At 39.6% G+C, this 288,358-nt stretch overlaps 5 protein-coding genes and 2 pseudogenes across 40 annotated transcripts; 4 read left to right on the top strand and 3 right to left on the bottom strand.

Annotated features, from left to right (window-relative positions):
- The first annotated feature begins 44,616 nt into the window (after positions 1–44,616).
- Positions 44,617–49,403, top strand: LOC148804080 (beta-galactosidase 8-like). 6 transcript variants are annotated; one of them, XM_088895037.1, is made up of 6 exons: positions 44,617–44,891; positions 46,446–46,550; positions 46,689–46,776; positions 46,944–47,062; positions 48,503–48,664; positions 49,001–49,403. In XM_088895037.1, exons 2-5 carry the CDS (start codon positions 46,509–46,511, stop codon positions 48,611–48,613), a joined length of 360 nt encoding a protein of 119 aa, XP_088751163.1. In that variant the 5' UTR covers positions 44,617–44,891; positions 46,446–46,508; the 3' UTR covers positions 48,614–48,664; positions 49,001–49,403. The 6 variants fall into 6 exon arrangements, 5 of the variants coding, with proteins under 5 accessions (XP_088751163.1, XP_088751165.1, XP_088751164.1 ...); XM_088895039.1 differs by lacking the exon at positions 44,617–44,891 and adding an exon at positions 45,348–45,530; XM_088895038.1 differs by lacking the exon at positions 44,617–44,891 and adding an exon at positions 45,348–45,540.
- Positions 49,404–74,509: 25,106 nt separating this feature from the next.
- LOC104610078 (granule-bound starch synthase 2, chloroplastic/amyloplastic pseudogene) lies at positions 74,510–91,757 on the bottom strand (annotated as a pseudogene). 2 transcript variants are annotated; one of them, XR_016080527.1, is made up of 4 exons: positions 91,623–91,757; positions 75,439–75,582; positions 75,130–75,363; positions 74,510–75,039 (listed from the first exon to the last, which is right to left on the bottom strand). The product of XR_016080527.1 is annotated as a granule-bound starch synthase 2, chloroplastic/amyloplastic pseudogene, transcript variant X2 (transcript). The 2 variants fall into 2 exon arrangements; XR_016080526.1 differs by lacking the exon at positions 91,623–91,757 and having other exon boundaries at positions 75,439–81,172.
- A 1,392-nt stretch (positions 91,758–93,149) lies between these two features.
- LOC104610077 (myosin-9-like) lies at positions 93,150–142,922 on the top strand. The gene is made up of 38 exons (XM_010276556.3): positions 93,150–93,847; positions 95,624–95,752; positions 98,088–98,231; positions 98,331–98,476; positions 98,565–98,721; positions 98,817–98,875; positions 99,311–99,470; positions 99,574–99,723; positions 99,828–99,964; positions 100,058–100,204; positions 100,304–100,405; positions 100,494–100,551; positions 100,627–100,728; positions 101,563–101,600; positions 101,772–101,898; positions 101,984–102,154; positions 102,328–102,459; positions 102,560–102,669; positions 102,831–102,891; positions 103,230–103,407; positions 103,629–103,834; positions 103,924–104,043; positions 105,762–105,860; positions 106,118–106,339; positions 121,349–121,488; positions 138,998–139,112; positions 139,192–139,239; positions 139,337–139,588; positions 139,690–139,845; positions 139,933–140,139; positions 140,263–140,406; positions 140,698–140,768; positions 140,866–140,965; positions 141,047–141,103; positions 141,894–141,950; positions 142,040–142,120; positions 142,269–142,351; positions 142,444–142,922. Exons 1-38 carry the CDS (start codon positions 93,845–93,847, stop codon positions 142,565–142,567), a joined length of 4,593 nt encoding a protein of 1,530 aa, XP_010274858.1. The 5' UTR covers positions 93,150–93,844; the 3' UTR covers positions 142,568–142,922.
- Positions 142,923–145,015: 2,093 nt separating this feature from the next.
- LOC148804079 (nicotinate N-methyltransferase 1 pseudogene) lies at positions 145,016–145,417 on the top strand (annotated as a pseudogene).
- An 840-nt stretch (positions 145,418–146,257) lies between these two features.
- LOC104610076 (TNF receptor-associated factor homolog 1a-like) lies at positions 146,258–177,843 on the bottom strand. Of its 2 annotated transcripts, none has more exons than XM_010276554.2 (13): positions 177,587–177,843; positions 176,675–176,889; positions 169,460–169,571; positions 168,670–168,758; positions 168,502–168,570; positions 168,294–168,423; positions 166,201–166,359; positions 165,544–165,892; positions 162,035–162,147; positions 152,280–152,430; positions 149,086–149,561; positions 148,785–148,995; positions 146,258–147,826 (listed from the first exon to the last, which is right to left on the bottom strand). In XM_010276554.2, the coding sequence occupies exons 2-13, from the start codon at positions 176,850–176,852 to the stop codon at positions 146,420–146,422; spliced, it is 3,444 nt and encodes a 1,147-aa protein (XP_010274856.1). In that variant the 5' UTR covers positions 176,853–176,889; positions 177,587–177,843; the 3' UTR covers positions 146,258–146,419. The 2 variants fall into 2 exon arrangements, with proteins under 2 accessions (XP_010274856.1, XP_010274857.1); XM_010276555.2 differs by having other exon boundaries at positions 148,791–148,995.
- LOC148804078 (uncharacterized) lies at positions 170,187–171,766 on the bottom strand. Its single transcript, XM_088895036.1, has 2 exons — positions 171,526–171,766; positions 170,187–170,971 (listed from the first exon to the last, which is right to left on the bottom strand). The coding sequence occupies exons 1-2, from the start codon at positions 171,613–171,615 to the stop codon at positions 170,330–170,332; spliced, it is 732 nt and encodes a 243-aa protein (XP_088751162.1). The 5' UTR covers positions 171,616–171,766; the 3' UTR covers positions 170,187–170,329.
- Positions 177,844–194,407: 16,564 nt separating the features above from the next.
- Positions 194,408–270,571, top strand: LOC104610075 (uncharacterized). Of its 28 annotated transcripts, none has more exons than XM_088895019.1 (10): positions 194,408–194,548; positions 194,701–194,820; positions 200,107–200,175; positions 204,297–204,398; positions 205,425–205,494; positions 227,844–228,100; positions 232,218–232,334; positions 232,860–232,908; positions 265,756–265,884; positions 269,646–270,571. In XM_088895019.1, exons 2-10 carry the CDS (start codon positions 194,803–194,805, stop codon positions 270,332–270,334), a joined length of 1,500 nt encoding a protein of 499 aa, XP_088751145.1. In that variant the 5' UTR covers positions 194,408–194,548; positions 194,701–194,802; the 3' UTR covers positions 270,335–270,571. The 28 variants fall into 28 exon arrangements, with proteins under 28 accessions (XP_088751145.1, XP_088751143.1, XP_088751149.1 ...); XM_088895017.1 differs by having other exon boundaries at positions 200,095–200,175; XM_088895018.1 differs by having other exon boundaries at positions 194,411–194,548; positions 194,713–194,820.
- Positions 270,572–288,358: the final 17,787 nt, after the last annotated feature.

Here is a 288,358-nt window from a genome sequence, read left to right as displayed (position 1 = left end):
ACACCAAGGACGTCCGTATCCAAGGGCGACGCACCTGACTGATTTGGGATCTGACGCCTGACAGCCGCACTTCAAACGGCCTCCTGCTACCGCCACCTGCCACCGTCGTTAGTAGCCGCAGAGATGGCTCCGATAAAAGGAGCAGTGGCGGTTCTGTCTGGCCAGAGGAAATGACACCCGAACTGGCAGGAGTTCAGAAGTAATCATGCCCGATCTGACGGAAGCCTGGAAATGAGTGCGTGAGGTGGTTATAAATGGCTCCTACCCCCCAGGAACGAGGTAGGCTAACTTTTGCGCTATCTGGTCTATCTTGCCTTTGAAAGACTCTAACTTGAGCTTCGGAGCCCTTACGCCGGGTTCTCCCCGGAGCTTCTCTTCTCCTTCCGTTTCAGGTCCCTGCCACTCAGTTCAGAGGCAAGATCGTTGACAGCTAAGATCGGCCGGATTGTGCACCATCAATTGGCGCCGTCTGTGGGAATCGCTTCAAAAGGCCTCCCTCCAAAACTTTCATACCCCTTTCTTCTTCCTTGAAAAACTCAATACTCATGGCCTCCTCCAGCAATGCCGGACGCGGCACAGAGACAAACACCACCGGGGAACAGCCTCAAGTTCCCGTGGTGTGTGTTGGGCAGTTCACCATCCCCCTCTCGGTGGACGGAATTCCCAATCTGAATACGCCACAAGCAGTGGCGCCTGTAAACCTACCTGCCACAAACATCCCCTTTCCTCTCCCCATCGAGACTACCTTCACTGAACCAACCGCCGTCCCCCTGGCAGCTAGCCAAAATCGGTTGGACAACCTAATGCAGTGCATGCGGACAATGCAAGCCCAAATGCAACAATTCCAGCAACACCAGCTTCACCAGCACCAAGTGTTGCACAACCTCTCCCAGTATCACTATCAACAGTAGTTCCCCCAACTGCCACCGAACCAACCACTACTTCCAACTCGCCACCCTGCTCCGAAGCCGGTCAAGGCCTCTCCACAGGATGGGCGCCTCCACCAAGGAAAGGCCTCCAGGCCCCAGATCCCCCCAAACAGCCAGGCCTCGTCCCCAGGCCGGAGAGAGAGAAAAGTCATCCCCGCCTCGCAGCTCGCAGGCGGGTCGGGAACCTCGCCCGCGAGTTCGGCACCTCAGGGCTCCAAACCGGAGTTCCCACTCACGGAAAACCGATTCGACGTACTGGCAGCAGCGGACTACCAGCACTCCGGGCCCATCGAGCTTTCTCATTTAAAAATTGATGTACTTTTACATTCTTTCTCATTTAAAAATTCCCAACGGTCCAACAGTTTTAAGTTAATGAATTTTTACACAATAGATTTTTCCATCGACTGACTTTTACATGGTTGATTTTTCGATTGCATTCAAATGCGGCCTTAGTTTAAAGTTGGGTTTTAACAAAACATTAATGTCATATCTCATATGGTTACATGCTAAGAGCAACTAATTGCATTAGTGGACAGGGGAATTAAGGATGGGGAAGAGCAGGGGTGCACATGAGGCCTATTGGCCATTATCATGATGAGCTTCTAGTTTTGCAGGTTTGGTCTTGCACCTCCTATTTGGAGGGGTGGCAAGTGGCCATCTAGACAACTTGCTCATCGGAAATAAGTTAACGATGGTTTTTGTCTTGCCATGTCAAAAAGGAAGACTAGAAAGTCTGGATCTCCTGCCCACAAGAACTCTGTTCATGTCTACCTGTATAACACCACAGCCACACATGAAGAATATCTCATCCTCCATTATGCACGGGGAGATGTGCCCAATGCACTGGGTAGTGTGTTGTGGGTAGAGTTCTTGTGAGCAGGAGATCTGGAGTCTTTCTTAGAAACTCTAGGCAGGTTTGTCAATGTCAGCAAGGAAGACTAGTGTCATTGATGAAAGGAAAGAGGAGGCTTTAGTATTTCTTAGAAAGTCTGGATCGGAGATGTGCCCAATGCACTGGGATAGTGTGTTGTGGGTAGACGTGGGCAGAGTTCTTGTAAGCAAGAGATCTGGAGTCTTTCTTAAAAACCTTACGCAGGTTTGTCAATCCTCCCCCCCCTCCACAAATAAATAAATAAAAAGAAAAAAGATGTTGAAGGCCATTAAATAAAAGTTTTAGTTTCTTGGAGGTTAGGTAGTCATTCAGCTAAACTTAAACATACACACTTCTAAATTGTTAAAAAAAAACACTAAATTTCAAAGGCGTTCTCTTTTCTAAACATGGTCAGTATTAAACAAAGAGGTCATTTTGATTAGACAATTTCTCTCATTGATTATAGACGTCACTTATAATCTTTTCATATAAAATATTATAAAAATGTATTCATGTATGTATTGAAATAGTTTCGTTAGATTCAATACTACTCTCAGAAGGTAAGAAGGTTCACTTTTGTTTCGGAGATTCAAGGTCTAGAGCCAAATATATCAGTATACCACCTTAGCCTGAAGAATTGTAATTTCTTTCTCTCTTTCTTCTAGAGAGCCTGCAGTTGCACCGGTTTGTTCCCACGCCCATGGTTTTAAAAGGTTATTGAGGCGAGGCCAAAGGCCTAAGCCTAAAGGCGAGGCTGACTGAAAAGGCCTGGCCTCAACAGCTTTTGTCTCCATTTGTCAAGGCTTGGCCTGAATTGTTAGAGGCCTACACCTTACACCTTTAAGCTTTAGCCTTGTGATGTGCCAGGCCCAAGGCTTAAATAAGGGCATTTTTTTTGGAAATATTGTTAATGGGAGCTAATATTAAATTATATATATAGGTTTCATTTGGCATTCTTTATTTTAAGGACTTATCTCCTTTTTGCACTTAAAATGCCTCTATAAACAATGAGTTACCTTATCTAAATAATTTCTTTATGGACTATGTAGCTAAAATTAAAAGTCTAAAACAAAACAATGGAACTACTAATCAATAGGGGTGCTCACAGTTTGATTAACCGATCCATGGGGCATTTTTTTGGAACCAAACCGGTACTACCATTTTTTGGAAAACCGGTAACCGGATCTGAATTGAAGCCAGTCGATTAACCGGTTGACCGATTCGATTAACCGTCGGTTTTTCGGTTTTTTAGTTTTTACAATATATATTATAAAAATATAATAAAAATTTATAAATATATAAAATATTATATTCTAAATAATATATATTTATAAATAATGCATATTTATTAATTTATAATATATAAAAATATATAATATATAATATAGAAAAATATGTATACTGGCCGATTCGGTTAACCGCTAGCTTTCTATAATGGTTAATCAAAATTGAACCGGTAACTTCGGTGTTTTTAAACCAAACACCAATTTTTCGGTTCGGTTTCGGTTGGTTTTTTTGATCGCTTCAGTTTTCTGGTTTTTTTGCTCACCCCTACTAATCATTTTTTTTATTAATAATGGAGCTATAAAGAATAAACAAATCCCAATGCTTTTAGACCACAATGAGAAAAATAAAACTAAGAATAAAGTATTAGAGAAAATATAAAATGAAATAAATAATAAGTTTGGCACTTTGTATATATGATTTTTTTAATAAAAAATATGTTAGCTTGGTCCCTAGATGAGGTCAAATTCAGGTTATGTTGGGTAATGTAAATCTAGAAAAAAATAACTTATTCATTTGTTTTTTTCTAATAAATATAAATACATAATTTTTATTTTTTTGGTTTGAGGCTTACGCCTCAAAACGCCTAGGCTTAGGCTCACCCCTTTTATACCCAATCACCTCACCTTCGCCTTTAGCCTTTTAAAACCTTTCCCATGACTCATAGGAGGGATGACAACTGACCATTCAACTATTGGGTCAACTGCAAACAAATATTTGATGATGAGCACTGGGCTGCAACTTGGGCAGGCCCAACCCAAAGCATTACCCAATTAAACTGGCATTAATTGGGCTTGGATTTTCAGGCTTTTGGATTGAACCAGAGGTTTGAAAAGCCGGGTTTGACTTTAATACAGGTCAGGTCAGGCTTGGATTAAAGTCTGGAGTGACTCAAAGCCGGCCCAATCCAGCTTTAGCCTGACCTATGATGTACTTAAGTGTGTACATACGCACACAGACACACTTGAATTGAATGTATTATAATATTCGTATTTTTGGCTCAAATGCATACTCATGTAGAAAATTATATAAAAACCTATATATTTTGTATGCTGTTATAATACACAATTAAATCTAGATGAAATATTTAACGGTCTATTTGGTTTGAGGGAATAGGACCCTGGAATCGGAATCGGAATGGGTCATTCCAATTCTGGATGTTTGGTCGACTAGAATGGGAATGAGGAATTGGAATGGCCATTCCCGACCCCCTCCCCTAGAATGTGATTCCCATTTTGCTATTAGTTTTCATTTTTTTCTTTCTGGACAAAAAACCCTTCCAATCTAACCTGTGATTGAATTGCGGTGAAAAAGAAGAATCCCATGCCGTTGCCGTTGCCGTTACCGTCGTCAACCCCATCTCTGCTGAGGAGGTCGATCTCTTCTCTCTTTCCTCTCTTCTTCTTCTTCTCACATTCCCTCCCTTTGTTCTGTCCTTGCTGATGCAATGGTCATTGTAGCGGCAGGTTGAACCGAAACCCCTATCTTCTAATCTCTCTTCTCCCATTTTCCTTTCTCATTCTCCCATTTTCCCTATTTTTTCTCGATTTCCTTTATCATTCTTATCACTCTTTTGGCAAGCAAAGCACAACATTTACGGATACTTGTTCATCGTCTTGCCCGACGATATGACAATCCAGTAGTGGTGCGAATCCAGTTTTCCTGCATATATTCAGCAATTTTTTGCCATTTTTGGGTTTACTCTCGTCTACCATTGGTTTCGTCAGTTTTACAAGGACTCCCCTGTTATTGTTCTTTGTCACATGTTAAGAAAAACCATCTATAATGAAAATCACTCGAGAGAATCCATCTTTCTTCCAAATTTCAAGCAGAGTCCACGCCAGTGAGGTTGTCTTCTCCTATGAATCGCCCCCGTCCACATTCTTGATCGTCATTGTGGCTCACAGCAAACAACCTAAGGTGAAAAATCAACTGAAACTCATCCTTGCTGCATCGATCAAGTCCAGGCCAAATCCCAACTCAGGTAAATACGACTTTCACTGTGTTTTACTTTGATTTTTTTCTGAATTTGCTGTTTTTTTCCTGAATTTTGAGTATTTTCATGTTTTTTTCTGAATTTGTTGCAAAATTATTGTAATTTCTGCATTTTTTGGTATTATTTTCTGCTTTTTTTTATTTTTATTAGGGGCAAAATTGGAAATCATGGCTGATTCCGATTCCAGCCTCTTGATGAACCAAACAACATCAATCAGAATCCGATTCCGATTCCTGTTTGAACCAAACAGGTAGGGGAAATAGGGCATTCCGATTCTGATTCTAAGGGATTCCCATTCCGTTTCCAATTCCAATTCCGATCACAAACCAAACAAGTAGAATGGCTGTCAAACCCAACCAACTCCACTAGTCTGACCAAACTCACCTGAATGTACCCAAGCCCAAACCCAGCCTGAGTTTTGTTGAGTTTAGTTCAATTCGGGTTTGGGTTGACCAACTTGGGCTTTCATCTTGAGTTGGGCTACGGGCTGAGCCTGAGGTTCCGATCTTAGGGTTGGGTATGTATTGGCCTTCAACCCAATCATACCTCTCCAAGTTGTACCCTAGCAATAAACTATTAAAGATTATCGTTTAGAGTGGTTGTTACTACTTTCATAGCTTAGAGAGGCCTCATAAATTGGGATGTTAGTAATTTGGGTCTGGACACATGATAAAGTTGAGCATCACTGTTTGTATGTCTGGTGTAGAGATGGTTTTTTACTTAATTCTAAAATTAGGCCACCTCCTTAGCTGAATGAAAAGAATGTTCGTTTCCCTAATACACTTTTAATATAAAAAACTATGGAAAAATCAAATTATTTCTTTTTTTTAACATTAAAATCATAAAAACAATGGACAAATAAAGGGAGTGTATTGTGTTTGGGGACAAGATCCATAACGGAGTCTAGGGGTTTCATAATTTGCCACCTGGTCCAAATTTTAAGAATCAGGGACCTACTATTGATGACTCGCACTTTTTAACTTAGAAGTTTGAACTATATGGCTTTATAATTAATTCTATGCACACTGATTTTTTACTGTCGAAACTTATCTACTTGAATGATATGGGGGCCCTTGATGCCATTATGGTTTTGTATCCTCAGGTCCCAACTTTAGCACAAAAGCAAAGTGATAAAAACAGATAAAGAAAAAAAAATAGAAATAGAAATAATGATTACATAAAATGATCTAAATTATGGGCCCTACGATTTTCATATATTTTAATTTTTGTATTATATTATTTAATATTATAGGATGTTGAGTTCATACGTTGTTAGATAGAATTGTCAATGGGTCTGGTCTACCTAATAAAACCATATCAATAGTGGATTTGATTATATCGGTTCTGATTGTGTGATTTGTGTCTTGATTAATAATTGCTATTCCTAATCGATTAAGACTTGAAGAAATTCCTGAACAGTATTCTGAACTTTAGGGGTTGTGTCAAGTTAGTTCCCAAATTTTAAAACATATCTATGTACTACCCTGAACATTTAAAATGTGTTTAATAGGTCCCTGTTGTTAACAGTCTATCAATTAATTTTGAAAATATCAAAACTATCCATCAGATGTCATCTAATTTTCTTTATCTGTCACTTCCACATAAATCAATTTAAACAAAACCACTTTAGTTTAAATCTTGATTCCAGTAAACTATGTTGTCATTCCACCTTGTATCCAAGCAATTTTGTTTTTCGGATTGTGGAATGATAGGTTACCGGTTACCGACGATGAATTTGTGGTCAATGAAGTTAAATCCAAATACAAGTAAATTCTGAAATAAGCAAAGAAGAAACTAAGTTATACCATTGTGGTGCAACATTAACAATCAACAGAACATTTCCCTTGTAAATGCTAAGATCAACATCATTTCCCTTTGCATCCTAGCTGAGACAAGAAAGTTACGACCAAGGTTCAAAATATCGATACACCAGTAGATGCGTATCAGACAGTATCGATAGCTTTTTTTTATAGTCTTTTTCAAATCTGGTTCAGAGGGGCATATCGGGAAGCTCCTGACATGATACATATCGGCTGATACGGCCCTTGGTTACAGCGACTATCCAAGATGGATTTTAGTATAGATAGGAAAATTTCATCAGTTACATAAAATTAAAAAAAAAATAAAGAATATACAAGAAACCATAGCAATGGCAGTTTCAGTCGTCACCGGAACTTGGTCAATTCCCAGTACCATCGTTGGGTTGTTCAAATCTGTTCCTGGCATCATCGTAGCAATGGCACAGCTCTTTAGTCTCAAGGTACGTAGAAGACAATGAACAATGCCTTCTTTCAAGGGTAATTTTGATATTTTAAAAGTTTTAAGTGGTACATGTCATCACATGATACAGAAAACTGACGTACTTTAACAGCAGAGACCTATTAGATATATTCTAAAAGTTCAAAGTACTGTATAAACATGTTTTGAAGTTAAGGAACTGACTTGACACAACTCTTGAAGTTTAAGGTACTGATCTGAAAATTTCCCTAATCAATAATACATAAAAGCCTCCTACTTTTCTTGTAAACTTTGTTATATTTTGTATTTGAAAAGTAAATTTCATAGAGAGTATATGATAACTTTACTGTCATTTTTGTTAAAGTTATATCATTAAAAATTAGGTTCCAAGTTGTTATTATCATATGTAATTATAGATGTTAATTAAGTAATTGGTGAGACCTAATTATGCCAATTAATAATTAGTTTGGTTCTGGGTCTATATTATATATAAAACCAATTAATGGTTCAAGATTAGTCCGCCCTTAGTGATTTCCTAGCTTTCAGTATTATAATATAGATTTTTTGCCCTTAAAAAATAAGTAAGGCCTAGCTGCACCCAATTCCAATCACTGAAAGCTAGGAAATCAAGTTCTAACTTCTAAGTGAAGCTCTAAATATGCAGTTCAACGTCCAATTACTGAAACCAGATTTGTGGAAAAAACAGCAACCATCACAAACATCAAATTAATTCTTAATAACAATTAATTGATGCTATAGAACGTATCCCATATGATTAATTATCACAAAAGTCACTGGAAAATTCAAATCCAGATAAAATCTCACACAGTTCAGCCGAGATGAAATTGATGATGCGCAATCCGGCCGGTCTTACCTGTCAATGACCTTACCTCTGAATCGAGTAGCGGGGACCTGAAACGTAGGAGATGAAGAAGTTCTGGGGAGAACTCGGGGTAAAGGCTCCGAAGCTTAAGTTAGAATCTTTCAAAGGCAAGATAAACCAGATAGCGCAAGGTTTGCATCCCTCCTCTTTGGGGGTGGAGCGCCTTTTATAACCACCTCGCGCACTTACTCCTAGACTCCTGTCAGGTCGGGAATGAGTATTTCCGTGCTTCTGCCAGTCCGGGCACCATCGCCTCTGCTGGGGCAGAACCGTCGCTGCTCCTTTTGTCGGAGCCATCTCTGTAACTGGAGGCAGTGGTGACAGGTGACGGTGGCAGGTGGCCGTTGGAAATGCGGCCGTCAAGCGTCAGATCCCAAGTCAGTCAGGTGCGCCGCCCCTGGATACGGACTCCTTCGGTGTCAGGTACGGCGTGGTTCGTCCAGTTCAATGCTCCGGAAGCGAAGTGCTGGGAGTGGTGCGTAAGGCAAAGTCTTGAGTTTGGAGAAGGGGAGGACCCGAATTGTCATAAGACGGGCCCGTTCGGGTCTCTGCTTTGGGTGACGGGGTCAAAAGGGAAAGTTCGGGCTCCTCGCAGGGAGTCCGATCACTAAGTAGGGAGTTCGGGCCTCTTGCTAGGGAGCTCGGGCCTCTTGCTAGGGAGTTCGAGCTCTAAGTAGGGAGTCCGAGCTCTAAGTAGGGAGCTCAGACACTAAGTAGGGAGCTCGGGCCTCTTGCTAGGGGGTTCGAGCTCTAAGTAGGGAGCTCGGGCACTAAGTAGGGAGCTCGGGCCTCTTGCTAGGGAGTTCGAGCTCTATGTAGGGAGCTCGGGCCTGCTGGTCCCTTCCCTTTGGCGTTTGTACCCTCGGTATGCTGTCTTGAGTTCCGAGCTGCTTGCCTTTTTTGCCACGTGCCGTGATTTGCGAGGTCGGGCCAAATCTTCCTTCATCAATTGCCCCCCACTCCTCATGCTAAGGTCTTGCCCTGGCACGGGGAATTCGCAAGGTGCCAGGTAGATTTGTCCTACACTCTGAACCTTGGTTCTGCTGGCGCGAGGTGCGTTTGTCAGGGTTTCTTCGAGCGTCCATTTATGCGGGAAGCGTGTTGGCCTGTCTGAATGTAGCTAGATGTGGCGGTGCGCGCGCTTTGCTTCGAAATTTCAAAAAAAAGGGGAGCGCGCCACTTGGGGGCGCGAAAGCGGGCGCTTTTTCAAATTTGAAAAAGACGTGCCGCTGCCGTCTTTTTTGAGACGTGCGCTGATGTTCCATCAGTTTCAAAAAGATGCGCGCCGTCGTTGTCAGTTTCAGAAAGACGTGTGCCAATCACGTCTCAGTTTCGGGCGACGTGCGGTCAGGGCGGTCGTAGGCCGTCGGATTGGCTTTGATCTGAGCCGTTGCCTTTTGGTCGCTGTGTGCATAAATAGCGGGGGGGGGGGGGACCCCGTTTCGTTGTCACTTTTGTATCTCTCGAGCTCGCGTCAGAGTTTCAGCTCGCATCCAGTTCGCGTCCAAGTTTTTTCAGTTCGCGCTCAAGGTCTTCCGTTCATCCGAGCTCCTGTGGTCTACAGCTTTCATCCGGGTGAGTACTTTCCTGGTCTACTCCCAATGTCTAGCTCGGATGGCTTAGATAGTCATTTCAACGGGTCTGATGCAGGTTCTACGAACCAAGTTGCATCCCCCGATAGCCTTAGCGAGCCAGAGGTAGAGCTCGAGGAAGAGTTCGAGCCTGTAGGCCGTGGCACTTCGGGTAGTTTGGCGTCCACCTCTCGCCAGGGTCGGATGTTAGACAAGTTCGGTCCTTCGACCATGACGCCCGAGGGGCTCCAATCCCTCATTACTTACTATAACTTGCCCGAGGAATATGCTTATTTCATACCATCGGGTAGCTTTCCTTGGGAACATGGTCCTGATGAGATCATAATATTCCGGGAGCAGCTCGCCGCGGGGCTGCGATTGCCTTTCCACCCCCTCTTCGTCGAAGTCTTGAATCACTTCGGCGTGACAGTCGGCCAGCTTCACCCGAACTATATTCGGAACTTGGTGGGGACAATCTCCCTTTTCTGTGATGAGAGCTTTCCGTTGGACTTGGAGATTTTTTCTTCAATCTTGATGCTCAAGAAGCAAGCGGGTCCTCTCCCCGGGTGCAGGTGGGCTTACTACCTGTCTCCTCGCCCGGGTTTTAAGCTTTTACACGAGCTCCCCAACAAGGTCCCAGCATGGAAGCGGGACTATTTCGGGGTGCGAAGTGTGCTGGGGTGGCCTTTTCAGACCGGGTGGGCAATGGCCGCTCCCAACTCCGGGGTTACGCTTGACAAGGAGACGGCGAAGGGCCTTCGGCAATGGGCGCGGCTTGGGCTGAAGTGTGAACAGTATCTGACGGAGGCCAAGCTTATTGCGGCCGGCCTGAGCTCGGGTAGGTCCTTCACTTAGACTCTTATCTTGCTGTCTTTCTTGCTTTTTACTGATGAAGAACCTCTTTTCGCAGGTGTGATGGATTCGCGAGGGACCTGAGGTGGACACTTGTTTCAAGGTATGAAGAGGAGAAAGCGGGTTGCCAAGCGAACTTGCGCCGAGGTGCCTCAGGATGCGGAACCCGAGGTGCCGGGCTACCAGCCGGAAGATCCGCACAGGGGGCCCGAGATGGTCCCTCTGATGCAGGAGCTAGCGGGGGGCCCTTATGCTGAAACTACATACACAGGGGCTCCTACATACTCCGGTGCCCCTGCTTACTCCAGGTCTGCTCATACGCGAGCTGGTCCCTCGGGCTCGGGGGCCCTAGGGGATTTTAGGAGCGTGTTGACGCCGACCTACGCTCTTCAAAAGAGTAAAGAGGCCATCTTCCCTGAGGAGGTCGCGGCATGGACTGATCTCCCTCTGCATCAAGTGGCCTGCCGTACCGTTACCCACGCTATGGTGGTAAGTGTTCTCCTTTTTTAGCTCTTTGACTTTTGTTTTGTTGGTTCTTTTGATCATTCGGTCTCTCTTTTGGCAGGTAAATTCTTCCATTCATGCCTTGGCAGCTCAGGTGGAGAGGAGCTCGAGGCAGGCGTGAGCTGCCGAAGAGGCTCGTCGTGCGGCCGAGGAAGCCACTCGTGCTGCTGAAGAGACTGCTCATGCTGCTGAAGAGGCTGCTCGTGCTGCTGAAGAGACTGCACATGCTGCCGAAGAGACTGCTCGTTTTTCCCGGATTAGGCAGGCGAGGTCTTAGAGAGACGCCGATGCCATGGGAGTGGTGGTGAAGCACATGGCGGACTTGAGGCTGGATCTGCAGCATCAAGTCGAGTATCTTCAGGAGGACATCAAGGAGAGGACGCAGATCTTCTCCCAAGGTATCGAAGATGCCAAGAAGAAGGTCGTCAAAGAGTACATCGCTTCGTTGGGTTTTGACGATCTGATGGTGGATTCATATAGGAGGGGTTTTAAGCTAAGCCGGTGGATGATCCAGAATACGTACCCCGAGCTCGATGTTAGCGCCATATCCACTTCTCTTATAACTCAGGAGATGGCTAATGCTGCTGACGCCGAGCCAGACTCCGAGGGTGAGGCGGGGCCTTCGGGTTTTGTCGAAGTGCCTTCAGACGATGATGAAATAGCTCCTGGCTTGTAAATTTTTTTTTTTTTTGTATTACCCTACTTTTGGAATAGAATGATTTGTTTAAGTGCTTGTTGTTCTCTCCCGAACTGAGCATATTTGCCGAACTGAATGTATTTGCCGAATTGACTATACGTCCGGTCTGTTTTCTTTTGCTTGTGCCGAGATTCCTTCGTTAGCTCGGCATCCTAGCCCGTAGGCTTTGGTGGTGATTTTACCCATTTCGCTTGGCGTTCTATAGGTAGTATCGCCTTAGGTTGACAATGTTCCATGCTCGGGGTACTTGTTTTCCCTCTAGGGTTTCGAGCTCGTATGCCCCCCCAAGTGCTTTCTTTACTCTGTAGGGTCCTTCCCAATTTGGTCCAAGTTTCCCTATGGCGGGTTCGGGCACCATGACCTTACGGAGAACCAGGTCATCGACGCGGAAGTTCCTCTTCCTTACTCGCGCGTTATAATACCGAGCTACCTTTTGCTGGTAGGCCGCAGCTCGGATGTGTGCGAGGTCTCTCACCTCGTCCAGTAGGTCGAGGTTGGTGCGTAACTCGCCTTTGTTTGTCTGTTCGTCGTATGCTTCTAGTCGCAGCGTAGGTACTTCGATTTCTTCCGGGATTACCGCCTCGGTGCCGTAGGTGAGGTTAAAGGGGGTCTCTCCTGTGGCGGTTTTTTCTGTGGTTCGGTGATCCCATAGAACACTTGGTAGCTCGTCTGCCCACAACCCTTTAGCTCGTTCTAGTCGTGCTTTCAGTCCGCGGAGGATGGCTCTGTTCATTACTTCCGTCTGACCGTTTGCTTGCGAGTGTGCGACCGACGTGAAGTTCTGACGAATTCCCATATTTTGGCACCATTCTTGGAACTTGATATCCTCGAACTGTTTGTCGTTGTCGGAGATCAGTACTCGAGGTAGCATGAAGCGACATACTATGTTCTTCCAAAAGAAGTTCTGTATGTTTCGGGCTGTAACCATTGCCAGAGGTTCAGCTTCTATCCACTTTGTGAAGTAATCTACTGCCACCACTAGGAATTTTCTCCCGCCTGTTGCTGGCGGGAATGGTCCCAGAAGGTCGATGCCCCATTGGGCGAAGGGCCATGGACTGGTGAGGTATTTGAGGTCGGTAGCGGTTTGGTGGTGGATATTGGCATGCTTCTGACACTTGTCGCATTTTCTGACGAGCTCATTGGCCTTTGTCTTCATCGTTGGCCAGTAATATCCTTGTCGAACTGCTTTTTGGGCGAGGGCTCTGCCCCCCAGGTGTCCGCCGCACAAGCCTTCATGAGTGTCGCGGAGTACCAGCTCGGCTTCAGCCGGGCGCAAGCATCGCAGGTTGGGAAGCGTATAGGATCGTCGGTACAACTGTTCGTCTATCATGACGTATTTGGCTGCCTGGTGCTGCACCCTCTTGGCTGCGTTGCGGTCCGCGGGGAGGGTTCCGTCTAACAGGAAGCTCGCGAGTGGGTCGATCCAGCTCGGCTCTGCTTCAGTGACGGGAGCGACCTCTTCTACCCCACCGAGAATGCTAGGCCGAGGTAAGTCCTCTACGTACATGGTCATCGTGGCGTTGTGGCTCGTGCTGGCTAGTCGGGACAGGGCATCAGCCTCAGTGTTCTCCGACCTCAGGATTTGCTTGATGAAGTGTGACTGGAAGTTGAGCAGAGCCTCCTTTACCTTTGCCAAGTATGCAATCATTGTGAGCTCGTGTGCTTCGTATTCGCCTGTAACTTGGTTGACCACGAGTTGGGAATCACTACAGATAACTACGTGCTTTGCTCCAACATTGTGCGCTAGGTTCAACCCGGCTATCAGTGCCTCGTACTCCGCCTCGTTGTTGGATGTCGCGAACTCAAAGCGTAGTGCATATTCCAACTTTGTTCCGCTCGGGCCGCGTAGCATTATTCCAGCCCCGCTGCCTTGCTGGTTCGAGGAGCCATCTACGTGAAGGATCCAGGGCTCCTCATCCCAGTTCGCGCTTGGTCTAATCAGGAGGGATACTACACTGGCTGCTACTTCACGGGGTTCGGACTCGATTGGCTTGGGAGCTCCGAGCTCGCCCGAACTGGGGATCTCGGGCTCGACCGGCTCGGGGGCTTCGAGGCTAAACGTGCATTCTGCGATAAAATCTGCCAAGGCTTGGGCCTTAATGGCAGTTCTTGGCTTGTACTGGAGATCGTACTCGTTGAGTTCGATGGCCCATTTTGTTAGTTGACCAGAAACCTCGGGTTTGAGTAAAACTTGTCTCAGAGGTTTGTCGGTTAGGACAATGACGGTGTGAGCCTGGAAGTACGGGCGGAGTTTCCAAGCTGCTATCACCAGTGCATAGGCTAGCTTTTCTATCTGTGGGTATCTTGTCTCTGCTCCCTGCAAAATTTTACTAACATAATATATGGGTCGCTGGACCCTGTCCGTTTCCTTTATTAGTACCGAACTGACCACCTCGTCGTTTGCCAAGAGGTACAGTTCTAAGACCTCGCCCTCTTGGGGCCGAGCTAAGGTTGGCACACTAGCGAGGTAACCTTTTATCTCGTCAAACGCGAGCTGGCAGTCTTGGGTCCACTCGAACCCTTTTCCTTTGATTGCTTTGAAGAAAGGTAGGCAGCGATCTGTCGACTTGGACATGAAGCGGCTTAGGGCGGCTATGTGGCCGTTTAGCCTCTGAACTTCTTTTACTTTCCGAGGTGGTCTCATATCTAGGATGGCTTTTATCTTGTTCGGGTTGGCCTCAATACTGCGCCGATTGAGAATGTAGCCTAGGAATTTGCCCGAGGTGACGCCAAAGACACATTTGTTGGGGTTCAATTTCATGCTAAACTGACGCAGGATTTGGAAGACAGAATCTAAGTCTTGTATTAATTCTTGTGAAAACTGTGTCTTGACGACCATGTCGTCTACATAACATTCTATCTTCGTGCCAATCAGGGGCCGAAACAGCCTATTTACAAGTCTTTGGAAGGTCGCCCCGGCATTCTTTAATCCGAAGGGCATGACCTTGTAACAGTACAGACCGAACTCGGTTATGAAGCTGGTTTTTTCCTCATCGGACTGGTCCATCCGGACTTGGTTGTAGCCTGAGTAGGTGTCTAGGAAGCTTAGCAACTCATGTCCCGAGGTCGCGTCCACTAGGCGGTCAATTCTGGGGAGGGGGAAGCAATCTTTCAGGCAAGCTTGGTTCAAGTCGGTGTAGTCGACGCACATGCGCCACTTGCTGTTCGCCTTTTTTACCAGCACAGGGTTGGCCACCCAGCTCGGGTAATGGACTTCCCTTATGAATTCTGTTGCGAGGAGCTTCTCGACCTCCTTGTCGACTGCCCTCCAGCGTTCTGGGACTAAGTTGCATTTCTTCTGTCTAACGGGTCTGACTACAGGGTCAATGTTAAGCTTGTGAGTTATAAGGTCAGGGTCAATACCGGGCATATCGGCCGCGGACCATGCAAAAATATCTAAATTTTGAAGTAAAAAACTCACCAGTTCGGTCCGTAGGGGTTCTTCGACGGAAGCACCGATCTGGAGTGTGCGAGCCGGGTCCGCAGGCGAAGTCGGGATTGCGACTGTTTCTTCTGTGGGTGAAGCTCGTTCCTCGCCTTGCTCCGCAGGCCGCTCCAGATCGAGGTCGCCGGCTACCTTGGTTTTTCCCTTCAGGGCGGCAACATAACACTTGAGGGACTCGAGCTGGTCGCCCCGCGCTACCCCCACACCGAAGTCCATAGGGAACTTCATGGCCAAATAGTAGGTGGAGACCACCGCCCGTAGGATATGCGTGATCGGCCGCCCTATTATGGCATTGTATGGGGAGGGGGTCGCGACCACTAGGAAGTCATGGTTGAGTCTGACCGCAAAAGGCCATGTGCCGACTTCCACAGGTACTGTTATTTTTCCGAGGGGCCTGACTTCCTCTCCATTGAAACCCACCAGGGGAGTGTTCGCGGGCTTTAGTTCGCTCCTTCGTAGCTATAGCTGGTCAAACGCTGATTTGAAGAGGATGTCCGCCGAGTTGCCCGAATCTACGACTACGCGTCTGACCTCGAAGTCACTGATCCTTAGTTTAATGACAAGCGCGTCATCGTGGGGGTAGCGGACTCCTCGCGCGTTGTCCTCTGTGAAGAAGATTGGTTCTTCGGTCTTTGGTCTTTTTGGAGGGTTCCGCTCCTCGAGGGCCGCTTCGCGAACTGAAGTTCGGGCTGCTGCCGAGGTACACCCTGCTACCACCGAACCTCCCACAATTACATGGATGGTTCCCCGAACTGGCCTCTCCACCGGAGGCTGTCGCTGTAACGGTTCGGCAGGCCTGCTGCTAGATTCGGGGGCATCCTTTTCGTGCTCCCCTGGCCGATCCGCCTTATTGCTATTATTGTTGTGCTGTACAAAGTTTCTCAAGTATCCGCGATGGATGAGCCCCTCTATCTCGTCTCGAAGATTATTACACTACTCGGTACTGTGACCATGGTCTCTATGGAAACTACATTACAAATTCTTATTTCTTTCGTTCGGATTTCCCTTTAGGCGAGGTGGCCACTTCACATATGGGGCGTCCTTGATCGTCATTAAGATCTCGGTCCGCCTTGTGTTCAGTGGCGTGTAATCCGTCCAAACTGCTAGGGGAGCTCGGAACGACTGGTTCAACTTCGGCTCTCGGGTCGAGTTTTTCTGGTCGACTGGGTTAGAGGGCTCGCCTTCCCTCTTTTTTTTCTCGTTTCCGCCCTCGGTTCGTTGGTTGATTTCTTCCTCTGTCCTCATGAACTTGTCCGCGAGCTTGAGGAATTCGGCCACGGTTGCGGGCTGGTTAGCTACCATGTGCAATTTGAATTCTTTATGCATTACCCCTCTTTTTGCCGCCGCGAGCTGCACCGCGGGGTCTAACCGTGGTATCTGCAAGCATGCTTCGTTGAATCGCTTGATGTAGCCCCGTATGGATTCTCCTTCCCTTTGGACTACTCCGAAGATGCTTTCCTCTGCTTTGGGGCACCGTTTGCTGGTGACAAAGTGTGCGGTGAAGACCTGCATGAACTGAGCCCAGCACTTTATCGACCCGGGGGCCAGGTTCCTGTACCAAGTGCGGGCCACCCCCCGGAGGGTGGTGGTGAAGGCCACGCACATCCACGATTCGCTGGCTCTGGCGAGGTGCATTTGTTCTGAAAGGCATCAACGTGGTCGTTGGGGTCGAAGGACCCGTCATACTTGTCCAGATGTGGGAGCTTGAAATCTCTGGGCAAGGGGACCGCCAAGAGTTCTGATGCGAGGGGGGAAGGAACTGAGAGAATCGGGGCAACTCCCATCTCGTCCAAGCTCGTCTCTTCTTTGCCTCTAAGCTCTAACAGGACACGGGTGGCGGTTCGACGACTTTGCCGGCGCCTCCGCTGTTGAGTGGGCCTTGTACTGGCGCTGCTGGCCTCCGTGTTGCCGAGCTTGATGGGCCCGGAATGCTGGTAGTCTGCTGCTGCCAATGCGCCGAATCGGTTTTCCGTAAGGGGGAACTTGGGTTTGGAGCGCCGAGGTGCCGACCTCGTAGGCGAGGTTCCCGACCCGCCTGCGAGCTGCGAGGCGGGGATGACTTTTTTCTCTCTTCGGCCTGGGGACGAGGCCTGGCTGTTAGGAGGGTTCTGGGGCCCGGAGGCCTTTCCTTGGTGGGGGCGCCCATCCTGCGGGGAGGCCTTGACCAGTCTCGGAGCAGGGTGGCGAGGTGGAAGTAGTGATTGGTTCAGTGGCAGTTGGGGGAACTGCTGTTGATAATGATACTGGGAGATGTTGTGCAGTACTTGGTGCTGGTGAAGCTGGTGTTGTTGGAACTGTTGCATTTGGGCTTGCATTGCCCGCATGCACTGCATCAGGTCGTCCAACCGGTTTTGGCTGGTTGCCAGGGGGACGGCAGTCGGTTCAGTGAAGGTTGTCTCAATAGGAGGAGGGAAGGGGATGCTTGTGGCAGGGAGGTTTACGGGCGCCACCGCTTGTGGCGCATTCAAACTGGGGATTCCATCCACCGAAAGGGAGATGGTGAACTGTCCAACGCACACCACGGGAACTTGAAGCTGTTCCCCGGTGGTGTTTGTCTCTGTGCCGCATCCGGCGTTGCTGGAAGAGGCCATGAGTGTTGGGTTTTTTTAAGAAAAAAAGGGGGTATGAGAATTTGGAGGGAGGCTTTTTGAAGCTTTCCCACAGACGGCGCCAATTGATGATGTGCAATCCGGCCGGTCTTAGCTGTCAATGACCTTGCCTCTGAATCGAGTAGCTCCGGGGAGAACCCGGGGTAAAGGCTCCGAAGCTTAAGTTAGAATCTTTCAAAGGCAAGATAAACCAGATAGCGCAAGATTTGCATCTTTCCTCTTTGGGGGTGGAGCGCCTTTTATAACCACCTCGTGCACTTACTCCTAGACTCCTGTCAGGTCGGGAATGAGTATTTCCGTGCTTCTGCCAATCCGGGCGCCATCGCCTCTACTGGGGCAGAACCGTCGCTGCTCCTTTTGTCGGAGCCGTCTCTGTAACTGGAGGCAGTGGTGACAGGTGACGGTGGCAGGTGGCCGTTGGAAATGCGGCCGTCAAGCGTCAGATCCCAAGTCAGTCAGGTGCGCCGCCCCTGGATACGGACTCCTTCGGTGTCAGGTACGGTGTGGTTCGTCCAGTTCAATGCTCCGGAAGCGAAGTGCCGGGAGTGATGCGTAAGGCAAAGTCTCGAGTTTGGAGAAGGGGAGGCCCCGAATTGTCATAAGACGGGCCCGTTCGGGTCTCTGCTTTGGGTGACGGGGTCAAAAGGGAAAGTTCAGGCTCCTCGCAGGGAGTCTGATCACTAAGTAGGGAGTTCGGGCCTCTTGCTAGGGAGCTCGGGCACTAAGTAGGGAGCTCGGGCCTCTTGCTAGGGAGTTCGAGCTCTAAGTTGGGAGCTCGGGCCTCTTGCTAGGGAGTCCGAGCTCTAAGTAGGGAGCTCGGGCACTAAGTAGGGAGCTCGGGCCTCTTGCTAGGGGGTTCGAGCTCTAAGTAGAGAGCTCGGGCACTAAGTAGGGAGCTCGGGCCTCTTGCTAGGGAGTTCGAGCTCTAAGTAGGGAGCTCGGACCTGCTGGTCCCTTCCTTTTGGCGTTTGTACCCTCGGTATGCTGTCTTGAGTTTTGAGCTGCTTGACTTTTTTGCCACGTACCGTGATTTGCGAGGTCGGGCCAAATCTTCCTTCATCAGAAATCATCTGTGAATTCGATCAAAGTCATTCCATCCATGGACGACTCGTCATAAACAGTCTCGTTTCTCTTCCAACTTTTCTCGTCACTTACTCCTGAGGCGATCTCGCTGCTTGTGGTGGGGTTGCTAATGAAACTCCTGTTGTCGGAATTTTGGCCCGTTAGTTCTTGGACGAGCGCTCTGAACTCGGCCTGGTTTCTAGCATTAACCATCAAGGGGCTGGATATGTATTAGACAACTTTGATGGGTTTTCTCTCAGTCTCAGCTTTGGCTATTCTTCTGTTCTTGGAATGATAACAGGCTCTAAGCTTGTCCATCGATTCTTTCTCGAGGCTAAAGAGTGATGGCATGGCATCTGACAGAAAATTAACTTGATGAACGCTGGTTTTAAATGGTTGGATTTGGTACGGAGGTAGCTTCCATGAAGGTAGTACGAAACAAAGAAGAAGATATAAAACGGATACGAATGCAGCAAGCAACGCCATGCAAGATATGAAATCGGAGATTGTTAACAGAATATGAGAAAATTCAAGATTGTCCGCTCATGTTGATGTCATAATCGTAACTCTTGAAGGAGAAGTTATGATCAAGTGATCCTACAGTAAATTGTCGTCCGTAGACACTACTCTCTTTGTCCAATGAATTTAGCTATCGTCCATCTTATGAGTAGTTGTGAAAACTAATGATTTGTAAGCAGATATAAATCTTCCAGCATTTGCTGATGCCAAACATCAAAGTAAAAAACCAGGTTACTTTTCATCACCAGAAATGTATATTTCTGTTAATACTAATGCTCTATGAGGAAAATTCCTTTATATTCACAAAAATGCAATCTTTCAACAAACATATTGTGCAACTTGGAATGTAGTACATGTATAAAAAAATACTCTGATGTCCATCTAAAAGGAGCACAGTGGTTCAATCATTAATTCTCGCCTTTAATTAACTCAATAGAATAACAGATAAACAGATGAAACCACCAAGAATTTTCTGTACCCATAGCCAACCTCAGCACCTTCTCCAAGAAACCTTTTTTCCTTAGTAAACTGGAATCCCAAACTAAAGTTAATCAAAACTACCATGCTCCTCTGGCCAACAAAAGGAATGAGTTTTCCCCCCTCCTTTTCCCTTGCCTGGGAAGATGGAGATCAAATCAGAAATTCAGGATCTGACATGGAGCAAGCATAATTGTATGTCCAACAGCTGACATACACATCTTACGAGCATCAATTTCCAATAGTTTATATGAATCTGTATTAAACATCATAGAACAATGGGTGAATGGGGCTAGGAGCTAATACCACTCTCTTTAATAGTCCATCTCAAGCTATACAAAAAGAGGGTTTCACACGTCATCATCATCCAAGCCTTATCCCAACTATATGGGGTTGGCAACACGAATCCTCTTTTGCCATTCCGTTCTGTTAAATGCCATATCTATTGTTAAATTATTGGCACTCAAATCATTTCTTACTATTTCTACCCATGTCCTTTTGGGTCTACCCCTACCCTTCTAACCCCTTCACCTTGCAACAAATCACTTCTTATGGGTGTTGTTGATGGTCTTATGTGCACTTGACCAACCATCTTAATCTACTTTCCCTCATTTTATCACCTATTGAAGAAACTCATAGGTTCCTTCGAACGACTTCATTTCTAGTTTTTCCACTCATCCATCTTGGCATATAGATTTCTGCCACACTCATTTTCTGGACATGTTTCTTGTTTCTTGACTACCTAACACTCTGCTCCTACAGGATACAACATAGCTGGTCTTACAACTGTTTTAGATAATTTTCCTTTTTGATCAGCAAATGATTTCATTAGAGATGAAAATTAAAATTAATACAACTGTTTGGAGATTCAAACACCCTTTGGTAACGGTTTTACAAATTTGCCCAGAAAAGATTTAGCCTTTCAACTCCTTGTTTAGCTAATACATTTGCTACCCCATTTGCAGACCACACCCAACTGAAATGTGAGTTTATTTGCTTTGCATATCACATAGAACTTTGGATGCACCCCTCCGTTTTGCCCATCCTGCCCTAATTCTATGAAGGACATCCTCCTCAATCTCTCCCTTGTTATGAACTGTTGAACCAAGGTACCCTAATTTGTACTACTTATTATAAAACCTCCTGTTTCTAAGGCATTTGCCCATAAGCTTAATTAACCCTTCATTAGTTTCATCAATTAAAACAATGTCATCTGCAAACAACATGCACCATTAGGCCTCCTGCTGAATATGTTTATTCAGTTCATCCATGACCAGTGCAAAAGCCATACATGTGATCTATGCAAAAGCCATACATTTGCAAAACCACTTTCCACTAGTAGAGAAGATCTATATAATGCAGCACCTCTTTGGATAACAAGGAGGACCATCACTGATCACCCTTACCTCAATAGCATCAGCTTCCCTAATGCTCAGCTCTTGAAGCTTACAACTGTGTAGGACATCAATCACAACTTTCATGTGATATGATGAAATCTTGGGCTGATAAGCATGTAAAAATCTAAGAGTTGCCATTTTGTGTGAATAAAAGCCAAATATTAGCTGGGACAAACATTAGGTAATGGCCTTGTCACAGCTTTTGGAGGGTCCCACTGAAGACCCACCAAGTTCAAGCGGAAATCCAAAGATCATTGGCAAGATGCAAACATGGGGGCAGATATCAATAGTTACAGCTCGATCCTTATTGTTACATTCTGCAAGTGTTAATCTTGCCACAAGCAATTTCCCAAAACAAACTTCTTCTTGGAGAAGCATTTTTTATCAGTAACAAGATCAAAAGAATTTTATTAAGAAAATATAAAAAGAAAGTACAAGGTGAAGGAAAGAAAGAATAGAAAGAAAACCCAAGATTTTCATACTACAGCCTCCCTACACACCCACAACGAGGAAAAAAATACCTACCATAGTAATATAGGACTCTAATGTAACTCCTCTAGTCCTTATATGAACCCTGTTTCTGGACAGAGAGTAAGCTAAATCATTAGCAGATATTCTGATTCAGGAAGAATCAGAATAAAAATTCCATTAAAATAGAAAAGAGTCATACAACCTGGGGGTGTTAAGATAGCACCCAACCTAGAAAACAAGCTACCACACACATAATTAATGCTCTGTGGGTATCCCTTATAGTTCTTTTTTTTATTCAGGTACAATTATTGTAACTAACAGACATTATAGTTGATGTATACTGTGGAAAGCAACTTGCTTTGTTGGGAGAAGTTCTGTTCTATTTTTGTTTTTTTAATTCATTATCTTTTAAAAAAAGTCCAATCCACAGCCCAGTCCAGTTTCTGACAAAAAAAAAAACTGGGTTAGGGATGTAAAGAACTGCTTCTGAACACATTAATAGGACATTTGTTAAACCTACCAAGTACCAATAAAATCATCCAAGTAAAACCTCCAAGATACATAACCAGAATCAAAAGATCTACCGGTAAATTTCTATTAAGCAGAGAATCAATAGCATTTATGCTGTTCTCATGCCATAAGCTTCCTAGCAGAGGAGAACTCAAATACAAAACATAGTAGCATCATCATAATCACAGGATTTATCAGTACATTTCTGCTAAGCAGAAAAAAAAATAGCATATATGATGTTCTCATGCAATAAACATCCTTAACAAATAAGAATTTTAATGCAAAACATGGAAGCATAATTTGTTAAAACATGGATGGCTTACAATTATGGAAAGTAATTCACCAATCTAGTCCTCCAAGTTCTCGTAATCTTTCCTTGAAATTTCCTCCAACCCTTCTTATAATGCCAGATGTATCTGAAAGAACAAACAGTAGCATGAAAACCCAGGAGAAATCAATAAAGGGATAAATTTTCCTTTAACGGGAATACAGGACTATGTTTGAAACACTATGAGCTCCTAAAAATTGAAAACTCAGGAATAATAGATAGGAAAGTTTTCCTAGTACCTTCAAGTGAAATGGTAGATAAGCATGCCTTCTCCATTGTCAACAAAGCTATCCATTTTGGGCTTAACTCTGGTCTCCCCATTCCTTCATTGTCCCCATTGCACAAATTTATCTCCTTACTGCTCAAGAGAATTTCCTCAACTTTTGAAATGACAGCACTAGAGCTAGACTTACAACCAATGGTCAGTGCTTTGTTCTCCATGGTATTAGCAAGGGGTGGTTTCAATAATTTAAGTAGAAAGCTAATGGAAGTAGGTCAATCCAGAAGCTGATCATCTTGGCCCTGAAAAAGTAAAATCCACAAATGCATGAAGAAGTTTATTTGAAAAAAGGATATGTTAGAGCTAGCCGAATAAGGGTAGATTAGTCAATTGACTTCTGTTAAGTATCAGAGCAGGACGTTGCCCTCTAATCTCCTCACAGATTCGTGACCTGCTCCTTTCTGTTCGTGGCCTCTTCTTTTTCTTCTTTCTGGGCTGACAATGGAGAACACAGGTTCGGCCTAGGTCTAAGAACACCTCAGTTCCTCTTTCTCTGCGCAGAATCTGTTTTTTTTTTTCAAGAGAACAACTTCATCAGTGAATGGTCGACTGAAGCTCTCAAAAGAAGATTGGTTACCTCTTTTTTTTGTGCTGTTGATATTTCTGGGCTGAAAGTCTTCAAAAATCTGCGAGGACTGATCAGAACCTAGAGAACTAGGTTGTTTGTTGCCTTGGTTCTTGGAAAAAGGTCCAAGAACGGGCTGTGTTTACAGTGGCCGAATGGTGTAAGGGTTACTGTAGGTGGCCGAATGGTGTAAGGGTTACTGCAGGTGGCCGAATGGTGTAAGGGGTACTGCAGTGGCACTAGTTGAGTTTTCTTTGGACTTGTAGTGCCCTCTGAAAAAGGTCAGACAGGTCTGTACCATGTGTGACAGCTATGGCTGTGTGGTGGTGCTTGTGATGCACAATCTCTGTTGAGTAGCTGTAAGAGGGCTTGTATGTGGTCAGTAAATGCTGAATTAATGTCAGTGTGATTCATAGTTTTGTGAAATCAGTAGTGGTGTGAACAAGAACAAAAGCTTGTGTACCTATCGTTGTGTTTGGGGATTGCTGTAGTTTCTGGAACATCAAACTTTTGACAGTAGTACTTAGTTGGTGACTGGGAATTCAGATTAGAAGCAGCATTGGAAGAGCATCATGGCAGCAACTAGAGATGGCTGTAGTGATCAGAAACCTAGTGTGGTGTTTCCCTCTAACTATCTGGGTGTACAGATGACTTCAATTAAACTTAATGGTGAGAACTATGTTCCATGGGCCAAGTCAGTAGAAGTTTTTCTCAAGGAAAAGAGGAAAGTGAAGCATGTAAAGGAAGATAAACCACCAGCTGACTCTTCAGGGTTTGATGATTGGGAACAGGAAGATGCCCAAATCATGATATGGTTATGGAATAGTATGGAACCCAAAATAAGTGCCAACTTTATGTTCTTAGATACAACTAAGGACATATGAGAACATGCCAAGAAGCTGTATTCTGGGTAGGATAATACTACAAGGGTATATCAGCTCTATCAGGAGTATTTTGATTTGCAGCAAGGGAATAAAACCCTAGAAGAGTACTATGCCAGTATGAAGAACCTCAGAAATGAACTCAATGTCTATCATCCCCTCACTCCAGATGTTAAGGTTCAGCAACAACAGAGGGAACAAGTAGATGTCACTAGGTTCTTAGTGGGGTTGAAATCAGAATATGAACCAGTTAGGGCCCAAATATTAGGGAGCTCTACTCTTCCTACACTTGAGGAAGTGTTTGCACGACTTCGTAGGATTTCTTTGGGACCTACAGAGAATCCCACACAGTCTACAAGGAAGTGTACCCATTGTGGTGGGGACGGACATTTGGTAAATTTCTGTTATGATCTCCATGGCCCTCCTTCTACATGGGCCAATCATGCTGTAGCTGATGGGGTTGATGTCAGTGATAACCAACAGGCAAATCTAACTCCTTCCACATCTACATCTGTTTCCGGGAAGGAGATGGTGAGTGTACCGCGTGATGAGTATAAGCGGTTCCTCCAGACTACTTCACAGCATACTACTGCCACCCTTGCCCACTCAGGTATAGCTTGTCTGTCATCCAAACTCTCTCCCTGGATTATTGACTCTGGAGCCTCTGATCACATGACCGGGACTCCAGGTGTGTTCTCTTCCCTCTGAAACTTCCACATCTCAAACTGTTACCCTTGCCAACGGTTCCTCTTCTTTCATTTGTGGTGTTGGTAATGTTGACACGACTTCTCTTTCTTTATCATCTGTTCTATATGTCCCCAAATTTTCATTCAATCTTATGTTTGTTAGTAAATTAACCAAGACTCTTAATTGTTCTATTACATTTTTCCCTTCCTTTTGTGTTTTTCAGGATCTTAAGACGGGGAAGAAGATTGGTGGGGGGCATAAGGCTAGTGGATTGTATTACCTTGACAGTGGTGGATCGTCAGTTGCACTTCAGACTTCTCTCACTCCTCTACAGTGGCATTGTCGACTGGGACATCCATCTCTCAAGGCACTCAAGATACTGGTTCCGTCTTTGAGTCATTTGTCATCGTTACAGTGTGAGTCGTGTCAGTATGGGAAACATCGTCGTGTTCCCTTCAATCCTAGAGTTGAAAGTCGTATGTTGAGTCATTTTGCTTTGGTTCATTCAGATGTTTGGGGCCCGATCAAAATAGAGTCTTATAATGGGTACAAGTATTTTGTCACTTTTATTGATGATTGTTCAAGGATGACGTGGATTTACTTAATGAAATAAAGGAGTGAAATATTTTCCATTTTTCAAAAATTTCATGCTGAAATACGTACACAATTTGGTGTTTCAATCAAAGTTCTTCATTCAGATAATGGTCGTGAATACTTTCTTATTTCCTTTCAACAGTATTTAGAACAACATGGCATCATTCATCAAACTTCATGTGCATCCACTCCTCAACAAAATGGGGTGGCTGAACGAAAGAACCGTCATCTCCTTGAAACTGCTCGGTCTATTCTTCATCATATGAGTGTTCCTAAACGATTTTGAAGTGATGCTGTACTTACTGCATGTTTCCTCATTAATCGGATGCCTTCCTTCATTCTTCATGGTCGGTCTCCCTTCTCTATCTTGTTCCCCACCTTGTCTCCCTTTCCATTAACACCTTGTATCTTTTGCTGTGTGTGCTTTGCTTACAATCTGAGTCCTAGAATAGACAAGCTGGATGCACGCTCCATTAAGTGTGTCTTTCTTGGCTACTCTCGGACTCAAAAAGGGTATAAGTGTTAAAATCCCATTACTCGGAAGTGCTATGTCTGTCCTGATGTCACCTTTTTTGAGTCTATCACCTTCTTGGGACCTGAAGTATCTGTGTCTCCACCTTTGCTTCCTCTTCCTCTTCTAGTCCGTGATCCCATTCCAGGTGTTTCTGTTGGGGTTGACCCTTCACCTCCTCCCGTGCAGATCCCTACTGAACGACCATCGATCCAGCACGTGTATACTCATCGATAGACACTGGCTCCTCCTCCAGCTTCTACCTTGTCTGCGGATCTTGTTGTTGCTCCTGTCCCTGAACCCTTAGGACTTGATCTACCCATTGCTTTACGAAAATGTAAACGTAGTTGTACCCTCCATCCCATTTCCAATTTTGTTTCAGTATCTCGCCTTTCCGCCTCACATCGCCAGTTTGTTTCACTATTGTCATCTATTTCTATACCTAAGAATGTCCAAGAGGCTCTTAGCTCACCTGGGTGGCGGCAGGCAATGGAGGAGGAACTCTCTGCCCTTCAGCATACTCACACGTGGGAGCTCACTACTCTTCCACCTGGTAAGCATGTTGTGGGTTGTAAATGGGTGTATACTGTTAAATACTTGCCAGATGGTAGTGTGGAGCATCTGAAGGCCAGACTTGTTGCTAAAGGTTATTCACAATTGTATGGAGTAGACTATATGGAGACCTTCTCTCCAGTGGCTAAGATTGGCTCTGTCCGTGTGTTAATTTCCCTAGCAGTTATGCATGATTGGCCCTTGTTTCAACTTGACATTAAAAATGCCTTCCTTCATGGTGACCTTATGGAGGAGGTATATATGGAGCAACCACCTGGGTTTGTTGCTCAGGGGGAGGATGGTAAGGTGTGCATACTGAAAAAGGCAATTTATGGGTTGAAGCAATTGCCTCGTGCTTGGTTTGGGAAGTTTAGTGAAATGGTGAAGAATTTTGGAATGAAACAATGCCAGGTTGACCACTCAGTGTTCAGCTATAATTCAGAAGCCGGAAAGATTTTATTAGTGGTCTATGTGGATGATATTGTCATAACTGGTAGTGACAAATTGGGGATCGATAAACTAAAGGTCTTTCTGCAAAATCAGTTTCAAACAAAAGACCTTGAGACATTGAAGTATTTCTTGAGTATAGAACTTGCTAGATCAAGACAAGGTGTAAACCTGTGCCAAAGAAAATATGCTCTTGATCTACTAGATGAAACAAGACTTGTTGACATGTGTATTATATGTACTGTACACAGGTTTAGTACCTGCATGGGTATTTTTGTAATTTTACAGTCCTATTGTGTTGTACGACCAATATAGTATAAATATAATGCTTCACTCGACTGAAGCTGAACTTTTGAGGCCTCAACACAGTTGCCTCTTCTTCTTCTTCTTCTTCCTTCCTCTTTTCTTCTTCTCCTGCTCAACATGGTATCAGAGCAGGACCGTCCAGGCCTGGAAAACAACCAGCCGAGGTCTCTCTCCACTGTTGCGTAAAAGCTTAGTCCTGATGCTCGAAGACAAGGAAGAGGAAGTATTCTCTAGTGCTGCTGCTAGTCTCCACTGCCGAGTAGGGTTCTGCTACAAGAAAGCTGACTGTTCAACTTCCTAGTGCAGAAAAGGGTTCTGCTACAAGTTTTTTCTTCTTCTTCCTTCATCCTTCAGCCTTAGGTGCTGGTAACTGGAGTTGCTCGGCTAAGAAGTTCGAGTCCTTGACTGTACTGCCTATTCACAGTTCGGGTGACCTAGGTACTGAACTGATTTTTTCTGTTTATGGTTCTCTTCTTGTACGACTGTTGATGTCTCAAAATCTGAGTAGGGACTGTACCCCTTCCTCCGATTGTGTGTTGCTCTATTCTACTCTCTAAGGGACTGTTGATGAACCCTAGACCCTAAGTGATTGTTCGGCTGCCCTGGAAAGTGGATATCAACCGATTAGGTGTGGTGAACCACCACTCATATTGTTGTTCCTACTGAGTATTTTTTTTTTATTTTTCAGTTGAGAAGCTGTATTAAAGTGTAAAACTGTAAGTCATTCAGACCTGGTTACACTGCAAGTGCAGTTCGTATATTGTTCTGTGGACTCCTACACAGTGTAGGTCATACAACCTAGTACTACTGCTGCAGTGTTTGTGCTTGGTTCCCTGTGAAGCCGAAAATCTGCAAGTGCCTAGTTGTGGACTGTAGCAGCTCTGTAAGGCAGTGTGCCTTTGGTTTTTTGTACTTCTAAACTTAGAATCATGAATAGTGAAGATTCAACTACATCTGGAATCTCCACAATGCTAAATGGAATGAGTGGGAACAATGACCTATCCTTCCCTATGGCTGTTGTTCCTCTTGATGGGTTAAACTACCTAGAGTGGTCAAGGGGGATCAAGCTATACATAACTGCAAGGGGAAAAATAGGCTACATAAATGGAAGAATCAAAGAACCAACTTCTGGAAATGCAGAACATGATAAATGGGATCAGGAGAACAACATGGTTATGTCTTGGCTTTTGATCTCCATGCAACCGCAAGTAAGGAAGAACTTCATGTGAGCTGAAACTGCAAATGAGATTTAGGAACAGGCAAAATTCACATATTCTGAACTTCGACACTATGCCAAGATTTATCAACTGCAAGCAGCTTCATCTACTTGTAAACAGGGGGAGAGGAGTTTATCAGTTTATTACTCTGACTTGACAACTGTTTGGAAGGAGTTGGACCGTTACCAAAATATTGATTGGAAGTGTGATGAAGATGCAAAATTGTACAAGAAACTTGTCTCACAGCAAAGGGTGTTTTCCTTTTTACATGGTCTCAATCCTATCTATGAATCCATCACAGTACAAATTCTAAGTTCTAATGATCTTCCTTCAATTCAGGAGGTCTATGCTCTTGTCCAGTCTAAAGAGAGCAGAAGAAACTTGATGAACAGCACTGGAGGGGATGCAATTGTATTGGCGGAAAAGGGGGGTTCCTCTACTAGTGGTGGCCCTTCTTCTAAGAGAGGGGATCTCCAGAAGAAAGCAGAAGATAAGGAAAAATTGTGGTGCACTAATTGTCAGAAGCCCCGGCACACCAAAGATACTTGTTGGGATCTCCATGGGAAACCAAAGTGGGCTCAAGATCTACCTAAGAAGTAAGGCTCAGATGTAATTAGAAGACCCAGGCAACAAGGTACCAAGAAACACCACATGGCCAATATGGTTACTCGGGAGAATCAGCCCTCCACTTCTACTGTGACTCAAACACCACATGGCCAACATAGCTACTCTGGATCTGACCCAAGGGAGGATATTGTAAACTCCTTCCGCCACCATTTGGACCTTTATGGTAGAGTTATTCGCCAGATGGATGCTCCTTCCACCACCTCTTTTGCATCCACATCAGGTAATCCTGCCTTAGCTTTCCATGTTGCTTCTCACGACCTTGACTCTCCATGGATCATTGATTCTGGAGCGTCAAAACACATGATTAGTATGTCTTCTTACTTTCAAACTTATCACCCTCTTTCCGGAAGAGATAAAGCGAGACTAACTAATGGATCATACACTTCCATAGCTGGTCAAGGAACTCTCTCTTTTCCCCTCGGCCTTACTGTTTCTAATGTTCTTCATGTTCCAAAATTCCCTATGAATTTGTTTTCAGTCAGTAGTGTTACAAATTCCTTCATGTTACAGAGTCTCTGAGTCAGTTTAGAAAGAGTAAAATGTATTTGTGGCATTGTCGTATGGGTCATTTGTCTTTTGAGTCTTTGAAAGTTGTTTTCCCAGAACTGTGTAAGTCTGTCTCTATTTCTAATTTTTCTTGTCAAACGTGTCAATTAAGCAAGCATTGTAGAACTCAATTTCCTCAAAGAAATAGTAAATCTGAGTTTCCTTTTCACATTGTGCATTCTGATGTGTGGGGCCCTATTACTTTACCTTCTGAGAGTGGCTACAAGTACTTCATTACCTTCATTGACAATTATTCCAGATACACTTGGGTATATCCAATGTGAACCCGTAAGGAAGTACCAAAAATTATCCAAGATTTTCAGTAGATGGTCTTCACCCAATTTCAGACCAAAATCCAAATATTTCAATCAGACAATGCAAAAGAATTTTTTCATAGTGACCTCACGGAGTTCTTTGCTTCACATGGCTCACTTCATCGGACCTCTTGTGCCCGCACGCCACAACAAAATGGTGTGGCTGAACGGAAGAACCAACACCTTCTTGAAGTGGCACGAGGTTTACTACTCCACATGAATGTTCCCAAACGATTTTGGCTTGAGGCTGTCCTTTGTTCTACATACCTCATTAACCGAATGCCCTCTCGTTGGTTAGAGTACAAAGCCCCACATCAGCTTCTCTTTCCTAAGGCCCCTCTTCTTTCTATTCCTCCTCGTGTTTTTGGTTGTTGGTGCTTTATCCAAAACCTATCTCCCACCCGGGGGAAATTGGACTCTCGTGCTATTCCGTGCATATTTCTTGGCTACTCATTCTCTCAGAAAGGGTATCGTTGCTTTGATCCTGTTTCTTGGAAATTCTGTCTCCATGGATGTTACCTTTTTTGAGGATGAGCCCTTCTTTCCTATTTCTCCTCAGGGGGAGTGTAGGCATGAGGAGAAACTGGTTCAACTGTCTCCTTTTCCTACTCCTTCTCCTTCTTCCCCTTCTCCTTCTGATCCTCCACCTTTCTGTGTTTTTTCTCGTCGTCGTAAAGGCCAACTAGGTTCAAGTGCTATGGAGAATTCAGAAGCCGTACCTCAAATGCTATCAAATTCCTTGGGGGAAGATCATACTCACTCAGGTAACTTGACTCCCAACCTCCCTATTGCTAATGATCTTGACCTTCCCATTGCCCACAGGAAAGGTGTTAGGTCGTGCACCACTAAACACCCCATTTCCAACTTTGTTTCCTATGAGAAAATCTCACCTTCATTTCATGCTTTTCTTACCTCCATTGACAGTATCCCTATTCCCAAGAATGTGGCAAAAGCTCTCTCAGTACCAGAATGGACGAAGGCCATGAAGGAAGAAATTGATGCTCTTCATAAGAATGGCACGTGGGAACTTGTTGATCTCCCTAAGGGAAATGATCCAGTTGGATGTAAATGGGTGTTCACTGTTAAGCATGGGGCTGATGGAACCGTGGAGAGGTATAAAGCTCGTTTAGTGGCAAAAGGTTTTACTCAAGTGTATGGGGTTGATTATGCTGAAACCTTTGCCCCTGTTGCCAAAATGAATTCTATTAGAGTCCTTTTTTCTCTTGCTGCCAATCTGAATTGGGATCTACATCAGCTTGACATCAAGAATGCCTTCTTGAATGGTGACCTTGAAGAGGAATTTTATATGGTTCAACCCCCCGGTTTTTGGCTCAAGGAAGTGAACAAAAGGTGTGCAAGTTGAAGAAGTCTTTATATGGGCTGAAGCAATCTCCAAGAGCTTGGTTCAGCAGATTTCATACTGCAGTTCAGCAGAGGGGATACAAGCAATGTCAGTCAGATCACACATTGTTTGTAAAAAGAGTAGAAGGTAAAATGGCTGCCCTAATAGTATATGTGGATGACATAATTGTTACTGGTGACTGGAAGGGTGAAATTCAAAGTTTGAAAGACTTCCTTGCTACTCAGTTCGAAGTGAAAGATCTAGGACCCGCAAAATACTTCCTTGGAATTGAGGTTGCCCGATCAAAAAAGGGTATCTTCATCTCCCAAAGGAAATATGTCCTAGATTTGCTTAAGGACACTGGAAAGATTGGGGCTAAACCAGCTGACTCTCCCATTGACCCCAACCACAAGTTAAGTGACAGCCAAGGTGAACCTCTTAAGGATGTGAAGCAATTTCAGAGGCTTGTAGGGAGACTGTTGTACCTCTCTATGACTCGTCCAGACATAGCATATGCTGTTGGTGTCCTCAGCCAGTTCATGCATGCACCTAGGTCCACTCATCTTGAAGCAGCGGAGAGAATACTGCGGTATCTTAAGAAGTTCTCGGGTGTTGGCTTATTATTCCAGAAACATGGACATTTGAGAGTTGAAATTTACAGAGATGCAGATTGGGCTGGATCTCAAAGTGACAGAAGGTCTACTAGTGTTACTGCACCTTTGTAGGAGGGAACCTTGTTACTTGGAGGAGTAAGAAGCAAACCGTGGTAGCTAGATCCAGTGTTGAAGCTGAGTACCATGCAATGGCACACGGAGTAGCCGAAGATATGTGGATAAGGAATTTATTGGGAGAGTTGGGTTTTCCAGTTGGTAAACCCATGACTCTGCTCTGTGACAACAAGGCAGCTATAAGTACCGCTGCCAACCCGGTACTACATGATAGAACAAAGCACATTGAAGTTGACAAGCACTTTATCAGAGAGAAAATCATCACAGGCGAAGTATGCACTCCATACATTAGCTCTAAAGACCAACTAGCAGACATCTTTACAAAAGGGCTAAACCATTCCAGACACCAAGGTCTCTGTGACAAGTTGGGCATGATTGATATCTATGCCCCAACTTGAGGGGGAGTGTTGACATGTGTATTATATGTACTGTACACAGGTTTAGTACCCGTAGGGGTATTTTTGTAATTTTACAATCCTATTGTGTTGTACGACCAGTATAGTATAAATACAATGCTTCACTCGACTGAAGCAGAACTTTTGAGGCCTCAACTCAGTTGCCTCTTCTTCTTCCTTCCTCCTTTCTTCTTCTCCTACTCAACAAGACTGTTAGGTGCAAAACCGGTTGAAACTCCTATGGAACCAAATGTTAAGTTGAGCAGTGATACAGGGGAAATATTTGATGATCTTGGAAGGTATAGACGGCTAGTGGGGAAGCTGAACTATTTGACTATCACGAGACCAGACATCTCCTTTGCAGTCAGTGTGGTGAGCCAATTTATGCAAAACCCACGTATACCTCATTGGGATGCAATTCTTAGAATTGTAAGGTACCTGAAGGGAGTTCCGGGCGGTTATTGTACAAACCAGGAGGAAAACTTGAAGTAATTGGGTATACAGATGCAGATTGGGCAGGCTCTCTATCTAATAGAAGATCTACTACAGGTTATTGCACATTTCTTGGAGGAAATCTTGTGACATGGAAGAGTAAGAAGCAGATGGTTGTGGCTAGAAGCAGTGCTAAAGCCGAGTACAGAGCCATGGCACACACTACATGTGAATTAGTATAGCTGAGGAATCTCCTACAAGAAATCGGGTTCTCCATGGATAAACCTATGAAATTGTACTGTGATAATCAAGATGCACTCCACATCTTACCCAACCCTATTTTTCATGAGAGAACAAAGCACATAGAGATTGATTGCCACTTTGTGAGGGAGAAGGTCCTTACTGGAGAGATAAGCACAGAGCATGTGGGCTCAGGTGATCAGTGGGCAGATTTGTTTACAAAAGGGTTAAGCTTAGGGAGAGTGAACTATATATGTAACAAGCTGGGATTATATGACATATATTCTCCAGCTTGAGGGGGAGTGTTAGAGCTAGCCGAATGAGGGTAGATTAGTCAATTGACTTCTGTTAAGTTATGTGCTTATGTGGTAGTCTTTATAGAGACTTCCTGTCCCATACTTAAGTGGGGGCAGTTTAGTCTTTATACTACTAATTAGAGCCTAATCAATATTAAGGGTTGGCTAATAGGGTTTAACCTATTATGTTCGACTGTTCTTTCATCTTCTTCTTCTACTTCTTCTTCTTCTCCTCTTCTACTGGTTCGGACTACTGTAGCAACAGAGAAAATAGGATACATCCAAAAAATTCCAGTTAATCTCGTGAACAGGCATACACAATGAACCCATATCATTTATAACAAATTTAGGAGTTATAAATGTAGTGAAGCCAACAAAAAGATTAACACAAGAAATGGTAACCATCTTGATCCACATAATGATTAGCATAGCAGGAGAAGCATAATCCGAAGCAGCAAGTCATCTAGTTGGAATAAGACAAGATTGCAAGCAAAGAGTTGCAATTTTCCAGTATTGAACTCTAGAACTACCTATAAGTAATCCATTAATTACCCAATGTTGGCCCTGGTTATTGAACTGCTATGAGGTAAATACAGAGTTAAGAAGGGGAAGAATTAGCAACTGTAATCAAATCCATAGATCATCTCTTTTGGGGACAGCTACGGCCTGCCTTGGAATTCTTTCTGTCTGAGATCGGTTAATATAGAAAGAAGTAGAAAGGTGGAAGAAAGAGAGAAAGAGAGAAGGGAGAAAATCTGGTTCGAACTGGAAGTCTCAACATAACCTTCTCCCAGTCGGCCAGACAGTACTTATATTATTAAAAATAATTGAAAAGACATATGTGCCCTTATTTAAGTGAGGAGCACTGGTTCCAACACAACATTACAGATCAGCAACATTAATCTAGGTATAAAGACAGAAATACCCCTACGCTAACATTCCCCCTCAAGCTGGTGAGTATATATCATATACTCCCAGCTTGTTACATATGTAGTCCACTCTTCCCCGACTCAAGCCTTTTGCAAATAAGTCAGCCCACATGTTTCATGTATTAACATGTGTAGTGTCTAGCTCTCCATTCAACACCTTCTCCCTCACAAAGTGGTAGTCAACTTCAATGTGCTTGGTTCTTTCATGAAACACCGGATTGGAGGAAATATGAATTGCAACCTGATTATCACAATAGAGCTTCATTGGAGTGTTGATGTCGTACCCTACTTCCTGTAGAAGGTTCCTTAGCCACACTAATTCACAAGCGGTGTGCGCCATAGCTCTATATTCTGCTTCTGCACTACTTCTTGCCATAACCGCCTGCTTCTTACTTTGCCATGTCACCAGGTTACCTCCCAGGAAAGTGCAATAGCCTGTAGTAGACCGCCGATCAGACATAGAACCGGCCCAGTCAGCATCAGAATACCCTTCTATTTCAAGTTTTCTGCCACTCTTGTATATCAAACCGCGACCCGGAGCCCCTTTTAAATATCTCACAATTCTCAAAACTGCATTCCAATGAGGAATCAGAGGTTTTTGCATGAACTGGCTTACCACACTAACCGCAAATGAGATGTCTGGTCTAGTAATGGTTAGGTAGTTCAGTTTACCCACAAGTCGTCGGTATCTACCAGGGTCTTTAAACACTTCACCCATATCACTGCTCAGCCTGGTATTTGTGTCCATGGGTGTTTCAGTTGGTTTAGCACCCAACAAGCCTGTTTCTTCCAGCAAATCAAGCACATATTTCCTCTGGCACAAATTAATACCATACTTGGATCTTGCTACCTCTATCCCCAAGAAATATTTCAGCTTACCAAGATCCTTTGTCTGAAAATGATCCTGTAGATAAGTCTTCAGCCTGTCAATACCAATGTTATCATTCCCAGTAATAACAATATCATCTACATACACCACCAACAGTATTTTTCCTCCCGAAGAGTCATGACTAAATACAGAATGATCAACTTTGCACTGTTTCATACTAAACTTCTTTACCACCTCACTGAACCTACCAAACCATGCTCGAGGAGATTGTTTAAGCCCATATATAGCCTTCCTTAGTCTACACACCTTACCATCCTCCCCCTGAGCAACAAACCCTGAAGGTTGCTCCATGTAGACCTCCTCGAGTAAGTCACCATGCAAAAAGGCATTCTTGATATCAAGCTGATATAGCGGCCACTCATACATGGCTGCAAGAGAGATCACAACACGAACTGACCCTATCTTAGCAACCGGTGAGAAGGTCTCTGTGTAGTCAATACCATAGGTTTGGGAGTACCCTTTTGCAACCTATCGTGCTTTTAGGCGTTCAACACTACCATCAGGCAAATACTTAACCATATAAACCCATTTACAACCAACAGCTTGCTTCCCAGGAGGAAGAGCAGTGAGGTCCCAAGTATGATTATGATGAAGAGCAGAGAGTTCTTCTTCCATGGTTCGGCACCACCCTGGAGAGGCAAGGGCTTCCTGGACATCCTTAGGGACAACAACTGATGATAACAAGGTGAAAAATTGGCGATAGGAAGCGGAAAGGTGAGTAAGTGAAACATAATTAGAAATAGGATGAAGGGTGCAAGTGCGTTTACCTTTCCGCAAAGCAATGGGGAGATCAAGCTCAGATGCTGAGTGCGGGTCTGGTGCTGGATCTGTCGACGGAGATGTAGCCGAAGGAATAGTAGCTGGTACGTGTAGGCGATGTGTATACACATGACAGATAGGTGGGCGTTCAACAGGTGGTGACATCGGAGGCAAGGGTTTGGTCACGACTAGAACAAGGGGAAGAGGGTCAGCAACGGGAAGTGGAAGAGTAGGAGGTGATGAGGAGTAGACTCAAAGAAGGTAACATCAGCACACACAAAGGACCGTCGAGAACCAGGATGGTAACACCTATACCCTTTCTGGGTCCGAGAATAGCCAAGGAAGATGCACTTGAGAGAACAGGCATCAAACTTGTCATTCCCGGGACCCAGATTATGGACGAAGCAGACACACCCAAATACCCTCGGCATAAGAGGAAATGGAGACAAAGAGGGAAACAAGACCTGAAACGGAGAATGACCATCAAGGATGAACGTGGCATCCGATTAATCAAAAAGCAAGAGGTAAGCACTACATCACTCCAAAAGGGTTTGGGAACATGCATGTGATGCATGAGGGATCTTGCTGTTTCCAGGAGGTGGCGATTCTTTCTCTCAGACACCCCGTTTTGCTGTGGGGTGTAGGTACATGAGGTCTAATGTATAATGTCGTGTTGGTCCAGGTATTCCTGAAATGATGAGGATAAATATTCGTGGCCATTATCAGAATGGAAAACTTTGATGTGGGTACCAAATTGGTTACGAATCTCAGCATAAAATTTCTGAAAAATGGTAAACAATTCACTTCTTTCTTTCATTAGATAGAGCCACGTCATCCTTGAAAAATCATCTACAAAAATGACAAAATATCTGTATCCATTATATGACATCACCTTATAAGGACCCCAAACATCTGAATGAGTTAAAGAAAAAGGACTTGACACACGGTTATCAACCCTAGAACTAAAGGGAACACGATGGTGTTTCCCAAACCGACACGACTCATAATCCAAAACAGAAAGCTGACTCAAAGACGGGACCAAAGACTTCAAGACTTTTAGCGACGGATAACCAAATCGGCAGTGCCACTGGAGAGGAGAAAGGGATGACTGGAGAGCTGTTGAAGTTCTACCACCACCACCGTCAAGATAATACAGTCCACCAGCTTCATGCCCTCCACCAATCTTCATCCCCGTCTTGAAATTCTGAAAAACACACATAGAAGGAAAAAAGGTAATGGAGCAGTTAAGTGATTTGGTCAGCTTATTAACAGACATAAGATTAAAAGGCAATTTAGGAACATACAAAACTGAGGAGAGGGATACAGGATCTAGGTCAACATTACCAACACCACAAATTGAGGATGTGGAACCATTAGCAAAGGTGACAGATTGTGATGTTGAGCAATGAGATAAGGAAGAAAACACACCTGGAGTTCCAGTCATGTGATCGGAGGCTCCAGAGTCAATGATCCAGGGGTTGGGTTTGGATGCCAGACAAGCCATACCTGAGTGAGCGAAAGTCGCCGTGTTCTGTTGTGATTGGATAAACCTCTCATATTCATCACGGGGAACACTCACCATCTCCTTCATGGGACCATCTGTGGATGTAGAAGGTATCTGATCAGATGAATGATTCTCCTGTTTAAAGCTGGAATTTGAGTCACTGGTCACGGTATGATTGGCCCAGGTTGAGGGTGGACCATGTAGATCATAACAATAGTTAATGGTATGTCCATCCATGCCACAATGAGTGCACTTCCTCGTGCTTGAGCCACGTCCTCTACCATGGGCTCCCCTTGAATCTCTGCCCCCAGTACGACCACCACCACAATTATAAGTAGACCCACCATTGCCACTTCAGCCATACACAGAACCACTACCACCACCACCACCACGGCCAGACTGAGCTCCCCTAGCTCCACCTCTAGCACCACGACCTCTCGATACAGCAAAGGCAAATCTATCTGAGATATTAGAGTTCTCAGTAGATCCAATAGAAATCCTTCGGAGTCGAGCAAATACCTCTTCTAAGGAGGGGAGAGTTGATCCTCCTAATATCTGAGCCTGTACTGGTTCATATTCAGACTTCAGTCCCACCAAAAATCTAGTCACATCAAGTTCTCTCTGTTGTTGCTGTATCTTGACATCAGAAGTGAGAGGGTGATAGACATTCAACTCATTACGTACGTTTCTCATGTTGGCATAGTACTCCTCAAGACTCTAATTGCCCTGTTGCAGATTAAAGTACTCTTGATACAGCTGATACACTCTGGTTGTATTGTCCTGACCCGAATACAATTTCTTTGCATGGTCCCACACATCTTTGGTAGTGTCAAGAAACATGAAGTTTACACTAATCCTGGGTTCCATACTATTCCACAACCATGTGATGATCTGAGCATCCTTTTGCTCCCAGTCTTCATACTCGTGAGAGTCAGTGGGGGGTTTCTCCTCTCTTATGTGTTTTACCTTCTTCTTTGCCTTCAGAAAGACTTCGACGGATTTAGCCCAAGGCACATAATTCTCTCCATTTAGTTTAATGGAGGTCATCTGAACATTCAGGTAGTCTGTAGGCACCATCACATTAGGTTTACAATCACTGTTATCTCCCATTCTGTTATCATCCTTTCTGCACACTTGCTGAATTCTATTACCACTGAATTCTGCACACTTGCTGAATTCTATTACCACTGAATTCTGCACACTGCACACAACTAGATCACACCTGTCACACTGATTTCAGCACTTGTTGTTGCTGAAAAGTGTGCTCTTTACACCACAAACCCTACTCCCAAACTACCTGAAATCTCACCACTATATGATCATAACTCTTCCTTCCAAATACACAAAAACCAGCATAAACCTTAGCACACTACTGTCTGAAACCCTAGCATATGGTCTGAAACACACTTTCTGTTTGATCCATAACAGATATCATGCACTGAAATCTCTTACCTTATCACTGAAGTAACAACCACATGAGCAGGAAATCAGTCCACACAAGATAGCCACTGCACCACACAGATCGGCCCTCTATTCTTCATCGATTAGGGGAGGGCGATCTTAGAAACCACAGCAACCGACCACACATGACCTGACTGGAGGCATAGAAACCTCCAAGGGAAGAGGGCGATCACTCCTTTTCAGCCCTTTCCCTTGTTTCCATTCGAATGCAGTAAAAAACAAGAGAAACCCTAGATAGGGTGTGCAGAGAATAGATATCTAGGCAGACAGAAATCTAGGCAGATTCAAGTAGCTCTGATACCATGTTATGATTCGGCCTGCCTTGGAATTCTATCTGTCTGAGATCGGTTATGTAGAAAGAAGTAGAAAGGTGGAAGAAAGAGAGAAAGAGAGAAGGGAGAAAATCTGGTTCGAACTGGAAGTCTCAACATAACCTTCTCCCAGTCGGCAAAATTAAGTGAGGAGCACTAGTTCCAACACAACATTACAGATCAGCAAAATTAATCTAGGTATAAAGACAGAAATACCCCTACGCTAACACGAAACAATAAGTAAAAGAGGATAGACTAAGGCAGCATCAGGAACTAGCCTAATGTTGAAGGGCTAAAACTTTGTATATACTACACTACATCCAGCCAGATGTTGATCCCAAGTGAATCAACTAATTCCAAATTTATCAAGTGAGTTTTATAACCTATAAATTATATACTTTGTAGATTTTAGACATCCAAATGGCTAATGTTTCAAGGATCCCTAGATGATTTAATGCAAATATCCTTACTGAGCCAATCAAGACAGAGGAGTCTTGTATCATCTTGGATCATGATAAGATCAACCCACAGTGCGACCCCCGCCGGCAAGCCACTTGATGGTTGTTAGGATCCTTTGAGCCGTGGTGGAGTCCAATCCTAAAGTGGGTTCATCCAGTAACAGAAGACTTGGGTTGATAAGCAATTCTTGGCCTATGTTGACCCTCTTATTCTCACCTCCTGATATCCTCTAAAGAGTGGACCTTCTATCATGCTATTCTTGCACCAATCGAGCCCCAGCTCGGCACTCACATGCTCGGCATGCTGGACCTTCTCAGCCTGAGTCTGGGTGTCAGGCAGCCTTAGTAGCGGTAAATAAGGTCTCTATCACAGTCAGATGTGGGTGCGAAATCAAGTGCTGAAACAGAATATCAAGCTTGCAGATCTGTTCATTAAAGCTTTCAATTACCTTAGAGTAGATTCTATCATAACCATATTATTGGGGTAGGTGCAACCTTGTCATCGTAGTGGAGTACATCAGATAGCTAGGGTGGTGAGAAATTTTTTAATAATTCTTTTCATGTTTGGATTTTATAATAGCCATTATCAGTTAAATTGGGAAGTTTTCATTGCACTAGTCGTCTTTGGAGCAATCAGTCATATCAGATGGATAGGAGCTGGATTAATCTTCCAAGGTACCCTTCGTAGTACATAGCCTTTCTTCTATGAATAGGTTTCATTATATAGTATTTGGTTTGGTAATATGTTGTATGGGGTTTAATGCATCCTGTAGGGATGATCCAGCATATATTGAGGGAATGCAAAAATTTATTGAACTTATTGTTGTTAATGAATATCGTGGTGGTAGGACATTGTGTCCATGTCAAAAATGTGTCAACTCTACAATAGAAGATAAAGATGAAGTCTTGGGCCATTTATTGTGGAATGGGATGATGCCAAGTTATACTAATTAGACTAAACATGGGGAGAAGAAGAATCCTAATGGAAATAATGCACCAAATGTGGATGTTAATATGCATGGAATGTTGCGGGATGCTCTTGGAATATCAAACCAAGTGTATAAAGAAGCTAAGGGATCAGATGCATATGTAGGGGTGGGGTCTAATACAGTAGCTGAAGAATAATACAATTTGTTAGGTGATGCTGAACAAGATTTGTACCCGGGCTGTAAAAAATTCACAAAATTATCATTTATAGTGAGGCTATTTCAGATTAAGTGCCTTTGTGGGTGGTCTGAAAAATCATTTACCATGTTACTTGAGCTACTGAAAGAGGTTCTACCAAAAGGTGAGGGGTTTCCAAGTTTGTACCATGATACAAGGAAGATCATAAGGCAACTGGATTTTGACTATACTAAGATTCATGCATGCCCTAATGGTTGCATGTTATATTGGAAGAAAGATGAGCATAGAGACACTTGTAAGGTTTGTGGTACTTTCTCAATGGGATCCTTCTTACAACACAAATAATGGCAATGAGGCATCTTCATCTAAATGTAAGGGCAAGATTCCAACCAAGGTTTTACGCTATTTTCCTTTGCGACCAAGGCTACAGAGGTTATTTATGTCATCCAAAACTGCTTCATCCATGAGATGGCATGAAGAAGGACGTACGAAAGATGGGGTATTAAGGCATCCTGTTGATTCTCTAGCTTGGAAAACTTTTGATAGAATTTACATTAGATCCACGTAATGTAAGACTTGGGTTAGCAAGTGGTGGTTTTTGTCCATTTGGAATAATGTTTAGTTCTTATAGTATTTGGCCTGTTGTGCTTGTCATTTATAACCTACCCCCTTGGATGTGCATAAAGCAACTATATATGATGTTGTGTTTATTGATTCTTGGACCGCGTGCACTAGGTAATGATATTGATATATACTTGCAACCATTGGTGAAAGATCTCATTGATTTATGGGGAAATGGTGTACTGACATATAAAGAAAGAGTTATTTCCATTGTGTGCAACTCATTTGGACAATCAATGACTTCCCTGCTTATGCTAATTTGTCAGGGTGGTCTACCAAAGGTAAATTGGCATGCCTTGTGTGTCAGAGGAGTACTTGTTCACTAAAGCTGAAGAATTGGCACAATTTTTGTTATATGGGTCATCATAGATTCTTAGATGGAAATCATAGGTTTCGACATGATAAGTCATCATTTGATGGTAATGAGGAGTGGAAATTAGCACCTATAAGATTAACAGGGAAGCAAGTGATAAATGATGTGCAAGGATTAGAATACACACTTGGGAAGGGAAATAAATCCAATGGTGGAAGAAAGAGAAAATGCAGGGACAACTCTAATAATGATAATCATAATGGTGATAAGCACAATTGGAAGAAGATAAGCATATTTTTTAATTTGCCTTATTAGGAAAATCTCCTGTTGCGGCACAAGTTGGACGTGATGCACATAGAGAAGAAAATATGTGATAGTTTATTGGGGACACTATTAAACATTGAAGGGAAGACAAAAGACTACTTAAAAACTTGTCAGGACTTACAACATATGGGCATAAGAAAAGAACTTCACCCTAAGCCTAGTTCTTGGCCTGATAGAACCTATCTACCTGCAGCATTCTACACAATGAATAAGAAAGAGAAGACTATTTTTTGTTAAGTGCTTGGTAATGTGAAGGTTCCAGATGGGTATGCATCCAACATTTTGGGCTTAGTTCAAGTGAATAATAATTACAAGCTTAAGGGGCTAAAGAGTCATGATTATCATATATTGATGCAACAATTGCTTTCCATGGTCATACAGAGGGTGTTACCGAAGAATGTGAGTTCTATTTTGGTTGAACTATACAAGTTCTTTAGGAACTTATGTTCAACGGTTGCAAAGGGTTATGACTTTGCTAGTCTAGAATCCAATATTGCAATAGTAATTTGTCAATTAAAGATGATTTTCCCACATTCATTTTTTGACATTATGATACATTTGCTCATCCACTTAGCAGAAAAGGCTAGGCTAGCTGGACCAGTTCGATATCGTTAGATGTACCCAATAGAGGTATGCCAATTATGTTCAATTTTGAACATTTTCTATTTTATTGATTTATTGATTAAACTATTTTTATTCATTCTTTTTTCATGGATAGGTATCTTTTTACACTTAAAGTCATATGTACGAAATAAAAATAGGCCAAAATGATGTATAGCCAAGGCCAGAGGGGTACATAGTGCATGAGTGCATGACCTTCTGTTCTAAATACCTCCAAGGTGTTGAAACTAGGCTAAATAGGCCAATAAGAAATAAAGAGGAGGGGTTTCGTGAACTTGACGAAGGATTTGAAATCTTCTCGGGCATATGCCATGGCATTGAAAGTGCCTCTCATGTTCAACTGGACAAGGAAACACTAACGAAAGCACACCTGTATGTGTCATGCAATTGCGATGTTGTTGGCCCATATATTAAGTTGACTAGGTTATATGTTTGAGATTTCTAATGAATAATGCTCCCTTATAACAACATCTCATGTTTTCAATTCTATGCAATTGTAGGGAACACTTTGAAAAGATTTGTGGAGAGAACCCTAGAACACGGCCACATATTGTGTAGAGAATCCATAATAAGAAATTTCCTAATTGGTTTATGAACCATGTTAGTAATGCATACTTTAAGTTTCCTTATTGAAAATATTTGATGTTAATCAAGTATCATGTTTCTCATAAGATATCCTTTAAATCTTATACAGATAATGAAATTGCGTATTGAAGGAAAGGAGAAAATTTTGAATAGTTTGAAATGGTTGGCCAGTGGCATATGCATAGCTGCAAAGAGATATAAAGGAGTTAGCATAAATGGGTTCAGGATTCATACAAAGGAACATGAAGCAAACAGAAAACCCAAAATAGTGGCATTATTGTGATTGCAAAAACAAATAGTTTTTCCAGTACGCAAGATATAAACCCAGTTATAGGTGACATTGCATATTATGGTGTATTCACCGATATCATAGAATTGAATTATTATGAGCATTTAAATGTAATGCTATTCAAGTGTGACTGGATTGATGTTGCTCAAGGTAAAGGGATGAAGGTTAACAAATTTGGATTTACTCTTGTTAACTTCAATCATCTGTTGCGTGCAGATGAACCATTTGTTTTAGCCTTTCAGTTAGAACAAGTATTCTATGTCCAAGATCCCATTAACTGAAATTGGCATGTTGTTGTCAAGACAAAGCCTAGAAACTTATATGATACGCGTGGGGATGTTAATGTGAATGAAGATGATGGTGATATACGAGATGAGCCTCATAGTGTGCAAAAATTAGCAGACAATGTCTCATTAAGTGGTGATGATGTTAGTTGGGATAGAACAGATGCACCTGGCATAGAAATTGAGCAAGCATATGATTCCATACAATCAATTGGAGTGGGTGAAGAAGATGAAGATTATATTGAGTCCGATGATGCTAACAATAATGATGGGGACATTGACATTGACAGTGATGTCATTAATTTTGAAGATAATGGTGAAGACGATTTTGACTAAAGTTAGAGTCAATGAATTTTATTGTATCACTGGAAAATAATTAAATAATATTTTTGGTTGTATAATGCCTTACGAATTCCAAGTATGTCGTTTTTTGATCTTTGTGCATGGTTGATCAATGGTTGTTTTGATATTTAGTTGTTAGAGTTATCTTTTTGGAGGTGTAGTTCTATTTCTTTTTCTCTTGAGTGACTGGTGGTCAACTTCCTTTGAATTAAAAAATCCCTACTTGAATGATGATGGCCACTTCTCCTAGTTGATTGTTCTTATTTTTATTTTTTTATATGCTACAGGTATTATACAAGCATAAAATTGTTATTTTTGGGAGCTTCTATGACATGCTTACCACTCTTAGGTTCTTCCTCATGGTTTTCTATATTTGATGGTAGTGCAGTAAAACAAAACAATTGGAAGTGCTATTGGAGGGAACTGGATACATAGATCACTTTACATAGCTACAATGTAAAGTGGAAGATGAGGTAGAGTTCCTTTGTGCTTTTTAAAATGTGTTTTCCCACTCTTGCATTATTCTGAAGTTCCTCCCCTGTCTTCTTATGATTTGCAGCTCTACCTCTATGGTGAAACAGTATCCATACCATTCATTATTAAAACTTGGACTCTAAATAGTTTCAGTAAGGCATATATCTATGTCTTTTCATAATATTTGTAAATACTTGTATGTACACCATACTTCTGAAACTTGGACTCCAAATAGTTTCAGTAAGGCAGATATCCATACAAGTACATACAAGAATTTACAAGTATTCCAAATAAACTTGGACTCCCTTAGGATTTAGGAAGGCAGATATCTCTGTCTTTTCATGTGCAAGTATTTACATGATGTATATACAAGTATTTTGATGCTGCTTATGGTTGTCTATGTGTCTGTGATTGGTACTGAATTTCAATCCTCTGTCTGATTATTGTTAATCAAGAGGGATTCCGGGTGCCTTGTATGCATTTCATAATCATGGCATTCCACGAGGACTTCTTGCAACAACTTTCCTCTTAGTTGTGTTCAATTGCCTGAGTAGCTTCCAGATATACTCCATGCCTGTTTGAAAGTTTTGAAGCAGGGTACACAGGCCGTACCAATTAACCACCCTTTCTCAATTTGGGTGCGATCAGGTTTCCAAGTTTTCTATGGATTAATTCATCTCTTTTTTCATTGGAGTGGCACTCCCTTTCCTTTCCAGCCTTGCTGGTCTGTTGGGAGGACTTACTCTTCCTGTCACCTTTGCTTACCCTTGCTTCATGTGGGTTCTCATAAAGAAACCCCAAAAGTTCAACTTTAATTGGTACTTCAATTGGACACTTGGGTGGCTAGGAATTGCTTTCTGCTTAGCTTTCAGTATTGGGGGTGTTTGGAGTATCGTGAACAATGGGCTTAAGTTCAAGTTCTTTAAATCGAATTGAGGCATTGTAAACTTGTGATAGTGGTACCTAAGGAGTGGGCCTCAGTGTATGTAATTACAATCTTTTGTTTTTTCTATTACTGGTTTGATGAATGTGATATTCAAATGAATCCAGTTCAGGGCTCATTAAATGCTTTTGTAATGTACTCTGCTAATGGTCTTTCTGGTATGGATATCTGCCTTCCTAAATCCTAAGGGAGTCCAAGTTTCAGTAAGGCAAATATCATGTAAATACTTGTATGTACATCATACTTCTGAAGTTCCTCCCCCTGAGCTTGGTTTGCATACTCTCTGCTTGTTAGGTCAGTTTATTATGACACTATAAGTCTACTGGTTGCCCTATGGCTTTTGGGATGTTCTTTGAGGCATGAAAAACTACTGGCTGTTTTGTTTCTTAAAACAATTACTCTTTTAAAAAAAAGGTTCAGCTTATTTCTTATTTGAGCCAGTTGGTTCTAATTACTCTTTGAGCCAGTTGTTTCAGTAAGGTGTTTGCTTCTAGATTCTAACAATATTTTTCTTAGTTGAACCAGTTATTTAATTTAAATAACAGTTGGTTCTGCAATGATCATTTTCCTTTTCTTCACATGAAATTATTTGAATTATTTGCAATGTTAGGTTTCTTTCCTTTGGTGATTCTGTGCCATACAAACCAGTAGAGGACCTTGCATTTGCTGTTGCATGATTTTCCAACGAGGTGGAACATTTCATAATTACTATATGGTACACTTTGAAAATTTATACCTTCACAAAAATTTCCTTGAGAACTACTTGACTTATTATGAACTTAGAATTTTGAACTGAGAAGAATTTATGGACTGATACTTTTTGTACCAATATTTGTTTCTTTTTCTTGCATAGTACCATGGTGGGACCAATTTTGGTCAAACTACTGGTGGACCCTTCATTGCAACTAGTTATGATTATGACTCTCTAATTGATGAATATGGTAAGCTTGCTATATGTTCATAAATTGGACTCTGAGATGGTACACTTTAGGTTGTTCTCTGTGAAAACAGTGATATAACAATATGTAAGTGTCTGTTGATATAATATCTATAAGATGACATATTTTCTAAAAGACTTTCTCTCTCTTTTTTCTTGTCTTTACTGCAGGATTGGTTAGACAGCCAAAATGGGGCCACCTAAAAGACTTGCACAAGGCCATTAAACTTTGTGAAGAAGTGCTAATAGCCACTAATCCAACATTCACTTCTCTTGGTCCAAATTTGGAGGTATAGCCCTTGTTAACTTTTAATTATTACTAAAAAGTATAGCTATCTTAAGTAATTTCAATGTATAGATAGCCAAACTGCTTATGCATAGATTTCTATTATTTGGTTGGCAAGTAAAATTAATCTCGAGTCCTCTTAGAAGATGTCTCTTTTTTCTTGTATGTAAGAAATTAGAAACAAAAAATAAATAAGATAGCCTCTGGATGAGATGTTTTGTGTTTTAAATACTTGGCATACAAGCATGCAGTTTTCTCCATAATTCCATCAATAGGCCATCCAGTCGATCCAGGTAGAATTTCTCTTTATCTATATTTTGAGTAAGACAATAACAGGTAAACATTAATCACAAGATCTATTATTCTGCTCACCTAAATTGATTAGATTTAAGTTGCATTTCTGTATAATTTTCACCTGGAAAATACAACTAGGTTTATTAAGGTCAAACCTTGAATATTTGGTGCCTAGGGGCCATTGCTTGGTGTAATGGTAAAATATTGGGATGGAAAATGGCAAGCATAAGAAAGCAGGTTTGGCTATGATAGCAGCCACTTTATGCAAAAAAGTGCCAGAGGGTAGGTTCATACCAGCCTACCCCTCCCAAGACCCTAGATAGTCATCACTAACATTGGGTAATGACCCTTTATAAACCTTGAATACTTGGTGCCTGGTGAATTTTCTGTCTTTTTTTTCAGTTTATTGGATTACTTTGTTGGTATTCTGAGGTATGAATCATATGGTGGATAGTTTTTTATGTTCTATCTCTCTCCTTATATATTGTCATGGGAGCTATTACATTGACTAGGATATACATCTTGCATAGCCATCAAATCAAGTCAAGATAACTAGTACACTGAAACATTAAATGAGCCTTGGGTCCGGTGCTCCTCCAAACAAAGTCAACTTTCCCTAATTCTTTTCCCCTTAAGCTCAAAGATGTCATTATTACTATTGATTACATCTGTGACAGATTATAATGTGATATTCTGGCCTGGATCTGCTTTAAGCCTGATTATCTCCCCCACCCTCCACCCCTTCCCAGCACACACAAGAAAAGGAATCTTTTTTTTGTGGGAATTTAGGTCCAAAGACATCTGGACCTTAGGAATGTATTAAAGAGCTAATTATGAAAAGGAAAGACTTTCGTTTTATGATCATTGTAGTTCATGACATTTCTGCACAGCATATGTTATCCAATGTTTGCACCATATATCTAGCAGAGGATGCAGAGTCATTACAAATCTACTTATGTCCCTCAATTCTCACATGCTGGTGTTGATAAAGTACTAGAATTTTAAGCATAAGATAAGATACCAATACCGACAAAGAATAATTTAAAATATGAAAGTTAAACCACATGCTCTTACTTATTTTCATCATAGAGGAGTATCTTCTAATTCTCCTTTTATTTGATTGCTTGAAATGGATTTATTCTCATTTCAGGCTCATGTTTATAAAACATCAGGGGTATGTGCTGCTTTTCTTGCCAACGTGGGTACCCAATCTGCTGTAACTGTGAATTTCAATGGCAATTCATATACTTTACCTGCATGATCTGTGAGCATCCTTCCAGACTGCAAGAATGTGGTGTTCAATACTGCAAAGGTTTGTTAATATGTGCACACACTCACACTTCACTGCCATATCTGGTATTTCATTTCTATGCTTCTCTCCTTCATATCAACACATGGGAAGGGCACCAAATGGTATTTTGCCCTTCCTCACCAAATGACATCGATGGCATTCTCATGCATTAAGAAGTGTGTGGTTGGAAAAGCATTATCATGTAGAATAAATTGGAAATATGTGATAGTAAATATCTTTTTTATCATTTTAAACATGATAGTGAAATATCCCTTGATAGTAAATATCTTTGGTCTGCCCCTAGCCTTTCTAATCCCTTAACTTGTAACTAATCTCTTTCACTTATTGGTGCTGTAGGTGGTCTCATGGGGAGTTGATCATGAAAATGCAGAATTTAGAAGCAGACATTTAGAACCTGTCCTATTAGCATTCGTGGAGGAGAGAAGACTGGTGTAGTTGGCCGAACTGGGAGTGGAAAATCAACTCTGGTCCAAGCACAATTCAGGCTGGTGGAGCCTTCTGGAAGGAAAATTATTATTGATATGATCGACATTTGCAAGCTAGGTCTTCATCATCTCAGGTCGCACTATTGAATTATTCCTCAAGAACCTGTCCTTTTCGAAGGGACTGTCCGGAGCAATATTGACCCTATTGGGCCAAGTATGGGAGCTATCAAAACTGATACCTGGATACTTATTTGAATAGATGTTTCTTTTTTCCTGGATGCTTATTTGAATAAATGTTTCTTTTTTCCTTTTTATTTTTTACTGCAATGATACTTGTAAAACTTTAGGTTTCAGTAGGTGTCAACTGAAATTCTTATTTAAAAAAAAAATTAAAAACCTAAGCCGACGGTCAAACAAACCGCCACCTTTGGCAAAGCATTACACTTAGACAGGCGGTTTATATAACGTCGACGCCAGTGGTCCAAACTGCCACCTTCGACGAAATAAAACATTAATGGCGGTGGTTTAATTAGATAGTCTGAGCCAGCAGTTAAAACTGCCAGATTTGATTACAAAATTTATCTAAGGTGGCAGTTTATGGAAGTGACAAATTAATCTAAGCCGGCGGTCAAGGGCGTCGCTCAATAACTAAACTGGCGGTCAAGGCCACCTGTCCTAGCGGTTTGAGCTACCACCGTGCATTATATAAGCTGGTGGTTCTCTAAAAACCGCTAGCAAATGTATGGTTGGACCAGGTCCATAGGACGGAGGTTTTTGTATTCTAGACTCCATGACCTAGGGCGACGCAACTATAGAGGCGGCCACTGAACCGCCAGCCCATATCTATGTCGGCAGTTTAAAAGGCAAAGCCAGCGGTTCAGTGAGCGCCGGCTTAGCTGGTTTTTCTTGTAGTGCATGAATTATTTTTCTTGTTGTTGATTTCAAAAACAAATCAAAACCAACTTGTTTGAAAATAAATTGTTTCTCAAAATAATAACACAAAAAACATGTTCTCCTTATATATGTGTTTTTGTTTTCATGACAAGCTGAAAACATGTTATTGTTGAATTTCTGGTTTTAAAAACATGGTTATATATCATGTTCCATAAATCATATATTCCTTATATATACTAGAAAATTTGTTTTAATTTTAAAAACCATTATTTTGATGGTTCTAGAAACCCTTATTGTTTTTTTAACAAACCAACCTGTTTTTCTCTTTGAAAACAAAAATAGAGATCAAGAACTTTTTTTTTTTTTGGCTGATGTGGCGATTTCAAAAATAAATGAAAAAGGTCTAGATTGGGATTATTGATGGTAACAAAATCATAGACCCAGAGCTATCCCAATTAATAATTGGGATAATCGGGTCCAACCCAACAGACCCAATTATACTGATACATATTTTTATTTATATAAATGACAAAATTAAGACTTATTTTTCATAATATAACCTTAATAAAAATGACAATAAAATAGTAAATTATTTATATGTTAATAAGTAAAGTGTTTTTAACTAAATTATCTTATATATTATCTATTAAATTTGCCCTTTTGACATAAAATATGATAAAAATTATAGGAAAACTAAAAAACCTTTATATATTATTAACAAAATAATTGGTTTGGAATAAGCAATAACCAGTTAATTATTAATTGGGACAAAATCCTAGAATTAGAACTAGCATACTCAGATCAGTTGGTTTGATTCTATCGGGTTGACCTGACCCATTGATAGTCCTATTTGAAAGCTCCCTGTCTCGTACAACGGTACATGAACTAGCAATGTTTTAAAAACCAACCCAGAATCAGAATCGCTTTGGCCATTGATTTTCAGGTCAGCGGTCTGACCGTCCGATTCAAATGGGCGGCCCATTTCAATTTAAAAAAAAAATAATTAAAATAAAAATGGCCAAAAACCATTATCCAAGTCAAACAAGTCGACAGTTTAACCACCCGGGTCAAATGAATCACTGACGAAGTCAACAGTTTTTTGCCATGAAACAGATTAAGAGTGAAATGGACCAATTGCCTGAATGGTTCCTAAGCCAAATGGTCTGAACATCAAGTCAATGACAGTTCAAAAACACCGGGAATTAGTCATGTTCATCAAAATCATATGATGATGAGCTACCAAGAAGGCCCAAAACTCAAGCATATGCATTTATGTTTATTAATATGGGAACCGATCTAGGTTGCTTTCTTTAAGATTCTCTCTCCAAAAATCTTTGACGATGGCTTTTTCTCGAACCAGTAGAAGATCGATCACCTAAGCTTCAAGTTTGTGACCATTGGTAACGGCGTCAAAGATTCAGGTAGTGGTGTAAAACAGGTTGTGCAGCCCTCCCTTGGGATAACTTGGGGGGTCAGCCCGATACGGCCCACAGCCCTGACCCGGGGTTGAGCCTTGGGTCAGGTCAGGCTATGCATTAGACCAAAGCTATTTATTTAAAAAAATGACAAAAAAATTAAAATCTTAATTTTATATGAATTTTGATGTATAAATTGCTTATATATAATAATTAAATAAAATTAAAAAATATTTATTTTATTAATATATTATATACTATATATTATTATATAATATTATATAAATATATATATATAAATAATATATGGGTCATGTCGGACCGTGCCATAGGTTGGGTCGTGTTGGGCCGCGGGCGGCATGACCCGATTGGTCGTACCATGCCGACCCAACCTGTGGACCTAAAACCCCAAGCCTAGCACGACCCACGGACCATCGTGTCGGGCCATGCCGGGCCGCTCCAAATTCGTGTCGGGTCATGCCAGGCCGCAGGTGGCACAACCCTATTTACACCTCTACACTCAGGAAACTTGATTGATATTATTAATAAACTTCAAGGTATCCTTCAGAAACTTCGAAACTTCATGGGAGGTTTTAATAATTCACCCCTTCTTATAAGATTTAATGGGATTCAAGGTCCATTAAATGTTTCTTTTTAGTGGACTTCAAATTAAGCACCACAATCAATATTGGTTCAATAAAAAAAAAACAATTGACACAAGGCCAACATTTACAATATATTTTTCTCTTTTATATTTATATCATAAAACACCCTACCTAGTTTTAAAATCATTATTTGTTTGAAAAGGCTGTCGACACAAATTTTACACTAAATTTGGAGCACACGAAAATAAAGACAAATTTAAAGAAATTTAACTTTTTTTTGAGAAATGTAAATGGGATACAAACTCTTTTTTTTCTTTTTTTGTTGAAGAACACCCTCTGATTCTCTTGTCTTGGACAAAATCCGAAGTTGCTACAATAACTCGTGATTATGAGACTTGAGAAAATAAACTAAGAGGAAAATGAGATTAGAATAATAATCTTGGATGGTGTGATAGACCACCAGCCGTGAACTATTTATAGTGAGTGATTACAAGTGAGAAGAGTTCTACAAGCTTTGGTAATGTACAGATAAGATAGTGTACAGATAGGATAAGTAAGATCAGTTTGATTACAACAAGATAAAGATAGAAGATAATCCTAAGAGGATAGGAGTTAATCCTGATCCTACGAGCCAGATGCGTGATGCACTGGGTTGTGCATCATTATCCTCAATATGCCCCCGCAAGCAAAACAGCTTCGAGAAGACGTGTAGCTTGGATCAAAGATGAAGGAACCGTGGTGTTGGTAAGGCCTTCGTCATGATATCAGCTATTTGATCCTTCGATGAGATGAACTTGACTATCAACTTCTGTTTGAGGATTAAATCACGTAGGAAGTGAAAATCAACTTCTGCGTGTTTGGTGCGTGCTTGAAACACCGGGTGATCAGCTAAATGTGTGGTTCCATCATTGTCACACCATGCAACCGGAAGAGCTTTAGAGGGGAAACCCAAATCAGTCAAGAGTGACTGAACCCACAATAGTTCTGTCGTGGAATTGGCAAGTGCTCGGAATTCTTTTTCAGTGCTTGAACGAGCTACAGTGGCTTGTTTCTTTGCACTCCACACCATAAGGTTGGATTCCAAATACACATAGTACCCTCTAGTGGATACCTGGCCCAATCAGCATCACTATATGCATGTAACTGAAGAGAAGAGGATGGGGTAAAGTGAAGCCCAACATCCAATGTGCCTTTGAGGTAACGAAGAATCCGTTTAATAGTAGACCAATGAGCATCAGTGGGAGCATGAAGGAATCAACAAACCTTGTTGACTGAGTAGGCAATATCAGGTCGAGTGATTGTGATGTATTGGAGAGCACCAATGATAATCCTATATTCTAATGGATCCGAGAGAGCTACTCCTTGGAGAGATGATAATTTGCAGGAAGATGACATGGGGGAAGATATGGGTTTGGTATTAGCTAGTTTACTCTGCCATAGTAGGTCAAGAATGTAGCGACGTTGTGATAGTACTAGTCCCATAGAGGTGGAATAAGCCTCTATTCCCAAAATAGACGAAGGTAGCCTAAATCTTTTAATGCAAAGGTGTGAGAGAGTGATGAGATGATACGAGATATCATGAGGAGAGGATCTAGTGACTAGGATGTCATCAACACAAACTAGAATGAAAATGGTGACCCCATCATGTTGATAGATGAATAATAAAGGGTCAGCTTGAGAACACCGAAAACCGAGGTTGATAAGGGCTATACTTAGCTGAGAAAACTAGGCCCTCGGAGCTTTCCGTAGTCCATACAATGCCTTACGTAATTTACAAACATGCATGGGCTTTGATGGATCTTCAGACCCTTTGGGTTGTTTGACATAAATATCCTCAGTAATAAATCCATTCAAGAAGACATTGTTGATATCAAGTTGTCGAATATTTCAGCTGAAAGAGAGTGTTATTGCAATGATAGTACACACTGCAACTGGTTTTACCACAAGACTAAATGTATCAGAGAAGTCAAGTCTCGGTACTTGACTGAAACCTTGTGCCACTAAGCGAGCCTTGTGACGCTCAATTGTCCCATCAGATTTACATTTAATTCTGTAAATCCATTTGGTACCTATTACATTCATGCCCGGATGGTAGGAACAAGCTGCCAAGTATTATTGTTGACAAGTGCAAGATATTCCTGTTGCATAGCATGTTGCCATTGTTGACTCTTGGCTGCAACGGAATACATAGTTGGTTCGCATTGCTCTGGGGTGATGTCGGCAATGAGGGCTGATGGTATAGGATACCGAGAAGTAGTCTTTGCAAGAAATGTCGAAGAGCTCATCGATCTAGTGATCACAGTATGAGTTCGCTGTTGATTAGGAACCAACACGACTGGAGTAGAGTCAAGAAGCTCTTAAACCAATCTAATTCGTTGAGGTGGCCTAGAAGTGGAGGTTGCAGAACTTGAATCAGTGGAATCAACTGAGGAGTCCGAAGAAGAAGTCGGAGAATCAGATGAGTTCTCATTAGTCACTAAAACGTCCAAAGAGGGATTTCAGATGTCGGTCGCCAGTGGTGATTCTATCAGTGGAGGAACTACTGGACAGATCCAAGGTGGTCTTGTAATGGGGCCGGTTGTAGTACCTATGGAGGACGGGATACTATCAGTACTCGTATTGGAAACTGAAGGTAGCTGTGTACCGAGAATGTGGGATTCGTTGAAGACGACATGCCGGCTAATGTATTCCTTTCCACTAGTAGAGTGAAGACATCTGTAGCCCTTGTGAGCAGCACTATATCCAAGAAAAATGCACTGTTGAGATTGGAATTCAAATTTGTGGCGATTGTATGGTCACAATAATGAGTAACATGCACATCCAAAAATTTTGATGAAATTATAATCCGGGGTCTAGTGGAATAATACCTCATATGGTGATCGACCTTGAAGAGTAGAGGAGGGCAATCAATTAATCAGATATACAGCCGTCTAAGCCACATCAGTCCAGAAAGAAAATGGGAGAGAGGAGGAAGAAAGTAGAGATAATGTAGATTCAATAATGTGTTGGTGTTTTTGTTAAACTATGCCATTTTGTTCATGAGTGTGTGGACATGTCAAACGATGAAAAATTCCTTCAAAGTTGAGGTACCGAGAGAGAGTACGAGACTCCCCTCCCCGGTCAAATTAAAAATATTTTATCTTTTTAGCAAACAACCGTTCTACATGACGCTTGAAACTCAAGAAAGCATCCATAACTTTGGATTTCTTAGTGAGGGGATACAGCCAAGTGAATTTCGAATTGTCATCCACAAAATAACATAATTTCAAAAACCTTTATTAGATATTGGGGCTGGTCCCCATACATCTAAATAAATAAGATCTAAGGGTTGTGTTGAAGTAAATGAAGAAACCATAAGGTGTTGCCTATTACTGTTACCCATTTGACACAACTGACATATAGAGTTACCACTATGATTCTCACATGGTAAACCATATTTAGAAATAACTTGACTCACTACTTTGAATGCAGCATGACCTAATTGTTGATGCCAGCCTGAGAAGGTTGTGCATTCTCCAACAAAGGCAGCCACTTTATTGTCGACTTGAGTCCTCCCAAGAACTAGTAAAGGCCATTTCTACCGGTTCCTCTGATTAGAACCCTCCCCGTATAATCCTTTACAAGAAAGAAATCACGATGAAATTCAAAGTAAATATCATTGTCCTTGGTGAATTTGCTTATTAATATCATATTCTTTGTGATTTGAGGAACATGATAAATCGTATTCAAAGCAAAAGTATGATTGTTATGTTTTAATGATGATGACCCTGAATGTAAAATCCTCAAACATGATCCATTACCAACAGTAACTTAATCATGACTTGTGTAATCTAATCGAGTCTGTAAGTTGTCTATATCCAAAGTCAGATGATGAGTGGCGCTTGAGTCCGGATACCATACGGGGTCAAGTTCATTTCCAAGACTTGTATGATATGTTGTTGGATCTTATGGGTTCTGTTGTCCTCCTTGATAGGCCAGATCATAACGTCTCCTATAGGTAAGAGCACCATGTCCAGGTTTGTTGCAAACTTGACATATAGTTTCAAAGGAATTTCCTCTGCCACGTCCACCATTGTTGCCTCTGCCGCTGGTGTATTGATTAGAGTAACCTCCCCGATTGTTGCCACCATGACCCCTGCCATTAAAGAGAGCAGAATTACCATGATTTGTTGTGGTTTTGGAGTTCCAATTATTTTTGTTTTTTCCTTGTGTCATCAGATTTGCTGAGGGAGGGTTATCACTAGCGGGTTGGTTATGTTGTTCTAACCAAGCCTCTTGATTCAATAATAATCCCATTACATCATTGATAGTAAGATGATCATAATCAGGCCTATTAGTAATCACAATAACTATAGATTCATATTCAGTCCCCAATCCAGAAAGAATATAAAGTATAAGATCGTCCTTGTGTATGGTAGAGTAGGTTTAGGATGAATAACTTCTTGATGCTTTACAACTACCGTTTCAGATGAAGTACCCTCGATCTCGATATGGTAGAGTAGGTTGCTGATAGAACTTGCCATACCTCAGCTGAAGTAGTTAGGCCGATCACCTCGATTATCACACTTTCAATGAGTGACAAGATGATCCATCCGAGCACCAGTTGATTCAGATGCACCCAGTTGTCATAGTTTGGATTCACCATTCTTTATCTGTCTGGTCCATCAACATGAGTTGGTGGTGCATGCATTTTACCTTCCACAAGGCCTAGTAGCTTGTGGAATGATATGAGAATATTAATCTTGGATGGTGTGATAGACCACCAGCCATAACTATTTATAGCGAGAGTGATTACAAGTGAGAAGAGTTCTACAAGCTTTGGTAGCATACAGATAGGATAGTAAGATTAGTTCGGTTACAACAAGATAAAGGATAGAAGATAATCCTAAGAGGATAGGAGTTAATCCTAATCCTATGAGCTAGATGCGTGATGAATTGGATTGTGCATCATTATCCTCAATAATGAGAAGCAAGCAACAACCAACAAAATTTTTCTCATGATCAATTAGCTATTAGAACGAGAACAGAATACCTTTACTTGTAACAGATTTTTTTTCTTTTGGATGTGGCAACTTGATTGAAGTTTCCTTGGCTGCAAGAATTTGACAAAGGATTTTGATTTTTGTAGTAAATTGATAGACAACTTTTGTCTGTGAGAATTTGAAGATCGAAATCCCCCAATTGGTGTTGCACGGAGTTGTAGTAGCTTTGAATCTTCAGTTGTTGAGGAGATGAAGTTCTGGTTCTTCCTTCCTTGATTTGGATGCAACTGTCCCTTCCTTTTTCTTGTCAAAAGAAACAGAGCCAATGGAGCATAAATGAGGAGCCGAAGGGAGAATCAAAGGAGAGAATGATTTCAGTTGAGCATGCCTCTTGACATGTACGTGGCTAACAACATTTAACTTGAAACTTTAACAGCAACGCGAGAGATAGACTTCTTTCAAATTCTTCTGTCTTCTCCTTTCCTTCTCTTATTTTTTATCTTCTCTTTTTTATGAGAGAACCTTCTCTCCTCTTCCAAGGGGTTCATTCCTCTCATCCCATCCTCCCTTTTATAGTGAGGGGTTCATTTGAAGAGTTTAACCAACTCCATTCAAATGCATTTAAAATTGTATATAAAAGAAAAGCCAATCCTTGACAACGGTGACTTCCTTTCATTTGCATTTAATTTAGAGGGGGACCCACAAGATTAACTTAAGATGCCCTGTACAATTCTATTGACATGATCCTCTCCACCAAATTTGGGTTAATCCGATCAACATTGATTGGTGGGATTTGCTAAAGAGGCCACTTGGCAAGGGGTTGATCCCACATATATAAGGACTTTCACTAATCCAATTAGGCTAGTCCTTCCAACATCCATTATCCAACCATGTTTCCTTTTCTATAGACCATCACTTAATGTGTGATTGCCATTCAATTGGGACCCATTTGAGCAAATCCCTCTAATTGATTTGAGTGAACCCCTCAAATTTGGCATTATGTGAGAGAAAATCTATTTCATTGCCAACTTTACAATATTTTGGTATTTTCTTCCTATTATTCCAAGGTGAGATAATTGGGTTCTTCTTTTTGCCTTTTTTTTTCAATTCATATTGGGTTCCAATTTCTTAGGCATATACGTTAAAGACCCCCTATATTGTATATCACCAAAAAAATTAATGTTAATGGACCCCTTTTTTATTATTATTCTTTTTCTTAGTGGGCCCAACAACTTTGTTAGTAGGCCAATAGGTCCTTTCTGTTCAATTTCATACTAGGCCTTACTGATTGCATTTCTTGGGCCAACATCTTTAGTAAGTTGAAATATACATACTAACAAAGGAATTCCCTTGTCTCATTGAAATCAACTATTATTATCTAATTTTATATAAAATTATTGATATTTTAATCAAATATTTATGTTTTACATATTCATATTCATTGGGTATTGTCAACACTCGATTTTTGTTCGATCCGCAGCCTAAACCTCCAATTTACCTCAAACACTTCTGATCTCTCTGAAACACCCAAAAACCCAAAAATCCCAAATTTCACCCCAAGAGCCCTTAGATCCACAGTTAAACCTCCTTGATACCTATCTGATGGCCCCGATCAACGCCCACTTACACCTCAATCATTAGATCAGACACAACCATCAGACCCAAGACCTCCCAAAACACCCACCCATGAAATTTCAGCTTAAGATTCCTCCATTTACTCCCTCATCAAACCAAGATTCCATTCCGACACCTCTTATTTGCCTAAACACTTGGAACCCAAATTCCCTTGATCTTGACTCATCCGAATAGATCAAACCACACCATTGAACTCCAAATGCATCAAAACATCTGCCTATAAAGTTTCAACCCTAGATTCCCCCAATTAGTCCATTCATCAAACAAAGATTATGTTCTGAAATATCCCGTTAACCTAAATTTCTATGATCTTGACCCCCCTCAACCAATCAAACATTACCACCAAATCCCGGATACCCTAAAATATCCACCTATAAAATTACAACCTAAAACACCTCCATTTACCCTCAATCATACCTAGATTCCATTTTAAGGCTCACAAATATCAAATCAAATTTGAATCCCTTGAATTCTTAGCCAGAATTATCAAAACAGATTTAACTATACCTCTATCTTAAATCCATCTCTTTGTGCAACTCTAAGTTTTACATCTCATAGGATAATGTCTCATCATCTTTAAGTTTATTTTTAAGCCTCAAATTATTTATATCTATGTCATAATAGGTTATCATCAAAATGATTATTTGTGACATGTTAGATCTCAAGATTAATTAATCATGTTCAAGGTTCAAAATATTGATACACCCATGTATCGGTAGGGGCGTATCAATACTTAAAATGGAATATTTTTATATGTTTTTAGTTTTTTTTTTCAAATTTTCATTTTTACGCTTATTTTTAACTATATTTTGCATTAAACAGAAAACGGTTCTTGAAACACCTATAAATATGTGTATCGTGAAGTTCCCAATACGATACAGTACACCCAATACGGGGCATATCGTATTGAAATTTTGAACCTTGATCATATTAAAGATGTTACATGTCTATCTTTTCATTAATTTACCAAAATGTATTTAATAATTATGCCAAAGCGTTAAATAATGTTGAATATGTCAATGATAATGTCTCACTTTAATAATCGGTTCACATCTTTTTTTCTCTCTATGCAATATCTATATTATAGATTTTGCCTTATTATAAACTTCAATCTTTAATTATATCTCTATTGTATACTACATTAGGAAGTCAAACCTTTGGATTACTTTAATGTGTTATAGCTCTGAACTAGCATAAGGGTGAACAGACTCAATATTATGGCAGTGTTTGAAACTGTGGGCATTTATTGAATAAGCGTTGCCACATAGGCACGACTTCAGCATTTCTCGATTATGTGGATCCTTACGCATAGAGACTTGCAAAAGCATGCCTTGATTTATGTGTGTGCCTACTGTTGGAGGATGCTTCACTTTAGTGCTTCCCCCAACAGGTAGGTGTTTATTCACTATTTTGCTTATGTGGTGCCTAGTGGAGCCTAAGTGTCAATAAACGGACTCATTATTACTTTTCTCAGTTTTGCAAACAAATCAAGTACAAACGTTTAATGAATAAATGCCTACAGTTCCAAACACATACTATATTGATGGTTTTTTATTCCCATAGTGGTTGCACGCAAGTTGAGATTTTCTGTCCACAAAACATGTTCCAATCCTTTACCAACTTGATCTAACACCACACATCTCACTATGAGACTAGGACCTGCCATGTATGAGATGTACGGTGTGAGATTATGTTGATAGAGGATTGAAATATGTTTTGTTGGCAGGGTAGGGTTGTTTTGTGTAGTTGTTAATCACATCACAAAGTTCAACACTTCACATGATATTATGGCGATCCAATTGGTTTCTTGTGACTCCATCAATAATGAAGTTATGTCTTCTCATTTTTCTCTTTATTCTTCTACTAAATCAAATGAGATTTGTGGATTATTAGCTCATATCATATCTCCATTGCAATCCTCCCCGCTGAGATTTACCCAACTCGTATCCAGAGTGGCAGCATGGTGCACCACATTGGTTAATCCCTCTACCCACTACCCCCTCTTGTTGTATTATCTTCAATCTGTGGATTTGTCATTCACCAATACCTATAATTTAATAGGACAGAAAGTTTTTCCTTTTTCTTTTTTCTCCCCAATATATAAAGTGCAAAACCCTATAGTTTGTATTATTTTTTATGTATACTTGTAGACTTGTAGTGTGCCTCAGAGAACCGACCTGGCACGGCCCATGGCACAAGCTCAATGTGAGCCCAGACCAGGCCATGCTGTCAAGCAGTGCCAAGCCATGAGAGGCATATTTTTAAAAATAAAAATAAAAAATAATGAAATCTAAAAATATATATTAACAAAATAGATAAAAATTAAAACAAAAAACTTAAAACTTTATTTTATATGAATTTTGATGTATATAATTGTTTATATATGAAATAATAAAATGAGATTAAAAAATTTACAATACAATTGGAATAAAATAGTATAATAAAATTGAAAATAAAAAAGTGTACATATTAATATATTATATTATATATCATTATATAATTATTATTATATATAATATACATAATATATATGGGTCGTGTCGGGCCATGGGGCCGCATTATCGTGCCATGTCGTGTCGATCCATAAGCGACATGACCCGATTTACAGCCGTGTTAGTTTAGAATGTCCACAGCCGTTGGATAAGTTTGGGGAGATTTATCCTACTAAGGCTGACACTGGTGTGCTGCCAAGTGTTGGGGTAGTCGGACTCAGCTGCTAGGGTGAGACCCAAAGCACATGCAGTGTAGGATTACTTGAAACCTTGAACCGGACCAGATTTCCAGTATTGGCCCTGGACCTTGGGAGATTAGTAGGAAAAACTGGAAAGTTACACCTGACCCCAAGACTCGATTATGATACTGCACTAGGTGTCGGATTGGGTTGTCTTTGATATGCCAATCGGTGAGATCCTTAGAGGGGGTCAAAACTTGGGTATGTTGGGACAATCCGAGAATTCATCTGAGTGGGTGATCAAAGTGATAGGATCAGCCCCTTTGTCGGACAAAGGTAATGATCGGGGATGCACTCTCTCTTATGGAAACCAATACTGCCGGCAGCCGATTTCAATCGTTGAGATTTGTTTTGCAAAATATATTTTATATGAGATATAAAAGTGTATATATGTTACGGTTTCAAATTGTTTGCAAAAGCTTTTAATTCCCGGGATCCATGTGAGCAAAGAGTGCAACACTGTTCCTTACAGCCGAGGGAGAGGTCCTCTCTTGTCAGGCAGTGTATGATCATTATGGGCTGAAAGGTTAAATGTAAGACCATTGAGGGTAATACCTGATGGGCTAATCTTGCATCTACCCACAATCCCTGGGTGTTACAAAGTGGCTTTGCCCAGGGACCACTTAATGTAAGTGTTGGGCTCATAGAGTCCATGTGATGGGCTCAAGGGGTTCACTACACTTTCCAGTGAATTCAGCTAGGCCTTGTAACAAAGGCTGGGTTGAACCCTTGTGACTGATGTGTAGATCAATGCTTGGGTCCCACGCCATACAAGGAAGCCCAATTGGGCAGCAATTTGGAAGGCTAAGTGAGCACATACTATTAATGGGCCTAAAGCCCATTTCGAACTGGGATGATTTGATCAGTTAAAGAAGGGGTGAATCTGAGATTAGATTAGCAAATAGGATAGGGTCTTACCCTATCTACTCAGAGAGTCCAAATCTGAATACAGATTCAGATATGGAAACCTCATAATCAAATTAGGATAGGGTTGAGCTAATTTGTAGATAAGATAACGATTTATCCTTATCTCTTAAAGGGAATTCAGATCCAAATATGATTTGGATCAGCAACTCCTAATGGGATTAGGAGCTGATCCCTTTAAGGTTATAAAAGGAGAAAGGGGGTGGCGGCTATAGAAGATCAATCACATTCGAAATTTAGAGAGAGAACACAACACCCATTAAGACTGAGTTGTTTTCTCCTTGCCGCCTCCTTCCTGCTGCCGCCATTATTGCCAACTCGATTTCCTGTTTCTAGCAGGAGTGATCAAGATTGGATCTTGATATCAGTCTTTGGAGAAAGGCTGATCTTAAGGTGTACTCAGTGCCTCTAGAGAATTCTTCTGAAGGGTTCGGTTCTTTTGGAAGAACATTGCTAATTCTGCTCCATCCTACACTGCGCCATCTTCAGTGAGAATAGTCTTTGGTTCCTACCTTGGGCGTGAACACCTCCATTGGGAGATATTGCTTCTCTGTATCAGGTATATCCCTCTCCTGCTTCTGGTTTCAGATCTGGTTTGGTTTATGGTTCAAGATTGATCCTTGAAAATGCAGATTTTCTAAAACTGTGATTCCCAGATGAGGGGAGAAGAAGTTTTTGAAATTTTGCCCAACCTACCTGTAGGGTTTGGCCATCCATATGATGGATTTCTAATCCCTTCAGTGGTATCATAGCCATGGTTCATATCTTGAACCGAATTGATGCAGATCTGAACCTACGCAAATGGGCCGAAGGCGTTCTACTCGATTTGCGCAGATTAGGGTTTTATCTGGAATATAATTTCTCAAATAGAGGGCGAATGGTCTGAAATTAAATTTTATTTAGATTTGTTCTTTATAATTTTCTTGATTTATGGGTTGTTCGTACAACTGGAGATCGAGATCTTGATTGGCACAGAAAACTGCGATTTTGCAGTTCCTATTTATTTTGGTCTATAAAATATTTTTTTTTTAGACTGAATGTATAGGATTTGATTTGATGTAATATTAATAGAAATTTTAGGGTTTTTGTTTTTATTAATTTTGGATCGAAGATGGCGGCGTAGGAAGGAGATTTCGCAGATGGGGATATCGCAATCTGCGATTTGTAGTTTATGAAACTACATTCTGTGATCTAACCTCTGTTTCATAGGATGTGATGTGCGAACAGCCCTTCTTGACTGATTCTTGCTTTTCTTTGATCAGTATTTAATTTCAGATCATTTTCTTGAATTAAATCTTTAATTAAAGATCAAACCCTAGACCCGTACGAACCAGATTGGTCCAAACTGATTGGACCAAATATAGGGTTCGATGGAGGCTGATTGTCAGCCCTAATTTCCCACTGATGGGCCTAAGGATTGATAATTAATTAAGAGTTTAATTCGGCCCAACCTGTAAGGCCTTGCTTTTCTTTGATCAGTATTTAATTTCAAATCATTTTCTTGAATTAAATCTTTAATTAAAGATCAAACCCTAGACCCGTACGAACCAGATTGGTCCAAACTGATTGGACCAAATATAGGGTTCGATGGAGGCTGATTGTCAGCCCTAATTTCCCACTAATGGGCCTAAGGATTGATAATTAATTAAGAGTTTAATTCGGCCCAACCTGTAAGGCCCAGTTTTAAATTGTTAAAACTGCTAAAAGCCCACTTTTGCAGGAAAAGCTATATGGGCCGAACTACTTAACCCTAACTCGGCCCATATACCGAGATAATGTTAACTGTTAATGTTATGGATTGAAATGGGATTTAAATGTGGGCCTTACAGATATTTAATTGATTGGATCAACTTATCCCTACATGTGATGTATGGATGTGTGATGTGCAACGTTCATGGACCATAAGTACTTGGCCCATGCTGATACAACAGTGGCTCTTGCGCACACCATGGCTGAATGCACATCATTGCCATGGTGTCCCTAAAGAACATTGGATGATCTCCCTCAGTGGTGGGCCCCACACCTCCTGAAGAGGACACATGCGGAACCCTAGCCGTTTAGGGCCCACCGAAATCTAACTTTATGAAAGTCAGTGGGAGCCACTTTGGTTTGACCTAAATTAAGCTAGGGCATAATTCTTGTTCCCTCTAGCAATATGAGTGCATGTGATAGGAAGATTCATATGATGAACTCTCTAAAGGCCTTCCATCATTAGCATGAAGATGGGTCCTTCAGTAATGAGGAAACGCACCAGAAAATGGGCTATCCATTTGCTGTTGGATTTGTCTGAGTGTCTCATAAGATGATAGGGGCGTCATAGACCGATGTGGGAGGGGCTTCACCAGAAAATGGGAACTCTCTCACGGTACCTTGGCGTTCATGAATATGATGGGTGAGCATTGACTAGACAGAAAGGTTTAACCTAAAATGGCTATGAACCTTGTCTGACAGAGGCCAAAGGGAAAGCTCATATGATGAGTGGATATGATCCTTCATAGAAAGGTAGTGGGGTTTTGCAGCTGAAATAGTTGGCTCCATACACCCTATGTGATTCCCACATTTCTAGAGACAAGTCGCTGTCTCCGTCACAGAGATAGGAAGGAAATCTCAAAGATGAACAAATTGGAATGGAACATAGATTAAAAGCCATATCTATATAATGAACATGAATCAAATTAGTTTGTGGACTGATGTTTGCTCTTTTATAAGAAAATGGCAAACGGACAATTTGCAAAACTTCTTGACGACAACAAGCTTAAGGGTCCAAACTATGCCGACTGGTATCGTAACCTCATGCTAGTCTTGACCTCTGAAAAATTGGATAAGGTGGCCAAGAATCCTGCCCCGGATCATCCGGGAGATAGGGCTTCTGAGGCCCGAAGAAGAGAATACCAAGAATGGGAGGAGAAAAACTCCCTTGCCCACTGCTATATCATTGCCTCATTGGATAATCCAATACAGAGGCAGTTTGATCAGATCGAACTTGCCAAGGAGATATTGGACAGTCTCAAGACAATGTACGAAGAGCAGAATCGTTCTACTCGACAGAAGGTCTTGAAACAGTTCATGACCACGCAGATGTCCAAGGGTCAACAAATTCACGATCATTGTCTTCGGATCATGGGTTACATTAAGGAACTAGAGGCTCTTGGATCTGGGCTGGATCTGGTAACCCAGATTGATGCTATTCTCAACTCTTTGCCTTTGTCCTTCAATCCATTCATCATGAACTACAACATGAACAAGCTGAATGTCAGCTTGCAGGAACTCAGCGATATGTTGCAGAGGACCGAAGAATTGATTAAGAATGATGAGCCCATTGCCATGCTTGTTGAAACAGACAAATCTAGTAAGAAGAGGAGGGCAAAGAGAAAGCCCCAAAAGAAGGCCACCAAACCCAAGAAACAGAGGAAAGACAAGGCATCGGATGCCTGTCACTATTGCAAGCAGACCGGCCACTGGAAGAGGAACTGTTCTCAATACCTGGAATCCAAGAAAAGTAATCTCGAATCTTGTGTCATAGAAACCAATTTGTTGGTTGCTTCTGCGTCCTGGTGTATTGACTCCGGGGCTTCAACTCATGCGTGTAACTCACTGCAGGGGTTCATGGTAAGCAGAAGGCTGAGTGAAGGAGAAGTAACGCTTTACTTGGGGACTTCTGCAAGTGTTGCAGCTGCGGCTATAGGAACCATAGAGTTAATTTTTAGAGAAGAAATAATTGTACTCAAAGATTGTCTTTTTGTACAGAATTTAAGAAAAATTTTGATTTTTGTCTCAAAACTGTGTGTTGATGATTATTTTGTCTTCTTTACTAATACGATTACTATTAAAAGAAACAACAGATTCATCGCATACAGGGAACTGGAGAACGGTCTCTATGTTCTACATCCTTCTCTAGAAACTAACATTGCCGAAACTATGTCGGCTGATATCCCCAAGAAAAGAATCCGTGATACAGTTAATCCCACGTGCCTGTGGCATTACCGACTTGGCCATATCGGTGTTGATCATATCACAAGGTTGGTAAAGGATGGTCCTTTGGATTTTCTAACTGTAGAAAATCTTCCCACTTGTGAGCCTTGCCTTCAGGGTAAGATGACAAAACGGCTATTTAACGGTAAGCCTGAAAGATGTACAAGTATGCTTGACCTTATACATAGTGATATATGTGGTCCCCTGAGTGTTAGGACTCGTAACCAGCACGTGTATTTCATTACATTTACCGATGACTATTCTCAATATGGTTACGTGTACCTAATGAGACACAAGTCCGAATCCTTTGAAAAGTTCAAGGATTTCAGACAAGAGGTCGAGAAACAGTTAGGAAGACAAATCAAGGCCCTTCGATTAGATCGAGGAGGCGAATATCTCTCTAACGAATTCAGGGACTACTTGAAGGTCAACGGGATAGTATCACAGTTGGCTCCTCTTGCTACACCACAACTTAACGGTGTTTCAGAGAGGAGGAATAGGACCTTGTTGGATATGGTCCGGTCACTTCTCGTACACTCAGAGTTACCCATATCCTTTTGGGGTTACGCATTAGAGACTGCGATATACGTGCTGAATCGGGTTCCAACCAAATCGGTTCCGAACACTCCATACAAACTTTGGATCAGAAAGAAACCAAGTGTCAGACACTTGAAGATTTGGGGTTGTCCTGCGCACATTAAAAGAACGAATACGGACAAGTTGGAATCTAAGACTAGTCGTTGCCTATTCATAGGCTACCCAAAAGGCTCTGTGGGTTACCTATTCTATGACCCAAGTGAGCAGAAGGTGTTCTGCAGCCAAAATGCACAATTCTTGGAGACTGATTATATCCTAGACTCACACCGTCAGGAATTAGTTCTTGATGAGGAGAGCTCAGGGTCAGTGGGAGGTGTTCCACAGGTTCCAGGTATTGACCAACCTAGAAGATCTACCCGGGTGTCCAGGCCACCAGTCTGTTTTGGCTATGACCAGGATAGTTACCTGGTGGAAGCCTTGACTAGTGAGGAGGATCCCATGACTTATGCAGAAGCTATGTTGGACATAGATTCCTTGAAGTGGGTAGATGCCATGAGAGCTGAGATGGACTCAATGGAGACCAATGGAGTCTGGACTCTAGTAGATCCGCCCCCGGGGTAAAAGCAATTGGTTGCAAATGGATCTATAAGAGGAAGAAAGGCCCCGATGGTAAGGTTGAGACCTACAAAGCTTGTCTTGTGGCGAAAGGGTACATTCAGAAAGAGGGCATCGATTATGAGGAAACCTTTTTGCCCGTGGCCATGCTTAAATTCATTCGGATCCTGCTAGCAGTAGCAGCATACCATGACTACGAGATTTGACAAATGGATGTCAAAACTGCGTTCCTGAATAGAGATCTTACTAAAGATATCTTCATGCAGCAACCGCAAGGTTTCATAGCTGCGGATCAGGAACACATGGTATGTAAGTTAAATAGATCCATATATGGGATTAAGCAAGCTTCTAGGAGTTGGAACATCCAGTTTAACTCTACTGTCAAAAAGTTTGACTTTGAGTAGAACCCGGATGAGCCCTGTGTTTACAGGAAGTCCAGTGGGGATAAGGTTACGTTTCTGGTTCTGTATGTAGACGACATTCTACTCATTGGGAATGACGTAGGAATGTTGACTATGGTGAAAGTATGGCTTTCACAGCAATTCTCCATGAAAAATCTTGGAAAAACCTCCTATATACTGGGCCTTCGACTCTATAGAGATAGATCGAAGCGAATAATAGGATTATCCCAATCTGCCTATATTGACAAAATTGTCAAGAGATACAGCATGGAAAACTCCAAGAAAGGAAATGTTCCTTTCAGGCACGGAGTCACTCTCTCCAAGAAGATGTCTCCCAAGACTTCTGAGGAGATTGAGGGCATGAAGGATGTTCCCTATGCCTCAGCCGTAGGGAGCATCATGTATGCCATGTTGTGCACTCGTCCTGACATTGCTCAAGCAGTGAGTGTGGTAAACAAATTTCAGGCCAACCCAGGGTAGGAGCACTAGACCGCTGTGAAAAATATATTGAAGTACCTTCGAAGGACAAAAGAGTTTTGTCTGGTATTTGATGGTAGCTCACTACAGATCCAGGGGTATACTGATGCCGATTTCCAGTCGGATCTAGATGATAGAAAGTCTACATTTGGGTATGTTTTCACGATAGGATCGTGTGTTGTTTGCTGGAAAAGCAACAAACAGGAGTCCACGGTAGACTCCACAACCGAAGCCGAATACATTGCCGCAAGTGAAGCTGCCAAGGAAGTCGTGTGGATGAAAAAGTTTGTTCACAAATTGGGAGTAGTTCCGTCCAGCACATCACCCATCCCGTTGTTGTGTGACAACAAAGGAGCGATTGCTCAAGCTAAGGAGCCACGAGCCCACTCGAAGTCCAAACACATCGAGAGGAAGTACCATGTACTACGGGAGATTGTTGGTAGAGGGGACGTCCTGATTCAGAGGGTAGTGTCAGTGGAGAATGTAGCAGACCCACTGACTAAGCCACTGACACAGAAAGTGTTTGAGAAACACATGGAAAGTATGGGACTCCGGCTTATACCAGATTGGACCTAAGTGCAAGTGGGAGTTGTTAGACAGTTGTATGCCCTTAGCTCCAATCAGTTTGATGTACTTATGATATTTATTGTAAATGAATAGTGTACATATTTGATTCATGTTCTTGTGGTGTGTTTCTGTGTAATACCCTTAAACTGGACACTTAATGAGACTCGTGTTAGTTTAGAATGTTCACAGCCGTTGGATAAGTCTGGGGAGATTTATCCTGCTAAGGCTGACACTGGTGTGCTGCCGCCAAGTGTTGGGGTAGCCTGTCACAGCTGCCAGAGTGAGATCCAAAGCACATGCAGTGTAGGATTACTTGAAACCTTGAACCGGACCAGATTTCCAATATTGCCCTGGACCTTAGAGATTAGTAGGAAAAACCGGAAAGTTACACCTGACCCCAAGACTCGATTATGATACTGCACTAGGTGTCAGATTGAGCTGTCTTTGATATGCCAATCGGTGAGATCCTTAGAGGGGGTCAAAACTTGGGTATGTTGGGACAGTCCGAGAATTCATCTGAGTGGGTGATCAAAGTGATAGGATCAGCCCCTTTGTCGGACAAAGGTAATGATCGGGGATGCACTCTCTCTTATGGAAACCAAGACTGCCGGCAGCCGATTTCAATCGTTGAGATTTGTTTTGCAAAATATATTTTATATGAGATATAAAAGTGTATATATGTTACGGTTTCAAATTGTTTGTAAAAGGTTTTAATTCCCGGGATCCATGTGAGCAGAGAGTGCAACACTGTTCCTTACAGCCGAGGGAGAGGTCCTCTCTTGTCGGGCAGTGTATGATCATTATGGTCTGAAAGGTTAAGTGTAAGACCATTGAGGGTAATACCTGATGGGCTAATCTTGCATCTGCCCACAGTCCCTGGGTGTTACAAAGTGGCTTGGCCCAGGGACCACTTAATGTAAGTGTTGGGCCCATAGAGTCCATGTGATGGGCTCAAGGGGTTCACTACACTTTCTAGTGAATTCGGCTAGGCCTTGTAACAAAGGCTGGGCCGAACCCTTGTGACTGATGTGTAGATCAATGCTTGGGTCTCAAGCCATACAAGGAAGCCAATTGGGTAGCAATTTGGAAGGCTAAGTGAGCACATACTATTAATGGGCCTAAAGCCCATTTCGAACTGGGATGATTTGATCAGTTAAAGAAGGGGTGAATCTGAGATTAGATTAGCAGATAGGATAGGGTCTTACCCTATCCACTCAGAGAGTCCAAATCTGAATACAAATTCAGATCTAGAAACCTCATAATCAAATTAGGATAGGGCTGAGCTAATCTGCATATAAGATAAGGATTTATCCTTATCTCTTAAGGGGAATTCAGATCCAAATATGATTTGGATCAGCAACTCCTAATGGGATTAGGAGATGATCCCTTTAAGGTTATAAAAGGAGAAAGGGGGCGACAGTTATAGAAGATCAATCACATTCAAAATTCAGAGAGAGAACACAACACCCATTAAGACTGAGTTGTTTTCTCCTTGCCGCCTCCTTCCTGCTGCTGCCATTACTGCCAGCTCGATTTCCTGTTTCTAGCAGGAGTGATCAAGATTGGATCTTGATATCAGTCTTTGGAGAAAGGCTGATCTGAAGGTGTACTCAGTGCCTCTAGCGAATTCTTCTGAAGGGTTCGGTTCTTTTGGAAGAACATTGTTGATTCTGCTCCATCCTACACTGCGCCATCTTCAGTGGGAACAGTCTTTGGTTCCTACCTTGGGCGTGAACACCTCCATTGGGAGATACTGCTTTTCTGTATCAGGTATATCCCACTCATGCTTCTGGTTTCAGATCTGGTTTGGTTTATGGTTCAAGATTGATCCTTGAAAATGCTGATTTTCTAAAACAGGGAATGTGATTCCCAAATGAGGGGAGAGGAAATTTTTGAAATTTCGCCCAACCTACCTGTAGGGTTTGGCCATCCATATGATGGATCTCTAATCCCTTCAGTTTTAACACTCTTTAAAACACCATTATCTCTCTCTCTCTCTCTCTATCCCTTTTATTTCTCATTAACTATTTTAATACCCTCTCCTCATTAATTATGCCACTAAATATCTCCTTCAATAACTCATGTCACTAATTCTCTCTCATCTCCATTACTCCATTAAATTGCATAAAATTCATTAACTTTATATATATATCTATATATACAACAGATATATTTGCATTAAATCGTAATTATTAGTAAAGATTAATTATATTGAAATTGAGATATTCAAGGATATATGTTATGGTAAATAATCTACTTCCTTTTAGTAAGTTACTTAAATAAAATAAAATAATTATTGTTATTGATAAAAAATATTTTTATTAATATAATAAAAATAATTTAATTAATAAAAGGAATAAGATAAATTAAAAATGAATATCAATTTAAAATTAATATAAAACTAAAACAAAATTATCTAACAATTATTAGTTTTATAATTAAATTTTATTAATTTAAAACCAACTTAAGTTCCACTAAAAATAAAAACTTAATATAGTTAATTAAATTTCATAAGGAATTTAAATTTAATAAAAACTTAATATACTTAAATAAATTCAATTTTTACTAATTTAAAAATTTAATAAAAAATATTAGTTTTAAACAAAGTTTAATGATTTAAAGATCAATTTAAGTTTTATTTAAAAATAAGGAAAATTATAAAAACCTCACTAGGTTTTCTAACAACCCTATGAAATTTCCCAATGTTTTGACCTTGACAAAAACCTCCCCTATTGTTTTGAGAAAAAAATGTGAAAACATCTTCCTTTAGTTAGCATTCCAAATAAAAAATGTTGATGCAATACATTAATTTTCCTTCACTTCAGTCTTTTTACATTTATTAAAGAAGAGTAAGGAGAATTATTCTTTAAAAATTGTCTAGCAAAATAGATTAATTGAGGGTAAAGTTGAAACTTTAAATTATGTATAATAATGCATTTACAATGATAAGGGTATTTTAGTAACTTTAATGTCTTTGTTACCAAAGAAGCAAGGGAAATGAGGTATTTGCACTTTTTTCTCAAACCATAGAGGAGGCCTTTGTTAGGGTCAAAACACAAAGGTGATTTATAGAATTGTTATAAGAGGATTTTTTTTATAATTTTACCTAAAAATAATACAAAACAATAATAATAAACCAATAAAAATTAATAAAAAATCTTTTCCAAAAGAATAACAAAAATTTGCATTAAGATAAAAATAATAATAATATAAATTTATCTAAAGAATAAGAAGTTAAACACTCTCATTAAAGTGCAACTTAGGGCCTATTCATTTGCTCTGAAATCTAACATCTGAAAGTGCAATAATTACATTAAGAGGTATATTGGTATTGGTGAACTTTTCTTTCCTTTGAACTCTGAATACAGAGAATGTTGTTCTGAACTCTAAAAATTGTCAAATGTCCATTTTAACCCTATATCTGAAAACTTTTCATTTTTTATGTAATTCAATGAAAAATAATATTAAAAATTAGTATAATGATTAATAACTATTCATAAATAATTATTGCTAATTAATACAATTAATTAATAATTAATATATAAGTTAATAATTAATTAACAAATAATAATTATTAATTATTAATTATTAATAAATCATTAATATTTTTTATATTTCATTTAATAATTAATTATTATTATTAAATAATTATCATTACTAATAATTAATAATTAATAATGATTATTATTATTAATCAGTAATATTTATTATTAATAATTCATTATCACTAATTAATAATTAATTATTATTATTTCATTATTATTACTAATTAATTAATTATTAATTAGAAATAATTACTGATAATAGTAATTAATATTAATTAATAGTAATTAAATACACTAATAATTATTAATATTAATAATTACTATTATTTAATAATTAATATTATTAATAATTACAGTTATTACTAACTATTAGTATTTTTAATTACTATTAATTAATAATAAGAATTAATATTAATTAAAATTAATTATTATTATCACTAATTATTACTACTCCATTAATAATTAATCTAATTAATTCATTATTATTACTACTACTCGTAATTAACAATTATTATTATTGCTAACTACTACTAATTAGTAATTAATAATTATTTTTAATTCATATTCGATTTGTTATGAATTATTAAATCATTGTTAAGTAAATATTTGTATCATTGTTATTACTAAATTACTTAATTATTATAATTATTATGAATAAATTATTATTATTATTTATTAATTTCAATTATTTTTAATTTATGCATTACTGATTATTAATATTATTAAAAACTATATAATACTATATAATATTATTGATTATTAATTGTTAATAATATTAAGTACTAATTAGTCATTACTGAATTAATATTAATATCGTTATTATGTGTTATTAGTAATATTATTCTTAAGTAGTTATTATTAATTACATATTATGATTATGATTATTATTATTATTGTTATTATTATTTATTATTATTATTATTATTGTTACTATTATTATTATTATTATTATTGTTATTATTATCATCATCATCATCATTGATTACTAATATTATTAATTCTTAAAATTATGATTAATTATTAATTACTTAATAATTAATATTATTAATAGTATCCCTAACTAAGATCAATGATTAGTATTATTCATATTACTTTCAACGAATGTTAATATTATGATTAATTAACTATTAGGCATTACTTAATAATTCATTATTCATTAATGATTAATACTAATTAATCAATGTTAAGTATTAATTATTAATTCATTGTTAAATAATTAATAATATTATTGTTATTAATTAATTCATTACTTAATTATTTTTATTAATAAATTATTTTAATTATAATTAAATACTTACAATTAATGAATAATTGATTATTATTAATTTATATTTAAAATAACTAATATTATTAGTATTTTTTTTCACTACTAATAATTATGATTTACTAATTATTAATATTATTAATAACTATATAATAGTATTATTAATTTATTAATAATATTAATAACATTGATTAAATGAAAAATCATTATTGAATTAATCCTAATATTACTTTTGGGAATTATTTTGAATTAATTATTTATTAATTACTTAATATTATTATTCTTAATTATTTATTATTTGATATAGATTACTAATATTTGTATTAATTAATTTTAATATTATTATGAATTAGTTATTAGTATTATTGTTTCTATTTAAGTAATGAATTATTATTTTTTATTACTTGATTCTAATATGGTTAATTTTAAATATAACCTTATTATTAATGATTATTAATTAATATTGTAATATTATTAATTAATCTTAATGTTACGAATGATGAATTATTAATTATTACTGAATAGTTAAATGTTAAATAATTATTACAAAATATTAATTAATTATTGATTTAATGATTAATGATTAAATTTAATTAATTAGTAACTAATTATGGTTATTTATTAATTGGTTATACCAATTTAAGTAATATTATTATTAATTATGATTATTAATTAATTAATTATAAACTTTTACATTATTAATAATTGTATAATATTATATAATATTATTAGTAATTGTACAATGCTTTATAATTATGTTATAATTGTATAATATTATTATAGTTGCTAATTAATTCTTAATTCTATCAAGAATATAACAATGTATATACTATGGCAAATAGTATGGCCTAAATATTAAACAATTCAAGATAATCAATACAAGTATTCAAAGTTTTATCAATGTGAGACAATGTTATTTAATATTAGTGCACCATACCATCTATTGCATCATCTGATGAACAATATGCTCACGTAATTGAAACATGAATTCACGATCCTTAGGTGAACCAATATCAACATCGGGATTGTAATCATCTTCTTCACCTCCGTCTCCTCCAGTACTAGTGCCTTCATATTTTGTGAACAGTCCATCCCCGATACTCTCCCTCCTTAAATAGTTATGGAGGGCAAAACATGCAATAACCACATCTCATTGAACTAGAAAGGGGAACGGTGCCATTAACTTTAGAATTTGAAATCGTGCTTTTGAGACCCCAAAAGCATATTCGATTATATTCCGTAATTTTGCATGGGCTTGGTTAAACCTCTCCTCCCTAGTTCTTGGTCGTTTACGGCGGAAATCTAATATCCAATATCTTTGTCCGCAGTATGGAGCCATGAAATAACGTGTGTGTGGAAATGCCTGGTCACACAAGTAGTACTTATCTGCAAAAAGTGTAACACTATTGTTAAGTTTGGCATGTGGGAATGATTTAAAAGTGTTATAACCTCAAAAGACTTGAATTTAATGCTTACCCGGAGGCAGGAACAGAAAGTGGTGATTGGGCTCAATGACAACGGTCCTTAAAATCCTTGCATCAGCGCAACCCCCTCCCTACCAGCTACAACATATGTAAATATCATATTAAAGTCACAAATGGCTAGAACATTTTAGTAACATTGCTTCCCGCCTCTAGCTCTATAAGGCATTGACTCATCTGGTGCGATGATTGCGGGTATGAGTGTACCATCCAATGCACCGACAGCACCCTACAAAATTACAGTATTGTTAATAAATGAATTGAATCATGCTTAAAATACATAATCATTGTTAAAAATTTGTACTTGAAATATCTATCGAATCCTTCGATGGTGACCGGTATTACTTGGGCTTGGATGATCCCAAGTTGGTACAATCATTTCACTTGCAAAAGCCATAATGGCATCCAATACCTCAGGGAATACGCGATGCACAGTATTCTTGAAATGCTGAAAATGACATTTTATTATGGAAAACCGTTGACTTTGACAAATGCATGAAAGAAATATAGCCATATTCTCTTCAACAGTAATGTTATTTGTATCATTTACCCAACCCTTTACTCGAAAATGACAACATAACCGCCTAAATGCACCTACTTTCATTCGAAAAATCTCATGCATTTGTTCATCTCGACCCTTAAGTAGTTCCATAGTATACCTATGTCCACTAAATGAAGATTCATTGTTTGAGCGATGGCGTTTAATATGTAAAAGTTTGACTTCCAATAGCCATAGCTAGAGTAGAATTTTAACCAATGCATTCCTAGCCTCTACTGTCAACATTTGTAAATCAAATTTATGAGAAAATTGACAATGTATTGCATGATATTAAACCACAAATCAATTTAAATTTTAAAATGCCATTAACTATTAATGAAACATAATTTGTTCACACCATTGTTTCAAATCCCGAAATAACACAAGGGCACACAATGACATTATTACAATTATATAAGTTCATTATCAAATTAGTTGTGTATAGCAACTTCCAACCATGCAATTCTAGCAGAATAAGTTGATCTATCACAGAAGCTCATCCACACATGTCGATAATGCAAAGTGTCAGTGAATATAATGTGTGCCTTAACGTACAATGGGTGTCTTTTTGTGAATCCCATATCCCTTACTATTTGCATACAATCTTTTATGCTTGGTTCCTCAGTGACTTGAAATAATTTTTCAGCACAACCGATAAGTGGTTTGTCATCATGATTAAGTAGCATAGCTTTTACAGTCCAACATACGAGAAGCAGTGCTACCAAGCGGATGTATTTTTCTAAGTCCATTGTTAGGTGAAATGTGTAGCGATGTAAAAAGTATTCCACCAAGTGAAGAAGTTCTTTTTGATAAAGTCATGATGCATTAAAAAAATGATGATATGTGTCAAACTGATTAAGTAGCAATATTCATAAGATAAATTAATTCAAAATAGTTTAAATGTTACAGGTAAAAAACACACCACATGTTCAACCAATGAAAGTGATAACAGATAGAATCAGTGAAGAAAAAAACCCACAGAAGCAACCATTAACCATCGATATCTCCTCATACCTCGAAGAGTCTTCTCACCATCTGTTGCAACCATGAGAATTACACATTTATAGGCACAGCCCCATATAGCCTCTTCCACTCTCTTCTATATTTTACATTCTCAACAAATAATATGGATGCTTGAATATATAATGGATGTATTTCGGTGATACATAATTCTAACAATGCCTCTATACACTCTACGATTGTGGGTCGCGCTACAATCTCATCTAGATGTTGGGCTACTTGGGTTGATGTAGGAAGTGGGTTCTATTGCACAAGTGTCCTCAAAACATCAATTAGTTCCTTAATAGATTCATTCATGTTTTGAAGCTCAACAGCCATATCCACTCCCTTAGATCTTTTCTGTCTACTCGAAGACAGATCGGGCATAAATTTGATCTTCTCAGCTACATGCGGCCGTACACTAGTTACAGGGGCTATGCTCCTAGCTGGCGCTGGACGAGGTATTTGCAAAGAAGAAGGCGAAGGATTCCCGGGGAGCTCACCCGGTGGGAACACTCCGATGCTTAAGTTAGAACTCGGCGGAGAACTAAGAGAGTTGTGAAGAAATAAAGGCTAAGAGTGAAGATGCGCAATTTTCGATTACCTTTTTCCTTGGGGGTTGGAGCCCTTATATAATAATGCCCCGTCAAATCGGGTGTAACCAGATAAGGGTGGGCCCACCCCTATGAGCTATCGTGTGGCCCCGCTCTGCTGCTGCTGCCGGGTGCGTGCGCGTGGCTCATGGTGCCGCTGTCGCGCGGTGCATACGCGCAGTGCTGCTGCCGCACAGTGCGTGCGCGCGGCTCATGGTGCCGCTGCCGTGCGGTGCTGGGCGTGTGCGCAGTGCATGCTGCCGTGCAGTGCGTGCGGTGCGCGCTGCTGCCTGGCAGTGCGTGCTGCTGCCTAGCGGTGCATACTGCGCGCCATGGTGCCGCTGTCGTGCGGTGCGTGCTGCTGTGCGGCGCTGCCAGGCGGTGCCTGCTACTATGTGGCCTGCTGTGCGTGCTGCTGCCTATGACTGCGCCGCAGTGCGCTACCGGATGGTGTGACCATAACATTACACCCCTCCTGGACTACGAGCTTGTCCTCAAGCTCGTATTCTGGATACATGGCTTGGGACTCTGCGAATTGATCAAATGGCTGCACACTATTTCTCAGTCCACCAACAGTATGAACAACAGGGACTGCCTCGTATCTCAGTGCATAAAGCTGTATTATTTGATGCAGACCCCAGCCACCTTCTTTAGTTTCCAGCTCCCAGGCGTAACCATGGCTTACAGTGACTACACAATCTGCTACACTCAGTCCAACCGCAAGGACATTGAAGTGTTCCCCACCTCCTGGGTCATATAGTTTGAAGTAGTTTTGTGGAAGATCCACATAACAAAAATCGCGTACTGGACCACGGCCCCGGTGTGCTTTGATGTGGATCACAGGAACGCACCGGGTATACTTACAGAAGAGAACCTCAAGAGCAGTCCTACCGACGAGAACCATTCGTTTTAAAATATCCCTTCGGCCTCCCCCATGTATATTTTCCTCCATATTGCGAACATAGGGCTGTCCATGAACACAAAATCCATGCCATCAATGTAAGCTTGAAAGAAAGTTACCTCCATATCCTGCCCATCCACCTTATACCTCTTGCGCAATCCTGTTTCTTGGGCTTCTGCATAGTTACCATACCGTGGTGCCACAACCATAACTCTATGTCCACGGTGAGCCAAAGCCTTCGGTAAAGCCCCAGCAACATCGTCAAGCCCACCTGTCTTCGACAAAGCAGTGCATTCTGTTGGTACCAATATAATGTTCGTGACATTGTCCCCGACCAAGGGAGGAGACTTTACAGTTTCATCCTTCGTGCGCTGATCCTTGGGAATAACTACGGCTGTAGGGGCAGCGATCTGTTGTTCGTTGGATGCCTCTGCCCAGTTCGGACGGCGCCTGTTTGTGTTGGCGATTTCCTCATAACTCCCTTCTTTGTTAGAGAGGAATTCTTCCAGCAGGCGTCGCATCTCCCGGACATCTTCCCTGACTTCACGAACCTCCATGCTGGTTTCTACTAGCCTATGTTCCAGTTCGTTGACCTTGGATGATAGCTGCTCCATATCGCCCGTGACGTTTGGCTCTGATACCAAATTGTTATGGGCCCGAGCGTAGAATCGCGTCACAGGTCGTTCCACGGCAGGAACCCCTGATCTTCCCTTGCCTTTGGCCTTGTGCACAAACCTTATTTTGACTATCTAGTGGGTGATTTGTCCAAGAGACCACCCGAACTCTCCTCACTCTTTTTTTGACTGAAAAACTGAATGCTTTACTTCAATTCGTAGCTCCTTAAATAGGAGATTACAGAGGGAAATTCCTTGTTGGATTCGACCAAGCTAGGGTAATCCAACTTAAACTAAAACTCCTAATGGGAACACAACTCTTACTTAAGAAGATAAAATAAGAGAAGGATAAGGGATAAGGATAAGATAAGCTAGTGGCGAGTTGGCTTGACGTGTCCAGATAAGGGTGGGCCCACCCCTATGAGCTGTCGTGTGGGCCCCGCTCTGCTGCTGCTGCCGGGTGCGTGCGCGCAGCTCATGGTGCCGCTGCCGTGCGGTGCCGGGCGTGTGCACGGTGCATGCTGTCGTGCAGTGCGTGCGGTGCACGTTGCTGCCTGGCAATGCGTGGTGCGCGGTGCTGCCTGGTGATGTGTGTTGCGCGCCATGGTGTCGCTGTCGTGCGGTGCGCACTGCTGCCTGGCGGTGTGTGCTGCGTGCTATCGGCGGTGCGTGCTGTTGTGCAGCGTTGCCAGGCGGTGCCTGCTGTTGTGCGGCCTGCTGTGCGTGCTGCTGCCTATGACTGCGCCGCAGTGCGTTGCCGGATGGTGTGACCATAACAGCGCAGGTAACCGTCACAGGTACGACCCTGTCAGTCGAGAGACATTTTTTTGGAGCTGGCAGGCACGACGCCGTCTGATGAGAGACGTGGGTGCAGTCCTCTGGAATGGCAGGTGCTGCGCCGTCAAACAAGGGACGTGGGAGCAGTCTGACGGGCACGGTCTTGTCAGATAAGAAGCTTCCTGAAACCCTCGGATTGCTCAATAGCGAGCTGCCTCGTAGCGAGCTGCATGGTAGCGAGCTGCCTCATAGTGAGCTGCCTCGTAGCAAGCTGCCTTGTAGCGAGCTGTTAGGTTGGGTTTTACCAAGCTTGTTACGCCGAGCTGTAGCCAGGCTATCATGCTGAACTGCCACTTACGTTGAGTCATGTCCACGTGTCGCCTAGTCAGGAGGTCGGGTCAAATCACCCTCCATCAATTGCCTCCCACTCCTCGGGCTAAGGGTTTTGCTCTAGCACGGGGAGTTTACGAAGCGGCGGGTGGATTTGACCCGTAATTCAAACTACCTTGACTGACCACGTGAGGTATACGCGCGGATGTCACGCGACTTCTAGATTTTGTGGGCATCAAAAAATGCGCTAAACTGCCTTCGATCTCAGAGGACGTGCAACTAGTTTTATTATGAGCCGTTATATTCGCCTTAATCGAGACCGTTGGTTTCCAGGCACACAGGCTATAAATAGGAGGGCCCCAGGCCTCATTTGTTTTTACGCCAACTTGCCTTGCTTTTGATTTTAAGGTCGCGCCTTCGCCTTGATTGCTCGAGCTCTCTCGTCGCTTCTTTTAGTTTACTCTTTTTGGTGAGTCCTCTACCTTGTCAAACAATGTCTGGGTATTCGTACAACGGTGTCTTTTCTTGGGATGGTAATCAGGATGAGGCCCCCGAGGGGCAGGCTCCGGAGGTTCCGGAAGCCTCTAATAACTTGGCTTCCTCTTCCCGGAGTCGGGAGCCAGATAGCTTCAGCCCTCCCTCCATGTCAATGGAGAGACTTCGAGCCCTGGTCTTCTAGTACGATCTCCCTATGGAGCTCAACTATAGCCTCCCAACCGGCAACTATCCCTGGGAGCACAATCATGACGAGATCGTGATCTTTGAGGAGCAGCTCATGGCTGGTCTTCGACTCCCTCTGCATCCTTTAATAGTGGAGGTCCTCACCCACTTCAACGTCATCATAGACCAATTGCACCCGAACTCTGTTCGGAACTTGGTGGGGACTATCTCTTTGTTTTTTGAGTATTGTCTTCCTCTATCCCTCGACACTTTTGCTTCCATTTTTTCGATCAAGAATGCGTCCCCCGGAGCCCCTCTAGATAGGCGCTCTTACTACTTCTCCCCCCATCCTGGCTTCAAGCTTCTCCATGAGTTGCCTAACAAGATTCTGACATGGAAGCGGGGTTATTTTATAGTTCGCAACCCCGAGGGTGGCCCTTTCCGACCCACTAGAGGGCCGCCATTCAGGATCTGGGCGTTAGCTTGGACCCGAAGATTCGGGAAATGCTGCAGTCCTAGGCAGAGGTCGGCTTCCTCTGTTCGAATTACTTAGCTGAGGACAAGCTCGTGCAGGCCGGCTTGAGCCCCGGTAGGTCACTTTTAGGTCTTTCTCCTCTCTCTCTCTCTCTCTCTCTCTCTCTTTTTTGCTGGGCTAACGCCTTTTATTTCTTGCAGCCAAAATGTCAGGTGTGAATGCACGTTGTCTCTTGTCGAGCTCCCAGAAGCGCAGGGCAAAGAGGTCCCGTCTGGACCGGACGTCCTCTTCTAGGGCCATCGAGTTCGAGGCCGCGGACCCGTCTTTTGTTCCGCCGTCGGAGGTCCCACCCACGTCATACGAGGGGGTAGCCGCGGAAGGTGGTGAAGAAGAAGAGGTCCCACCTCCGGGGCAGTACCCTCTGGTCGCGCCGTCCGACCCCTCTGTCTTCCATGAGGAGATCGCGGCAAGGTCCAAGATTCACCCTAGGTGGCTCTTGGGGCTGGCCTCATCCCACTGTATGGTGGTAAGTGCCTACTTTTCCCCTTCTCTTTTTGTTATCGTTGTTTTTTTGTTTACTTACCCCGATTTTCTATTGGCAGGTGAACTCCACCCTCCACGCCATGGCCTGTCAGACGGCCGTTCACTCCTAGGATGCCCACCACCAGAGGAAGTAGGTGCGGAGGCTCCAACGTGAGATCGACCGGACCCGGGGTGAGGTCCTCTAGGCTTAGAAGGGAAGCGAGGCCCAGGGGTTGCTTGTCCAGGACCAGGAAGCTCGAATCTCCCGGTTAATCGAGGATAGCGCCCGTTATAGGGAGGAGTCCTCGAGGGTGGCCAAGGAAAGGGATCAGCTTCGTCAGCAGGTTCAAAGTTTGGAGGTCACGCTCCATGAACAGACTCGAACCTTCGATGTTGCTGTGGAGGAAGAGTGGGTCAAGGCGGTGGACCTCTTCAAAGAGTCCCCGGAGTTCTAGGACTGCCAAGTCGACTATGGCACGAAATCCTACCGCTCAAGATTCAAGCTTTGCCGATACCTGGTCCGGAAAAGTTCTCCGATCTAAGTCTTGACAGCATTACAATAAAGGACCTTGCCCCGGAGACGGCGGACGCAGCAGAAGAGGAGGAGCCTGACTCCCTAGAGGAGACTGACGAGGATGTGGAGGCGGTGGACCCCTGAGGCTGGGGTTATTCTTTTTCTTTCTTCTGGACTTTGGGATGCATGTTCCCGGGTGGTTGAGCCCAGTTTTCTCTTCTTCTTTTCTTTCTTGAAGTACTCTCTCGGGTCGTTAGGCCTTTTTTATATATATTAAAACCTTTGTTATTAAATGTTTGTTTTTGCTTAGAATGGTTCCTTTTTTATCAAAGTCATGTAGATAGGTTACCTGAGCTGCCGAGTTGCCGAGCTGGTAACAAGCAAGGGTAATTGAAGAATCGTTTCGAATTACACAAGCTACTTAGAGCGGCGAGGTCTTTCGTTAGCTCGGCGTCTTAGCCCTTAGGCTGGGGGGAGTGACTTATAGTCCATTCTCCCGAAGTTCGCCCATACTGAAGAGGCGACTGGGTGCTAAGGTCCTTAGCTCGGCTTTTTGGCCCTTAGGCTGGGGGAGCGACTTATAGTCCATTCTCCCGGAGTTCGCCCATACTGAAGAGGCAACTGGGTTCCGAGGTCATTATCTCGGCTTTTTGGCCCTTAGGCTGGGGGAGCGACTTAATAGTTTACTCCTCTAGAGTTTGGTAATTACAGGTAATATTGCCTTAGGTTGACACTGTTTCATGCCCGAAGTACCCGCTTCCCTTCTAGGGTTTCGAGCTCGTACGTTCCGTCTCCGAGTACCCGCTTTACTCGGTAGGGTCCTTCCCAATTTGGCCCGAGCTTACCAACACTGGGCTCAGGTATCATAACTTTACGAAGAACCATGTCTCCAACGCAGAGGTTCCGCTTCTTGACCCTGGCGTTATAATATCGAGCTACCCTCTGCTAGTAGGTTGCGGTCCTAATGTATGCGAGGTCTCGTACCTCGTCAAGTAGGTCGAGGTTGGTGCGTAGCTCATCCCCGTTTGTCTCATCATCCTATGCTTCCAAACGTAGCGTGGGGACCTCAATCTTGGCTGGGATGACTGCCTCTGTGCCGTATGTGAGTTTGAAGTAGGTCTCACCTATTGTGGTCTTCACCGTGGTTCGATAAGGCCATAGTACACTGGGCAGCTCGTCTACTCAGAGTCCCTTAGCTCGGTTTAGGCACGCTTTCAGTCCGCAGAGAATGGCTCTGTTTGTGACCTCTACTTGACCATTCACTTGAGGGTGCGCCGCCGAGGTAAAATTTTGTTGTATTCCCATGTCTTTCCACTAGTTCTGGAATTTAATGTCCTCCAACTACTTGCCGTTGTCAAAGATGAGTACTCGAGGTAGTCCGAAACAGCAAACTATATTCTTCCAGAAGAAGTTCTGCACATTCCGCGCTATGATCGTTGTGAGGGGTTCGGCCTCCACCCACTTAGTGAAATAATCAACTGCTACCACTAAGAACCTCCTATGTCCTGTTGCTGGTGGAAATGGTTCGAGTATATCAATCCCCCATTGTGTGAAAGGCCATGGGCTGGTGAGGTATTTTAGGTCGGCAGCGGGCTAGTGGTGGATGTTGGTGTGCTTCTGACATTTGTCGCACTTTTTGACGAACTCGATCGCATCTGCCTTCATTGTCGACTAGTAGTATCCTTGTCGTAGCGCTTTCTGGGCGAGAACCCTGCCCCCCAAGTGTCCACCGCACAGGCCCTCATGAGTGTCGCGGAGCACGAGCTCGACCTCGGAAGGTCGCAAGCAGCGCAGATAGGAGAGCATGTAAGATCTTTGGTATAGCCATTCGTCTATCATGACGTATTTGGTTGCCTGACGCTCTACCCTTCTAGCAGCATTACAGTCTGCAGTGAGGGTCCCGTATAGCAGGAAGCTCGTGAGCGGATCGATCCAGCTCGACTCTGCTTGTACGAAAGGACCGACCTCCTATGCCCCCCCCCCCCGAGAAGGCTAGGCCGAGGCAAGTTCTCTGTGTACACGGTTCTCATGGTATTATCACTTGTGCTGGCTAGTCAAGATAGGGCGTCGGCCTCAGCGTTCTCAGATCTCGGGATTTGCTTGATGAAGTGGGACTGGAAGTTGAGCAGAGCCTCTCTTACTTTGGCTAAGTAGGCGACCATGGTTGGCTTGCGAGCTTCATATTCACCTATTACTTGGTTGACCACGAGTTGGGAGTCACTGCAAATGACGATGTTCTTGGCTTTCACTTCATTTGCTAGAGCCAGCCCGACTATTAGCGCCTCGTACTCTGCTTCATTGTTGGACGCAGCGAACTCAAAGCGTAGCGCGTACTCTAGTTTCGTACCGCTTGGCCCGTACAGAACGATTCCAGCTCCACTGCCCTGCTGATTTGATGAGCCATCCACATGAAGGATCCAAGGCTCCTCATCTCAGTTCGGGTTTAATCTAACTAGGAGAGAAGCCGCGATGGTTGCTCCCTCGCGATGCTTGGGCTCGTCCGGCCTAAGAACTTCGGTGCTAAAACTATATTCTACGACAAAGTCAGCTAAGGCTTGGGCCTTGATAGCAGTTCACGGCTTGTACTGGATGTCGTACTCACTGAGTTCGATGGCCCACTTCGTCAACCTACCAGACACCTCGGGCTTGAGCAAGACTTGCCTTAAAGGCTTATTGGTGAGAACAACGATAGTATGAGCTTGGAAGTACGGACGAAGCTTCGGGTACCTCGTTCCTACCCCCTGCAACACTTTGCTAACATAGTAGATAGGCCGTTGGACCCGATCTACCTCTTTTATTAGTACCGAGCTGACTACCTCGTCACTCGCGGAGAGGTATAGCTCCAAAGTATCTCCGACCTCGGGTCGGGTCAAGGTTGGGATGTGTGCGAGGTACATTTTGAGCTTGTCGAAAGCAAGCTGACAATCTTCAGTCCATTCGAAGCCTTTGCTTTTAATTGCCTTGAAGAAAGGCAGGCAGCGATCTGTCGATCTGGACATGAAGCGGCTCAGAGCGGCTATGCGGCCGTTCAACCTCTAAACCTCCTTCAATTTCCGGGGTGGTCTCATATCTAAGATTGCCCTAATTTTTTCAGGGTTAGCCTCAATGCCACATTGGTTGACGATGTAAACTAGGAATTTACCCGAGGTGACACCGAAAACGCACTTGTTTGGGTTTAATTTCATGTTAAATTTATGCAAGATTTCAAAGATAGAATGTAAGTCCTTTATCAAATCACTTGAAAACTGAGTTTTGACGACCATGTCGTCACATAGCATTCTACTTTCTTGCCGATCAACGGCTCAAACAATTTGTTTACAAGTCTTTGGAATATTGCCCCGTCGTTTTTCAGTCCGAAGGGCATGACCTTGTAGCAGTATAGGCCGAGCTCAATTATGAAGGTTGTTTTTTCTTCATCAGCAGGGTCCATTCTGATCTGGTTGTAGCCCGAATAGGCGTCTAAGAAGCTCAGCAACTCATGCCCTGAGGTCGCGTCCACCAAATGGTCGATCCTGGGGAGTGGGAAGCAGTCCTTCAAGCAGGTCCGGTTCAAGTCGGTATAATCGATGCACATGCGCCATTTACCGTTAGCCTTTTTTACTAGAACAGGTTGGCCACCCAGCTCGGGTAATGGACTTCCCTGATAAAATCGGCTGCGAGGAGCTTCCCGACCTCCTCGTCAACTGCTCTCCAATGCTCTGGGGCTAGGTTGTGTTTCTTCTGTCTAATGGGCCTAACTACAGGATCAATGTTCAATTTGTGAGTGATGATGCTAGGGTCTATGCCTGGCATCTCTACCGCGAACCATGCAAAAAATCTAAATTTCTAAGTAAGAAACTTACTAGTTGAGATCACAAAGGCTCCTCGACTGAAGCGCCGATCTGAAGTGTCCGAGCTGGGTCCTCTGTCGAAGTTGGTATGGAAATAGTCTCTTCCGTAGATGCAACTCGCTCTTCGCAATGCCCCGCAGGTCGCTCCAGCTCGAGGTCATCTGCCGCCTTGGATTTTCCTTTGAGAGCGGCGACGTAGCACTTGCGAGACTCGAGCTGGTCACCTCGCGCTACCCCAACTCCGAAGTTCGTGGGGAACTTCATCGCCAAATAATAGGTGGAGACCACCGCACGTAGAGCATGGGTGATGGGCCGACCTATTATGGCGTTGTATGGGGAGGGAGTCGTGACTACCAAAAAGTCGTGGTTGAGTCTCACTATGCTAGGCCAAGTGTCGACCTCCACAGGTACAGTGATTCTCCCCAAGGGCCTGACTTCCTCTCCGCTGAAGCCCACTAGGGGAGTACTTACGGGCTTGAGGTCGCTCTCTTGGAGTTGAAGCTTGTCGAACGCGGCTTTGAAGAGGATGTATGCCGAGCTGCCGGAATCAACGAGGACGCGCCTCACTTCGAAATCATTGATCCTTATCTTCACGACAAGCGTGTCATCATGAGGGTAGTGGACTCCGCGTGCGTCGTCCTCGGTGAAGAAGATCGGTTCCTCTGTCCTTGGACGCTTCGGGGGGTTCTGCTCTTCCCTTCCGATCTCACGAGCTGAGGTCCGAGCTGCGGACGAAGTGCAGCCCGCAACAATTGATCCTCCGGTGATCATATGTATGGTTCCCCGAACTGGCCTCTCTTCGGGAGGTGGCCTCTACGGCTGCTCGCCTTTCCTGCTGCTAGATTCGGGGGCGTCCCTGCCTTGCTCGCCCTGCCGACCTGCTTTATTATCATTCTGTACAAAATTTCTTAAATATCCGCGACAAATGAACTCTTCTATCTTGTCGCAGAGGTTCTTACAACTTTCGGTACTATGACTGTGATTTTTATGAAAATTACAATACAATTTTTTATTTCTAACACTCAGATCTCCTCTCAACCGAGGTGGCCACTTCATGTACGGGGCGTCCTTGATCGCCATGAGAATCTTGGCTCGCTTTGCATTTAGAGGTGTGTAGTCAATCCTTTCTGCTGGAGGAACTCGGAAAGGCTAACCTGGCCTTCCTCCCCGAGCTGAGTCTTTCTTCTTTTTGTTGTTCCCATGGGTCGAGGACTCAGTTTCTCTTTTCCTCATTCAGGCAAACTTTCGTTCTTCTGGTTAATCTCCTCCTCCGTCCCTATGAACTGGTCCACGAGTTTGAGGAACTCGGTTACAGTCTTAGGCCAGTTGACAACTACATGCCACTTAAACTCCTTGTGTGTTATGCCTCTCTTGGCTGCTGTGAGGCGCACTGCGGAGTCTAAGTCAGGTATCTATAGACAAGCATCATTAAACCGCTTGATGTAGTTGCGGATAGACTCCCTTTCCCTCTGGACTATGCCGAGGAGACTTTCTTGGGTTCTAGGGCATCTTTTGCTGGTGACGTAGTGGGAGGTAAAGACCTGCACGAACTGCGCCCAACTTTTTATTGTCCCGGGCGAGAGATTCCTGTACCACGTGCGGGCTACTCCTTTGAAAGTGGTAAAGAAGGCCACGCACATGCAGGACTTGCTTGCCCTTGCCAGGTGTATCTGCGACTGGAAGGCATCCACGTGATCATTCGGGTCAAACAATCCGTCATACTTGTCAAGGGGAGGTAATTTGAAGTCCTTGGGCATTGGGACGGCCAAGAGTTCAGGAGACAGAGGGGATGGTATAGAGAGGAGCAGAGTGGTTTTCACTTCGTCCAAGCTTACCTCTTCTTTCTTTTTGAGTTCAGGCAAGTGGTGTGTCGCAGTTTGGTGGGCTCGGCGATGTCTCATCTGCTTCTTCGCAGGCTTTGCATTGGTGCTGCTCGCTTCTGTGTTGTCAAGAACGGTTCTTGCAGGGAGTAGCTCGGACTGTTGATGACGAATGTGGATCGGTCCTTGCCTGGAGTCTGCGGCCAGGACTTCGAATCGTTTATCAAGGAGCAGGGCCACGAACTCGGAGACATGAGGTGGCGTGGGTCTGGGAGGCAAAGAGTTCCCCGACCTGACCGCGCGCGGAGAGCTGAGTGTGACTGGATTCTCCCTCCTACCGCGAGATGAGACTTGGCTCCTGGGAGGTCTCTCCCCGGCGAGAGTGGCGTTCATTCCGGCGACGAGGCTTAGTCTGCTGCGGGGCGGGGTGCCATGGTGGATTCGGCGACTGGTTCAGAGGCAACAGGGAGAACTGTTGCTGGTATACATGGTGTAGAGCTTGCTACTGGTACAGCTGAAGTTGTTGGACTTGCTGCACTTGAGCTTGTATGGCTCGCATGCAATGCATTAGATCTTCGAGCTGGTTTGGTCTAGTTAGTGGGGGAAGAGAAGGCTCAGTGAAAGTGGTGCCTACTGCAGAGGGGAGCGGAGCGCTCACCGGTGCCGCGATCTGAGGCACATTCAACGTCGGGACCCCATCTGTAGAGAGAGGAAGGGTGAATTGTCCAACGCACACTGTAGGGAGTTGAGGTTCAGGGGAAGTGTTCGCGCCTGAGTTGCATCCGGCGTTGCTGGAGGAAGCCATGGATACTGAGGTTGCAAAACTTAGTGGAAGAAGGCTTTTCGAAGCAATTCCCACAGACGGCGCCAAATGATGGTGCGCGATCTGGTCACTCCTAGCTAGCAGGGGCTATGCTCCTAGCTGGCGCTGGACGAGGTATCTGCAAAGAAGAAGGTGAAGGATTCCTGGGGAGCTCACCCGGCGAGAACACTCCGATGCTTAAGTTAGAACTCGGCGGAGAACTGAGAGAGTTGCGAAGAAATAAAGGCTAAGTGTGAAGATGCGCAATTTTCGATTACCTTTTTCCTTGGGGGTTGGAGCCCTTATATATTAATGCCCTATCAAATCGGGTGTAACCGCCTCTGAATCTCTGCCGTAGCCGTTATTTGCCAGGCTGAGCAGGTGGGCGCAGGTAACCATCACAGGGTACGACCCTATTAGTCGAGAGACGTATTTTCGGAGCAGGCAAGCACGCTGCCGCCTGATGAGAGATGTGGGCGCAATTCTCTGGATTGGCAGGTGCTGCACCGTCAGACAAGGGACGTGGGAGCATTATGATGGGCACGGTCTTGTCAGATAAGAAGCTTCTCGAAACCCTCGGATTGCTCAATAGCGAGCTGCCTCGTAGCAAGCTGCCTGGTAGCGAGCCACCTTGTAGCAAGTCGCCTTATAGCGAGCCACCTTGTAGCGAGCTGCCTTGCAGCGAGTTGTTAGGTTGGGTTTTAGCGAGCTCGTTACACCGAGTTGTAGCTAGGCTATCATGCTGAGTTGTCACTTACGTTGAGTCATGTCCACGTGTTGCCTAGTCAAGAGGTCAGGTCAAATCACCCTCCATCACCATATACACATATAATTTTTTGCTAATATATATATAGTAATAGAGTTTGCACAAACAACAATTATTTAAACCAATCAAAGTTTAACAACTATAAACAACAATAAATTTAATCCAATCATAATATATTAAAAACAATGAAACTAATATAATTTGATTGCACAAATAAGCAAAATATATTTTTTCAGCTCTAATGTCAACACAACCTTTAATTTAATTATCGATTTGCTTATTTTTTTCTATTATCTATCATATTACTATTGGTTAATTTTTTTGTTATTATATTTATTTTTTATTATAATCTTTTTACATGAATATATATTTATATTATATTTTATACTAATAATTTTCCATTATTTTTTATTGTTTACAATAATATATATGCATATTATATGTATGAATGCATACATAATTTTTTTGCTATCATATATCAATATATATATATATATATACTTTTTATTATTATTTTCTATTTTTAAATATATTTTTTTATTTGTTTTATTATTTTCTGTTATTTTTAGAATGTATATATATAGTATATTATATTGCTATAATATATCATATTAATTACTATTTTTTAATGATTTTTATTATTTTATTTGTTTTTCTTGTATATATTTTTCATTTATATATTTATATTATAGTATATTTCATAATAATAATTTTGTACGATTTTTTTATTTTTTGATATGTATACATGTATAACATATCATATATATACTACAAATCTAACATATGTATACATAATAATATCTAATTTTTTATTTTTAATAGTATTTTTCATAATAATAATTTTCTTTTATATGTTTTTCTATCATATGTATACATATATATATATATACTATTTAATATATATATATATACCACTTTTTTAATAATTTCTAATTATTTCTTGTTATTTTTTAACATGCAATCTATTTTTATTATTTTAATTTTTAATATTATTTATTGTTTTTTACAATAAATACACACACTATTTTACTTTTTACTTTTTATGTACATTTTCTTATATTTTTATACTATTTATTCTTTGATATCATATATCATATTACCATTTTTAATATTTCTTATTATTAGTTCCATTACCATTTACACATATAATTTTTTTGCTAATATATATAGTAATAGAATTTGCACAAATAACAATTATTTAAACCAATCAAAATTTATCAAATATAAACCACAATAAATTTAATCCAATCATAGTATAATTAAAAATAATGAAACTAATATAATTTGATTGCACAAATAACTCAAAATATATTTTTCAGCTCTAATGTCAATACAAGCTTTAATTTAATTAGTCATTTGCTTACTTTTTCTGTTATCTATCATATTACTACTTTTTAATATTTTTTGTTATTTTATTTATTTTTTCTTATTATCTTTTTACTTGAATATATATAATATTATACTTTATACTAATAATTTTCTATTATTTTATATATATACACACTTTATTATTATTTTCTATTTTTAAATACTTTTATTGTTTTATTATTTTCTGTTATTTTTACAATATACATATTTATATAAATATATTTTTATATTTATATTTATAATATATTATATATAATTTAATATTGCTATCATATATCAAATTACCAATTTTTTAATGATTTTTTAGTTTTTATTTGTTTTTATATTATATGTTTTTTATTTATATATTTTATATTATAGTATTTTTTATGACAATTGAAATATATATATATATATATATGTATATGTATATAAGTACCACTTTTTAATAATTCTTTTATTATTTGTTGTTATTTTTTACAATACGATGTACATATACCAAATTTTTATTATTTTAATTGTTTATTATTTTTATTATTTTTTTATTTTCTATATATTTATCTATATTATAGTATTTTTAATAATAATTTTCTATTAATTTTTTCATTTTTTAATAATATTTTTATTTGCTGTTTTTTTTTATAATTTATTATTCTACATATATCTACAATATTTTTCTATAATCTACATATATATACTATTTCAATTGTTTTTTATTATTTTCGTTTTTTACTTTTTTTCTCTCTTTTTATTATAGTATAATAAATCCCGGTCCAACCTGAGTGGACCAAACAAACCATATTGAGAGGTCATCTTCAACCTCTTGACTGTGAAAAAACATAGATGAACCTCTGCAGTGAAAAAACAAAGATCCAAGCGGTACATGACGCCGGTACATAGATCCGGCAACGTTTATTGTCCTAACCGGAAGTTACGACTCCGGCATTGATCCGGCCGGCCATTTGAGACAAATTGTGTAAAAAGAGAAAAACTTACGTACCTTTTCAAAATCACTCCGAGTAACCGGACGGCGATTAATGGCCAAGATTCCTCTGGTAGCGACCTCCAACCTCTCCTTCGATGTAGCAGCAGCGTTTTCTTCTCTGGTCAATCAGCACGAATAGCACCAAAAGAGCTTCTCTAATGGCGAAAGATGGGTCCAACGTTCATCCACTTTTAAAGTTAAAAGGGCAAAATCGTCAAAGGGTCAGCGAATAACCGTACAAACTGTACACAGTATTTAATGCCCTGTAACTTTCAACGATAAGTGTTATCGAAGGGGCCTTTAATCGCTGAACGCGTACGATGAGTGATAAGAGGTAAGCGTTCAGCGTTATCGAATTATGATATAATAAACTAAACATAACCCCAAAAAAATACTTGAATTAAAATTAGATGGACAACATTTAATTGAAAATATCATAGAGCTATATCTTCAATTTTGTTAATAATTAAATTCCCTGAACATGTCTTGACTGGTAGGGCGGTTCATGGGTCAGGTTGGGTTGGTTTACTGATGTTTTTTTAATCATTCTTGTTTTTTTAATCAATCTGACTTGGTTGAGTTACTTGAAATTGAAACTGAAACCGATTCTGTGTTAAGCAAAACCGACCTGATCGATTTGGGTCGGTTTGGATCGCTTTCGGCTCTACGTAGTGGTGACTCAGTTGCTGTTCATTTATGGCTCTACATTCCCAAAGGAAACCGGCATTTTCTTAATGTTTTGTGGCCCATCTATGGATCCAGATTTTGTTGAGGGAGCAGAGTTTGAAAGTACTATTTGTTAGAGTAAGATTTCAATCTGCAGGAAACTATATAATGGATGGATCAAACTATCAAAGCCGGTCAGATCCAACAAAAGCTAAGAAGATGCTCTCTGCTACTTAGATAAGTAGTGGGTGAAATACTGAAATTTAAGGCAAACATTTATTCATGTACTATTTTTTTTTTATTCACTGATGGAGTGATGGGTCTTGGGTCATCTTTATTGTTTACAACATACCTCCTGATGAACTCGGTAGTGAAGAACTAAGTAGGTTGTAACTACTAACTAGGAACTAACTAATAAGTTGGTTCAACTTTGGTTTTCACACATGAAAACCGAAATCAAATCGAATCATCGGTTTATTATTTTTTATAACCCGAAACCGACCGATGCTGAAGAAAACCCAGCCGACTTGGGCTGGGTCGGACCGAATTAGTCGGTTTGGTCAGGTTGGGTGTTCTTATGAACAGCCCTATCGATCGGTTTTGACAAAAAACCCAACCCGAGCCTACCCAAGTTGCACACTTGCACCCTTCCACTTATACGGATGCGAAAGGCGAAGACAGTTTGATTCAATAGAAATTTGCCACGTGGAATTTGTAAATGCAAAAAATAATAACCAGAATTTATATATATATATATATTTTTAAAAAAGGGTAAAAGCAAAATAATAAAATTTTGTCTTGAATTAATTAAAATATATATATATATATATATATATATGTAAATAAAACGAGCGACTAGAAGTAGAAGAGTCAGTTGCTTCCAATTTGATTAGCAAAAATTGCGCCAAAAGCAGTGCCAAAGTTAGCAGAGAAGCTCTCCGTGGCGTAGGCTGGAGCTATAGAGTTCGAAGACTTGGTTAGTAGCCACGAATCTCCGACAAATTGGCGGGGTTTTGCAGAGAAGAACCAAAACAAAAGACCGACCGAAATCGAAGGAACCGAATTTCCAGGCCATTTCAAGAATGTTGTCATCTCCACAGACCCAACGACACGAAGACAGGAGAGGAAACGGAAGAAGAAATACGAACCTGCATCAATTCCACGCGAACTTTTGGTTCATCAGTACCCTTGTCTCAATTTCCTTTCCACTCGTTTCTTCTCGTTACCTTACCGGGTTTCTGAAATCTCGTCGGAAATGGCGTTGTCCGGACTGTTTTCTAGTGGAAATTGATGCATTATCTAGTTTGGGTTTTCTAGTGGATTTGATTATGTGCTGATGGAGGATGGGATTTCAAATTGTCATCTGATCGAAAAAATGGCGGTTAGGCAGATCATTCATGGAAGAATTTTGAAGAGTATCCAATTGTGTCGGAAGAGTTGAATGTGGAGTATCTAGCTTCAAATTGCTTGATTTTGGAAGAACTTTGAGTGCTTAGATATCTGAACCCTTCCATTTAACTCTGCAACAAAGAAATTTTAAGTAGCCGAGGCCTTCACTGAAGCAGCTTAGAATGGTACGTGGAACAAACTTTGGACATGAATTTAGTTCCAATCCTGTTAGTGTCTCAGACACTTTATCTTAATCACATTCCTTTTACATCATGAGTCGAAATTATTTGCCAATGTGACGAATTTATTTGTATAAGTTCGTTAATTTTTCATTTTTTATTGCTCAATGGACAAAGTAGGAGCACTGCTAGATGACTAATAGAAGAAAAGAAAGGAAGCAGTTCTCTATTAGTTGAAAGACTGCAGCTGCCTGCAAATTGTCTTCATGAAACAATTATGTTGGTGTGTCAGTATATGTTTTATTTTTTAGAGCTACAAATAAAATTTACTAATTACATGTAAAACTTTTGGATGTTGGGATTTAACATGTAACATAAACTTAGATATTTATAGGATGAATTGGGCGTTAATTAAATACTGGAATGAGTGTTTTTTGATGAAAAGCTAGACTACCACCTTGAATAGAGAATTCATAAACATCAGACTGAATTATTGTTCAATTTTCTTTCTTATATTTATTTTTTATTTTATTTTCAGAAAGTAAGATTGAAAAGTAAAAGTAAAATAATAAATGTTTATGTAGTAAGCACTTTAACATTGTATTTTCCAGTCACAGTTCTATTTAAGTTTAGGATACTGTTGAATGTTAGAAGAAGTTTAAGAAAGAACCAACTTTACATGAATCAGGTTCAATTTCACCCATAAGAGAGACTTGATATCGGTATTGCACCATGAATTCTTAAATATCAGTTTAAGAATACTTGTTTTGTTTGTCTAGTGCTGCTGGCAGATAGTAGTAAGTAGTAACAATATCTTGAAAGAAATTAAAATGCTACAGCTGGCTAATATTCGTTTCTTTTCACGAGAAATAGTTAAACCCTTTGTGCATACAGTCTTGATCTGTGACTACATGTAAATTGCTGAATTTGCTTTGGTATTAAGGTTCAAAGTATTGACACGTATCGGCTGATACATATTGTTCCAGAACCCCTCCGATATGCCCCTACAGTGGGTGTATCGGGGGTCTGACTGGTTCAGGGGGTGGAGGAGCCCTAAACCGCCCCCCCTGAACCAGTTGCGAAAAAAAGAAATAAAAAAAACCAATAAAATGCAGTATCGATTCGCCCGATATGCCCCTACCAACGTATCAGGCGTATCGATATTTTGAACCTTGTTTGGTATACATGCAAAATTCAAGCACAAAGTTGAAAAACAAATCGAAATGGAAACAGTGTTGCTAGATATTAGAGTAGTGGAAATACTTAAAGACAAGAATTTCACAGGTGAATAAACCAGTAACAGAAGAAAGACAAATAGTGGTTGACTATCCAGAGTCCTGACAGTTCAACAAAGCAGAGAGAAACTTGGGTGGAGAGAAAGTGAATTTGTGAATATTGGTAGTATTATTTTAGAATCCAGTTATAGGAAACACTGAAGGATGAGAATTGGGCGATTATTGTATCCAATTTTATAAATCACATGCTAGTAAATTATACATGATGAGTTAGATAATTCTTAGCCACTTAGTTTTATTGCTCAGATGGGAATCAAAATTGTGATGTTCGTTTTGAACTTTCATGAACAATTAAACTTTCTATATTTGCACATATGCTTGTATGTGTAGTGAAAATTTCTGTGCATATTAATTTTGTATTCAGTTTGTGCAAGCTCAAGCATTGAAATACATACAAACATATTAACTTTATTTATTTTTTTTTAATTCTATGCCAATATGCCTGCTTGTGTTCTAAAATCTATCCATAAAATCATACTTGCTGCAGGGAACATCCGTTAATATCATTGTAGGCTCTCATGTATGGGTTGAAGACCCAGCAGTAGCTTGGATCGATGGAGAAGTCTTAAAAATTAGTGGTGTGGATGCTGAGGTCAGGACAAGTAATGGGAAGATGGTAAGTATGCTGTTAATGACATCAAATTAACATCCCCTTGTATACTTTGCATGGAAAATAAAGATCCCGTCGTCTTGCAACATCTCAGTGTACCATGCTCACATACACTGATGCTAAGACTAGATACTGCATGGATAATTCAAATGTCAAAGTGTATTACTTTCAGAATTATTCTCCTTGCTCTTGGTGGTTCGCATATTCTTTTGTAAAACAAACATATATGGTATGTGGACTTTGCTGTGAAAACGTTTTGTAAATTTTAAGAATGTCATTGAATTTGATGGGATATGGATAAGTACAGAATGTAGTTAAAACAGAAATTGAAAGTAAAAGCATCATATTAGCATGCCAAATAAAATATTTGTATTCGCATCTATGTCCTGGATATTGCAAAATGAAGATTTTTACATATATGCTTTCCTGTATTAGTGTCAATTTTGGTATAAATATTTGGGCATTCTAGATATCAAATAGCACCATTGGTATTTAACCTCATGTTCAGAAGCAATTAGTAGCACTTACTAGGACCAATGGAATTGAATTTAAAGATTGTATGGATGAGTTTTATGATACCTAAATGCCTGTACATGGGTGCCATGTTGTCTTGGACACTTATTTTAATGTAAAATCTGCATCTGACTGTTAACCTACAATGCTGAGATCCATAAACCAGAAAAATAACAAAATAAAGAATAAGAAGAGGAACAAGATTTAAATGGTTAGCTCAGTATGCACACAATGGGAGGAAAGTAAAAAACATCCACTTTGAGAGAAAGAAATAGACACAGCAACCTCCACATTCTCTCAATCAAACACCCACTATTTGACACCTTCTCATTGTCTTAAACAAGGGTTTTATAAGCCAAAACCTAAACTTTACCCATAATTACATGAAAATTCCATTCCCTCCCATAATTACACAAAGACCCCCATAAAACTAATAATATTACAATAGAGTCCCTTTCCACCAACATGAACTCCTTGTCCACTTGTGGTCTAACTGGGTATGATCAGATGAGTTACATCAAGTTTAGAATGGGCATGCAAATGCTTGTAATCAGTATTACATGGACATAGACATAACAATTGGAATCTGATGTATGTCTGGAGTTTGACTTGACAAGATGAAGAAACAATGACTCTTGGGCACGTCTATAGAAAAGTATAAACTATTGAAATAGTCCATCTTTTATGGAACCTTATCTTTATAAACCTATAGGAAAAGGTTTAAAAGATTATGTTTGTTTAGTTAATAACATTTTATAGAAAAAAAGACAATCATCATGTACATTAGCTGTTCATTTATGTTGGATAAACAACAAGAATAAGAAAAAAATGTCACAGAGAAATTTCCTTCAAGAATCCATGGAGTGTTGGAGTCTGATGCATATTGACTTGAGCACTTCATCCATATAGAAGAGTCCATGCAACACTGCTTGTAATCTATACTGAGTTTTATTTTGTGGCTAAAGAGGTATTTTCATACTTAGAAAGCCTTAACTTTAGGTAGTCCTACTTTGTAAGTCATATGCTAGCCCTTCTTAATTGTTCCTCAAGTATATCTGGCAATGCCTGCTATGTTACATGGACACTTCAAAATGGGGCACCGTACTTGTACTGTACACTTGTGAACAACATTGTTTATATCATATCTATCATACCATAGCATATCATATTGTATTATATCATACCATATCATATTATATCCTGGGAGAAAGTCCACTGTTCAGGTCATTTAGCAAGCTTCCCTAAACAGCCTATAAATATTTTATGTGGAAAATTAGTTTGGAGCTAAAAAGGAGTGACCAAATCCTTTTCCTACCCTTTATTTATGGCAATATTTCAGCCCAAAAGGCCTTACCAAGTGAGCAAAATTAGCTCTCTTTTAGGGGTAAGTATAGCTTGAACAAATTAAAACTTGGAAAAGCTAATGTTAGTTGTGAAAACCAACAATACAAGGTCAGATACATAGCTTATATGGACTTTGTTGAACAAGTGGCCAATCCAGTAGGTCCCCTATCAGGTGGATGGTTTGGATTGGCCACATGATCCTTCCTTGTGGCAGAAATGGGTGGGTTCGTGTAAGGAAGTTCCCAACTGGACCCAATAAAACCTTTTTCTTTATATTATTTTTTGTCAAATCATATCATAATTTAACATTCAAACTCATATACATTGAGAAGAAAGTAATAAATGTCAAATGACATGAAATTTACAAATTACAGTTCTGAAATATTAAATCATGGTTATTTACTATTATCATAGTTGGGATAAGGCATGGAGGATGATGATAGTTGCAGCATCATGGCACTAATTTAACTTTGATATTGTTCAGGTTGTTGCAAACTTATCAAAAATATATCCAAAGGATATGGAAGCTCCTGCTGGTGGAGTTGATGACATGACAAAACTATCGTATTTGCATGAGCCTGGAGTTCTGCAGAACTTGTCAACTAGATATGAACTCAATGAAATCTATGTGCTCTCTCTCTCCCTCACACACACACACACACATACATATTATCATTCTAAGCTAGTGTCCACTCAGATATAATCCTAATATTTTATATCATGGCAGACTTATACTGGAAATATTCTTATTGCCATTAATCCATTCCAACGATTGCCTCATATTTATGATGCTCACATGATGGAGCAATATAAAGGAGCACCATTTGGGGAACTAAGCCCTCATGTCTTCGCCGTTGCGGATGTCGCGTATAGGTGAATTATATTCTTACATTATAGGGTTAATGTTAAATTCATAAAAGGTTATGTAGATAACTTTCAGAACTGTTCTAATTGGAAACAGGGCAATGATCAATGAGGGGAAAAGTAACTCCATTCTGGTTAGCGGTGAAAGTGGAGCTGGCAAAACTGAGACCACAAAAATGCTTATGCGCTACCTTGCCTATTTAGGTGGCCGTGCTGGAACAGAAGGAAGAACTGTTGAACAACAAGTTTTAGAAGTAAGATGATTAATTCTAACCAGACTACAATGAACTATGTTTGATTGATATAATTTTGTATCAAAATGTAATTATACCATCTGATGTGATTGCAGTCAAACCCAGTTCTTGAAGCGTTTGGTAATGCCAAAACTGTTAGGAACAACAACTCCAGGTGAGATAGTAACTGTGTTAGGAGATAACCTATTATAGTTATTGTTGGCCATATTTGGTTCTTTGAAATTTGAATTTTGAAGTTTAAGTAATAGGTGTCAGTCACTGCCTTTTGTATGAGTCTGTGCAAGAAAGATAAAAACAATCAGGGATCCTTCCAGACACAGCCTTTTGAGCAGTTTAATAGTGATCACATTATATTTTTCTCATAGTCATAGATGCTAAGTTACTAACAGGACTGCAATATCATTGTCTAAAAAAGGTTTAATAGAAAACATTGTAGTGGCACTTCTTTCCTAGTTCTTCTTTTTAATTTATGAAATCGTGATTTTAATGCTACATACTACCTCTAATTCACTGTACACATTAAAACAACACAATCCCTGGAATTTGTTCATTTTCCACCTATGCTTATATATTGAATGTACTGGTCCAGCCGATTTGGTAAATTTGTTGAGTTACAATTTGATAAGCATGGAAGGATATCAGGAGCAGCTGTCAGAACATACCTTCTTGAGAGATCCCGTGTTTGCCAGATTTCTGACCCTGAGCGTAACTACCACTGTTTTTATCTTCTTTGTGCAGCACCACAGGAGGTATATTCCTGTTGGCATTTCACCTGTTAAATTCATATTCCATTTTCTCGGTGTCCTTGGTTTGGACTGCAATTTTGGTTAACTACCTTTCAAATATCATCAGGTTACTGAGAAATATAAATTAGGAAATCCTAAATCTTTCCACTACCTCAACCAATCAAATTGCTATGAACTTGTTGGTGTAAGTGATGCTCATGATTATCTAGCTACTCGGAGAGCTATGGATGTTGTTGGAATAAGTGAGAAAGATCAGGTATTAACTTTTCCTATGGAAATGTCTACATATTTCAACTGCTTATTTATAACTAAGAAGAGAAAAAATTATTTCTTTGCTCGTTCTCACTCTCTCTCTTTCAGGATGCAATTTTTAAAGTTATTGCTGCAATTCTTCACCTTGGTAATATCGATTTTTCCAAGGGGAAGGAAGTTGATTCATCAGTTCTAAAAGATGATAAATCCAAGTTCCATCTCCAAATGACGGCAGAGCTTCTCATGTACAACTGGTGTCTCAAGATTCATCTTGTAGTTTTATGTGTTCCATCTAATGTTCTGGTCAACACTAAAATTTGATGTTCTCATTGTTCTAGGTGTGATAGTCATGCCTTGGAAGATGCACTATGTAAGCGTGTAATGGTAACGCCAGAAGAAGTAATTAAGAGAAGTCTTGATCCTCAAGCTGCAACTATCAGCAGGGATGGTTTGGCAAAGACAATATATTCCCGCTTGTTTGACTGGTATGCTTGCGTTCATCACTCATTTTATTTCTATTCCCATGAATAAATCAAAACTATATAGTGGCAGAAAGGATATTAACTCTGCATAATTATATACAGGTTAGTGGACAAAATTAATTTCGCAATTGGGCAAGATCCTAACTCCAAATCTCTGATTGGGGTGCTTGACATCTATGGTTTTGAAAGTTTTAAGACTAACAGGTAATGCAATAATATAGATATTTCATATATCAAAATTTTTCACCTTGTTTAGTTTCTATGAACTACCTCAATCCTTCATGCATTGCAGTTTTGAGCAGTTTTGTATTAATTTCACAAATGAGAAGCTGCAACAACATTTTAACCAGGTAATTAACAGATCATACCTGGTGATTTCATGTTTAGTTCAGTATTTCTTTTAACCTACCTGTGATGTCTTGCAGCATGTATTCAAGATGGAGCAGGAAGAATACACAAAAGAGCAAATTGAGTGGAGTTACATAGAATTCGTTGATAACCAAGATGTCTTGGATCTTATTGAAAAGGTTCATTTCTGTTCTTTCCTTTTCACATTGTGGCTTCTGTTTTGGCAGAAGAGAACCTTATGTACTAATGCTCCTAGTGTTGGTTAATATTATTATTGTAACATGGCTTATAGGTTTATTAGTATGAATCTCTCTCACACACAGTGTACATTTATGTGTGCATATGGCCATATTCCTCCACTTGTATGTATGCATATTAATTTTATTATTACTAATGTAGTTGACAGTAAGAAGGAACTAACTTTCCAGAAGAAATTTGTATGATCGTTTGGTTTAGGTTGACACCTTGGACTTCCAGAGCCATATTACTTTTGTATATATCTTCTTCTGTAGATGGTGTTTACCCAAAAAAGAACACATCATTTAAGGTTTCAGTAAATTTTAATGTAAAAATCAAGCTCAGTGTACAAAAAAAAATGTTAAACTATATTTTTATTGTATGCATTTAAACTAATAACCCTGAATGCTTGGGTTCAATAGACTATTACAAGTCTTCTCTGAGTTGATTTCCTGGAATTTTAAGTTGGCAAGCCATGGTCTAAATGTTATGTTACTGATTTTAGCTGAATACTTTCTTTTCCAGGTGGGATTAAATGTTTTAGTGTCCTGGATACTCTTTAAATTTTCATGTTCTCAATAAAAGGAAAATTGTTTCCTGGATTTGTTTGAATGTATATGATGGCTTCATTGTAATTGATCTGTGAATACTTCGTATCTCTAAAAATGCTTCTTTAAAATTTCTTTATTTTTCTAGTTTTACCATTCTAGGTGCAAGCATCTAAAGTTGAATGTTGCTTCCTGCACAACTCTTTTTATCATTTACTTATTTTGCAGAAACCAGGGGGAATCATTGCTCTCCTTGATGAAGCTTGGTATCTCTCTCTCTCTCTCTCTCTCTCTTCATGCTAGTAGATCTTGGTTGTCAATGGTTATTTTAGGAAACAGGCCTCATTAAAGTAGCAGGAAAATGCTAGGACTAAGCTTCTTTTTTCCAAATTGATTTTTTTTTATTCTCTTATTTATTGAACTTGTTCTATTTCCAGTATGTTTCCAAAGTCGACACATGAAACCTTTGCGCAGAAGCTCTATCAGACGTTCAAATCTCACAAACGTTTTATTAAACCAAAACTATCACGAACCGATTTTACAATTGCTCATTATGCGGGAGAGGTAAGTTTGATTTCTGGAGTTTCAAGTGTTTAATGTGAACTTCTGTTGCATTTAGATATAATCTCTCTGCATATTTCTTTTTCAGGTCTTATATCAATCTGATCAATTTCTAGACAAAAACAAGGATTATGTAGTTCCTGAGCATCAGGACTTGTTGAGTGCTTCCAAATGTTCATTTGTAGCAGGCCTATTCCCTCATCTTCCTGAGGAGACAAGCAAAACTTCTAAATTCTCCTCCATTGGATCTCGTTTTAAGGTATCTCTTCTTCTGTTGATTTGTTGACAATAAAATGGAATTTATTTATAGTAAATGCTGTTCCATGAGAATCATTAAAACATATAACCTGTTTGGCAGGTTCTACTTGACACATTAATTCCCTTTTTAGGGTAATAACCAATGTCTGATCTTTTATAATCTGATTGGTGCAGCTGCAACTACAGCAATTGATGGATACACTAAATTCAACAGAACCTCACTACATTAGATGTGTAAAGCCAAACAACCTTCTGAAACCTGCCATATTTGAGAATGTTAACATCTTACAACAATTACGCTGTGGTGTGAGTACAATTAAAATCAAGAATTTTCTGCAGCTGGTTTAAGTAAGCAAATGGTCAATTTTCATAAGTGATCTCAGTACATGTTTAATTGTCCTTATAGGGTGTTCTAGAGGCAATAAGAATCAGTTGTGCAGGGTACCCTACTCGTCGTACATTTTATGAATTTTTACACCGTTTTGGTATTCTTGCACCGGAGGCTTTGGAAGGGAAGTAAGCACATGCCTCTAACTTTCTTTTTCTTTGTTAGATGTTGCCACTTCCAATTTCAGCATGAACATTGTTAGGTTTTGACTCTTGGTCAATATGAAGATGATTCTTATGTAAGTCATGCATAGATATCTTCTGGTTAAATACTTTTTGTTTCTGAACAGCTATGATGAAAAGGTTGCATGCAAAAGGATTCTGGAAAAGAAAGGACTCAAAGGATATCAGGTAGGACTTTTGTACTACTTGAGGAAATTTCAATGACCAAGTCTTAGGAGCAATCACAACATTTTGAAAATTACTCAAACCTACCTTCCCAAAAAATGAATGATTCATGTGCTACAAAATTAGATGTTACTAGAATTCAACCATATATTTCTAGCATTGTGTGTGGTGCACTCAATGCTCTAATACAAAATCCGACCTAGTTGTCTATTGTACCCATCACTACTGAAAACTAGTATCACAATTCACATACTTTATCCTTCTTTATTTACTTTCTTCAATGAATGTTAAGTTGTATCTTCTGAACATAACAAACTTAAAGGGTAACCAAACGTCTGCAGATAGGCAAAACCAAGGTCTTCCTCAGAGCTGGCCAGATGGCCGAGTTAGATACACGTAGAGCTGAGGTACTTAGCAATGCAGCCAAAACTATTCAGCGACAAATACGAACACATATTTCTCGGAAACGGTTTATTGCATTGAGGAAGGCTTCTATTCATTTGCAGTCTTTTTGCAGAGGTGAGTTCCTCCAAAAGAAAACTTCTGAAAGATATATTGGCACTCTTGTTGGATTTTCTGACTGCTCTACTTTTTAGAAGGATGATTAGTTTTTTTCTTCTTAGCTCAATCTTGTCAATTTTTTGGTGGCGTAGACCTTTAAGTCTTCTGTTGACTGTTCAGTTGGAAATGACTTCTTGTTTCTCTTTTAAATTTTCACATGCTTTCAATATGACATGTAGGAAGACTGTCTTGCAAACTCTACGAGAGAATGAGAAGGGAGGCAGCTGCAGTGAAAATTCAAAAGCATTTGCGTAGACATCTAGCAAGGAAGGCTTACACCAAACTTCGTTTATCAGTGCTTGTCTTACAGACTGGTTTAAGGGCAATGGCTGCTCGTAATGAATTTAGATTCAGGAAGCAAACCAAAGCAGCAATTATTATTCAGGTTGTACTCTGATACTACATAATTTGGAAACTCCATATTGTTGTTTACTATGATGCAACTGACATGCATTTTTCTTGAAATAAAAATAGGCCCAGTGGCGCTGTCATAGATCTTATTCATACTATAAGAAGCTCAAGAGGGCATCAGTTGTTTCTCAGTGCAGATGGAGAGGAAGAATTGCCAGGAGAGAGCTTAGAAAGCTCAAAATGGTAAGTGTATAAACCATATTCTTTATTCCTCGATATAATCAATATTCTATATACTGTGACATAAACCATATTCTATTCTATGTTAGGGTAGTTGTAATATGCAACCCTACCAATCACATGAAATTGGTGTGATCTTGTAGTTATGTGTCCATTTGTGACATGTTTTTTACTGTTAAGAACCCATTAGTTTGTAAGTCTTTTTATGTACATGTATGAACTATAAAGATGGGGTCACTTGTTTCCTATGTGGTTTCTATCTGCGAAACATGGAACATGTGCACCTGGACATGCTAAATGTATTCATTATTAACAGGATACAGTACCAATACTGACACTGGACAACAAAGGAGTACTTATAGGGTACACTGCTTCTCTTTTCAATTGTACTCTGTTATTCTCTTGAAAAAATAAAAAAAAAAGTTTTATCCAAACTCCTTACTATTTTGTCAACAAATAAATCTATTCAAATGTTATATTTTAACAATACCATGAGAAACCTTGCAAAGTTGCACTGAATTTGGTATGATATAAGTAAAGATTAATATGATATCAGTAACTAAAAGTAGAAGTATGGATTGTAAACTCATATTATATAGGAGTTTTGGATCTTGAGAAATGATGAGTAATATCCCTGTGCATCTGTATCTGTGCCCGAGCATCTTATCATGCAAATGTTTCTTAGCAAAGTATCATTTTTTTTTGGAGGGAAAAACACCTTTGCAAGGTAGCATATCAATCATTTGAACTTTAGGATTGAGCCCATCAGAATCATCTGATGTTAATAGAATAAGAGTGAGTTTCAAGTCCAGGTGTCATTGATAAAAATCAGAACAGACATTTAATTTTCATTTGAAAATAATGTGGAATTGAATTTCTGCTAGTTGTGTTTTGCATGCACTCATGTGCACAACCAACATGTAAATCGTCAAAACTTGCACTATGGTCTAGAATTATTTCTTCACAATTATATGATTGTATATTTGTATTATTGCTAGTGGACAGAATTTAACCCAAAAATCTCATCTGTTTGTAACAATGAGGTAAACAATACTTTAGGAAGTTCTCTTGCTAATGGAGTGAGGAACCTATGTCTTCTCTTGGTCAAATCAAGTGACAGGCAAAATATTGAGCTAAGCCTCAATAAATAGATGCCTAGATATGGATAACAACACAGAAAGGGATCAGGGAAACGTGGATACCACTATTTATTTCCTAAAACCCCAGACATGGATACGGGTATAAGTATCCTATATAATATGCTTACACCATGCTTTTGTATCTGTTTTTGAAGCTAAGTTTCATTTCTCAAGACTTTTTTTTTTGGCTCCATGGAGCTCCGCAACAGGGGGTAGCCCATAACCCCCCAACCCTGGTGAAGGTGGGGTTTGATCCCAAGTCTTTGCTACAACCAGCCAGAGACCTTATTACCAACTGAGCTAGTTGGCACCTTCCATTTCTAAGACTGTGTCTTGCCAAATTTAATTTAATTTCTAGCATATAAAGGTTTTTAATGGTATGTTTGTTAAAACATGCCATTTTACATATTTTAAGTGTCAATGCTAGAGTATTGCTAGAAGTGACCATGCAGTTTCCGGTGTCATATATCCAGTGATGGACCATTCTTCATGGATATACATATTTAGATTGACACTTGGAAGTTCATTTCATTTCCTGTTCCAGTTCAATCTCTGAAGTTTGCCAACATTTTTTTTCTGCAGGCTGCCAGAGAAACAGGTGCACTTAAAGAAGCAAAGGACAAGCTAGAAAAGCGAGTCGAAGAACTCACATGGCGTTTGCAGTTGGAAAAACGTCTAAGGGTAATATAGTTGTTGCATCTGGGCATTTGATTTGTGAGATACTGCTAAGATATGAAACATAACTTATTCCCTCAAAAGAGCAGTAAAATCTCCATACATGTGCTATAAGTGGTAGATTTGCAATCTATTTATCTTACTATAAAAATTATATGATTTCTTTGCCCTGTAACTATACTTCGATTAGAAGTCGCCACTACATTCAAATATCTTGATGCTTGATGTGTACCTCTTAAGAAGATTTTAAATTACATATGCAGACTGACTTGGAGGAAGCAAAAGCACAGGAGATAACAAAACTCCAGAATTCTGTGCAAGCTTTGCAGAACAAACTTGATGAAACAAATGAATTGCTTGTCAAGGAACGAGAATCTGCACGTAAAACAATTGAAGAAGCACCTCCTGTTATTAAAGAGACCCAAGTTCTTGTCCAAGATACCGAAAAGATAGAATCTTTAACTGCGGAAGTGGAAAACTTGAAGGTAATTCTTTTTAGTTTTATTAGTGATATTTCACCTATACTCTTATCAATCAAAATTGAAAAGAAAAGGGTCCTGCACTCTTATTTCTGGGAGACCCATTGCTTGGAATATATTAGATATATTTCCAAATGTAGCAATGTCCTTTTCCACATGCATTTAAATATCAAGAATAATGACTATTGCTAACTAGAAGAACAAAAGTACTAAGAGAGAAAACTTTTGATAACATAAAAAATAACATTTAGTTTAGTTTAGTAAATTTGAAAATATTTTGTCCTAAACATAAAGGGCTGTTAGAGTATTCAATTTGTAATCAATGTGTTAAAATGCGGAGGCGTTCCACTACCTAGAGGCGTGAGGCGTAGTTCAGAACGCAGGAGGTGTAAGCCTCCTTAAGAGGAGGGGGGTTAGGAGGAGGATGAAGAGGAAGGGGGGATTTTATTTTTTCTTTATTTTTAATAAAAATCTTTTATATTAAGAAGAATAAAGATGCATAACATTAGTTGAAAGGGGGCGGGGGGGTCTGGGGGGCGAAGCCCCCTAGCCAAAGGGGTAGGGGGCAAACCACTTTCTCTCCCCTTATCTTTTCTTCCCTCCCATTCCTTTCCTTTTCTCTTTTTTTCTTCTCTTTCTTTTTCTTTCCCTTCCCTTTCTTTTCCTTTCCTTTCCTTTCCTTTTTTTTTCTTTTTCTTTTCTGTCTTTTTATATCAAATGTGCATGAGGCACATGAGGCGTATGCCTTTAGCACTGGCATACACCTCAGGGTGTTTTGAGAGAGAGAGAGAGAGAGAGAGAGAGAGAGAGGTTGGTGTGTAGGATTATTAGACTCATGACGTCCAGATGGTGTTAGAGCTACAACAAGATGGTGTTAGAGCTACAAGAAGATTCTAATGATGATGAAAGTGTTGATAATGATCAGATCTGTTGATCAACTCCAGACCTATATTCTTTTTTTGTTTATTCTTTCTTTTGCTGAAATACAATTATTAACAAAGAAGAAATAGAAGAACCGAGAGGGAAGAGGAGCGACAAGAGAGAAGAGAAGAGAAAGAGTTCGGGAGAAGAATATGTTCTGACAGCACTAGAATATGTTATTATATATAAGGCGTCACTTAAAAGTAAGGGCAAAGACCCTTATGCCCTTGTAACACTTACAACTTATAAACATAATAAAAAAAGACTAAGGGGCTGTTTGGTAAGTCTTTTTGGGAAGATCTTCTAATAGCTCCGCAGTCAAAAGACCCGCATTGAGCTTTTGCATGAAGATCTGAGCAGCTCAAAGCTAGTTTGGATACCATGTGTCTTTCTGTGTCTTTCCGTGCGAGAATAAAGTGAGAAAGACGTGAAAATCTCCATTTGGAGCTTCTCGAAATCAGCCCAAAATGGTCTTCTCGCGTCTTTTCGGCACACCAACTTTTGGCGGCTAGATCTGTTACGAACCAAATGAAAAAGACTACGGTGAGGTCTGCCCGGCTTGTAAATAGCTGAAAGACTGCGTGGAAAGACACGCCAAACGGGGCCTAAGTTTTCTAACAAAACAAAGAAGAAGTAAACTAGATAGAATAAAGAGACTAAATTGACTAAATTATTCCAACACTCCCCCTCAAGTTGGGACATAGATGTCTATCATGCCCAACTTGTCACAAAATCATTGTGCCACACGTGATGGAGACCCTTGGTGAAGTGAAAATGTCTGCAAGTTTTTCCCCTGAACTGACATAAGGAGTGCATACTTCTCCACTCACAAGTTTTTCCCTAATAAAATGCTTGTCCACTTCAATATCTTTTGTCCTATCATGGAGGACTGGATTGGCAGCAATGTTGATAGCACTTTATTGTCACAATAGAGTGGCATAGGGCTGTTAACTACAAAGCCCAATTCACCTAACAAGTACTTTATCCACATGATTTCAGCAACTTCATGGGACATAGCTTTGTATTCTGCTTCAGCATTGGACCTACCCACCACACTTTGTTTTTTACTTCTCCAGGTGACTAAGTTTCCTCCCACAAAGGTACAATACCCACTGGTAGATTTTTTGTCATTGACTGCCCTTGCCCAATCAGCATCTGTATACACTTCAACTTTCAAATGCCCATGTTTTTGAAATAACAAACCAGCCCCTTGGAACTTCTTGAGGTATTTGAGAATCATTTCTGCAGCTTCAAAGTGGGAAGTCTTGGGATTATGCATGAACTGACTAAGGACACCCACAACATAAGCAATGTCAGGTTTGGTCATAGACAAATATAAGAGTTTTCCTACAAGTCTCTGAAATTTCTTCACATCTTTCATAGCCTCAACTTGACTGTTACCCAGTTGATGATTTGGTTCAATGGGTGAATTAATTGGCTTCACTCCTAACTTTCATGTGTCTTCTAATAGATCTAGTACATATTTCCTTTGGGAAATAAAGATGCCGTTCAGAGAGCAGGTCACTTCAATCCCAAGAAAATAACGTAAGGGGCCTAGATCTTTCACTTTAAACTGAGTGGCTAAGAATTTCTTTGGGTTCTGTATTTCAGCCTTCCAATCTCCTATGACCACTATGCCATCAACATACACAATTAGAGCTGCAATTTTGCCTTCACCTTTCTTCACAAACAGAGTATGATTTGATTGGTATTGTTTAAACCCCATTTGTTGTACAACCAAGTGAAACTTACTAAACCAGGCCCGAGGTGATTGTTTCAATCCATATAATGATTTTTTAACCTGCACACCTTCTGCTCATTACCTTTAGCACAAAACCCCAAAGGCTGAGTCATGTACACCTCCTCCTCTAAGTCACCATTCAAGAATGCATTTTTAATGTCCAATTGATGCAGTTCCTAGTCAAAATTAGCTACTAGTGAAAGAAGGGTTCTAATAGAGTTCATCTTGGCTACTGGATCAAAAGTCTCTGCATAATCTACTCCATATACCTGTGTAAACCCTTTTTCCACCAATTTGACTTTGTACCTTTCTACCGTACCATCAACCTTATGCTTCACTACAAATACCCACTTGCATCCCACAGGTTCTTTTCCTTCAAGAAGATCCACCAACTCCTAAGTGTCATTTTTGTGCAAGGCATTAATTTCTTCCTTCATTGCATCTGTCCATTCAAGTATGGATAAAGCTTCTACCACACTCTTAGGAATAAAAATGCTATCAATGGAGGAAAGAAAAGCACGATATGAAGGTGAGATATGATCGTAAGACACAAAGTGAGAGATAGGATGGTTAGTAGTACAAGATCTAACACCCTTTCTCTTAGCAATAGGAACATCAAGACCATCAATAACAGGAGGATCGATATCAAGGGGTTCAGGATATAAGTGGGAACAAGTGTACCTAGTTGATGAGGATCTACCTTTAAAGAGTTTGACACGTCTGACATTGCAAATCATTCAATGACAAAGATTTAAATAACTCTAGAAACATAAACTTTAATGACTCAAAAGAAAGATGACCAAGACGACTATGCCATAAGTAGACATGACTTTCACTAGACGAACGCAAAGACTCTGTAGCCACAAGACCGGCTTTATTCTCCAACACATAGAGACCATCCACCATGCTTCCTCCAATCATCCTCCCCGAGGTCAAATCCTGAAACACACAAGAGGAAGGAAAAAAGGTTACAGAACAATTCAAGGAGTGAGTAATACTGCTAATGGAAAGCAAATTAATAGGAAATTTAGGAACATGCAACACATTAGAAAGAGTATGACCAAATAGAAGAGAGATGGTTCCTTGACTGGCTACAGTGGAGAATGACCCATCAACCAGTCTCACCTTATCTCTTCCCAAGAGAAGGTTATATGCCTGAAACAAATTTAACTTACTAGTTATATGTTTGGAAGCTCCAGAGTCAATTATCCAAGGAGATTCAAAGTTATGAGATGACACATGGAAGGCAGTAGTAGGGTTACCTGATGTGGATGCAAAGGAGGTAGGTGGAGTATGACTAGAATCCATTTGACGAAGTGTCCTACCATATAACTCCAAATGGTCACAAAAAGAGTTAATAATCTCTTCCTTGGGATCAGGACCAGAGTGATGTTCCTAAGGTACCATGGGACTAGTCTCCTGAGATGCCACATTTGCTGAGTTATGTTTTTTCTGATTCTGCTGAGTTGGCTTCTTACTCTGATCGGATGTTGTTTCTTACTTAATTCCTGAGCCCACTTAGGCTTCCCATGGAGGCCCCAACATGTGTCTCTAGTGTGTTTGGACTTCTGACAATGAGTGCACCAAAGCTTGTGTTTGTTATCCACCTTCTGCCAATCACCCTTCTTAGAAGAAAATCCCCCATTTCCACTTGTACTTCCTCGGGATGCTAATGCAACTAACTCCTCCTCTGCACCATTCATCACACTTCTCCTACTCTCTTCAGACTGAACTATGGCATAAACCTCTTGGACTGAAGGTAAGTCCTTACTTCCCAAGATTTGTACCTTGATAGACTCATATATAGGATTTAGCCCCAAAAGGAAAGCAAATACGCACTGTTGGGAGACAAGGGACTTGTAGGGCTTTTGCATCTTTGAAAGCTAAATTACTGTAGCCGAAGTAACAGAAAAGAGAAGAAGAAGAAGAAGAGATGCAGGAATGTCGAACTCACCTGCTCAGTCGACAGTACTATTATTTATATTATGATGTAGTACAATGATACAGGAAGTTATTAGAATGCCCCTGATTAGTGATGGGACACCCAGACAACTTAAAACATTAAACATTAGGCCCATTAACAAAGGCCCAGTATAGGACAACTTAAACTTAAGTATAGGCTAATAAGAACTCTTATCAGCCAAATACTCATACATACAAAGACTTCAATCCAACACTCCCCCTCAAGCTAAGCATGGATATCAATCATGTTTAGCTTGCCAAGCATGTCCCTAAACTTTGCTGCTGCCAGCCCTTTAGTCAGTACATCCGCAATTTGCATCTCAGATGGAGTATAAGGCACACAGAGTTCACCCGAGACAATTCTTTCTCTAACAAAGTGCCGATCAATCTCAATATGTTTTGTCCTGTCATGCTGCACGGGATTGTTGGCAATGTTGATGGCAGCTTTAATGCCAAGTTCATTAAGAAGAGTTCTGAGCCATAAGAGTTCAGCAACCCCATGGGCCATAGCTCGATACTCTGCTTCTGCACTTGATCTAGCCACTACATTCTGCTTCTTACTGCGCCATGTGACCAGGTTTCCTCCCACAAATGTACAGTAACCCGAGGTTGACTTCCTGTCTCCAACAGACCCAGCCCAATCTGCATCAGTGTAGGCTTCAATTTCAATTCTATTGTTTTTCCTGAAGAGAATTCCCTTCCCTGGGCAAGTCTTCAAGTACCTGAGAATCCTTTCAACTGCTTTCATATGAGGAATCTTTGGAGAGTGCATGAATTGACTGACAACATGCACAGCATAAGCAATATCTGGCCGAGTGAGGGATAAGTATATCAGCTTCCCTACCAATTTTTGGTATCTCTCTTTATCATAGTAGTCCTCCCCTACTGATTCCTGCAGGCCATGGTTCTGTTCCATTGGAGTATCTGCTGGCCTGCACCCCATCATGCCTGTTTCCTCTAGGAGGTCAAGAACATACTTCCGTTGACATATGTAGATTCCCTCTCTTGACCTGGCAACTTCAATCCCAAGAAAATATCTCAAATGACCCAAGTCTTTGATCTCAAATTCAGAAGCTAGAAACTCCTTCAGTCTTTTTATCTCTTCCAAGTCATTCCCGGTAATTACCATATCATCCACATAAACAATGAGTGCAGTAAGTTTGCTATCCTGTCTCCTTATGAACAAGGTATGGTTTGCACCACTCTGAGTGTACCCCACTTTCTTCATGGCCCCACAGAGCTTCTCAAACCATGCACGGGGAGATTGCTTCAACCCATATAATGCTTTCCTCAGTTTGCACACCTTTCTACTGAAGTCATAGCCTGGTGGAGGTTCCATAAATACCTCTTCATGAAGGTCACCATTTAAGAATGCATTCTTCACATCCAGCTGATGAAGTTCCCATGAAAAATTTGCTGCTAGTGACAATAGAACCCGAATTGTGTTGAGCTTTGCTACCGGGGCAAAGGTTTCTTTGTAGTCAATCCCTTCTTTCTGAGTAAACCCCTTTGCCACAAGTCTGGCCTTGTACCTTTCAATGGACCCGTCCTCCCTGTGCTTTACAGTAAACACCCACTTGCACCCAACAGTGGTCTTCCCCTCTGGCAGATCCACTAATTCCCAAGTTCTTGCTTTCACTAGGGCTTTCATCTCTTCATTCATAGCTTCTTTCCACCTTGGATCAGACACGGCCTCTGAGTACCTAGAAGGAACACGCACAGAGGAAAGAGCAGACACAAATGAGTGATAGGCAGGAGATAAATGTGAGTAAGAAACAAAATCAGCAATGGGGTGTCGGGTGGTGCAAGAGCGGATAGGCTTACGGAGAGCAATAGGAAGATCCAAATCAGAAGTATGAGAGTTGAAATTACCTTGGATTGTAGAGACAGATTGATCCGAGTCCAACTGGTTGCTGTCATGAGGTTGAGGACCCCTTTTTCTTCTGTTGTATGTAAGTATCTCTTTTTGTTGCCTACTAGAGCCTTCAAGAACATCTGCAACATCAGGAGAGGTAATCGGCACAGTGGGAGCCTCACTGGGTTGACCCAGAATGTCACAACAAGGAGTAGGAGGAGAGGATGGAAGACCTGAGGTAGATAGGGGAACAAAAAAGGAGGGAGAATGAGAATCCTCTTCCATCCCACTAGTCTCCCCCTGAAGAGGATTCTGAGAAGACTGAAAATAGGGTTGAGACTCAAAGAACACCACATCTCTGGTGACATACTTTCTCTTGGAGAAAGGGTCATAACACTTGTAACCCTTTTGTGTAGGAGAGTACCCCAAGAATATTCCCTTTGTAGCCTTAGGATCTAGCTTAGTCTTCTTTGGATCCTTCACATGTATGAAACATATACAGCCAAAGACCCGAGGAGGAAGGGGAAAGTCTGGAAGAGTGGGGCACAAAACAGAGAAAGGGGTTTTCATACCCAACACCTTAGATGGCATCCGGTTTATCAGATATGATGCAGAAAGTACAACTTGAGACCAGTATTGCTTGGGGACTTTGTGTTGGAATAGTAAGGCTCGAGTTGTCTCCAATAGATGTCTATTCTTGCGCTCAGCAACTCCATTCTGCTGAAGAGTATAAGCACAGGATGACTGATGTAGTATGCCAGCATCTTCCAGGAATAAGTTCAAGGATTTTTCAAAGTATTCAGCAGCATTGTCTGACCTGAATTGCTTAATCTTCTTATTAAACTGTGTTTCAATCATCTTGCAAAATGCCATGGTTATCCGTGGTACTTCATCCCGTCCTTTTAACAGGTAGATCCATGTACAACGAGAGTAGTGGTCAATAAAACTGATAAAGTACCGGAAGCCATCAAAGGAAACAATGGGTGAAGGGCCCCAGACATCAGAATGAACCAAATCAAAAGGAGAACAAATTTCATTGCTGGAAATTGGATACACAGCTCTACATTGTTTTGACATTTGACATACTTCACAGGTTAGACTCTGACTTGGAATGCCCTTAAACAATTCGGGAAACAACATTTCTAATGAGAAGAAAGACACATGACCTAGCCTAGCATGCCAAACATGCAGCTTAGCTATTGACTCCACACTTTCCGGATTACTAGCAGCAGATGCTTGTAAGGCTGAGCCGATGTCTGCATCAAGGTAGTAGAGGCCTCCACACTCATGACCGCACCCAATCGTTCTCCTTGTCAATCTGTCCTGGAAGACACAATGAGTAGGAAAAAAGGTTATACTATAGTTCAAATTTTTGGTATGTTTTGAAACAGACAAGAGATTTGAGGTAAGACTGGGAACATGTAAAACTGATTTAAGAGAGAGGTCCTTGCTTAGGTCAACAATTCCCTTTCCAGAGATAGTGGAGAAAGACCCGTCAGCAACTCTCATCTTATCCTGACCAGACAACAAATGATATGAAGAGAATAGGGAAGACATATGTGTCATATGGTCAGTAGCACCGGAATCAATAACCCAAGAAGTAGAGTCAATAGAGCCAGTGGCACTGAAGGCAGAGGCTGTACCTGATCTAGCAAGAGATGTAGAAGCAAAAGAATTATTTCTTAGACGGGCTAATGCCCTACTAAGGATCTCAACCTCACTAGCAGTGAAGCCCAATGTACCAGTTCCTGAGGAATCAATAACCTGTCCCATAGGAGAAGAAGACACTGTTGGTGTATTTTGTGAGTTGTCATCATTGTTGCTGGCGACAAAATTCCCACTTGCCGCAGGCCTGTTATCTCTAGAAGAAACATCTCTGGGTATTGAAGACATCTTGACTGCAGCCACTGTGTAGGTGACACTGATTAAGACTAGCCGAAGCAGTTCTGAAGGTTCTGAACCAGTTCTGGAGCAGATCTGATTAGCTGAAATGATCACAGCAGGTTCTGACAGCACTCGACACAGTTTCAGACTTGCCGAGACTGTCACAGTTCTGAAACAGTTCAGTTACAACAGCAAGCAAGGAGTTCTGGGCTGGTAACCGACCTGAAGCTAAGGGTTCTCAACTATTGTGCTATGCAGACTCCACTTGAACTTTGAGTACTGCAACTGTAAAGAGAGTGCCCTTCCTTGCGGCCAATACTAGGACTGCTGACATCAGTCCTCAACTAGGGTTTACAGTGCTGAACAATCTGGAGCTGGCAGCTCCCTAGGTAATCTCATAGCAGTGGTGAGGGGTTTCGGACACCCTGAACTTGGAGCTGTTTGCCACATTGCTATGATGGTAGAAGTGTTCACAGTGCTGGTAGAACACTAGATAGACTTCACTTGGGCTGAACCAAAAAACTGCAACAGTTCGGGTACAGTAGTGAGTGAACAGTTCGAGGCTGCAACAGTAGCAAGTGAACAGTGGCTCTGTAGAAGAAGCTAAGTCTGTGCGAGTCTTGCTGGAGCACCGAAGCTGTAACTGTAGAAGTAGCTAAGCCCCTTTCGGCTAGTGTTAGGACTGCTGAAATCAGTCCTCAACTAGGTCTGCCCTACACAGATCTCTCTTAGTAGCCAAATAGCTACTATTTGCTGGAAATAACCTAGTAGGACATCTACTTCTGGGTCTTACTTCCCTTGAGTCCTACAACCAAGAGAAACCCTAGGTTCGAACTTGCTTTACTCTCTTACACCCCTAGGTCTTCACTACAGCAACCCAGAAAAGGAAGAGAGAAGATGAAAAGACAGCAAGAGAAGAGAGTGTGTGCCGGCTGAAACCAGGAAGAAGCTAATGCTCTGATACCATGAAAGCTAAATTACTGTAGCCGAAGTAATAGAAAAGAGAAGAAGAAGAAGAAGAGATGCAGGAATGTCGAACTCACCTGCTCAGTCGACAGTACTATTATTTATATTATGATGTAGTACAATGATACAGGAAGTTACTAGAATGCCCCTGATTAGTGATGGGACACCCAGACAACTTAAAACATTAAACATTAGGCCCATTAACAAAGGCCCAGTACAGGACAACTTAAACTTAAGTATAGGCTAATAAGAACTCTTATCAGCCGAATACTCATACATACAAAGACTTCAATCCAACAATCTTCATCACATTTCCGATCCACATTTTGATAATGGTCTAGTTCTTTCCAAATTGTTGTCAAATCTGAGTAATACACTAAGAGACTTCTCTCCCCGTGCTTGCAAGTGGATGATTCAGCTTGCAGTTGGTATATCTTTGCATAGTGCCTCTGTTCCGAATAAGTAGATTTAGCCTGTTCCCATATTTCACAAGCTGTTTCAGCCCACGTGAAAGTCTTTCTTACTTGTGGCAGCATAGAAACCAACTTATCAAGAGCCACATCACCATACTATTCTCTTGGTCCCATCTGTCATGTTCGGCACTTCCAGTATTGGGTTCCTTCACTTTACCATTAATATACTCTATTTTTCCCCTAGCAGTAATGTAGAGTTTAATTCCCCTAAATCATTCAAGGTAATTTAGTCTATCAAAGGGAATTACAGCCATAGGCTCATGTCCAGCTCCCCGCTCACTCTGTTTTTTGACATCCAGAAATCCCAGAAGTTGCAGAATTTTCAGAGGACATGATTCTGATCACTAATCAACTTTAACACACACCCTAAGATCTCTCCTGACACACACACACACAAAAAAAGTCCTAGAAACACCCAGAAGTGCAGCCCACATGCACACACTCCAGTCTGGACACAATCTGAACACAGACCAGCACCAAATTAGATTGCTTTCAGTGCAGTACAGACTTAATAGTCATAGTCCACTGATCTTCCAGATCATCTAGACACACCAGCTGTGAGGAGAGATCATAAACAGTGTCATCACTTCAAAAAAAAGGCAAAAAAACAGGTCACCCATGACCTACATATGTTCCATCCTAAGTACAGGATCACACGATCCACAGAAAAGGAGGTCTGAACTTCACAGCCCCTCTTACAGCATTCGGATGTCTCAGTTCATAGGTCTTTTCTTGGTACACGACCAAGAGGAAAAGGAAAACAGATAAAAAAGTCTTCTGTATCAGTCGAAGGTTGCTTTCTTGATCTCAGTCTGGAGAAGACAGCAGAGGAAGAGAAAGAAAAAATCTTGTTCGATCTGCTCTCAAGCCCAATAGGATCGCTCTGATACCATATTAACAGAGAAGAAATAGAAGAACCGAGAGGAAAGAGGAGAGATGAGAGAGAAGAGAGGGGAGAGGAGAAGAGAAAGAGTTCGGGAGAAGAATACATTCTGGCGGCACCAGAGTATGTTATTATATATAGGGCATCACTTAAAAGTAAGGGAAAAGACCCTTGTACACTTGTAACACTTACATCTTATAAACATAATAAAAAAGACAAAGTTTTCTAACAGAACAAAGCAGAAATAAACTAGACAGAATAAGGGACTAAATTGACTAAATTATTCCAACAACAATATTAATTGTTTTTGGCCAACCTTTTTTTATCAGTAACAGAAAAAATCTTTTATTAATTCAGGAAAAAATTTACAATAATATGAATAGCCTCAGCTACCTCAAACTCTTAGGATAATAGCAATACCATATTCTTACAGTTACAGATGAGCCCAAAAACAATTCCCTCTACTGACCCCTTGCTTAGCAAAATAATCAGCTAAGCTGTTTACTGATCTAGGTACCCATTGCATATTCGCCTGCATATCTTTTGAAAATCTTTTAAATTTCTTAGCCTCATTTCTGAAATACCATGGAACTTTATTGTTATCTTTCAGCCAGCTAATGATCACCTTTTGAATCTCCTTCAACCACTAACTTCCCGATCCCTATCTCCATGCCTTTTGGACCCCAAATACAGCTGCCTTTAGTTCTGCACCCATTGAGTCCCCTCGCCCTATAGGCCCAGAATACAAGAACACCGATTTTCCTTCACTATTTCTTCTCACCCCTCCCATTCCAGCAGCACCCGGATTGCCAAGATAGCTCCCACAAAATTCAACTTGAAAAAATCACCCATTGGTGGTTCCCAGATTACCATTTGTTTCTTCTTATCTGAAGATGAAGGTTTTTGGCCAACCTTCATTTAGTTCTTCTTTGGCTTTTGGAGTCTTGGGATTTCAATCAACATTTGGAGTTATTGGATATGATTGTGCTACAAACAGAAATTCTAAAATTTACTATTGATAGTAATTTATTTTACTAAAAATAATAATTATGTGCTTTTAGTTGTATTATTTTTTGTTTGCTTGTTTTTTAAGGACTTTTAGAGCATTCTTCAGAATTTTGTGATGCCTATGAAGTTATCCTAGAGATTTCTCCTAAAAAAATATCCAAGAAATATCAGATATCAGCTTCAATCTTGATTGTGGCCACTAGGGGCTGTTTTCTAGGTGGCACTCAGACATTGATTGATCACCTACAAATTTTTATAAAGGTAGGAAGTTTTTTTGATCAATAACAGAATTTCATTAAAATATTGTAGGTTTTCAAGACTGCTATTCAGTCTTGATCACTAAGAGATTTCAGGTTCGATGAGAAGAGAAAGTGAAGAAGATGTAGAAGGAAGAGTGATGGAAGAGCAATAGAACACAGATTTTGAGGAGAAGAACAGAATGTCAATATTCTGCCGCCGCCACTTTAAGTTAATATATATAGGTTATGCTAGTTACATGAAAAGACATATCTGCCTTTGGTGTTTACATCATAACTGCTAACAAATAACAGCCAATATAAAACTGAAACTAGAAATAACAGAACAGCAAAATAACCACAGCTGTGACTAGATAAATTCTACCCTACGGACAGAGTGGGACCACAGCTGTGGGGCCCACATCAATGTTCTCTACAAATATAAAAAAAATAATTACATGGATGGTAGAGATTAACTTCTTAACTCTCCACAAAGAAATTTTCTATTACAACTGAACCCAAAACAAGTTATTTCTCCCCACCCCTTGTTTTGCTAATACATCGGCAAACCCATTAGTAGTTCTTTTGATACAACTTAATTTCATATCCATATTTTGTGTCAACCACTTGAATCTCTTCTTTTCATTATTAAAAACCCAAATCCCTTTCCTTCCTTTTGCAACCACTCTACTAATAGCTTTGAATCACCTTCTATAATCATCTTTCTTACGTTTCATGTCCTTTGCCTTTTGCAGTTCCTCCATGACATCCACAACCTCAGTCTTTAAAGAGTCACCTACTCCAATTGGGCCTGAAAATAGACCAATAATTCTGCCTTCACTATCTCTAAATCTAAACACCCCTCCAATACCAAAGGGACCCGGGTTACCTACACTACTCCCATCAAAGTTCAACTTGATATGGTCACTCATTGGTGGGGGCTAAGTAGGGCTAGTATTGGACTTATGACAATCAGAACTAGCCACTTCCAATTTTTCATGATGTCACCTGTTGAGAAATCAGTTGACATCTCCATAGACTTAACCCAATGAACCACTCTCACCATGATGGTTTCAATGACAACCTCTCTGGTTCTTTCCTTGCCTGAAAACAGTCTTGAATTCCTTTCTTCCCAAATGGTCCAGCCCACTGCAACGCTAACACATTTCCATAACACTCGACCCCTTTTCTTTGGCCACCTCAAGAAAGTAGAAGCAAACAAGCTTTGCACATTAATCAGGAGAGACCACCTGCACCCAAACAACAGGAAAAACCACTCCCAAATAAAAGTTACAAAGGGGTAGGAGATGAATAAGTGAAAGAAAGTTTCTCCATTAGCCTTACACATAACACACCATGAGGGGATAAGCACCAATTAGTTCTTTTCCTTTGGAGTAAATTGCAAAAATTAATTTTTTTCCCAGAAGACATTTCCATAAGCACCAATTTGTTTTTTGAACTTATACCTGCCCTACTTTAGGGTGTCAGTTCATGGTCTATTGACTGGTATTTGGTGGAGATGTTATTATTACTATGGAAATTAAAACCTCTTGAGTTATATGTCCTTTGGGGTTGATTCCAAGGGCACACTTGTTTTGAATGTTACTAGGAAGAATTCAAATATCTAGAGAAACATTGGATCTGAACATTTGTTTTGGTTGAAGATCCTTGGTGATGTGTGTTGTTGAATTCATCATCATCATCCATGCCTTATCCCAACTATATGGGGTTGGCTACATGAATCCTATTTCACCAATCCGTTCTATTTAAAGCCATATCCACTATTAAATTATTAGTGTTTAAATCACTTCTTACTACTACCCATGTCCTTGTTCTACCTCAAGCTCTTCTAGCCCCTTCAATGTATAACGAATCACTTCTTCTACCTAGCGCAGTTGATGGTCTTTATGCACGTTTCCAAACCATCTTAGTCTACTCTCTTTCTCATTTTATCACCTATCGGAGCTACTCTTACGTTCCTACGGATAACTTCATTCATAATCCTATTTTCCACTCATCCATCTTATCATTCGCATTTCTACATTCATTTTTCTGGACGTGTTGTTTCTTGACCAGCCAACACTCTGCTCCATTCAACATGGCCTTACGACTGTTTTATAGAATTTTCCTTTTAATCTAAGTGGTATTCACCAATCACATAAAAACCCAGATGCACCCATCCATGTTTCCCATCCTGCCCTAATTCTTTGGGTGACATCCTCCTCAATCTCTACCTTGTTATGAATTATTGAACCAAGGTACTGGAAATGGTCCCATTGAGTTATCCCTTGGTCCCTAATCCTAAGTGTACCTTGATTTACACTCCTATTATTACTAAATTTACATGTCATATACTCTATTTTAGTCCTTATTTTAAAACCTCTTGTTTCTAAGGCATTTGTCCATAAGCTTAACTTTGCTTTTAATCCTTCATAGTTTCATTAATTAAAACAATGTCATCCACAAAAAAAATACACCATAGAACTTCATCCTGAATATGTGTGTTGTTGAATTGTTCAAGTGTTTTTCAGCACCAAGATTCATTGTACCCTTTACATTTTTTGTGTTTTTTTTTGAAAGGATAAGAGTTTTCATTAAGAAGGAATATTTATCATGTTTTAGGGATGTTAGCATAGGGTGTTTTACACTAGATCGTTGTCTTCCAACTAATGGAGGGTGCTAATGTAATTTTACCTACATTATTGAGATCTAATATAAAGGTATTTCGTGTGGCGTGGATCTGACACTCTTGTGCCCTAATTCTTTCTCTCATTCTTTCTTCCTTTTCTATTATTCTTTAACGTCGAAATCACTACTTGGTATCAGAGCCAAGTATCAATTCATAGACACCATCAGAAAACATCTTGCTGCTCTTCAAAGTTGGTAGAAGAAGACTGCTGACACCACCAAATGGAATTAAGTTATAGTCATTTCAGTGGTTCACGTACCATCAGCAACTTATCAAATCATGAGCAGGATTTTTTCTCTTTTTGGCATTTTTATCTTCACCAGAGAATATGCTTCCCAGCATGGCATTCCTTTGATCTTATTTTGGTTGATATTGACTTGGGGTTTATCCCTCCCAGGACTTGTTGCAATCAGAAAAGGAAAGGGCTGATGATTTTGAAAAGAAATGTGCTGAAGCTCAAGAATCAAGTGAAGAAAAACAGAAGAAGTTGAGTGAAACAGAAGGAAAAGTTAATCAGCTTCAGGAATCTTTAAGCAGGTAATATAATCTTGTTACAATCTTTACCCTCATGTGAGATTTATCCAACTATTTGGAGTACATAGTATAGATCTATGATAATATTATTCTGTTATTGTTGATTTCTTAATTTAACTGGATTACATCCTTCAATATGTTAGAATATTATTTATTGTATTTGTTTCATGGTTTTATTAGCATAATACATGTATTGCTTACCAGAGAGGGGCAGCAAAGCTGCTATGTTGATATGTGATCTTTATTTTAACAAAAACGTATCTGCTACTGATATATTTGCACTTACAATTATACTACGTGTAAGATGAGAAGTGTAGAGAACACTGATGTGGGCCTCACAGCTGTGGTCCCCACTGTGTTAGTTGGTGGTCGGATTGTTATTTCAGTTGTTATTTATTTCAGTTTGTTATTTGCTTTATTTGTCATGTAAGTATTAAGGGCAGATCTGTCATTTCCTCTATGTACTGAACATAACCTATAAATAGTAAGAGAGTTGCGGCGGCAGATCAATTGGTGAATCTGTCCCTCCTTTCAAACATTTGTGTTCTCCTGTTCTTCTCCTCTCTTTTCTTTTTCTTACTTTTCCTCTACCTTTTCTAATCTGAAATCCATTAGGATTCAAGGCTGATTGTAGTCTTGATCGCCTACTTGGTATCAGAGCCTATCTAGGGTTTCTCATGTGAGTCTAGTCCAGCCGACCACATGAGAACTATCTAGGGCTGGAAGTTTATAAAGAAGTGTTCATTGGCTGATTCTTGGAGGTTACCAGAAGAGTTTAGCAGCTGTTCGAAGACTTGGCACGGCTTGCAGAGTGTTGGTAATCAGGAAGAATCAGAGAAGGCTAGGGTTCAGGCAATGTTGGAAGGTAGCGAACAGAATTCTCTGGGTAAGTCTTATTTATTTTCTAGAGATTGCTATCAGTCAAGATAGGTTGGACCTATCTAGAAGGAGCAGCCGAACTGTTCTAGGGTTTTTTCTCAGAGGTGATCTATTCTAGGGTTTGACATTAACGCTACGGCAAGACCTAACTGTTGGGCTGAACTTTTTTATCTTCTTGGAAAGTGTTCGTTTTAAGGGTTTTCTCTCAGAGGTGATCAGTTTTTAGGGTTTCACATATCCCTTGGAAAGTGCGGCTGAGCACTTATTTCAGACCTACGATTAAAACCCTAATTCTGTTCCAGCATCTCAGATTGCCCTCTAAGCTGGTTTCAGACCTGTCTCTTGGTTCCGAGCTCTTTTAGGGGGTGAAAACTTGTACGGACTGCTTGGTACTGTGATTGCCGATTGGTTTCAGATCAGATTTACACTGGTTTCATGCATATACTGTGATTGCTGATTGGTTTCAGATCAGACCTGCACTAGTTTCATGCATATACCGTGATTACAGATTGGTTTCAGATCAGATCTGCATTGATTCCATATTGATTTCTGATTGTGATCGACTACTCAAGTGTTGTTTTCTGTTGTAGTAACCCTAATAGTTTGTAACTACTGATTCTTGACCAAGAATGGAGTTTAAAAATCAGGGAGAAGGTAGTTTTGGGAACAGCAGTTATGGTAGTGTATCTGAAACTGGGTTTCAGATTACAACTATGAGATTTGACGAGTCAAACTACTTGGAATGGGCTCAATCAGCCATGATGGCTATTGGGGGAAGGGGAAAACTAGGTTACCTCTTGGGAGATGTGAAAGAACCTTCCAAGGAGGATCCAATGTATACCAAGTGGGTTCAAGAGAACTACTTGGTTATGACATGGCTGTGTAACTCTATGCAGCCACATATCAGCCAAAATTACTTGTGGGCAAAGACAACCAAGGAGATATGGGATGTTATGAAAGAAACCTATTCCCAACCCCTTAACATTGCCAAAGCCTATGAACTGAAGTGTGAAGTGAATAGTCTTAAACAAGGAGAGAAACCAGTTTTTGTCTACTTCTCTACCTTGAAATCCCTATGGCATGAAATTGATCATCTAGAGACTCTTGAGTGGGAAAGTCCCAAAGATGCACAGACTTATAGAAAGCAAGTCGAGACAAATAGGGTATTTGAATTTCTGGCTGGCCTGAATTCAGATTATGACATTGTGAGGCAACAGATACTGACCAGAGATAGTGTGACCCTCAAGCATACTCCCTGGTGCATAGTGAAGAGACCGGGAGGAAAGTTATGATGCAACCTCAGCCCTTTTCCCCAGTCGTGGCAGCTGTTAAACCTAAGTCAGGGGGGGATACAGAAAGGGACAAGAAGAAGGAAGACAAACGGGATCTGGTATGTGAACATTGCAAGAAACCAAAGCATACAAAAGATACTTATTGGAAGCTACACCCTCATTTGGTCCCAGCAAAACTGAGAAATAAGAAGGGTAATGCTCATGTGGCTATGAATACTGATTCAACATCCTCGTCAGGCACAAAAGGCACTCGGTTATGCACAAACTCAAAAGGGTTATTGCTGCTATGATCCTGTTTCCAGGAGGAAGTTTGTCTCCATGGATGTCACCTTCTTTGAGGAGACACCCTATTATCCTAGGGTTTCTCCTCAGGGAGAGAGCAGTGAGAGTGGGGATTTGGGTCTTTTTCCTCAGGGGGAGAGCAGTGAAAGTGGGGTTAACACATCTAAGGCTGTTCCTTTACCTATTCCATTGGGTGATGATGAAGGCTGTAATGGTGAGGGTGGTTAGAGGGGTCAGGAGTTGAAAGTCTATCACAGGCGATGCAGGCAGGTTGATCCCGGTAATCGGCAGTCCAGGCCAGCTCTAGTTCCTTCTACGGCTCCAGATCTAGGTATTACAGTCCTAAGGCCCACTAAGACACCTTCCACTATTGCCACTTCCCCTCCTGCGGATGACCTTGACCTCCCTATTGCCGTTCGTAAAGGGAAACGACATTGCACCACATCTACAACTCACTGCATTTCCCAATTTTTATCCTATGATCGCCTATCTCCCTCTTACAGGTCCTATCTCACTTCCATTGCCAATGTCCCTATTCCCAGAACAGTGCAAGAAGCCTTATTAGTTCCAGAGTGGAAAGATGCAATGCAAGTTGAAATGGATGCCCTGTTGAAAAATAACACTTGGGAGCTAGTTGACCTACCCAAAGGAAAGAAGCCAGTTGGATGTAGATGGGTATTTACTGTGAAGCATAATGCTGATGGCTCCATTGAAAGGTACAAAGCCCGGCTGGTTGCAAAGGGGTCACCCAGACTTATGGTATAGACTACTTGTTGATGGCTCCCTTGCAACAAGTTATTCTTGGCCCTTGTTCCAGATGGATGTTAAAAATGCTTTTTTGAATGGAGACTTATAGGAAGAGGTCTACATGCAGTTGCCTCTTAGATTCTATGATACAGAGACAGGTAAGAATGTTTGCCGACTGAATAAGGCATTGTATGGATTAAAGCAGTCGTCTAGAACTTGGTTTGATAGATTCAGACTAGCCCTTGGAAAATTCGGTTATGTATAGGCCCAGTCAGATCATACACTGTTCATTAAAAGGGTGGACTCCTCTTTGACCCTGCTTGTTGTATATGTGGATGATATTGTAGTGATAGGAAATAATAGTAGTGAGATTGAGTCCCTCAAACATCTCCTTCATCAAGAGTTTGAGGTGAAAGATCTTGGTGCACTACGGTACTTTTTGGGTATTGAAGTTGCTAGATCTAAACAAGGGATCTTTATCTCTCAGAGAAAATATGTTCTAGATCTATTGGCGGAAACTGGAAAGTTAGGTGTCAAGCCTGCTGATACACCCATTGAACAGAATCACAAGATCAGTGCAGAGGGCGGGGAGCCTCTTGAAGACAAAGTTATGTTCCAACGATTGGTTGGAAAGCTCCTATATCTCTGCCTCACTCGGCCAGATATCAGTTATGCAGTTAGTGTTGTCAGCCAATACATGCATTCCCCTAGAACTACTCATCTTCTTGCAGCAGAGAGAATATTAGCATACTTGAAGAGATGCCTGGGTAGGGGTATACTGTTCAAGAACGATAATCACATGAAGGTGGAGGTCTATACAGATGTTGATTGGGCTGGGAGTGCTGATGACAGGAGGTCTACCTCTGGATATTGTGCCCTTGTGGGAGGTAACCTTGACTCTTGGAGGAGTAAGAAACAAAGTGTTGTTTCCAACTCTAGTGCCGAAGCTGAATACAGGTCAATGGCTAACGGAGTGACTGAAATCCTATGGCTGAGATCACTACTTGAAGAGTTGGGTATTGATTATGAGAAGCCCTTGATGCTGTATTGTGATAATCAGGCGGCTATTAATATAGCTCACAATCCGGTGCAGCATGATAGAACTAAGCATATCGAAGTTGATCGACATTTTGTCCGAGAGAGGGTCTCATCATAGGAAGTGTGTCTCCCGTATATCACATCCAACATGTAGCTCGCAGATATCCTAACCAAGGTTGTACCAAGGAAGAAGTTAGAGGCAGACCTATCCAAGTTGGGAATGATAAATATCTATTTCCAACTTGAGGGGGAGTGTAGAGAAAACTGATGTGGGCCCCACAGCTGTGATCCCCACTGTGTTCGTAGGATAGTATGTGCAATTATTTGTTTCAGTCATATTAGTGTTAGTTGGTGGTCAACTTGTTATTTCAGTTGTTATTTGTTTTAATCATGTTAGTGTTAGTTGGTGGTCAGCTTGTTATTTCAGTTTGTTATTTGCTTTATTTGTCATGTAAGTATTAAGGGCAGATCTGTCCTTTCCTCTATGTACTGAACATAACCTATAAATAGTAAGAGAGTGGCGGCGGCAGATCAATTGGTGAATCTGTCCCTCCTTTCAAACCTTTGTGTTCTCCTGTTCTTCTCTCTTTTCTTCTTTTTCTTACTTTTTCTCTACCTTTTCTAATCTAAAATCCCTTAGGATTCAAGGCTGATTGTAGTCTTGATCGCCTACTAGAAGGTTTACTTGACCAATTGTTAAACTTTACAAACTAGAGTTATAAATGGGACTGGAATCTCTAGTTGGTATATATGCAAGGATATTGCAAGGATGTGTATTTTTTCAGACACACAACAAATATTGGTCTTGAAATTTGAAAAGAATGTGGAGATTGTCCTTAAAATGATATGTGGTGAGTAATGAGTGTCAAGGGGAGTGATCTAGTATTTAGTGTCTGGTTGAAATTATAATTATTGCACAAACAAAGAAGGAAAATTATAACTAATTGTTGGATTGAAGTCTTTGTATGTATGAGTATTCGGCTGATAAGAGTTCTTATTAGCCTATACTTAAGTTTAAGTTGTCCTGTATTGGGCCTTTGTTAATGGGCCTAATCCTGTTTAATGTTTTAAGTTGTCTGGGTGTCCCATCACTAATCAGGGGCATTCTAGTAACTTCCTGTATCATTGTACTACATCATAATATAAATAATACTACTGTCGACTGAGCTGGAGAGTTCGACATTCCAGCATCTCTTCTTCTTCTTCTTCTCTTTTCTGCTACTTCGGCTACAGTAATTTAACTTTCATGGTATCAGAGCATTATCTTCTTCCTGGTTTCAGCCGGCACACACTCTCTTCTCTTGCTGTCTTTTCATCTTCTCTCTTCCTTTTCTGGGTTGCTGCAGTGAAGACCTAGGGGTTTAAGAGAGTAAAGCAAGTTCGAACCTAGGGTTTCTCTTGGTTGTAGGACTCAAGGGAAGTAAGACCCAGAAGTAGATGTCCTACTAGGTTATTTCCAGCAAATAGTAGCTATTTGGCTACTAAGAGAGGTCTGTGTAGGACAGACCTAGTTGATGATTGATTTCAGCAGTCCTAGCACTAGCCGAAAGGGGTTAGCTACTTCTACAGTTGCAGCTTCGGTGCTCCAGCAAGACTCGCACAGACTTAGCTTCTTCTACAGAGCCCATTGTTCACTTGCTACTGTTGCAGCCTCGAACTATTCACTCGCTACTGTACCCGAACTGTTGCAGCTTTTGGTTCAGCCCAAGTGAAGTCTATCTAGTGTTCTACCAGCACTGTGAACACTTCTACCAGCATAGCAATGTGGCAAACAGCTCCAAGTTCAGGGTGGTTATCAGTCCGAAACCCCTCACCACTGCTGTGAGATTACCTAGGGAGCTGCCAGCTCCAGATTGTTCAGCACTGTGAACCCTAGTTGAGGACTGATGTCAGCAGTCCTAGTATTGGCCGCAAGGAAGGGCACTCTCTTTACAGTTGCAGTACTCGAAGTTCAAGTGGAGTCTGCATAGCACAATAGTTGAGAACCCTTAGCTTCAGGTCGGTTACCAGCCCAGAACTCCTTGCTTGCTGTTGTAACTGAACTGTTTTAGAACTGTGACAGTCTCGGCAAGTCTGAAACTGTGTCGAGTGCTGTCAGAACCTGTTATGATCATTTCAGCTAATCAGATCTGCTCCAGAACTGGTTCAGAACCTTCAAAACTGCTTCGGCTAGTCTTAATCAGTGTCACCTACACAGTGGCTGCAGTCAAGATGTCTTCAATACCTAGAGATGTTTCTTCTAGAGATAACAGGCCTGCGGCAAGTGGGAATTTTGTCACCAGCAACAATGATGACAACTCACAAAATACACCAACAGTGTCTTCTTCTCCTATGGGACAGATTGTTGATTCCTCTGGAACTGGTACTTTGGGCTTCACTGCTAGTGAGGTTGAGGTCCTTAGTAGGGCATTAGCCCGTCTAAGAAATAATTCTTTTGCTTCTACATCTCTTGCTAGATCAGGTACAGCCTCTGCCTTCAGTGCCACTGGCTCTATTGACTCTACTTCTTGGGTTATTGATTCCAGTGCTACTGACCATATGACACATATGTCTTCCCTATTCTCTTCATATCATTTATTGTCTGGACAGGATAAGATGATAGTTGCTGACGGGTCTTTCTCCACTATCTCTGGAAAGGGAATTGTTGACCTAAGCAAGGACCTCTCTCTTAAATCAGTTTTACATGTTCCCAGTCGTACCTCAAATCTTTTGTCTGTTTCAATACTTACCAAAAATTTGAACTGTAGTATAACCTTTTTTCCTACTCATTGTGTCTTCTAGGACAGAGTGACAAGGAGAACGATTGGGTGCGGTCATGAGTATGGAGGCCTCTACTACCTTGATGCAGACATCGGCTCAGCCCTACAAGCATCTGCTGCTAGTAATCCGGAAAGTGTGGAGTCAATAGCTAAGCTGCATCTTTGGCATGCTAGGCTAGGTCATGTGTCTTTCTCCTCATTAGAAATGTTGTTTCCTGAATTGTTTAAGGGCATTCCAAGTCAGAGTCTAACCTGTGAAGTATGTCAAATGTCAAAACAATGTAGAACTGTGTATCCACTTTCCAGCAATGAAATTTGTGCTCCTTTTGATTTGGTTCATTCTGATGTCTGGAGCCCTTCACCTATTGTTTCCTTTGATGGCTTCCGGTACTTTATCAGTTTTATTGACCACTGCTCTCGTTGTACATGGATCTACCTGTTAAAATGACGGGATGAAGTACCACGGATAACCATGGCATTTTGCAAGATGATTGAAACACAGTTTAATAAGAAGATTAAGCAATTCAGGTCAGACAATGCTACTGAATACTTTGAAAAATCCTTGAACTTATTCATGGAAGATGTTGGCATACTACATCAGTCATCTTGTGCTTATACTCCTCAGCAGAATGGGGTTGCTGAGCGCAAGAATAGACATCTATTGGAGACAGCTCGAGCCTTACTATTCCAGCACAAAGCCCCCAAGCAATACTGGTCTCAAGCTGTACTTTCTGCATCGTATCTGATAAACCGGATGCCATCTAAGGTGTTGGGTATGAAAACCCCTTTCTCTGTTTTGTGTCCCACTCTTCCAGACTTTCCCCTTCCTCCTCGGGTCTTTGGTTGTATATGTTTCATACATGTGAAGGATCCAAAGAAGACCAAGATGGATCCTAAGGCTACAAAGGGAATATTCTTGGGGTACTCTCCTACACAAAAGGGTTACAAGTGTTATGACCCTGTCTCCAAGAGAAAGTATGTCACCAGAGATGTGGTCTTCTTTGAGTCTCAACCCTATTTTCAGTCTTCTCAGAATCCTCTTCAGGGGGAGACTAGTGGGATAGAAGAGGATTCTCATTCTCCCTTCTTTTTTTGTTCCCCTATCTGCCTCGGGTCTTCCATCCTCTCCTCCTACTCCTTGTTGTGACATTCCGGGTCAACCTAGTGAGGCTCCCACGGTGCCGGTTACCTCTCCTGATGCTGCAGATGTTCCTGAAGGATCCAGTAGGCAACAAAAAGAGATACTTACATACAACAGAAGAAAAAGGGGTCCTCAACCTCCTGACAGCAACCAGTTGGACTCGGATCAATCTGTCTCTACAATCCAAGGTAATTTCAACTCTCATACTTCTGATTTGGATCTTCCTATTGCTCTCCGTAAGCCTATCCGCTCTTGCACCACCTGACACCCCATTGCTGATTTTGTTTCTTACTCACATTTATCTCCTGCCTATCACTCCTTTGTGTCTGCTCTTTCCTCTGTGCGTGTTCCTTCTAGGTACTCAGAGGCCGTGTCTGATCCAAGGTGGAAAGAAGCTATGAATGAAGAGATGAAAGCCCTAGTGAAAGCAAGAACTTGGGAATTAGTGGATCTGCCAGAGGGGAAGACCACTGTTGGGTGCAAGTGGGTGTTTACTGTAAAGCACAGGGAGGACGGGTCCATTGAAAGGTACAAGGCCAGACTTGTGGCAAAGGGGTTTACTCAGAAAGAAGGGATTGACTACAAAGAAACCTTTGCCCCAGTAGCAAAGCTCAACACAATTCGGGTTCTATTGTCACTAGCAGCAAATTTTTCATGGGAACTTCATCAGCTGGATGTGAAGAATGCCTTCTTAAATGGTGACCTTCATGAAGAGGTATTTATGGAACCTCCACCCGGCTATGACTTTAGTAGAAAGGTGTGCAAACTGAGGAAAGCATTATATGGGTTGAAGCAATCTCCCTGTGCATGGTTTGAGAGGCTCTGTGGGGCCATGAAGAAAGTGGGGTACACTTAGAGTGGTGCAGACCATACCTTGTTCATAAGGAGACAGGATAGCAAACTTACTGCACTCATTGTTTATGTGGATGATATGGTAATTACCGGGAATGACTTGGAAGAGATAAAAAGACTGAAGGAGTTTCTATCTTCTGAATTTGAGATCAAAGACTTGGGTCATTTGAGATATTTTCTTGGGATTGAAGTTGCCAGGTCAAGAGAGGGAATCTACATATGTCAGCGGAAGTATGTTCTTGACCTCCTAGAGGAAACAGGCATGATGGGGTGCAGGCCAGCAGATACTCCAATGGAACAGAATCATGGCCTGCAGGAATCTGTAGGGGAGGACTACTGTGATAGAGAGAGATACCAAAAATTGGTAGGGAAGCTGATATACTTATCCCTCACTCGACCAGATATTGCTTATGTTGTGCATGTTGTCAGTCAATTTATGCACTCTCCAAAGATCCCTCATATGAAAGCAGTTGAAAGGATTCTCAAGTACTTGAAGACTTAACCAAGGAAGGGAATTCTCTTCAGGAAAAACAATATAATTGAAATTGAAGCCTACACTGATGCAGATTGGGCTGGGTCTGTTGGAGACAGGAAGTCAACCTTGGGTTACTGTACATTTGTGGGAGGAAACCTGGTCACATGGCGCAGTAAGAAGCAGAATGTAGTGGCTAGATCAAGTGCAGAAGCAGAGTATCGAGCTATGGCCCACGAGGTTGCTGATCTCTTATGGCTCAAAACTCTTCTTAATGAACTTGGCATTAAGGTTGAAGGTCCTCTCAGGCTGTATTGTGACAATAAAGCTGCCATCAACATTGCCAACAATCCCGTGCAGCATGACAGGACAAAACATATTGAGATTGATCGGCACTTTGTTAGAGAAAGAATTGTCTCGGGTGAACTCTGTGTGCCTTATACTCCATCTGAGATGCAAATTGCAGATGTACTGACTAAAGGGCTGGTAGCAACAAAGTTTAGGGACATGCTTGGCAAGCTAAACATGATTGATATCCATGCTTAGCTTGAGGGGGAGTGTTGGATTGAAGTCTTTGTATGTATGAGTATTCGGCTGATAAGAGTTCTTATTAGCCTATACTTAAGTTTAAGTTATCCTGTACTGGGCCTTTGTTAATGGGTCTAATCCTGTTTAATGTTTTAAGTTGTCTGGGTGTCCCATCACTAATCAGGGGCATTCTAGTAACTTCCTGTATCATTGTACTACATCATAATATAAATAATAGTACTGTCGACTGAGCTGGAGAGTTCGACATTCCAGCATCTCTTCTTCTTCTTCTTCTTCTCTTTTCTGCTACTTTGGCTACAGTAATTTAACTTTCACTAATCAACTAAATATGTTTATACAATTGACATATCATCTACCATAACTTACTATATAAACATTGCTGCAGAATTGGTGTTTCAAAAAACCAGGTATAACTGGAATAGAAACCAATATATTTCAATGAAATCTAGCTAGCTCCTAAGGTTTTCAGATTGAACCAACCAGTTGCATAGAAAGGGAACTGGGCTCCTTTCTAGTTTGATGTCCAGTTTGGTGTTCAAAAAATTATACACATACACAATTGTCTGCTTATAGTTGATACTACTCCTTTATTTCTTTTTTTTTTCGTTTTTTGTGGAAACTTCCCTATATGGTCTAAATAAATCATCCACTAAATCTTCAACTTTTCTTGATTTTTGGGGAAAACTCCAAGACTTCCTCATGGGAAGCAAAATAATCTTCAATCTAGTCTCCAAAAATCCTCTAAAATCCTGGCAATCTAAAACAAACTGATCGGCCTTTTCAATTCTCCATGTAGTTCATTGATCCTAGAACTATAGAAGTTTCACCCAAGAGCACACATGAAAATGACCTTGTGCTTCAATATCAACCTGTCTATCTTCCTTGTGAAAGTGTGGGTTTAAGAGAGAAGAGAGGAGGAAGAAGAGATAAAATAGAACACAGGCAGAGGGAAAAGTGAAAAGCATGAGGCATGAGACTCTTTCTATTATTTATTTCACTTCATGATACAAATAGAAATTATCAGTATACCCCTCATCATGTACTCCCTATAAAGGCAATAAAACACCCATGAAACCCTCCCAGTTAAGAGATGAGAAAAAAACTAAGATCTTCCCAAGACTACCTTATAAGAGGAAATATAAAAATAGACTCCTCAAACTTAAATAAAACCAATACTGAAATTATAACACATATTTCAACACATACCAAAAAGAACTTTTCAATTTTGTACTTCTGTGGTGGAGTAATTTGGTTCTGCAATTGTGGACTAATTAGATTATTAGACAATATCTGGTATATGTTACGATTGTGCTTCACTTACCTCAAGGAAATGCAGGAAACAGAAAACAATTTTTTGATCTTCACTTAAGGCGATCAAAAATTTTTCACCGACTTGCAACAGCCATATGCCTCAGCGAATATATCCCTTATTATCCTGCTGTGGTTACATGTCAAACACTCAAACTGCATGTGGATCAGGACCATCAGGTTATAGTAAGCATAGAAACAAGTTTCTTGAGTCCTGTGTTTTCTTCTAGAAAAAAAAGAGGAGGAAGAGATGAAAAGAGAAGAGAGAGGAGAAGAGAAGGAGAGAAGAGAAGAAGAAAACGGTTTGAGAGCCAAAAATCTGGGTTGGCAGTTCCCAGTCTTCTATTTATAATAATATGAGAAAATAAAAGGGAAAATTACATAAATACCAGTGGTGGCACACTCTACTAAAAACAAATAAAAAGGAATGCTAGAAGTATGCTGACAGCACCCTAGGACTAACAGTAAACACATAATAGCAGAGAATAACTCTAACAACACTCCCCCTCAAGTTGGGCTGAATATGTCTATCATGCTCAAATTGTCACATAGTTCATTTGTGCCGCAACTACGGAAGTCCTTTTGTGAGAACATCAGCCAGTTGCTCCTTGGAGTTGACATAAGGAGTACAGGTTTCACCATTTTCCAGCTTTTCTCTTATGAAGTGCCTGTCCACTTCAATGTGCTTTGTCTTATCGTGTAGGACAGGCTTAGTAGCAATTTTTATGGCTGCCTTATTATCATAGTAGAGGGGCATAGGGCTGTGAACAGTGACCCCAAGCTCCCTAAGTAGATTTTTCAACCAAAGTGCTTCAGCCACCCCATGTGCCATAGCTCTATACTCAGCTTCGACACTTGACCTTGCAACTACACTTTGTTTTTTACTTCTCCATGTCACTAGATTTCTTCCCACAAACGTGTAGTACCGACTTGTGGATTTTCTATCATCCACAGCACATGTCCAATCAACATCTGTATAGACTTCCACTTTTAGATGGTTATGTTTACTGAATAGCAAACTAGTACTGGATACTTCTTTAAATACCTGAGAATTCTCTCAACAACCTCCATATGTGGTTTCTTAGGGGAATGCATGAATTGGTTTAGGACCCCAACTGAATAAGCAATGTCCAGGCATGTCAAAACAAATAAAGCAACCTTCCCACTAGTCTTTGAAACTATCTTACATCTTTCAGAGGTTCACCATCGCAATCACCCAGTTTATGGTCAACATCCATAGGAGTATCCACTGGCTTTGCACCTAGCTAGCATGTGTCTTGTAACAGATCAAGGATGTACTTCCTTTGAGAGATGAAGATGCCCCTTTTTGAGCGGGCAACCTCAATGCCAAGAAAGTACTTCCTTCAACCTTTGTATTTCATATCTCCAGTTCCTTGTAATGATGATGTCATCCACATACACTATCAACATTGCAACCTGTTCCTAACACCTCTTAACAAAGAGAGTGTGATCAGACTAACATTGTTTAACCCTACTTGCTGAACCGCCATATGAAACCTATTGAACCATGCCCTGGGAGATTGTTTTAAGCCATAGAGAGACTTTCTTAACTAGCATACCTTATTTTCACTTCGGCACAAAAGCCTGGTGTCTGAACCATATACACCTCTTCTAAATCACCATTTAAAAAAGCATTTTCAAGATTTGCAGGCAAGGTTTGAAATGTCAATGTTGGTGGAAATGTCAGTCATCCAAATATAAGAAACATGTCAGAAATATCATATGGAAATATTGTAAAAATTATAAATATGGTGGAAACATTGTAAAATATGCAAAATATAGAAGGGTATTTTATGAACTGATAAAAGAAGCATAAGCACACCTTTGTAAATTATTATCTTATTCCAAATCATCAAACAAAGCTAAGAAACTAAGGTTATAGACAAAAGAATACGTTCTAAAGTTGCCTTGTAAACCATAAGATTCAGAGCTTCGTGATAGAATGAGTTAAAGCAAAATTTAAACTCAGAGAAAATGTAAACGGTTGTAATAGTTCAATGGAATAATCTATTACACAAACAAAAACTAATATTTAACTTCATTTTTGAAATGAATATTGAGTTAGCTCAAAGTGGTAAGCATACAAGTTAGGTGGACAATAACTTGTTACTTCACAATACCTACAATATTGTCACCAATTTATGTTATAATAGTATCTCTTGTACTCCACATAGTATTGGTAGTGTTTACTGGGGAACATGTCAATTCTAGTAAAGTTTCATGTTGCTACCAATGGAAGTGGAAATGAAAATATGTCATGGAAACTACCTCTTGTACTCCACATAGTGTTGGTAGTGTTCATTGGGGAAATGTCGATTTTAGTAAAATTTCATGTTGCTACCCACCGAAATGGAAATATTAGGGAAGTTAGGGACATTTTAAATCATGTTTGCAGCTAATGATAGAAGGACCCGAACTAAGTTCGTCTTTGCTAATTGCTACTAGAGCAAACGCCCCATCATACTCAACACCATAGACTTGAGTGTACCCCTTTGCTACCAACTTTGCTTTGTACCTTTCTACTATCACATCTGCCTTGTGTTTCACTATAAACACCCACTTACACCCTAATAGGTCTTTCCCCTTTGGAAGATCCACCAACTCCTAAGTGTGATTCTTATGAAGGACATTAATCTCCTCCTTCATAGCATATGTCCATTCAGGGTAAGTTAAGGCCTCTGCCACATTTCTAGGTATGGGACTTCTATCAACGGTAGATAGGAAGGCACAGTAAGAGGGAAAAATATGGTCATAGGATACACAATGGGTAATGGGGCGTTTGGTAGTACATGACCTGACTCCCTTTCTTTGAGCAATCAAGATGTCAAGATCATCCACAACTGAAATGGGAACCGGGGAACCAATTGGAACAAGGGTGCTTGGCTCATTTGGAAGACACGAAAAGGAGCAGGATCTGGAATAAAAGGAAGAGAGATTTGATGAACCTGCTTATCCTCCTCTATGCTACTCTCCCCCTAAAGAGAAGTAGAGAAGAATGGTTCATACTCAAAAAGGAGACATCCATAGAAACAATACTTACAACCAATGGGATCAAAGCACCAATAACCCTTTTGAGAGGAGGGATACCCTAGGAAAAGATACATGGAATAGACCAAGGGTTTAACTTAGCACAAGGAGACAAGTCATGAACAAAAGCACGACAACCAAACACTCTCATGGGAATGGAAAATAAAGGAGACTGAGGGAACAATAACTGATGGGGGGCCTTGTAGTTCAATACTATGGAGGGCATGCAATTGATGACATATGTAGCAGCAAGTACAACATCTGCCCAAAAACGTTTTGGTACATTCATGTGTAACATCACCCCTCGTGCTATTTCAAGGTGTATGCTCTTTCTTTCTTTGCAACACCATTTTGTTGTGGTGTTCTCGCGTATGAGCTCCTATGAAGTGATCCATGGGAAGCAAAACATTTATTAATCTCACCATGGAAATATTCTTTTGCATTGTCTAATTGAAAAATCTAGACCTTAGCATGAAATTGTGTAACAAGAAATACCCACGTATAACGAGAAAAATCATCAATCAGTGTGATAAAGTACTTATACCCGCCCTCTGAAGTTATAGTAGTAGGTCCCAGACATCAGAATACACAATGTGAAAGGGAAACTTGATCTTTTATTACTTGAATGAAAAATTGTTCTACATTGCTTGCTCAACTAACATGTTTGACATTGGAAATCTGACACTAAACATGATTTAAATAAAAAAAGGAAACAAAGACTTCAATATTTCAAATGACACATGACCCAAATGATTATGCCACAAAAAAAAAATTGACTCATTCGATTGACTATGCGACTCTGAGGATGACATCAAGAAACCAGCCTTGTTGTTGAGAGTGTAGAGACCATCTACTAAGCTTCCTCTATCGTTGTCCCATACCATCTACTAACCTTCCTTTACCAATTGTCTTCCTAGAAGTTAGATCCTGAAAGACACATGAACCAGGAAAAAAGGTTACACTACAGTTTAGAGTTCGTGATACTATTAATGGAAAGTAAATTGGTGGGGAGTTTAGGTACATGCAACACATTATTCAGGTTAAGGCCATGGGGAAGGGATATTTATCCCTCCCTAACAAAAGGCTATAAAACTAGAAAAGATTTGGCTTGTCATGTCGTTAGAGGCCCCTAAGTCAATGATCTCCTAGCATGTGTTGCCATATGTCATATTTGTTGCATTATACTTCTTTTGTCCCTGCACCTTACACTGTTCTTGGTTCTTTATAGCCCACTTCAGCTTCTCTATGAGTTCCTAGCATGTGTCACGTGTATGTCTTGAACACCGGCAATGAGTACCCCACAACTTGTCCTTGTCATCAACTTTCTTGGTATCACTCTTCTTTCCCACATTATTACCACCCATTGCAACTAAAACCACTTTTTGCTCTCCCTCAGTTGTAACCATCACACTCTGTCTACTTTCCTCAGAATGAACTAGGGCATACACTTCTTGAATTGAAGGCAACTCTCTACTACCCAAAATCTGAACTTTGAGAGGTTCATACACTGGGTTTTGTCCCAACAGAAAAACAAAAGCCAACTGCTGAGAAACCAACTTCTTATAGGCTTTAGCGTAATCATCGTGTTTCCACTCTATAGCCTAATGGTAGTCCAACTCCTTCCATACCGAAGTAAAGGCTGAATAATATGCTAACAAACTAAGGTCACCCTATTTACAGGTTGAGGATTCAGCCTATAACTGATAAATCTCAGCGTAGTGCCTTTTTTCAGAGTAGGTGGTTTTGGCTTGTTCCCATATTTCACTAGCAGTCTCTGCCCACATAAAATTCCTCTTCACATCAGGTTCCATGGCTACAAGAAGCCATGACATCACCATATTGTTCTCCCGATCCCACCTATCATGTTCAGTTGTCCCACTCTTAGGTTCTTTTACTCTCCCATTTATGTAACCAGCCTTTCCCTTAGTTGTAATATAAAGTTTTACACCTTTAGCCCATTCCATATAGTTCAAGCCTTTAGAGGGGTAATTTGGCATAGGGAAAATCATATTCTCAACTCCCATACTAGCTATACCACGGGTTGATGTAACCCCAGATGAAGCAAAATCATCAATTCCCATGAAAGAAAGGTTCTACAGACCAAAAAGGAACCACTGGTGCACAAAAATTTGTCCCCACTCACAATCACAAGTAGGGCACAGAACACCAAACAATTCTGCTTTCTAAATGAAAAAACACTGCTGAAACTCCACTGACAGCAATTAGATAGTCCAAGAAATTAAGTCCTAATCACCATTGGACCACACACCACATATGCCAAGTAAACACAGCACATATCTGTGACAAAGGGAATCACACAACCCCTGTACAGTACCTGTACGAAGGTACACACCAGAAAAGCAGCCTTCACTGCATTGGCTGTCACCAACTAGGGTTTCCATGGTGTTATGACTAAGGAAGAACCCAGAAAAAGCAGCAGAGGATGAGTGTTCTAACCAGTCCGATTAGGGTTTTTGTCTTCACAATCCAAAAATCAGAAATCTGGATGAAAAAAAATGTGATTCAGAGAGAAAGAAAGATCCCCATTGCCCAGAATGATGCTCTGATACCATGTTTTCTTCTAGAAAAGAGAGGAGGAAGAGAGGAGAAGAAGGAAAACTGTTTGAGATCCAAAAATCTTGGCTGGCGGCACCCAGTCTTCTATTTATAATAACATGAGAAAACAAAAGGGAAAATTACATGTGCTGACAGCACCCTAGGACCAACAGTAAACACATAACAGCAGAGAATAACTCTAGCAACATCCTGGTTGTCAACCACAGAAGTTTGCTTAATGCATATAAATTCCATTAAGAGCAAGGTAGAGATTGAAAAATAAGTTTTTACATCTTATGTTTTCTTTGTTTCTTGAAGAAGCAATCTTAAGCTTTTTACATCTGTATAAAATGCTATTAAATATTTAAGCAAGTATATTAATTTATTGAGGATGTAATTATTCTGTCCATGTGGCAGTGATATGAATGTTTATTCCAAGATTTTCTGTTATGATGTATGACAAATTAATCATAATCCATAGGGCCACCTACTAAGGATTTATATTTATATTTGATATTTGAAAACAACCAACCTAAGTCTTCCATTTCATATGGAGTATTTAACAGAATATCTATGCTTTTGCACTTAGGCTCGAAGAGAAACTTACCAACTTAGAGTCGGAAAATCAAGTTCTCCGCCAGCAAGCTTTGTCCATGGCAGCCAATACAAAGTTTCTTTCAGGACGTTCTAAATCAATTAGCCAGGTATTCCTAACAGAACACCTATTTGACTCTATTAGAATTTTTGACTTCACATATGTTCTTAACGTCTGATGATTCGCAGAGAACTGTTGATACTAGTCACATTGCGGGGGATTCTAAGACACCTGTAGTAAGTGGAAGCTCTCATAGGATTATTATTTTGTCCATATTCTTATCAAATTTTGCTTCTGACTTTATATTTTATGTTTATCTCTGGAATATGATAGGAAATTCATAGTCCAAAAACCCCAAGGGAACATTCAGAGTTGGAGGAAAAACCACAAAAGTCACTCAATGAGAAACAGCAAGAGAACCAAGACTTGCTCATTAGGTGTATTGCGCAGCACCTAGGCTTCTCAGGGAGCAGACCAATTGCTGCATGTATCATATACAAATGCCTTCTCCAGTGGAGATCATTTGAAGTTGAGCGCACCAGTGTTTTTGACCGCATAATTCAAACAATTGGTCATGCCATTGAGGTTTGAACCATCTAGTTTCTATGCTTTTTATTCTTTTTCTTTTATCTCCAAGCATAACAACTAACTTTTTTTCTAACTTCCACTTGATCTATGCATTGAAGACCCAGGATAACAATGATGTCTTAGCTTATTGGTTATCCAACGCATCAACTTTGTTGTTGCTACTCCAGCGAACACTAAAAGCAAGTGGTGCAGCTGGCATGGCTCCACAACGACGCCGATCATCATCAGCTACCTTATTCGGAAGGATGACTCAGGTAAAAAGGAGTTTCATTTTGTTTCTAATGTTTAATATGGTTTTATGCCCATGTCTTCTAATTTACCTTCAATAACTGTACCCATAGAGTTTTCGAGGGGCTCCACAAGGTGTTAACCTTTCTTTTGTCAATGGTGGGTTGAGTGGTGGAGTAGACACCTTGCGCCAAGTTGAAGCCAAATATCCTGCTTTACTTTTTAAACAGCAACTAACAGCATATGTAGAAAAGATTTATGGAATGATTCGAGATAACCTAAAGAAGGAGATCTCTCCTTTGCTTGGGTTATGTATCCAGGTATCCATTTCTGTTAATTTGACATACTTAAACGGTATTTGTCTGCTTTTGGTTACTATAATATTGTATACCGTTTTCAGACCCTTAAGGACATAATATCTATGTATGGCTTGGGTGGTGCAGGCACCAAGAACCTCCAGAGCAAGCTTAGTTAAGGGATCATCCCGCTCACTTGCAAATGCAGCAGCTCAACAAGCTTTGATTGCTCACTGGCAAGGAATAGTGAAAAGCCTTGGAAATTTCTTGAACACATTGAAAGCCAATCATGTTAGCGGAATTTCTTACTTCTGTTTTTCTCTTTATGTGTGCATGTGTGTGTGTTTTGAATTTCCATCCATTGGACAGGATGGCATTACTATGTGACATGGTCCACTGCAACTCTGGAGTCTGTAGTGATTCCCAAATGTTCAAATTATAAGTGGTTGCCATGTTTGGCCAACTGGCTGAACCTGCAAGTTCTCTAACATTTTTGAGTGGATCCTTCAAACTCTAAATGCAACTTTATCATTTATTTTGAAAAGTAGGTTTTTACACACCATTTTCATATCTTGTTCTCAGGTGCCCCCCTTTTTAGTCCGTAAGGTTTTCACACAAATTTTTTCTTTCATCAATGTACAACTATTTAACAGGTATTTTGTTTGTATTTATTTGCTTGTGTTGTGCTTTCAAGGCTGTTTGTACTCTATATGAACATCGATTTTGATGGTATCCTCATTCTGTTTGCAGCCTGTTGTTAAGGCGAGAGTGCTGCTCATTTAGCAATGGTGAGTATGTGAAGGCAGGTTTGGCTGAACTAGAACATTGGTGCTATAAAGCAACTGATGAGGTTGGTTTATTTGATTAACATCAATGTCCCTGATTGATCATATTTTCCTACTTTCTTGATTAAAGAGAAAAAGAATTGCAGTATGCAGGTTCAGCTTGGGATGAGCTCAAGCATATCAGACAGGCCATTGGGTTCCTGGTATTCTCCTCCTGTCTATTGTTTCTTCTCTACCACAATTTTTACTATACACCTTTGGAACAAGAGAAACTATGACAAGTGATCCACCACCTTAGATAGTTGAGATCTCATGTCTGAGGAAAGATTGTGAAACATATAAAACATGGAAAAGCTAACATTTTAGAGGTCCCAAGTTTAGAATAATGCTAAAATTCTCTTAGTAGAAAACCATATTTCAGTGATTATGTAAGGTGATTGATGAGAGATAAGAGGAGATGAGAAAGAACAAGGGTATTTTGGGTAGAAACAGGAATAGGTTGCTGAATTTCCTATTCCTTCATTTGTTCATTACGATTGATGAATAGGTGGCTTGCATTGGGACTTTCTTACAAGCAATACAGGGGTTTTGAGAAAACATTGAGATTTGAGAACAGGGACCTGTTCCCTCATCCATAGGGGTATTTTTTATATTTGTTTTACCATATGTATAGTCCTTTTCAAATTGGGAAAGCATTGAGGAATCTTCTCCAACAAAATAAAATCTAGTCTGTTTGCTAGAGATATATTCTATTGAATTGTAGTGAGTTTGACAGGGATCTTCCATGGACATAATCACATAAACGCAAAACCACATTAAATCTACTGTGTTCTCTGTTTTGCATTTTATTGTGTTTTCTTGGTTTCTAGCATAACAAAGAGAAGCAGTACAATAACTATACTGCCCTACTACAGTATAGCAACATATATGATATTAAAATGAATCCCTATTTATATCACGAACATTCTTGATATATTACTTTGCCTGTTTCAGGTCATACATCAAAAACCAAAGAAAACATTAGATGAAATAAGCCATGACCTGTGCCCGGTGAGATGTATTCTCAAAATTTCCGAGACATTTCTTCCTCCCCACACATCTTTCTTGGATCTCAACCATCTTTTGTTCTCTACCTATAGGTGCTTAGCATACAACAGCTGTACAGGATTAGTACAATGTACTGGGATGACAAGTATGGAACACATAGTGTGTCTTCGGATGTAAGTTATTAATGGATGCAAGTAACGTAAACTAGGTTTTGATCATTGTCTTTTTCATACTGGGTGATGATAAGTTGTAAGTCCCTAGTAGCAATAGCTCACATAAAGCCTGACTTTGGTTGTTTTCTCCTATGGGATGTGTCATTAGGTTATATCCAACATGAGGGTGTTGATGACTGAAGATTCCAACAATGCTGTCAGCAACTCTTTCTTGTTGGATGATGATTCGAGGTAAGATATAGGACCTATAAATTCATTGTGTTTTTTGTGGGAATCTGGTGATGTGGCTAATGCTGATCCCTCTTATGTTATTCATATTGCAGCATACCATTTTCAGTTGATGACATATCAAAGTCAATGGAACAGATTGACATCTCTGACATAGAACCACCACCACTAATTCGTGAGAATTCAGGATTTGTATTTTTATTACCACGTTCTGAGTAATCACTCCCTGGTCTCTGCAGAGCGCCATATGTATGGGTTCTCTTCCAGCTTCGCCTTCTTCCGTTTATCTCATTCATTGATCAGATTGGAATCCTTTTGATGTTTGGATAACCTCATGCTGTCAGCAGATTGCTTTTCTTCTTTGGACTAAGGCTGTTTCTTTGACTTCTCCTTGCCATGTATAATTCAATGCTTCAGAGGGGAAATGTCAGTGGACTCTATCCATTGACACATCCATTTTTGCTCCATTCTATTGTAAAATTTTTCAATCTTTTGTTTGTAAGGAGTAAAAATTTTGAAATTTTTCTCTCCAATGGTACATTAATTTACTATAGATGTTAGTCCCAGGTAATGTTCATTTTGTCCATCCAATTGGATTCTCGTAGCTTCAAAAACAAATCATATTAACGTTTTCGCTTCACCTGAATTGAATACATGACTAATTCCGATTTTATGGGCCATTGGTAAAATGGTAGAATCTCGGGCCAACAAGTGTGAGAATGTGGGTACAGCAGCCAGCCGGCCACTCTGTAAAAAATAAAAAATAAAAATAAAAATGGTAACAAAAAGAATCAAAATCTGAGATTTATTTCCTCAATGTGGGTTAAGTGCAATTCGGTAAAAGTTCTGTTTTCTTGTGATTTTTTGTTCGAATTCATATATTTTACTAAAATTACATGTTTTGTTTCTTCAAACATATTGATATAATGGTATGTGCTCTAAAATTTGATGTCTTTTGCATCTTTAAGTGGATATATGGATTTTTTTTTATTTTGAGACGATGAAAAATCATAAAAATTTTTCATGATCCATTTATAACAAAGAATTATAGTGTGGATCCGTGGATAATCTGTCCTACCCATGGATCCATTAAAATTTTATTTTAAAAAATAAATTTCTTAATTTTTTTAGCAAGTTCAAACATATAAAATTATGAAATGATTATTTTAATAAAAAAAATTATGAATTCCATATTTGCATGAGTTATATCGTGGATACATGGATTTGTGGTTGTGGTTGCTCTACGCCTCTACCATTATTTCATGCATTCAAGCTGTTTTTAAAATTAAGACTGATTTTTTTAATTACTAAATAATTTCATTTAAAAAAGTAGCATATTACTATTTTAAGTGTTTAACACATCTAGTACTTTGTTGAAGGTTGGTAGCTAGTATATTAAGATCAAGTTGACCATGTGACTAATCTTTTAGTAATTTACATAAATAAAAATAAATCTAATGTAAGCTTTTATTTAAAATTCAATATTTGGATTTAAAGTTTTGAATATAGATATGATTTAGGTATCTAACACGTACAGTTGATTACCTAAAGTTATTTTTTTGGTGATTTATAAAACTAAAAAATAACTAAAATATATCTGACTTTAATAGTTGTTTAGATAGTTGAAAATTGAAATTATGAATATTCTACCATTATCATGGATGTAAATTTAATATATATTTTTTAGATTGACTACATATTTCTATGATTACCAATAATTTAATATAAAATAAATAATTAATCAATTAATATATATAGAAATTGATGATGACAAAACATAAAAAATATGATGATGATAATGATGAAAGAACCAACTGATGATGGCTCAATTGGTAATTGAGACATTCCCATTGCCACCAGGCTTGGGGAGGGGGTTATAGATGAGGGAATGGCTGAAGCCAAAGAAAAAAATGATGATAAAAGCATTATAATATATGGAGAAGTATGGACGGGTTCAATGCAGATTTCTGATTTCTACGGTAGAGTTATAAATATTCAAAATGTCAAAAAAATCCACACTCTAAATATCAATGCCCACCTGTGAATTGGCATTAATTCTAAGCTAGCACCCACCCTAACTGTAATTTGGATCTAAAAATTTTAACCCTGGGCTGAACCATCATTCTCCCTATAATATATCTTGAATTCTTAGTAGATTGGGAGTTAAAGCATTAGTTGATGCAGTAGTGTTATTGCAAGATGCCAAAATGTCGATATCTATAGATTATAAAATCATTTGTTTCATATATTTATATGCTTTATGCATCCATACATATGATACTTTCTAGTTTCTATTACCACTTTTCTCTTTGTTTAAAGTGCTTTCTGATATAGTTCAGTGTCCTCCAAGACATCAACCATACATAGAGCCCAGGGGTGGCTCTGTTGGTGCATTAGCTGGTTTGTTCCAGCAGAGGCATGGATTCAAACGGTTAAAATATAGGGTTTTTTGTAGATAAAGACAACTTTTTGTTTTTAATATAAAAAAGAAATAATGATTTTATATAATAACTAAAATAGGGTAAATTTAAAAATATATATACAAGGGCACACTGCTCGTCTTCCTCCTCTCACTCTGTATTCGTGAGAGGTTAAAGTCGTCGGCGATAACTATGCCCGCAAACGAAACAACGGAAAACGGAAACACAGAAGCAAAGCTCTACGGCCATGGCGGACGAGAAAACGGAAACCCAAAACAACTCCAGGTTGGCCATACTGGAGCTCGTCAACATCAGCGTCCCGATGTCCCTCAACGCCATCGTCTGCCTCAAGGTCACCAACGCCATCCGGCAAGGTAGCTCCAACGTCCCTCTCTCCACCTCCGAGATCTTAGCACGTGTCCTCCCAACCGGCGATCTCAACAACCTCCAGAGCATCCTTCGAATGCTCACCAGCTACGACGTCTTCTCAGAGCACATCGCTGATGGCTCCTCAAAGCTAATGCAGAAGGCTATGTCTGGGGTATTCGTGCCGTTCATGAAGGCAATAATAGAGGGCTATGATGGGTTCAAAGGGGTGGAGCGCCGAAATGTTAGAAACATTCGCATAAACAGCAGAGGAAGAAGATGAACAACAGTGCTCCTTTTTTATATTATTTCAAAAAGTTTATCCTATTTTAGTTATTATATAAAAATATTACTTTTTATTGATATTAAAGGCAATACAGAATGGACCGGTGACTCGCGACTGCAAATTCATGCCATGGTTTTAAAAAACGAACTGGTGACCGAACCGATCAAGGGTCCGGTTATCGATTCAAATGGTCGGTCCGTTCTGACAAATAAATAAAAAATTAGAGAACGATCAAAACCGTTCAAACAGTTCAAACGGTTAACCAGCCGGTTCAACGGTTTACTGACCAAAATCAACGGTTTAGAGGGAAAAAGCGGTTTTGGAGGAAAACAGAACCGATCAGGTGACTGGTTGCCGGTTTTTCCGATCCAACCATCCGGTCCGGCCCAGTTTTGAAAACAGTGATCTCCACAAAGTTAAAGCCTTGGGAGTTGGGAACTCTGTAAATGGCTAGATTTCCAACAGCCAATCCTTCTGCATTCATTGGAATTGCCATCACAACTCTGGGTTTTTGTCCGGCTTGCTTCAGGCGAAAACGATCGCCCTCATCCACGAAAGAAAAAAAAATAGTAATTGCTGAGAAAACTGCTGTGTTAGTAATTTAGTATTAATTATTTTTGTAAAATCGGTACACCAACAGTTTGATTTCGAGACCTGTTAGAAATGAATACTAATGACTTCGTTGCTAAATAACTAGGCTAAGCAGATTCCAGCAAAGCCCCTAACATCGGGGCCAGGATTGGTTGCTAGAATTCAACCTTCCCGCTGTAAATCCTAGGGGGTCTAGAGATCGAGCACTGTTCTACATTGGATAACACACATACAATCAAGGCCAACTGGAACAAAGAAGGCAGAACCACTCTTTACAAAGCGTTTCTTATCAAAGGATTACAACTTCACTCCAAAGCTGAGACCCACAAATTTCCTCGTACATTATTGTGAATAGTGACAGATGTCGAGCAATTGCTTGCAGGTGCATTGTCACATCATAGGCCCCTATCAATGTCCAGTAGAAGGCCGGAATACAGCATAACCATTGACCCCACAAGCCAGATTTGAGTACTCTGGCAGTTGAAACGAGTACCCATCACCCTCAGCATTCCTTACACTAAGCAAAGAAAGATCAGCACCACCCACTGGCCACTGACTTTGAATCACACCATCAATCTGACCATTTGTATAGACGGACAGACCAACTTGGGATACATCCCTCAGTCCATCAAAATGACCACTGGAGGAGCCATAGATCCGCCGCACCCCATCATCATGGTAACTTGTTGGACGATCTAACCTGCAACAATTGAAAGATGTTCCTATATCCGTTGATAAACCCATTTCGGAAGGAAAAGTTAATTGCCGATTCAAGAGGGGATGATGATGCCCATTAGTGGAACTCTGGAAGACTGTACTCGCCTTAGCTGCCTTTCCAATATTGTGCTCCTCGTCAAGCAGGTAGTTAATGATATCAAGGTGGGGAAACTCATCTGCCGACACCCCTTGTGCCTGACGTGCTGACATGCTGGCTGTCAAATCATCTGCAAAGTATGTCCTGGATCCACTACTGCCAGGACCATATAAGTTAAGGTTTTGAATTCCATTAAGCATAGATGGATCACGGAGTTTGTTGTTGGCATCCCTTTGTGAGCACTCTTCCAACCACTGTGGTCGATTCTGCAGTATTTCAGGTGTAACGCTGCCGAAAGTAAAGCCTGACCTGACCAAGCCCTGGTCCACCCTTGTGGAGCTTTGAGCTGAAAGCATTGGCGAGGATACAAAGGCAGGAGGAGATTGGGAGAAAACTGGTACTGAATTTACTGCTGAACTTGAAGAGTGGCGAGGAACAAAACCAGCTGGGCTTGCAGATACAGTTTTACCCATTATGGCATTTCTGTAGGACTGAGGAACATAGCTCTGGGTCGCTTGTGAGTGATCAGTGCCCAACCGTCCTGCTGCACTCACTGACCGTGATAACAACTGTGCTGTTTGAACCATGGAAACAACAGGAGCAGTTGGCCTGGGACCAGGGATCAGAGGAGCACTTGACGGCCTTGACATAGCTGATGTTTGTGCTGTGGATTTTTCCATTGGCGTCGGTGTGGGCTTCTTTGGAGATACAGGCTTTTGAGTACTTGATTTGGACATAGTAGAAACCTGGGGCTGTGATGTTAATGGCGGCACAGCCTTCTCAATTTGCCATGAGATATTTGAAGACATCTCCCTAGCTTGAACTGGTTCAGTTGGAGCAGTGCCTTCAGCAACTGGCTTTGGCAAGACATTGCAAGACTGGTTTCTGGTGGAACTGCAGGGAGAGGATGATAATTCTGTTGTGTTTTGTTTGGCAGGTCTTTCAATATCTACCTGCTCTTTTACACTGAGCTTTCGTTGCAGTGAAACAACTTCTTCTTCCTGACAAAATGAGGATCAACAACAGCCCATCAAGACTAAATGAGAACTGAGAAGTCTAGTCATAGATTTACTGAATTGCATAAAGAACCAAAAAGGTGCAAAACATGCCTATATCTCTAGAATTAAGGAATAGTTATGAACATGGATTCCATCGACCAACAATAAAATTGGAGGACAAGAACTAACATTCCATCTATATATTAGTTAAATTACAATTTGATAATTTAAACCCTTGAAGGTGATTCTGAAATTGTGGTGAATTGGCTAACAGAGGACAGTTCTATGCTCTGGAAATACAGCAATGAAAAGAGGAAGTTCAAGTGGCTCACCAAGGACATGGAAATACATTTTACATGGATAAAGAGAAGTGCAAATGCATTGGCAGATGGTCTAGCTAGACAAGGGGTAAACAGATACTATGTTTTGGGCTGTTTTGTAATTGTAATTGTAATTGCTTCATGGTCAGGATGTACCTTGGGGTTGGGAATTAAGATTCTTTAGCTCCCTCCTTTGTATTGTAATTCAGATTATCTCAATCTTTTTTAAAAAAAAATTCCATTGTTACTGATCAAAAAAATAATAATTTAAACCCTTGATGCACAAGGAGGGTATGCATTAAGGAAATAAAAAACTTAGGCATGGGTAGTAGTAGTAGAGGGAGACGTAGTTTCTAGAGCATGAAACGGGTTAGATCTGGCAAAATCCAGATCCATACCTGATGGGGGGAATGGAATCTTGTGAGGCTTGCAAGCCAGTCGAATAGATCCATATACATATGTCATTTTAGATAGATTTATACATATATTGCAGGTCTAATGCCTTTTTCACCAAAAACAAAACAGAGGACAATTACAATATTTACTGTCCTAGGTATTGTTTACTTCGTTAGACCAGTAGCCACAAAAACAGTAAGTCTTTTGCTATTCCTGAAATAAAAAGCGAAGGGAAAAGATAATACTTTGACCTTCTGAACTAAATGCTGCTCAAGCCACTGTATCCGATCCTTCAATGAGAGAACAACAGTCTCAGGTTCAGTTTCAGCTTCCCTGCTACTTTCAGAGGCATCATTTAGAGGCCCTGCATCTGATGTTTGGTCAGATGGTTGGTTATCCATATCATGGCTCCAATTAACCCGGTCACATGTCTCCTTGCCACGCTCGTTCTTCAACCTACAGATTAGAATTAAAAAAAAAAAAAATGAAAAATCAAATAGGTTCCTTCTAATATGAGTGTGAGTTGCACAAGGATCAATTTCTAACCTGTTGGGAGATGTATGGTTCTTATACTTTGGCAAGGAACTTCCTTTGTAGGGCCCATTCATCACTATTGATGGGATGGAGTCTGTAGAACATGTTGAAGAGCTATCATCCATTACAGATTGGCTCTTCCTCTCAGATCGCCCATTTTGTACAGGAAGGCTATTCATTCCACTGCTACTGGCTTCTGTAGTAGGATGTACCTCTGATGTGTCAGTATCCCAATTGACATGACTAGAATCCCTCTCTTCCAAATCTGGTTGAAGTGTCTCAGCAACGTCATCACCTATATCAGAAACTTCAGAAACTTCCTGTAGCGAATCAGCCTTATCAAGCACAGAAAAAGGCTGCTTCTGAGAAAAGTCCTCAACAGTTCTTTTAGTAGTGCTATCTCTTTGGTGCTTGTCTTGTACTGCCACAATAGACTTTTCATCTTTTCCTCTATCTCTTCCTTTGCGACTGCTTCGTTTTTGTTTAGACTGTGGAAGAACAAAAGGAAAACTTAGACTGTAAAGAAATTTCAACAAGGCATTAAGTTAAACTATAATGAGAGGCTACAGTGTCTTCTTATGCATGTTGTGCATATATCAATCTTTTTTTTATGTTGTGCATGCTTTTGCAGGAAATGCTTGCTTTTGTCAACCCCCCACCCCCACCCCCAGCCTTTTCTCCTCATTTGGGCTTCAACTGTATATTTCCTCTCTCTGTTGAGGTGACTGGGGGAGCATTCAACACAAAACACAACAACATAATAGAAAGGAGAAACAGAAAACATGAAAGGGCATTTGGATATGAAACAAATAACCATAAATAATAGACGACAAATAAACAAAATTATCAGCAGGACCAGATGTAAATAATTGAAAAATAAATACAAGCACACAATATCAAGTATGCATAGATAGCATATTGAAAAAACCAAATTTCTGACACTACACTCAAAGATGGGAATATGCTATAACAAAAAAACTGTAATTGTTTAAGGGCATCACTTAAGGGATTAGGCTTCTACTCCACAACTGAAAAGGTGGATATCTAAGGGAATTACAACTTTAAATAAATAAATAAATATATCATCATCATCATAGCCTTATATCCCAACTATAAGGATCAGTTACATGAGTCCTGTTTTGCCATTCCATTTTGTTCAGTGTCACACACATTGTTAAATTATGGGTGTTTAAATCATTTCTTATTACTTCCACCGAAATCCTTTTCAGTCTGCCCCTAGCTCTTCTAGCCCCATCTCAATCAGTTTTCTCTCATTTTATCACCTATTGGAGCTACTCCTAAGTTCCTTCATATGACTTCATTCCTAACCTTGTCCTTTCTAGTTTTACTATTCATCCATTTAAGCATTCACACTTCTGCTACACTCATTTTTTGGACATACTGTTTCTTAACCGCACAACACTGCACCATACAACATGGCTAGACTTGTATAACTGTTTTTATAGAATTTTCTTTTTAGCCTAGGTGGTATTCTCCTATAACATAAGACTCTGATGCCCCTTTAATTTTGTCCATCCTGCTCCAATTCTATGGGCAACATCCTCCTTGATCTCTCCTCTGTTATTAATTATTGAACCAACACAACAGAAGATTCACATTGTGTTATCTATTGATCTCCCAAAGTGAACCCTAGTTTACACTCCTATTATTGTCAAATTTACATTGCATATATTCTGCTAATACTACCTATGTTAAAATCTCTTGTTTTTTATACAATTGTCCACAAACCTTATTTTGCATTTAATCCTTTGTTAGTTCCATCAATTAATACTATCTCATCACAAACATCAGGCACCATCAAACCTCCTCCTGAATATGGTTAGTCAATTCATCCATGACTGGAGCAAATAAATAAGAACTAAGAGTTGAACCATGGTGAAGATCCATTGCAACTATAAATTCTTATCTTTTCCACAGGTATTCCAATAGTGGTTTTTGCACCATCATACATATCCTTAATTAGGCCAACATACCTATTCGGGACTCCTTTCTTTTCCAAAACACACTATATTACCTCTGTAGGAACTCTATCATATGCTTTCTCTAGATTAATGAAAAACCATATGAAAATTTCTCTTCTTCTCTATAAACTTTTCTATCAATTGTCTTGCAACGTCTCTAGTACCATGTATGTAGGTGTATACAAGTATGCTACTATATATGTGAATCCCATCATTACAAAAAACACAACGGCATGTAGAAGGATTTGAAAGAGAAGGTGTGGATGGCACATCCCTAAAACCCTGAGTATGGATATCCATGAATAGACTGTGCCCTCTAGATTTTTTCCTAACTCATTCAATATCTTCGCCTTAAAAACTACAGCTTTGTAATTAGGTGGTGAATCAAGCCATAATACCAACATTTTTTACCTTAAGGTCCATACAAAGCATCCCCTCCAGGATACAGTATTTTATTAAAAGCAAGAAAGGTAAAAACAGCACAAGGACCTATGCATGGACATGCATACAAACCTTCTAATAATCCACATATTTACTAACTGATGCATGCCCCAATCATTTACCAACCTCGGCACAGTAGGAATTAAGAAACCACAGGTTATCCCAGCTCATATATATGACATAACGAATTATGCCCCTATGTAAAGCCAGAGTCAGGCAGATTATCTGTCAACCCAAAAGATTTTAATAAGAATTTCAAGGTACTTAATGGTTCCAAAAACCCATGACTGAACAAACATGAACTACTTGAAAGACAGTCATAGTTCTATTAGACCTAGACATTTAGTTCAAGCACTCAGATTAACCCTTGTCTGGTAACAGAGAAGACAAAAATAGACTAGAAGACCTAACTATGGGGCCGTTTGGCAAGTCTTTTTGGGAAGATCTTCTGGTAGCTCTGACAGTCAAAAGACGCATTGAACTTTTGCATGAAGATCTGAGCAGCCCGAAACTAGTTTGGCTACCATGCGTCTTTCCGTGTTTTTTCACGCGAGAATAAAGTGAGAAAGACGCGAAAAGCTCCATTTGGAGCTTCCCAAAATGGGCTTCTCATGCCTTTTCGGCGCATCGACTTTTGGCGGCTAGATCTGTTATGAACCAAAAGGAAAAAGACTGCAGCACAGTCTTCCCAGCTTGTAAACAGCCGAAAGACTGCACGAAAGGCACGCCAAACAGGGCCTATGTATCTTTTATGATCAAAAACTACATAAAAAATTATCAAACCTGTTTTTTCTTTGATCTTTTTTCCTTTTCAGATGCTCCTCGTTTAGCTCTTTGCTCACTTTCAGCCAGCCCTGCTGCCTCTTCTTCACGTATGAGTTCCTCTTGCCTCTTCAAAGCAACAGCCTCCTGGTATGCAACTTCAATTATATTACTGTAATTGGAAACATCAAACTTGGTTAAAGTAAGAAATATACAGGGAAAATAAGGTACAAATATATTAAATTATGATCAGTCTGTCCCTCCCCAGATCCAGCATTGACAGCACCCTCATGCACTGGGCTGCCATTTTATCATAAATCAAATATAAGACTGAAATAATACATGGATCATATAATTCAAAATGAAAAGTCCAAAATGTAGAATGGGTTACCAGGCCCCCTCTTTAACAAGAAAATAACATGCAAAGCACAGAAGAGGGTTTAAACATATTAAAAAGGCTATTAATCTGGAGACTTAAGGGTTGGTTTTAAAGTTGGTGCATACTTCTGCAAAGCAAACCAAAAAAAAAAATAGTAGTATAGAAGGGAAATCATGATTTTGGCCAGGGAATTTCTTTCTTTCAACTGGTCATAAATTATCAATGAAAAATTAAAGATGTAGAGATAGTAAGAAGTGCTTCGATAAGTACAGCCAATTCCCAACTTTCAAATCTTCCCTGTTTTGGTTTTGAGCAGCTGAATAGAGATCTGGGGAAGAGTCTTTCAGAGGTGTAATCACACCACATGTCTATCCAGAATTTAGTTCTGTCACCTTTACCAACGTTTTGATAACTTTTAAGAACAATCTGACACCTTCACAATACTTTTCCATCGAGCAAAGCTACAAGGTAAAGAGGTCCCATCCCATGTATCCATGGTTTAAAATGTCCCTAATTTCCCTAACATTTCCACAACATATTTCCATTTCCATGGGTAGCAACACGAAATTTTACTGGAATCGACATGTTCCCCAATGAACACTATCAACACTATGTGGAGTACAAGAGATTATCTGCACAACATATTCCCATTTCCACTTCCATGGGTAGCGACATGAAATTTTATTAGAATCGATATATTCCCCAGTAAACACTACCAGCACTTTGTGGAGTACAAGAGATAGTATTATAACATAAGTTGGCGACAATATTGTACATATGTGTTGTAATAACGTTATAGACCACCTAGCTTGCATGATAACCACTTCAAGCTAGATCAATATTCATTTCAAACATGAAGTTAAATATTAGCTTCTGTTTGTGTAATAGATTACTTGGTTGATCTATTACACCCATTTACATTTTCCATGAGTTTAAATTTTGCATTCATTCATTCTATCATGAAGCTCTAAATCTTAAGGTTTATAGGGCAACTTCAAAATGTATTTTTTGTCTATAACCTTAGTTTCTTAGCTTTGTTCAGTAATTTGGAACAAGATAATAATTTAAAAAGTGTGCCTATGCTTCTTTTAACATTTCATAAAATATCATTCTATATTTTTTTCAGTAAATATCATTCTATATTTTGCACATTTTAAAATGTGTCCACCGTGTCTATAATTTTTACAATATTTCAATACGATATTTCCAACATTTTCTTATATTTGGATTTTGGACGACTGACATTTCCACCAAAACCGATGTTTTAAACCTTGCATGTATCCAGTGTCATATTTGCAATGATAACCTGCCTCCACAGGCTGTTCAGCTCTGAGTTGAATCTTCATAACCATTTTGCCAAGAGACCTGCATTTAAAGTTTTTAAAACATCTGATTCCCAAGCCACCCCTTCTTTTTGGTTTACAGACTGATTTCTAGTTCACCACATGAAACTTAACTCCTCCTTCCAACCAGCTCATAGGAAATCCCTCATTTTGTATTCCAGTTTTCTGGCAACATTACCAGGTATGTGAAGGATAGATAGAAAATAAACTGAAAGGGCAGATAAAACACTCCTGCACAGTATAGCTTAGATCCCTTGGAAAGGTATTTGGATTTCCAAGATGATAATCTGCAATCAATTCTCTCTAGAATGGCAAGCTAAGATATGTTGTGTGCATCTTACCAATGTTACAGCCCAAATATCTGTTAGAAGATCAACCTTTGCTGAATCTCCCACCAACATGATTTCACTCTTGGCCATATTGATATAAAGCCCAGAGACAGATTCAAACCAACAAAAGATAAATCCCAGATGGAGTAATTGATCCATTGTTGGTTGCTCCTTTTGATTCAACTTTACATTAACAACAGGATAAAGACAAATATCCCTGCCCCGTCTCATTCAACTTCCTATAGAAAATTTGCCACCAAGGAGCATTTTGCTTTATACTATACAAAACAGTGTAGGAGATCCTGTTAAAGGACAGTAGCATGTCCAAAGGAACAGAAGATTTTTTATCAAGAAAACCAATTAAAGAACAGAAATCAAAAGAGATAATCGAAGGGAAGAAATTACTAATACTGTTATTGGTTGGGCTTTCTAAAAGAGATCTTCCAACGCCCAAAAGCTCAAAAAAATTCAGGCTTCCAGAGAAAAACATAAAGCTTTGAATGCCTGGACCGGCCAATTGGATCGGTTGGTTGGCTACACAAATCATGTTTCACCATTGCTTATCAGAAGCAATATCTGCAAATAATTGTGAATCCTAAAATCCTTTGTCAATATCTCAACCCAGATCAATCTGTATCTTCACTAAACTCTTCCAGCACCATAAACATGTATGAGAGATGGTGGAAAGAGAGAAAGAACGGCAGATTTCCCGTTAATCTTTCTACAAAGCCCTGGTCAGGAATCAAGTGGAAAGTCATCACACTGGAGGTGTGTGGAGAAACCCAAGCTTCTGCTGGCAATGAACAGAATCCCTACTCAAGATCTCATTTGAAGAAAAGAGGTTTCTTCTTGGCTAACAGGTGTGTCCCTCTGCGAAATGGATTCAGAAGATGTGATGCATTTGATGATCAGCTGTGTTTATGTGAGCTGCATATGGTTTATTCTACTTTTGCCACTTCAACATGAGTGTATGGGATCCTCAGCTGCCCAAGGATATCTTTGAAAAGTGTCCAGGAATCAATGGGAGGAAGAAAGCTGAAACTACATGGAATTGAGTTCCATTCGCAATCTGCTGGGAGGAGTGGAAAGGGAGAAATAGAAGATCCTTTCCAAACAGGCAAGAAAGAAGCGGCTTTGTGCTGTTATTTGATCAAGACTGGTGGAACGGATGTTGATTCTACCAGAATTCAGAGACTCAAAGAAAAGATTTTGGTTCTGATTTCTGGATTTTTTGTCTTTGTTAAATGATGCAAGAATATATGTTTCTGTCTGTTCATTTGTTCTTCTTTGCATTTCATTTCCTGTTAGCTGAGTTGTAGGTGATGCCTTGTCACCTGCTACATTGTACCTTCTTCACATTTAATGAATTTTCATTTCTATTTATCTAAAAAAATTGTATCAGATGACTTCTTTTTACTCGGGTAACAAGTGTTCTTGTGTACATCTCCAAACCATCTCAATTTACTTTTTTTTTTCATTTTTCACTTATTTGAGTTATTCCAAGATTCTCAAAAGTATACTTGTTTTTAATTCTATGCTTTCCTATCTTGCCACCCATCCATCTCAACATCCCCATCTTCATGACACTTATCCCATATACAAGATGATTTTTAAATGCCTTATACTATGGTCAATACAACATTAGCAGCCCTACAAAACTATCCTTCCAATCTGATTGAAATTCGTAAAGATAAATAGGTTAAATTATGCAGCAGATGAGTAATGAGAATAGTAGCATATTTACTTGCCTTTGCTCAAAAAGGGAAAAAAACAATGAGAACAAAACATCAACATCTTTATGACCTAGACCATGGTTTGCAAAAGGAAACACAATACTTTTTTTATCAGTCAAGGAAAAGTAGTGCTTCAAAATCTAAAAATAATGTACTATGTTTCTTGTCAGGGAATTAGTTCCTTTAATTTATTTTTGTTCTTAATCACTGAATCTAAACATTTTTGTTCTGCTCCAGTGATTTCCAACCTCCATTAAGGACCTTTTTTTTATCAATAACAACAGATTTCAATAAATAGGAATAAGCTTACAAAGTAGAGGAGCTAAAGTATCTTAACTCCCCAAGAAAGTGGGCAGGCACCCAAAAGGAAAAGAACATTTACAACTGAGCCCAGAAACCAGAATCCCAATTCACCCCTTGCCTAGCTAATCCATCAGCAAAGGAGTTTGCAACTCTCTTTACCCAAGTACACTGAACTTCCATGTTCTTGATCAGCCATTTGAATTTTCTCTTTACCCAAGTACAACCTCAGAATTTCCTTCTATAATCAGTTTCTTGGCATTCAGGTCTTTAGCCCTTTGTACACCTTCCAAAGCTGCTAACACCTCAGCCCTTAAAGAGTCTCCCACTACAATTGGGCCAGAGAACATAGCTATTACATTCCCTTTCTCATCTCATAGCACCCCCCCCCAATACCCGAAGGCCCTGGATTCCCTATGCTGCTGCCATCAAAATTTAGGTTGATAAAACCAAGAGGTGGAGGGTTCCAGGTGGGATTCAAGGTCTTCTTAACTGAGGCTGAACTTGCAATTTCTTTCCATTTTCTTAACATATCATCTGTAGAATAATTTGTGAACAAGTCCATTGTTTCCAACCAATGTATTACCCTTATATGGATCACTTCTAGCATAGTTTCCAACCTTCTCTCCTTTTCTGAAAAAATCCTCGAGTTTCTTTCTTCCCATACAGTCCAGCAAACAGCAGCTCTCACACATCTCCACATGATCCTTGCCCTTTTTGTTTGGCAGTTGAAAGAAGAGGAATTAAGCAAGCTTTTGCACATTCACTGGGGAAAGCCACCTGCACCCAAACAAAGAAGCAAACCATTCCCAAATATTTTTTGCCAAATCACAGGATATTGATAAGTGGTAACCAGACTCACCAGCAACTTTGCAAAGAACACACCAGTGAGGAGATAAACAACTATTGGGTCTTTTTCTTTGAATCAAATCACCTGTGTTGACTCTTTCCAAGAAAGCTTCCCAACAGAAACCCCCAACCTTCGAAGGTATAGGTTGACACCACACTTCTTTGGAGGGGAATAACAAGACAAATAGGAAATGTCGGTTGTATTAGGGCTTTAAAGGAGGAGGCACAAGTAAAGGAGCCTGAAGGAGACAAAGTCCAGATCCTACTATTTGTATTTGTAGGCTCCAAGAAAACCCCATCAGGAATGGACATGAGAGTAAAGGTACTATCCAATTACGTGTCCCTGAGAGCTCTTCTCAAACCCAAGTTCCATCCAAACCTAGAAGTTTAGTTCAAGGGCACAAGGAAAGTGGCAACTGGTTCATTTTTGAAGGTAGAGATAGCAAAGAGGGCCGAAAATTGGTCTTTCAAAGGAGAATCCCCAACCCAAACACGTTCCCAAAACTTAATGAGATTACCCGAGTGCAAGTCATACTTGATCAAAGGAGAAAATAAAGGCAGAATAGTTTGGATTGATTTCCAAGGTGATGCTCTTGTAGTCCTAGCCAGAATCCCAGAGTCCCGTCCATTCTCCACAAGCCCATGAATACTACTTATTATCTTGGCCCACAATTTTTCCTTTTCCAATGAAAATCTCCACAACCATTTCCCTAGTAGAGTCAAGTTTCTCTTCCTTACATTCCCAATGCCTATACCTCCATCCTGCTTGCTCCTACACACCACCTCCCACCTATAACCATGTGGTCATTTTTCTCCTCCCCTGGCTCCCAAAGGAAATCTCTCATTAGCTTTTCCAACTTGCTAGCCACCTCTGCAGGCACCTTAAAGACCAATAGGTAATAAACGGGCAGGTTAGCTAATGTAGACCTAATTAGGGTGATTCTTCCTCCAAGAGATAGATAATTTTTCTTCCAAGATGCAAGTCTCTTTTCAAACCTCTCCACAACTGGAATCCAAAAACTTCCTTTTTGAAGATTATCTCCTAGAGGAAGACCAAGATAATTCAAAGGTCAAGTTGACACTACACATTCCAAAATGTTTGCACATGCAAGGATATCACTTTCCCCACATTTACACCAACACAACTTTTCAAAGTTCACTTTCAGATTTGACATTTGCTCAAAAAGTTGTATTGAGAGTTTCAAATTCCTAATCCAATTCAAGTCCCCTCCCTCGCAGAAGAGAATCGTATCATTTGCAAACTGCAAATGTGTGAGTGGTGTGTTCTCCCTACCAACTCTCCACCCTTTGATTAGACTCCTGGAATCTACTCTAGAGATCAGTCTCCCTCAGACTTCAGCAACCAAGGTGAACAAGAAATGAGAAAGGGGGTCTCCTTGTCTTATTCCTCTCAATGCCAGAAAAAAGCCCACCACCGTTCCATTTACCAAAATAGAGTAGTGGCAAGTCCTAATACACCCCAACACCCACCTGCACCATCCTTCTCGAAACCCAAAGTTGATAATCACCTCCAGCAAAAAGAACCAATCTACTAAATAATAAGCTTTTTTCCAAATCAAACTTGCAAACTACACCCTTTTTCCTTGATTTCTTGAAATTCTCCACACTCTGATTTGATATAAGTATTTGATCAATAATTATCTGCCTTCCCCTCACAAAAGCTCCTTGGTTATTTGCTACAATGGTATAGAGCACCTGTCTAATCCTAAGGGACAACACCTTCGCAATAATCTTATACAGACTATTTACTAGACTGATTGGTCTATAGTCCCTTGGGTTTAGGGATGTCAATGGGTCGGGTAAAATGGTAAACCCGGCTTGACCAAAACCTATAGGGTCGGGTTAGGGTCAACTATATTTGGTTTAGGTCGGGTTAGGCATTTTATTCTTTGACCCAAGTCGGGTTCAGGTTTTGACTAACCCACCCCGCTAGGTCATGATACCCGCATATATACCAAGTATTTATATGTTGATTTTGATTTTCTTCTTTTTTAAATGAAAAAAATAACACCTTCGAATCTATAAAACAATTTCCTTATGTAAATTAATGTATTTTAGGTCTTCAAAATGTGTTAAAAATACATTTCAAATTATATGAGTGAAGTCGAGTTAAACCCTATAGGGTCGAGTTCGGGTTGGGGTGTTGGAGGGTTGAGGAAAACCCATGCCAAATCCAACCCGTTGACATCCCTACTTGGGGGGTTGCTTCTCTCTTCTTGGGAACCAAAGCAATGAAGGTTGAATTCAACCTCAGGTTAATCACTCCTCTTCTATGGAACTCAACAAAAACCAACATTAAATCCTATTTCAATATCTCCCAACAATCTTGATAAAATGCCATCGTAAAACCATCTGGGCCTGGTGCCTTTGACCTATCCATAGAAAATACCGCCTCCTTTACTTCCTCGACATCAAATTTTCTCTCCAACCACTCCCTATCTTTTAGACATAGATTTGGCCATTCCATCCCCCCAATCCACACCCTATTACTTAAAGGTCTTCTAAAGATAGATTTGAAATGATTTGCAAAGTCCCAGCAATCTCACCCTAATTAGATAAAGTTATCCCCTCCACTTCCAAACTTGAAACAAAATTTTTTCTTCTTCTCCCACTTGCTACAGCATGAAAGAATTTAGTATTCCTATCCCCCTCTTTCAACCATTTACACCTTGATTTTTGTTTCCAGCTAATTTCCTCCTTGAACAAGTCATCCTCCAATTGTTTTCGCAATCTCTACCTTTGTCCCTTACTCCCTTGTCCTCTTGTGTAAGACAACCCCTCCCCTCCTTCACATCCAGATCTTCCAGTTATGCAATCACAGATTGCTTCCTTACTTCCAACCTCCCAAATTCTAAAAGAATCTAATCCTTAAATTTATCTTTCAAAAATAGTAGCTTCTATGGAGCCTCATCCCATTCCATTCTACTATAGGATCACTCTCTAGCCACCATTCCTTGACTTTATTAATAAAACCCGGGTGGTGTAGCCACATATTTTCAAATCTAAACGAGATAGGCCCTGTATTTCCCAATTCTTCCTCACCAATCACAATAGGCCAATGGTCCGGAGTTACACTTGGAAGTGCTCTAGAGGTCAAACTCCCCCAATGATCTTTCCAATCAGTTGAAAAAAAGAAATCTATCCAGCTTAGAACAGATGGGATTCACTTGTAGGTTGGACCATGTATAGTTACTACGCGACAGAGGAATCTCTTTGAGTTCAAAAACATCCACAAATTGATTAAATTTCCTCATGCTTGTAGTCATCCTCTGTCTAGGAGTATTGTTTCTTTCGAGAACCTGATTACATTAAAATCACCTCCTAGACACCAAGGTCCTTCCCACAATCTCCTGATATCCCCAATTCTTCCCATAGTTTCCTCCTCTCTCTATAATCATTAGGCCCATAAACATTTATTAATACCCACTCAAATCCATCCTCCACTTGCCTAAACTTCAAAGACACTGAAAATTGGCCTATCAACTCCTCCAATCCTATTAGTACCTCATTCTTCCATAATGTCACTATACCCCCTGCAGACCCCCAAGAAGGTGCAGTAGCCCAACTGACCCCCTCTGGTTCTCCAAATGCTCCTACCCCACCTAACATCAAAATCTGCTCTCTTAGACTCTTGCAGCATAACTACATCTGGAATTAACTTTTTAATTGCCTATTTAATTACTGCTCTCTTTCTAGAACTTCCCAACCCTCTACATTCCAACTGATCACTCTCATTTTGTTCTTTGTTTGCCCCTAACACCAGTTAGCCATTACTTAATCCCTTTCCTTCTTTCCCCTTTGACACCAAGATTTGTGTCTCCTCCAATATCCCTCATCAGTCTTTTAGCCTCACTCAGTTTCCTCCTCCTCACCTTAACTTCCTCCTTTTGAAAGAAAATTTTGAGATCATTCAGGTCTTTCAAGTTACACCCAAGTTTCCCCACAAAGGCTGCCACAGAATCCTCATTATTCACCTCCCTTTCACTTAACTTGTTGGTACCTCCTTCCTAACTTGTTCCCTCACACCCTCCTACACCCTTATTATCATTTCCTTACTTATCCCATCTGCCATCTCCTTCTGTATGTTGTTTTCCTCAAGTACATCCAACAGCCTCTTTAACATTCCCCAAATTCTTTCATTTTACATGCTTAAAATTGAAATCTCTAATTTGAAAGAGATTGGTCTCATGGAGGCATTTTCCCTTGGCAATAAGGTGGGCCATAAGGCAGGATATAAAAAGTATAATATTCATGGGCAGAGGCTGATCAATTAATAAGTCCAGAGGTATCAACGATGATTGGAATGACCTCCCCTTGGCTGTGTATTCACAAGAGTTACAGGGAAGCAATTTATGCTTCATTTTGTGAGTTTGAATCCCTTTTGTTCTCAGCTAATACTATTTTTTTTGTAGTTAAACCATGCATAGCATCTTGGTGTACATAGAAAAGAATTCCTTTTGCTATATTTTTATTTTGAATAATATATTTCCATTACCTTTCTCAAGAAAAAGGGAGTGGACTCACAGATAAGTGTACCATTCACTGAAAACTTCCCTTTTAGATGGGAAGATTTTCATAGCTTAGCCTACCATTCCAAATATTTGCCATTCTGTTTGAATATGGCCATTATGGATAAGGATAATATCAAACATCCCAGTTTTAAAATTTCATTATAGCTTTACAGATCAAAAAATTCATGTATGAGATGAACTTATAGCTCCAAAGAAGTAAAAGAATTACATAATAACAGTATTATGCCAATAACATCTCTGCTTTTAAAAGTACAGCATTAATAGGTCAAAAAAAACAGAAGGTAGATTACCTATAAATATGTGCCAGGACAAAAATTTCCACAGTCCTACGACCAAGTTCAGTAAGCCGTCTCTCATCGCGCTCAGTTGTATCCTTGTTGGAGTCTTCTCCAGAATTCCCTTCCTGCATATCAAAGCCATTAACTGAAAATTCCTTAAAAAGGAAATATTGCAGCTTCCTGCCACTCCACCCAATGGACACAGAACCCTGTATTCATGGCAGGGGAAGTAACAAACATATCTACAGACTAGGACTGTGACGAAGATCAAATCAAGAATACCAATAGAAGTAATTGTAAAGACATTTGCAATCTTCTAACTTGGAGGACAATGACTTAAATTTTGTAGCGGGTTGCTTAGAGTGTCCTATCATCCTTGGCCATTGACATATTTAGGTCTTCCTTTAGGCTCCAACCTTAAGGAAAGTAGATTCTGGAACCCAATTGTAGAAAGATGTAGAAAGAGATTGGTGGCTTGGAAGAGGAACTATATTTCACTGGGAGGTAGGATCACCCTAATAAGATCAATATTGGCTAACCGACCAATCTACTTCCTCTCTGTGATTAGGATTCCACCAAGGGAAGCGAAAAAAAATAGAAAAAATCATGAACGGTTTTCTTTGTGTGTAAAAGCAAGAAAGAGGGTGGTTTTGGAATTGAGAATGTGAGAAAGAAGAACATGGCTCTATTAGGGAAGTGGTTATGGAGATGGCCTTTAGAGAGTGATAGCTTGTGGCATGAGGTGGTGAACAATATTCATGGGAGAATTTTCCACTTACTAAGGAAGTTTGATGTCAACCAATTCCTCCAAAAATTAAGGCTTATGGAAAAGTTAACATTCTGGACTACCTACAAAAGAAGAGGCCTTTTGTGTATTTCCACGAGCTGGTGCACTCTATGTAAATCGGATGGCGAATCTTATTACCACTTACTAATCTCTTGTCCCTTTGTTGCAGATATTTGGGACTGGTTTTTCTCTTTGTTTGGGTGTAGGTGGAACATGCCAGTGGAGGTTAAGATGCTATTTGATCCATCTACCTTTGTGTGGCCAAAGAGAAGGGAAGAATAATGTGGAGATGCACAAGAGTAGCAGTGATTTGGACCTTATGGGAGGAAATAAACGCTACGATCTTCCAAAAGAAGCAGAGAAGCAAACAAGAAATTATGGACTATGTATTGACTAGAGTTATACATTGGCTACTAACTTTGGATCTCTTTAGACAATTCTCCTTTGATAGTATTTGGAGGAACTGATCATCAGTGGCTTCTAGTTCAATACAGAAGGCTAAAACAAGGTTGATATGGGCACCTCCTAGTGAAGGTTTTTTGAAATTTAATTTTGATGGAAGTAGCAAAGGCAATCCAGGTCCTTTTATAGAATTGGAGGAGTCATAAGAGATAGGGAAGGGAATCTGGTATCACTTTTTTCAGGACCGGTGGGGAATGGAGACTCTACAAGGGCTGAACTGTTTGCAGTCTTACAAGGTGTTCAGATTGCAAAAGAAATGAATTTGGAAAAACCGGTGATTGAAGGGGATTCCAAGGTGGTGGTGGGCTGGCTAAAAGACCCAGATTCAGTGATAATGGTGCTATCGAGACGAAATGAAGAAATTCAAATGATTAACACAGCAGATGAGCTTGATTAATCAATGGATGGGGAGGGAGGCTAATGCCATGGCCGATTCATTAGCTAAGCAAGGGGTAACTAGGGATCAATTGTTTTGGGCTCAATTGTAATTCTTGTGCTGTATTTTCTTTATGAGTGAGGCTGCATCTCGTGCCTCCATCGGGGAAGCTTGTAGCAGTTGCTTATCTTTACTGATATAATGAAATATTAATGAATTTTTACTTATCAAAAAAAAGACATTTGCAATCCTTGTTTAGAAGTGCCATTTAACATCGGAAATGTATGTTATAGCTCCTATGTCCTACTAACATCTACTAACATTGATCAGCTCTGTATTCCTTGATTTTTCTGGTGTGAGAAATCGAAATGTGTGCTAGGATGCGGCTGGGTGCTATCTTAACACCTCCGGGTTGTATGACTCTTCTTATTTTAATGAAATCTTTTATTCTGATTCTTCAAAACAAATTAGTAACCATACACTGGACATTTTCTCCTAATTAAATAACTACTGTTCACTTATACGGACCATATTTTCACTTTTCCTAATGATGTACAATGCAAAAGAATGGTTATTGCATTGCTGTAAGACTGTAACTAAACATTATATGTGTTGATAGTTTTGTACTCACAAAAAGTAACTACTTTTAATAATTTACCAAAAGTGGCTACTCAAAATTTGTAAAATAGACTACATCAGAGATCTCACTTAGTACAAAGTACAAGTGAATTTTTTTTTTTGATCAATAACGCATTCATTAGCAATTTCATTAATTCAGGATAAAGATGATTACAAAGAAAAAGACAAGCACTCTTGTCTTCCACATACAGCTAGAGAACTTAAGAAAAGAAGAGGAAATGGAAACAGTAGTTTACAAATTGGCCCCAAACATTGAGTCCCTTTCTACCCCTTGTTTAGCTAATCCATCAGCCAAGGAATTAGCCGATCTTTGAACCCACTTCATCTTCACTTCCATCTCCCTCACCAGCCACTTAAACCTTTTCCTCTCATTACTGTAATTCCATAGGCTACTGTTATCTTTATTCAGCCACCCTATTACCACCACCGAATCCCCTTCAATTATGATTTTTCTGATATTCATCTCCTTAGCTTTCTGTATCCCTTCCATAACTGCATAAATCTCAGCTCTAAGGGAGTCCCTCACTCCAATTGGACCCGAGTATAATGCAGAAATGACCCCATTCTCATCCCTGAAAACACCTCCAATCCGACTGTCCAGGGTTCCCTCTACTACTGCCATCAAAGTACAAGTGGAATTGATCTATCAAATTTACAAAGAATCACTTTTCTTAAGAGATTGTAAGGTAATCTTCATAGTTCCAATATCAATGGGTAGGAGTGCAACTCGTGCAAGCTGCAACAGGTTTTAAGGTCAACCCTAAGTTTTGAGCATAAGGTCCAAGAGTGAGGTTAAAGCCTGATCTGTGTGTGTGTTAATGCATTCAGTGAATGTGTATATGTATGCATGTATGGAACCTTGCACCACTATCTTTTTTTTATCGGGATTCAGTCCCAAGTCTCTGCTACGACCAGCAGGAGACCTTACCAACCAGCTGGTTAAAAACCTTGCAGTTGCACCACTATCAATGAGGAAGCATACAACATAAATTTCAATGCCCACATGCCACATTTTTAAAACAGCAAACTTATAGAGTTAAACCTCACAGAGTATCCAATTTAAAGTTATTTATGATACAAACTTGCAAACTAAGAGGCAGAGGAGAAGGTAAGGATGCAGAAGGTTCAACCATTGCATAGATAACCAGCTTCAGAAACAATAAAGTGGAACCAAAAAAAAAAATACTAGAATACCACATCAAACGAGTCATATAAGAAGTATCTGCAAGATCCCTAGTACATAATTATACAGCTTACTTTTGTACGGTTCTGAGGACCCTTCTCATCCTTTGGAGGCAGAGGCTCCATGGCAGCCCTCTCTAGTAGCAGCAACACATCATCCGCTAATACAAACATATCTTTCTCAACACAAACAATAGGAGCTGGTGGTTCCTCGGTATCCAATAGATTTGCTCTCCCTTTTTTGTTCTTACTCTGGTATTCAAGAGCCTTCAAACCACTATAGAGTGAATCCATTACCAATGTAGATGTGACTTCCTTCTCTATAAAAAACTGCTTTACAACAACTTTCAAGATCACATCAGTTTTCTCCCGCGACATGCGATGCCTAGCATTTTGATCAACTCCTAACCAAAAAGCACAGAAGCTGCAAAAATCCAAGCAGTAATTCTTTGTTAAAGAAAAATATTGACCCAAATAAATACAATTGAGTTGCATAAGAACACTACTGGTAACCAAACATAACACAGAGAAAGTTCTATTAAATAGTGTATATTGCAACAAGCAGCTCTATGTAGCAGAGTCTTGGATGTTTTTTTCTTTTTTTTTTTGTGTGTGTGCTGAAATCAACAGCAAGTAGATACCATTCCCAAGGGATCTGACATCTTTCTGTTAATGGCTATAAGACAGTGTTCTTTAGAACTTAATAAGAGATCAAAGGGAAACATATTCTACCTTGACCACTTCACTTTGTCCTCAATCAGCTTCGCAAGCTTACCTCTCCTCTCTTCAACAAAGCGCCGACAAATTTGTTCTACATTTGTTAGATATACACGAACCAGTTCTCTCCTATAAAGACAATCAAGGCAACGAAAAGGACGGTGTGCTTTCTCCCTTCAATAAAGAAAAATGCATAAATAAACATAAACAAAATTGGTTATCAAAATTATTAATTTTAACTCCACAAATGAAGCAGAAAGATACATAAAACAGATTGGTTTTAACAAAACATTCATGAATTTTACGAGCTAACAAATCTTTACACTTTAACAAGATTTTATTGTATTGATACATTTAAAAGGTGTGTCCATTTGATGCACAAAATGTATGTAAATGACAGCCCAGCACAGTTCATTGAGTTTTTTTTTCACTTGATAGGTATCAACAAGTATATATACACACACATTTAGTACAAATAATAAGCACTACAGAAAAGGCACTGTTTTAACAATAAGAACCAAAAAATGTATGAGGCAAGAAACAACGGAGCCCTTGTTGCAATGAGTTAGCAAGCCCTTCACACACCTGAATTAGCAGGCCCATCCACAAAGCAGTTCATCTCTCAAGAGACCCAATTTTTAAAAGTGAAAAGTGAAGGATCTAGAGACTGAGGCTGGAGGTGCAAGACAAGGTGTATTTATGAAAAGAAAAAAAGAAAACTTAACATGTAACATGCAAACCATAATTCTGAAAGAAAACAAACTCATGTTAGCTTAGCTGAAATGGTTAAAGAATGCCATATTATTAACACAGTTATTATCATTGTAGGTTCAGGTCAAATATAGAATAAAGTTAATAAACTATGTAGAAGTTTATTCATCATAGCTAGAACCTATAACATAGAATTCACCTCAATGTTGCATCATCATCATCATCTAAGTCATGTCCCAACTATATGAATCGGCTACACAAATCCGGTACCACCATTACATCCAGTTCAGTACCATATCCATTGTTAAATTGTGAACCCTTAAATTATTTCCCACTATATCAACCCGTCCTTTTTGGCCTGCCCTGGCTTTTCTAGCCCCTTCAACTTGTAAAAGATCATTTTTTCTTACTGGTGCTGTAGGTTAACTCAAAGCATAACAACAACCCAGATTTCATGTAAGGTGCACCCTATAAACTAAGTCTTACCAGTGATCCTATGCACCTTTCAAAACACTTAGGAACCTGCTTAATTTGGACCAAAAGAGAGGCTAGATACCCCTTATAACATAAATGAAGTGGCCAAGGATCCAACAAGCCCTGCCAATTCTTTAAACTCCATTTATTGATAAAAAACAATCATTAACTCCATATGCTCTCCAATCACCGAAGGGACAATGCAAAATTCTTTAACTAGCTGTTTCCATGCAGATTTGATAATCAAGTTGTTTAGGGAAGCTCCTTAAATGACACAATTATCTTCCGCATGACAAACTAATTCAGAGTCCAAAATGATAGCTGGTGTTCCTCTCCCCACTAAATCAAGAACCAACAAAGTTATTACCCAATAAACTATCATCCACAAAATGAGTACAAGAAAGCCTTCTTAACATTTGCCCACAGAAACAATAACCTATAAAATTATGAGATGGCTTCCATGATCTATTCTGATCATGTCTAAGATCACAAACCATAACAAAAACAACACAGACTTAGATATCAGATTATATGTAACCAGCAGCAAATGAGCAATGCAAAGGTTAGACTCATTAAGAATATCCACCCTAACACTATAAACCTAACGAGTCAAAATTTTTGTTGGTTTTCTGGTTAAAATTCAAGGGCACAAGTACCACAAAATGTAAACAATGAGATAGGACAAATATAAACTAAGGATAAAGTCATTTGTGCAAGGCAGATCCATGTTCGCAGATAGCTTCACACACTTGGGTTTGCAGAAGATCCCTGTTCATTTTAGTGGCAGTTGTGCTGGGCTTGTCTTACTATTGGGTCCTTTCCATTTGTGTTTTTTCTTGTTTCTTTGTTTGTGTAATATAAAATATATTTTCACCACAAAAAATATTTTTAATAGTGTAATCATGGATATATAAGTCAAAAACCTGATAACTTGGACCTGAGCCTTTATGACAAGAGTGTCGGCAACAATGAACCCATCTAACACTTTCGATAATTCCATAAATTTTTTCCACCCCCAGTCATGTTCTTTCTTCCAGAAGCGATGCAATGTATCTGCAAAATTTCAAATTGTCAGCCCTACAAGCATCAAAACAAACTAACCTGGTTTTGTAAATTGGGTATAACACATACCTGAATATTTAGATTTCTTTGGATCTTTATTTACCACAGCTATTGTAAACTGTGCAAAATGACTCCACCCTGCTCCAAACCAAAGAAGAACCACATGATTCCAGAATAGTAAGAATCAAAAAACACTGATAACCTAGAGAAGATGAAAATCATGATTATGGATTAAACCTGGGAGAAGCTTGTCATGATTAGCAACACAAAGAAACAATGATAGATGGTTGCAAACATCACATCCTTGTGGGTAAATTAAAATATACCTGCAAAGCAAATACGAAATAAGAAAAAAAAAAGAAAGAAAACTTAATCAAAATTGACAAGTATAGCAAAACTTGCATGCATGAGCAGCATTTGATGAATGGTGAACTCAGGGATGAATGCTGAAAAGTTTCCAAATTGAAAATCCTCCTAAATCTAGGGCATTTTTTGCATTACAATAAAAATTCTAAGGGTAAGATAGTTACACTGGAATTAAATTCCTTTTAGCATTTAGAGAGGAGAGGGTGAGTAACTGAATGCCAAAAATTCAATTTTCAAATTGGAACCTTTTCATCATTCAGCCCCTAGTTCATTTGTTACTAAACTAACATATGTAGTGCCTGACCTGAATGATGACTTATTGCTTTGGCTTCTAGTAGATAAAATAATTAAATAATAAAACATTTAAGGGTATAAAAATCAACTCAATTTCAGCTTGAGCCACTAAGGAGCTCACAACCTCCTTAATAATTTATCCACTTAAAGATAAAGCAACAAGTCATTAAGTTCAGCCATTTTAGTTGTTATAAAAAGGCCCCTTAGTGTTCTTAGGACTTCAATGTACATCAAGCATATGCACATGTACAAACAGTTAGGTGTATACGTGCACAAACTGCTTTTTGTGACATATGTACTGCAAACAAAGTGCAGATAATAAATAAAAAGTGCATAAGCACAACATAAACCAGATAAAATCTCATACCACTTATAGCCGCCAACCTCAAATGCATTACTCCGAAGCTCCCTCTTGCTAATCTGTGAAAAGTTCTCTATCTTCCACGTAAACTTTCCATATAGTTCAGATGGTTTCGGCCCTACATAAAAGTGAATCCAGCTTAAGAAGAATTTCAACAGAGCATTCTAGTAAACAAGTTGATGCAATTCTTAAAAACTTTGTGACATAGACAAAGTACGACTCATGAAAAGACATTCTTCAAGATAAAGTTGGAAATGTCTTTTCACAGGTCCCACCTTGTATGCAAAGCAACAAAATGAAGAAGTTGCATATACTCATTGTTTACTAGCATTCCTCATTCTAACAACATGATAGTATACATAACTTAACGAAGGTGTTTAACCAAGAAGAAAAAGAAGAAGAAGATGCAGAAGCACTAATGTCCTTAAGGCTTAAACCTCACCAGGAAAATGAACTATATCAGAATATATTTTTGGTAAGATACAGAAAAAAAGATCACAATCTAGATAAATAATATAGAAGTACACCCATACACAGAACCAAAAACAGTGACAATAAAGGTGACAATAATCATTATAGAAAAATGCTTATTACAGACGTCATACCATTTTTTATCAATGAGTAAATATTTTATTAATCCCAAAAATAAGAGTTACAGGAGACCCAAGGAGAGGCACAAGATGCGACCTTTCCTTTAAGATTGATTACAGCAATACAAAATCAGATTAAAATGATTACAAGGTAGCCCAAAATAAAGAGTCCCGAGAAACCCACTGTTTAGCAAGTGAGTCAGCCATCGAATTTGCTGATCTGCCTACCCACTGGACTCTAACTGTCATATTTCTCGTTAGCCATTTGACTTTTTTAAGGAGATCTCTATAGCCCCAAATCACAGAGTCCAGATTCAAAAAACCATCCCACCACCACCTGAGAGTCGCCTTCAATAAGCAAGTGCTCTATCCCTAACTGGTTTGCAAGCTGGATACCTTGTACAGCAGCGAGCAATTCATTCACAATAGAGTCTCCCAGACCCACAGGTCCTGAGTATAAGGATATGATAATACTGTCTCTATTTCTCAGAACTCCTCCTATACCCGAAGGTCCAGGGTTATCTCTGCTACTCCCATCAAAATTCAGCTCAACAAACTCCTCCCCAGGTGGAACCATTGTACCAAAAGTCTTTTCTTTTTTTCTGATAGAAGTACTAGCCACTGCTAACCAACTCCTCCACAGGTCATCAAAGGAATAACTAGCAAACAGGTTTAATGTTTTCAACAACTGAATTGCCCTTGTCAAAACACAATCCTTAACTTCTGATACGCTTCTTTCCTTTTCAGAAAAAAAATTCTGGTTTTCTTTCTTCCCAAACAGTCCACAAGACTGCTGCTCTAATACACTTCCACATAATTCTCCCTCTCTTTGTGTGCCATTCAAAAGTAGACGGACTGAACAACAAGCTAATATCAGATGGCAGGTTCCACCTACACTCAAACAGCCCAAAAATCCAATCCCATAAAGCTGCAGCAAAGGAACAAAAAATCAATAAGTGGTAATAGTCCTCACTTTGAGCGTTACAAAGGACACACCAATTCAAGGATAAGTACCAATTTGGTCTATTCCTTTGCAGGTTTTCAAAGGTATTAATCTTACCATAGTATACTTCCCAACAGAAAACAGCAATCTTTGGGGGAATGGGTCTACCAGACTTCTTTAACTGGGAAAGTCAGGGGTGCAGAAGAATAGCAAAGGGATTTGAAAAAGGAGGGGCATTTCAGGTTAGGGGTCCAAATTCTTAAATCAGAATTGGGGGGATTCAAACAAGTGGACTCAGGTGATGACAATAGTTCAAAAACACAAGCAGATTCACCATCACTTAACTCTCTTTGAAAACCAAAATCCCAGTTCAAAGCCAAAGGAGAAATCGAGGAAGAGATAAATTTGGAAACTGGATCTTTCTTGTAACGAGAAAGGGAGTAAAGAGATGGAAAAAAGGTCTTTAAGGGGTTGGTTTCCCACCCAAAGGTCTTCCCATAAAATAACATTATTTCCAGACTCCAGAGTAGAAATAATACCTGACCAAACTGAGAAAATGGGGAAGGATCCCATGTATAGCCTCCCATGGTGTTGCAAGGGTCACCCCTCGAGATATCCCAGCATCCCATCCATTCCCCGAACAGCCATAAATGCTAGTTACCACCTTGTCCCACAATCTCTCTCTCTCCAAAGACCATCTCCATAACCACTTCCCTAGCAGAGCTTCATTCCTAAGAACAAAGTTACCTAGCCCTAGTCCCCCTTCTTCCTTGCTTCTGCTAACTATCTCCCACCTAATCAAATGGTCTTTCTTCACTTCCCCTGGCTCCCACAAAAAATCACGCATCACTTTTTCTAGCTTTTTAGCTTCCTTGAGGGTATCCTAAAGGCACCTTCCCTGACTTAACCCATTGGCAAGAGAGTTCACCAATCTTGGAACTCACTTCAAAGAAGATTCCAAAGACTGAGATTCTCTAATCTGGTGCCTTGGCATCAAAGGACCATCTTCTGATGAAAGCATCCAACCTAACAACTTGGGAATCTCCTTCCCAAGTCTAAAATCACCTTTTCCAAACTAAAGTATAACCCAGCTTTAGACCTTTAAAAATAGATTATATTTCTGCCTAAATAGCACTTCCTTCACCATTCACCAATCAACTCTGAAAATCTTAAAATCATCATCAGGTCCTCCATAAACACTTGCACACCTCATGGGCCTAGATTACCAAAAAAGCATCTTCCAAAGTTGAGCTTAATAAAACCACTCCTCCAGGTTATGCCCACCGAATATGGGGAGCAAAACCAATTGGATTTCGAAATTCTTTGAAGGCTGAACTGTTGGCTTTATTGCAAGGCCTCAGGTTAGCTAAGCAGTCAGAATTTAGGATGATTGAAGTGAAAAGAGACTCACAAGTAGTCATATCCTGGGCTAAATCCAATATGTGTATTCCTTTTCTTTGGTCCCTTCAATATGTACCAAGGGAAGTGGAAACAATTGCAAAAGAAATCACGGTTAAATTTAAATGGGTTAGAAGGTGTGCAAATGGTTTAGCTGACTCCCCAGCTAAACAAGGGGCTATGAGGCAACAACTGTTTTGGACATCCATGCAACTTGGATTAGCAAAGTGGGATCGACACTCTGATTAAAAAGCTGTACTAATCATTTCTTCATTCCAAATTTTAATAAAATCACTTTTCTACTGATCAAAAAAAAATATGTGGAGCAAAATTTTAAGGAAATCCTATGGGTACTATTCATAATGTTATTTTCAGTATTAATGAAATAAAATGCATATAAGTTTTTATCTTCTTTCTAAATACCGGCCAATGGTGACAATGAGATTCAAGTTTGCAGAACATAGTTTTTTTTTTTTTGGATAATTACATTCACCAGTTCATGATTGCCAATGAGACATTTTGGGAAACAATTTTTGGACAACATAGAAAGAGAGGAATGAAAGAATTTTCAATGAAAAAGCATACTTAAAGAGCCAATTATTAAACACATTTCAGCAAAAATGGTGCATTGGATCAAAACTTTGAGTATATATGATCCTTTCATGTATGGCATCTTATAAAATGGAATTGAGTGGCTTTGTCCTCAACATTTAGGTCTACAGTCTCATTGAAATGGTATCCAGCACTTGGTAACCAAGTCAAATTAAAATGGAATTGTTGCAGCACTTGGTAACCAGTCTCGTTAAAATGGAATTGTTGCAGCACTTGGCTGCAAATATGGTTACCCTAGAGTTACGATCATATGATTTTTTAGATATTGTCACAGATCTATAATGTTCATTTCATATACTTGGGACCTATAGGGGACTCTACAAGGGTTAAGTCATTACCAGTAGTGCAGTACTACAGCAATGTTTATGGTTGAGAGTATCATTATATGTTAGAAACATGATGGTAGAAGAGAATTCTAGAGTGGTTATGGGTTGGAAAAAGAACACCAATCAAAGTCTATGCATGAATCAGAACATCTGAGGGTGATAGGAAAGTTAGCAAGGGAAATTGGAGCCAACTTTTTTTGGGTCTATGGATCAGAAACGTGTTTGGCTAAAGCCATGGCCAAACAAGGGGTAAATAAGATAGGTGGCATATGCCAATCTACTTTGAGGGATGCTTGGTATGTTTGTGATCAGCTCATTCTTCTTTATCATCTAATAGAAATTGATAGTAACAAATAAAAAAATAGCAAGGAGACGCTTCCTTTGGAACATTAAAATCCATAATCTCAGAATCCTTAAAGCAATGGATAGTTGGAACCAGTACTCAAGACATTTAATTGGCACTTAGGAATTCAAAATTTACAATCTACAACAACATCTCCAAAGCATTAATCATAGTCTTGTAAACTTGCAAATCAGGCACACAAGCGAGGCAAATTTCAAGGAATGCACATTGCCTAAACCCAGGTGCAAATCCTCTCAAAAGGCATATGTGTGGCATGCCTTGCACCTCAGCCCAGGAATGTAGCTTTTTTAAATATTCCTGTCACTTTTTATAGAATATTTTGTCCTTTGCACCTTTGTCATGGTTTGTCAACTCTTAAATTACCTTTTTAATGCTGTGTGTATACTAATAATGGTCTATTAAATTTAAAAACAACTGAAGCCTTAGTTCCGGCAAATAGGATCTCAAACAGAAAAACTTTCATTAAAGAAGCAAAAACAGGACAACCAATATCTGGACCTTCATCCTAAAAGAGAATACACTCTGAACAAAATCACAAAATCAACCCCTTTATAAGCCAAAAATTTAGGCTGGAGGCACTGCTCTAACCTCTGCATAGACTTGTTTGGGCTTGCCTCAAGGCCTCAAGGGGCCTTTTCAGAGGTAGACCACCAATCTCCTAGGGTTCAGATTGGAAGATGTTTAAGTTTAACATCAAACTAGCTACTTTAAGTGGCACAACCAGGAGATAAATAAACAAATTGAAAGTTTGACATGCTTGGACTGTTGTAGTAAAGTCCACTTTTTTTTGCTTTCACCTCCACATTTTCACTCCAAATATGTTTATATATTATGCTTATGGAATTTAATTTGAACCAGTAGGCTTTTTAGAACATTTATTCTTTTAAATCCATCTTTGCATCTTTTTTATGTATTATTTTCTTTGTTGAAATTTTTTCAAAATTTTGTACCTTGCCTCAAAAAGGAGTGCACCTCACCTTGTGCCTTGCACTTTCATAACACTGTCAGGAAAAAAGTGGCTTGGTTGGCAATTAAACCTTTGGAGTTAACATTCCGCTTCAAAGTATATTCACTTCTTATGACCAGTAAAACAAAGTATAGAAATGTTAACTTAACCACCAAAAAAAAAGATAGGTTTAACTAGGTAACTTAATCAATCAGGAAAAAAAAAATTAGCTTCTCCATCTTATAAAATAACCTTTTCTGATATATAAACAAATATAGGCCACATATCCCTCAAAGTTCCTATAGTGGGAAAATTGATTGGGCAATAAGTTGGGCACCATGCTGTTTCTGTTGTTGTTTAATTACTTAGAAACATGTATATACTATATAAAACATATACTTGCCTTGGGTATCATGCAGGTCTTGAAAGTTAAATCCAAATACATATATCTTTTTTTTTTTTTTTGAGAACTGTAAAGTAAAGTGCTTTCATTAAAAAGATCAACAACAAAAAAAAAACCCTGTACAATGAGAAATGAACAGAGGATATACAAAAAACCATCTCATCCTGATACAGACTTAATGCCCCCAAACAAAAACAAAAACAAAAAACAAATACCATATATCATATATGGTTAATACTTATTTGCAGACATGCATAGCACATGCTCTTACACTAGTATGTCAAATCTAAAAACTCTAGAAGCAACCTACTGCTTTTTCCCCTTTTCTTCCCACTATAGAACCATCCATTTGATAATGATTTTTTTTTTATAAATTCCATTTGGTAATGATTCTCCGAACTATTACTTTATTATCTATGTTGTTGATCTTGTTAATTGGAATTTTATGTTACATGGATATTTCAAAACAGATAAATACCCATTTCAGTCACACACATACACCAGTACCAAGTTACCAGCATAGCATTTGAGAGGGTTCTTTTCTTTGCCAAATCCATAATATGTGTCTAAGGAACATCACACTCTTGCAATAAAATTTGATTGCATTAATATATAATTCCAGCAATTATTCAACTATCCATGTAATATTAATAAGATATATCCACAAGTCCCCAAATCCTATTTTCTTGAGTTTGTTTGATCCTAACACCGCATACCCATAGTTCAAAGCAAGGTTCAAAGAATCAATACTGGCCGATACGCCGGTAGGGTGCATATCAGCCAGTATCGATCCTTTTTTTTTAACTTTTACTTTTTTTATTTTGGTTCAGAGGGGCCGGTTTAAGTCCCGGCTACCCTCTGAACCAGGCCCTGACAGCTAAACCATTTTTTGAACCTTGGTTCAAAGTATCAATACACCTCTGTGTATTGGCAGAGGTGTACTGGTAAATTAAACCATGCGCTTTTTATGTTTTATTTAGTTTTTTTTTCAAATTTTGGTTTTTATATATATAAGGGGTTCCCAAAAACACCTGTTTGGACCCCAAAAGATATGATATGATACGCCCAATCATATTGTATCGATACTTTGAACCTTGCTCGTAGCTATGTCAAATTCCAACACCCATACTCGTATCCATGTAAAATAATTGGAGTGACATGCCTACTATACACTTCAGATGCAGGCAGCTGCCTTTTCTTTCTTTTGTGAGTAAAACTGGAAATGTGGTACCTCCTACAAAATTTCTCTGCAATCACATTCCTACAACTCAAAGTACTTTCATTTCTTTTCCTCTGGCAAATCTTAGCAGAGAAAGCTGACAATATCCTAAACATTACTGAACAGTGCAATCTGCCATAATGGAGGAAGTTAATGATGCACCAATCCATTACAGAGCTTGTACTTTCCCTTCAAGTAATCAATGAGTTCACAGACTACCATAACCATTGATTCAATGTGCAATGACATATCTTTTCTCTCTCAGCCTTTTTTTCTTTTTCTTCTTTTCCATTTTAGGTAGCTGGCTTGCCAGTCAATAACCAATTGCTATAAATGGCAGAACCCTTGGGAAATGCAGCTAATTTACACATCCAGAGTATGGAAATCCAAATTGGTAAGCAAGGGGAAATAAAAGCATACCACAATCATCCTCATCGTCAGTGTCCCAGTATGGGGGTGAAGTAGATGGAGTTCCATTCTCCACCTGCTCAGAGGACCGCCATTCCGCAAGAGCTTCCCCAGATTGGCACCGCTGCCCACTTGAAATCCCCTCCGAAGACTTCCCAACCCCGCAATCAACACTCACATTCCCAGCCATAACCCACTCAAGAAATTTCTCCTCAGTACCCCTTCACCTGCACCAAGCAAAAAACAATAATCCAAGAAGAAACTAATAGTAGTTGCAACTTAACTCCCATGGACTCAATTGGGAAATCAAATTTCGCAACAAATAGACATACTAAGTATCTTCATCATGCTAGGCTACCAGCTAGGAACAGAATTAAAAGAAACACAACAATAAATTGAAAATATCCAATCGGTAGAAAAAGTATAAACATGAAAATTTCCATTTCCCGAATAAAGAACCTCTTTATAGATAAAACCAAAACAACTCCAGCATTTCCTTTTAAATTGATTCAAAGAGAAAGGGCGAAAGTGAAACAAAGAGACATTTTGCATAAGAAACCCCTTGGACCCATCCGTTAAAGTTACCGGAACCGAAAGCCAACATTCGAAACAACAACCCAGTAAACCCTAATATAGAAGAAATATCTCGATAAACAAAACACGAAGAAAAAACAACAAAAAATTAAACAAAACACGAAACCCACATGTAGGAACCTAATTCATGAACCCCAAATCAAAAGAGCCACAAAAAGTGCGTAGAGAGAGAAAGGGAAAGCGCAGGCAGATTCGGATAAACCCTAACCAAAACCCAACCGCACCAAACAAACCCGCATGAATCTAGAACAGGAGCCAGACGAATAAGAATCGAAACCAAAAAAAGCAAGAAGAAGAACAAAGTGAAGTTCTGGAGATCGAATCAAATACCTCCAATGATGAACAAAGTTCGTCAATGGCGAAAAGAAGGTTTTTTTCCCTTCCGCGTAAGGCGTAAAAACAGAGAAGAGAGAAGAGATTGGGGTCGGGAAGGGCAGCAGCTGGGCGAAGGCTCAAAAATGTAAATAAAAATTTTTATTAACAATAAAGGAGATATGGGAACAAGCCAGGGCTCCTTTCTCTCCCTCTCCTCCCTATCTCTCTCCTCTCTCTTTAACTATTTTCTCTCTCTACACAAAACGCAAAATGAGGCTTCTAGCTATAGCATATAAGCCTACGACAAAATTTTAATTTAATAAAAAATATTGAAAACTGAATTATAATTTAATGAACTTTTTTAGTATTTAATTATTGACAAAAAAGATTAATAGCTGCCACTGAGCATTTACTCGTTTTCCTTGCATGAATGATATTACACGTTTGTTAGTAGATAGAACATGGAACAGTGAAAATAAGTTTTCTCTGGTTGTCCATGTTCGACAGCCTGGGCTGACAATAGGGATCTTTATGCGTGACACATTTCGCGTTACTTCAGCCAGCCATGCATTCAGAAACGACCCGAACAATGTTGGCAGCCCAGGCTGGCGAACGTGGTCAGCCAAAGCTTTCTCTACAAAGTTCGCCCTAGTTAATAGATACTGTGTGGGGAAAGAAGGGAGACTAGGGGAAGGGGCGGTGAGCTCTTTTATTTAATCGTATAATGGCGTGGCTAATTTGAGCCGGGACGTATGTACGCTCGCTAGCTGACAAATGTGCAAGTGGCGTCGACAAATAGGATGAAGGGGGAGGGGCGAGGTTGACGCCACGAGATCGAATCCCTCGCATCCCACACATCAGAAGAAGGAAGTGTTTGGATTGAAATTTCCATGCCACGAGTTGGCGAGATTTGTTTTTGTCCTTACGTAAATGACTGTCACAGCCAGGTGGATTTGGAGTTAGCGCGCTGACTGGAATTTGTCAGCTGCACGGGTCTTAGGATTGTGTAGGGTCTGAGTTCATCAGGATTTAGGCTTCTCTATATATCCACGTTATTGAGCAGTTTCTGAAATTACTTCAATTCCTTGAATTGAAATGAGAATGGAATTCCAATTCCTTCGAATTAAGATGGGAATGAATACTCAAATTTGAACCACCACTTCTCGTGTTAAATTTTCTAACCCTATAAGCTACAGAGCTTCCCGATAACCTTATCCCACAATGCGCATCAAAGGACATTTCGTTTTTTGGTTGTGCTCGCCAAAGGACCTGATAAGTTGTATTGCTTTTAAACCAACTAGCGGAGGGGGCTGCAAGGCAAAACATGATGATAAGTCTTGCCAAAGGTATATATAAATATATACACGATTCTATGTCTTACTTTTCTACTTTTCTAGCAATGATAATTTGTTAGATTATTAAATTATTAATTACTTTAATAATTTAATAAAATAAGTATATAAATAAATAAATTTTTATATATTACCAACACACTATTGGTAAAGACTATCTCAAATTATTTAATTAATTAATTTAGTGCAGTTAATGGGTCAAGTAGAATTATTTTGCTACAAAGCCCATGAATAATCTTAGCCCAATTTGTGGCCCAACTTGGCCTAAGACTTGGCCCGCGGACCAGCCCAGTCTACAACATGGCACAGGCCCTTGTGGGCTCGGACTAAAATGTAATTTTAAGATATTTTTTAATGTATGTTAAAATTTTCACTATTTTTTTCAAAATTCTTAAAAAATGGTTTAGCCTAATTTGTAGCCTAGCCTAGCATTAATATAAAATAAAATTTTAAAATCTTTTTTTTATTTTTTATCTATTTTTTAATTTATGTTAGCTTTTTCATTATTTTTTTTTTATTTTTAAAATCATGGCCCTTGTGGGCTCGGACTAAAATGTAATTTTAAGATATTTTTTAATGTATGTTAAAATTTTCACTATTTTTTTCAAAATTCTTAAAAAATGGTTTAGCCTAATTTGTAGCCTAGCCTAGCATTAATATAAAATAAAATTTTAAAATCTTTTTTTTATTTTTTATCTATTTTTTAATTTATGTTAGCTTTTTCATTATTTTTTTTTAATTTTTAAAATCATGGATTAGCCCGATTCGTAACCCAGCCTGACCTAAGACTTAACACACATACCAACTCGGCCTGCATCATGACACAAGCCTACACGGACTCAGGCTAAGGATTGTGTTGGGCCGACCCCCTAAAGTAGTGCCTAGTGAGATGTTTATAGTGAATGCCTTTTACCACATTATTTGTCTCCATCCAATATGCACAAATGTTAGAGGTTGCAGGGGAATACATTATGGACTGGATAAGCATGTTATAATAGTCAAAAAATGTAATAAAATAATTATATCCCCTAATAAGGGACTTATTCAAGATTGTACACACCATGACAAATTGTAATAGAATTACAACTTGATCAAACTTGGTTGAGCATTTCTGAAATTTAAAGGGACTAGGGCTGCATTTGGCAGTCCTTATTTGACTTATTTCCTTTTTGACTTCTGTAGTTAAAATGCCCTTAATAAAAAACTGAGTTTTAACTGCAAAAAGGAGATAAATCCTTAAAAAATGAATGTCAATTGCAACCTAAATGCTCAACTTAATGACCCATGCTTGCTAAGATCCGTTTCACTTCTCTGAAATTATGTCACTAATCTCTAAGCGTTCATGTCATTGAACATGGGACAAGAGTTTGGATCGGCTACCAACACACAATCCCAACCATGTCCCAACAAACCATTGAAACCATACATTTGGGAACATCTTCCCATGATTGATAAAGGAGATACTCCTAACATACTGTTGCAATGTCCAATGGGATATTGTTGGTAGCATATCACAACCCTATATTTAAACGGGGGAATGCTCTAGGTCATGCTAATGGTCCAAACTCCAATTTTTTATGTTTAAAAATAGGGAAAAAACTCTAAAATGAAGTATTTTAGAAAGTGATGCTTTTTTGTTTTATTTAATACTTGAGTATATAGAATATTATTTTGTAATATAAATGTTGAATTCTGCAATTTGTTACTTTACCATTCTCCCTGTCCTCGCTAATGGGGACAAGGTTGTCCACTTGTCCCCATCCCCATCCCCGTGGGGATCCCCATTCCCCATAATTTTTTATAATGTTAACAATTTTTTTTTGTTTTTTATTTTATTTAAAAATAAAAATAAAATAATTAAAATTTACAATCCTATTAGAAAAGATTCAACCATATTTTTTAAAATATTAATATATAGATGTATGTGTACATATATACATACATACATATATATTAGTGGGGACCCCACGGGGCAGGGATCGGGGTCCCCATGGGGTGGGGAGTGCTCTCCCCGTCCCTGCTAACGGGGATGAAAATTTCCCCATCCCCACCCCATTCGGGGCGGATCCCCACGGGGATCGGGGAAATGGGAAAAATTGCCATCCCTAATTGTAAGGATGGATATTTACAATAACGGTAATTAACATTGTTAATTAATAATAAGGTATTAATAGGATTTAAATAACACAATAATAAAAATATTATTAACATAACATAAAAAAGTAAAATAATCATGTGATAATATTATGTTAAAAACAAAATAATACTAAAATAGTATTTTAATAATAAAGAAATAATTTATAATAGTATTAGTTTTAATAATTATGGAATAATATTTTCGTATTATTATAATACTATCTGAATAAAGCTTTAATCAAAAAATAATATATGAATAATAATAAAACCATATTTAAAAATATTAATATGCTAATATTATTTTTATAAAATTGAAGTAAGGCATAGTAGGAGTGTATTGCAAATAATAAATTAATAATGACTAAATTGTGTAAGTAGCATTTTGTGACAAAAGATAAGAATATTATAAGGTTTAATGTGTTAAATTTGAAATAAGAAGTATTAAAATAGCAAATCGAAGTCTAAAAATTTTGCTTTTAAAATATCAAATGTTGAAAATATACCAAATGAACAAGGCCCTATACTAATGTTATTATGTGAAAAAAAATATACATAGTATCGCATATTGAAGCGTGTGATTTGCCACGCAACATAGTTCTTAAATTATTTGTTGTGGACATCTAGTTAATTAAAATGAACCACTCCCTACAAACATAATTCGTGCAAATTAATCATGTTAATTTTGACCAGTTTGGTTCACCTCTTGAATTAAATGTTAGCGTATGCCCTTAGCTTCAATCAACATGATGTACATGATGACATTTATTGTAAACGAATAAAGTACATATTTGAGTCATGTTATTGTGGTGCGTTTTTGTGTAATACCCTTAAACTAGACACATATGAGACTCGTGTTAATTTAGAATCTTTACAGTCGTTTGATAGATATAGGGAGATTTATCCTGCAAAGGTTGACACTGATGTACTGCAAAGTTGGTCGAGTGGCTTGTCTCAGTTGTTAGGGTGAAACCTGAGGTACATGCAGTGTGGGTTTTCTTAAAACTCTGAACCGAACCAAAATTATAGTATTGCCCCAGACCTTGGAGATAGATGGATAAAACTATAATGTTACACATGACCCCTATACTCGACTATGATACTGCACTAGGTATCGGATTGGGATGTCTTTGATATGTCAATCAGTGAGATCCTTAGAGGGGATCAAAACCTATGTGTGTTGAGACAGTTAGAGAATTCATCTGATTGGGTGATCACGGTGACAGGATCAGCTCCTTTGTCGGACAAAGTGAATGATTGGGAAAATGCACTATCTCTGATGGAAACTTAAACTGCCAGCAGTGAATTCCAAATGTGTTTGAAATTTGGTTTTGCAAAATATATTTATATAGATATATACTTATATATTATGGTTTCAAATTGTTTGCAAAAGGTTTTAATTATTGGGGTCCATGTGAGTAGAGATTGCAACACTGTACCTTGCAGTCGAGGGAGAGGTCCTCTCTTGTCGGGTAGTGTGTGATCATTAAAGGTTGAGAGATTAAGTATAAGACCATTGAGGGATATACCTGATGGGCTAATCTTGCATTTGCCCACAGTCCTTGGGCCTTCATAAGATGGCTGAACTCAGTGACCATTCAGTGTAAATGTTGAGCCCATTAAGAGCCCGTGGTGATGGACTCAGGGGTTCACTGTGTCTTACAATGAATTCAGTCAGGCCTTGTAAATAAGGCAGGTCTGAACCCATGTGACTGATGTGCAGATCAATGATAAAGTCCCACGCCATGCAAAGAGAGCCAAACTAACTAGCATTAAAAGGAAGTGAACCTGAAAGCTTAATGGGCCTAAAGCCCATTTCGAACTGGGTTAATTGGACTAATTAAATAGGGGCGGATCTGAGTTTGGATCAGCAAATAAGGATAAAAGGATAACTCTTATCCACTTAAAATAGTCAATATTCAAATAGAGATTTGGATCAAGAAATAACTGATATTTATCTGCATATAAGATAAGGGATTATCCTTATCACTTAAAGAGTTCAGATCCAAATAAAGATTTGGATCAAGAGACTCTTAATCAGATTAGGAGGTCACATCTTTAAGGCTATAAATAGAGAGCATGGCGGATCTGGAAAATACACATATACAACACAAAAGACAACTCAATTTGATTGTTTCTGCCTTCAGTTCTTTTTCTCCCTGCTCTTGCCGCCCTACCCTGTTCGATCTCCAATTCATGGAATTGATCAAGATTTGATATTGATATTGTTTATTGCTACAATAAACATTTATGAAGTTGTGCTCACTACCTCATTCGATTCTTGTTAAATAATCATAGGTTATTGGTGAAGAACTACCTATTGATCATGCCTCATCCTAAGTTGTATCATTTTCAATGGAATGAGGATTTGGTACACTCTTTGGGCGTGAACACCCACGTTGAGATGAGGTTTTTTGCGTGGATTCCATATTAGGTGCATCCCTCTATAATCTTTGTTTTAGATTTGGTCCGGTTTGGTTACAATAACGAACATTGAAAATGCAGTTTTATAAATTGGGAATAGGATTCCCGGATGGGGGTAAAGAAATTTTTGAAATTTTGTCCAACCTTCCTGTAAGGTTCAGCCATCCATATTATGGATCTCCCATCTCTTCATTAACATTCATCAATTTCATAGTGTGTGCAAAACATGATTATCATACATAAATTACTATTATAAGCTAATTTAATCATATATGCAAGGATTGCTATATTGTGGCTATATAAATGTTGGTTTCTACCTCGTGTCACATGTAAAACCATGACTACAATGTAGCTATACCAACAAACGTAGGGCTAGTGGCAAAATCAGAAATTTTCTTTAGTGGAGGGGAAGTTAAACAATAAAACGAGATAGAGAGCAGAAGAGGGATGACTCACTTCATTACATTTGTTACCCTGTCTCCGTCACTCATGCTTGGGGCTAACCTCCCCCATATTCGATGTCCATTTGAACGTTTAAACTCTATTACTTAGCGTCGACTACCTTTGCTTTAGCTCAACTATCTTGATCACTCACATTCAAGTTGACATTGATTCTCTTTGCTAGTCTCCTACCACCAATAAAAATAATGTGACAAAAAGGATCTTAGCTTACACTACTTTATTATGCTTACCCACAACCTTATAATTAATGATGATGATGGTAGAAGCAAGGGGTGAGAATGTTGTTTTGCAGACAAATAGCTATGAGTTAAAGCCATAAGAAACAAATACGAGACAATGATTGTAGGGTTGGTTTTTTTCTATGGTTTAAGTGGGATAAAGATTGGGGGGGACTTTGGTTGGTTGGGTTTGGTCAATGATCAACCCAAGCCCAACCCTAGGATGCAAAACTTGGGCATGGCCTTGGCCCAACTTGAGGTCAAGCTTGAATTTACCAACCTAGGCCCAATACAAGCTTAACCCCCCCCCCCCCCCCACACACACACACACCATTTGGTGGGCTTGGGTAAGGTCAAGCTTAGCTGAGTTAAGCTATATTTGAGTTACCCAAGACCTCAACCTTGAATTTAGATTGGGCCCAGGTTCTTCTTTTATGCAAAAGCTTTGGTTAGACTTGCCGAAATTTTAAAAGCTTAGGTTAAGGCTACCTTCGATTTATGTTTTTTATTTTTTCACACAAATGGAATATACCTTTCATTGGTTGACACTAACTTTGGACAAGGGCTATTTGCTACTAGACAAAATCCAGTTTTTTCAATTGATCCTCTTTGGCTAGGTGTTGCTTAAAAGTTATCCAAATTCAGTTAAATGACTACTTAGAATTCAATGAGAAAGGGCTATAGCTAATTCGGTAAAATGAGTAAAATTTAAAGCCATTGAGTGGATGATAAATATTTATCATAAATTATATGAAAAGGTTAAAAAACAACTTATTTGGATGATGGAATCCTAAATTTGATTATAATGTGTAATAATACAATGGCTCAAATGAGATTACAGTTTGGTCAATGCCATAAATCTTTCTCCATCCATGATATAGTGGTTTGGAAATGCAATGTTGTATTCAAGCTCAGAACTATACTACTTTAAAAGTACGAATAGCCTCAAGAATATTTCTACAATTTTGTTAGGACAAAATTTACCCATCTATGTTTAAATTGATTGATAAAAAATGATGGCAAATAGGGTAATTGGTTATTGATATTAAATGAGTTGAAAAGAGGTAAATTTAAGATATTCAATGCATTCAATTCTCTCGCATTAAATCTAACAATTAAGGTATTAATTTGCATTCACCTTCTTTGAATTATATATTTAAGGCTTTTTTTATTTCTTCTCATCATTAAATTCTATAATTAAATCCATACATAATAAATTAATAATTTAAATAGCATAAAAACTTATACTTTTAAAATCTACATGGAAAAAATAGTATTTTCATCTAGGTGGTGGTAAGAAATTAAAACACTTGGGTCAAATGAGTCAATCCATGTTATCACAATTAAATAATAAAATTCAAAAATATATAAAGTGTAAAAATATAGAAATTAAAAAAATTTGGGAACGTTTTTAACATCACATATTTGAAATATTAAACAATAATAAGTATGATAAATAATGTTTTAAAAACCAACCCAGAGTTTGACCCGTTTTTGCCTTCGGGTCATAGGTCACCGGTTCGACTATCAAGGTCAAACGAGTCAAACCGCTTTTTGTCAACATTATATGTGTGTGTGTGTAAAAATACATATTTTATCAATAAATAGTATAATTATTTTTTACATATTTTAATTGCATATAATATTTGTATTATGTTACATTTATTTATGTTTTTAATTCAGTTTTTTTTATTGTTTACTTATAAAAAGTATTAAAAATTGTAATTTGGGGCCAAAAAAGGGGGGGGGGGGGTTTCACAAAAATAGCAAGGCAAGGCACCTAAGGCCCTTGGGACGTATATATATTGAAAAATTACTATAAAAAAAAGATAATCCCAATTGAATATCAAAGCGCAAAGTTATGGTTGCAAAGAGTTTGCATATAATTAAGTGCACAATCTACGACCTGCTTATTAGGTTGAACGGGTCAATGGTTGAACAGCCTGGGTTATACGGCTTTTAACTAAAAGAGGGAGTTTCAACAGAACCAAACCCAGAATCAAGGCCGAGTGACGGTTTGAACGGTTCAACTAGGCAAGTCAACAATAGGTTAAAAACATTGATGATAAATAAGAAATGTTTTTATTAATGATGGAAATGGAATGCAAAATTTAAAACCAATTGGAATTTGGAAGTAAGCTATTTTCTTATTATTTCTCATTAAATCTCATATCTAAGGTATATTCTCTTATTAAATCCTATTTAAGATATGTTTTTTCTCATCATGAAATTCTACTAATTAAATCGATAACATTAATTTTAATAATATAAAAATAATATTTTGAAAACAAAACCATTTTCTTCCCTCTCGGTGGTGGGTAAGCAATTCAACCATTTGGGGTCAAATGTGTTAATAAATAATATCATAATTAAATAGTAAAAATTAAAATAAATAATAGATAATACAAAAAAATAAAAAGAATTGGGCACATCACTAATATTGTATATTCATTATACTGAAAAAAAAAGTATGAAATGTAAGAAGTATTTTTTATAAATGATGGAAATGGAATGCCAAAACTAAAATTGACCTAGAAATGATAATAAAATTTTTTAAAATAGAAAATACAAAGTATCACAAAAATAAATGTTATACATAAGATATAATGTAATCAAAAGAATATATAAAAAATATATATTAGTTATTCCAAACAAATATTTAATGTGATAAGAAAAAATTATTTATATAATTTTGATGAAATATATAATTTAAAACTAATCTAAAGGCAAAGTTATTTTGTTATCTAAATGGTGGGTTAATGATCCAACTTTTCAAATAAATTCATGATGTCATAATTGAATAATAAGTATTTAAGAATGATAGAACACAAAAAAAAGAGTATAGAGTTTTGTCAAAGACATTTCAGAACATTTCTAATGTAATATAATCATCATATTAAATAAAAATATTTTTAAAAATAAAAATTATTTTTTTATTTAAGACAGAAATGTAATACAAATTTTAGCAGCATCAATACTAAATTTTACTATTACAAAATTTAGTAGTAATAGTAACAATAATTTCTGTAGGTGCACATTTAGTACAAGTATTTAAGTTTATTTTTAATCATATCGTTACTTTTATTAATTTTAAAATTCTATTTTAACTATGATATAACTAAAATTCAAGTAAGTACTATAAAAACAATTCATACGTGAAACGTATGTGCTTAATTACTAGTATTTCTAAAAGCAAGAACTCTCTGGGCATGACATTCAACTACATATTAGGAATATTTTCCATACATGGATGTTAAATTTATGTGGAGATGTTCCCAATGTGTTAGATGACTATGCTTTCAGAGTGTTCGTGTTTTTTTTTTTTTTTTTTCAAGGAAATCTCATATACTAACCCCCCAATGTAATGATGCATTACTAAACCTATAACAAATAGCATATTGGTCTGAGCCTAGACATAGAAACCACATAATGAACCACATAAGTTGTTCATTCCAATTATAACCAAACACTCTTTATGCATGCCTAAGGGACAAGTTGGATTTAGCTAAAGGTCCCCTAGACAATGACATAGTAGTTGAGAACTTTAGGTAGTTAGTTGGCATCCCTCTAAGATAAGTGGCATGGGATTAAATTTTGCAGAGCCTCATTTTCTCCATAGTATAATTGGTAGGGATTACATTCTCCTGCTATATCCACGCAAGGGAACACAAAGAGTCAGGTTTGCACGAACCTTACACGTCTCATGTATACTACATACAAGCAACTAATACTGCAATGTGAAATGTGAATAGGTCTGGTTCAACAAGGTTCTCCCTCAAACCAAATCTAACTTGAATCTCAATTAGACTGGCACAACCTTAACTCGATAGTGTTAGTTCAGTGTAGTTTACCACTTGGCTCTGACCCATTGCCATCTTTAGTCCCCCATTCCTAGGTAATACAAGGTAAAAGAAGGTGGTCCATGCTCTATGATTGATGGAACCAAATTGAAAGAGATGAGTGATGTATGTGTCGAAATAGTTTAATAATAACATCCATTAACATGGATAGTTTAATCACTAACCCACCGCTTGGATGGAAAAACCATTTTGCTTTATTGGTTGATTTTAAATCATGTTTTCCATTTTCATCGTCGATAAAAGTAATTCTTAGTTTCACATTTATTTTTGTTTAATATGATGAATATATAATAATAGAATTGTATCAAAATGCTTTATAAAAAGCTTATATATTTCCTTGACTTTATATAAATGTATGCGTGTATGTATATATTTAATATTCCTTATTTATTTATGACATCATAGATTTAATCATTTAATGCGGAATGTTCGATCATTGACCTACCTACCATCTAGATATGGAAATGGTTTCATTTTCAAACTAGTTTTAAAATTTTCATTTCATTTATATCATTGATAAAATAATTATTATTTATCATACTTGTTTTTGTATATATTATTAGTATATAATATTATAGATGTGCCCAAAATTGTTTCATATTTTTGTACTATTTTATTTAAAAAAATATATTTTTTTAATTATACATCATGGGTTAACCTATTTGACCTGAAAGATTGAACCACTAACCCACTCCCTACATAGGAAGATGGTTTAATTTCCCATCCGTTGTAAGTTGTATATTTGATGTTCATCATTAATAAAATTACGTCTATTTTCTCATAGTTATTTTTTAATATGACAAATGTATAATAATAGAAACATGTCCAGTTTTTTTCAAAATTTATTTGTTTTTCTATATTTTTTTTGTATTTCTTATAGTTCTAAATTTGTATTATTTATTTTTGATATCATGAAATTATCCATTTGATATAACATAAAGGGTTTAGGAACTGAGATTTGAAAGGTTTAGGAATCAATGGCTTTGATACCAATAGGGTATATGAACAGTAATGAATAAATAAGTGAACAGGAATATACCAATATGGGTACAATAATGAATAATGAAATGAATAGTAAAAATATGCAGAGAGATGTTATGCAGGGAGATAAACAATACTTAAAAAATATTATTTAGAAAACATATAATGATTGGAAAAAACTTCTTAATAGAAATCTTAATAATAATAATAATACTTACAGAGATATAGCACACACAGGTACAATATATTTCATACTTATGAGTGAGAGTTTTATCACACTTCTATTTGTTCCGTTAAACTCTGTTTTCCTTCACTCCTATTGAACCACACTAACAAGTCTTGTAGATGATATCTACAAAAGGTTAAACCCAAGTCACTATATATGATTTGCGGTCTTAACATTGTCAATTGTAGATGCTACAAACTGTTTACTGGTTAAATAAAAACACTAGATATTTTTCTCTTTATTCTAGTAACGTACCAGTGTTTGTTGCCATGTGCCATGGAATATGAACTATCTATATAGGAACTGCATTAATTAAATCAATGCAACATTATATATATATACTACAATAATATCCCCTACCCAAAATATGATGGCATTTAAAAAGTTTGTACGTTTGAGCATTTTGATGTAGGTGTCAAAATTATTCAAATAATATTTTGCATGATATATGGGTGTGATGTAGCTAAGAGAACTTGGAATAGTGTGATCTAAACCCATGAGCAAAGCAAAAGCCTCAGAGCCACTGGAAATTATTCTCATAACATAAGATATAGTAAATAGCTATACCATCTTACCTCTCCTATAAATTATACCATTTTTCTAAATTTCCCATGAACCACTATCATTAAGACATTTCTAAATGTAAAGAACCTTGTCCATGCCCAAAGAATTGCTACAAACACAACCCACCAAAGAAAAGAAAAACCTTTAAGTTAACTACTAACATGAAGTTGATTATTGTTTTAGGGATTGCTTAATGACTTGGTTTTCCAAAAGAGACAGAATAACTCTAATTAAAAGCATCATATCTAATTGCCTGGCTTATTATTTTTCTTTATTGTTTGGGAGTGGGTTGGCTAGTGGAGGAGCTGATTGTTGACAAGTATGGATTAAAGAAGGGGGAAGTCTCTGAGAATTGATAAGTGAGAGGCAAACTCTTAAATAAACTCATTTGGATTCTTTCCTCTATTTGATAATATTAAATCCAATATAAGCACATTTTGTTTTACTCGTTCTTTATGAACAAAAAATTACTTCTTAAGCTTGAACATAATTCCAAAGAATATGTTGGATTAGGAACACAATTTCGATGAGAGCTTTAGCATAACCATACATAATGTTTATAACTAACATACTACTAAAAATGGAGGTATCTTGAATAAAAGATGAAGCATCCAAAAGAAAAAGGAACCAAATTCACAAGAACCATATTTTATTTCACGAATACTTCACAATAACCATATTGTAACCTCAAAATATCTTCTCATATGATTTCTTACACCTAAAATATCATCTCATCAACATTAATATTATAGAAACTAACTAATTGCATTTCATTTTTTATTTTTTATTTTTTTATGGTGTAATCCTAAAGTTGTATGTTTTATAACATACAAGTTAGTCTAACCACATGTGCTATTTCATAATATCCCTTGATTCGCTAATAATGGCATCATACCTTTTTTGTGTCCTAACAACAAAAAAATTTTATTAAATTGCATGGTGGATATCACAAATTTAAATTTAATTGCAACCAATCTTTTATAGGAACTCATATGCACAACTGACCAAGGTTAGTATACAAAAATACCTTTATTGTAATAGTTTAATATTATTTAATTAACATTGTAGGAATAATTGGATTATTACCTCATTTTGGGTAATAATTAAATTATGCATATAATAAATGGATGACATTCATATCAATTGACAAGTAATCAAGTAATGCATCTATTTAATAAATAAAAAACACTCAAAATATACCACAATAAGATTGGTTAGGCTCACCTGATCTTAGTAGAATGGTTATGGTTTGGCATCACAAACTAGTTCAAGCTTAAGCATTATGAGCTCAGGTATTGTTTTTTGACTTGGGGGAAAAACATAAAAGGATGAGATAAAATGGCAAAAGGAAAAAAAAAAACTCCATATAATAAAAAGGAGACAAGCAAAACCATTTGCCCAAATATGACTGGTAAATCCTAACAAATATTAAGATAGAAATATGAAATAGAAAAAACAATAAGCACATTGCCAAAACAAGATAACCATTTAAACACAACAGTTAGACGTTAAGAAGGCACTGTCCCATATTCTAATCAAGTAAATGAGGCAGAAAAAACAATAGACTACATAACCCAACCCTAAGAAAAAAGGTCAAGGAGAACAAAAAACGTGGGCACCAGAAATCATAGCTCCTTAAATACCATGCCCACTGCATTTAGGTGGACATGTTCAACACAATATAGAGACAATAAGAAAAAAAAAGAGCAAAAACAAAAAAACATAGTAACATTGTACATTAGTGTTAAAGGAACAATGGAACTAAACAAGTTAAACAATAACAAACATTAAATAAGATGCAACAAATGTCATAATGGTATTAGAAACCAAACAAGTAATGAGACAACAAACATTAAATAATATGAACAGTTGCTTTAACATAATAAAAAATGTTGGATATTTAAGTAGATAACAACTAGACAAATCCAAGATGAAGATGAAACTTTATACATGTTTGTGGACAATATAGTTGTTAGGTTTTGATATGTATATCCAGGCACCCAAATCCAAAGCCCTAATTATATAACCCACCAAAGCCCACCAAAAGTAAAAATGTCTTTTTGAATATAAGAAAAGACCAACCAAATTGATATACTTTGGCCGATAATGCTCTATAATCAATGCAACAACATTAATTATCAAGTACTTTGTTCAAATAAAAAAAGACAAAAAAAATCAAACTAACATGTGACAATGAGAATATTCAAAAAAGGAGTTGACAAAATTAAATGCAAAGTATAAAAAAAAATGAAAAACCAGTGAAGCCAAATAACACTGCACAAGACAAAGCATTCATAATATGAGTTGAATTAGACAAAAAAGACAAAGATACCAAGAAAAAAGTAATATGAGTTGAATTAGACATCAATTATACAACCTCCATTGTAGACAATCCATTGTAGGTAGTCAATTCATTCAAACAAATCAATCCAAAACCAACATAATCATTGATTACGCTAAACATTCGTCACTTGAAGGAGAAACGACATCATCCTCACTATACTGAACAATGATTGCGATCACCTGCTTACTTGATATTCGATATTAAGAAAACAGGTGAAAAAAAAAGCAAAAAGTTTAGTAGCGTATTGGATAGGAGAGACGCGTCGAAAAACAACTGCACTAAAAAATGGAGTTAGGCAACCACCATTCAAGCACATAAACATCTTTGTAACAAATGTTAGAACCAGAGAAGCACACCCAACCACAACCAAACAACGACCACCAACCACACACCCATAATTCTTGAGCAGAGGGAAAACATAAAAAACAACCAAAACATGAAACAATTGAGACATGAGGAGAACGGTGACTTGAGAACAACAACCACCGACCACACACCCATCTTTCTTGAATACCGATCACCTCTTATTCGGGGATGACGTAGTATTTTCCCGCTGTTGATCATGACAAAGAATGACAACTCTGTGACATTCTCCAACATATTTTGTACTATTTAAATAGACTAAAAATCTTTCCTAAGCAGATGATAAACATGAAAAGCAACCAAAACCGACTAAAAATCTTTCATGAGCAGAGGGCAAGTATGAAAAGCAACCAAAATAAACTAACCATCTTTATTGGGTAGATGGCAAAAATGAAAAACAATCAAAACATGAACAATTGAGACACGAGGAGGACGATGACTTGATAGTGGAGACTTGAGAGGTGAGGACGGTTAGCAATGGCAGCGGCAATGATTAAGATGTGAGGAGGACAATGGCTTGAGAGAGGAGGATGATTGAAAAGGATATGTGATGTGTAGGCAAGGAGTAGAGAGGACAATTTGGATAAAAGTACCATCGTGAACAGGAACATGTGCTTGGGTAAAGATGATAGCTTAAAGAAAAGAGCATAAGGAATATGCGCCTAGGTAAAATAAATGAAATGAGAACAACAACTCGAGATCTACTAGGCACAATATAGTAAGCATGTTAAATTAGCACTTGAAAAGTATATTGACAATTATCAAGAGTGGTTTTTAATCATTTTAAAGTTAGGTTGGGGGTATTTTAAGAAACACGTGTCAAAAAATGTTGTAAGTGCTCATTGAACCTGCTTATAATGTTATGCTTACCTGATTCAGACTAGAGCAAAGTATATATATATATATATATATGTGTGTGTGTGTGTGGGTTAGCATTGCCCATCGTGTGTTTGGACTTTGGACATTGAGCGGCATCATTGGCTATTGGCGATTTGGCGTCAGGAAGATTCTTCAATATTGCAAACTACAAAGAAGGTGGGATAGAGGTGTAAATCGGGCCGTGCCATCCATAGTTCGGGCCGACTTTGGAACGGTCCGGCATGACAGCCCATAGGCCGTGCCAGGCCTGACACGATGGTTTGTGCCGTGTTGGGCCTGGGGTTTGAAGTCCATGGGCCGGCACGACATGGGCCATGCTGCTCGTGGCTCGCATGCCGGCACGACCCATATATACTATTTATATATATTTTATATTTATACATAATATTTATATATTTTACATATTTATATATAATTATATAATAATATATAGTATATAATATATTAATAAAATAAACAATTGTTTTAATTTTATTATACTAATTTATTTAATTATGGTATATATAAGCAATTGTATACATCAAAAATTATATAAAATTAAAATTTTAAGTTTTTTTTTCAATTTTTTAAATAAATAGGCAAAAAAAGCTTTGGCCTGACTTGGGCCAAGGCTTGGCCCACGGGCCAACCCAGTCCGTGGCACGGAATGGGCCCGCACAACCCCCAAAATTTTCACTGAGGGCGGCACGAGTCGTCAAATTTTAAGTTTTTTTTCCTATTTTTTTTAAATAAAATGGCAAAAATAGCTTTAGCTCGATCCATGGCCCAACTTGGGCCAAGGCTTGACCCACGGGCCAGCCCGGACCATGGCATAACACGGGCCCGCATGCCTTGGGCCGTGGGCCATGCCGAGCTGACTCCCAAAATTTTCACTGAGGAGGGTGGCACGGCCCGTGGCAGCCCACGGGCCAGCATGGCATGGCCCGCGCTTTGCCCGGGCCGCCCGTGGGCCGTCCCGGCCCGGCCCACTTTACACCTCTAGATACACCATGACAGAACATGCCTTTACTATATTCCCATCAGATGGCAGAAGCATTCTCCTTCGTGAGGAATGAGGGTCGTCACCGACTCAACCGAACCAAAAAGCGAACGAGGAAAATCCAAGGAGTGTCATTTCGTCGAACAGAAAAAAACAGTCAATCGATTACTTGCTTGGCGCCATATTCAACAGGTTTCATACTCAGTATCCTCTCTTTCATTCTTACCAGCGAAGTCTAGAATCTTTCTTTACTACTCTTCGTCTGTCTCCCTCTCACCCCCGCCTCTCTGTATACATCACCCTCTCTTTCTCCGTCTGTCGTTCTGTAATTTATGTTTTTTCAGTTATTCACGTAGGTATCTATGTACATGAGAAAATCTAGGGTTTTAGGATTGCATCTCCAATGGGTTTTCAGATGAACAATCACTGGTCTTGAAGAGGGACCTATGCAATCAAGCTATGAGGTAATATTGAATAGAGAGTAAAACATTATTTGGAAATATAATGTTGTAATTTAATTATTTCTGCGTTAACGTTTCTGTTAATTATCAAAAAAAATCTGTTCAACTTAATTAGTCATGTAAGGATCTTTCCGAAGCTCGTGATGCATATTTATTTTTCCTGTTCCCAAAATAATGCCAGAAGGTTGATAACTCGATCGAAATTAAAAATTTAATCGAGGATTTATTATTATTAATAGCATCATCATCATTATTAATCTCGGGGATTTAAATGTATTTAATTTTGTTGGCAGAATATTTGACATCTTATTGTACACACAATTTTCCCTATTTTATAGGAAAAAAAAAGAGTGTTTGAAAAAGGGAGATCCGATGGAGGGGCCACTCGCAACCAAACATTTCCTGATCATCATCATCACCACCCAAACCTTATCCCAATTTTATGGGGTGGATTGCATGAATCTTGTTTCTCTATTTCGTTCTGTTTAATGCCATATCAATTGCTTATTGGCACTTCAATAATTTCTTTCTGCTTCAACCCATGCCCTTTTGTCTACCTCAGCCCTTTTAGCCCATTCTACTTGCAGCAAGCTACTTCTTCTTACAGGTGTTGTTAATGGTCTTTTATGCACGTGACCATACCAACTTGGTCTACTTTCTTTCATTTTGTCACCTATTGGAGTTATTCCTAGGTTTTTTCGGTTAACGCCAATTTTTATTTATATCCTTTCTGGTTCTTCTAGTCATCCATTTCAGCATACACTTTTTTGCCACACCATTTAGGATGTGTTGTTTCTCGTGCTTTAACACTTTGCTCCATACAACATAGCTGGCCTTACAACTGTTTTATAGAATTTTCTTTTATTCTGAATGCACCCTTCCATTTTGCCCATTCTATTCTAATTATATGGGTGATATCCTCCTCAATCTTTCCCTTTTTACGAATTATTGAACCGAGGTACTAAAAATGTCATATTGAGTTATCTCTTGGTCACCAATCCTAACCTTGATTTGCATATTTTTTGATCAATAACTGCAAATTTCATTAATGAATAAAGCATAGTACAGAAGAAGAGATCAAAGAGGAGAGCTAAACTCTCTTAACTCTCCTAATCCTCTTCAGCATATTAGCAGTGGTACAATTACCCTGATTTGCATTACTGTTATTATTAAATTTATGTATCATATATTTTGTTTTAGTTCTACTTATTTTAAAACCTCTTGTTCCTAAAGAATTTGTCTATAAGCTTATTTTTGCGTTTAATGACTTAATCTTTCATTTGTTTCATCAATTAAAATGACGTCATCAGCTAACAACATGACCAGGGGACTGCCTTTTGAATATTTTTATTCAATTCATTTATGATTAGAGCAAATAAATAAGGACCACGTATTGAACTTTGGTGAAGACCCATTGTAATTGTAAAATCTGAGTCTCTCCCTAGGAGATTAGTAGATAACAGTTATTTCTGTCACTTGCTATACATAAAGTGCAAACACAAGGAGATAAATTCTAGTTGGGCTGAGTTGTTGGTGGTGATGTGAGAAGTACATGAGGAAAATGAAATGCAGCTGAACAGGTTGATTACAGACAGGGATTCTTAGGTGGTAATTACTTGGCCGTTGAACAAGGAGAAGGTTCTTTGTACATATAGAAATGTGATCAACAAGTGAAAATGGTTGACTAGAAACGTTCAAGTAAAGGTTCAATGTGTTCCAAGATCAGCTAATAACATGGCTGATTCATTAGCCGGATAGGAGGTTAATAGAGATCAGTTGTTTTGGTCTCATCTGTAAAGAAATGGCTGGGGAGGGTTATAGATGCCCATTCTCTCTTTATATGTATTGTAATCAATGGGTCTAGGTAGCTGATGGCCTGAGCTAGCCTAAGCTTTGTAATCTTTGCGGTTTCTATATATTAATGGATGCAATTTACTGTTATATACATATGTATATATTATAGGGCCTTTTCCTTTAGAGATTCTCAAGGGTGTTGTGTCATGGTAGATCTCCCAACAAAGATCTCTAACTTTCTGTGGAGTAGGACCTTTTCAAAAGGAGATGTAAGGACATGAAGGATGAAGAGATGGGCTTTTTATTAGGGCTTTGGAAAAGGATGCGCCAAAGAAGACTCCATTAGGCTTCAATGTCCAAATTCTACCATCCTATCCTGAGTTTTCTGAGACAAGTCCTACTAAAAGCTTAAAGTAAAGAGGAGATTGAAGAGGTCTCTTATGATCCATTAAGCCTCTTCTAAGGCCCAAAATTTAGGCTAATCCATTTGGAGAAGAGACACAAAGGGAAATGGGGATTGTTTGTTTTCTGATATGGAGCACCAAACTTGAAATTCATGGGTATTTGTCTCCCCCAAAGCTCTTTGCAAACTCTGACCTGTTACTTGAAATGACATCTGTAGAGAACACTGATGTGGGCCCCACAGCTACGGTCCCACTGTGTTCGTAGGGTAGAAGATGTTCTAGTCTGCCTAGGGTTAGCTATTGGTCATTTAGTTGTTTCAGTTGTTATTTATTTGTCTTATTTTTTGCTCTATTTGTTATGTAAAGACTAAGGGCAGATATGTCCTTTCCATGTAATGAGCATAACCTATAAATCTTAATTAAAGTGGCGGCGGCAGAACATTAAGCTTCTGCTCCTCCTTTCAACTCTTGTGTTCTACTGCTTCTCCTCCCTCTTCCTCTTCTTTCCTCTTACCTTTCTTCTTATTTTCGATCCTGAAATCCTATTAGGGTTCAAGACTGATAACAGTCCTGAACTTCTACTACATCATTATGCATGAAAGGGAGGAAAGAGGGCAAGACAGATGATATTGCTTTCCAAGGTGGAGATAGTGTTGTTCGCGCATGTACTTCTGCATCCCAATTGTTATCCAGTAGACAATGGATGCTTTTGATGGCCAAGTGCCATAGTTTTCTGAATCTAAGGGGAGTCTTCAAAGCCATTTGCCTAAGAAGATTTTTTGAGACTAACTTTCTGGATTGGTTTTGCATTTATGCTTTTAATAATTGGATGTGCCTAATCTGAATATGCCTGACTACAGCCTTAAGTGCTAGAACATCTTATCTATAAAAGCTGGCTACAGGTTTGATAGCTGTTGAGTTTGTGGGCTGTTTGTACAGCGATTATGTTTATGGACTAGGTCAGTTGGGCTTTATGTTTCTGAACATTCTTTTTTATTTATTTTGTTTTGTTATTGGGCCTTTAGTCTTAATGGGCCTCAGTCATGCCATGTTTTAGTAGTTCTTATTCTGTTTGGGACCACACCTAATTAGGTGGCAGTGTTTTGGTCAAATTATTGTAATTGATAGTGGCTGGACAGTTTTTTTTTTTTTTTTGACTCCCATTCAATTTCTTCCATCTTTCTTCTCTTTCTTCTATTTCTTCTCTTTCTTCTTATTCCTTCTTTCTACAGGTTCAAACACCTATTTTCTGTTGATTTATTGATTCTCACTTAATTTTAATCTGCAACTTGGTGTTAGAGCTTTTTGTTTATTTTTATTTTTAAATATTTTTTTGAGAGTTCTCATGTAGCCTTAGGATCGGGCAGCTGCATCAGAGTATAGAAGGGTTGATTGGCTATGCTTTGCTGGCCTGATTCTTGGAGCTTTTGAGGGTTTTCTATTGCCCGTGCTGTGATATTGGAGATTTGCTTTGAAAATATGAAGAATTAGAGAGGAAAAGGGGATTGATCTATTTCTTTTTTCAACTCGTAGAAGGATTAGTTCTATCTGGTGCTATTGGGAAGCCTTGTTTAGGGCTGGGTTGGAGATTGATCTTAGTAGGTAGGGCTGTTGGACTATTGTCAACTTAAGGATGTGACTTTGGTAGGGGCTTATTACCTGGTATGCAATAAGGGGAGTAGGAGTGTGATGATGAGATCCCATGGTATGTGAACATTGTAAGAAGGATGACAAGAAAAGACTTGGTATGTGAACATTGGAAGAAAATAAAGCATACAAAAGATACTTGTTAGAAACTTCATCCTCATTTGATTCTAGTTCGTCTCAAAAATAAGAATGAGAGTGGTAGCGTAGTTGTTGTAGATGAATACTATTAATACTTTTGGAAATTGGAACACTTCCTTTGTCAGTCATCCTTGGAGACTCTTGAAGCAACTAAAGCAGAGGTTGAGAGATATAGCAGATACATTAATTAGTTGGAGGAGCCACTACCCTTTCGTATACAAGTACTAGAGTCATTACAAATCATGTCTATATGAAAGGTAATGGAAGTAATTCCTGGATGGTTGACTTAGGGTCGTCTTATCATATGATCATTATCTCATAATTTTTCTCATCTCATAGTCTTTTCTCTAGAAGGGACAAAGTGTCTATAGTTGATGGCTCCCTCTCTCCCAACATTGGTAAAGGGAATCTTAGATTATTAGATGGTATTATTCTATCCTCTACCATTCATGTTCCTTTTTGAAAAGAGACCCTTCATGGTCCTAAACTAAGTAGTGACCTTTTTGTTAATAGTTTAACGAAGAATTTGAATTGTTCACTGACCTTTTTTCTTGATTGATGTATTTCTTAGGATTTGGTATCCAAGAGGACGATTGGGAGTGGCCATAAGATGAATGAAATCGTCCTTCTCAATGTTGGAGTTTTTTTACAAGGTCATCATGATGATAGTAGTAGTTGGAGTCATAGTATGCGATCATGTTATGGCATAAGTGTATGGGTCATTTGTCTTTTACTTATTTGTAATTGTTGTTTCCTCAGTTGTTTAAGTAAGTCCAAGCATCAAGTTTGGAATGTGTTGCATGCTAGTTAGCAAGATGTTGTAGAAGTTCATTTATCCTAGTAATAAAAGAAGCAATTCTTTTTTTTTTTTTTGATTTTGTGCATATGTATGTGCGGAGACCTTACTCTATTCATTCTATGGTTGGTTACAAGTATTTTATATTATTTATTGATGATTATTCTCATTTCTCTTGAGTATACTTGATGCGTTCCCTTGATGAGGTGTTAAATTGATTTGCTAGTTTTTTTAGTTGATCCTTGGTTTGGGATGAAGATTAAGATTTTTAGATCTAATAATGCTAAGTAATACTTTGAGAAAACCCTAGCCTCTTATTGGAGCATGGTGTGGTTCATTAAAGCAGTTGCGTACATACTCCTCAACAAAATGGAGTAGTTGAAAGAAAAAAAAAAACCAACATTTACTAGAAGTAGCTAGAAATTTTCTGATCGCTAGTAATGTTCAACAAAGTTTTGTAGGGATGCTATATTGACTCCTATTTACTTGGCTAACAAGATGCTTTCTCAGGTTTTGGGATCTAAAGCTCCTTTTAGCCTCATATATCCAAATGATGACATGTTTCATGTTCCCTTGAAGGTATTTGGGTGTATTTGCTATCTTCATATACTTGGATTCTATAGAGCCAAATTTAATGCAAAGTTAAAAAGGTGTATTTTTTTTGGACATGCACAAAGTTAGAAGGGATAAATGCTGTTATGGTCCTACTACTAGAGATTGGTTTCTGTCCATTGATGTTACTTTTTTTTTTTTTTTTAAGATTACTTATCTTTCTCGTACTTCTACTTAGGGGGGTTTGTGTCCATTACTGCTGAACCTCCTATTCCCATTATTGATGATCTCAAGTTCTCAACCTATCAATTGCTCTTTACAAGGGTAAGCATTGTACATCTATTGCTCATTTTATCTCTCAGTACTTGTCTTACCATTTACCTTCTCCCAAGTACTGGTCTTTCCTTGCATCTATTTCCTTTGTCTCTGCTCCCAGAAATGTCCACAAAGCACTTTTAAAACCTGAGTGGAGGGATGCTATGCAGGTGGAGATGATGAATACTTTTTTAAAAAACCAAACTTAGGGGATTGTAGCCTTTCCAAAAGGGAAGACTCTTGTGGGATGCTAGTGGGTGTTTATAGTTAAATACAAGGCTAATGGTATTATTGAGAGGTACAAGGCAAGGTTGGTTGCAAATGGATATACCTAGGTGTATGGAATAGATTACCTAGGGACATTCTCTCTATTAGCAAAGATGAATGCTGTTAGTTCTACTCTCGTTAGTGGCCTCATACTCTTGGACATTGTTCAAACTTGATGTAAAGAACACTTTTGAATGGTGGCTTCTAGGAAGGAGTTTATATCAACTCTTCCTCCTGGTTTCTTTGATTATGACAAAAGTAGCAAGGTGTGTAGGTTGAAGAAATCATTATATGGACTGAATCAGTTGGCAAGGGTTTGGTTTGACAGGTTTAGGGGTGCAATGTCAAAGTTTGACTGGTCATAGGTTAGTTTGACCATTTTTTAGAAGCAAGACAAGCTCTGCTGATTCCATTTTTCAGAAAATTGTGTGGGGAAGATGTTTTCCTGGTTGTCTGGTCACAGGCGTTTAGGGGTGTGGGTTTTGAATCCTTTTCTGTACATGATAAGCTTTTTGTAAAGCAGGGTGGGGATCAAGTTTAGAGGGAACAATTTTTCTTGTTTCCTAAGTGCATCATCTTGCTGTACGTTTTTCGTTTATATTTAGTACAATGATACTTTACCTTTTCTTTAAAAAAATGTTAAAGTTTGACTGCTCACAGTCCTAGTTTGACCATGCACTTTTCATTAGGAGAAAAGGTGTGTGAGACCATGCAATTAGTCATCACATATCGCCAACAGTGCGATAGGACAATGGCACAACAACACAAATGCAATCAATTGCAAATTGTAGATTAAGATGCGATGAGAATTACACACATCACTTCAAATTATCACATTAAACCCCTTGATGGAACACTCACCTAGCACGTCCATCACATATGCATGAATTGACATTTAATTCCATGGCACTCAACCCTCACCACACTCCCATTAAGGACTTAGGAAGGGTTGTAACAACTCACATTCTCACATGCACATGTTGGGAAGGGGGGGGGGCAAGTACTGAGGTAATTGCATGGACACGTGGTGAAACCCCAATTGGTCTAGATGGTGTGAATTGAACAACTTTGTAACAAACTCAAAAAGAAATTTCCAGAAAGAGAAAGCCTCCTCAAAAATCTATAAACAGGGATCCCCCGAGGGGATCCACACCTTTTGCCTCCCGAGTCTTCATGAGGCCCTATGAGTGCTTTCTTCAACTTCCAGAGACTCCCTCCCCGCAAGACCATAGATTTAAGATATGAAATTTTCTCTGTTACTTCTCTCAGCCTTCCCTGACCTCCCTTACAGTGCTATCTGCTGTCTTTCAGGCAGACCACTATAGTGCCAAATTCCACCCATTTGTTAATTGCTTCGATTGTTTATGTTGATGACATTGTGGTGACTAGAAATGAGCAGCCGATATTGATCATTTGAAGGAGTTCCTATGAAAGGAGTTTGAGATAACAGATTTGGGAAGTTTGTGCTACTTAATATGAATCGAGTGTCGAAGCATGGCATCTTTATTTCCCAGCGGAAATATGTTTTAGATTTAGCAAAAGAGACATGAAAGTTGGGGGTTTAACCTATTGACACTCTAATTGGGCTAGTTCATTAGATGATATGACATAGGAGGTCGACTTCTGGTTTCTATACCTTTGATGACATTATGTCTTGGAAAGTAGTAGTTAATGGTGGTGCGGTCCAGTGCAGTAGAGTTTAGAGCTCATGGTGTTTCTGAGCTGCCTTGGATACATTCATTACTTGGACAATATGGCAGAAAGGTAGAAGAGCTGTTAAGACTTTATTGTGACAACCAAGCCGCCTTTAACACTGATAAAAAAAATCAAGCCGCCTTTAACATAGCCCATAATCTACTACAACATGATCGGACTAAGCACATAGAAGTGAATAGACATTTTATTAGGGAGAAAGTTGCATTTATATTGTCTCTCATTTACAGCTTGCTGATGTGTTTATGAAGGGAGTTGCAAAGAACAAGTTGGAGAATGATGTAAGCAATTTGGGTATGATTAACATCTACACCCAACATGAGGGGGAGTGTTTGGGCCTTTAGTCTAAATGGGCCTGAGTCATGCTATGTTTTATTAGTTCTTATTCTGTTTGGGGCCACACCTAATTAGGGCGGTAGGGGTGTTTCGGTCAAACTATTTGTAGCTGATGGCAATTATATAATAAAATGTTTGGGGTGGCTGAACAGTTTTTTGCCTCCCATTCAATTTCTCTCATCTTTCTTCTATTTTTTCTCCTTCCTATAGGTTCTAACATCTATTTTCTGCTATTTAATTGATTCTCGCTGAAGCTTACAATATACAACTAGTCAAAGAAAAAAAATATATTGAAAGGCAAAAGAGAATGCAAGGGTTGGTGATTAAAAGCCACAGAAGAAAAATAGAGTGCCAAAACAACAAGCATCTCCACTCTTCAAATCTCCTCATTAAACAAACCCCATGAAGTATTGCCTATCAAACCACCTCAAGGAAATGATCCACCGCCTAATAAGAACAAAATGTCTCTGTGAACAACTGATAGCATAAAAGGTTCAAATAAACAAAACAACTCAAACTGCATTAACCATAATTCTCCCTCTTACACAAGAGGCAATGTAATCCTAACCACTTGACTAGCTTCTAACACCAACTCAAACAACCAACCAAAATTCCTTTCCTCCATAATGCCCCACATCCTGTATTTCTAATCCCTGTTATTTGGATATGGTTTTACCATAAGATTGCAGTGATGTATTTCTAATTCCTGCATCCTGTATTTCTAAGGGGAATAACAAAAGCTTTTCAATGTGTCCCAAGGGAGACACATGGGCTAGTAGATTCATTAACTAGGCAAGGGGTTGATAGGGATTGGGAAATTGCATCTGAAAAGTAGATAAATTGCTTATGAACAAGCAAGAGTGAATTGCATGTGGGTTAAGTTTTAAGTTCATTAATTTTTGAGAATAGGTAAAGTATCGTATTACACTTCAACTATCAACACGTTTCATGCAGTGAGAAGCTATATATGTAAAATAACACGTTTCGGCTAGACAAACATGTGATTCAAAATCACTCTGGTGGAGTATATTAATTTTCAATTTTTTTTTTTTATATCCATACATATACTTAATTTCTTCAAATATCATTCTACTTATTTCTATCCAATCTGACAAAAACTTTTTGCTTATATGTTTATTTACTTCCATTGTTTCATATTTATGTTTTTCATTGTGTTTTCCCCCAAACAAATTAAAATGTAACAACCTAAACATCCTCTGTTACAATATCAGGAATAATCAAACAAAGTTGAGCCAAAGGGGACTCTTTCAACATCCTTTGTTGAACCATCAATGGAAACAAGAAATCCAGTTATAATATTCTATCATCCTTATTATTTTCTTTAAAAAATCTTTCTGTCCCTCTCTTGTTTTGCCAAAGGTTTATTGCTGATCTGCTTATTCACTTCCATTTGTTTCCTATTTCTGTTTCTCAGTATGTCTTCCCTGGTTGGTTTGTTATGTTTTTTGATTTTGAAATTGTTTCTTAATTTGTTCCCGTTTTGCACAACTATGCAGATCACCATGGATGTGAATCATCGATTACCTTTTAAAGTTGGCCAACTGGCTGAGTCAAAGTCTTTTATTAAAGGTTTTCGTGGTGCGTGGTTTAGATGTAAGGTAGTTTTCCAAGATCTGAGGACTATTGTAGATTTAATTTTCTTGTAATTGTGGTTGATGCACTTGTGCCATATTTCAAACTGGCCAGTGGTTGATGCAAATTTAAAATATGCTAAAACTTTTGGCTGTTATTAATGTAATCATTTTGCTTTCTTTTGGGTATATAATGTAAATGGGTCTAAAACTGGGGCCAAAGCATGCTAAAATTCATATTTTTGCATATGTTGTTTCGATATGATAATATTGCAAGTCCTTTTTTCTTCTAAAAGAGGAAAAGTTCTGTAAGAAATTTCTGAGTTGGTTTCAGTCATGTTTGTGCCCCATCCCAACATCAAAATGTTCACTTCTATACTAGGACCTTTGTCAAAGTTGAGCCTACCACTTTTTATTTTTTCTGAGATAACCTAAAAATACATTTCCACCCACATAGTTCCACTGAGGAGGTCAATACCACATGAGCCTTTTATATGTGACCATCTTAATGTTTACAACATATATCACCTGGTTTCAGTTTGAAACTTGTCTAACAAAATGTGATGATATTTGTTCATACAATCTTGGGACAAATGCAGTGGTGTTATTTCAACTTAACAATGCCTTTTGCCAACTCTTTGGGGTTGGCTAACAAACCCTGTCTTGCTATCCCTCAATCAAAGCTATTTCTTTTGTTAAAAACAAGAAGCATGATCTTGAGACGACAATTTAGGATACTGTTTATATATATCTAAATGTATAAATACTTTTAGGATTTGTTTTTGGACATATATGAAAATTCATGGATCTATATATTGTTTTTGGATGCCACACTTACTCATCTATCTTATATTCTTTAGACAGTGCCCATGTTCATGCATTATTTTATTTCCTTTTTGAGGTTTCAATGATTTCATTATTTATAGTTTGAATTTTCGTCTTTCTTTCCATTTTTTGTCCTATTTTAAGTTTGTTTCTTTGCTTTTTAACTTGAGAGGTAAAAAACCAATTATGAGCTTTGTTAACCTCAGTTTCTTTTCTGGTTTTCATCAGATAAAGGAAATCGGCACAAGGAAAAGGCAGACTGGGTATATGCTGGAATTTTATGACTATCCAGATGATAGTAAGTAGTTCTACTCATTTTTTATTCATGATATCCATACACATTTATGATATGTTTTCTCTAGGTTATCTGCTTAGAAAATTTCTATTTTCTTCTAGGTGGTATCCATCCTTATGTTATAAAAATTTTGTTTCCTCTTACTGGGACTTTATATTTTAGATATAGGAAGGATATATTTTTACATTAAAAAACTCTAATTTCTCTAAATGTTCTTTATTTTTTTTTCTAATTTGATGAAATTATTGTCTGTACTTGGACTGTCGGAAATTAGGAATTAGGTAGTAGGAATCATGAGTTTCTAATTTTCTGAATTGTATGGAAAATCAGTCTGTCACTGTGCTAATTTGCTAAAAGTAGGGGATACTAATCATGGCTTATTCAATATTATTCACAAATCCAGACATTCAAGACGATGGATTTTTCAGTTGAAAGTTGTGTCTAGATCTAGGGCTCGTTTGGCGTGTCTTTCCGAGCGGTATTTCGGCTGTTTACAAGCCGTGCAAACTGATTTTCGGTCTATTCCTGTTTGGTTCGCAGAAGGTCTAGCCGCCAAAAGCCGGAGCGCTGAAAAGACGTGAGAAGCCCATTTTGGGCTGATTTCCAGAAGCTCCAAATGAAGTTTTTCGCATCTTTTGCACTTTATTCTCATGCGGAAAGACACACAGAAAGACATGTATCTGTCAAACTAGCTTCAGGCTGCTCAGATCTTCATGCAAAAGCTCAATGCGTCTTTTGACTTTGAGAGCTACCAGAAGATCTTCCCAAAAAGACTTGCCAAATGGGCCCCTATTTTCTTAGCTGGCATGTTTTCAATGGTGCAATCATAATCAGATTTACACTCTGCTGTAACTTCTGTTGGAACTGATATCCAAGATCTGAACTGCTTAATTGTTCAAGATCTTTAAGATTTCTGGATTTAGATTGCTCCAATCACCAAGAATGAATGTCAGTACAAGGTTTGAGTAGCCAACCAGATGAAAGAGAGAGATTCTGGTGAAATGTCAGAGAAACGGCAATGATGTATGGGAAAGGTGGAATTCTTAGGAGTTCTGGATTTAGAAAATGCTGGTGGGCTGGCTGAAGGTAGAGGCAGCTGGCTTTTGGCATTACAGCAATGAAAAAGGAAATTTAAATGGCTGACTAGGGATATTGAAGTCAAGCTGAATTTGGTCAAAAGAAGTGCAAATTCCTTTGCGGATGGGTTAGCTAGGCAAGGGGTAAATGGGGATGCTTTATTTAGGTCTCTTGTGTAATTTGTTTTGTTTTTCATTTGGTGGGGTGTTAAGAGAGTTTATCTCCCCCCATCTTGTTGTAGCTCTTCTTATGTTTTAATGAAAGCTATTCTGTTATTGATAAAAAAATGCTTGGGGATGTTTCTAGGGTAGGTAAAGTGTCCCTGTGGATGGTTTGTGATTGTATAATCAATTCTTAACTATTTGAGCACTTCAGTATCAACCATATGGCTGCTCTCACAAGTTTACCCGTTTAGGTTAGTCTTATGCCCTAAATTAGGAGAAATGGCTATTTTGGGTTGTTGCATGAGTTTCATATGAATGTTATGAACCTATAGTGTAGGGTGATGTATTCTAGGGATAAATAATCTCTCTCTCTCTCTCTCTCCACTTAAGATCAACATTAAGTGTCAAAGTGAAACATGAATAAATTTGAAAATATGAAATTTGGGATCAATATTGATTTTTGTGATGGGGAGAATAGAGTTGGGGTTGAAAATTTGAAATTAGTGGCGAGCCTTTTTGAAAGAATGTTTAATTTAGAAGTCAATAGGAACAAGAGCATGGTAGTTGGTATAAATTTGGAAGTAGAGGAATTGACCTTTATAGGTGAGACTTTGGGTGCAAGAGAGGCTATTGGCTGTTAAAATATTTTGGACTACCTGTAGGGGGTAACCCGAGATCGACTAGTTTTTTGAATTTGGTGGTAGAGAGAATAGAGATAAGACAGGCAGGGTGGAAAAGGAACTATATCTCTTTGGCTGGGAGGATTACTTTGCTAAGATCTACGCTGGCTAACCTCATTGTTTATTTTATGTTTGTCTTTAGGATGCCTCAAGTAGTTGTTAAAAGAGTGGAGAAATTGATGAGGGATTTTCTTTGGGAGCTAAGAGATAGGAAAAAGGATCATTTGGTGAGATGGGAGGTGGTTAAAAGGAAGGAGGGTAGTTTGGGTTTAGGAAACACCAGCTTGAAAAACTTGGTTCTATTAGGCAAGTGGCTGTGGCATTTCCCCTAGGAGAATGGAAGGTTGTGGCATAAAGTGGTATCAAGTATTTGGGCTCTCAAGGAATGGTTGGGATGCTAGTATTCTACACAGAGCTAATCTTGCTACACCATGAAAAGTAGTACATGGTATTCTCCCTTAGTTTTTGGGGCAGGGGAGCTTCCTATGAAAGATGTGTTTCCCTCTTTGTTGCTCTCTCAAGCTTTAAAGAAAAACATGTGTCTGACTTCATTGGATCTCTCTCTCTCTCTCTCTCTCTTACTAGGTTGAGCTGGAACTTGGGGTTGGTAAGGAATCTTAGAGAGTCTGAGATGACTTTAGTCTCTTGCCTGTATGATAATTTGGATAACTTAGTCTTTGATGCATCTATTAGTGATAGTTGGGTTTGGTTTCTCAATCCTTCTGGGTTGTTTACTTGTAGATCGTTTTTTTCCTCTCTTGTGGCTTCTTCTTCTCTTTCCTTTTCTGTGAAAGAAGTTTGGAGTGTCCCTATCCCCTCCAAGACATCAATGCTTTTTGTTGGGAAGTTTACCATGGTTGCACCAATACATGTGACTTTCTGCAAAAGAAAAGACCAAATTGGTGCTTATCTCCTGATTGGTGCTTATTGTGTAAATTGAATGGTGAGAATGCTTACTACCTCTTAATCCCTTGCTCCTTTGTTCACTGTATTTGGGAATGGTTTTGCTCTCTTTTTGGTTGCAAGCGGATCCCTCTTGTTAGTTAGGGCGACAATTAAATTGAGCTCTACTCAAATAGTTTGGGCTTGAGTTTGTTTAGGCTTGGTTTGAGTTCGATTCTAATTGGGTTCGAATCTCAAGGAAAGCTTGATTAGTTATTCAAACTTGAGAATTGAGATCAACTAATAAAAAGTTCTGCTCAAATGCTCCAAAGTCATTGCATGAGGTGGTACAAGACTCTCGTCAGGTGTATCCGGCAAGTATATTCCATTCTCTTCATGGCCACGCCCAAGTATACATACTCGATTAGTCAATTTATAAGATGTTGGTTTCATTGCATGGATGTAACTTATTTACCTATCTTAACACCAAAATCATGCAAAATAGACAAATATTGATCCTTGAAAAATAGGCTGGAAAAATATTTATCAAGAAAAATAGGATGGAAGAAAAGTGAGTAACCTACAATTTCAATGAAAGATTTTTTTCTTAGGCATCCAACATATTAAGACAACTGGAAAACATCTTTTATAACACTATTCTAACCTATTGACACTTTAAGAAGCAAAAACAAATGTTTGGATCTAGAGAAGTCAATCCAATTAATAAAACAGACAGAAACTATAAAACTGACTGAAAACCAAAGAAAAGGAGATTTGAAATGTCCCTCACATGAGTGAGTTTTTATCTACTGGTTGCATCATCCTACATGTCTAGGCATGTCCTAGGAGTGGCTGAGGTAGATGGCCTTGTCAGAGGCTGTGGATCCCTCTTCTTGTTTTTGCCAAAATTTCTCTAACCTCTTATGAGAAAGGAATCAAGCTAAAAGACTTTTTCAGGCTACCAGTGAAAAAGAGTGAACTATAAAACCTCCCCTGGGTTTTCCGACAATCATATAAACCTTCCCTGGGTTTTCATACTAACAAAAGCCTCCCCTATGTTTTAAAAAAAGGTATAAATCTGCAAATACCTCCCTTCCGTTAGTTTTCCAGTTGGAAAGTGTTGATGTTTTTTTTTTTTTGATAAATGAGAGGAGTTTTATTAATTCAGATAAGAGAATACAATCAGCCTAGGAAGTGGCACGAGATGTTACCTCCTCCGAGGACTGAATCATATACACTAAACAAGCCCAAGCCTGAAACACAAATTACAAAGTAGCCAAAAACAGATCTCCCCTTGACACCCCTTGTTTGGCTAGAGAATCAGCCATTGCATTTGCTGATCTGCTGACCCACTGAAATCTGACAGTCATATTTCTTGTCATCCATTTAACTTTCTTTAACATACCCCTATAGCCCTAGCAAACTGTATATGAGCTATTCAGCCAGCCCACTACTACTTTGGAATCCCCTTCTACTAACAAATTGTTCACTCCAATTTGACTAGCCATCTGTATACCTTATATTGTTGCTATTAGCTCTGCCCTTATAGAATCGCCTTCACCAACTGGTCCTGAAAAAAGAGACAACATATTGCTGTCTTTGTCTCTCAGAATCCCACCAATTCTGGATGGCCCTGGGTTACCTTGGCAGCTGCCATCAAAATTCAATTTTACCACTCCATCCGGTGGGGGTTTCCATTCCACTTATGATTTGTTCTTAGTGGATAATGTAGAAGCCACTGCTTCCCAGTTTCTCCTTAAGTCATCAAAGGAGAAGTCAGCCAACAAATGTGAAGATTTCAACCCTGAGATTGCCCTTGTCAATATGCATTCCTTGCTTTCAGCAAGACTTCTTTCTTCTTCTTGAAATATTCTAGCATTTCTCTCTTCCCATAAAATCCACAAAGCAGCGGCTCTGATACATTTCCACATTAGCTTCCCTCTTTTTGTCAATCTCCCAAGAGCAGCTGGAGTGAACAACTTACTTCAGAGGGCAAGTTCCACCTGCACCCAAATAATGTAGCAACCCAGTTCCAAATATTGGCAGCAAATGAGCACGATATCAGCAAATGGTTATAGCCCTCACCCTTCACTTACACATAAATCACCAATTTGGGGACAAACACATAAAAGGTTTCTTCTTTTGCAAGTTTTCCACAGTATTGATCTTACCATAATAGGCTTCCCAACAGAACACTGCTATTTTGGGAGGTATTGGCCTTGACCAAACCTCTTTATCAGGGAAAACCTGAAAGGAAGGGTTAGGGCCCAAACTCTTTTATTCGGGTTAGTGGGGTCCAAACACACTGACTCTAGAAGCAACAATAGCTCAGAAACACAATGAAGTTCTTCATCCCTTAACCCTCTTCGAAACCCGAAATCCCAGTTTAAAGCCAAAGGGCAAACCGGGGGGAAAGGATCCAAGAAATGGGTTTCTTTTTAAAGAGGGAGATGGAATAGAGAGAAGGGAAATGGTCTTTTAGGGGTTGAGTGCTCACCCATGTATTTTCCCAAAAAAGAATGGAGTTTCCAAAACAAGAATCATACCTTACAAGACTAAGGAATTTAGGGAGAATGTCAGAGATTGCCTTCCAAGGTGTTGTGAGTGTAGAGAACACTGATGTGGCCCCACAAATGTGGTCCCACTCTGTCCGTAGGGTAGAATGTGCCCTAGTCATCCTAGGGTTAGCTGATGGTCAATCTGTTATTCCAGTTGTTATTTATATTTCAGTTTTATATTGTTTTGTGTTATGTAAATACCAAGGGCAGATTTGTCCTTTCATGTAACTAGCATAACCTATAAATACTAAATAGAAGTGGTGGCGGCAGAACATTCAGATTCTGTCATTCCTTTCAATTCTTGTGTTCTACTGTTCTCTCTCTACTCTTTCTCCTTTCTCCTCTATACCTTTTTCTCCTTTTTCGAACCTGAAATCTATTAGGGTTCAAGGCTGATAGCAGTCTTCAACATCTACTTGGTATCAGAGCAAGGTTAGGGTTTCTCATGTGTGTCTAGTCCAGCCGACCACATGAGAATCCCCTAGGGCTGGAAGTTGAGAAAGTGGAGTTTGTGGACTGATTCTTGGAGATCGCCAGAGGGTTTAGCAGCTGTTGAAGACTTGTCACAGTTGCAGAGTGTTGGTGATCAGGAAGAATCAAAGAAGACTAGGGTTCAGGTAACCTTGGAAGGCGGCGAACAATTTTTTCTTGTAAGTTATCTATTTTCTAAGAGAAGTACTATCAGAGAGGATAGGTTGGACCTATCTGGAAAGGGCGGCTGAACCATTCTAGGGTTTTCTCCCTTCTATTCTCTAGGGTTTTACAGCAAACCCTACTGTTGGGCCGAACTGCCTTAGGGTTCTTTTCTCCTAATCTAGGGTTTGAAAGTGATCTTGCAGCAAACCCTAATAAGCTTGCGGCAAGCCCTAATGTTAGACTGAACCTTGCGATTTACCTGAAGTTGTCCTCAAGTTTTGTTAGCATTGATCAGCTTTTAGGGTTTCATATTAACCCTACTGCAAGTCTATCTGTACGGTATTGATTGGAATGTGCATTTGAAATGTTTTCTTTAAGGATTGATTAAAACCCTAATTCTGCCAAGCATATCAGACCTGCTTCTAAGCTGATTTTTCAGATCCTTTTGGGGTTTTCGAACTCTCTTAAGGGGTGAGAACTGTATGGACTGCTGCTGTTGTGTTTGCTAGTTGGTTTCTGATCAGATTTTTACCTATTTTGTGCACATACACTGTTAATGCAGATTGGTCCTACACTGTTTTGATTGTGATTGGTAGTCCAAGTGCTGCTTTTGAGACTTGATCGAGATGGAGTTTAAAAATCAGGCAGAAGGCAGTTTTGGGAACAACAGTTATGGTAGTGTTTCTGAGACAGGTGGTCAGATTACAACCGTAAAGTTTGATGGATCAAACTATTTGGAATGGGCCCAATCAGCTGTGATGGCTATTGGGGGAAGAGGTAAATTAGGGTACCTCTTGGGAGATATGAAAGAAGCCCCCAAGGGAGACCCTACGTATACCAAATGGATCCAAGAAAACTACTTGGTTATGACATGGTTGTGTAATTCTATGTAGCCTCATAATAGCCGAAATTACTTGTGGGCAAAGACAACTAAGGAGATATGGGATGTTATGAAAGAAACTTATTCCCAACCCCTTAATGTTGTTAGAGCATATGAATTGAAATGTGAAGTGAAAAACCTTAAACAAGGAGAGAAACCGATTTCGGTATACTTCTCTACCTTGCAGTCTCTGTGGCGTGAGATTGATCACTTAGAGACTCTTGAGTGGGAGAGTCCCAAAGATGCACAGATATATAGAAAGCAGGTCGAGACAAATCGGGTGTTTGAGTTTCTAGCGGGCCTAAATTCAGAGTATGATGTTGTGCGGCAACAGATTTTGACTAGAGACAGTGTGACTCTCTCTCAGGCATACTTCTTAGTACATAGTGAAGAGACCAGAAGGAAAGTTAAGATGCAACCTCAGCCTCTCACACCAGCCTTTGTAGCTGTCAAACCCAAATCAGGGGGTGATTCAGAGAAGGACAGGAGGAAGGAAGGCAAAAGGGATGTGGTATGTGAACATTGTAAGAAACCCAAACATACAAAAGAAACATGTTGGAAACTGCATCCTCACTTGGTTCCGGCAAAGTTGAGAAGCAAGAAGGGCAATGCTCATGTGGCCGTGAACATTGATTCAACATCCTCATCTGGTACAAGAGGAACACCTTTAGAGACCTTAGCTGCAGTTCGGGCTGCCCTAATACCGTCAGAAAAGGAAGTTGGAAGTTTAGCTCAGCCACCGCAGTCACCATCAGCTTCTGCCACATCTGCCTTCGCACATTCAGGTACTCGAGCTTCAGCCTACCATGCCTCAGCTCCAGGTACTACTGAACCTTGTTGGGTGATAGATTCAGGTGCATCCGACCACATGACTAGCTTGCCTTCACTGTTTACCACTTACCATTTGTCTTCGGGTAGGGATAAAGTATCTATTGCTGATGGCTCCCTGGTCCCTATTTCTGGGAAGGGTGACATCAAGTTATCAGATACTATCTTCCTGTCATCTGTTTTGCACGTTCCTAAGCTTGATACTAATATTCTTTCAGTCAGTAGTATTACCAAGCATATGAACTGCTCAGTAACCTTCTTCCCTGATCGATGTGTTTTTCAGGACTTGGAGACGAAGAAGGTGATTGGGACTGGCCGTGAGACGAATGGGATCTAGCTGCTCGGGGAGAGGTCTCGTCAGGAAGAGTCAGTAGAGAAGATGGCTTTTGTTTCTCAGAATGTGAGTTCGGTTATGCTTTGGCATAACCGATTGGGTCATTTGTCCTTTCGGTCTCTAAAGAGTCTGTTTCCTGCTTTATTTGAGTCTATTGAGTTGTCTCAGTTGCAATGTGAAAGTTGTGAGTTTGCTAAACATTGTAGAAAGTCTTATTTATTGAGTAATAAAAGGAGTAATAATTCTTTTGATATTGTGCATACTGATGTTTGGGGGCCTTATCACATCCCTTCCATGGGAGGGTACAGATATTTCTTGTTATTTGTTGATGACCATACCCGTTTTTCTTGGGTTTATCTCATGTGTTCACGAGATGAGGTTCCTACCCTGACCCAAAACTTTTACCAAATGATCCTAACCCAATTTGATGCCAAGATCAAAGTTCTTCGATCCGATAACACAAAGGATTACTTTGCTAAACCATTGGCATCTTACCTTCTTAATCATGGGGTTATACACCAGAGCTCTTGCCCTCATACACCTCAGCAGAATGGAGTTGCAGAAAGGAAGAATAGGCACGTATTGGAGGTGGCTAGAAGTCTTATGTTTACCTCCAATGTCCCTATTTGCTTTTGGGTGATGCTATCCTTACGACATTATATCTTATTAATCGGGTTCCTTCCCGGGTCTTTGATATGAGATCTCCTTTTTCCCTTCTATACCCAAGTGAGGAGTTGTTTTTTATTCCCCTTAAAACATTCGGTTGTACCTGCTTTGTTCAGCTTCTCGGACCCCATCACTCCAAGTTCGAACCCAAGGCCTCCAAATGCATTTTCCTTGGTTATGCACAAACTCAAAAGGGTTATTGCTGCTATTATCCTGTCTCAGGGAGGAAGTTTGTCTCCATGGATGTCACTTTCTTTGAGGAGACACCCTATTATCCTCGGGTTTCTCCTCAGGGGGAGAGTAATGAGAGTGGGGGTTTGAGTCCTTTTCTTCAGGGGGAGAGCAGTGAGAGTGGGGCAGTTTCTTTACCTATTCCATTGGGCGATGAGAGCTGCAATGGTGAGGGTGGTCAGAGGGATCAGGAGTTGAGGGTCTATCACAGGCGATGCAGGCAGGTTGATCCTGGTCATCAGCACTCCAGGCCAACTCCAATCTCATCTTCAGCTCCAAGTCCAGGTATTACAGTCCCAGGGCCCACAGAGACTTCCTCTATTGTTGCCATTTCACCTCCTACAGATGACCTTGACTTTCCGATTGCCATCCGTAAAGGGAAACGACATTGTACCACATCTACAGCCCACTGTATTTCCTAGTTTTTATCCTATGATCGCCTATCTCCTACCTACAGATCCTACCTTAGTTCCGTTGCCAATGTCCCTATTCCAAGAACAGTGCAAGAAGCCCTATCCGTCCCGGAATGGAAAGATGCAATGCAGGTTGAGATGGATGCCCTGTTCAAAATAACACCTGGGAGGTAGTTGATTTGCCCAAAGAAACCATTTGGCTGCAGATGGGTATTTACCGTGAAGCACAATGCAGATGGATCCATTGAGAGGTATAAAGCTCGGTTAGTTGCAAAAGGGTTCACCCAGACTTATGGTATAGATTGCTTGGAGACCTTTGCCCCGGTAGCCAAGATGACCACCATTCGAGTCCTATTATCCCTTGTAGCAAGTCATACTTGGCCTTTATACCAAATGGACGTGAAAAATGCTTTTCTGAATGGAGACCTCTAGGAAGAGGTTTACATGCGTTTGCCTCCTGGATTCTATGATGCAGAAACAAGTAAGAAGGTCTGCCGGCTCAACAAGGCTTTGTATGGTTTGAAGCAGTCACCTAGGGCTTGGTTCGATAGATTCAGACTAGCCCTTGTGAAGTTCGGTTACGTACATGCCCAGTCAGATCATACTCTATTCATCAAGAGGGTAGAGTCCTCCTTGACACTACTTGCAGTATATGTTGATGATATTGTGGTGACAGGGAATGATAGCCATGAGGTTGAGTCCCTTAAACAGCTCCTTCATCAAGAATTTGAGGTGGAAGACCTTGGTGTACTTCGGTATTATATGGGTATTGAGGTTGCTAGATCCAAACAGGGGATCTTTATCTCTCAGAGGAAATATGTCCTAGATTTGCTGGCAGAAACTGGAAAGTTAGGTGTCAAGCCTGTGGATACACCCATTGAACAGAACCATAGGATTAGTGCAGACAGTGGGGAGCCTCTTGAAGACAAGGTTATGTTCCGGCGATTGGTAGGAAAGCTCCTATATCTCTGCCTCACTCGGCCAGATATTACTTATGCTGTTAGTGTTGTCAGCCAGTACATGCATTCTCCTAGAACTACACATCTTCTTGCGGCAGAAAGGATATTAACATACTTGAAGAGATGCCCGGGTAGGGGTATACTGTTCAAGAACAATAACCACATGAAGGTGGAGGTCTATACGGATGGCGATTGGGCTGGGAGTGTTGATGACAGAAGGTCTACCTCAGGATATTGTGCTCTTGTGGGAGGTAATCTTGTCTCTTGGAGAAGTAAGAAACAAAGTGTTGTCTCCCGATGTAGTGCTGAAGCAGAATACAGGTCAATGGCTAACAGAGTGGCTGAAATCCTATGGCTGAGATCTCTACTTGAGGAGTTGGGTATTGAGTATGAGAAGCCCCTGATGCTGTATTGTGATAATCAAGCAGCTATTAATATAGCACATAATCTAGTGCAGCATGACAGAACCAAGCACATTGAAGTTGACCGATATTTTGTACGAGCGAGGGTCTCATCTCAAGAAGTATGCCTCCCTTACATCACATCCAGTATGCAACTAGCAGATATCCTCACTAAAGCCGTATCAAGAAAGAAGCTAGAGGTGGATCTATCCAAGTTGGGAATGATAAACATTTATTCCCAACTTGAGGGGGAGTGTAGAGAACACTGATGTGGGCCCCACAGCTGTGGTCCCACTCTGTCCATAGGGTAGAATGTGCCCTAGTCATCCTAGGGTTAGCTGATGGTCAATCTGTTATTCTAGTTGTTATTTATATTTCAGTTTTATATTGTTTTTTGTGTTATGTAAATACCAAGGGCAGATTTGTCCTTTCATGTAACTAGCATAACCTATAAATACTAAATAGAAGTGGCGGCGGCAGAACATTCTAATTCTGTCATTCCTTTCAATTCTTGTGTTCTACTGCTCTCTCTCCTCTTTCTCTTCTCTCCTCTATACCTTTTTCTCCTTTTTCGAACCTGAAATCTATTAGGGTTCAAGGCTGATAGCAGTCTTGAACATCTACTGTGAGCAAAGCCCTTCGAGATACCCCCGCATCCTAACCTGATTAAGAACAGCCATGGATACGTTTCACTACTTAATGCCACAACCTCTCCCTCTCCAAGGGCCACCTCCAAAGCCACTTACTACGACTCACCACCTCCCACCTAAACAAGTGATCTTTTTTTTTTTCTCTTCTCCAGGTTCCCATAAGAAGTCCCTCATCAGTTTTTCCAACCTCTTTGCCTCCCTTAGGAATTCTAAGACTGATAAAAAATATAAAGGCAAGTTGGCTAAAGTTGCTTTAATCAGAGTAACTCTACCACCCACGGAAATATAGTTCTCTTCCAAGCTGCCAATATTTTTTCGATTTTTTCCACCACTGGGTTCCAGAACCTACTTTCCTTTGGATTTGCACCTAGAGGAAGTCCTAGGTAGGAAAGAGGCCACTGAGAGCAAGTGCATTTTAACAAGGCTGCTATAGATTCCATCTCCTCTCTGTTCAAATGAAATCCCACAACACAACTCTTCTCAAAATTTACCTTCAAATTTGAGGCCCTCTCAAAGTGAATTATTAAATCCTTCAGATTCCTTACCTTCATTAAATCACAACTTTCACAAAAGATTATTATGTCATCTGCAAATTGGAGATGAGAAACTGGAACTCTATCTCTACCTATTCTCCACCCTTTTAAAGATTCGGCTCTATCCGCTTCTGAGAGGAGTCTACTAAAGGCATCGACGACTAAAGTGAAAAGAAAAGGTGACATGGGATCGCCTTGTCTCAGACCCCTATTATTTGGGAAAAAATCATTAACTATCCTGTTGACTAGGATGGAATAATGGCAATTGGAAAGGCAACCATTTATCCCCAAGCCCACACTTCCTTAGCACAAGTGACAAGAATTCCCAATCCACCAAGTCATAGGCCTTTTCAAGATCTAGTTTACATACATGACCTTGATGGCCCGATCTCCTTATTTCGTCCACACATTCATTTGCTATTAGAATCTGATCTACAATTTGTCTCCCTTGAATAAAAGCTCCTTGCGCTTGGCTAATAAGACAAGGAAGCACCTTTTTTATCCTCAAAGATAAGACCTTTGCCACAATTTTGTAAACACTAGTCACCAAAATGATAGGTCTAAAGTCCGTTGGATGCTTGGCCTCTTTTTTCTTGGGAATTAAGACTAAAAAGGTAGCATTAATTCCCCGACTCATCACTGATTTATTCTCAAATTCCTTGAAGACCTCAATTAAATCTTCTTTGACTATGTCCCAACAATCTTGAAGGAAAGCCATTGTAAACCCATCTGGCCCTAGTGCTTTAGATCTGTCCATGGAAAACACGGTTTTTCTAATTTCTTCCTCCTAAAAATTCCTTTCCAGCCAGCTTCTACTCTCTTCTGGAAGCCTCTGCCAGGTCACACCTTCCAACTCCACATTAGGGCTTAGGGGTCTCCTCAAAATGGACTTGAAATGGTCAACAAACAAATTAGCTATCCTCTCTTGGGTATCATAGACTATTCCATCCACTTCCAGTTTGGACACTAGGTTTTTCCTTCTCCTTCCATTGTTAGGTCATGAAAAAATTTAGTGTTCTCGCCTCCTTTCTTAATCCACTTACATTTAGACTTCTGCCTCCAGGAAATTTCTTCTCTCAAAATGACTTCATCTAACTCTCTTTTCATATTCCATCTCCGATCTCTATCCTGAAGGCTTATGGCTCTTTGGGATTCTTTCGCATCCAATTCCTCTATTTGGGACAGCAGAGAGGCTTTCCTTTCTTCTATTCTCCCAAAATGCTCCCTATTCCAATCCTTTACATGTGCTCTCAATCTTTTTAGTTTTTTGTGAAATCTTATTCCTTTCCACTTCACCCCCCTTAGGTCTTCTCTCCACCATTCCTCAACCTTCTTCACGAAGTCCGGGTGAGTCAACCACATGTTCTCAAACCTAAAGGGTCGAGGTCCTTGCCTAAAGGGCTCCTATCCTAGGCCAAATGCGGCAATGGTCAGATGTGACTCTAGGTAGAGCCCTTGTTATTAAGTCCGCCCACTTTTTTTCCCGGCTTTCATTGAAAAGAAACTTATCTAATTTGGAGCAAGTTAGTGTCTCCTGAAAGTTGGACCAAGTATAGAGAGCTTGCTGCAATGGGAGTTCCTTTAACTCATAGTTATTAATAAAGTTGTTGAATCTCCGTATGCTGGTTGTAATGACCTGTTGGGGATTATTTGATTCATTCGTAAATCGAATTACATTGAAATCTCCCCCCAAGCACTACGGACCATCCCAAAGCCCTTGAATCCCATAAAGTTCTTCCCAAAATTTCATTCCTTTCTCTGTAATTGCTTGGTCCATACACATTAGATAGAGCCCAAGTAAATCCATCCTCTACCATCTTGAATTTTAACGACACTGAAAAATTACCTACTAGCCCCTCCAAAACCTCCACCGTATCCTCTCTCCAAAAGGTAGCAATTCCCCCCGAAGCCCCCCAAGAAGGTGCTGAAACCCAACTTATTCTTCTAGCTTTCCAGATGTTTCTTGCCCATCTTCTATCAATATCAGCTAATTTGGTCTCCTGTAGCATCACTACATCCGGCCTTTCCCTTCTAAGGAGGTCCTTAATCAGCCCTCTTTTCCTAGCACTCTCCAACCCCCTCACACTCCAACTGATGATTTTCATGGAGATAAGAGATTTGGCATCCCCTTCTGAGGTCAGACCTCTACTTAGAGGCTTTCCTTCTCTCCCCTCTTCTACTGAATTCCAAATTTTCTTCTATATCTGATATCAACCTTTCCACTTCTGATCTTTTCTTCTTCCTTCGGTTATTAATTGTTCCAGATTTGCTTAAGACTGCTTTTGTTTTATTTTGCCTTTCCGAAATTTCTTGGTTCTCCTCCAAAGATTCCTCTGTTTGCCTATACTCCTCAAGGAGAGCACAAATCTGTCTCCAAATCCTCTCTAATTCGTCCTCCTGCATCTTTCCCATAATTGATTCATCCCCTTCTTTTTTCCTTCTTTGAACCCCTGATTTTACTGAACCTTCTTGAACCTTGTATTTCCCTACCTCTTCCTCTTTTCTCTTAAACTCCTCCAGAAGCATACAAATCTGATCCCAGATTTTCTCCAACTCCTCTTCCCCTTCCCACATCCTCTTGTTCTTTGCCCTCCTTGTCCCCAATTAAGTACTTTCCATTCATGGATGCTTCATCAAGTTGAGCTGCAAAAGTACCTGTTCCAAGAAGGAAACCCACATCAGTACCAGAAAACGAATTGACAATATTACCTGAATGGTTGTGGGAAGAGGTCAATGACTTTTGAGGAGCAACACGAAGGGGCAAGGTCGCGGCTAATCCTTCCAAAAAAGATGACTGTGGGTTCCCAATGTGTTCAATCACTGCTGTTTTAGTCCTTGCATCAGAGTCTGCCTTTAGATGTTGTCCCCTGGTTGATGACTCTGTGATCGGTGACAAGGGTAAATCCTGTTCCTCTGTTCCTCTATCAATGCCATGCTGCTCTAGCAAACTGGGAGCAAATTTAAGAACCGGTGTACCCTGTCTCTCCTCTATAATAGCTGCAGTACACCCCAATTTCTTAGTTAATGGGAAAATTTGAGATTGCTTCTTCTGTGCTGAATCTGAAAAATCCAAAACATCGTTTTCCAAAAAAAGCAGCTCGGTGTGAAGGCTCTCATCAGCACTGAGGGATTTGTTTTTTTGCAGTTCCACGTTTCCAATACTTGAAGAGTATTCAGACTCTGATTCTGAGCTACCTTCTTCCTCCGTCGCACAGACTTCAAATGTGTCCGTAATATTCTCGTTTTCTGATGCCGGAATGATGGAAAATCCTGTCTCCACTGTCAACGGGTGCTTCTTGAACCTCGGATTGCGCTGTTCCGGGAAGTAGCCTTTCTTCTTGCTCGGAACCCAATCCCAGTTCAGATTTGTCGCTCCACTGCGGCTAACTTTCTCTCCTGCGGGCGGTGGATGCAATTTACTCGAGAGGGATGATGATAGACCATTTTTTTGGTCCACCATCTCCCTATTCCCTTTGGTCATGTGCCAACTTAAGTTGGCGCGTGGCTCTTTTAAGCCTGAGTCCACACTTTTTAACACAGCCGGCCCATTCACAGGACTAGACTCATTTCTTTTTGATGGGCCTGGGCCCAGCCCCCCATTCTCTTTACCAGTTGCGTGTTTACTTAAAACAACATGTGACTGGTCTTGGTTCAATGGACCACAAAGAACCGGCTTGACACCTGAACCCTTGCCGACCTTTGTTCCATTTCTTTTGAAATTTGAACTCCTGGTGCAAGTCTGCCTCCCATTAATCCTCCTGTCACCGACTGAACATAGGACCTGCCATCCCTCAGCCCACCCTGCCATGTAGACTTTCCCCAAGTGGTTAAATTATTCTCTTTTTTCTCTTTTTTCCTGGTTACCTCAGATGACTTAGCCTCTGTTGTAGTGATTACTTTGCCTTGCAAACCAAGCAATCAGGCCTGTGCTGCCCTTTCATCTTCCTCCCTTCTTCCTTCCTTCCATAGCTGGGCTCCAATGGAGGTAGCAAGCCAAACGGGGTGTATTAAACCCTCTGAAACAACCTCTATGTTCCTTGGAATGTCACTGGGATTAACACCACCTAACATCACTGCAACAGAATGGAGATCACAATCAAAAACACCTTCTAGTTTTGCATCACAGATTACAGCTATTGACTGTAACACTTCCTCCTTCCAGAGATTGAAGGGTAACCCAAGCAATCTGACTATTACCTTGTCTTCAATCTCAAGCCATTTGGTATTAGAGAGGGGACAACCATCTCGAGACTGTGGCAACACCAGCCTCTAAGTGAATGCTTAAAGCTGAAATCTCTACTTCATCTTCACCCAGATCTATCAAGGCTTTACAAGATTCATAAGGAGTAATCCCCATTGGCTTTTGCATGTTTAATTCTCTGAGTATCGCCTGAGCAATACCTCTCCAATCCTTTGGTGTGCTTGAAGTTTCCACCACAAATTTCTTCCCCCAATCCTCTTTTTCTACTGTTGCTACCAGTTTACAGCTTCTTTTTCCTTTTTCTGCAATCATCCATTTCCTATCACTGGGTTCTTCCTCTCTCTTGTTTACCCCCTTTCTTTTCCTTTGCCACAGCCTCTACTTGTTTTGTTTTCAGCTGCTGAATAAAGTCACTCAGTACCTCTGCTACTCCCTTCCATCCAATACCCCTTCTACTTTCTAGGAAGCAAACCAACTGCTTCTTTCTTCCTCCAAAGAATTCCTGCAGAGTTATAAAGCATCCTTTTGCATTCTTTTTGCATTCCAACTGATAACTCTTTCTTCCATCAAGGTTGAACTTCGTAAAGTTCATTTGTTTACCTTTAGAACTTGCTTCTGAAACAAATTTCTGCATCCATTCGATCACTTCGAGACCTTTCAACAGTATTGTAGCTTTCTTTGCCTCCCTAATCTTCAAACTCAGCTGGCCTCTGATCCTTGTCTCTTCAAATATGAGATCTTTAGCTTCAATCTTCAACACTTTCCTCCATCTTGCAACTCCTACAAACCTATTCTCCATCTTGCAACTTCTATCGTGTTGGAAAGCGCTGATGTTATACATAAATTTTGTTAAAATACCAGATTTACCCCACTTTATCACCTTCAAAATCCATCAGTGCCACCCCAATTCCACCTTAGAAGCCTCTGCCCCATCTCACACCAGTGATCATGTGGCATCACCTGCATTAGCAAAAGCCTCCACTGGTAGCATGGTGAATTGTACTTCCATCAGCTTGGCCTCCTCACCAGATGCGTAGTCTCATCTCCTCCTGCCCCAGGACCCAGCTCCAGCGATGCTGTTGATGATGCAGGTGCTGAAGGCCTCACTGCAGGTGCCTTGACACCCTTAGAGAATGCAGGTGTTGAAGGCCCCACTGCAGGTGAGACAACACATGGTGATGGTCTCACTGCAACTATAGCTGCTTCTATGGAATCTGCACTTGAAGTCTTGAACCTGCAGTCGACGAGAGTGCACACAGCAGGTCATCTACCTTGGGCGCCACTGTTACTGGGGTTGGTGATCTTGTTCTTGTTGGTTTCTTCTATTACTAAACTGTTGCTACCGAGATGGCATGGTCATAATGTTAGGGAGAAGTGGCTATTGATGGTTACTCTGTGAGCATGTTTGAGGTATGTAAGTAAGTAGGAGCTACTGATCCATAGGTGACAAAGGCATTGTGTATAAATTTTTGGAGGCAAGTTATGTTTTTCTTATTTCTTTTCTTATAGTTCAATTATACACCACCACTGCTAAATTTTTGGAGGGCAGGTTTCTACTGTGTGATTTCTTTGATAAAATAATATGAAATAAAGAAAAACGAATAAAAAAGAGCCAATTTCTCAGATTGGGTAATTAGAGATCAATGGGTGGTGATGGTGATGCAGGTTATGGGCTTAAAAATTTTGTTTTCATTTTTTTTTTCCTTTCTTAATTTCAGTGGATAATAAAGAGATTTTTGAGTGATGTTTCTTCGTCCCTTGTTGGCTGCCAACCAGATGTTGTCATGCTGGTGCCTATTGGAACATCAAATCTCTCTCTCTCTCTCTCTCTCTTCCCCTCTTCAGTTGGGGGGCCTGGAGGGAAGTGCTGAAAGAAAACCCAGGGGAGACGAAAGAGTCCATACACTATTAAATGAACTAGTGTTCGTTAAATACAATAACACCTAATAAGGACATTTTGGTAACTTCAATGCCTTTGTTAGTGTAAAACTTATGGAAGGGAGGTACTTGCACCTTTTTCATGACATTACACGAGGTTTTTGTTAGGGTCAAAATGTAGGGGAGGTTTATAGGACAAAAAGAAAGACTTTTTCAGGCTTCTTATCCTGTGAACCTTCAAGGGTCCTTTTCTATTTTCTAGTTTTCTCTTCTAAAGGTAGACCTATAAACTCGTTAAGTCCATGTTCTTTAATTTCTAAATCCAACTTTGAAGTTAAGTAACTTAAGTCCATTTGTGAGAGGTGGCCTAAGTTGCTTGAAAGAGAAGGCATTTCCAGAGGATTTTGCCTTAGTCTCCCAGGATTTAAGAGAGTTAAAATTTCATGAATAAGTTGATGATGGGAAGACCGGGGAGAAGAGATTGGGGCTGTTTTTGGTGTTGAGATGGGCTTGTTTGAGTGGCCAATTTGTGATTTTGAGGAGGACGGTATGTAGCTCGAGTTGAAGCAAACTTAGCTGTTGGATGTCTTATGTCCTGCTTTTTCTGCTTTCACTCCATCCGCTGTACCAAGGTGTTTGGAGGGAGCAGGACATTGTCAAGAACCCTTGCTGCCTTGCATTTGCTAGAATGACTGTGATGGAGATGGTTTTCATCAAATTTTGACCAAACCTCATAAGAAGGCTAAGAGAAAGATCTAGGGGAAGACTATTCATGTCAACAGTCCAACTTCTGGGCAGTAGTTGCAGAACCAATTTCTCTCAATCCAAGCATTGGATTTAGCTGAAATTTGGATATATTGGAGCTTAAGAGGTGTAGAGGAGACCCTCCAATCTCAAACTAATTAGACTATAGGAAGACTTTCATCAAAGGAGGTTGGTATTGCTGGATTATTGGGAATGCCAAATTGGATCACTGAAAGATAGAGCTTTTTTGTTTTATGTTTGATGTCAATTGCAAGGTTTTTAAAACCAACCCAGAACTGGAACCGTTTTGGCCACTGGTTTTCGGGTCGATGGTTCGACCGTCTGGTTCGAACAAATGGCCCATGCAAACTGAAAAAATAAAAAAAATTAAAAACAATTAAACTAAAAAATGGCCAAAAACCATTGAATGGGTCAAACAGGTCGATGAATCGACTGCCCGGGTCAGTGGATCGTTGACCAAATCAACGGTTTTTGGCCAAGTCCTGGGTCAATGGCAGTTCGAAAACATTGGCCAATTGGGTCCGTAGTTAGTGATTTATAATAGTTCCTTTGGTTAGGGAAAATTGAGGTGACTTTTGTTTTTTATCCTTGTTTCTTCAATATAAGGGTATCTTGGGGACTATAATTGATAGAGTTTGATGCCTTTTAGTAGTTCCAAACAATGAAGGGTAGTTTAGGTAGTTAGTATTTGATGTTTTATATGATTTCAGAGGCTGGCTATTAAAGCTCTTAAACACTATTTACATGCACTCTTCATCTTGTTATTCTTATTGTTATTGAGTTATTTCTGTTTTCAGCCATAGGGGATTAAGGTTGTTGAGTTTCGTTTATTTTGCTTTCTAGTAGACTATTATTTAGAATTGATTTGTCAATTCTCAATCTACTTCAATTGATTGCTTTAAGAATTCTTTTTCTTCTATTATTTTTGTGGTAGTTTGCAATTTTTGTTCACATTAGACTGGAACTCTAGGAGGGAGACAAGTTGTAATTGTTAGGTAATTTGAGATGCTGGTAGTTCAGGCTTAGTGATGTGGACGCTTTTATTGGGAAGACATATCACCGCCGGCAGCAGCAGTAAAGGGAGCAAGATTTGCTGATTCTCATCTTATCTAATTCTAGCTAGATACAGTTCTTATCTTATCAGTTCAGTAGGAAAGATTAAGGGAGTCTTATCTTATCTTGTCAGTCCAGTCTTATCTTATCTTATCAATTCAGTAGGATAGATTAGTAGGGAGTCTTCCTAATTAGCAAGGAGTCTTCCTAAAAGTAGGACTCTTATCTCTTGTAATCTCCTATTTAAGGAGCTGATATTATTCAATAGAGGCATCGGAAATTTCAGTCAAGAAAGAGAGTAGAGGAGAGTTGGTGATCTCTTGAACAAATCACCATTAAGGCGCCAAGATAGGTTCCTCAAGAAAAGGGAGGAACAAGGGAAAACAGGGGGTTTTTCCCGTGGACCGACCCGTGATGAGATCCTATTCGCGGGCCCATTACACTTAGTTTGGAAAGAGTACAAATGCAAATACATACAAAATAATATAAAATACAAGGTTGTGCACTCTACATATTTGTATTTGTACTCCTTCCAAACTGAGCCTTAGTTGCAGATTATGATGCCCATGTACGGATATAGGTATGGACACGGATACTGGAAATGGGAAATGACTCTAGCATTTCCTAAAATCCTTTTGGACCCGTCCTTGGAAGTTTCCAGAATTTGGAAAGGCTCCACAGATGGCCTCTTCTCTTGTTCCTCTTTCTTTAATGTCCTTGCCTCACCTAGCAACCTGACTGGGGACTTCCCTGTAAAAGAAATTTGGAGTAAGCCTATCTCCCCCAAAATTCAAGCCTTCTATTGGGAAATTTTCCTTGCTAAGGTTAATACGTGTGATATGCTGCAGAAAAGAAGGCCTTTTGCTTGCCTTTCTCCTCACATGTGCTCCCTTTGTAAGGAAAGTGGTGAGACCTTGACATACCTTTTTTTATCTTCTTCTTTTGTGCATCATGTTTGGGATTCTTTTTGTCTTCTCTTTGGTTGCTGGTGGGTTTCCCCTCAAGATGTGGCAGGTCTTTTTAACCGTGACTTTTTGAGGCAATCAAAGAAAAGAGGGAAGGTTATGTGGAAAGCTACAAAGGCAGCTATTTGTTGGGTGATATGGGAAGAAAGGAATAACAGAATATTCTTAGAAAAGAGTAGAACCACGGAGGAGGTGATTGACACAATCAAAGTTAAAGTAGCCCATTGGGTAAGTTCTTTGCATATATTCCAAGAGTTCTCAGTCACAGACATTATAAGATCCTGGAAAGAAGTAGCACAATCTTCAAGAGTGAAAGAGAGAGTAAGGTTGGAACGGAAACCTCCAAATGGTAACAGAATTAAACTGAATTTTGATGGAAGTTCATTTGGGAATCCAAGATTGTCAGGTATCGGGGGAGTAATCATAAATTCTGAAGGGAGGATATTAGCATTATTCTCTGGACCTATTGGAATGGGCAACTTCTAAAAGCTGAGGTAATGGCATTGCTACAAGGATTGAAGATAGCCAAGCAACTAGGAATGAGGCAAATTGAGGTTGAAGGGGATTCCAAGGTGATCATCTCTTGGGCTAATAACAATAGAACTACTCCGTGGACCTTCAAACAAGTGATAAGGGAAGTGGAAAGGGTTGCAAGGGAGATAGAAGCAGAATTCAAATGGGTTAGAAGGAGTGCAAATGGGCTAGCTGATTGTTTTGCTAAACTAGGGGCTTTGAGGCAACACTTGTTTTGGGCTGCATTGTAAAAGGGACAGAAATATGTATTCGTGTGGGACTTCTTGTTGCATACATGCTGTATAACTTCTTAAATCCAATTTCAAATAAAAGTTTCCTTTGATTATCAAAAAAATATGAGTATCTCTATAATAGCTTATAGCCTTATACCATGCTTTTATTTCTACTTTGTAGTTAAACTTCATTTCTCAAGACTTATGTTGCTATATTTAATTACATTTCTAACAGAAAGATTTTTTTTTTTTTATTGTATAAATGTGTCAAAAAATACCAATTTACATATTTTAAAGTTTTAATGCTATAGAATACATCTACAAGTGTCTATGCAGTATTTGGTGTTGTATCTGGAAAGTACCATATCTGACACCAGAACACTAGGCAGGCACGGGTACTGGGTATCATAGGTTTCAGATAGTGGTGAGGTTGTATAGGTTTGAGATTTGAATTTTGAATTTCTTGATGACATTTCCCTCTTTATTTTTTCCTTTGTTTTCCTGAACTGGCAAGATGGCTTAGGCAACATTTGATGCATTTACTGTAGACAGTAAATATAATCCATTGCACACATTTTTCAGTTTATTAGTTTTCTGATTATTCATTTTTACCCTTAGTGCTTTCTTTTCCATTTGTCTTCTTCCCTTATGCAGATCAGGGTGACATTCATTATCAGCATAAAATTAACTCTGCTGCTTAAATCTCTGATTTTATTTTTTGTTTTTATGAAATTCTTTATAATGCTTAAATAACATAATACTGTTCAGTTGTACTAAAAAATTCACATTTTGAGGCTTAAGATATCTCATATATTCATTTGATTTACTTAGTTTGTATCTTGACATTCACAGAAGAGGAATGGACAAAGTCGTATGAAAAGCCTCAAACTCATAGAACTAAATCCAAGGGGCAGAAGATGGAACTGATGGTGCGCCCTTGCTTTCCTCCTATCTACCATGAAAATCAGATGCCTGATGCTAGTAGCATCTCAGAAGTGGTAGCAATTGTTGACAATGTTTGGAAGGTGGGAGATTTGGTTGATTGGTGGTATACTGATTGCTATTGGTCTGCAAAAATTACTCGTATATTGGGTGAAGATAAGGTTCAGGTAAAGATCTTTATTATTTTCACGATATATTTCCATTTTCATTGCTACCTTTACAAGAACATTACTGGAATATATTTTGACATATTCCCAGTGTATTACAAGGGTCAACAAGTTGGTTTTCAATTTACATGTACAGAGATATAATCCAATTAACATGTTTTTATTTTCACTTGGACTCCATTTAATTTTCTTTATGAAATATTTTTAATTATATAATTTAAAAAAATATAGTTGATGTTTAATATTTTAAACTCTTGTCGAAGGAAAACAGTGTGTTATTACAAAAGCATATTCATATTTATATCATAATTTTTTTTTATTAAATGAAACATAAGTGAAGTAGCATTAACAAATAAAATATTCACAGTAGGTATTATATTATAAATTTATAATTTTTTAAACCCTTAGGCTATGTTTGGTTTGAAGGAAAAGGTAGGGAAAGGAAGGGAAAGATAAGAAAATCTATACAAGATTTGTAAAGGTTTCCCTATCTTTCCTTTCCTTTCCCTACTTTTTCCTTCAAACCAAACGCAGCCTTAAGTTTATTGTAAGTGAAGAAAGCTGTCATCTTGAAATTGTGTGATGACTTCAAACGCATCATTTTATAACTTTATAATGATATAATTTTTTAAAAGAGTTTGTTTTTTATAATTAAAATATGTTTTCTTATATTAGTGCTTACAATGTTATAAAATGTTGCAATAAATCTAGGTGTAATTTTTGATATTTCCAAATGTTTCTTATTTGCAATAAATCAAGTCCTAAAGGTTTCTTTTCTTGTGCATCCTTTTTTAAGTCTCTTTGTCCTTGGAAAGAAATTTGGGTTCTGCCGATTCCCCCTAAATTTAAGGCTTTTTGTTGGGAAATGGATCTTGGGAAAATTAACACTTTGGATTCATTGCAAAAGAAAAGACCTTCTCTATGTATTTCCCCGAGTTGGTGCTCTCTATGTAAATCCGATGGTGAATCTTGCTTTCATTTACTAATCTCCTGCTCATTTGCTACAGAAATCTGGGATTGGTGTTTCTCCTTGTTTGGGTGCAGGTGGAATATGCCAGTGGAGATTAAGATGTTGTTTGATCAATCAATCTTTGCTTTTCGAAAGAGAAGGGGAAGAATAATGTGGAAATGCACTAGAACAACAATGATCTACATTATGGGAAGAAAGAAATGTAGGAATCTTCCAAGAGAAGGAAAGAAGTAAACAACAAATTTTGGAGTGTGTAATGACTAGGGTTATACATTGGCTACAAACATTTGACCTATTCAAATCTTTCTCCTTTGATGATATTTGGAGGAACTGGAGCTTTGTAGCCTTTAGTGCAGTACAAAAAATTAAAGCAAGGATGGTTTGGACACCTCCCGTTGAAGATTGGCTGAAAGTAAACTTTGATGGGAGCAGTCAAGGCAACCCAAGTCCATCTGGCATAGGAGGGGCTGTAAGAGACAAGGAAAGAAATTTAAGAGCCATCTTTTTAGGACCAATGGGAAATGGAGACACTTTAAAGGCAGAACTATATGCGTCCCTACAAGGCATTCAGGTTGCAAAAGAATTAGGCGTGGAGAAATTGATGATAGAAGGGGACTCCAAGGTGGTGGTGGGTTGGCTAAAAGACCCAAATTCAGTGATTTGGTGTTACAGAAATGAAATGAAGAAGTTCAAATGGCCAACACAACAGATGATTTTAGCTATACAATGGGTGGGAAGGGAGGCCAATGCCTTGGCTGATTCTCTTGCTAAGCAAGGGGTAACTAGGGATCAGATGTACTAGGCCCTTTTGTAAATCTATTATATATTTTTTTTGTTAAAGAGTGAGGCTGCACCTTGCGCCTCACACTGGGATGCTTGTAAGTTGTAACAGATGTTATCCTTTGACTCTAATGAAAATTAATGAAATTTATTTATCAAAAAAAATATTTCCACCAAAACCGACATTTTAAACCTTGATTGTGATCCATATTAACTGTTTGGTGTGGCTGAACTATTTCTGCATCCATTCTTTATATGTTTATAGTTATGTGTTTGCTTGGGACATGGGCTTTTATGTTCTTTTAAGCATAAGGTAATGCATGGTATTCTGAACATAGATAAATCATGTACAAAAAGACATGTACAGTGAGTCACTATACAATGTATGCCCAATACACAAAAACGATAGGCTCACTATTTTCTTCTCAGGTAAACTGTTTCAAAACAAAAAAAAAAAAGTTTGATGAGGAATATCTTTGAAGATCTCCATCACTGAACCTTGACTAAATTGCACCCTCTATTCTTCTGATCAGCTCATTTGGTTCATCTGTGACCACCGGCATGTGGTCTGATAAAGGTCTAGTAACTGCCTCTTGGTACACTCAGGAAATGCCTCTTTCCACCATTACGGGGACTTCCTGATTGTTTGTTGATGTATATTTAGCTTCATCCATAGGTAAATCCATGAGTTCATGCCTGTTGATGAAGCCAGTGAATCCTTTCATACCTTGCATTTGCTTGGGTCCACCCTTCTTCTCATGCATATGTAGGATGGTGTTGAAGTCACCTCTCACACACCAAGGGCCTTGCCATTTCTCTTTGATTTGGTCTAGTTCTCCCCAATACTGTGGTTTGAGTTGATCCTTGTTAGGACCATACACACCTGAAAGAATGCCCCTGAAATCTTCCTCCCTCCATTTCAATTACAATTGAAATATCTTTTACTGTTTCAGTTCATCTTTTATTTAGTAAAAGGGGCTATTATTGTAAGCTGAGCTGAGTTGGACAATTTAATAGAAATAGGGGGTCTGGCCAATTGGGACTTGGGAAACCATTCTATTCTCCTCAATCGGCAGTCTCCTTTCTTCTCTATTGGACTACTTTCTCTCTTTTTCTTCTTCCTTTATATTTTTGGGTTTATTCTTTCTGCAACTAGGGTTGTTTACATGGTATCAAAACAGGGATTCCAGTAATTCTTTTTTCTTCTTTTTTCTTCTTCCTCTCTCTCTCTCTGCCCCCTCTCCCCCTTTATTTTTTTCCTCTCTTGCTGCAATATGTTTCTTTCTTTTGGCTTCTGAGAACTAAATGGTCTCAGCTTGTTTTGGGTGAGCTATGATGGTTGGGACCATTGTTATGGTGAAGGCATGGTGATGTGTGATCCTTTATTTGACATAGATGGAGAGGGTTTATGGTGGTATTCTGTTTGTGGAGCAATAGTTGAATGGAGATCTCGATGGTCGATTGTTATGTGGCCTGATTTTGATGAGTATTGTGCTGGTTGGTGAGAATTCTATGTGAAGCATACTCAGTGTTTTAAAAGCGCAAGGGCCAATTTGCGCCTGAGGCGCAAGGCACGCATCTTTTTAAGCAAGGCGCAAAATTACGAAAAAAAAATAAAAAAAAAGTCAGAAAATTCAAAAAAATCCCAAAAAATAAAAAAATGCAAAAAAATAGATATTTTATCCAGGCTTCAGAGGTTGAAGTTGTCTGACTCACCTAAAAGCATACCTGATTGCCTTGGCAGTTTGAGGAGGTAGTGTTGTAGTGGTTGAGACAGTAGGAGTGATTCTTGGGAGGCCGAGGTGGTCATAGAAATTTATTTTAGGAACTTGTGTCAAACCTGTAATGAGTCAAAAAGTTTGCTTTCGGAAAATCTGAGTAATAGTTCCTAGTTGCTTTGGAATTTTTGTTAGTTTTGAAGTCATCCAACTATAAGTTTGAGTTGGATAGTGATTAGGAGTCTTTTAGATTTAAGTGTATATAAGGTCTATAATTCCGCTGTAAAGGAGAATGACAATACAGAATAAATCTTTGCCTTTTTGTTTCTTTTGGTGTGACTATGATGTATAAGAGCTTATTTTCTTTAACTGCATTTAAGCCTTGTATTAACTTTGTTGTGATTCTATGCTTGACAAGGAAAGAGAAATATGTTTACTCTAACATTATTTTTCAAATCATATTCTTCTTTTAATTTTCCATTTTATGATTCATTATTCTATTTCTGGAAGACTTGATCAATACAAGGTTGTCTTACATCACATATACTAAGGTAAAGGGACAAAAATTAATCTATGGCTTCTACATGACTCGGAGAGTAATTCCAAAGGAAAAAAATTAATCCATTGTTTATTTTTTGCTCTCTTGTAGGTAGAGTTGCCAAAATGTCCAGTGGGTGAGGGAGGTTCTTATGAAGCTTTGTGCAAGGACCTACGTCCATCCTTGGACTGGTCTCCAGAACATGGCTGGACAGTGCCTATCTCCAAGGTTGCTGCATTTTTTGCACACATTTCTTTTGAACAGTGGACCTTGCTACATGGACAAATTGAACACATAATCCATGATACATTGATACCTGGATGCCTGTGCATGGGTGCCATCCAGCCGGGTCCTTGTCCTATCTGTGTAACATAACATATAATATATTATTGCAAATATTCATGTGTTTAAGCTTACCAGGAAAGTAACATAAATCTTTAGCTTGTGACACTTAATAATGCACATAAAAGGGGCTCATTAGGATTGAGTTTGGCCCAGGACTTGAAGGAATACAGGTATTGCTATTGCCTGTGAAGAGCCACAGGAATAGATGGTTGATTAACTATCTTGACAATACTCAAAATAGGGTGGTTAATTAACCACATAGAAGACTAAGTTGATCTCCATTTCTTTATTATTGTGGGTTGCATATTCAGTTTTAGCTGACCACATATAGCTGAGATAATTTGTTGGGTGAGTTGCATATTCAATTCTCTCATTTTTACTTTTATGTTTTGGCATTGGTGGTTACAGGATGGTGAAACTTGTCGTTATTGTGCTCGCTTACTTCAACCATATCAAGGTTTGCAGCCTGGGTTATATTTTGGTTTTGTTCATTAGCTTGCACTAATTATATTACTTGGTGGTATGCTGTTGGTATGGATATTTAATCCAAGATAAATTAATATTAATAACTTAGCTAGCCATACTGATTTAGTAATGCAGCTCTAAAGATAATCTAAATAAAGATGATTGTGTGTGTGATAGAAACTTACATAGAGGAGGGTAAATCTGGAAAAGGCAGTTTGCTGTGAACAGGGATGCATGGATCTTTACCAGTGAAGTCATGCCGGACAAATGGAGCTTCACCATGCTCAATCATCTTAATTATGGCTTCATTGATGAAGATCTATGTTCTTCATCTCCTGGTGCAAATGGAGAAGAGCAATGGACAATCTCGTCTTGTTTTCTTGAATTAGTCTTAGTGACAGAGAACATGATTGCCTTGGACTGTCCTTTGGTAGTGGTAATTCTGAATGGCCCCTTAAGTATCATAGATTTCCTGGTGCTAATTTTGCATTAGTTTTGGAGTTAGTTATGGTGAAAATTGTCAAATAGTTAATGGGGTTTTTGAGAAGTTAGCTGGGATATTTTATTGCTCATCAAATCCACATTTGGTGGTTTCAAGCATTTAAAACTTCTGAATCGAGATGGGGAGAGGAAGCGACAAAGAATTTCAGGCGGTGAACAGGTGGAAGACTGAATTGAACATCAAAGCGAAGAAAGTACTACTTGAGAGTGGAAGGGTTAGAGGTAAGAATCTGCTAAAGGTTAGAGAAGACAGGAATGCGACGATACTTCTGGTTGAGGAAGCAGGCCTATGGGTGAAGGGGTTTATCAATGGAGTACTTCAACCGATCAGAATAGTAGGGTGGAAAAACATATTATAGCTGGAAAGGAAGAAATACGAAGTGGAGCTGAGGCATAACAGGAAAGGATGGTTCATTACCATCACAGAACACTTTGGCGATAGGAAACAAATGGTTTGTTTACCGGAAGGGAAGAAGACACAAGGTTGGACAGCTTTTGCAGGTGGGTTACAGCTGTTTCTCATCTCTGTTGACAATCACGTACATAAGGAGCACAAGCAAGAGCAGAGTACAGGAGACAGCACTCCTAAACCATCAAGCCAGTCATTAAAGCAGAGTTCCTTTAAGACAATAACAAGCTCAAATAGGGGGATGAAATTCTGGTTTAAGGCTGTGCAAGATGATTGGGAGCGGAGAATGGTGATAACAGCCAGCAAGGATGTACAGGATTGGAGGAAGTTACTACAATATGTGGTGCTTAACTTGAAGCTGGAAACCGAGGTCGCTCTGAAGCCATTCTCTGATAGGCCAATTTTCAGTTTCCCTGAAGTATTGGACAGGTGGAGGATGGGTTTGAATGCGTGTTAACCAATGTCTATGGACCGAATGACTATAGAGATAGAATGCAACTTTGGGAAGAACTGGCTGATATAAGGGGTTTGAATGCGTGTTAACCAATGCAACTTTAGGAGGTGACTTCAATGTAATCAGATTCTTGGAAGAAACAAATAGTACTAGGCAGAGGTCAACCATGAGCATGAGAAAATTTAATCAATTTGTGGATGCCTATGGACTTAAGGAAATCCCATTGTCACATAGCTGTTTTACCTGGTCCAATCTCCAAGTGAACCCAGTATGTTCCAAGCTGGATAGGTTCTTATTTTCAAATGACTGGGAAGAACATTGAGGAAGTTTGAATTCTAGAACACTCCCAAGGGTGACATTAGATCACTGGCCTATAGTAATTTGTAAGGAGGAGGTGAGAAATGCAGGCCCCACCCATTTTAGATTTGAAAACATGTCGCTTGGACACCCGAGTTTTATTAAGAAGGTCAAAGATTGGTGGCTTGAGAGTAACCCAACAGTGAAATGGAGTGGAATGAGGTTTCATAAAAAACTCTTAACATCTGAAGGGTAGAATTAAGGAGTGGAATTTGTTAGAGTTTGGGAGACTAGAGGAAAGGAAACAAATGGTGACTGCTCAAATTGAGGCATTGGATAGTAAGGAAGGGAGGGGATGTTTTACAGAAGAGGATAAAGAGCAAAGATGGAATCCGCGTAAACAATTAGAGGACTGTCTTTTGCAGGAGGAAATACGTTGGAGACAAAAGTCAAGGTGCAAGTGGTTGAAAGAGGGAGATAGAAACACCAAGTTTTTTCATGCAATGGCAAATGGGAGGAGGAGAAAGAATTATATCTCAAGTTTGGAGATTGAAGGGACAACAATTGCCAATCAAAATGAAATTGCAGGGGCTTTTGCTAATCACTTTAGGTCAATCTTCAGAAGACCCTTAAACAATAGGGTTTGGATTGAAGGATTGGAATGGCCTACATTGAAGTTGGAGGAAAAGGAATGTGTGTGTTTTGAAATGGTAGAATACTGATATGTTTCATTCTATTGCCAATTGGCATATTTATACAGTAAGTTGTTGCAACAAATAGAAAGAAAGAAAAATAGAAAGAAAAGAAAATAGAAAGAAGAAAAAATAGAAAGAGGAGAAAATAGAAAGTACAAAAATAGAAAGAAAGAAATAGAAAGAAAAACTTTCTAAATCAATCCTTCCACAATCCTAGGAATATATACAATTCTATTTTCAGATCTGAATTAGTAACCCCACGTTTTCCAACACTCCCCCTCAAGCTGGTGAATAGAGATCCTCCATTGCCAGCTTGGCTATAATTCTCCGAAAGTCTCTACTATTGAGCCCTTTAGTAAGTACATCGGCCAGTTGTCATTTTGTAGACACATAGGGAGTGCAAATCAACTTGCTGTCCAGTTTCTCTTTTATAAAGTGTCGGTCAATTTCGATGTGCTTCGTCCTGTCATGTTGAACAGGATTGTGAGTAATATTGATGGCCGACTTGTTGTCACAATATAGTTTCATAGGCTCTTCTCGTGGAATCTTCAGGTCTTCTAAAATTATCTTCAACCAGAGTAATTCACACACTCCTTGTGCCATAGCTCTGAATTCTGCCTCTGCACTTGACCGAGCCACTACATTTTGCTTCTTACTCCTCCAAGTGACTAAGTTTCCTCCTAAGAAGGTACAGTAACCAGAAGTGGACCGTCTATCTACTGGAGATCCTGCATAATCGGCATCTGTATATGCTTCAAGAGCTAGTCCTCCATTTCTTCTGAATAAAATTCCTTTTCCTGGATTGGCTTTCAAATAGTGCAGAATTCGATGAGCAGCCTGCAGATGAACTTCTTTAGGATTATGCATAAACTGACTTATTACACTTACAGCATATGCAATATCCGGTCATGTATGTGCAAGATAAATGAGTTTTCCAACTAGTCTTTGGAACATCTCCTTGTCTACACTTGCATTCTCGTTGGCTTCTCCCTTTTATGATTGGGATCTATAGGTGTGGAAGTTGGTTTACATGCCATATTTCCTGTTTCTCTCAAAAGATCAACAACATACTTGTGTTGAGAGATAAAGATGCCTTGTTTAGAATGTGCAACTTCAATTATGGGAAAATACTTTAGTCTCTCAAAGTCTTTTATCTCTGGCAAGGCAGTTTTTCAATGCTTCCTTCTCCTTTTTATCATTCCCAGTAACGATTATATCATCCACATAGACTAATAGTGCAGTAACTCCCCCTGAGGCTGTGTGTTTGATAAACAATGTGTGGTCACCTTGACTTTGCTTGTAACCTCTACTCAGCATTACCTTCGTAAACCTTCCAAACCATGCTCTCGGAGATTGTTTGAGACCGTATAGTGCTTTCTTCAACCGACAAACTTTGTTCCCTTTAATGCCTTCTCCAAAACCCGGTGGAATGTCCATGTATATCTCCTCTTCTAGATCACCATGGAGAAACACATTTTTTACATCAAACTGTTGCAAATCCCAATTATAGTTAGCAGCCAACGACAGTAACACCCTTACTGTATTCATTTTAGCTACTGGGGCAAAAGTCTCCTGATAATCTACCCCATAAGTCTGTGTATATCCCTTGGCTACCAGGCGTGCTTTGTACCTTTCTAATGACCCATCAGATTTGTACTTAATTGTGAACACCCATTTACAACCTACCGTCTTCTTGTTTCTTGGTAGATCCACAACTTCCCATGTGTTGTTTTTTTCTAATGCCTCCATTTCCACTCTCATGGCTTTTCTCCACTCCTTATTAGAAAGTGCCTTGGCTAGAGTATTAGGAATTGGAATGGTGTTAAGGCTGGATAGAAAACTTTTATGGGATTTAGAGAATCTTTGGAATGATACATATTTGGCTAAAGGGTACAATGGGCGTTTGGTACATTCTCTGGTTCCTTTTCTCTGTGCAATAGGTAGGTCATACTCATACTCAGACTGTGAAGGTGTAGGTTCAGATTCTGAGCATTCCTCAGTTCTAGGATTAGGAGTTGAATCTTGGACTTGCATAGGTTGAGGATCTAGATTTTTCCTCCTAGAGTAAACCTGCATATATCTCACATTATCATGCACATCATTCGTGGGGTTAACAGTGTCCGAATTTGGTTCAATGGTCGGGTTGTTTGACTCTTGTTGGGACTCGGGAATGTGGGGCTCAAAGAAATGTGACTCGGAGGGATGTGATTCTTGACGATTGAATGTCTGTGAGGAAGGTAATACATCTAGGGAGAGTAGATCCGAGGCCTTATCTTCCATTAATGAGGGCTCCCCCTGAAGATAAGGTTGAGTGAAAAAAGATTTTCCTTCCTCAAATGTGACATCGATGGAGGTGTAGAATTTTCTGGTGGCTGGATGATAACATTTATAACCTTTCTGAGTTGGGGAATATCCCAAGAAGACACACCTGATTGCTCGTGGGTCTAATTTTCCCTTATTATGGACATGAACAAAGGCAGTGCAGCCAAAAATTCTTGGTGTGAGATTATTTGAGGCTCGAATATTAGGGTAAAATTGAGAAAGGACTTGTATTGGGCTTCGGTTGTCAAGAACATTAGATGGTAGTCTATTTATGGTGTAGGCAGCAGTAAGGACAGCTTCCCCCCAATATTGTTTTGGCACCTGATTTTGAAAGAGAAAGGCTCGGGTGGTTTGCAAAAGATGGCCATTTTTTCTCTTAGCTACCCCATTTTGTTGGGGAGTGTTAACACAGGAGGATTCATGCACAATGCCTTCTTTATGAAAAAATGGGGACAAATTCTGATTAAAATAATCTGTAGCATTATCAGATCGAAACCTTTTAATTCTCACACCAAATTGAGTTTGGACCATGTTATGAAAGTTGGGAAGAATCGTACCCACATCAGATTTAGACTTAAGAAGAAAAATCCATGTGACCATAGTGCAATCATCAATAAAGGTGACGAACCATCTGGAACCAGTAATGTTGGGAATTTGAGTAGGGCCCCATATATCCGAATGAATCAAATAAAAAGGAGTTGAAGATCTTTTATTGCTGATTGCGAAAGAAACCCTTTTGTGCTTAGCAAGTTCACAAACATCACAATGAAATGTTTCAACATCAATTCCTTTAAACAAGGAAGGAAGCATTGTTTTTAAAATAGGAAATGAAGGATGGCCAAAACGGAAATGATGACGCCAAATTAAATCTTTATTGGAGGTAGATAAGAATGACTCGTGTGTGACATGCATAATAGTGTGAGATGATTTGCTGGTTGCTTCAAGGTAGTAGAGTCCATCTCTTTCCTTAGCAAGTCCAATCTTCTTCCCCGAAACCTGGTCCTGAAATACACAGTAAGAAGGGAAGAACACAACATTGCAGTTCACATCCTGGGTGAGTTTATGTATAGAGATAAGGCTAGTGGATAACTTAGGAACATGAAGCACATTTTTAAGTAATAGGGATGGAGTAATTTGAATATTCCCAATCCCTGCCACTGTGGTGAAAGAACCATCAGCAATAGAAATTTTTCTATTACTAGGACAGGGTGTATAGGTGAGAAAATGTAGTGAAGAGGGTGTCATGTGGTCAGTAGCTCCAGAATCAAGAATCCATGGAAAAACACTAGCCGAGGCATGTAATCCTAGAGGTAAAGACTCACTTGAGAGAGCAAGAGAGGTAGAACCACTTCCTGGTTTCAAGGATTTCAGGAAGCACCTTAGCCTTTCAATTTCTTCATCATTAAATGGTTCCTGACTTGAGTGTTCTTGCTGCGGGGTTGTGTAGACATTATGGGCCTGTTGAACTCCTTTTGAAACTCCTCGATTTCCCCATTCCTTGCTGGATATGGGAGGTTTCTCATGAAGTTTCCAGCACCGATCTTTCGTGTGTCTGGGCTTCTTGCAATAGGTGCACCAGAGGTTATCGCTAGAGTCACGGGTGGTTGTGTCACGAGCCAAGTTGTGATTGTTCTCACCCTTTGAACCACTGTAACGTCCTCCCCTTGCCACCATGGCTGAGCCTTCGGGATCTTTAGGCTCAAGCATGATTCCACGGCGGCTTTCCTCAACTCTGATAAGGGCTATGACTTCATTTAATGGAGGCACTTCTTCTTTGCCAAGAATTTGTATTCGGACCTGATCAAATTCAGCATTCAGTCCGACCAAAAAATCATACACCCCATCTCTTTCAATAAAATTCTTCAAGATCACAGCATCATCTGCGCACTTTGTCTCAAGAACCCGATAATGATCAAGCTCATGCCATAAATTTTGCAGCAGATTTGCATACTCTGTAACACTTCTGCTCCCTTGTTTGGCCGCCATAGTCTTCACTTTGACCTCATAGACACGAGCAGCGTCATGGGCTTTGGAATAGGTTTGTCGGACAACATCCCAAATAGCCTTTGCAGAGGGAAGAAACATACAAGTATCACTGATCTCGGGTGTCATTGAACTCCACAACCATGACATAATCATGGAGTCCTCTTCGTCCCAAGCATCAAAATTTGGCTCACCCAACCTTGGTCCTGTTCCAAGGAGGTGACTAATTTTTCCTTTTCCCTTCAAATAGGTACGCACTAGTTGTGACCACTTCAAGTAATTCTGGCCATTTAGTCTATATGTTGCTTGGAAATTCTACAAATCATCAGTGTGAGGATGAGAATTTGTTGCTCCTTCATCGGTTTGGACGGGAGCACTTGTTGCAGTCATGTCGGACATTGTTAATGGAGGAAAAATAAGGCCAGTAGGAAAGGAGAATAAAGGAACACTTCTGGTTACCGATCAACACTGAAGGCCAGAAGAGAAAAACACAAAAAATTGGCAATGAAGGCCGAAAAAAAATCTCAAGGTTGACAAACCTAGAGCTCTGATACCATGTTTTGAAATGGTAGAATACTGATATGTTTCATTCTATTGCCAATTGGCATATTTGTACAGTAAGCTGCTACAATAAATAGAAAGAAAAGAAAATAGAAAGAAGAGAAAATATAAAGTACAAAAATAGAAAGAAAAACTTTCTAAATCAACCCTTCCACAATCCTAGGAATATATACAATTCTATTTTCAGATCTGAACCAGTAACCCCATGTTTTCCAACAGGATGGAAAGGAAATTTGATTTGGAAAAAATAAAGGAAGCAGTGTTCTCTATGGATGGATCAAAGGTACCAGCCTTATCTTCCAAGAGCAACAAAGAACCTCAAGAAAAGGAAAAAAAAGAAAAAACACTAAAGTTACAGCTTAGCCCAAAACAGTGAATCCCTTTCTGCCCCTTGTTTAGCTAAACCGTCAGCTAGGGAATTAGCTGGTCTTTTAACCCAACATGTCTTAACTTCCATCTCCCACACCAACCACTTGAATTTCCTCCTCTCATTGTTGTACTTCCATAAGCCATTGTGATCTTTAATCAGCCACCCTATCACCACCTCTGAATCCCCTTCAATTATGAGTTTCCTAATGTTCAACTCCTTTAGCTCTCCAGACTCCTTCCATAACTGCAAAGATCTCAGCTCTAAGGGAGTCACCCACTCCAATTGGGCCTGACAAAATGGCAGAAATGACCCCATTTTCATCCCTAAAAACACCCCCAATTCCCAATTGTCCCGGATTTCCCCTACTACACCCATTAAAGTTTAATTTCAAGAATCCACCAGGTGGAGGGGTCCAAGCCACACTTATTACTGACTTGGTCTGTGTGCAATTTGCAATTTCACCCCACTTCCTCAACATGTCATCCACAGTGTAATCTGTGAACAGCTCCAAAGTTTTCAGCCACTGTACCGCCCTATTATGTATGATAGCCCTCAGATCTGCTGCTCCTCTCTTAGCTTCTGAGAATATCCTGGAGTTTCTTTCTTCCCAAAGTGTCCAACATACTGCAGCCCTTAGTCCTCTCCACATAGTCCTTCCCCTTTTTATCCGCCACCTGAAAAAAGAAGGGGAAAAAAGGCCCTGCAAGTTTGATGGAGGATTCCAGCTACATCCAAATAGGGAGAAAGCCCAATCCCAAATTGACCTCGCAAAATGGCAAGACACCAGTGGGTGAAAACCAGTCTCCCTATCCGCTTTACAAAGAACACACCACTGAGGTGACAAGCAAGTATTGGGTCTCTTCTTTTGGAGTAGATCACTAATGTTGATTCTTTCCAGATAGGCTTCCCAACAAAAACTACCAACCCTAGGAGGCATAGCTCTACACCAAACCTCACCAATAGGGAAAGGGGACAAGGTAGGACTGGTGGACTGACTTAAGACTTTGAAGAACGAAGCACAAGAAAAGATGCCATTGGGGGTAGGTGTCCAATTTCTAGAATCCGCCCTAGTGGGGTCTAAGACAACGTTATCAAGAAGTGCAATAAGGCTCGAAATACTGTCGAAGTCTGAGTCCCTCAAATCCCTTCTTAGACCCAAGTTCCACCCAATCCCAGAAGTGGAAGAGGACGGGGTGGTGAAAGACAAGATTGGCTCATTTTTCAAATCGGAAAGAACATACAAAGAAGGAAACTGATCCTTTAGAGGGGCACTCCCCATCCAGGTTTGTTCCCAAAATTTTATGGAGTTACCGGAATTCAAATCATACCTGATATTAGGGGAGAAAACTGGTAGCAGGTCATGAATGGCTTTTCAAGGAGAATTGCTTGTGGTCCTAGCTCTGATTCTAGCGTCCCATCCATTGTGCTCCAGCCCATGTATACTTGCCACTATTCTAGCCCATAGCTTCTCCTTCTCCATAGGGAACCTCTACAACCACTTTCCCAACAGAGTCATATTCCTTCTCCTAATACTCCCAAGCCCCAAACCACCACAAGTCTTACTCCTACACACTATCTCCCAGCTAACTCTATGATCCCTCTTCTCCTCTTCCGGCTCCCACAGGAAATCTTTCATTAGCTTCTCCAATTTGTTAGCAACCTTCACTAGGATTTTAAACACCGACAGGAAAAAGATGGGTAAGTTAGTAAGCGTGACCTTAATTAGTGTAATTGTTATGGGCCCGGGCGTAGGATCTCGTCACGGGTCGGTCCACGGGGAAAAGCTCCTGTTTTCCCTTGTTCCTCCCCTTCCTAGCTGAACCTATCTTGGCGTCCTAGAGAGTGATTTGTCCAAGAGATCATCGAACTCTCCTTTTACTCTCTTTCTTGACTGAAAATTTGATATCTTTATTCAATAATTTCAGCTCCTTAAATAGGAGATTACAGAGGTAAGAGTCCTCCTTGTAGGAAGACTCCTTGATAACTAAACTGCTTACAGATAAGACTCTTAGATAAGACTCCTAGATAAGACTAACTAAACTGCTTACAAATAAGATAGATAAGACTCCTAGATAAGAATCCCTACTCAAGAAGGATAAAAACTCCCTAAGATAAATCAGACTCTATACTAATCCTTATTGGAATAGATAAGATAAGAGTAAGAAAGCAGATAAGATAAGGATAAGGTAAGATGAACTGTGGCTAGCTAGATAATCTAATGAGGGTCCCACGTTACTGCTGCTGCCGGCGGCGATACTTCTTCCCCCACGAATGCGTCCATAACAGTAATTCTCCCACCAAGAGAGAGGTAGTTCTTTTTCCAGGATACCAGTCTTTTTTCAAACCTTTCCCCCACCGGGTTCCAAATGCTCTCTCTCATAGGATTATCACCTAATGGCAACCCTAAGTAGTTCAAAGGCCACCCTGAGACTTCACACCCTAACACTTCAGCACTCTCCTTGATCTCTCCCTTCTCCAAATTCACCCCCACTACACAGCTTTTCCCAAGGTTAACCTTCAAATTGGACATTTGCTCAAACAGTTGTATCACCGACTTCAAGTTCCTGATAAAGCTCACATTACCGCCTTCACAAAACAGAATCGTGTCATCAGCAAACTGTAAGTGAGTGAGGGGGGTTTCCACCCTCCCAACTCTCCAGCCTCTAATGAGACCCTTAGAATCTGCTTTGTGAATCAGTTTCCCCAAAACCTCCGCAATTAGAATGAACAAGAGAGGAGAAAGGGGGTCTCCTTGTCTTATACCCCTACTGGCTGGAAAGAAATCTACCACTGTCCCATTCACTAGCACTGAATAATGACATTTCCGGACACAACCCATGATCCACTTACACCATCTAGCCCTAAACCCAAATTTAGTCAAAACTTTCCTCAAGAAATCCCAGTCCACCAAGTCATAAGCCTTTTCCAAGTTCAACTTACAGACCACTTCCTTCTTCTTATCCCTCCTAAAGTTCTCCACACCCTCATTAGCAATTAAAATCTGATCAGTAATTTGTCTTCCACTCACAAAAGCTCCTTGATAGTGTGCAATGATATCTGGCAGTACCTTCTTCAGCCTCAGAGACAACAATTTTGGAATGATCTTATACAAGCTATTAACCAAGCTAATTGGCCTAAAATCCTTCGGTTGGGATGTATCTTTCTTTTTTGGAATTAAGGTTATAAATGTAGAATTCACACCCGGATTGACAATTCCTCTCCTGAAAAACTCCTCAAACACCCGCAAGAGATCATCTTTCAAGATATCCCAACAATCCTGATAAAAAGCCATTGTAAACCCATCCGGCCCTGGAGCTTTTGTTTTATCCATAGAAAACACAGCCTCCTTGATCTCTTCTATATTAAAGCTTCTTTCCATCCTTCTCCTGTTCTCCACCCCTACATCTGGCCAATCCAAACCTTCTACCCACACCCTTCTACTCACAGGCCTTCTTAGAATAGATTTGAAGTGCTCCACACAGGCCCTGGCAATCTCCTCTTGCTGTACTAACTCAACTCCATCTACTACCAATTTGGAGATAAAGTTCTTCCTTCTCCTGCCATCTGCTAGAGAGTGGAAATACCTAGTGTTTTTGTCTCCCTCTTGCAACTATTTACACCGAGATTTTTGCCTCTAGCTAATTTCCTCCTTGTGCAGGCAGTCCTCTAACTGTCTTCTCAATTCTCTCCCGAGGTCATTGTCTTCCTCTCCAAATTCTCCCCTTTCCTCTTTAAAGTCAAGGCTTTCAATCTTCTTCATCAAGTCTCCTTTCTTTCTTTTGTCCTCCCAAACTCCACCAAATTCCACTCCTTGATTTTTGCTTTCAAGAATTGTATTTTCTTATGCAATCTCATCCCCTCCCATTTCACCAGTGGGTTACACTCATACCACCACTCCCTCACTTTGTTAGTAAACCCTGGATGAAGTAACCACATATTTTCAAATCTCAAGGGGGTAGGACCTCCACACCTTTCCTCCTTACATAACGCTATGGGCCAGTGATCCGAGGTCACCCTTAGGAGAGCTCTAGAAGCCAAGGTTCCCCAATGTTCTTCCCAATCCAAAGAGAACATGAATCTATCCAACTTAGAGCAAATGGGTCTAGATTGGAGATTTGACCATGTAAATGTCTTATGGGCTAGGGGAATCTCTTTAAGCTCAAAGGCATCCACAAAACTGTTAAACTTCCTCATGCTTTTTGTCACCCTCTGATTAACCTTATTGGATTCCTTCGAGAATCTGATCACATTGAAATCCCCACCCATGCACCAGGGCCCATCCCACAACACTCTAACATCAACCAATTCCTCCCACAACTTCTTCCTCTCTCTGTAGTCATTCGGTCCGTAAACATTTGTGAGCACCCACATATAATCATCCTCTTGCTGCTTAAACTTCATGGAAACCGAGTACTTTCCGATCAACTCCTCCAAACCTTCAACCACATCCCTCTTCCACATTGTTACAATCCCCCCGGAAGCACCCCACGAGGGAGCAGCCACCCAGCTAATCCCCCTGGCTTTCCATACACTCCTTGCCCATTTGTTATTAAACTCCATTCTCTTAGACGCTTGCCACAACACAATGTTTGGGTCATACTGTCTTATTACCTCTTTTATTGTTGCTCTCTTCCTTGCACTCCCATTTCCCCTCACATTCCAACTATGAATCTTCATTCCGCTTCTTTTTTAAACCCCTTGCCACCTACCCACTACTTTCCCCCTTTCCTTCTATCTCCTTTTACCCCGAGCTTCTTGTCTCCTTCTACATCTCTCTTTAATCTCTCTACTTCACTCAATCTCCTCTTCTTTGTCCTGATCTCCTTCTTCCTCTTCTGTAAGCTTTCTTTCAACACATTCAAATTTTCCAACCTACAACCCAACTTCCCTACAAATTCTGCTATCATGTCTTCTCTCACCGAGTCCTCCACCCCTACCCTTCCTACAGAATCCCCTCCATCTCTGTCCACCTGCTCTTTCTTCCTTTCCTCTGGTCCCACCTCTGTTCTTTCCTCTCCATCCATCCTCCCTCTCCTGTTACCTCCCTCCTTCCCTATTCTCTCTCCGTAATCCTCTCCATCTCTACCTACTTTCCTTCCACTTCCTTAAACACTCTTTCAATGATTTCCCACACTTTTTGACTCCTATACCTTCCTTCCCTTCTCCCCCTCCTCGGAGAGCCCGCCTACTAGCTCAGCTGCATATTCATGGGCTACAGGACATGGAACAGAAATGAAATCTGGAACCAAAGACACAGGAGACACATTAGTAGCGCAAACCGAAATCACTTGGTTACCTGGGACTGATGGTCAAGCTAGAAAAGGACTGCTCCCGGCCTCCCTCTCTTGTTCCAGGGGTTGGTAACCATCTATCTCCCTGAGTTGGTTGGGAAGTACTTCTGTCCTTTGGTCATCCTGGTGATCTTTCCACTCTACCCCTGGTTCACCCCTAGATGGTGTGTTCCTGCTCTGCTTCCAGTTCTCCCGGTTTGCCCCTTCTGATAATCCTTGCACTCTGTAGTCTTGGGAATGAGTTAAACCGATTGCAGTATGCACCCTGAAATAAGCTTGCAATATTCCACCCATCCATGTCACCTTCAGCACAACTACCTTCGTCGTTTACACCGCCCACACTAGTACCATCAACAGAAAAGTCCTCCGATTCTTCATCTCCTTCACTGCATTGCACCCAGCCTTCATCCTTCTCTTCCCTCTCTTCAGTTCTTTCCGTAGCGTATCTTGGATTCGGCTTCTCTGAGGAGCGTCGCAGGGGGCTAAGCTCCTCCAGACTTCGTCGGGAAACCCACTGCAAATCCAACTTCTTCTCCATTTTCCGCCGTTCCGCGCATTCTGCCCCCTTTCTTGCGACTTGGGACGATGATAGACCATTAACATCGTCTATCAGCGACCTAAGAAGAGTCCCCATACCTCGACCCACGTGACATTTTAAGTTATCACGTGGGTCCTTCAAGTGGAGCCTCCTTTTGGTGTTACACCCAACCGACCCGCCCGCGTGACCTTTTAAGTTGTCACGTGGGCCCTTCCAATGCTGTCCCGGCTCAACCTTCACCCTGACTGACCCACCCGCCACCTATAATGGCTCGGACCAAACCTTTCGGCTCCCCAACCCATCCTGCCTCTTCGCCACATCAGCATAAGAAGAAGAGCCCACCATTAATTTGTTTAATTCAAACCCATTTGAATTAGTTTCCTTGATTAGGTTGCTTGTCGTTTGGTTTTCCCCAACCGGCTCAGTAACTCCAAAAATATCTTTCATCTGCTCCACCTTTTCATCTCCCAACCTTTGCCCTCCACGTGTCCACCACCCAGCCAGCTCATCATCTTCTACCTTAGGAGCACCTTCCCTCCACGACCGTTCAACTTCGAAAGCCACCCACACCTTGTACCAGGCTTCATCCAAGCAGATTTCAAAGAACCTTGGCAGGTTGTCATGCCTTACACCAGCTACCTGTAACTCCACGACACCCAGATTTCGTTTATCAGCTTTCACCAAGATGCCTCTCAGACTTTGCACGATGTGCTCAAGAACAGAGTCTCGCCAGAGGTGAAATGGAAGGCCTACAAGCTTCAGCCGGACACACCCATCTTGGACTTCGACTTCATTGCAGATTGGGCTCCAGTTCTGAACCTGTATCAAACCTCCATCCACCACAATTGCTTTAAAACTTACTTCCTGGTCGCCTTCATCAAGCACGGATTTTGTCTCTGCAAAAGGGAACAACATAGCTTCACTCCCAATACCTATCTCCCTGCAACTGTACTCAGAACCCTCCTCCAATCTGTCACTCCTTTATCAGCCACTAGCACCCTTCTTTTCTTCCACTCATCCTTCCCTGCTCCTACCAATAATCTATGATGAATAGAAGCGCAAGCAACCACCATTTCAGTCGGAAGGCCTTGCACTTCTACACTCCTAGAGGAACTAATCGAAACTGCCCCCTCCTGAACTTTTTGACCCTGGTCTTTGGATTTTTGACCAGTTCTCTTCACCCCATCCACTCTCTTAACTTCCAAGGCTACAAGGAAAGACTGTAGCACCTTCACAAAATCCATCCACCCTTTCCGTAATCTCCCTTCCGGCACACATAGCATTTGCTTCCCATTTGTTCCAAAAAACTCCACCACAGAGATAAACCATCCCTTTCAGTTTCTTTTCAATTCTGTTACATATTTCTTACCTAGAACTGACATTGAGTTTTTCCAGTCATTCACTTTACCAGAGTTGATAGCCCCATCTATGAAACCTTTCATCCAGACAATGACCTCCTTTGACACCAACACAGTCGCCCTGCTATTCTCTCTGATTTTCATTGCATCCTCACCTTTGATCCTTTCCTCTTCGAACTTGAAAGTCTTGGCTTCGATTGACACCTCAGACCTCCACCTTCCTACTACTTTGAACCTTCTCTCGTCCTCCATCCCTTCCTTGAAATGAGATTGACACCTCTCAATTTTTCATACAATGGTCATGTCCACCAAGGAAAGAGAAACCTAGTTCAGAACTGAAGATCTCCAAATTACTCCGGCTTCACACTCCCCCTAAGTGCTTTCTTGGATACCCATTGCTCAGTATAGGTCCATCCAATGGCTCTGATGGTTTTACGATGGCTTTTTATTAGGATTGTTGGGAGATTTTAAAAGAGGACCTAAGGATAGTGTTTGATGAATTTCTTCTCGAGGAGTGATATACCTGGGGCTAAATTCCACATTCATTGCCTTGGTTCCCAAGAAAAAGGAACGCAAATCACCCAAGGGACTATAGGCCGATTAACTTGGTAAACAGCCTTTACAAGATCATCACTAAGGTGCTGTCTATTAGAATTAGAAAAGTGCTCCCAACAATCATAGCAGACATCCAAGGAGCTTTTGTGAAAGGGAGGCAGATAATAGATCAAATACTTGTTGCAAATGAGAGTTTGGAGGAGTTCAAGAGATCCAAGAAAAAAGGGGTGGTTTGCAAACTTGACTTGGAAAAAGCTTATGACATGGTGGATTGGTCTTTTTTGTTGGAGGTGATGGTCAATTTTGGGTTTGGAGGCAAGTGGTGTAAGTGGGTGATGGGATGCATAAGGAAATGCCATTATTCCATTTTGATAAATGGGACAGTGGTGGATTTCTTTCCAGCTTTGAGAGGGATAAGACAAGGCGATCCTCTTTCCCCATTCTTATTCATGATGGTTGTAGAGGTTTTGGGGAGATTAATTTCTAGAGCAGACTCCAGGGACTTAATAAGAGAATGGAGAGTTGGAAGGGAGAATGTGCCACTCACTCATTTGCAGTTTGCAGATGACACAATACTTTTTTGAGAAGGAGGGGGCCTAAATGGGATAAGAAACCTGAAGCTCACTATACAACTCTTTGAGCAAATGTCAAACCTCAAGGTGAATTTTGAGAAGAGCTGTCTAGTGGGAATAAATATGGGGGAGAGGGAGATGTTGGAGTGTGCAGGTATCCTAGAGTGTGTAGTCTCTAATTGGCCCCTTAATTACCTTGGTTTGCCATTGGGAGATAACCCTAGGAAAGATGAGTTTTGGAGTCCAGTTGTGGAGAGGTTTGAAAAGAGACTTGCAACTTGGAAGAAGAACTATTTGTTTCTTGGTGGGAGGATCACTTTAATTAGGTCCACTCTAGCTAACCTTCCTGTCTACTTTTTATCAGTCTTTAAGATTCCAGCTAAGGTAGCTAGCAGGTTAGAAAAACAAATGAGAGATTTCCTTTGGGAGTTGGGGGAGGAGAAAAAAGGACCATAGGGTTAGGTGGGAGATGGCTTGTAGGAGCAAGAGGGAGGGAGGTTTGGGTATTGGGAATATAAGGAGTAGGAATTTGGCACTACTAGGGAAGTGGTTGAGGAGATTTTCTTTGGAGAAGGATAAGTTGTGGGTGAAGATAGTGGGCAGCAAACAATGGATGGGACTCTGGGATTGTGGCAAGGATTACAAGAGCAGCACCTTGGAAAGCTATTCAAGCTATTTTGCCTTCATTCTCTCCATGGATCAGGTATGACCTGCACTAGGTAATCTCATCAATTTTTGGGAACATATCTGGATTGGGGATTCTCCTTTAAAAGATCAATTTCCGAATTTTTTCACTCTTTCCACTCTTAAAAACCAACCAGTCTCCTCCTTCCTTGTTCCTTCTAACTCAACTTCTGGGTTCAGCTGGAACTTGGGCTTTAGAAGGGAAATTAGGGACACAGAATTTGATTATGTCTTATCCTTGCTATCTATTCTTGAAGGGGTTTTTTAGAGCCTACAAAGACAGACAACAGAATTTGGTTTCTCACCCCTTCCGGTTCTTTCACATGTGCTTCCTTCTTTAAATCTCAAGTTCAACCTCCTTCTTTGGGTCTGTCCTTCCTTGTTAAAGAGGTGTGGTGTCTTCCTATACCCCCTAAGGTTGGGAGTTTCTGTTGGGAAGCCTTTTTGAAAGAGTTAATACATGTGATCTACTTCAAAGAAAAAGACCCAACAGCTGTTTGTGTCCTCATTGGTGTACTACTCTCTGCAAAGCCGATGGTGAGTCTGAATACCATTTACTGATTTCCTGTCGATTTACTAAAAGTATTTGGGAATGGTGTACTTCTTTGTTTGGGTGCAGGTGGGCCCCCCTTTGAATGTGCAGAGTTTATTCAGGTTCATGCCGAGTGGGCCAACAAAAAGGGCCAAGGCTATGTGGAGATGTATAAGGGCTGCAGTATGCTGGACTGTTTGGGAGGAGAGGAACTCAAGGATATTTTCAGAAAAGGAGAGAACCTTGGAAGTAATATTGGAGGTAATCCATATTAGGGTGATATATTGGCTGAAAACTTTGGCCTTGTTTGCAAATTTCTCAGTAGACGAGATGGTAAAAAACTGGAAGGAAATTGCAGAATTAGTCTCAGCTAAGAAGACATCACTCTCTTGCTGGAGTCCCCCATCTAATGGCTTTCTTAAACTAAATTTTGATGGCAGCAGTATGGGAAATCCGAGCCCATCTGGAATAGGGGGAGCAATAAGAGATGAACATGGAAATCTGTTAGCTATGTTTTTAGGATCAATTGGGGATGGGGATTCCTTGAGGGCTGAGATTCTTGCAGCCATTGAAGGGGTTCGAAGAGCCAAGGAGGTGCAAATTAGAAAGCTGATTATTGAAAGAGATTCTAAAGTGGTGGTGAACTGGTTAAAAGAAGATAACTCAAGGATATGGAAGTACAACAATGAAAAACGAAAATTTAAGTGGCTGGCTAAGGATGTTGAAATTCAGTACAAATGGGTTAAGAGAAGTGCAAATTCACTGTGTTCGTATGATAGCACATGTAACCTTTGTTAGTTATGTCAGTGTTAGTTGGTAGTTATCTTAGACAGCTTATTATTTCAGTTTATTATTTGTTTTATTTGCCATGTAAGCATTAAGGGCAATTCTGCAATTTCCTACATTTAGTGAACATAACCTATAAATATTAAGAGAGTGGCGGCGGCAGATTCATTCGATCTGTCCCTCCTTCAAAACCCTTGTGTACTGCTTTCTTCTCCTTACTTCTCCCTCTTTCTTCTACTTTTCTCAATCCGAAATCTTTTGGAATTCAAGACTGACCGTAGTCTTGATCGACTACTTAGTATCAAAGCCTATCTAGGGTTTCTCATGTGAGTCTAGTCCAACCGACTACATGAGAACTGTCTAGGGCTGGAAGCTTACAAAGGACTGTTCGTTGGCTGGTTCTTGGAGGTTACTAGAAAAGTTTAGCAGCTGTCCGAAGACTTGTAGAGGCTTGGAGAGTGTTTTAGTAATTAGGAAGAATCAGAGAAGGTTAGGGTTCAGGCCACGATTGAAGGTAGCGATATGAGTTTTCTGGGTAAGTCTTTATTTTTCCCTTGAGATTGCTGTCAGTCAAGATAGGTTGGACCTATCTAGGAGGAGCGGCCGAACTCGCCTATTTTTTCTCAGAGGTGATCAGTTTGTAGGGTTTGTCATTAACCCTACGGCTAGACTTGACTGTGAATTCTCTTGGAAAGTGCGGCTGAGCATTGTTTATGTTCTCACAAGGGTCTTCCTAACCCTACGATTGAAACCCTAATTCTGCTTCAGCTCTACTAAGTGCTTTCTAAGTGAGTTTCAGACCTGGTTTTGGCTTCCGAGCCTGTTTTGAGAGTGAGAACTGTTATCAGACTGCATATATTCTGACTGCCGATTGGTTTCAGATCAGATCTGAACTGATTTCCTACAGTTTTCTGATTGTGATCGATTGCTTCAGTGCTGTTTTCTAGTGTGGAAACCCTAATAGTTCTTAACTACTGATTCTTGACCAAGAATGGAGTTAAAAAAACAGGGAGGTGTGTTTGGGAACAACAGTTCTGGTAGTATGTCTGAGACTTGACTGTGAATTCTTTTGGAAGGTGCGGCTGAGCACTGTTTATGTTCTCACAAAGGTTTTCCTAACCCTATGATTAAAACCCTAATTCTGCTTCAGCATTATAGATTGCTTTCTCTGTGGTTTTCAGACCTGTTTTGGCTTCTGAACTTGTTTTTGGGGGTGAGAACTGTCATCGGACTGCTTATATTGTGATTGCCGATTGGTTTCAGATCAGATCTGAACTGATTTCATATAGATTTCTGATTGTGATCAGTTGTTTAAGTGCCGTTTTCTATTACAGTAACCCTAATAGTTCTTGACTACTGATTCTTAACCAATAATGGGGTTCAAAAATCAGGGAGAAGGTGTTTTTGGGAACAGCAGTTCTGGTAGTATGTCTGAGATTGCGTTTCAGATTACAACTGTGAGATTTGACGGATCCAATTACTTGGAATGGGTTCAACCAGCCATGATGGCTACTGGGGGAAGGGGAAAACTTAGCTACCTATTGGGAGATGTGAAAGAACCTTCCAAGGAGGACCCAATGTATACCAAGTGGGTTCAGGAGAACTACTTGGTTATGACATGGCTGTGCAACTCTATGCAGCCACATATCAGCCGAAATTACTTGTGGGCAAAGACAACTAAGGAGATATGGGATGTCATGAAAGAGACCTACTCCCAACCCCTTAATGTTGCTAGAGCCTATGAACTGAAGTGTGAGGTGAATAACCTTAAACAAGGAGAGAAACCAGTCTCTGTTTATTTCTCTACCTTGAAATCTCTGTGGCATGAAATTGACCATTTGGAGACTCTTGAGTGGGAAAGTCCAAAAGATGCACAAACCCATAGAAAGCAAGTCGAGACCAATAGGGTGTTTGAATTTCTGGCTGGCCTGAATTCAGATTATGACATTGTGAGACAGCAGATACTGACAAGAGACAGTGTGACCCTATCTCAAGCCTACTCTCTGGTGCATAGTGAAGAGACTAGGAGAAAGGTTATGATGCAACATCAGCCCTTCCCCCCAGCCCTGGCAGCAGTTAAACCTAAGTCTGGGGGTGATACAAAAAGGGACATGAAGAAGGAAGATAAACGGGACGTAGTACGTGAACATTGCAAGAAACCCAAGCATATGAAAGATGCATGTTGGAAGCTGCATCCTCATTTAGTCCCAGCAAAACTGAGGAATAAAAGGGGTAATGCTCATATGGCTGTGAATACTAATTCTACATCCTCGTCAGGCACAAAAGGCACGCCCATAGATACCTTAGTTGCTATTCGGGCTGCCCTAATACAGTTGGAAAAGGAGGTTGGGAATTCAACTCAGTCATCTCAGTCACCATCAGCCCCTGCCACATCAGCATTTGCTCATTCAGGTACTCGGGCCTCAACTTACCATGCTTCAGCTCCAGGTAACACTGAACATTGTTGGGTAATAGACTCAGGCGCATCTGACCATATGACTAGCTTGCCATCACTGTTCACTACTTATCACTTATCTTCTAGTAGAGATAAAGTATCCATTGCTGATGGCTCTCTTGTTCCCATTTCTGGCAAGGGTGACATCAAGTTATCTGATACTATTTCTTTATCCTCAGTCTTGCATGTTCCTAAACTTGATACTAATTTTCTTTCAGTCAGTAGTATTACAAAACATCAGAATTGTTCAGTAACCTTTTTCCCTGACTGATGTGTTTTTTAGGACTTGGAGACGAGGAAGGTGATTGGGACTGGCCGTGAGACGAATGGGATCTATCTGCTTGGAGAGAGTTCTCATTGGAAAGAGCCTGTGGATAAGAAGTCTTTTGTTTCTCTGTTTGTGAGTCCGGTTATGCTCTGGCATAATCGGTTAGGTCATTTATCTTTTCGGTCTTTGAAGAGTCTGTTTCCTACTTTATTTGAGTCTGTTGAGATGTCAAATTTGAGATGTGAGAGTTGTGAGCTTGCCAAACATTGTAGAATATCTTATTCCTTGAGTAATAAAAGTAGTAATTCTTTTGATATTGTGCATACCGATGTTTGGGGGCCATATCACATCCCTTCTATGGGTGGGTACAGATATTTTCTGTTTTTTGTTGATGATTATACCCATTTTTCTTGGGTCTACCTTATGCGTTCTCGGGATGAGGTTCCCGCTTTGACCCAAAACTTTCATCAGATGATTTTAACCCAGTTTGGGGTCAAAATCAAAGTCCTCCGATCTGATAATGCAAAAGAATACTTTGCCAAGCCACTGGCCTCTTATCTACTCGATCATGGGGTTATACACCAGAGCACTTGTCCTCATACACCATAGCAGAATGGGGCTGCCGAGAGGAAGAATAGGCACATTTTGGAGGTGGCTAGAAGCATTATGTTTACCTCCAATGTGTCTATCCGTTTCTGGGGTGATGCTATCCTCACGGCAGTGTATCTCATTAATCGGGTTCCTTTACGGGTTCTTGATATGAAGCCTCCGTTTACCCTTCTATACCCAGACGAAGAGTTGTTTACTGTTCCTCTTAAAACCTTTGGTTGTACCTGTTTTGTTCAGCTTCTTGGTCCTCATCATTCCAAATTTGACCCTAAGGCCTCCAAATGCATTTTCTCGGTTATGCACAAACTCAAAAGGGTTATTGCTGCTATGATCCTATTTCAGGGAGGAGATTTGTCTCGATGGATGTCACCTTCTTTGAGGAGGCACTCTATTATCCTAGGGTTTCTCCTCAGGGGGAGAGTAGTGAGAATTTGGGTCTTTTTCCTCAGGGGGAGCGCAGTGAGAGTGGGGTTAACTCATCTGAGGTTGTTCCTTTATCCATTCCATTGAGTGATGAAGGCTGTAATGGTGAGGGTTGTCAGAGGGGTCAGGAGTTGAAAGTCTATCACAGGCGATGCAGGCAGGTTGATCTCGGTCATCAGCAGTCCAGGTCAGCCGCAATTCCTTTTGCGAATCCAGATCTAGGTACTACAGTCCCAAGGCCCACTGAGATACCTTCCACTGTTGCTACTTCCCCTCCTTCTGATGACCTTGACCTCCTTATTGCGGTTCGTAAAGGGAAACGGTGTTGCACCACATCCACAACTCACTGTATTTCCCAGTTTCTATCCAATGATCACCTGTCTCCCTCTTACAGGTCCTTTCTCACTTCCATTGCTGATATCCCTATCCCCAAAACAGTGCAAGAAGCCTTATTTGTTCCAGAGTGGAAAGATGCAATGAAAGTTGAAATGGATGCCCTTTTGAAAAATAATACTTGGGAGCTAGTTGACCTACCCAAAGGAAAGAAACCAGTTGGATGTAGATGGGTATTTACTGTGAAACATAATGCTGATGGCTCCATTGAAAGGTACAAAGCCCGGTTGGTTGCAAAAGGGTTTACTCAGACTTATGGTATAGACTACTTGGAGACTTTTGCCCCAGTAGCCAAGATGACCACTAGTCGAGTTCTATTAGCCCTTGCAGCAAGTTACTCTTGGCCCTTGTTCCAGATGGATGTTAAAAATGCCTTTCTGAATGGAGACTTACAGGAAGAGGTCTACATGCAGTTGCCCCCTGGATTCTATGATACAGAGACAGGTAAGAAGGTTTGCCGACTGAATAAGGCATTGTATGGATTAAAGCAGTCACCTAGAGCTTGGTTTGATAGATTCAGACTAGCCCTTGGAAAATTTGGCTATGTACAGGCCCAGTCAGATCATACACTGTTCGTTAAAAGAGTGAACTCTTCTTTGACCTTGCTTGCTGTATATGTTGATGATATTGTAGTGACAAGGAATAATAATAGTGAGATTGAGTCCCTCAAACAGCTCCTTCATCAGGAGTTTGAGGTGAAAGTTCTCGGTGCACTGCGATATTTTTTGGCTATTGAGGTTGCTAGATCTAAACAGGGGATCTTTATCTCTCAAAGGAAATATGTTCTAGATCTTTTGGCGGAAACTGGAAAGTTAGGTGTCAAGCCTGTTGATACACCCATTGAACAGAATCACAAGATCAGTGCAGAGGGTGGAGAGCCTCTTGAAGACAAAGTTATGTTCCAACGGTTGGTTGGAAAGCTCTTATATCTCTGCCTCACACGGCCAGATATCAGTTATGCAGTCAATGTTGTCAGCTAGTACATACATTCCCCTAGAACTATTCATCTTCTTGCAGCTGAGAGAATATTAGCATACTTGAAGAGATGCCCAGGTAGAGGTATACTATTCAAGAACAATAATCACATGAAGGTGGAGGTCTATACAGATGCTGATTGGGTTGGGAGTGCTGATGACAGGAGGTCTACCTCTGGATATTGTACCTTTGTAGGAGGTAACCTTGTCTCCTGGAGGAGTAAGAAACAAAGTGTTGTTTCCCGCTCTAGTGCCAAAGCTGAATACAGGTCAATGGCTAACGGAGTGGCTGAAATCCTATGGCTGAAATCACTACTTGAAGAGTTGGGTATTGATTATGAGAAGCCCTTGATGCTGTATTGTGATAATCAGGCGGCTATTAATATAGATCACAATCCGGTGCAGCATGACAGAACTAAGCATATCGAAGTTGATCGACATTTTGTCAGAGAAAGGGTCTCATCACAAGAAGTGTGTCTCCCGTATATCACCTCCGACATGCAGCTCGTAGATCTTCTCACCAAGGCTGTTCCAAGGAAGAAGTTAGAGGCAGACCCATTCAAGTTGGGAATGACAAATATCTATTCCCAACTAGAGGGGGAGTGTAGAGAACACTGATGTGGGCCCCATGGCTGTGGTCCCCATTGTGTTCGTATGACAGCACATGTAACCTTTGTTAGTTATGTCAGTGTTAGTTGGTAGTTATCTTAGACCGCTTGTTATTTCAGTTTATTATTTGTTTTATTTGCCATGTAAGCATTACGGGCAATTCTGCTCTTTCCTACATTTAGTGCACATAACCTATAAATATTAAGAGAGTGGCGGTGGCTGATTCATTCGATCTGTCCCTCCTTTCAAAACCCTTGTGTACTTTTGCTTTCTTCTCCTTTCTTCTCACTCTTTCTTCTACTTTTCTCAATCTGAAATCTTTTGGAATTCAAGACTGACTGTAGTCTTGATTGACTACTAATTTAATGAATACATTTCACAATTATTGATAAAAAAAAAGACTTGGTGGGCCGGGCTACATGTGGCACACAAGTGTTGGTGAGACCGGGCGAAGAACAACACAGGGCTAAAGGGGAAGCTTGGAAGTCGGTAGTGAAAAACCAAAAGATACGCAAGCCTTTAAAAGAAAATAATTGAAAAATTTTGAATTAACTGAAAATTTAGGGGCCCGAGCTACATTTGCTGCCATGGTTAAAAAGAGGGGTGGACCAGTCAAAGGTTTGGTGCGAGCTGGTCTATCTGAACCAATAGGAGGACAGAATGGTCCAACCAAAGGGTCAAAACCCATTCCACGTGATTGTTTAAGTGAGCACGTGAATCGGGGGCATATGTTGGGGACTATGGATGATAGAAATCGTCTATCTTCTTCTTCGACTAAGACGTTTGGTGGTGTTTCAACTTCGACCAGGCGTACTGAGAAAACCAGAGGTTCTCAATAGTCACTTTCTCGCCCAGTTTCTGAAATACATAGGGAGGTCCAAGCATCACAGGATCGACCAAATCCCAGATACGCAAGAGAATACAATGAGGAGAAGGAGGGCGTTGATGAGGGCTCGGTAGACTGTATTTTGGAAGAACCAGAAGTAGAAGAAGATTCTGATGACTAGTCCAGTATAGGAAGTGTCGAGCCCGAAAAGATGTCAGAGGAAGAAGTGGTAGCAACTCTAAATCATGGCACACTGTTCACAGAAGAAGCAGAAGTATTTTGCAAAGAACAGTCTCTACACCGTGAACCAATCAACAGAGCAAAACACATTCCTAATGTTGGGGGCGAAAACCCTATCCCACACTCAGAAGCTCTACCACCAAGTACTTTTGCCAGACAGGAGATCTGTAAGGAAATATCTGAGACTTTCCAAGAACAAAACAGGGGTATAGTAGAGGGGGACAAACAGGAGGGTGAGGGAAGAGATCACTGTATAACAAAGGAGACAGAAAGGCAAACTCATCAGAATCGAGCCAAGGAGTTAGATGACTCTCACACTTCAATTCAGGACCTGGCAGTCTGCTTTCAATTCTAGAATTCCTATCCTATCCCTGTATAACGTAGGTAACTATGTCCATTCAGTTTATGATACTAATGTTTTCTCCGTGTCCTGTGTGCCAAATATCGATCCCAATTCAGAGGCTCCAACTTGTATAGGAGAGGAAGGGGTAAGAGAGAGTAGCAGAGGTAGGGAGGGTCAGGAGATAGATAGAAAGAGAAGAGGAAGATAAAAAAAATAACAGAATTCTAGAAATCCTTGAGAGCCTGATTTATGAAGTTGAGGAGAAGAAGTCACAGAAAGGAGGGGCAGAGGAGTCTAGTGTAGAAGAAAGTCAGGAGGAAGAAGGTAGAGATGGGGAAACAGGTTAGGAAGAGAGAAATAGAAAGATAGACAAAAGAGAGTTGACTAGTGAGGACTTTGTGGCAGTGTTTGAGCAGAAGTTGGGGTGTAAATTGAAAGATCCAAATGATCTAAAAGTGTTCTTACAAAAAGAGAAAAGTTAAGGCTAAAAGGAGAAAATGAGTGAGGCTAAAAGGCTGTTGAAGGATGTGGAAGGAGATAAAAGCTTTGGTGCCTGAGGGGAAAGGAGAAAGGGAAATAAGTGAGGGTGATAGGGTTAAGGGGTGGAGAATAGAGATAAATGAAGATCATAAGTTGGAATATTAGAGGACTAAGAAGTGCATGGAAGAGAGCAGTGATAAAAGAGGCCATCAAGAAAATAGATCTAGATGTGGTATTGCTGCAGGAAACTAAAAGAGCAGAATTTGACACCAAGTGGGCAAGAAGTGTATGGAAAGGTAGGGAGATTAGTTGGGTGGCCTTACCTTCCTGGGGGTCTGCAGGGGGTGTTGTGACAATGTGGAAGAATGAGGTACTGGTAGGTATGGAGGAATTGATAAGACAATTTTCAGTTTCCTTGAAGTTTAGGCAAGTGGAGGATGGATTTGAATGGGCGTTAACCAACGTGTATGGGCCGAATGACTACAGAGAGAGGAGGAAGTTATGGGATGAAATGGCTGACATAAGGGGATTGTGGGATGGGCCATGGTGCTTGGGAGGTGATTTCAATGTAATCAGATTCTTGGAAGAAACAAATAGTCCTAGGCAGAGATCAACCACGAGTATGAGGAGATTTAATCAATTTATCGATGCCTATGAACTTAAAGAGATCCCATTGTCACATAGGTTTTTTACTTGGTCCAAACTCAATTTTCATTGCCTTGGTACCCAAGAAAAGTGATGCAAACCATCTGAAGGACTACAGGCCGATTAGCTTAGTTAACAACCTATATAAGATCATTACTAAGGTGCTTTCCATTAGAATTAGGAAGGTGCTCCTAGAAATCATAGCAAATAACCAAGGAGCTTTTGTGAAGGGGACATATAACAGATCAGATACTTATAGCAAATGAGAGTTTGGAGGACTTCAAGAAATCCAGGAAAAAAGGGGTGGTTTGCAAATTGGACTTGGAAAAGGCTTATGACTTGGTTGATTGGTCTTTCTTGTTGGAGGTGATGATTAATTTTGGGTTTGGAGATAAATGGTGCACATGGGTGATGGGCTGCATTAGGAATTGCTATTACTCCATCTTGGTGAATGGGACGGTGGTGGACTATTTTCCAGCTTTGAGAGGGATTAGACAAGGAGATCCCCTCTCCCTTTTTTTTGTTTACATTGGTCGCAGAAGTGTTGGGGAAACTAATCTCCAAAGCAGATTCTAGGGACTTAATAAGGGGATGGAGGGTCGGAAGAGAGAACATACCAATCACACACTTGCAATTTGCAGATGACACTGTTCTTTTTTGTGAAGGAGGGGATCTCAATAGGATCAGAAACCTGAAGCTCACTATACAACTTTTGGAGCAAATGTCAAACCTTAAAGTGAATTTTGAGAAAAGTTGTATAGTTGGAGTTAATATGGGGGAAGGGGAGGTATGTGAGTGTGTAGACATTTTGGGGTGTGTAGTATCTAATTGGCCCTTAAATTACCTTGGTTTGCCATTGGGAGATAATCCTCAGAAAGTTGAATTTTGGGTTCCGGTTGTGGAGAGGTTTGAAAAGAGTCTTGCCAATTGGAAGAAAAACTATTTGTCCCTTGGTGGGAGAATCACTCTAATTAGGTCCACACTAGCTAACCTTGCTGCCTATTTTTTGTCAGTCTTTAAGATTCCGGTTAGGGTGGCTAGCAGGTTGCAAAGACTTATGGGAGATTTTCTCTGGGAGTCGGGGGAGGAGAAGAAGGACCATAGGGTTAGGTGGGAGGTGGTGTGTAGGAGTAAGAAGGAGGGAGGTTTGGGAATTGGGAACATAAGGAATAGGAACTTAGCATTGCTGAGGAAATGGTTATGGAGATTTTCATTGAAAAAAGGAAAAACTTTGGCTTAAAATAGTGGGAAGTATTCATGGGGTGGTAGACAATGGATGGGACACTGGGATTCTAGCAAGGACTACAAGAGTATCTCCCTCGAAAGCTATTCAAGCTATTTTGCTCGTGTTCTCTCCTTGGATCAGGTATGACTTGCACTCAGGCAACCTAATTAAATTCTACGAACATGTTTGGGTTGGGGATTCCCCTTTGAAAGATCAGTTTCCAACTCTGTTTGCTATCTCTACCCTTAAAAACGAACTAGTTTCCTCCTTCCTTGTACCTTCTAACTCACCTTCTAGATTTGGTTGGAACCCGAGTTTGAGAAGAGATATTAGGGACACAGAGTTAGGCTGTATTTCAGCCTTATTATCCATCCTTGAAGGGATCTTCCTAGAGCCAACAAAGGCAAGCAATAGAATTTGGACCCTCACTCCTTCAGGTTCCTACACCTGTGCATCTTTCTTTAAGGCCCTAATACAACCTTCTTTTGTTCGACTGTCCTTCCATGTTTAAGAGGTGTGGTGTCAACCTATTCCTCCAAAGGTTGGGAGTTTCTGTTGGGAAGCCTTTCTGGAAAGAGTTAATATAGGAAATTTACTTAAAGAAAAAGATCCATTAGTTGTTTGTATCCTCATTGGTGTGTCCTTTGTAAATTTGATGGTGAGTCTGGCTACCATTTACTAATTACCTGTCTATTTGCTAAAACCATTTGGGAATGGTTTACTTCTTTGTTAGGGTGTAGGTGGACTCCCCCTTTGAATGTGCAGAGCTTATTCACTTCCATGCCCAACTGCCCAACAAAAAGGGCCAAGATCATGTGAAGATGTGTTAGGGCTGCAGTATGTTGGACTGTTTGGGAGGAGAGAAATTCACGGATTTTTTTAGATAAAGAGAGAAGCTTGGAAGTAATATTGGAGATTATTCACATTAAGTGATACATTGGTTGAAAACTTTGGAATTGTTTGCAGATTTTTCAGTTGATGAGATATGCTAAGGAATTGGAAGGAAATTGCAGAATCAACTTCAACTAAGGAAGCATCAAGTCCTTTTGGACCCCTCCACCTCGCGGCTTTATCAAACTGAACTTTGATGGCAGTAGTTTGGGCAATCCAGGGCCCTTCGGAATAGGGGGAGTGATAAGAGATGAGAAAGGGAATCTGTTAGCTATGTATTCTGGTCCAATTGGGGTAGGAGATTCTTTAAGGGCTGAGATACTAGGAGCTCTTGAAGGGTACAAAGGGTCAAAGACATGCATATTAATAAATTGATCATAGAAGGTGATTCTGAAATTGTAGTGAACTGGTTAAAAGAGGACAATTCCAAGCTCTGAAACTACCACAATGAAAAGAGGAAATTTAAGTGGCTAAGGACATTGAAGTTAGTTGTACATGGATAAAGAGAAGTGCAAACTCATTGGCAGATGGTTTAGCTAGGCAAGGGGTGAACAGAAACTCTATTTTTTGGGCTGTTTTGTAATTGATTTACGGTTTGGGTGTACATTGATGTATTAGGGAGTTAAGATTTTTTAGCTCCTTAGCAATGTAATTTCTCAATCTTTAATAAAATTCACTGTTATTGATAAAAAAATCCACATTCTTTGGTTTGCCTAGTTCTTATTGGTCTTCCACAATCTGGTTAGGATAATTAAAAGAATTGAGAAATTATGAGCAGTTTCTTAAGGGAACCTGGGGTATCCAAAAGGGTTGTATTATAGTTGGGTGATGGTGTTTGAAAGCAAGGAGGTTTTGATGTAGAAACTAACTCTGCTTGCTAGGTAAGTGGTTATGGAGATTCTATTTAGACTAAAAATTTATGGCATTAAACAGAACAGAATGGTGAAACAAGTTTCATGTAGTTGATCCATATATGATGATATTGTAGAAGCAAATTTGGCATGCAATCCAACTTAGGGTGCTGGGTCTATCAATAGTGACTCTAGTTTGACCATGGAAATCCATTGGTGAAATCCATCATAGCTTTAGCAAGTTAAATTGTGTGATTATTCATGATGTGTAGAGATAGAATTAGATTCCTGGAAGGTCTTTAGTGAGACACCCCCTGGGAGGTCTGAGCAGCAGTTTTCAATGTTTAGTGGGCTCTACTTTATTTCCCACATGCGATATAACTCTTGGTATCCGAGTTTTATAGTGTTTATTGGAACCTCAGATTGCTACTCTCCCTAACGGTCGACAGTATTTTTAAAAGAATGTGAGGTGCATGCTAGAGGCACGCCCTCAAAGGGAAAAACACCAAGAAGCATATTGTAAAAGCTTGTACATGCATAGGGCATACACCTCATCACCTCTTCTATAAGGATGTGTACAAAAAAGCATACACTTTGTAATGGCTGTAATGGAAGGGGTGTCATGGGCAAGAAATATGAACATTAAGAAAATGGTTATTGAGGGTGATCCAAGATTGGCGATACGGTGGCTGCAGAGAAAAGAGGTAGGGTTATGGTCCTATAGAAATGGGAAAAAAAAATTAGATGGCTGACTAGAGACATGGAGGTGAAGGTTAAATGAGTTAAGAGGGATGCTAATAGTATGGTAGATGAGCTAGCAAATCAAAGGGTGGGGAGAGCTTTTCTTCTAGGCACAATTGTAAATGAAAATGAAGGAGAGAGACAGTAGATGCTATCTCTTGAAAGAATATCATATAAGTTGTACACCTTACATTTCATATCTAGTTGAGGAATTTTATTGGGGGGGGGGTAATTAGTCCAGGATTGAACTCCCCTTTTATTGCTTTGGTCTCTAAAAAGAGAGACGCTGTTCACCCTAGGGACTCTTATAAGTCTGGTGAATAGTCTGTACGAGATTATTGCTGAAGTGTTGTCTCTTAGGATTAAGAAAGTCCTCTCTGCTATTATTACACCAAATCAAAGAGCTTTTGTGACAGGAAGACAGATTGTTGATCAGATTTTAATAACAAATGGAAGTGTAGAAGATTTTAAGAAGTTGGGGAAAAAAAGGAGTGGTTTGTAAACTTGATCTAGAGAGGGCTATGACTTGGTGTATTGGTCTTGTTTGGTTGAGGTGTTGATGAGCTTCGGGTTTGGAGATAGGTGGTACAAGTGGGTCTTAGGGTGTGTTAGAAATTGTCATTATTCTGTGTTGGTTAATAGGACAGCGGTGGACTTCTTTCCAGCTTTGAGGGGTGTATCAAGCAAGGAGATCCCCTTTCTCCTTTATTGTTTACCCTAGTAATTGATGTTTTAGGTAGATTGATTTCAAGATCAAATTCCAAGAATTTAGTAAGAGGTTGGAGAGTGGGTAGAGAGGAGGTTCTAATTACTCACTTGCAATTTGCAGATGACATGATACTCTTTTATGAAGGGGGGATATGAGTTGAATTAGGAACTTGAAGCTTACTGTACAACTTTTTGAACATTTGTCTAATTTGAAAGTGAACTTTGAGAAAAGTTGTATACTTGGAATCAATATGGAGGAGAGGGAGGTAGTCGAGTGTGCAAATATTTTGGGTTGCACGGTGTCCGGTTGGCCTTTGAATAGCTTAGGATTTCCCCTAGGAGATAACCCAAGAAAAGGAAATTTTTGGAATCCGGTTGTGGAAAATTTTGAAAAGAGACTTGCATCTTGGAAGAGGAATTATTTATTTTTTGGGAAAAGAGTTACTTTGATCAAATCCACTTTAGCTAACCTGCCTGTCTATTTTCTGTCAATTTTTAAGATTTCGGAAAAAGGTAGGAAGAAGATTGGAGAAGTTGATGAGGGATTTCCTTTGGAAGCCAGGAGAGGAGAAAAAAGACCATAGGGTGAAATAGGAGCTGGTTTGTAGAAATAAGAAGTTTGGAGGTCTTGGACTTGGAAATATTCAGAAGAGGAATTTGGCTCTACCGGGGAAGTGGTTATTGGAGATTTCCTCTTGAGGAGGAAATGTTGTGGGCTAAGATAGTGAGAAGTATTCATGGGATTGTGGATAATGGATGGGATGCTGGAATTCTGGCTAGGACTACGAGAGCTTCACCATGGAAAGCCATTCAAGCTATTCCACCTCTTTTCTTGCCTTGGATCAAGATGAGCCTATTGCCACTTTTCTAGTCCCATCAAACTCGGCCTCAGAGTTAAATAGAACTTTTTCACTTCTGGGTATCCTTGATAGTGTTTACCTGGATCCTACAAATCCTGTTTGTAGGATCTGGTCTCTTTCGGCCTCTGGCAATTTACTTGTGGCTCCTTTTTTAAAGCCTTAACATAATTCTTCCCTTGGGCTGTCTTTCCCTGTTAAGGAAGTATGGTGTAATCCTATTCCTTCTACGGTTGGGGTTTTTTGTTGGGAATCATCTTTGGAATGAATCAACACTTGTGACTTGCTTCAAAACAAAGGACCTAAAAGTCTCTTGCCTCCTCATTGATGTGTTTTGTGCAAATCTAATGATGAGAATGGCTATCACTTATTAATTTCTTGCCATTTTGCTAATTGTATTTGGGAATGGATCTTTTCCTTGTTTGGTTGTAGTTGGACTGCCCCGCCAAATGTGCGAAGTCTGTTTGCTTCTTCTTTTTTCAGGTGGCCAATGAAAAGGGGGAGAATTATGTAGAGAAGTATTAGGGCTGCAGCATGTTGGACGATTTGGGTAGAAATGAACTAGAGAATTTTTGCTGATAAGGAAAGAGGGGTACAGTCCATCTTGGAGGTGATTCACATCGGAGTGGTGCATTGGCTGAATTCTTTGGAGCTGTTTAATGACTTCTCAAATGATGATTTGTTAGGGAATTGGATGGAGTTGCAAGGTCTACTCCACCCATTGTTTCTTCTGTACATGTTTGGGTCCCTCCTCCTGGTGGGTTTATTAAGTTGAACTTTGATGGGAATAGTGTGGGGAACCTAGGGCCCTTGGTATTGGGGGAAGTCTTAAGGAATGAGGATGGGAATGTGACTGTTCTCTTCTCTAGTTTAATAGGTGAGGGTGGGTGACTCTATTCGGGCTGAGATTATGGCAGCTTTGGAAGGTGTACAAAGGGCCAAGGACTTAAACATTAGGAAACTCATTATAGAGGGAGATTCTAAGTTACGGGTGGGTTGGTTGAAGGAAGAGGCAACTGGCTTTTGGCATTACAGCAATGAAAATTGAAAATTTAAATGGTTGACTAGGGATGTTGAAGTCAAGCTGATTTGGGTCAAAAGAAGTGCAAATTCCTCTGCGGATGGGTTAGCTAAGCAAGGAGTAATTAGGGATGCTTTGTTTTAGGCTCTTGTGTAATTGTTTTGTTTTTCATTTGGTGGGAAGTTAAGAGAGTTTGTCTCCCCCCATCTTGTTGTACCTCTTCTTATTTTTTAATGAAAGCTATTCTGTTATTGATAAAAAAAAAGGTGAAAGTTATTTATAAAAATAGCATATACATTGTATAAGGCATACACTTCATACACCTTACTGGGTACATTTGCTTCATCTGATGCCCAACATTTTGTTTGATAGTAATACAAAATAAAAGTGGAGCACCATTGTGGAGGATTGGTTGCTTTCTTGCACCTACAGGTACAGATTGTTTTTTTCTTGGTTGGTGCTGCAAGGGTTTGGCTGCTGCTTCCCTTTTCTTTTTAATTGGTAACTAACTAACTATAACTTTATTATTATAATGGAAAGAATTTTATGTACAAAATGGTGAAGTGAATATGCTTAACAATCGTAGGGCAGCAAGTTATCAATTTTCCATCTTCCTCATTGTAGTTTCCCAATACAAGTGGTTTCTATTGACACCTTGCCCAGCCAAAGCATCAGTGACACTATATGATAACCTTGTCCATTTAATATATATTACTAAATTCCCTTATCAACATATTCACTTCCTATAGAGTGTATCTATGCTGCCATGTGCCTTGCCTGTTGCCTTTTCCTGCTTTTTCCTTCTTGTTCTTCATTTCATATCTCTACATTGTTCATGAGAAACTTCAGATGCAAGAGGAGGCTTCTCCCTGCATGTGAGATCGTTGTAATTGGGATTGTTCCAAAAAACTACCCCATTTAACATCACAGTGGTAACCTGTATGTTAGGGGTATCACTGCACCTCATGGAAGATGAACGAATTCCTGTGGTTTTGTTGGAATTGTCAACCACTAGAAGAAGACATTTTCAACTATCAGAAGTACAGAGAAGTGAATACCCCTAAATTTCCATAATACAATGTTTAAAATACTCATAAATTCCCTTAATATAATTTCCAAAATACACTAAATATGATGTAGTTTTAGGAGTTGACTTAGGGCAGGAAAAATTTGGAGATTCTCTGTCCCCGATAAGGAGGTGCCCCACCCCAAACCCGCTGCACCACCAGGGACGGGATGAGGATGGGGAGGGAGTGCCTTGCCCCAAACCCGCCCCATTGCCATTCCTACCCAAATTGATCAATCTGAGCTTAATCAATACAATTTGGGTCGGGTTTAGTCAAGCTTGGGTAGGTTGGTCTTGTTTGAAATAATTTATAAATATATTTTTATATAGAAGAAGACATTTTCAACTATCAGAAGTACAGAGAAGTGCAGAGAAGGGAAGAAGAGAAGAATTTTCTTGGTGGTATGGGAATTTCATCCATTGAAGGACTCTTTGGAAATAGTAATGGTGATGTTTTGGCCTTATATTCTGGTCTCAGTGTCTATAGTGATTCTACAAGGGCAGAATTTATGACAGTATTACAAGTAGTGTCACATGGACTCTCCTAAACGGATGAAGTGTCTGTTGGACTTGGACATGAGTCAGACTCTGACACTCCATGGATTCTTGAAGGAAACTTCTATGTGACATTTTTCTTGTTGTCCTTATTCAACATAAATGAACAGCTAATATACACAATGGATCAGAAGGTGAAAATCTCTTGGGCTAAGCAGCTAGGACTTAGGCATATTGAGGTAGAAGGGGACTCAAAGGTGATCATCTCTTGGGCTACAAACAATAGAATTACTCCATGGACCTTCAAACATGTGATTAGGGAAGTGGAAAAGGTTGCAAAGGAGGTAGAGGCTGAATTCAAATGTATCAGGAGTGCAAATGGGCTAGCTGATTTTCTTGCCAAACAAGGGGCACTGAGGCAACAATTGTTTTGGGCTGCACTGCTGCGCTGTAAAGTGGGACAGAAATGTGTACTAGTTTGGGAACATTATTCCCATCTACAAGCTGTAAAACTTTATTTTAAATAAACTCTCTTTTGATTATAAAAAAAACAGCTAATATACACAATGAATGGCATTTTCCCATAAAATGTTAGCTTTGTTAATTACTATTTTCTTTAAAATATTATTGAGAAACAAACAAAATCTTTTATACCATTTTCTATAGGTTTATAATGTTGAAATGCAACAAAATGTACACCATTTTAATAGTTTATACTTTTATGTATATGTTTCTGTGGGTCATTGTTTCATCTTGATAAATCAGACTCAGACATCTCTGTTTTCTGATTCCCATGTTTGTGTCTATGTAGCACTGGAATAGGGCTGAGTTTGTGGAAAGCACCATATTACAATGGTTTGGTGGTGGAGGTGGATTTGAGGGTAGTTTTTGGGCTAGCTAAAGAACAACAGCATGGGTTCTTGGATATATGAGCATTGATTCAGGTTTTTTTTGGGAGAAGATAACTAAATCCATTAAGATCAGAAACAAGGAGGGATGTACAAAGCCTTGTCAGCAAAACAAAAACAAAAGACAAAGCCCACTAAATTGGCAATGTATGAGCACTTTACAAAAAATCCCTTCCTGACCCAGATTTAGCTAGACTGTCAGCCTCTTGATTTAATTCTCTAGGAATCCATCTAAAACTGCACTGTAAGCAAGAGGCAAGCTCCCTGATTTCTAACAGCAGATGGGAGAGCTACCACGGGTCAAGAGTCTGTCCCGAAGCCCTATAACATTCCTTGAATCTCCTTCCACTGCAATGAAACAAAGCTGATGAGACTTGGCGATTCTGAGGCCTTCCAGGAGGGCCCTAGCCTCCGCTTCAGAAGCATCAACAGCCTTGGAAGGGCCACTATAGGCCCAAGTCAATTCTTCATTTGCTCTTCGAATCAGACCTATTCCAGCGTTTGAGCTGTCCTCTGCAGTTCTCCTAAAGCTGCCATCAAAGTTCAGAATGTGCTCACAGTCTTGTCTTGGGGCGATTTTAAGGAATGGCTGAGGGTGAAATGGAGAGGTTGACAATAGGGAAGGCCAATTCATTTCTATGTCATTCCGATTGATACCCTCAAAAACTTTACTATTCACCATCCAGCTGCTAATGTTAGCTAGGATACGATCTCTGATAGTCTCCAAGGAGTAACTCTCATCAAATAATCTCCTGTTTCTTTCCTCCCAGATATTCCACATGATGGCATGAATAATTGCTTTCCAGAAGCAGCTTCCTCTCTTGCCCGAACTCGTCTTTAGCCCTTGCCAAGAGTTGATGAACTCTATAACAGAATTTGGGGGAATCCAGCCGAGCTTGCCCCTAGCTAAGGAGTCGAGAAAGAATTGCCAAAGACTTCTGGCCACAGTACAGTTAATAAAAGGATGTTGAAGGAAAGAACCCATGGAGAAATAAATCAAATTTCTAATTCCTACACCCACTTCAGAATTTTTGGCGATAGGAATATTGGTATTTTTGAGTTTTTATATCTAATTTTCTAGTCGTATGTGTCTTAAGTTTTCTAGAAATCACTGCAGTTCCAAAATTACTATCTATAGTAACTTCCAAACTTAGTATTTATAGTTATTCCCATGTGTTCATTGTAAAATCATGATTTATTATTTCTTGTAATTTTTTATTTCCCTCCATTAAGTTAGTTTTAGTAGGATTATGAAGTTGTTATTTCTTATTTGGAGTTGTATTAGCAATTAGAGTCCTTATTGGAGTGTCTCTCTGGGTTAGCTATGGATTTGCCTTCGTGTAAAGCAAATAGCAATTGATTTGGGCCAGTTTCCTAGTTCAAATTTTCACACGTAAAGGGACATACTAGTTCTGAGATGAGTCTATAAATAGAGTCATTGTAATTGCAATAAAAATGATGTGATACTTGACTCAACCGCAAGAGTTTAGGTGGGTATCTGATTGTCATTTTCTGGCCTTTATGTAACTGTTTAAATCTTCTTGATCTTGTATCTGTGCTTTATTATCACATTTTTCATTTTTTTCTTTGACATCTGGTTTAATAGCACTTTTGACTTTTTGTATAATTTTATCCTTGTTTTCAAGTCCATGAACTTTGCTTGCTTTTGAGATGGGTTCCCATGATGATGATGGTGAGCCTTTCACAAGAGATTTGTGCTGCGTTTCATGTATGTATTTTATCTTCTCCCTACTAATGTGTATCTTATTTATTTTTTGTTTATTTTGTTTTAGATAAGGAGAGAGAAGAGGAACCCACTACAGGTGGAGAAGCATATGGCATTGTTCCTTCTGTTTCCTCGCATTCTTCAGCTGGCTTTCTGTCTTCAGATAGATCTGAACACCCTCCAGCAGAGGAAGCACAAAGGCAACCTTCAGAGGACCTAGTTTGTAAAGAAACGGAGACAAACAATACAGAAATGGAATCCAAACTGGAAGTTGTTCCTTCTGTTTCCTCACATTCTTCAGCTGGCTTTCTGTCTTCAGATAGATCTGAACATCCTCCAGCAGAGGAAACACAAAGGCAACCTTCAGAGGGCCTAGTTTGTAAAGAAACAGAGACAAACAATACAGAAATGGATTCCAAACTGGGAGATAGAAGCATGGAAAAAGCCAGCTTATCAGACAGTGTTTCAAGTTCAGATAAAGATGTATCAGCTGCAAATAAACAAACTACAGTGAGAGCCAGATATAGTTACACTACATCAAAGAGGATGAGAAGTAGTGGGAAAGAGTATTTGAATTCCACATTCTCTGATACAGTAGAATCAACTATTCTGGATTTGGAGGAGCTCGCAAACAAGATAAAGTGGCTTAAAGGACTTTTACAGTCTGGATTTCCATTGTCAAATGCAACGAGGCCTTCATGGAAATATTTTGATAACCGGGAACTTTCACAGAAAGATGATGGTAAAAATACATGAGAGCCAAGAAAATGTAGCTTAGTGGCAAAAGAACTTTCACTTCAGTGGGAATAAAAAATCATATTTGGATGTTCTTCTGGGCAAATGTTTTCTGACTTTGAACAAGGCAAGCAGTACCTATTTGTGGATGAAGCTAAAAACCACACCCTTAAAGTGCCATGTTTAAACCATGGAATCAATTCTAGGGTTGGAGTTGAATGTGCGCTGTTCATCTCCCCCAAACGTTCAGCTTTAAAGTTATTCTGTCGAGTGTCATCATACAGGCTAGAGCAGCAAACTGGTCGGATAGAATTTGAATATTTCGTATATCTAGATCCAAACTTGATTCATTGGTATTTCCATTCCAATTGAATCTATATTAGTCCATTAGATTTAGATGGGTTTTTAGATTGGATTTGAATATAAAAAATCATTAATAAATTAAAATAAAAACGATCAAAATATTATATATCATTAATAAAATAGGGCAAATTTCTTAAATTACCCTTATGGATTAGCTAATTGACCAACTCTACCCTTATTATTTACATATTGTCTTAATATACTTTTAAGTTTTTTGACAATTGTCTAAAACCTCTTTTGCCGTTAACTATCCATCACACTTCGTCACATGTGACATCATGTGACTAATATATTCTTCAAAAATTCTTAAAATACCCTTTATCATCTTTTGCAGTGAATTTTGGGAGCAAATCTTCCTCCTTGGAAAAAGGACGGAAAAGTTTCATATTCCATTTTTGTTTCTTCGGACTCTCTCTTTCCTGGTGTTGTGAATTTATAGTTTTCTGCTTATCTATTCATTGTTTCCCTTCTTTCTTCCATTTGAGCTTCTGCTAGGAGAATTTGAATTTTACGTTCATATTTAGGTGTGAATTTGAGCCGAGTTGAGCTGAATAGTCAGCTATTCGAGCTTGGCTTGCCAAGGTAGTATGAGGCTCGAGCTCGAGCTCAGTTTGATCTAGAACCTTGAGCTCAAGTTTCGCTCGAGCCAAAAGCTCGTAAGCTCGAGCTCGACTTGAGAAAAATGCTTTATACAAATAAAAAAAGTATATATAAAAATATTTTTTATTTGATATTTAAAAAATTAACAATTATAATAATTAGTTATTATTATATATAAAAATAAAAAGATTACATATATAGAATTTTTATTATATATATTATTTTCTATAATTTTATTATTATTATTATATTGTTGTTGTTGTTGTTATTGTTATTGTTCTATAATATGTGTGTATGTATGTATGTAGCTATTCGAGCTCGGCTCACGAGCCTCATGAGCTGAGCTTTTATAGGCTCGAGCTCGGCTCAATTAATAAATGAGCCTGTAAATTGGGCTTGAGCCAAAAGCTCGGTTAAAACCAAACCAAACCAAGCTTTTCACAAGCCGAGCTCGAATAGCTCGTGAAGAACTCAGCTCGTGGCCACCCTTATTCATATCCATGGTGATATGAATGTTGTCCTCTTATTCAAGGTTCAAAATATCGATGCCGGTATGGGCGTATCGGGTGAATCGATACTCATTTTGGTGGTTTTTTTTTTGCCAACTGGTTCAGGGGAGCCGATTTAGGTCTTCGCCACACCCAAAACTAGTCAGACCATCGATACACCCCTTGTAGGGGCATATCGATGGGGTGTCAGAACGATACGTATCGGCCAATACGGGCCGATACGTGTCGATACTTTGAACATTGCTCTTATCCTGTTTCACTCAAAGAAATTGAATGTTGGTTGTACGTAAAGTTTCTCCAAAAAGAAGAAATTGAATGTTGGTTCTTTTGTAGCTTCTTTTTTTATGTAGAGAGAGAACGACAGATATGATTCTTAATGTTTCACTTGTTCTAGCCTAAAAAATACTTGCTCAGACGGTAGGCGCCATAGTCGAGGCTGCTGAGGCTGCGAAGGATGTGCTTGTTGAAGAGACTGGAGAGTTTTGCTGAACTCTCGTCTCACTTGGAAAAGATTATTCCTGTTCTAAAAGAGTTGACCAAGAAAAACATCAATAACCCTGAGATCCTGAATAATGTTGTGGAACTCTGAACCGGGAAATTAAAGCTGCCAAGCAGCTAGTTATTGAGTGCAAAAAACAGTGTTCCATTCAGATCAGATCGGGCAACCCAACAAGATCAGGAGTAAACCGACCATCGAATGCACCTTCCCAGTAGTGCAGAACAAATTACAGTTTTTAAAAATTTTCATCAATTGAGCTTTACTTTAAAAATTTGAGAAATAATGAGGGGAAAATTTGATATTTTACTTTTTTCCATTACTATTTGACGTCGATGTCAATTGTCAGAAAATTTAGGAGTACTTTAAGACAATATCTAAACAGTAAGGACCTAAACCTTAAGGGTAGTTTAAGAAATTTGCCCATAAAATACTTTTTTGAAATCCTTTATTAAAAAGAATAAAAGGTGGCTTTGTTATTCTATACTGAGTAGATCGGATTGACATGGATATGTATTTGATTCTATTCTAAATGAACTGAATTTTGATAAACATAGATATCATTGCCTTACGGTCGAGGTGCAACTCGGGCATGTTGGGTCGGGTTGAACTACAAATCCATTTAGCCTAATCCGAGGTTAAGCCGAAATTTAGGGATGGCAACTTTTCTTGTAAAATCAGGACCCCACCCCGAATTGGACGGGTTTTCCCGATTTTACACGGGGACGGGGCTGGGGCGGGGAAAACTTTTGCCCCGAACTAGGGATAGGACAGGGACGGGTTTTGCATATAATTCCTCGAACCAGCCCTGAACCCGATGATAAATTATTAAAATATGCTTAGGTTTAATATCAATTTCTAAACTGTCTTTAAATTTTTCTAAAATTCCTAAAACCTTTAGAGTCCAATAATTTAATGTTTACAATACCCCTAAATTTCTATAATACAATGTTTAAGATACCCCTAAATTTCCACAATACAATGTTTAAAATACTCATAAATTTTCTTAATATAATTTTCAAATTACCCTAAATATGATGTAGTTTTAGAAGTTGACTTAAGGCGGGGAAAATTCAATGATTCTCTGTCCCCGATAAGGAGGTGCCCCACCCCAAACCCACTCCACCATCAGGGATAGGATGAGGATGGAGAGGGGGTGACCAGCCCCAAAACCGCCCCATTGCCATTCCTACCCAAATTGATCAATCTGACCTTAATCAATACAATTTGGGTCGGGTTTAGTCAAGCTTGGGTAGGTTGGTCTTGTTTGAAATAATTTATAAATATATTTTTATATAGTATCATTGATTGGGATTTATGATTCAGAGTAGAATTGATTGATTATATATATATATATATATATATATATATAACTAAAAAAAGATTTTTTATATAAATATAATATATATGGGTTGGGTCAAGCTTTGACTGAACTCAGACTACTTGGAGCAACAAGTCAAGTACAAACTCAATTTTTTTTTTACTTAACCTAACTTGCACTTGTAGCGTTTTTAGGGGTGTACATTCGGTCTGTTTGGTTCGGTTCGATTCAAATCGATGACCTAATTGACTATTTGATTTGGTCATATCCCTCAACCAAATTGAACAAGAATTTAAAACCAAGCCGAACCAAATCAAATTTAATTCGGTTTGGTTTGTTTTTTTGACAATTTAAAAAAAAAATAAAAGGACTGAGCTAGTAGGAAGAGGGGGAAGGGAAAAATCAAACAAGAGTTAATTTCTAAATACTAATTAGTAATTACTCTTTGGCAGTTTTACTCCTAACCCAACTCGGCAACTCCAGTCTAGTTGTCTTTTGAGTTTCCCACGTACTAGTTACTATTAATTAATAAATACGAATTAATAGTAATTAATTTAAAGTAGTGTTTTTATTTATTATTGATACTAATCAAAATTTTGATTGGACTCAAAACCCAAAGGAGATTTAGGAAAAAGTGTAATATATAAAACAATAATTAAATTAATAAAACATAATAAAATTAATATAAGTAATTAATTATATAAATTACAATTATATATAGTATAGTAGTTCAGTTTGGTAAAATTTTGTAGAAAAACTGAATTAAAATCAAAAACCAAAATTTTAACCCATCAAAAACCGAACTGAATCAATATCCAAATTAACCAATTATTTCGGTTTGATTCGGTTCGGTTTTCGATTTCTGGTCCAAATTGGAACACCCCTACCCAAAACTAAGGCCTTACCTTGATTGGAGTAGCCCTATATAAGGTCCACGTCAGACACTCCTTTCCCTTTCTTCATCCCTTTCTTGCTTTTTCCTTGATAGGTCTCTCCTTCATCTCTTCCCCCATTCTTTCTCTCTCATTAATTCTCTCTCATTCCTCCCTTTTTCCCATTCAACCTTTTCATTAGGCCAGGTGGCAAGGCAAGATCTCTTTCACCACAAGAATTGTATTATGCATGAAAACGAAAGCAGCTACATACATGTACAGGAAACTTCACAAAATATTTTTGTTCTCGTTTCCTTTTTCCCTACTTTTCACAAATTTCCTTCTTCCATTCTAAATTGAGTAATGGTCCTTATTTCTGAGATACATCCCAATTGCCGCTCTGTTTAAGAGATACTTTCCAATGGGCTATTTTTGAAGATACTTCTTCCACTATTTTAGACAGAGATCGAGTTTAGTTGGACATGGGTAACAAAAGCTTTTCCCCTGCTAATAATTGTTTTTCCCATGATAACTTTCGCTTCTTTCAATGCTAGCAATGGTTTTACCCTGTTTTTAACACAGTTAGAGTTTACATTAGAGTTTCAACTTCACTTTGTTTCCCAAGTTTTTCTTTTTTGCGCTTTTAATTCCTTACGTCTTTTTAAAAAAAATTGTGGATTTTTTCCCATTTGTTTGCATTTTTCATAGGGGGTGTTGAGAGATTTCAGAAGTAGAGAAATCGGAAAATGAGAATGGGCCTTGAACAATTTCGAAGAAAACCTTTTGAAAATGGAAAGTGTATATCTGGATTGGAAAAAAAGTCAGCTGAAACAGTATTATATTGATTGTCTGTGTCGGGAGGTTGAAGTAAAAAGTCATCTATAACACCTATAAAAAAGTAACGGTATGTATTTCTCTTTTTCTTTCGTTTTAGGGAAAATTTCAGATTAGTATCCGGGCCTAGTGTTATTTTGGTCTTCGAACTTTAAAACGTGTTAATCTAGTACTTAAACTTTCAAAACGTGCCAATTTAGTACTTACCATTAATCAGTCGTTAAGTGGCATTTGAAAAGACACAAATACCATTCGGGTGTCATCTTATTTTCTTTATCAACCATCCAAATGCCATTCTCCTAAAAAGTCTAAATCATCTCTTTTCTTTTTTCTTCTCTCTTTCTCTAATCTTTGTTCCACACCTGTTAGATGATCAAGAGTCCAACCTATCCAACCAACATCCCAGAAACAATAGTCCATTCGTCCTATCAATCAAATGTTTGAAAGACAAACTCTGAACTCTTAACTCTGTTGTAAAACTCAAATTGGAAGATGAGGAATGCCCATTCTTCCTCCATCGAGATGTCCAAGAAGACTTACACAGTTACCGGCATTAACAGCGGGGTGAAGACCTAACATCACAGATGATCTATATCACCAACGGAAGCCAAACACCAGAGCTACAATTTGACTTCTACTTTATAAAATTTGGGGAAAAATACAGTAATGAATAACCCTTTTATGTCAGATTATAAAGCAGTAATTTTAAAAATATGAAAGAAATGCAAATAATTAAAAATGAGTGACTAAAAGAAGAAATTGTTAAGAAAGGGGGTTGATAAGGGGTAATTTGGTCCTTTGAATGACATCATGACACATGGCTTTCAAGTGACACCTCGACGCTGAGTAAGTAGATTACCTCGGTAGGTTGGTTGGTAGCTCCTTGTAGGGTTGACCTAAAAGTACCTTAGCTTGGCCGACCTAAAGGACCTCCGAATAAGGAGTGACCTACCTTATGGACCGACTGAGGTAAGAAAAGAACTATCAATGACCTACAAGGCTAGCTCGCTGACTTGTCGCATAGATTCGCTGCAAACGTACTCCCCACGCCTCAAAGAAAAGTCAATTCGCTCCATCTGTTAGCGTGATGAACAAGAGAGAAGAAAGCAAAGCAACCAACCAAGTAAGCACCTCATTTGGGGGGCCTATATCTCACAGCTTGCCACTGGCCCCCAAGATACTTATGGCCCCACAACCAAAGAACTTCAGGGCGCCTAGCCTTGAATCTTATAATGGAACAACAGACCCTGTAGACTATGCTGATAGTTTTCAAGCCCTAATGCAACTGCACGGGGCCAATGATGCGATCTTGTGCATCATTTTCCCAACAACTCTCCGAGACACAACTCGACTATGGTACTCAGGATTGGCCCTCAACTCCATCAAAAGCTGGGATCAGCTCGCCAATTTATTTATCACTCACTTCATCACCGATAAAAGGAACCCCAAGTCTGCGACTTGCTTATTAAATGTCATTCAGCGACCTAATGAGACACTCTGTGAATACATTAGGAGGTTCAACTCGGAGCATCTCCAAATCCCCAACCTTGACCCGATCATACAACTCACCACGACAACAAACGGTGTCCGTCACCCCAACCTATGCTTGGAGGTCGAGTTAAACCCTCCAACTTCTATGGAGAAGTTCTTTGCCGAAGCTGACAAGTTCATAAAAGTGGAAGAGGCGTTGGGATCACGATCAGAGTTGTCCAGAAAAAGGAAGCGAGCAGAAGAGGAAGTAGGAAGCAGCAAGTCGCGGTGAAGGAGTAAGTCACCCAAAAGGAGCCGATCACCTCGCAAAAGGCAAAGCAAGTCGGCCAAAAGGAAGATCAAGCCTCCTCATTAGAGTTCTAGATCAGGTTGATGATGTAGAACCCCACTCGTATAGGATACAAATTATACTACCTAAATGCAAAAATGGGCAAAATTTTAATGCAAATTAAATCAACAGAATATGTAAGACGGCCGCTCAGGATGAAGGGCGGCCTAGAAAATAGAAACCCAAATAAATATTGTCATTTCCACCGAAACATTGGTCACGATACAGAAAACTGCAGGAACCTCAAGGACGAGTTCGAAGAACTGATCCGTCATGGGTGCCTATGGTAGTTCATCAAGAAACAAGCTGACTTTCCGAGAAATGCAGGGAGGCACCACAGACCAGTAGGGAGCAGGAACAAGACCAGCCTCCCCGAGACCAACAGACAGTAAAATGGCCCATCCGTGGGGTCATTAACATGATCACAGGAGGGTAAATCGTAGTGGGATGTACGACTTCAGCAGGAAGAACATTAGTTCGAAACCTTGAACACGACAGTGATAACCTGCCAAAGCGTCCCCACAGAGAAGAGATAATATATTTCATTGAAGACACACACGACATATAATATCTGCACGATGACGCTCTAGTAGTGAAATTGACAATAAATGATTTTGAAGTTAAAGGAATTTTGGTTGACTCAGGGAACTTGATCAACATCATTTTCCAGGAGGCATTCGAGTGGATGGAGCTCGGTAGGAAAGATCTACAACCAGTCGACATACCCTTGGTTGGCTTCAGTGGAGAAGTGGTCTGACCCCTTGGCAAGGTGAGGGTACCAGTTGTAGTAGGCTCGACCCCCAACTGGTATGGTTTGATCGCGACTTCCTTGTGCTCACCACACCCTACCCTTATAATGCTATATTAGGCTGACCTATTCTGTACGCCCTCCGAGTGGTAGTGTTGACCTACCACCTGGAAGTAAAGTTCCCTACTACTGAAGGCATCAAAGTTATGCAAGGCAACTAGCTTGAGTCTTGCAAATGCTACGTAGCAGCACTGAAGGCCAAAGGCAAAATAGCCATCGACGTCGACTTGGAGCCGCCCAAGAGAACATCGACAAGCGAGCTTGGCCTATGGAAGATACTATCCTAGTCCTGGTCTTAGAGGCCGAGCCAGGAAAGATAGTACAAATAGGAACCCGCCTAACCGAACTAGTGTGCTCTAATTTGGTAAGTTTTCTACTCAATAATTTATATGTTTTCGCTTGATTGACAACAGAAATGCTCAGCATAGACCCTAAAATAATAACTCATAAGTTAAATGTTGACCCCTCAGTCAGATCATTTTGGCAGAGGAAAAGGAATCTCACATCGGAAAGATGGAAGATAGTAGAGGATGAAGTAGGGAAGCTACTTACAACAAACTTCGTTAGAGAGGCCCAATATTCAACTTGGATTGCAAACCTAGTACTTGTGAAGAAAGCCAATGGCAAGTAGCGCATGTGCGTTAACTATATAGACCTTAACAGAGCCTGTCCAAAGGATAACTTCCCTCTCCCAAGAATTGACCGCATGGTAAATCCGATCTCAGGGTTCGAGTTACTGAATTTCATGGATGCATAGTGCGAGTACAACCAGATTTCGATGGACTTGGTTGATGAAGAAAAAACCTCTTTTGTAATTGAATTGGGCTTGTACTACTACAAAGTCATGCCTTTTGGTATGAAAAACTCTAGAGCGACCTTCCAACGCCTTGCAAACAATGTTTTTTTTTCAAATTTATTTGGAAATAAAGTGGAATGTTATGTAGATGATATGGTTGTAAAAACTAAGTTTTCTAACTCTCTAATTGGCGACCTAGACTACATTTTCAACGTTTTAAGAAAGTACAATATGAAACTTAACCCGAACAAGTGTCTCTTCAGTGTTATGTCATGCAAGTTTTTCGGATACATAGTTAGATGACGTGGCATCAAAGCCAACCCAGAAAAAATTGAAGCATTTTAGATATGCAACCTCCCAAGTCAGTAAAAGAAGTGCAAAAATTAACTGGTCGAATAGCCGCCTTGAACCGATTCATGTCTAAGTTGGTTGGGTGGTGTTTACCATTTTTAAGGCTATTAAAAAGAACCAAGACTTTGAATGGACCAAAGAGTGTTAGCTTGCCTTTGACGAACTAAAGAAGTGTTTAAGTTCGCCACCTTTGTTGACCAAACTTGAGTCCAAGGATGAGCTTAAGCTCTACCTCTCTACGAGTGACGAGGTAGTAAGCTCATCCCTTATTAGGCAAGTAGAAAATGTACAACAACCAGTGTATTATGTAAGTAAAGTACTGCACGTTGCTGAGACTAAGTACCCGGACATTGAAAAACTAGCATTCGCTTTAGTGTTAGTAGCCCGAAAGCTATAAGACCTTACTTTTAGGCCCACACTATCATGGTCTTGACCTACTCTGGCTTGGGATGAGGAGCCCTGGATCTTCAATGTGGACGACTCATCCAACCATTGTGGAATTGGGTCTAGGGGCCTACCGAGGTAAAGCTGGAATATGCCCTCCGATTCGTACTTCGAGCTTCTAACAATGAGGCTGATTATGAGGCACTTATAGTCGGGCTATCACTGGTAAAGGAAGTTGGGGATAAGCATTTTGTGGTGTGCAGGGACCCACAATTAGTAGTCAACCAATTGAATGGACAGTATGAGGCTCGGGAGCCTTCCATGTCGGCCTACCTAGCCAAGTTTAGGGAGCTCCTGCCCCACTTCCTCTCTTGACATATCCAACAGATCCTGAGATCAGAGAACATGGAAGTCGACGCACTCTCAAAGTTGGCTAGCACAATTGACTCTACCAAAAGGACGACTCACATAGAAGACTTGCCACGCCCAACAATAGAAAGGGTGGCAGAAGAGGTCGTCCTTGTGCTAACAATAGAGCCAAGCTGGATGGATTCACTTGTTGACTATTTGCGCCACAAGACCTTGTCAAAAGAGAGTAATGCAGCCCAGAGGGTAGAGTGATAGGCAGCTCACTACATAATCGTAGGCGAGCAACTGTATAGGAGGTCGTTCATGCTCCCTTACTTGCATTGTTTATGTCAAGCTGAAGCAGACCAAGTACTATGGGAAATTCACGAAGGTCTTTGTGGATGACACTTGGGTGGTAAGCGCTCTCCCAAAAAGTGCTACGACAAGGCTACTATTGGCCTACACTAAAATCGAACACAATCGAACTAGTGTAGAAATGCGACAAATGCTAGCGACATGCCAATATCCTACATCAACTTGCTATCGACCGGAAGTATCTCACTAGCCCATGGCTTTTCGCACAGTAGGGAATCAACATACTAGTCCTCTTTCTACCAATGACCGGGTAGAGGAAATTCCTAGTCGTGGCAGTTGATTTTTTCACAAAATGGATAGAGGTCGAGTCACTAGTAACCATTACAGCTCAGAACGTACAAAATTTCTTTTGGAGAAACATCATATGCAGATTCGGGCTACCAAGAGTACTGATATCGGATAACGGTAAACAATTTGAAGACATCAAGTTTCAAAACTAGTGTGCAGAGATGGGAATATAGTAGAACTTCACCTTGGTCATTCATCCTTAAGTTAATGGTCAGGTCGAGGTAACAAATAGGGCGATACTTTGCAGCCTAAAAGCTCGAATTCCCAAGCTAAAGGTTTGTGGGTGGACGAGCTGCCCAACGCGTTATGGGCCTACCGAACAACTATCAAGGCGATGACTGATGAAACCCCTTTTAACCTAACGTACAAAATTGAAGCTTTGATCCCAATGGAAATTGAAGTGCCAACCTTATGATCCGAGACTTATGATGATGAAACCAATGAAGACAATCTACGGACCAACCTTGACTTGATAGAGGAAGTTCATGATCTTGCCTACATTTAGACCACAACATACCAACAGTGAGTGGCTCGGTACTACAACGCTCGAGTCAATAGACATCAATTTAGAGTTGGCGACCTAGTATTCAGGAAGGTTATGGTGCCTGAGCCCAGTGTAGGAAAGCTAGGTCTGAATTGGGAAGGCCCTTATAGAGTCTTGAAACGTTGGAGGGAAAGCTGGTACCCTGCACATGGAATATAAACAACTTAAGGAGATACTATCTGTGAAAAGAAGTGTTCCGAGTTATGTCCATGAATTTGTGAAATTTCACTAAGTATGAAAAAGAAGCCTAAGGGATGCCAAGTTTCTTTTCATTACTAAGGCACCCCGGCTGACCTTCCGGTAGCTTAACCAAAAGAAGTCGAAGGGATGCTAAATCGCTTTTCAGCACTAAGGCACCCAGGCCGACCTTCTAGCAGCTCGGTCAAAAGAAGCCTAAGGGCTTCCAAATCGCTTTTTAGCACTAAGGCACCCAGGCCAACCTCTTAGTAGCTCAGCCAAGTGATATTTGGGGGGAATCCCTAATCGTCTTTTTGGCCCTAAGACCCCTAAGCCGAACCACTCCTACAGTCACATCGGTTAAAAATAGTTTGCGCGATATAACGTCTTAGCATGATAGAAGTTTCATTGAAAAAGGCATCATGTATTAAAGCAAAGCAAATTACATTAAGAATTGCGAAGTAGATACATTGAGAGAGAAGAAGAAGAAGAAGAAGAAGAAGAAGAAGAAGAAGAAGAAGAAGAAAAAAAGAGGAGGAGAACCCTCAAGTAGTAAGAGTCTAATAAATGGGGCACACGGGCCCTGAGAAACATCATCTTATAGGAGCGCGTAGGCTCCCGAAAACTAAAAACAGAAACAAATGTTTGAAGATTTATATTCTAATTTCATTGAGAAGATTTGTACAAATATATACTTCTAAGAATCAATCTAGGAGCTATTCTAGGAAACTAACCCACTAATTTAGCCAAAAGAAAAAAAGGAAACTAAATCACAGCCTAAAAAAGGAAAAAAATCACAACCTAAATAAGAAAATAAATAACTAAAAATAGGAAAGATTCTGACTCGGATTCCACAAGGAATAATCCTCGTCATCCCTTTCCAACACTCCCCCTCAAGCTGGTGAATGTATATCAATCATTCCCAGTTTTGATACTTTTGTCTCAAACCTAACCCTAAGTAATGGTTTAGCGAGGATGTCTGCTTCTGTGATCTAGATGGCACATAGGATACACAAATTTTTCCACTTTTGATCTCTGATTTGATGAAATTTCTACAAATGCGAACATGTTTCATTTGATCATATTGAATAGGGTTGTGTACAATTGCTATTGCTGATTTACTGTCACTATACAGTTTCATTGAACTATCAAGTGGAACATTTAAGTCTGACAGTAGTCGTTCAAGCCATATTAACTCACAAATCCCTTGTGCAATTGCCTTGTATTCTGCTTCTGCACTACTTCTGGACACAACAGTTTGCTTCTTATTTCGCCATGTAACAACATTCCCCCAAACCATTGTACAATATCCTGTAGTAGACTTATTGTCCTTAACCGAACCAGCCCGATCAGCATCTGCAAATCACTCAATTAACCGGTTATCACTTTTCTTGAACAATATACCCTTGCCAGGAGTTCCTTTCAAATATCTAAGGATCTGATCAACAACACACTGATGTCTCTCGGTTGGAGCATGCATAAACTGACTAACTATGCTAACACGTGATTAGTTTTCCCACAAGACGTTGATATCTATCTTTGTTAGCTGGAGGATCATTATCAGAGATCTTATGCTTCCAATTCTTCTCTAGTGGAGTGCTAGTTGGACGACAACCAAGCTTTTCGGTTTCCTTCAACAGATCTAGGATGTATTTTCTTTGAGAAATGAAAATACCAGTTTTGCGTCTAGCAATTTCCATCCCAAGGAAATACTGAAGTTTTTCAAGATCCTTAACTTTGAACTTAGATTGTAGTAGGCCCTTGAGATTCGTAATCTCATCATTGTCATCACCCGTGATTACCATATCATCAACATACACGATCAAGATTGATTTTTTTCCATCCCTTGACTGTTTTATGAATAGGGTGTGATCTGCCTGTCCTTGTGTGTATCCAAATCTTTTCATAACTGTGCTGAATCGAGTGAACCAAGCCCTAGGAGATTGTTTTAACCCATACAGAGACTTTTTCAATTTACACACTGATCCTGGTTTTTCTTTGTCTTCGAAGTCAGAAGGCAGCTTCATGTAGACTTCTTCATCAAGAGTTGCATTCAGGAAAGCATTTGAAACATCCATTTGGTGCAATTCCCAATCCAAGTTGGCTGCCATAGACAAGAGAACCCGTATAGAGTTCTATTTTGCAACTGGTGCAAAAGTTTCTTCGTTGTCAGGCCCGTATGTTTGTGTATACTCTTGAGCAACCAAACACGCCTTGTATCTCTCTATTTTCCCTTCCGAGCCTACATTCACTATAAAAATTCACTTACAGCCCACTAACTTTTTCCCTTCAGGCATGTTTACAACTTCCCATGTATTATTGTCATTTAGTGCCTTCATCTCTTCCAAAACAACCGCCTTCCATTTTGAATCTCTTAAGGGATCATATATATTTGCAAGAGTTATTACATTATCAAGTTGAGATACAAATGCCCTGTGAGTATTAGATAAACGACAATATGACAAATGATTTGAAATCGGATGTTGAGTACAAGATCTTACCCCCTTTCTTATACCAATGGGAAGATCCAGATCATCAATTGTAACAGCACCTCTTTGTGAATCTTGTGGTGAATCCGCCATAGGTTCCGATGATTGGTTTTGTTGAGTAACATGGGGCCTCTTTGAGTAAACAATTAGTTCACTTTGTTGTTGGACTGCTTCTCCCCCTTGACCGAGACCAGTGGTTGTATCTGGTAGGGGTAATGGTGGAGACTCAGAGGATGGTAAAGTGGACACTGATGGAGACTGAGGCAAAGACACAAGAAGAGATATCGAAGGATCCTAATGATTATCTTCAATTAAGTTCTCCCCCTGAAGAGAATCATGGGAATAAAATGATTGATCTTCCAGGAATGTAACATCATAAGATACATAGAATTTTTTTGTGACAGGATTGTAATATTTAGATCATTTTTTAGTGGGAGAGTATCCTATGAAGATACATTTGATGGCCTTTGGATCAAGTTTTCCCCGAGTAGGACTAGTATTATGAACAAACACAGAACACCCGAATATTTTTGGTGGGAGAGAGTTGAGTAAACGAATATGAGGGAATTCGTTTTTGGAGACAACTGACTGGTGTACGGAATTTGAGGGGTTTTGATGGAAGTCTATTGATTAAATAGGCAACAGTTAATACAAATTGTCCCCATAAATGATGTGGAACAACACTAGAAAACATGAGTGATCGAGCTACCTCCAACAAATGACGATTTTTTCGTTTTGCAACCCCATTTTGTTGTGGGGTAGATGTACATGAGCTTTGATGAAATATGCCATTCTGAATGAGGTAATCTCCAAGAATCTGTTCAAAGTACTCTCCTCCATTATCTGTGCGGAGTATGTGAATGTTGCATTGGAACACATTCTTTATCATTTTATGGAATTGTTGAAACACATACCCAGCATTAGATTTGTTCTTCAAGAGATAGACCCAGCAAGCACGAGTATGGTCATCTATGAAGGTGATGAACCATCTCTTGCCTGTTAAATCCACAACCCATGATGCTCCCCAAATATCATTGTGAACAAGATGGAACGGTTTGGAAGGTTTGTAATTGTGAATAGGATAATTTTTTCTGGACTGTTTCGCAAGAATACCTGACTCACAATGGGAAGAAGAATGATTTTTATTGAGAAATAAGTTTGGATACAAATGTTTCAAATATTGAAAACTAGGATGTTCTAAGCGTTTGTGCCGTAGAATTACATCTGAATTCAATGAACTAGACATAGAAAGAGATAGATATGGTTTTGGCCTTGGAGAAGAATCAGTGAGATAGTAGAGACCATGTCGTTCTTCAGCATTGCCAATCATCTTCCCCGAAGACGAATCCTAAAAAATACAACGATCACAAAGAAATGTTACTTTACAATTTTGATCCTTAATTAACTTACTAACAAAAAGGAGATTATATCTTAAACTTGAAACATGAAGAACATATTTCAAATAAAGTCCTTGGTAAAAAAATCTCCAACTTCCGCCACAATTATTGTATTCCCATTTGCCACTGAGACTTTTATCTCACCATCACATTTTTTATAATTCAAAAAAGTTGTATGATGTCCTGTCACATGATCTGATGCACCGGTGTCAACAATCTAGTCATTGAGATCATCTTTTCATGATAGTAGAGATGATGAGATATTAACTCGTTGTGCAATTGCTGCTATAGGTGTAGAACCTGATGCCTCAGAAATCTGTTGCTGGCGAAGAAGAGACCTTAAAATCTCCATTTGTTCCGGTGTGAAAGCTGTTGTGTTAGGCTTCTTTGTCTCAGTAGATTCGGCTACATGAGCTAAAGGGTTGCCTTTCCTCTGATTACATGGTTTACAATCTAGAGGTTTTCCATGAATGTCCCAACAAGTCTCCTTTGTGTGGTACAACTTTTTGCAGTGTTCACACCACTGGTGGTTTTCTTTTTTTTTTTTTTTCTGAGGTTGAGACCGAGTAGATGCAAGTGTAGATCCTTGAGATTGTCCTCTAGGATTCTGTGTGAGGATGGGTTCAGCATGACTTTCCTCTTGCTTTCTTCTCGTCGAACCTCAGAGAACACCTCACGAAGTGAAGGAAGGGGTTTGGTTCCAAGAATACAACCTCGTACTTCATCCAGGCTTTATTGAGTCCTTGAAGAAAATCCAATACTCGATCTTTCTCAAGGACTTGATTGTACATTACTCCATCATCAATACACTTCCATGGAATTGTATAAAACAAATCCATTTCTTGCCATAGATCAATCAGCCTGTTGTAGTACTCTGTTACTGACATTGATCCCTGCCTTATAGAGAACAAATTTCAAAACACTAAGACGTGTTTCCAAGATCTTAGTACATCTCCTGAACAACCTTCCATAGTTCGTGAGCATTCTTGTAAAACAGATACGTGCGTCCTATTTGTGGCTCCATGGAATTGATTAACCACACCATGACAATGGAATTTTCAGTTTCTCATGTCTTGTAACTCGCATCACTACTCGCTAGAGGAGGGATTTCACCAGTAAGGTAACCCCCTTTTCCTTTTCCTCAAATCACTAACAAAATAGATTGAAACCATTCACGAAAATTGGACCCATTTAATTTGTGTTGGGTAATCTACAGAGAATGGCTTATGTCAGAGGTGGTGAAGGAGGTTTCAAGGGATCTCGATGCATTCATGGTTGAATCTACTATTGTTGAGTCCATTGTTGATGAAGAATGGCTCGTCCAGACATCGTCGCAGGCTCTGATACCATGAAAACAGAAACAAATGTTTGAAGATTTCTGTTCTAATTTCATTGAGAAGATCTGTACAAATATATACAACTTCTAAGAATCAATCTAGGAGCTATTGTTGGAAATTAACCCACTATAATTTAGCCTAAAGAAAAAAAGGAAACTAAATCACAACCTAAATAAGAAAATAAATAACTAAAAACAGGAAAGATTCTGACTCGGATTCCACAAGGAATAATCCTCGTCATCCCTTTCCAATAGAAACATCATTAGAAAAGAACACCAGATATCATGGCCGACCTACTCATCACCGCCCTGCAGCTCGTCGTTGACATCATCATCTCCTCTGCCCTCTTCTATGCCGACTACCTCTACTTCTTCATCAGGAGTCAAAGGCTCCCAGTCAACTTGCACACCTAGCTCGTTCGGGATGTTATTGATAGATAAAGTGTCGAAGTAGAAGTCGGAGTGCAATGTCTTCAAGTAGCGGCGACAAAGCTTAAATCCCCTCTTCATTGTGGGGACTGCATTATCAACCTTCTCCTGGGCATACTTGAGGGAACAACGAAAACGTTCGATAGTTGAAATCTTGGCTTGATGGATATCTTCAATATATTTCGTCCGCCTCTCCTCTAATTGGCGTTCTTGGGCAGCAATGGTCTCTCTGGCCTCATTCAACTCGTGTTGCATCTCGTCACTCAGCCTGATGAATTGCTGGTGGTCTTCTTAAGCACCGAGTTGAATCCCCTATATCCGAGATTGCAGAGCATCGATGCTCGCCTGTAGCTTATGCCTCTCTCTTTGGCTTGAGGTGACTTGATCCAGTAGAACCTTACTCATAGTGTTTGCTTACCAGAAAAAGAAAAAAATACAATCAGTAGAAGAGTTATAGAACAAGAGAGTAGAAGCTTTGGAGATGAACCTAGAGGATGCACTGAGCCATCTTGGTGCCGACCTCAGTTGGGTCCAAGCCACAATAGTACTACACATCCTTGGGGAGGAGCATACCTCTCTCCATTTGAAGAGCCACATGAGAACCATTAAGGCGGTCAAGCACAGAGACATTGATGTTAGGGACGAAGTGGGGTATGTCAGAAAGGTAAGGACCAGCAGGACGTTCCTCTTGGCCGACTTGAAAAGGAGAGGTGACAGGATCCATAGGGACCTAATTAGTGCTCATGGATTTGCCACTTCCCTCAAGGTCGACGTCATTCAAAGCAAATGCCACTGACCATGCCTCGACACTAGCTGAGGTACCCTCCATTGATGAGCGCTCAACCCTCATCTTCTTCCTAGACACCTTCTTCTTTGATGCCGCCAGGAGTGATTCTATGCTTGCCATATTTGAAAAAGACAAAGAAGACATTAGCTGACTTGAAATTAAGTTCTAAAATCAAAATACAAAGGGCGTGTCGGCCGACCTACCTATGCGGCTCAAGTCGGCCCTAATAAGCATATGCTTGGCCAAAAAGTTTTCAACTTGAAAGTTTTGGCATGTGAGGTGTTGAACCTTAAGTCGCAACTCTTCATCAAACTCTACACTGAATTTTCAGAAGTCCCTCCACCATATAGTGTCCATATTCCAACCGGAACTATGAGAAAGGAAGAAGTATTTGTTCTTCCAATATTTAACCTTTGAGGGAAAGCCATCTAACATCTTGTAGCCGCAGTGGAAGGGAAGGCAAAAACAATAGGGTACGTGGGGGACTTTTTTCATGACACATAACCTGGAAAAATATCTAAGTCTAAAGGAAAATTGTGATGATGGCACAAGGAAATCAACCCTACTAGTGTTTGAACTACGTTAGGGTGGAGCTTACCTAAAGAGACACCATAATTTGAAAGCACAGTAGGGATAAAAGGATGCAAGGGAAAGCAAAGGTCAGCGACCAATGCCTCCTCAAAGACACAAACCTTGTCTCAGCCATGACTCCTTGGGAAATG

Source organism: Nelumbo nucifera, chromosome 1 (assembly GCF_055504915.1).
Source record: "Nelumbo nucifera cultivar China Antique chromosome 1, China Antique-T2T, whole genome shotgun sequence".
Lineage (NCBI taxonomy): Eukaryota > Viridiplantae > Streptophyta > Magnoliopsida > Proteales > Nelumbonaceae > Nelumbo > Nelumbo nucifera.
Note: the sequence above shows the minus strand (reverse complement) of the source record. Positions and strands in the feature narration are given on the sequence as shown.

Coding starts and splice junctions, on each gene's coding strand:
- LOC148804080 (XM_088895037.1), top strand. CDS start 46,509: ATGATTTTCCAACGAGGTGGAACATTTCATAATTACTATATG. Junction 46,551..46,688: donor CATTTCATAATTACTATATG/GTACACTTTGAA, acceptor TTTCTTGCATAG/TACCATGGTGGGACCAATTT. Junction 46,777..46,943: donor CTCTCTAATTGATGAATATG/GTAAGCTTGCTA, acceptor TCTTTACTGCAG/GATTGGTTAGACAGCCAAAA.
- LOC104610077 (XM_010276556.3), top strand. Junction 98,722..98,816: donor TTGAACAACAAGTTTTAGAA/GTAAGATGATTA, acceptor ATGTGATTGCAG/TCAAACCCAGTTCTTGAAGC. Junction 140,769..140,865: donor AATGTACAACTATTTAACAG/GTATTTTGTTTG, acceptor TTCTGTTTGCAG/CCTGTTGTTAAGGCGAGAGT.
- LOC148804078 (XM_088895036.1), bottom strand. CDS start 171,615: ATGGGATGCTGGGATATCTCGAGGGGTGACCCTTGCAACACCATGGGA. Junction 170,972..171,525: donor CATTTTCTCAGTTTGGTCAG/GTATTATTTCTA, acceptor CCTTTGCTGCAG/CTTTATGGGATTGGATTTTT.
- LOC104610076 (XM_010276554.2), bottom strand. CDS start 176,852: ATGGCTGGGAATGTGAGTGTTGATTGCGGGGTTGGGAAGTCTTCGGAG. Junction 169,572..176,674: donor TGACGATGAGGATGATTGTG/GTATGCTTTTAT, acceptor ACTTTTATGTAG/GGCCGAAACCATCTGAACTA. Junction 168,571..168,669: donor TCATGACAAGCTTCTCCCAG/GTTTAATCCATA, acceptor GGTTTGGAGCAG/GGTGGAGTCATTTTGCACAG.
- LOC104610075 (XM_088895015.1), top strand. CDS start 194,429: ATGAGGGTCGTCACCGACTCAACCGAACCAAAAAGCGAACGAGGAAAA. Junction 204,399..205,424: donor GTGCGTGGTTTAGATGTAAG/GTAGTTTTCCAA, acceptor GGTTTTCATCAG/ATAAAGGAAATCGGCACAAG. Junction 205,495..227,843: donor TTATGACTATCCAGATGATA/GTAAGTAGTTCT, acceptor TGACATTCACAG/AAGAGGAATGGACAAAGTCG.